The sequence below is a fragment of the Serinus canaria genome, chromosome 6, assembly GCF_022539315.1.
Source record: "Serinus canaria isolate serCan28SL12 chromosome 6, serCan2020, whole genome shotgun sequence".
Lineage (NCBI taxonomy): Eukaryota > Metazoa > Chordata > Aves > Passeriformes > Fringillidae > Serinus > Serinus canaria.
In genome coordinates, this window is record NC_066320.1 from 12210618 (window position 1) to 12498975 (window position 288358).

General features: G+C 38.4%; 3 protein-coding genes across 6 annotated transcripts; 2 read left to right on the top strand and 1 right to left on the bottom strand.

Moving 5' to 3' along the window:
- Positions 1–92039: 92039 nt before the first annotated feature.
- RPS24 (ribosomal protein S24) lies at positions 92040–98782 on the bottom strand. 2 transcript variants are annotated; one of them, XM_009087499.4, is made up of 7 exons: positions 98667–98782; positions 97242–97307; positions 96465–96674; positions 95898–96008; positions 95032–95048; positions 92988–93023; positions 92040–92136 (listed from the first exon to the last, which is right to left on the bottom strand). In XM_009087499.4, the coding sequence occupies exons 1-5, from the start codon at positions 98730–98732 to the stop codon at positions 95043–95045; spliced, it is 459 nt and encodes a 152-aa protein (XP_009085747.4). In that variant the 5' UTR covers positions 98733–98782; the 3' UTR covers positions 92040–92136; positions 92988–93023; positions 95032–95042. The 2 variants fall into 2 exon arrangements, with proteins under 2 accessions (XP_009085747.4, XP_009085744.3); XM_009087496.4 differs by lacking the exon at positions 95032–95048 and having other exon boundaries at positions 98667–98768.
- A 62-nt stretch (positions 98783–98844) lies between these two features.
- On the top strand, positions 98845–132268 carry POLR3A (RNA polymerase III subunit A). Its single transcript, XM_009087495.4, has 31 exons — positions 98845–99456; positions 100675–100810; positions 101344–101481; positions 101957–102128; positions 103340–103494; positions 104441–104680; positions 105565–105727; positions 105924–106060; positions 106524–106627; positions 107314–107455; positions 107948–108088; positions 109284–109353; positions 110022–110149; positions 110614–110752; positions 111349–111513; positions 111787–111959; positions 112571–112682; positions 113972–114090; positions 115395–115532; positions 116896–117066; positions 117886–117999; positions 121698–121784; positions 121870–121952; positions 123335–123505; positions 124071–124164; positions 124273–124365; positions 124816–124980; positions 125657–125821; positions 126149–126280; positions 127534–127666; positions 129669–132268. Exons 1-31 carry the CDS (start codon positions 99413–99415, stop codon positions 129815–129817), a joined length of 4173 nt encoding a protein of 1390 aa, XP_009085743.1. The 5' UTR covers positions 98845–99412; the 3' UTR covers positions 129818–132268.
- A 10583-nt stretch (positions 132269–142851) lies between these two features.
- Positions 142852–236993, top strand: DLG5 (discs large MAGUK scaffold protein 5). Of its 3 annotated transcripts, none has more exons than XM_030240976.2 (33): positions 142852–143194; positions 175667–175735; positions 186633–186798; positions 192096–192239; positions 193768–193951; positions 197199–197458; positions 198414–198726; positions 202450–202680; positions 203704–203888; positions 204510–204635; positions 205303–205435; positions 208283–208410; positions 209103–209278; positions 209796–209899; positions 210663–210755; positions 211601–212620; positions 215653–215791; positions 217315–217459; positions 217958–218079; positions 219134–219223; positions 220426–220594; positions 224316–224478; positions 225347–225480; positions 226061–226225; positions 226595–226778; positions 227708–227856; positions 228154–228324; positions 228634–228830; positions 229532–229675; positions 229859–229986; positions 230736–230845; positions 232603–232712; positions 235124–236993. In XM_030240976.2, exons 1-33 carry the CDS (start codon positions 142894–142896, stop codon positions 235225–235227), a joined length of 6057 nt encoding a protein of 2018 aa, XP_030096836.1. In that variant the 5' UTR covers positions 142852–142893; the 3' UTR covers positions 235228–236993. The 3 variants fall into 3 exon arrangements, with proteins under 3 accessions (XP_030096836.1, XP_030096835.1, XP_050832177.1); XM_030240975.2 differs by having other exon boundaries at positions 142853–143194; positions 217312–217459; XM_050976220.1 differs by lacking the exon at positions 142852–143194 and adding an exon at positions 161413–161570 and having other exon boundaries at positions 217312–217459.
- The last annotated feature ends 51365 nt before the right edge of the window (positions 236994–288358 follow it).

A 288358-nucleotide genomic window follows, 5' to 3' on the forward strand; every position in this document is an offset into this window, starting at 1 on the left:
CATCCTTTTAAGCATTCCCGTAAAAATATTAAAGTTGCCTTTAATTTATAAAACCATACAAGAGTACTAGGGTAACCACCTGGCATGCAACCTATTCCCACTTAAATGATCAGTACTTTTATGTGTTGCAACTTCGTGTCTTCTTCTATCTTTTTTTTTCTTTCCTTTGTACAGGAATAACAGGAAATGTGGAACTGAGCACATCAGGAGACTGTCCCAAACCTTTGCACCTAAGACACTGCAAAAATAAATAGCCTGAACACCAAACAACTCTCTTCCTATAGGCTATCCTATAACTCTGAGGAGGTGTGTACAAGGGAGTTCACCTCCAGCTGAATGCATCATGTCTTTCTCATAAAACTTGAAACTTGGAGGCTGAGAATCTGAGTTCTAAATCATGAGGCAAAATTGATTGCTAACTGCCTCCTACATATCTTTCCAGTATTTTAGTGCATTCTAAATGAACTGCATAGAATCAAATTCCTTTGCCCTTGGAATACTACTGATCCATTCTGTGGTAATCAGGAAAACACATCAGGAAAATGACCCATCAGGATAGAATTCAGAGATACAATTTAAGCCTTAAAAACAAGTATTTCATGAGCCTGCTACTTAGAGGTCTCCCAAAAATCAGAGTGGCAAACCTCATGTTGTAGCAAACTCAAAAGGCTTAGTGTGGTTCAGAATCTTACCAATGAAGAGTCTCACTATCAGCAAATGAAAAAGACAGAATGAAGCAAGCACAGCTCACCAGAAGAGTAAGGAAGCTTCTATGGAGCAAGATATCATTCAGAAAGCTGGGGCTGTCATCAGTTTAAAAAGCCTTTACAAGATTAAAAGCAGCTAAACAAAACCCCCCAAGGTATACCAAAACCAAATTCAAATACAGATTATCAAAACTCCTGCAAATAAGTTATTCTCCACATACATCAACAACATAAGTATTATAAGAGAAACTGTAGGAACACAAATAATAACTGACAATCTCAAGATCAGGCGATGATCACAATACATATGAAAGTTTCAAAGGTGCAGCAAAAAAATCCAAGTCATTTGAATCAGTGCTGATCATGGAAAACACAAGAGAGATTCCCATGCCGTGGTCCTTAGTTTTGGAGGAACTCTAATTATCTCTCTAAAATTAAAATGCCCCAAAGACAACAAGGAAAAACTAGACTAAGTGTCCAATTCCCAGGACTAGGTTATACTCAGCAAAGGATTCGAAAGGAACTCAGAGTGGAAGTTTTATCACCAGCAGTAGCAACATTTTTGCTTGGAACTGTTATAACACTTGAAGACTAATCAGTGGCAAATGTGACTCCGAGACAAGGAGGAACCATTGAGATCCAACTTGGGGGAGAACTACACAACTTTAGAGAGGAAAAAGTACCAAAGTACCAATACAAAATGAACATGCTGAAAGATCAAAATATTTGATCCTATAAATTATGACATCCACTTGCTACATTCTTACTCATCCCGGGGTATGCACTTCTGGCCACTGTCAGAAATGAGACAGACTGGCTACATAAACACCCCACTTGTCAGAAACAGTACAAGGTTCTAAAGTCATGTTAATACATCTAATTAAAATTCCATCCCTTTATCCTTGAATTTTACCAAGTCAAACACAGAGAGCAGACCCCATAGACAAGTAGCAATCCTGACATGTAACTGACTGGATTGAGTAAAAAAAAAAACAAAATAAAATGCTATGCATCTGTTTAATAGGCTCCTCAACCTTATGCAATATTTATGCTGAAGGAGTGAGACTGGGAGTAATAGTGATCATCTCTCTCTCTGTTGTACAAAACACACACACAGCTTCAGCATCTGATAAAATTCTACAAATTTACCATCTGGTCAGAAAAGATGCTATTTCATTCTTAGCTTAATTCAGTAAATGCCTCAGACATGAAAACCCAGCTAAGCGAACATGCGCACAACCTTCTCTTAGGACTCTTTAACTATTTGTGTCATTATACAGCTCTTCTTCCTCATGATCAGCTCTGCTGGGATACCACAGGGTTTTCCAAGGGGATGAGAGAGAATCCCAGCAAACTGCTACCACTTACATTTAAAAAATTTTGATGAGACTAAAAGTCAAGGTAGAGCAGGACCTAAATGGCATCACTTGGTGAAGTGATGCAGTAACTCACTACCAATCTCTAAAATATCTACATTTGTAACCTTATAAAATAATTCAAAAGCTTTCCTGTTCAAAGAATATTTATTCCTATTACCTATTTTGGAGTATTTCTCAAATATGACTGTTTAGTCCAAAAGCAAGGAATTTACCCTCAAGAAGTCATTAACATTGCCAATAAACACCATCTTCCAGGTTATTGACAATCAAAACACTGGTCTGAACTCAGAACTTACTCTTTTTAAATGGATTAATTAGATGTGATCACTGCTCAGCTAAATCCAGAAGCCTTTTTTGTTTCTTTAAATTAGAAAATGTACCAGTAATCTTCAAAGATGTGAAAACCTGGGGAGCAGTGCACCACTTAAAGAAAATCCTTTTAGATGAAGTGTTCCAAGAGCAAAGCCAGAAAAATACTCAGTTCTGCTGGAATAGATGGGTATTTTCTGAGCTATGATTGTTCGGGATATTTTTATCACAGTAAACCAGAATAAACACATGAAAAAATTCATTTTGAAGACAGTAATTTGCCATGAAATTTGACTGCACCTGTGTTTTTCTTCTTTTTCTCCCTACACAGCTCAACAATTCATTTACATTTGGTAAATAGGATCTTAGGATACTGCACACTTTGACCTCCATTTCTTATAAAAAGGTAGTTTTAAACCAAGCCTTTGTCCAATTAATTAATAGAGCAACTGCATTACACTAAACTCTGCTTTTTTCTTTTTTGGCTTTTCCTACATGCTAATTGCACTGACACATAAATAAAGCAGATGTATTTTTCTGTCACAATTATGTTTAGTGCATATTTAAGGTGACCTTTTTCCCTTAAATATCCCTAAGTAATTTGTAACCCTGAAATATAAAGTCTGAGAAAAACAGGTGTAGAATGCACATTTTTCTTTTGCAAGTTCTTACTCAAAAAAAAAGAAAAAATGGGTAAAGACAGCATGAAATGCAGGGTCTAGGAAAAGGAATGGTCAAAACCTGTATTTGATGAACTTAGCTCATTTTAAAGTTAAAAAAACTAACTTGAATGAGCTCTCAGCTGATTCACACCAGATTCATACATTTTAAATTTTCATATTTATATCACTATGTGAGAACTCACAGAGCACTGAAGTTGACAGCAGGTCTCAGCTGATTCCAGAACAGAATTGTGAGGGGCAGGTAGTTGAGTATACCCACTCAGTCTGTTTACAGAAATTTTGACTCTTCAACTGTTTTTTCCAAATTCAGTATCACATATCTTAATTCTTAAGCTCAATGAACTGATGTCTGTTCAGTGTAATGTGGTATTACTCTACCAGTGCTTAGCTGCAAAGAAACAGCTCTAAGATTTATGACTACTTCAGATTACAAAGACTGAAGACCTCTGGAGGCTGCTGGTGTAGGACTTGGAGTGAATTGAGCACAAGTCACACAGAGCACAAAACACTCTGCCAAATTTGCTGTGAGAATTTCTGTACTATCAGCTTCAACAAAGAGCCAAGAGTCTGAACTGAGGGTAGGCTCAGCTACCTCCTTTTCCCCATCAGACCAGACCAAGGCAAATTTGCCAGGGTTAAAAGAGAATTCTGTACTTCTGACACCTCTTTTGCCTGTTCTGTCATCCAGTGTCATTATTTTGTTTACATTTCTGTGAATCTTGCACATCTCCCCAGCAGTCATTTCCTTTCTGAAGTCCTGAAAAGGAAGTTCATCCCCATAACAGGAAGACTACCAAAATTATAAATTAAAAATTATTTTTAGAGTAGCCTTAAAAGGGAAAGGAAGAAAAGAATACCAGAAAAAAAATGTCCTGTTATAAAATGTGTGTCCTTATATTCTTTAATTTGAAATGGTAATGAAATTACTGGCAGGCAGTAATCTGTTACTGTCACACGATAGCAGAAATGAAAGAGATGCCTTAGTACTATCTTTAAATGTTTGAAATAAATTCATAAGAAGCAGGTGCCAAATTATAAAATCAATCAGAAAAAAATTATGTGGTTTTCTGAAGATTTATTAATATAAAAGCAAACACTTAAGAGAACCCTAATATTATTTCTGTGGCATTTAAAAAAATTAAGATATTGTAGAAAATAAAAGATAAGTACTTCCAAATATGGAAGTACTTAGCATTTTAAAGTGCTATACAGCCTGTGAAGAACCTCTCATCTCTAAGTGAATCATTCTTATCCACTAGGTTAAGTTGAGTTACTGCTATGTCGTCAGAGAGTCTACAAAGACAAGGGCACGCACTCCTGCTTCAGTTAAGGATTCGTGCTTGAGTTGCTGATAGTTCTGATGAAAAGGTTTGCGTTTTCTTCAGGTTTTTTGTTTGTGCTTGTATTTAGTATGCAGGAAGCATACTTTGCAACCTAGGACAATCCTCCAGAGATAACTGAGCACCAGACACATTATTTAAGAAGGAACTCCTTCTGGGAAAGTCTGCCCATAAAGACAAAAGTTCCCAATGATTTCTATAAGATCAGGCTTTCATTCTTACTATTAACTTTAGACTTGAAATACTTCTTAACAAAATAAAAAAAAGAAGGGGAAAAGGGCGATATCCCAGTAAGCATCAATGTTTCTCTGACTTCCCCTCTAAGATGCAAAATGTGAGAACCAGACAGTACTTCAAGAGACTCAGCAATATAGAACGGCATGGAGAAATGCAGTTCCTTTCCATAATCCATTTCCAAAACAATCTGACAGTCAGGTTTAACAACCAATGAAACCAACTCAGTCTTTGAAAAAACCGCTCCTGTCAAGGCATCCTTATCAAAATGACCAGCGTGCAGTTTGTAGTGAATCTGAAACTACTGGCAGCTGAAGTTCTCTAGAAGACGTATGGGGTAACCCTTAAGGAATGAAATAGAGGATAATTATGGAAGGTAAGTCCACAGGCCCTACTCCCAACAAAGAAATCACCTGGCACTCCTGTGCCTGACCCAAGTGGCAGCTGCATGGCTGGAGGTTCATGTGGCACAAATGAGGACAGACACCTCTTTCTCCTCATGGCTGGTAAATCCTATTATCCTTTTGCTCCTCTATCCCAACTTACTTCCCAGAAGAGCCAGTTCCAGAAATTTAAATAGCCTCTGTGGATTTTCATAAAAACTGAAATAATTGGCAAAAATCAATTCTCCTCAGTCAGAAGGGGTTTTTTTGGAACACATTGCAGAGAGGGGAGAAGGGGATTTCCCCATGCTGTCAAAATATTTTGACATATTCCAGATTGAAATAGGCCAAATTTTTAGTTAGCAGTAACCTTTTATTTTCAGTTTGCTTTGAAGTGCTTCTTTAAAGTGAAATACTCTCTCTACTGTCCAGCTTTACCCTCTTGCAGCCTATGGGATAGTACTGGACTCATCTTCTTGTTGTGACCTCCAGCAGCCCCTATGCAAGCCAAGAAACAGCAGCAAGCTCTCACTTCTACATGGCCATACACTGCAGAGACTTAGCTAGGAAGAGATTAGTCTGGTTACAAGTTGGGGCAGAGGAGAAAACTGGAATCATCTGTTGTTAGTAGTAGAGGCATAGTCACAAAAACGTTAATTCCTTTTTTTCAATTACTTTTTTGTTAATGGGTGTGTTCAATCACAAGCTCAGCTCTGGTTATTTTGTTGGTTTTTTTTTTTTTCTAATTGATAGCTTAGAGTATGAGTAGGTAGCTGGGTATATGAATACTGCCTCTACCCAGAGAGAAAGTCAGTATTCATCCAGGGGCCGTACCTAGCTGCAGTACATTTATATTATATGGAGCTGAAATACTTCAATAAAACTATAGGCAGCTTCTAATTAAACAAAACTCTACAAGGGAAAACTCAACCAACTGTGTCCAGTTCTGGGCCCCTCAGTTTAGGAACATTGTTGAGATGCTTGAGAGCATCCAGAGCAGGGAAGCAAGGCTGGCGAGGGGCTTGGAACACAAGCCCTGTGAGGAGCGACTGAGGGAGCTGGGGGTGTTCAGCCTGGGGAAAAGGTGACTCAGGGGTGACTTTATCACTCTCTACAATTCCCTGAAAGGTGGCTGTAGTCAGGTGGAGGTTGGTCCCTTTCTCCAGGCAGCAACCGACAGAACCAGAGGACACAATCTTAAGCTGCACCAAAGGAAATATGGGTTGGATATTAGAAAAAAGTTTTTTACACAAAGGGTGATAAAGTACTGGAATTGTCTGCCTGGGGAGACGGCAGAGTCACCATGTCTGGATGTGGTTAGAAATAGATTGGATGTGGCACTCAGTGCCAGGGTCTAGTTGGGGTATTAGGGCTAGGTTGAACTCGATCTCTTCCAACCTAGTGATTCTGTGATTACAGTGAAGACATGCAACAGCATACTTTAGGAGTGTGTTTAAAGTTTATATCTAATGTAGCCAGATAGATCTGGAAGTCCATCAGCAAAAGCTTGAAGACTGACCCAGTAATGTAATCCAGTACATTAAATGGTGCCATTAGAGGGACCTCAATAGAGCAAAACATTAATTTTGATTTCAGCCCAATAGGGGATAGCTTGTCCTACACAGCTGCTCAAGGGGAGAAAGGAGCAGGAAGGCTTCCTCTTTCATCTGTCCCTAGCAGAGAAACTGATCAAAACTGCTGTCCTCACACTTCACAGGCTAACTTGCACCAGAACTTGTACAGAAAAGTATGACAGCAACACACACCAAAAAAATCTCCAGGCTCCTGGAATTAATACTGGGATTTATTAACAAAGGCTCTGGAAACAGACACAAAACATACCACTACCTATGGGAAGCAAGGACTAAATTAAGGTGGGGGAAAAAATGGTTCTGCTTCACATAACAAAAATAATTAATTAGGGAAATCAGCCTACACTTCCTAATGGATTACAGCATGTGTGCCCAGCCTGCCATGACCTGAACAACCCATGAAGAGGCAATTCTGTTCCCCCATACCCTTATGAGACATCATGTTGTCCATATACTGAGGCATAACGAAAACTGTTTTTCAGAGACTGCTTGAGGCTAAAGCTTGCAATGATGCAGCTTCACCATGCACAAACAGCACAGGCCCCATGACTCATCCTTCCACAGGCAGAGCTACAGCCCAAAAGGCTGCACTGAACCCCTCCTGGAGCACCTACTCAAGTAGTGGGGCTCTCCCATGCCCCTCCTCTGGGGATATTAGTTCAAGTCTAGCCCACCATAGATATGCTAATGCCGCTAAAACTGAGTGCTCCCAAATGAAACTTTTCCACACACAAGCATATTGTGTGCTTAAATGCCATGAAAAAATATAAATTGTTCTCCTCAAACCCCAGCAGGTTCCTTAATGACTAAGCTCCACTAATTAGTAACAGCTGGTAATGAAATGAGCAGGTACAAACCTAACCTCTTCAATTAGTGCAGAAGATTCTTAGACTAAACTAAAATCCAAAGGAAAGCTGTTAAGTAGAAAAAAAAAAGTCAATGGTCAATATTTTTTGTTGCTGAGACCATACTATTACTTTCCAAGTTACATATATCAGTGTTTACCAAATGTAGAACCTATTTGTACTAAAACCTTACAATTTCCATACAGCTTAGGCAAACACAGCCTTCCATTACTTTAAAAAAACTAATGCATTCTTTTTGAACAAATAAGTCAAGACACAAATATAACTCTCCAAATATGGAGCACTGTTAATGGCTAGTTAACTCTATAATTACATTCTACCAAAAGGTATGTTTTCTGAAAGCTTGATTTGTCAGAGAAAGAGTCCTTAAAGAACCTGAGAAATTGAAGAGCTCTCCATTTTCCCAAATATGATATGACAGTATTCCAAATACTAGTCCTTTCAATACACCTGTTTTCGTTTTAGATAGCATTGGTGGAAACATCAAGTTTCATGATTATCTACAGAGAATCACTGCATAAGGAGATTTATAGCTTTCTTGAAATGTCCTTCTCAAAGCTGAAATTAAATTATCTTTGCTGTTATTCCACTAGTGAGGAACAACATCAAGTCTTCTGTTTATCGAGTCCCCAGTGGTAAGAGAAAATTAGATCAAGGAATTCCACTGTCATCCAATGTAGTAAGTTTTCCATCCAAAACATCTAATTGTCAATTAAAATTAAAATGTTCAAATGAACACTGAGCACAAAGTTTGCCTTTAACTGTATTCTAAACCTGTTCCACAGAAACACCAAGCAAAATTTACCTAAATAAAAAATGCTACAGAAATCTCCTGATGAAGAAGCCATAAATGAATGAGGAAAGTGAGTGAGGGTAGGGAAATGCATTTGCTCAGTTACTTGCAAACTGTTTGCCTGACCTTGATTACCACCCTTTGTACTGCAGGTAGATCTGTGCAGGTGCCTGGTTAGAGCTCTTTAGAGATCCCTTGGGGACTTCCCCGTGATGAAGAGTTTGGTAGGGAGATATGACTGGGGACTAAGAGTTATGTATTTTCAGATTGGCCTTAAGGATCCCTACTTTCAAACTCTCTATCCCAAGTGGTATTAGTTTTAAGCTAATAATCACTTATTATCTAAGGTAATTAAAACTATAGAAACATCAGGAGTTATTTAGCTAACTGTATTAGAACATAAGTCTGGGATTACCCAGTAGTGGGATTTTTGCTCATATAGCGTCTACCCTAGAAATCCTGAAATAAAAAAGAACAACAAAATAACAGAATCATCTATATGTAATGATTTACAATAATGAGGCAGCTTTGGAGAAAATGGGCAACTCCAAAGAGCATCCTCAAACAAAGAAAACAAAAAGCCTCAAAGAGATGGTCATCTTTATAATCTTTTTAAAATAAACATTTGTTTGGTCTTTGCAATTTTTTGGTGCGTGTTTGTGTGCCCAGAGCTTCATACAAGTTATCAAGCCCAAATCTGTACAAGCCAGTGGAAAACCCCCATTGATATGACTGCACTGAGATCTGGGTCTATAACTGGGTCTGGACACAGTTCCTGTACCAATGTCTCTGAATTATTTCACTCTTCAGTCCTTGTCCCCTGCATAGCTGAAGCTATATCAGTGCGATCTTTATACCAGGCTATCTTATTCCCATTTTCATTAGAGAATACTTTGCCATCCCCCTGCGTATTCTCTTTACAAAAGGATCTGTGGGTTGAACAGCAATCTCATACACTTTCTTGTGCAAATAAACCTCAGACCAAGTCCTGAACATTGCAGGCACAAGCCCACATGGTCATGTAAAACTGCAAAAAACTCATGGGACTTCAGAGGGCACATTGAACATGAGCTGGGTAGTGGTGGCAGAGTAAGAATTGTTGCGAGTTCTGCATGCCAGCCATGCAAGTCAGCAAGTTGTCAAGTACCTGCTGAATGGGCAAAGTGAGGGGAAGCTGGTCTGGAATTGACTGTGAGAGCCAAACAGCAAACTTCCAAGCAGTAGTAGTTACAAAAAGTGGAGGCTTATTTCTACATTGACATGAGCATAGTTGTGAACTCAATTTGTTTTGTTTTAAACCAAAGATAGCAACAAGATATTTCTGAAATAAAAGCTTTCATGGTTTTTCCTTTATATTTTGTCTTTCCTTAGGCCATGCAAATTTCCTTCCAATTGATACCTTCAGAGTTAAAAGACAGTTCTGACGGCACACACTCCACATACAAAAAGATTTTTGAAGTACATTTAGAAATAGTATTCACAGGAATAAAAAACAACTTATTTCCCTCCATTGTCTTGTTCAGCAAGATGATCTGTCCAGAATGGGCTGGCTTTTTTTTATTTCTCTCCAAATCTCAAAACTACATCAGGGAAAAAAACCAACCTACTTTGTGCAATTTATCAATAGCTGAGTTTGTGCTCAACAGAAGCATTTCTGAATGTTTTACCAACATTCTTAGGCTGTAGCAAAGACCTAACGTCTTCTTCTGGCCTTTAAGATAAGTCACAAAAATTTGAAGCTCTGCCAGACTTTTTCCAGCAAATGTACCTCAAGTTGGTTTAACACTGTCACCCTCTACTGTCTACCCTGTCCCTCTGCAAAAAGTTACTTAAAGAGTTTCCCCATACAATAAACCCCACCATTAGCCAAACAGCCATCTTGACCACTTTCAAAGATAGTAGAACATGGTTGTCTTCACTAAAAAAATAAAGACTATTAAGTTAAGGATGGGAAATTTAGTCAAAAGCTAACCATAAAGCAAAGCTTCCACATGCTTTTAGTAATGCAAAAATTGACACAGCTTCAGTATCGTACAGCAGTAAAAACCACGGGCAGCATCATGCAGCAAACTTTCCCAGTATAATATACAGTAGCAAAAGGACATGATTACACATCTAGGAATTGGTGTTACTAAACTTGACTTAAAATGATATTGTTTATCTTTCAAATGAGGCATAAAATACACCTGTCTAGGCCATAATTTTTAGTCTGTCTGCCCCCCCTACCCTTGTTTGCTTTTTTTAACCTCCACATTAACTCTGTTGCCAGGCATTTTGGAGACTACCAGCAAATAGTGAAATTCGCAAAAATGCTCATTCTTTGCTGGTCAGGTCACCATCTATACAATAACCAATCTTAAATAGTTTCCCTAAATTCATAAAAAAAAATAGCTCCAGTATAGATCAACCATAGGAAAGATTAGGATGGCAAGATTTCTTTCAGTTCCTTTTTGTAGGTCCTTCCTGCACACAAACATAGACGCAATCCATTTATATATATACATGCCTGTGTGTACATATAATGCATAAATCATTGAATATATGCATTTGAAATGAAATATTGACAACTTGTTTACTTTTTAAATTTGATTCTGTATGGTGTTTAAAGCCATAACAAGACTCACTCACACTCAGAAATTTAGCATAAAAGAACCCCAAAAGAGTAATTTAAGTCTGTCTTAAGTGAGAACATTTAATGAATCTTCTAGATGTTGAGGTTTATCCACTTAAAAAAAAAAAAATCATTTCCCAAATGCAGTGCCATGATATTGCCTCTGAGAGCTGAGATAAAGTGATACACATATGCTCAACACACATATGGGAACGAAGTGGTTACCTTGGCAACAACAACCTTGTAAAAGCTTTCTTCTACTAAATTACAATAGTGACTATTGCAGAAAATATGTTTTTTCTCAGTCAGATCTTGAAAATAAGCTATTACATTTCATTTATAGATTTTTCAGAGCCTTAGACTTTTTGCAGTTAAGCTACACCTGCTTTATCCCATGTCCCTTCAAAGTTCTAATACATGGGACTTTTGTATTATTTGGCTTACACTGACTTCCAAATTCAATACATTTCTTATTCAAATAAAGCTGCAGATATATTTAAATGGATTGAATTTGCCACCATCGACTGCAGCTGCAGACAATGCAGCAAACATATATAAAATAAATATTTTTGCAGGATTTAATAAATAGCTTTTAAAAATAAAGCTACACATAAGAACCTGTTAATAAGAAAAATATATTTATTTCCATTACACACAGCATTTCCAAAGAATTGCTGTGTTTTGAGAAACACAGCTTCAACTAAAGGATTTCCATGTTCCCAAATTACTTTTCTGCTTATAAAAGTCCTGCGTCACATACAGCTAAAGTACATATGCCTGGGAGCATTTGCCCAGGCCATCCTTGGCCAAAAGCAAACATGTTCCTTTTTTCTGCTAGAAGAGTTGAAAGAACATTCTCATCACATGTGCTACAATGAGAGACACAAAATACTTCCAAAAAGTTAACAAATTTTTGATTGGTGACAAAAGACCAAAAGTGACAGCTCAGTGTGCCAGAGGAAGAAAGCAAAAAACCTCAAGGACACACTGAATATTTGATCAGGCATCATTGAGGAATACAGCATTGCAAATTTGCGCAATACATACAGGCAAAGCCAATAAAGTCTTGCTCATAAGTCATATCTTGCTGGGATCCCACAGGTTTCCCAGTGCCTTCGAGAGATTGGAAGTTTACAGTTAATCTCCCAGATAAAAAGTACACCTACCAATTTGTATTATATTCAGCCTTATAATGGTGTAAATTACTCATTTTGTTCTTGCTTTTATTCAGTGTAGCCAGCCACTATGATAATCTTACATTATTTAGTTACTAGTTATTCAGAAATACATTAAAACAGTATATTAGTATGAACATCCAGCCCAGCCCAACTACTTCTTGGACAAAAGGATAGGAGGGTTACCTTTTTATTACATTATAATTTGTGTTCAATATATCCTAAGGCTTTTTATGTGCCTCCGGAAAGATACACTTTCTGAATACTAGTCTAATATGTTAATTACTACTGACTATTAATCACTTAGGCCCAAATTATGTTAATAAGTCATGAACCAGGCAAGTCTTGGGTACATGAATTTGCCAGCATCCTACCAAAACTAAACAAAGGCTGTCATGTCCAGCATGTCCAGTTACCACTCAATCCCAGTCACTTCAAAGTAATGAGCTAGTGAAGACAACAGGAAATTACAATTCTCTACCTCTTCCACCTTCAGTTTCATACACATTGTAACTTAGGAGCAGTAGTACACAGAAGTAGAAATCTTTCCTTAGTTTACAGAGGAACATGGAAACTGCTTGGATCAAAACATACAGCATACATAAACATCCACACAAGAAAAAAATGCTCCAGTTGTGCCCCATGCCCTTCCATGGGAGAGAATCTCACCATGGACTGCACCAACGGGTATAAAGCACGTACATATATCTGATTATGAGACACATAAACCAACATAGTCAATAATACACCTGGTTTTACCAATAATAAGAGGCACTGGAGACCTGGATGAGGAATGTACCTACTGGAAACAGCCAGAGGAATAGTTTAATGTCAGTGTAATCAGAGACACCCTGTGTTCCCTGTAATCTACTTAAAGGATACTCTGCACACCCAGAAGTCTTCTCTTCTGTGTGTGCTTTCAGCCTACACATTTAGAGAAGCCCCAGAAATCAACTTTTGCCTCTAGTGTCCCTTCTCAATAAGCTTGAACCTTGCATCCTCCTAAATCCAGCCATACCCTTTGCTCACTGATAAAGCCCCACTGGCAGCACATGACACAGCTTTTTCGTTGCTAGGAGAATGTACATTTTAGCTCATGACTTGCTTACTCACATTTCCTGGTCATTTGGAAACTACTTCTAAACCTTGCTATGCTGGTATCATTTATTTGAGCAGAAATGCCATTATAGCATCATTTAGCATTAACATCTCTCCCACAGAGTTAACTGTTTGTGACCCCACAAGTCAATTACTGTAATTCCTTTCCAGCAGTGATCTGCTGCTTCTGCTTAGAGCCTGGCACACACGGACCCAAGGAAATATACACTACACAGGATACAAAGACCATATGCTAATAAATGAAAGATGTGCTGGGTACTCAAACTGGGGAAAGACAGCTCAAATTAAAACTACAAGTGCTTCAATAATTTTTCCAAATTCTTTCTGGTGTTACAGATGCTTCTTAAAATAATCAATGCAACCAGATTAGAACAATTTCACATCACAGTGCCCTAATTAGCTTTAGCATCCTGGTACGATTACATAAGCAACAGCTGCTGACCTAACCACTCAGCCTTCCAAGGAGCTTCTTGCCTTCTAACTGCCTAGAAAGTGGATGGCCTAAGGCTTCTCAGCCTCCAAGACACTGCAAAACTTACATTTTGCAAACTATAAACATTCCAGTCTCATGCAAAACATTCATTTGGCTGATAGCTTGTATCCATCTTACTCTGTAAAGGAAAATAGTCACAAAAGAATGGAGCTAAGTATAGAGACACGATGTACTTAAATTTTTATCCAGAGTTAGGCAAAAAAATACAGGATCACCAGATTGCAGACTCTAAATGCTATTTTAAATGCTAATTACTGGACTAGAGTCTACTCCCTTCACATGACTTAAAAGTAAATAGAAGGGAAAGATAGAACCATGAGCATTGTTCAAATGAGGTATTAAGACAAGTGTAAGCTTGAAATCAAAGTTGTGCAGTTCAGCAATTAGCATTTATTCCATGTATTTGTAGGTTTCATTCCCCAGATGATTCACTTCTACACAATCATACAGGAACGTACTTCTTGTGGTGGATTTCACTGAATCTGAGCGGACATGACAATATGTAAACTTTTGACTAAATTTCTGGTGTAAATCAGTTGCAATAAACTTTGGAGGGAGAGTTTTCTTCTGGAAAATTCAATTAATCAAAGTTACAGTTTCTCTATAACATTCAATCTAGTAAGACTTTGATTCCTAACACATCCAGTTCTCTGAAACGGTACTATGTGTTGGTTCAATACATGTGTGCATATCAGTTCAACACATCAGAACATATGGGACATGCTGTTTTTCACATCTAGTCAGCATATAACAAATGTTTTTACATTCTATCATTTCATTTCAGCTATCTGATGAAGTACAGCATTTCCAGCTACTGGTAGAGCAAAGCACGTGATGTTTCAAGACACTAGTACAGCTGTCCATTAAAGAAATCTTGATGATGTGGATTTCTGGAGCACGATTTTTGAGCAGAAAGGTCATGAGTCAGCAAGTAGAAGGACCTAGAGCTGTTAATTTAAGATTACGAAAACTGCACTACTAGACTGAAATAAAGCTGTATCTTATCCACTAAGTGCGGTGAGGTGAACTGATTTGCTCCCTGTCACTTCCCAAACACATGTCAGAAATTGGGGACAGAATCCATGCCCTCGGAAATCCAAATCAGATTGCTTTTGTGTTTTGTACCACAGAACTTGAAACACGTCTGTGAAATGATATAGGGCATTTGAAGATTACCAGGTCTACAGCATTGGTTTTTTTACATAGAGGACCTATAAAACAAAGAAACATGTGAAGCAACGTAATTCAGGAAAAATCTGGATGTTCCATTGCATACCAAACAAAACAGATGTTGAAATTAATAGGCTGCAGGAAGCAGAAATGGAAGGAAAGAAGAGGTATGAGATAAAGTCATTTATATCACACTTCAGCAACCGTATGTAGCTCCTTGCCACCACAGATCTGCTTTCCAACAGCAAATAATAAAATTACACTTTCTGTGCTGTTAATTATATGCAAATTAAAATTGGGTTCACATTAATGCAAAGAGTTGAATATCCATTTAATCAGATCCTCCCTGCAGGGTCCAATGATAAAAATGACAGAAGACTTACATTACTAATTCTGAACTTCTCACATTTTGTAGCTACTTACCTTGCAAGCAAACAGCCACTGTGACACCTGCCTGCTGGGCTGAAGGTTTATGCTAATTAGGTCCTATAGACCGAATGATAATCCTCCTGAAGGGAAAGTTCAGCTCCCTGAGCTAGGAAATGTAAAGAGCAAATCCCTGCAGTAGCTGCAATCATTCAGCTGCTGAAATCAACAAGTTCCTAATATTCAAGATCATTTGATAAGGATTTAGGCTGTACTCTCTTCTAACATGCTCCATGGTGAGGCCACTGACCTATTGTTTACATCTCACTTCCCTCTCTTAAATCAGCAGAATAGAGAAGTATCTCTAAACTATCTGATGACATACATCATCTCTATTGAGTTTTCTTTGCTGAAAAAGAGCTGCTGAGTATCTATCCTTTTCTCAAAGTCTATATTTTTTCTGCTTTCATCTTCACTTCTAATTCTAGCATTGAGAGAAACTTTCCAAGGAATAGCAGGGCAAAAAAATCTCCTTGATGTAGATTCTCTGCATTAATAAAAGTGACAAGAGGACCCTTAACCCTGTTTAATAGCTAAAAAGACAAGTGGCAGGGGAAGAAAACAGAATTTTTTATGAATTAGACCATATTCTATTATGCTGCCTCACACTGTGACAGAATAGCCTCATGAATTTTGATCTGACATGACAGTTGACATCATTGCCTGGGTCCTAGTGCAGGGAATGCAGACTTGCTCTCCTCCCCACCTCACAAGACTGTTCAAATCAGCACCAGGTGGTCAGGCTTCAGGGAAGAAGGATGAAAATATTTCCACACCAACACCTTCAAATATACTGCTTCATGGAAAAGGTGCAATTCCTTTGGAAGAGTAAATACCATCAACCTGAAGAAAGCTTCCCTTACTGTGAAGATGCACAGCTTTACCCAAAACCCCCAGGCAGTCCTGGGGGGTAACAGTGATAAAACTGGGCTGGAGAAAGGGCATTGAGTAGCAGCAGTGATACTTGAAGGGTAAGATGTGTGTCATGGATCTGCTTCTATTCTGCCCAAGGCTGCAGAGCTGATAAGAGGAAAGATGCAGACATGATGGGTGACAGCTGTAAGCCCTGATGCAAACCCTTCCTCCTGGGTACAGGTAGGAAGGACTTCTCTTGGAGCCAATTGCTGCAGAAAAAGTACACACCTACTGGAAAATCAGTGCCATCTCAGTGCAACCCTCTCTAGGATCTAGAGCATCTGTGTCTAGAAGGAACTCAGTTACTGTTCTCTTATCCAGATCAAAGCAGTAAGAAATTGTTTCTTTTGATGTTATCTAAAAACATCAAAAAAAATTCATCACACCATTCAGCCTTCCTCATAGAATGCCTCTCTCTGTACCAGATTCTCCCATCACTTTTCTTCAAAGCTGTGATCTACAGCAAAACTGGGGTTTAAAATCTGCTCCATTTCATTGCTTTAGTAGTTGCTAATCTAACATTGGCTATTAAATAAGCACAAAATATTTTGTTTAAAACTTTCTACAGTATATTATACATATATTGAAATTTCCTTAATTACACATGCAATAAATGCACAAATATAGACTTCAGAGAGTGTATTCTTTCTTCATTAAAGTACAAAAATCACTTTATATAACTGCCAAGTTATATATAAATATATATATATAATTATATATAACTAATATATAAATATATTATATATATATATATTTAATTTTATATATATATATAATTAAACCAGTCTATGCATGACAATGTTTTAAGTACCACTGTCTCACTTGCAAAAAGGAATCTTCATTTCATAAATTGTTGCTCTAACATGGTATAAGCTCCCCTTAGAAATTTTTTTTTACTATATCTATTTGGCTACTGCCATAAGACACACAGCTGTAGAAGAGATGTTTTCTTGAATGAATGTTTGGTGGTTTTGGTTTTTTTCCAAACACATACTGTTTTCTTGGTGTTCTTGATTTCATATTTTTAATAAGCAAAGGAAAATAATTTCAGCTGTCTTCATCAGCCATACTAAAGCCATATTTTTACTTCAATTTATATTTCTTCCTAACATCTACTAAAAACGGCAATAATGTTTTCTTCACTGAGTTAAACTTATTGAGTAAGTCAATTTTACTTTCAAAAGAGATAGTGTTCTCTTCCATCTGTAAATTAAGAAAAAGATACAAAAGACAAAAGATACAAAAGAAAGATGCAAGACTGGAAGCTCTAAAATTCTGAAATACATGGGGAAATACTCTGAATGTTGTTTAGACACCTAAAGTTAGTTGTCTAAACACCTGTATCTACACCTTTGAAAATACAGTGTGCTGAGCACAGAGCTCATAGAGCTCACTACAGCTAATACACTTTCAGTAGCTACTGAACAAGAAAACTAAGTTACACTTCTTTAGTGTGTATTTTTTTACATCATGCGTCCATCTCCTTATATGTATTTTCCTTAAGTAACCTAACCAATCACTTAATTTACATTTCATGAACCAAGGTACGCTTCTTGAAAAAACCCTACATGAGAAAGTATCCTCAAAGCAGACAACAAATATAGTTCACCATACTCTAATATCAGAAAATGCAAAACTTAACAATATAAATAAATGCATATTAAGTGATGTAATCACTCACATATGTATTTTAATATATCTTTCTCTATTAACAAAATGTATTATTAATTATTAAAACAAGATTGCATCTGTTTGCCAATCAGTGTGTTTTAATTGTTTATACCTACCAACAGGACTGAAACTTCTTTTAGAAAATAATTAAGTACAGATAAAAATTAATTATCTAAACGCAGGGCTCCTGCCTGCTGACTTAAATCTTGATTAAAATTAGTGATTTAAATCAAGCCACCCTACTGCGATCTACCAAAAAAAGTTTTCTGAATTGTAATCAAATAATATACAGTACTCAATATTAATTGTAGTGTTTTATGTTAGTCCTGGTTTCTGGAATAACACATGCAAGTGCTTTCCTAGGACTGAATTCTTAATTTCTCATTTCCCCTTTCATTACAGATGTCAGTTACAAGGCTTTATTGTGTAACATGTACAGTTTCATTTGTACAGAATGCCGCCAAAGATGGAGGGCATGGACCGGCACTGCAAGAGACAGCTTTTTTCAAATCACTGAAATATATCAAATGAGTAACAGGCTGACAGAAAGGTAGGCATGGTGTATCAGTATCATCAAAATACCTTAAGTACCCTATAAAAGCTCATTGGTCAAATTTGTTCATATCCTTAGATATTTTGTGACCTATTATTCTAACTCATATTCCATTGATTTCTAATTACTAACAAAATAAACCCTTCTGAGAGTACCTATGAATGCCTCTTGTCCAACATACATAGTACTTCTGAAGGCTTGTGTGTTTACCATCCCAGCAAGCACACTACCTATTCAGTTGCATACAACTCTAACTATGTTTTCCCTTACTGTCTTTATATATTTCACATTACAAAGAATAATTAAACCTAATGCTGCTCACTAGCAAGTCTGCTTTGGATCTCAGAAAAACCAGCCGCTGTCACAGTTTGTGCATTTTGACTTTCAATCTAGTTATGTTTGCATTTGGGTATCCTTCATTTGCATAGAGAAATTAAAGGCAGAAAAGGGGGTTTCTTTGGCAAAGTAAGATGCAGGCCTATCATCTCAAAACAGCATACAGAGATAGTCTCCATCAAGAAAATGTCTCAATTCCCTAAAAACTCAAAGCTGTCTTTGTCAAAATCTCAGGAAAATTTTTCAGCTCCCACAGATTACCACAACTATTTAATCATTAGGGCATGACTATTACCAGGGCCAGATGATATCTTGAGATCTCTAATTACAATAATAAGGTAGGGAAACTAGTTCAGCAATAAATGTAATTGCATCATACAGCTGACATTAGGGGGATGTAGTTTATAAAAATGATTTTATGTGACTGACAATTTACAGTTTTGTCATAATGAGACACATTGCACTGACCTTTGGAGCTTTAGTACTGCACAGAAAAAAAGAACATAGTTGTTCGTTAGATGTCCATCAAAATTTAGTTTACAAAAAATATTCAGAAGTAAAAATTTAAATCTGCATCTCATGCTACTTCAAACCCCAAAGTCCCGAGAAAGGGACTTGATTACAATTCTGCCAAATCTCCACATTCCTCTGGGTTTTTCTTGGGGCAGCAAAAGAATAAACACCATAAAAAAATATTTTGCCATTATATACCTCTCTACATTTAAAGTTGCAGCAGACAGTATTATCTAGCATATGAACATATACTTGAGTGACATTGGTGAACCTTCATATTTAATTTCTTTTCCATTGCTATGGAAGAAAAAAAAAATAGCTCCAGTAAAGCTACTCAATTCTATTCACAACTGCAGTGTCTGCTGGAGGCCAAGTGACAAGCTAATATGATAGTCAGCGGTGTGTCGCTTTGAAGTTAATCAAACCAATACCTACACTTCAGAAATCCTGGGCTGGACTTCAAAAGATTGCAGGAAAGAAGAAAAAAAAAGTAAAGAAATCCTCAGGGAGAAAGTATGATGAAGGACAAAGAGTTGCCCATTTGATAATTATGCAAATGGTCACAAAACTATGTCTGTGAAACTCTAAGACACTAAAGGGAGAAGCATTCATAGGAATGAATTAACTTGATTTGAAATGCAACAAATCATAAAATTTGCACAGAGATCATGTCTTTCATAATTTAATCAAAAGCTTCCTTGCTCAACATAATAGTTTTTAAAACTTAGCAGGAACATCCAAGTTAGAGTTACCATTAGTTCCTATTATTTCACCTCTGCTTGTGTGCTACCTTAGTACAATTACTTTTAACAGCCAAAAGTGCACGGCTCAAGATGTTTCTGGGCATCCACCAAAAAGCTACAAGATAAAAATCATAATTCCTCAATGAAAAACAAAACAAAACAAAGAAAGAGTGACAAAGGAAGAAGAAAGCTGTAGTGTGTACAATTTCCTCCCTTAGTTCTTTGAAGTAAAATATCCCAAAATCCTTCAGGGAGATTTTCAAGGTCACAGAGGAACCTGAATAGCTTAGGACACAGACCCACATGTATTTGATCAGGCTCTTTGCCAAGACAGACTTCATGTCAAAAGATACATGATATTCCTCTGCATGAGTCCTCACCTGTACTCTCCAAGAGATAGCAACACAGCTGTTGTTTCAGATTTCATTCTGCAGTTTCCAGGGAGGGTCTTGAGGCTCAACTTTTGTTCTTATTTGTTGCTACCTTGCAGGCTGCAAGATGCACTCTTCCTTACTGTTACACTAGTTTTTATCACCTCTGGCTTATGTTGCATTTCTCTTCTAGCACTTTGCATTCACTTACTATGGCCTCAATGTATCATCAGATGCTGGAGTTACTCTTTTATTGGATATGTGTAGTTCACAAAAGAGCTCGTGTACTTGAAAAACAATTCTAAGTTGTTACAATACAAATAAAAATAGATGTTTAATATTCATCTTCTCAGGACTGAATGCTTTGAATGCACAACTTGCTCTGCAGTGTGAAACCATGTGAGAAGACTGCTTGGTTTACCAGAATGCCATGCTGCACCTTGCTAGCATCCTTCCCAGAAAGCTTCACACAAAAAAAAACAAAGCCTTGAAACAAAGCTAAGTTGCCCGAGCAGGGTCAGGCAGAGGAACTGCTCTGTGCCTTATCTGTCCCCATTCTGTGAGCTATAAATCAGGAGCAAAGATGAGGAGGTTTTTAGGTTGATCATGACAGAAATGGTAAATCCGACAGTTTTCTCACCAGCTAACAGAACAGAAAATATTAAAACCCAAATATGTCATACTAATAAAATTAATTTAGGTGCGCAACCATCTCGAAAACTAATATTAATGAAATTATCTTTAAAATTTCTATTAGTCTCTAAGCTTGCTTTTTGCAAATAAAGAAACTCAGAGAAAATGGCAGTTGAGGCTTCAGACACTTGGCCTCTGTTCACTGCTGTACAGTCTGGAAAATTTTAGTGATTGTTGAGGATTAGAGAAGGTGCAGGACAGTCATGAGCCCAGCCCAACACTGAGTGTGCAGGTTTCTTCCTGCTCTCCATCCTCTTCCCTTACTAGGTTTTACCAGCATGCTCCAAGAACAGGGACACAGATTGCATTATATCCTGACCTTATGGGGGGGATCTTCCTTCCCTGACATTGTTGCACTGTAACTTCAGTGCTGTGCTTAGGAAGAGACAGCTGCTGAGCACACAAATCACAGGGAAGCAGCTACTCAGGCCCATATAGTCTTCTACCATTTTTCTTTTCAACTCAGGCAAGACTAATATGTAGGTTTTGGTAGCTGGGTAATCTTTTGAATCTTGTTCAATGGTTTAGAAAGCAAGCAGAGGGCGAACTGTTGTATTTCAGACAGATAAAAAGAACTCTGACTTGGTAAGAAGGATTTTTTTTCACCATTTTGCCTAGTTTGCTGATAAACACAGACCACTGCACTCGGAGGGATGGGGAATTCATAAGGCTTGTCACATTTGTTGTACTACTAAAGCATTCACATACACAATAAAAAATATATATATTTATATATATATACCTCAAAGTTTTAATCCGGCCATGAGCAGTGTCACAGCCTGCTTCCACTGCTCATTTGTCAGAACCACAGAAATTAGGATTGGGTCCTACCATTACATGTCTACTGCACACAAAATGTGCTTGACATTGTGCTGGCTCACAAAATTAAAACTAATTGTCACCTCTGCTGCCAGTCAAGTCAAGTCAGGACATAAGATGAGACATCCCTAAGCAGCTTTCTCAGACATCAAACACTAAATACCAGGAGAAAATATCCCTTTGGAAAGCTATGTCAGCATGCAAATTTACCTTAAGATTATGTTCAGAGACATGTTACAGGAAAATTTGAATTAACAACCAGCATCAATAAGACTTGCAAAGGACTATAAAGTCTCACTGAAACTCAATGGCAATTTAACACCAAAATTCCATAGGCTTCCTATTTAAATTTCAGCCAAATTATAATTATGCAAATCTGCTTTGGATGTTGGGATCAGCATGACACTATAATACTTCCAAGTGAAACATCTATTCTATAAACATCCTTCAAGTATCACTGTTTGTTCTCTGAATTACTCTTCCTACTTTCTATGTGAGCAATTTGAGCATTTTATTATTTTGATGGGGCGATAAATTAAAACTCAGTATAGCGATGCAATTGATAATCAACTTCAGTTTCTCCTAAACATTTTTTATGAAAAAAATATCACATATTTCAGAGTTGGTCTTGTTCCTAAATATTTTCACTTCAGCATTGTCTTTTCAACATTTAAGCATTATTTTCTTTGATACCTCTCATTTAATAGGAATAAGAATAACATGTCTCTGAATCCATAGTGAAGCAAATTTTGAATTGAACCCAGATTCAAACTGTAGAGACAGTCATAAGCATTAAAACATAGATGGACGGTTATTGAGTTTCAAAAGCACCTGAAGACACTCAATTCTGAAAATACCCCATGGCATCTAGTTGTACTTGTATTGTCAAATATCTTGAAATCTGGCTTGAATTGATTTTCTTGAAAATATAACAATTTATGTGTGGCTAGAATTTTGATCTGATTTTTAAAACTACTAAACACCCCATTGATCTCAGTTAATTTGGGCTGATGATAATATAGAGGTTTAGCAGTCATGAGCGAGATTCTTATTTTTGAAGTACTTAAATAGATTTTCAAAGGAGAGGGGAAACAAACAGCTTCAGTCCTGTATAACGCTGGACCAGCCACCTTGTTTTTCGATTTAAAACAGCTCTCATTTTGAGCATCTAGTCTGGCTAAGATGACACTTGTATTGCCAGGTAGCTTAAAGATGCTGGATGACTGAAGAAAATGAGAGGAGCTCTTACTGGTCTCTGAATGGAAAACAGTTAGAAAAAGCCAGCATGGCCTTGTGTTTAGTCCCCCAAGCTACCATTTAAAACTGTGTGTACCCACAAAGACACCGAAGTTAGCAAGGAAGGAAAGGTTCAGTTCAGTCATCATTTTATATAATCACCCTGGTGATTTTTTTTCAGCACACTTAATTCCTTCCACAGATACTTGGCTTGCATTTGGAATGCAAAGCAACACAGAGTTACAGCTAACAGAGCAGTGAGAGCCTCTCTGAAGACTTGAGTAAATGCTCTGACACACAGAATCATGGTGATTTCCAGACAACACTATGACATCTGCTCCATCATGTAAAAATGAGACTTTACAAAGCCCAACTTCAAATGAGGCTTTAAAATGAATTCAAGATCCCATTTTAGACCCTCTTGATGTAGATTTCACTTCCCCAGCTACTTAACATGCACATTGGACCCTCCAACACTGAGCCATATAGATTTGTCTTTGTCTCTTGTGTTAATTATTAGCTGCTGCAGAGCTGTCTCTGTGGGTGAACGCACACAGAAACAAAGGCAGTAAGGTTGTAAAACCTTTTATCTCTATCAGGGCACATTATTTGATAAGGTGCTAAGCTAATAGCAATGCATGTCAAATTGTGTTTAGACAGATCAGTGTGCTGGGAATTGGAGGTTATATTTGTCTCTGCAAACCAGCACCTGCAGAAGCAAAGAGAAATTCATACTAATATTCACAATGCTATGTAAACCATAAAGCATCTCAAAGTGGTTATTTTACAAATGGCTCTAAGATAACAACCCCCGTCTGTTTATTTTTTTGAGCTTTAATCATTCATATTCTCATAAAAGGTGTGAAAACAAGAAACTGAACAATAAACAACATTATAAGGCCTATGCATTTGGAAGAATACCTGAGCATCCAACTGGAGACACTAATTTTGCAGTAAGATCTAAACACCTGTCCTTGAGAAACTGACAAGGGTGGGTATTCAGGCATCCAAAGCTGATGAAACAAAACACTTTAAAAAAAACCAAACAAACCAAACATTCTGCATGTTAAAAACAGTAACATGGTGTGAATTTAAAACCAAAACACCATTTTTATCTTCTGAGGTCTGGAATTTTTTGTTTTACCTGTATTTGCCCACTTCCCTCACAGATACCTCTACTCTGATTTTAGCTAACTACATTAAATATAAGGCAGCATCTGGACAACACCACTTAATGCAAAGGCAATAAAAACCTCACTTGCCCCAAATGAGAACAGATGATAACAGGACGCAGTCAGCCTGGGAAACATACTGTGGCTCTTCTTCTAGAGACCTTTATCTTTTCAGAGAGCTTTGTCAACTTGCACATTTGAAACCTGAGCCTTGTTAATCAAGGCTGTCTAAGTTCATTGCCAGAGTCTCTTTGAAAACCCTAAAGAGTTTTTATGTGAAAGTGTCCAGTTATCAGAAGGAATTGCCCCAAATGCTAGGTGTCTAACTTACATAAAGGTTACAATCTTGATTATCTCAGTCACTAGAACCAAAAAATCATTTAGAGAATAGATTTCAAATACACAAGGATGGCTTCAGCACAGTTAATAATTGGAAAAGTTTGAAATAATTAAGGTTCAGATAATCTGAATTATTCTACACAGAAAGTTGAGATTATTTCTCTTTCTATACATACCCTGTGATCATCTTGAAATTAAAACCTTACATTTTAAAAAATAAAAAATTGCACTTGCAAAGCTATATTAAATTGAGCTTATATGATGGTAAGAGTTTACATCTAACAGGATACTTATGCATTTTGGTTCTTGCACTGGTTAACAGGCAAATTTGGGTGCAAAATGCGACACAGACTAAAAAGCAAATAAAGCAAATGATGTTTTTCTTGAATCCCTTTTTAAGGGATTAACTGCTGATGAAACATCTTTAATGTGAGTAGTGGCAATTGAACTTTTCTCTTCTTCTTAGTTCTGAAGATTAGGCCTCCAGAAAAAAAAATAAAAGGAAGAAATAAAACAATAAAACCACTCCTAATGTTGCCTACAATTACTATTAATTCAAAATCTCTGCAGGAAAAATTTTGTATTAGCTCTCTAATACTGCATATTGTCTTCATCAGCACTGATACCAACCCGCCTTGCTTATGGTACAAGCCAAGAAGAAAAATACTGACAATATTCAGTATTTAAACCAGGAATCCATTTTCTACCTGGTACGAATAATCATACAAATAAGCTGGAAGACATGTAAATTAATTGAGTGTGAATCAGTAAATGAGGGAAGCAGTTGTACCTGCTACAACTAGGAGGGAAATTCTCCCTTTCTGACCAGAAGATCATAGGAGCTGCAGATGCCATACACAAAAAAATCTTCCCTCTCAACTTTGTCTTTCCTCTGTCTCTGGACAAGTAGAGACCTTCTGTTACTCCCCAGTCTTCTGACCACTGCAAATAATACATAATCCTCAGAGAAATGCTGTCTTCCCCCTAAGTTACCCAGTCACAAGCTCTCAATTTTGGACACAGGAAAGAGAAGAAAACAATTCAGGGTGCAGCCCAGGTCATTCCATTTGAATAAGCAGGCCAGCAAATAGGCAGATGGCAAGAGAAAAACATATGAGAATTAATAAACCATTACACAATGTTTTTCATCCAAACATGTACAAGTGGGTAAACAGAAAGTTCATAATCGCTATTCCCATCTTAAAGGTTAAGGCATGCAACTCATACAGAAACGAAAATGCTTATCCCAGGAGGCCAGCAGCAGAACTGACAATAGAGGCAGCAAGGAAATACACATCTCCAGTCCTCCTTTCCCTCTTCTCTTCCAAATGATTCTGTTCATCTTTAGAAAGAAACATGAAGCACCTGGTTTTTTCCCACTCCTACTAAATATGAAGTTATTTTAATACCTTGTAAAATCCATCCTTCTCAGTCTAATTCTGCTATTAGTGTAAGGGTGATAAACAAAATATAACTATTGAGTCAAAACATGAGGAATTATTTCTTACAGTATTGATTGTAACAACATCACTGGCTTGCATGTTATACCATTTAATATATTTTGCAGTCATATCAATAAGCTTGCATAGGGCTCCTAAGCTGCAAATATATAATTCATAAAAGCGTGACACTCAGTGAGAGGATGCAAATGAGAGCAAGCAGCACAATCCAGACAGAGAAACCTCATCCACCCACAAAAATGGGTTGTGCAATGTCACATTTTCCAGCCTATTTCTCTTGAACATGTTTTGCACTTTCTACTGCTAAAAATAACTGTTACATTAGAAAAAGAGCAGTGTCAGAAACCAGTGCTTGCTGGCAAACTGCTTTCTCTCCCCCAGACACACCATTCTTTATTTTCGATAGAAACAATTTATCTGTAGCTTTTCAGACACATTTAACACAGCTGTTAAATGGCCATACTTAATATGAAATAAACTGAAAACTATACTTCTTTTTTCTTGGGCAGATCTAATCAGATCAGTTCTGCTTTTACTGACATCCCTGTTTGTCAAGTGGCTGAAAGCAATCTCCCAGCTGCAAAACGAGTGAGGGTAGAGTGACTCTAAAAGTGAATACATATGTGCACACACCTAGACACATTTTTTCATCTGTGTATTAAATAAGAATATGCATTTATTGTGTAAGTTACCACACTGGAAAAGCAATGCAACAATAAATCTCCACTCCTCATAAACAGAGATATCATCTTCACAAGACTATGTTTTGTTTTACCTCTCAGGACACGATGACAAAATTAGAGTGAACATGAAAACAAAGCTATGTGTTAAAAACTGGTTTTTTTTTGTAGAGACCTCTAAGCCCTTTAAAAATAATTAACCCTTGATACATTGAAGTTAAACATGATTACTTCTCCAGAATTTCTCACAAAAGTCCAGCACACCTAGTCCAAGCATCAGTTCAAAAATTATTTCCATAAGTCTTCTTCTTTATTAACAATATAACACAGAACAGTCTTAGACACATTTCATCTGCACTGAAGTACTCAGGAGATGTTACTATTCCTTGAGAGAAAAGACATATGTATCTGCTTCTTCAGACTGGGTACCTTATTTAGTGTTTGCATAAAAATCCAATTGAAAAAAATGATTGTATATCAACATATACCTGTGCACTGAAATAATTAAGTGTTAAGAAAAAGTCACCAAATACTGCCACCTGCTGTAACCTGCCCCACAGTGCCAGCTAACAGGCCTGTTCTCCACCTCCCAAAATTAACTATTGCTCATCTACATTCAAAGGAGAGACTAAACAGCTATAGAAAGGAACAAAGAAATAAACAAACATTTAACAGAGGTCTGCTGGATTCTGAGTGATATAAATAGTCTGTTGTTCCAGTGTCTATCTGCTTTTGCAGTGCCACCCAGATCAGTGAATAGGCAGCAATCTGCATTAAAAAAATCCTCATACAAATCCTGATCCTCATAGGCTGATACTGATAGGATCACATGTGAATGCCTTTAGGAGCTCAATTTTTGAACAGCTCATTAAGAAGTGTAATATGTTACTACTGAGATTCTAACAAGAACCTCCTACAGGTTCCAGATTAATGGCTTTGCAGTTGAAGAGACAGAACCAATTGCACTGCCACTACCTGTGTGTCACAGAAATCATCAGCAAAACTCCCAAAATGTTTCTACAGTACTTAAAAACAATTAAGATAAAATTCCACTGTAAACTATAAGACAGGGCAGTAGGAAACCTTAAATGTACATACATTTTGTGGTGATGAAAACGAGACAAATAATTAGTCAAAATATTAAAATATGTTCAGGAGATACCTGAACCTTAGTGTGTCCTAAAATAGCCAGAGCTTATGGGAGAGTCTTGATTTTTAAGGTGATCTTACAATTTTCGCAGGATCCTGAGAAAGGAGCATACCAGTTCACACAGCAGAAGATGAACTAATGTAGTTGAATTCACACACCAAGTCAAAAACAAAACTATGTTTCTTGATGCCCATGATGATAAAGTCCAACCTAACATTAGTAAAGTGAGCTAAATATATTGAAACAACATATTCACCCCACATCTGGATAGAAAAAGTTTTCTACCCTTTCATAAATGTCTTAGACTTGAAGCTGACCAAACGGCTCAGGCTGACATCCCATCTTACAGCAGAGTATTCCTCAGCACTTGCTTTCACCATTTGGATCTTTACCTGGGGCCAAGAGTTCCACCTCTGCCAAGCTTTATAATTGCTACAAGCCATTTGATCACCACCACCTCATAAGTGAATCAAGTTGCTCAGTAGAAGCATTACAACCTAGCAGTTAACCAAATATAATGTGAATTAAATGAGTCAAAAAGAATAAAAAATGCTGCATTAATGTAAATTTTTGTTAAGAGAACCAAGGATATTTCAGTGCTAGTTCTATCACTAATTCTTGAAGCACATCTCTACATGACTTTCAATTTTGCAAAAATAGATTAAGTGCTGATTGATTTCTATTTTCTAAACCATAATGAAATTGCAGTTCAAAGTGTCATGTCACAGGTAAAACTGAAAAGCCACAGCAGTAATGACAGTAATGAAAATGTATCCATTAATTGCCTGTACACTTATCATGCAATTCCATTTTTTTTTAAGGCACTGCTTTTCTATCTTGTGAACTGGCTTCACTCAATAAAGATAGATCAGGTGAAAATACTGGAGAGACAGATTTTTCATATATCCCTAAGGAGCCTTTCTCCTTGGCTCAGTGCAGAGGAACTCTAAATCGGGTAGATACCAAACTGAAGGCTGCTACAATATCCCCTGCACAGTTATTCATACTCTGAACTACTAAGCTCTAAGCTCTCATATCTTTTCACCAGGTGAGATCTAAGCCTTTAGGCTTCCCATGTCTCTCCACTCTTTCAAGCCCTGTTGCTGTGACCAAGTATAAAACTTCATGCTGTTATAATACAAAAGTAAGTGTTTGCAGATAAATTAGCCTTTCCACTAACATAAAAAAAAAAATCCCAACATACAGCAATTCCAGGTAAACTATTCCCTTGGAAATTCATGTGGCAACAAGATTGTTCATACTTGGAATTCAGTACTAGACAGTTTCAGAGCACTTGAGCTTGTTAACACTTGGCACTGATTAGCTCCTTCATATAAGATTATGGAAGTGTTTTTTAAGCATTAAAGGAATTGAAACTGAAAACATCCTCACAAAATAAGAAAGTTCTAATGTCTTAATACGGATGGATGACGTGATGAGGCACTGAAACATTAAGGACAACATCCTTAACTTTAGGTAGGGTAAAGCATACAACTACTAACTCATGAATTTGAGAAAATAGCTGCCTTTAAAGAGGGCCTGAACACATGGCCTTAGAGATCAAAATGTTGCAAAAAAATGTCTAAATCCAGTGCTAAATCCAAACCCCAAATAAAAAACAACATTTGAACATTCTGTCTGAAGCATCAACTAAATGAAAGAAACCATTAAAAATAGTCCAAAAATGCAGTTCCATAATTATAGCTTTCAGGTTATCTTGAAAAGACAAACGTCAAGTTTTGTTTTTATTTTTGACTGCAGTAGTGACCCAGAAATCCCACAATGCTGTGGGAGTGAAAGATGTCTCACTCGGCAGTTACCACAGCCTCCCATATTCAGGAGTGCTAAAGTTTAATCTAATGCAATTATTAAAAGTGTCCAAGGTAGACCACCAGTTTCATATTAGTACATATTATTACATATACCTATATATGTATGTGTGTACAAATCCAGCAGAGAAACTCAGCGTTTTTCTCCTGCTTGTTGTGTGTGCCAACAGGACTGAAGCAGATACGGGTACCTAAAACCTTCCTTGTTCCAACTGATAGAAAATATAGAAAATTGTGCTTAAAGCATTTGCTTGGGGGTCTCACCCTCTATATTAAAGTTTATTGGTACCTTCATTGTCACACTAAAGTCACCTCCAGCTAGCTACCTAGATAAAAGCCAAAAAACTTGAAGAGTATTTAGGGAAAAGGCTTCTTTCTATGGCTTGTACAAGGGAATGAAATTTTATGGGTGTTGAAAACAGTATTACTTAGAAAAGCTAAGAAGACAAAACCTCTAAGTTGTAATGAAAATATATTAATTCTTACTATACAAGGTAACTGGATTTCAAGGAAGTTCCAAATTACAATAAATTTTGCAACAACCATTTAAACAAGATTACTATTGGCATAAGCAGCTGACATTTTTCCTGACTCTTACATGACCCAAATAAGGGAAAAAAAAATTGAAAGCTCCCTTTTTATAAACATATATCAGATACATCCAAAACTAAGAAAATTAAGTATTTCAGCTAGAAAATTCAAATTCAAAGAGACTCTATTGCAGTGATTAGGATAGTGCTAGAATAGCAAAATAGCTAGACTCATGCAGAGAAAGAATATCTATCTTCATAGTATAATTATCAAAGAGGGATAAAAACCATTTAGGACAGATTGCAGATCAAATGGCTTTACTTTAGTCACACATTATCCCAAATAGTATTGCAAGAGTACACTCTCAGAGCAGCTAGTACAAGAAATATAACACTGTTTTTAAGCTGAAGAAGAAATTATCTTTGTATTTGAATCCATGTGTACCTGATGTGGTCTCTCAAAGAGAGCACCTAAAATGCAACTAGATTATTGTTTCTTTTTCAGTTATCATTTCACCTATGAATCCCCTACAGCAGGACAGTAATAGCTACCTACAGAAACCTGGAGAGGAGATACTTCTCCCACAGTCAGCACAGCTTAAATTCTGCATAAAATAAAAGAGGAAGAAAATAACTTCCTCTGAACAAGTGGAAACTGCATGCAGCTCATTAAAGAATTTGAGTACTGATGTTTCTAATGCCATTAACATATTTCTCTTACACCAAAAATTTAATTTATCTAAACCATTCTATCAATAATATTCTTTGTCAAGACTATATTTGAAGACACCATTTGCACTTTGATTTGGTGTTGAGGATTTTGAGATTTGTTGTTGTTTGGTACTTTTTATTTTGCTCTTACTTTTGTTTGTAGTGCTGCAATCCAAAGAACCATCTAGTAACTAAATTAATAAACCCATTGAACCCCACTGTCACTAAAAGGTCGTGGATGTATGCTATTGCCCTTCTCTCTTGCATATGCAGACATATTTTAGGTCTTGATAAAATACTTCTTACTGTTGTATCATAGGGAAACTATGTATTATATACATAGATTTATGTGTATGTAGGTATTTATGCATGCAAAAGACATTCTGTGGATTCCTCCTAACTAAATGTCCACTTTAAATTTACTTGAAATTACTAGGCAGCTACTTGGTAAGCCAGTCTGAAAATCCTTCCCAAAACTTGCTTATTTATTCAATAGTCAGCTTACAAGAAGAGAGTGGTTATGGAGCATGGTACTTTTTGTGCACTCACTTCAACAAGCTATCCATGGTCTAGTAGGAAAATTACCAGGCAGGTAACTTCAAAGACAGCTAGCAGGCTGAATTAATTCCAGCCATCAGTTGGAGAACTAGCTCCAGATTTCTCACAGCAAAAAAAAGGTACAGCTTTTGTCCAAGATCGGCTCATTTGATTTGTTCGTGGCTAAGCTTCTTTCTCTCACTGCTGAGGCACTATGTGGAAAATAAATTTAAAATCCTGTGAGTTTGCAGTTAGGTAATTGGCAGCAAAGGGGCATCACCAACTGCAGTAAACCACCATTTAAGCCATGATTCATATTTATGATTTGTACTATAATTGTTAAAAATGTTCATCTTGACTATAAATAGCAATTCAAAGAAAACAATTTATTAACAAATACAAATATATGTTTCCAGATACAAATATAGCGTTAGAGTAGTTGATTTTAATTGCAAACTCATACTCAGTTGCTACAAATCAATATTTCAGATTATGGTCTTAAAACCACAAACGAGCTGTTAATTTTTACTTCTCTGTTTCAACAGTGACAATTACTGAACACTCATGAATACTTTTATGCATGTCAAAAGGAGCTACTTCAATTCCTGACTCTTTACAAAGCAGCTTGAGAACACATACTCCAACAGCTGCTTTCTTGAAAGGACAAGTAAAAAGAAAAAGAATTAAGCAGAAACTGTGCTTAAAAAAAAAAAAAAAATTAAGACCATGAGGGTTTGTGTATTCTTTGCAATCCTCTATTCTTCAAACTACTTGGAAAACAACTTGCAAGATCATGAACACAAACAACATCACTCCATAGTGAGTTCTAAAAAGCACATTCTGACCACTTATTGTGTTTTAAGACTATGGACATGAAAATTTTAAGAAACGGCATATGGGGCAGTCAGTGTCTGTACCAGAGAAATATAAGACTTAATTTACATCACCACACTACTGCCTTGCTCTCTGCCTGCGGTGCAGACTGTTAGCACTGGGCACAAGCACATCTTTTTCTGGTCAAACTTCCTTGTCCCTTCGGTACTCTTATCTCAAGTCTTCCCTTTTCTTCCTCTTCCCATTTCACTTTTTTCTCACCCTTCACCTTGCCCTTTACCAAACTTTCTCACTTAACACCTTTATCTCAGTTCATTTATCTGTTCTCTTCCTTCCAACCCTGTCAAGTCCTTTTTCATCATATTTTCCATGCAATGAGCTTTGTGTATCCTCTGAAGGTAGCAATCCACACGAAGATCACGTTCCTCTGTTCAGCTAAGTGACCCAGAAAATAAACAGGGACATCATGTCTCAAGTCCAAATCATTAGCAAACAGGCAGAGCTCTTCACCATGTTACTGTCTATGGACACAGACCAAAAAAAAACTTTACAACCAACCCATGAAAAAAACACTAGCACATCTTTAAGCCAGAAGTGCACAGATACTCAGATTACAAGTTGTTACTGTAAGACATCTACCTTAGCTATGAATGCCTAACCACATCTCTGGTATTCTCCCTCTTGCTCAATAGATAGCAAGAAGGAAAATTATGTTAACCTTAAGTGCACTATAGAAGAGGATGCAAACATTAGCATTACATTATGTTTGCTACGTTTGTATAAGAGGTTTACATCTTCAGGTCAATAAATTTAGGAACTCACTGGTTTTGCATTAATAAGTAGCTAAATTACCCGAAGCGGAAATTCAGTTTTCAGCAGCTAGTGTTAGAAACAGCCGAGAGTGATGGCAAGCTGGAATTTGCTTCCAATAGTAATATTAGTGACAATTTTTCCAGTTTTGCCTTCCTGCTCCTGAAAACACTGAAAACTGGCAACTGACACCATACTAATATGTCTAAAACAGCAAAGAAAAAACCTGGGGTGTTGAGAGATAGGGGAAGGGTGTTTTTCCAGTTGTCTTTTGTTTTGGGGAAGGGCAGTGGGTTTGTGGTTTTGTTTTCAAACTGCAATTGTATCAAGTCAAGCCCAAGGACCTCGTATAAGCACATGCCTTCCAATAAACTCCAGGAGGTTTTTAATCTTTTTTTTATCCTTTGAAAAGGGCATAATTTTTTGGAAAGTACACATACAACTTTTGATGCCATGAAAGTTCAAGGCAGATGTAAAAGACATAGGCAGTGGATTCAGGATACTGCCAATTTGGCAACCGTTTCCGGGCTTTATTCTGTCTGCCTATTTCGTGACTAAGCCAGCCAAGCGGAAAATGTTGATAGCAAATAAAATCTACAGAGGAAAGAGTAGTTTCAGCCATTAGTTGTACTTTAGAAGAAAATTCAGTACTGGTAAAAAATTTTATTTTGTATAAGTCATGTTTAAAAAACATTACTGTCACAGGACTCATGCTTGAAACCACAGAACATAACATGGACGCATCATCCTTTTTCAGCCAGACAGAGCAGATATTCCAAGCCTTTGGCAAGAACACTGCACCTGCTACATTCTCCTCTAGTGCATTAAGGAGTCTCTAGCAGCAGTGGCAGTGTGCCACCTTCGGAAGAAAAGCCATCCATCAGCTAGACTGTTTCAGACCCACTTAGAACTTATGTTAACGTGCACATGAAATGAAATCCAATTAGACTACAACCTCCAAAATCCCAGCCTAATTTCCTATGAAGTTTAACCCCTTGTTTGCAAGCGAAAAACATCTGCAACCTTGAGACGAATAATTCTTGTGTGATAAAGCCACATCTTGATTTTGAAATCTTTACTTCCAATTTCATGAATTCTGGGAAAACATTCTCACCAAACTCCAAGCGTCATGGGCAGGGGGCTCTGAGGTGTGGACACAAAAGACAAAAAAGTAAAGCTAATTTTTGATAACACTGTACTATTTTATCTCCCAGAACACCATTTCAGATTCCACATTTTCCCATAGCATTTTGCCTTAAAGAAATTAACATCAAAGCCAAAACATCCTAGCTTATTCTCTCCCCAGAGGGCAATTTTTAAGCTAATGCTTTATATATTACAGGACACTTCTCATTCCAAAAGGATATTCAAAGTGCTAGTTAGGTCTGATCTACAAAGCTTAGGCATATTTTAGCACAAGCTTAATTTTAATATTCTTCAGGGTCCCCTTTATTACAGTAATCCTAATTACTGTCAGTTTGAGGCATAGAAGGTTGACTAGAGAAGCAGCACCTTTTGGCAAGAGTGTTGTACACAATAAATATAAAAAGTGTATCTTCATTCATCTTGTGTTTTCTTTGGTTTATAACATCTCCCAAGACCAAATGGAATGTATCGTCCTTTAAACAAAAATTGCATCCTCCCTCTAACTACTGATGTTTGGGGTATTTTTATTTCATAAAATGTTGTGGTTTAATCCCAGCAGGGCACTAAACACCACCCAGTCACTCATCTAGTCCCTTACACAATGGGACAGGGAGAAAAATCAAAAGAGTAAAAGTGAGAAAACTTGTGGGTAGAGACAAAGTAAGTCCAATAAAAAGTAAAGCAACAGCCACATGTTGAGCCACATGTGAGCAAAGCAGAACAAGGAATTGATTCACCACTCCCCATGGGCAGGCAGCTGTTCAGCCATCCCTGTGAAAGCAGGTCTCTATCATACCCAATGAGGACTTGGGAAGACAAGCTCCATCACTCTGCATGTCCCTTCTTCCTCTCCCCTCAGTTTCATATGTTGAGCATGACACTATACGGTATCAAATATTCCTTTTATCAAGTGGAGTCAGCTGTTGTGGCTTCACAACTTCTTGTGCTCCTCCAACCTCCTTTTCTGGTGAGGTGGAGTGAGAAGCCAGAAAGGACTTAGAGGAATTTCTCAGAGAAATTACTTTGCAGCAGTACCAAAAACCTTCTTATACAATCAACATCATTTCCAGCACAAAGCCAAAACGCAACCATACTAATTGCTATGAAGAAAGTTAATTCTACCCCAAACAAAATCAGCCCAAATATTAATACAGCTAAAAACTAGAGTCTAGAAAAATTAAACTCCTTTGCAGAACTGCCTGTTCATATAAACCAGCACATAATCAACTCATGGACACACCACGTAGTTTAAGTCTATCAGATAGTCTATCAGATACTAGATGGTGGCAACTGGGAGAGATGTGACCCCCTTTTCCATGGGTGTTCGGCATCATGTCCCCACTTTCCCTTGCCTTACATGGTTTTCATAACCATATCTGAAACATGTCCTGAAACGAGATCTGTTCCATGTTAGTGTTCTCTGCAAAGTTCTACCTTAGCTGGCCTCTATCATTCCTGTACTTCTCTCCATCCAACATTCCCATCACACAGCAAGCACAGGAAGTATTGGTGCCACCCTACAAGGAAAAAGGGGCCACCTGAGTCTTACTTGAAAAATGAGGTTGATGGGTCTAGTTGTGGACTGTGGCACCAATTATTTTATAATATAGGCTTGTCCAGAGCCCAGCAAAGAGAGTCTCCAGCTACATATCAACTAGCATGCACATAATACTATACATTTTCCTGGGATAAACCCGATCTGTACATGCATGGGTAAATAGGCCTTAAAACAAAGATGGCCCATATAGAAATATACTTTTAATCCTCACTAACTGTAGTTATTTGAGGAAAATTCTAATGACAAACATGTTAAGAAGGTGATGGAGCAGTCTCCTTGGTCTCTGGCATTCTTTATCTAGGGTAGGGTTCACATAAACATGTTAAGTAGAAAGCAGTACTGCGAAGTACAGGATTTTTTAGAATATCCTGTATTAAAATAGCTGTGAACAAAATGGTCTTGCAAATTATACTCCAACACACTATGGGACTGCTTTCCATTCATGTTTACATAAGCACCAATTAGTGAGCACTTACAGAGACGACTATTTACCACAGCCCTGGTACATTAATTGGCAACTTGAATACATAGCTACCCCAAAGTCACTCTGAAATTCAAATGTACAAGCTCAGGCAGGTGTAAATCATGTTAGCTTTCTGATGAAAGCATTGAACACCAGTAGCAACAGTGAGATGACTAGACAAGGATGTTTGCATGTTAAAATTACACTACAGCTCTAAAATCCCTTGAAACTGGAGCAAAACACCCTGTAACTTTATAGGCTGGGCATTTTCCAATTCTGCCTCAGTTCTGCTAAAAAAACCTGAAGAAGCCCAAAGGTATTAATCAGTTGTATAGTTTTAAAAGATTATAAAGAGATGAGAGATTCTGTCTGAAGACTGACTTGTTCCTTTCCCATGAAAGAACTGATCAATTTTTTTCTAGTTCTCTGGCTTGGAGCAGGAGAGTCAAAGTATTTACCCAAGTAATAGCAGAGGATTACACATGTAGATGGATTTACGAAACATCAATCCCAGCAGGCTTCTGAAATTAAAAGAGCCTAATGTACGAGGAGTGATATATTTTACAATAAGGGAAATGTCAAGCTGTGGAAAAACTATTCCAGAAGGTAGCTGTGAGTTAAGTACAGAGTTCACTTCTGTTGTCACTTGATCCTCTCCTTAGAATTAAGAGCTGAACTTACCATTTTGAAACATGTAGAGTAGCAGCTATAAAAATCCACCATGAGAACATTCGTATTTGGAAATTTTTTCTTCTTTTACACAAGTTTAAGGGATTGTCAGAGGTCAAAGAATTGAACATCCCTGCTGAGTCACTTCCATGAAAGGCATGCTGTGGAATGGTGTAGGTGTACTTACTCTTCACAGCTACACAGACAGGACCAAAAGAAAAAAAAAAAAAAAAAAGAAAGACTTCCTCATTATGGAGTCCTTAGGCCTCAGTAGAGGCTGCTATTTTAAACAGAAGCAAGGATTTTCTGCTCAAGAAAAAAAAAAATCTTCAAAGATATTTCCAGTAACCAGTAACACAATTAATTATGGCTTTTAGGACAAAGTAGATGTGGTCACTGGGTCGCTGTTAGGTTAGACTTGTATAAAAAAAGATTACTTTTTGTCTCTTTGCAAAACAACAACAGAAGCCACTTGCAGGTCTCAAAATAGCTTTTAATGAAAAACAGAACCACTTCTTGGCACAGAACGACATACACTAACTGCCCCTCCCCAGCTATCTATGGCTGCTTCTCTCTCTGCATAGGTGGCAGGTGCCTTTCCCAAGCAGCTGCCAATACACTGTGTTTGTCTGGCAGGGGGCAGGCTAATGAAGCAGAGTAGGAGTATAGCCCCCATTTAAATGCAAGATGGGACTGGATAGTTTTCCAAGCTCTTGGAGATGCAGTGATTTTGTTTAAGAGAGGAACAGAACTCCTTAACAGCTTTTAAACTCTTTTTAAATTCTAACTGCTGATGAATGCAAAATTTTCTTGCATTTGGAATACATTAAAGAAAAGATCTACCAGTGTAAAACATCAAAATCCTAACATAAAACAGTATTTTAAGAAATGCCTTTTAAAAAAAAAACGAACCTGCTACATCCCAGCAGTGCATTTATAACAGGGGTTGGTGCTAGAAATACAAGAACTATTGAATTACATTCAGATACATTTCCTTACTGCAGAACCTCCTGCATGTGAAAGAAAGCTGCCCCCTGGTCCTTCCTGAACAAATAGCTTTATATACCACCATCAAAACTACCTTCCTTGTGACATATCTGTCCCTTTGGATGTTTAGCAGAAGGGCATGAGTAAGTTGATCTCTGTTCAGGAAACATGTTAAACACATAAGTACTTAATTTGTGAGTTAACTACTCATGACTACTCCTCCCCATGGCAGGTACAGTGAGCTGTCATTTGCAAGCTAATGACCTCTGGAATATGGTACAGAAACAAGAGGCACAAAAGTCTACCCAAAACGAAAGCAAAGTTAACAACAAAGATTTTATAGTACCTGTATCAAAACAGCATGGAGGGACACACATAAACTGGCATACAGCACAAATAGGATGGGTGAGTTCTGATAGTGGAAATGCAGCATTAGCAGCAGTATCTAACATGCTGGTAGGCTCTAAGAATGACTCTTCTCAGACAGCAGCGATCATAATTGCCTTTAATAGCAAATTATGCTTCAGTGTTTTTTTTTAAAAATAGCATATTAATAACCTTTAAAGCCTTGAGGCACCCATTGAGAAAATTAATCTGTAGTAAACTGCATTTCCAATATAAGGTAAGAACCAGTGTCCATGCCTTCAGGAGGAAATCAGCCTATGAAAGTATATTCTGATGTTGTGTTTCATCTAAGTGACTGCTGGAGCATGGCATTTCTCTACTCTTAGTGTAGAGGTCCAGGGTTTGAGTTCACTTTGAGGTTACAGATTTTTTTCAGCCTGGCTAGAGATAGGTAATTACATAGGCTGCCAGCTCATTCCTGCCATGACAATGGGTTACATTTCATTTTTCTACTACTGCCCTGCACACCCACTGTATGGGTAGAATTTAGACTCCATTCTAAAAAAGACATAAGTGCACAGGACTATATATATATACTTTTTTTTTTTTCAATTAGGGGTTTGTTAAACCAAGATTCTGACAGAGGAAAATTACAAACCACTGAAATAATTCATGTGCTTTCTGCTCTAGGTGATTGCACATTAGTAACACAATCAGTATTCAGATTGTTGTACATTTAAAGCCAGGGCTTTAATTGAATAACCGGTGCCTGGTGAGTCTGTACGTTAAAAAAAAAAAATCCAGACCCAAGACCCACACTAGACCTGAAGTGCTTCTAGTAATTCTACCTTTGAGCAAGCTTTAAAATTAAAATTAAATGAATTTACGACATGTCATTATTCCTGAACCTTATGGAGAAGATACTTTACTGCCAACAGAGACAGCTTCAATCATACCCAGCATTAAGTTGAATTAGTGTCCCAAAGTGCCTACTCCCCTCCTCCTTTTATCTGGTCTTTGTTTAAGGCACAAGGTCAAAAATGGAGATGGGCTACATGCTGTTTCTGATTTCCCCCATCTGCCTGTTACAGCGGATTCTTGAGTTTTACGGGTTTTTGTCAGCCAACTATTATTAACTTAATTTATTAGGGGAAATAGTGAATTATATGTTTGAATAAAAAATTATATGTTTGAAAAAAATTGTAATCAAGCTATTCTGGCAATGCCCTATTGACTTAAAGGCAAACCTGTCTTACTCAGTACCTCTATACTACAAGTCCATCTCTCCCTGTGGGCTCACTTAAGATGTTATCTTTTGTATTTATCATCCTTGTGATCAAAACTTGATATTCTTTTCCCCTAATAAAACTCGCTCTCCATTCTACTCCAAGGTAGCTCCCCTCAACCATTCCTTTTTTTTTCCTCTCTGCATCCTTGGGGAATGTTGTCCTTCCTTAGTCTTTAGAAGCATGATTCATTTGCCTGCATGAGATCCAGGAGACAAAAGAACTTGAAAAAGAGAACAAAGGTATTAAAGAAACCACGTATGCAAAGCATATTAATCAGGCACTACCAAAAAAGTTATATTCCTTCAAATGTTCACTCATTTTGGTAAAACACTGAAACTCTGTCTTCTGTTATTCAAATCAGAAAATACTTAACAGAATATACTGAGCAATCAGCTGTTATCTTCTGTTAATGGTTTCTCAGAGACTTGGTTGCCCCTCTGTCCAGCCATCACTACAACGCTGATGTTTAGATAGATTAACAACTTGTTTCCTGAAGAGAACCTAGGAGCACTGAAGATTTATGGCTAAATACTGGATAGATATCTTTTAGTTACAAGAAGATCTTGGTGTCATTTCGATCCATTTGTCATTAAAGATGACTCTCAACTCTATCCTCAGTTGTTATTCTTAGAGAGAACTTGTAGGAGAAATTTTAAACTGCATTCTGCTTTTCAAATCTAGACAGCCTTACTATAAACTCAGATAAGAGGTAAAAGCAAAGAAACCTTTTTTCTGTCACTTTATTAGTTTGTCAAGACTGTCATCAAGAGGTTTGATTTAATCACCTCCACTAAACATGTGCCATGTTCACCCTCTTGTCAGTATCTCCCAAGGGCTATGGAACTAGGATGTCAAAGAGTACAGATGTAGTTAAGATCAGCCAGATTTAAACACTGGCTTCATGTCTCCCAGGTATCCTTTGCTAGCTTGGCTCTGGGGATTAATTTTGAAGCAGTAACAGTACTATTACTGAATTTGAGTGAATGGGATATTCACATATTCAAATAGAACCTGCTGAGTAAGTTTTTCTGTCAAGACTGACATGCTAGTAAGTTTCTCGATGGTTCAGTAGGAACTGGATTGAGTATACACAGGAAAAAGAACAAACAATATTAGCTATATCCTTTGCATTATTAAGACGTTAGAAGATTGGGAACCAGCCGTTACACTGTAATCTTATTTTAGGAACTGAATTTCTACATTAACAACTTTCAACATCCAATTATCAAAATTGAGCCTTCAGTGAGCAATGAACAGCCATGGATATTTAACAGTGACTTACAGCTTTGAAACGGCACAATATCATACTTCTGCTGCTTAAAATAGCAGAGACAATTTTCTTTCATACACCCTAGCTCTGGGCTTTACTCTCCCTACCACTAACACACATAAGAATTCCGTATGGTGTTGAAGTGCAGAGTCCTGGCATTCTCATAAAATACTGAAGAAATGAGCAGCTGGGACATTTCCAGTCCAGAGAAGTACATTCCAAGTACAGAGAAGACAAACTTCTCTAGAAATTTTTTTGAATAAGCATCCATTCCAAAGACTTGTGATAACAGAAAGGCTGCAGCTCATGCAACCAGGTTTACAAAGATACTTCATGAGCAAAGGTTGCTCAATCTCTGTTCAAATACCTTGACTGTGTCGGGATTGGCCTCTTGTGCACTTGGTGAAAGAAACCATTCTGGAACAAGTCTTCCAGATGAAAGTTTATGGACAGAAGCAGGGAAGCTCCTACCCAGTACAAAACAGGGAAATCGGCATACGACGCTGAGGGTAGCCACAAAACGAACTCTGCAGCTAAGTGAGCAGCAGACCCCTGGGCAGGTACAGCCACAGACCAGCTGACCACACCACAGAAAGCAATTCTGTGCACATCCTGACCATACACACACTGCATTCCCTTCACACATTTGAACAGCTTGAAAGGATATTGTCACATTCACAGTGGCCTTTGCTGTGTATACGCCAGTGAGTTAGGATCAAATTCAAGGGAAGAAACAGCAGGGTAAATAAATTCCTCTCTAACCTGTTCTCTTTTTTCTCTAAGTCAGATTCCACAGCTCAATCCGGCGTCAGTTTTGAAGAGGTTCTCCAATATGCAGTGGAATGTCATTCTGAGCAAAAGCTTCTGAAAAGAATCTCCAGGTCAGGAGCAGAATAGTCTGTATCAGGTGTCAAGTGCAGATCATGTTAACCAGCTCCAACTCCAATAAATGGAGTAAAAAAAAGTTCCAAGACAAGACTTTTTTACCCAAGACAGTCTTGTAGGGAAAATTACCAAAAAGATATGGAAGGGAAGCTAAAATACTCACCACGAAGAGTGAGGCATACAAATAAAACAGTCTACTTTAACTTCACTTCAATAACTACAATAAGCACAAATATATATATAACCCAATGAAGTTAGGTCTAAGGGAAGAAACTCATGTAAATAATGCCCAAGTCAGCTTGTGCATTACCAAGTGCATACTAGAAAGCAAGAGCAAATTTCAGCAGTCTGCTTACACATGCCTGCCATTGTTTGAATAGATATTTTCCCACTCTACCTGCCACATCTAGGAAAACATTTCCCAAAAAAAAAAACCAAAAACAAAGAGCCTCTGCCATCATACTGCCATCTATCTTCTAAATGCTGTCTGGAAACTGATAGTCCCCTCTTTCCCTAAAAGTCCTAATTTCTGTCTCCTTGCTACCATTTAACTTTATATCTGTATTATCTAACCACACATAGACTCTGAGCTATCATTTTCAACAGAGATGCTATAAAATAAAGTGTTAATACACTATATCATACTGTATCACTGTCAGGGCTCTTATCTGAAGTTCATTCTCCTCTGCAGTGAATTATTTGTTCCCCAAGATAAATGATAAAATAACTCTGAAGAATTCTTTATTTCCAGTTCAGTCTGGCGCGCACATGTCCAAAAAAGCCCTGCTTATTGCTTCAGTGTTTCATCTACAGCATGCAAGATGGATTTTTGTGTTCTTGTGGTGAAGGACTGACACTCAACAATTCAATGCTTTATATCCTCTATTTAGGGTTATTTACTTCTGCTTCAAAGCAAGCCTACCATCTACTGTAAAGTGCCATAGCCTCAGAAAAAAGTTCTTTCCACCATGAAGACATTTCTTTCTGAAAATAAAAACACTAAAAAGCATCTCTATTCAATTCAGGAAAGCCTCAGCAAGATATTTGTTGGAAAGATTTGGTGGCAGTTTCTTCGAATGTGCTCACACGGTTTAAGCAATACTTCTTAATACAACTATAGACTACTCATTTTTTAAATTACTCCATCTTATGTCATCTTTAATACTTTCTAACATTTTCTCCCACTGTGTTGTCTATTTATTTTCATGTATTCACAATCACAAGTAAACAAGTATCTACCACACTTGTTTAGCTCTTATCTCCTGGAGACATCACCTCTACTTACCATGAAATGCTCCTGTCAAAGCAAACAATCTGCTCTTCGCAATAAAAATAAATAAATGAACTAAATGTAGCAGTCAAAAATTAGACAACTGATGACATCAAGTTTTAAACCATGAAGTGTCAGAGTTTTCACACCATATTAGCTCATTGTTCAAAACTATCTTCAGTGACCTAAGGCTTTTCAAAGGAGGCTACTACAACCGTTTTTCTTAACTGACCAGTCACAAGACTGAATCAGATCTAGACATCCTGTTACAAGGTGACACAGAAAGCGTTTCTTGAGTATCTAATTGCAGCCCAGGAAACCTCACTTACAATATAAGGCATGGGGTTTCAGAGGTTGGTCAACAAGTCGTGTAGCAATACTGTGAAGTTTGGTCCTAGAGCACAGTAATGGAAGTAGTTTATAGAAAAAGGAAAAGATATTTTGGGTATCATATCATAGAATATCCTAGTTTAATACTCCAGTATCTTGAAGGAAACATTTTAAATTCATTACCTTATTGTTCTTACTGACCTCAAACATCCTGTCGAAATAAACCTTACCCTCTGGGATTCCTACCAAACTTTCATCTGCAAAGTTAAACTCTCAGTTCACAGACAGCTGCAGAAAGCTGTAATATCTTCATTCAATGAATCTGAGCTCAGCAGTCAAACTAATGTTCTGAGACACAGGAACCAGCTGCCGTTCTCTGAGCAAAACCATTTGGAAAAATCAATCCCTTAGAAATACAGAAAATATGAGAGACTGTCCAACTTCAGCCCTCATTTAGGATGGCAAACATTGCCTAATACGATAGGTTTTAAAACAAAAAACCCAAAAGTAAAAGAAAACAAACCCCCCACCAGAAAAACGCAACACACTGAAACACAAGTACTAAACAAGAAACAGAAAAGGCAATAGCATAATTAGTTTCTGGTAAGCATATGAGACAAATTGTGCAAATGACCTGTTCATTCTTGCAACTTGGCTAAAGAACCTGGTGCTGGCTACATTCAAGGTCATTATGTGACAAAGGGGAATTAAAATGCACAACTTAAGGAAAGGCCAGCAGCTGCAGCATCCAAAAGCACAGGACACCAAAAAGGAAATAGCATTCAAAACAGACATGCAGACCAATCCAGGTACACCATACAAATAGCCATGTTATTACTATGTAGAGATAAAAAGAGCAATTTCAACAAGGTAGAGTTGTGCCAAAATAAGAGCACTGAGCTTTGTCAGTACTTCTAGAATTTTTATGCAAGAAAACTGGGTCACAAAAGACCTGAAACCACTAAAACAGATTATGTAGATACTGCTTGACTGAATTACTGTGGTTGCTTCAAAAATCTCACCTTGTGTTAATAAAAGACTTTGCACTTGAAAAAACCACACATCTAAGCCACATTTCAGTTGACCCAATTACTTTTTTTTGTCCAAAAGGAATAAAGAGCTTTTAAAATCTGGTACAGCCAAATTTAACAAGTTTATTTCTTCATAAACCAGAATGTGTATCTATCACACTAATTTGCTGTCAAGACCAGCATCATTTAAAAGCCCAAATCAAGCATGAATGCTACATATGCACACAAAGACAGAACACTTTCCCAAAAATTAGCTAAGTGCTGCAGAAGGCGCTGCTCAATTCAAGGGAAAATACAAGACCACAGATGGGAGTAGTCTCTCTCTAGTACACTATCTAAAAGCAAGTGATAAAATCAAGAACCTCCACAGTCTCTTTTTGCAGAAATGTGACTGTTTTTTCAAACAAAACAGAGACAGCCTCATCTCTCACAGCCAAAAAAACAGCAAAGTAGCAGACAGTCCTTGTTTACTGTGATAGGGAAGATGTATGAAAACATCTTTACAAACAATTCTGTGGGTGATGGGTGTTAACATTTTTGAAATGGGGCTTAATGTCTCTGCTAAGTTCAAGCAGCAAGTTGCCTCCTGAAACAACTGGGTCTGCACAAGCCTGAATTTCCGAACTTGGGGGTAAAATGACAGGTTGAAGTGAAGAATACATGGTAGGCAGTTTGAGAAGGCTGAACCTTCCTGGTACAACAGCCAAAGGGGAAAGGAAGAGGGCAACATGCAGCCAGGAGTTCAGGAGAAATGGAGGCTGGGCCCTCTGAAATCTCAAGTGAGAAAATCCTAGAACAATATGCCCTAGCAGACTCTCTCCCTTTATTCAAATATAGTTCCCTTTATAGGCACTGACTTTTCTTAGCCTATTTTTCCATACACTGCTGTGTTAGGAGCACCACATAGACACTGGAGAACTACCCATGATTTAGCAAAGCTACAACTGTTTAAAGAAGATCTGCAATATAATAGCACACAAACCTGTTCTAATCCCTGCGAGGAGCCAGTACTGCTGGTCTTTGTTGTGCTGCAACTTGGCTTGCCCTCCCAAACATCCCAACTAACACCCAGATTTGAAATAGTACTACTGAGGAGAGTGGTTTTCCTACTCTTGGCTTTCCCAATACAAACACACCATGTCAGTTTTGTTGTAATTCTTGAAGCGTACAACTTTTTACTAACCCTCAAGTAAAAGGATTCCTTTTTAGCAGGTACAAATGAAACTACATGACCAACTTCATTTGCTTTCCATTTCACCCTTGGTCTCTTCTTTGTACATGCACTTCATTTCCATTGCAAAAGAATTGGTTTTGTTTGGCAAGCTTCTCATGTCAGCCAGTATTAGGAAAACAAAGATCCTTTTGTATATTGTACTTGCTATTTTTCCTTCCTCACTCCTCTTCCTAGCAGACAAAATGTACCTCATTAAAAATTACTTTGCAACTGAAAAGTGTTTCAGTTACTTAGTGAATTCTTGCTTTCTGCCTGTCAGTTAAAATAGTGAGTTACAGAAAGGTACTTATTATCATGCTAACTAAATAAATAGGAATTTATCTAAGTGTACCAATCAGTAACTTGTTTAAAACATAGGAATGGTAATGCACACTTCAGTAAAGGTAGTGTACTCTCAAAACACACTGCAAATAACACTGACAATGTAACATTAGGAATACCATGCTCAAAAGTATCTAACACTAATCAAGCATAGTATTGAATTTCTGAAATAGCAGAGCTTTACTCTTACTACGGATTGAAGTTCTCTTTGCATGTAAGTTAAGAACAGAGACTGCTAAGTCTACATTGGCAATGCAAAACAATCAATTGCACCTGATTTCTCATCAGCTATCAGCATGGTATATTTACTGATTACCAGATTAATTTACATCTAAGGTTAAGTCTGTGCCCGTGCTTGGGACCACCTATTTTGAGAACTTCACTAGACCTGGGCCTATTTTCATCCCATTTGAAGACATTTATGAGCTTATTTTTAAATGTTGCCTCATCAGCATAGACAGAAGCATTGAGAACCAGCACAAATAATTTACTAGGTAAAAACTGAGAAAGAGCAAACACCAGGAAGAATGTCTAAATGCCACATCCTGCTTTCGAGTAAGACATTCTACTGAAACACTATCTCCACAAACTAGATGGTTTTTACAAATAAAATAGGGCTCTGTCCAATACAGAGAAATTTATAATTTCTTCCACTGAATGTGGTTTTCTTCTTCATATCCCTAATACATTGACATGGCTCTTTGGCTAGAATGCAAACTCACATTTTACTATGAAAGCTTCATTTGGTTTTATCCTGCACTTTGTTACTATGACTGTGACAACAGAAGTCCTGGAGTTTAGAGTGCCACATTCAAGGGGCATGCTAAAATCAAAATTTAAATAATTCAGCAAAGAATCAGAGAGCAGCTCACAAAGGACATTTCAGATAATGGATGATCCAGGGAGCTCACTACGATACAGTATACTTCTACAAGTAGAAAAGGGGAGCTAGTTCTGCACCTGTTCAAAGGAACATACCTTCAGGTTTTCTACAAACTACTCAAAATACAATACAATCAATAATCAGAGAAGTTCAAAAATACAGCCACTGTAGTCCTACAGAACTTTCACTTGAAAACAGACCTGAAAATTAACTCCTCCAAAATTAAGTGAAGTTTTATTTAGACTCACATCTACAGCCCATGGAATTCTGGGGAGAACAGAAACCAAACGAAAACAAACAAAAATCCCCAAAAAAAACCAACAAAATTAAGTCTTAGAGAAAAACCTCTTTCCTAAAGCCTATGAATATGGTCTTTTCAGCTCCACCTGTAAAAGTGAAAATTCCAGTTTTATGAGAGAACCAAACCAATGTTAAATACATACTATCAAACGGACCTGCAAACTTTATACTGCAGACCAAACCAGTCATTTACTTATCATGACATAAACACCTCTACATGACTGCTTTCTCCCTTTCCTGCTGTAATGCAGGCCAAATGCTGTCATGTTCATCAAGTGGCAACACGAAGTCTTCATGAAAATGATAGAATTGGAAACACTAGAGGGCAAATGAGTCAGAGGAAAAAAAAGTCTTGCTTAAAATAACAGTAATAAATTGATTATAAGCCCAACAAGGACCACTTGTAGTGTGACTGCTCTAACTTCAGACCCCCATTCCAAAGTTTTCATCTCAGTAAAAGGACTATGACTTAGTCTTGTTCATTAGCACATATCATCTCCAACACTTACTATCTTTGACAATGTCCTAACTCATGATCCATGCCATTTGTTGCATGTTGTCCTTATAAGCAATTCTGTTTCTCACTGACATTTTTAAGCTAGCAGGTAAGACATTGCTCTTGGGTACACAGGCCCAGACAGCACTTTAACATAAAGTAAGAAAAAGCTTTAACAAGGCAAAATGGATGAAAAATTGTCACCTATTCTCCTGTACTCAAACAGCAATAAAACTTTCTTAGAGCATATCATTACAAAAGATGCACTTTAATAATTTACAGAAGTTTGAGACAGTAGAACAAAATATTAAAAAGTTTATTTCCTCCTATCAGATGACTGTTCCACATTCTGAATACCTAATATAATTTCTTCTATCAGCTCATACAAGAGATACAAGGGGATTTGCAATGCAAATTAGCAGCTCAGAGAAATTTTTCAAGTGGTTTGTAACTAAAAGGGGGTGGGGGTCGTCCTTCCTCTGCTCAGTGAGTAATTTCTGATTTCAATAGGTGTTTGAAGGACCAATTTGGAAGCCAGCAATATCCTTCACTGACTGCCTCCCCAGGCCAATAGACTACAGACAGCACTCCACTATAGTGAGGACTTAGTATACATATGAGTTTGAGGCATTGCTCTGCTGCTGTACATTTCTGAAAAGCTTCTGAATATAAAGGCCATGACACATCTGCTTCTCTTTTCCCTCTCTTTTTGTTAGTTTTCTTTACTTATCCAGTTATCTTCATTTCCAAAAAGAATATGAAGGCAAAGACTTTATGTCAGGAGTTTTATTTTCCTAACGCCTAAGAAGTGTTCAAAAAATGTTTTGGCAACTAGATTCAGTTTAGAAAAGCATTTTTCTGAATATCACACTGCACAGTCTGCAACTGGCATGGGCCAGAATTGCTCCACTGAAACCAGTAAGACCACAGAGATTTGTGATCAATAAACAGAAGATCAAAATCCTATGTCTGAACAACTTAGCACAGCATGTATCAAGTCAGAAGTGTTGTCACAAAATTTTATTGGCACAGTTATGCAGGAAATTTTACAAGTTTTGAAAAGAAAAATCATGAATTACCACATTGGATTCCAACACTTGAACCACTTTAGCCTTGTCATCTCAAAATTTGTCCCAAATAATATATAAAGTCTCTGTGAGAAGAAAACTTCAATTTCAGAACTGAAGCCCTTTACCTTCTTGTTCTGCATAGACGAAACATGTTTGTCAAAACACTTTCTGGACAAGCTGGCAGTACACATCAGAGTTCAAAATCCCAGTAACAATCAGAATTTCAAAGTTTCATCATGTCTTTATAAAACTTCTCTGCAGTGCTGAGAAGCTTCTGTCCTCATCACAGTTTACTATCACACAGCAGCAGCAGCATCACACTTGTTATGCTGCTCACGTCCCATCCTCCATCCATCCAGAGACTGCAATCAGGTATCTGATAATAATGCAAGTCACATCAGCTGGACTGCTCTGCCGCAGTGAACTGATCCATGCTGCTGCCTGGATGCAAATACAAGGACACCAGGGCCACAAGACATAGGATCCTGTCTTTGTATTACAAATACTGTTCTTCAGATGGAGCATTCCAGGCCTCTTGCTTTTCTTGCAGGTATTCAGTCTACCTACATTCCCTCTTAGCCTTTAGCTGAGCAATGGCATTGTGTGACACATAAAATAAAGAAATGAAAGAGTGCTGCGAAACAGGAGTGGTGAGAACCAACACTATTGAATCACTAAGTTGCTACTTTGTGTTTTCAGTACTGTGGCTCTACTGCTTACAGCAAGCAACAGGTTTTCTCATCATCTTTGCCACCAGGTGAAAACTTGGCTAATAGCCTTGAAGCACTGAATTTAAAGAAAAAGGTTTGTCAAACCTTCTTAAACTGATTACTGATCCAAAAATACTTCTTGACCTTGAGTTTTGTGACAAATGCTCATCCCCACATCGCCAATGCCATTTCCTTTTAGAGCTTTTCTGTACACAAATAGGAATAGCAAGTACATATAGAGGACATACATCTAAGCCTCATTGGCCTCATTGTTCCATGTCTGTGGCACTAGTAGAAGCCTTTTCAAGGTCCCAGAAACAATGTTTTCCATATTCCAATGGTACAATGCAGTTTTTTACTCTGTCAGAGGATAGTGTGGCAAAGTGGTTCATAGCTCCAAGGAAGCATCAAGGCCTGGCTAAGCCAGCAAACCTGGGGCTGATGCACTGCTTCCTTCCAAGTGTACCTTTGTAAAATTAGATACCTCCCTGCAGTATTTGCAGATGTGCAAAAAAGCCCTGAAGGTCATGCTCAACCAGTAGTTTAGATACATCACCTTAACACAGTCCTAAAATTCTTTAGTTGCACAAAATCAGGGTCCTGGGTGAATAAATTAGAACTGAGATGCAGGGAGGCCTAAGGCCACTGATAGTGTTACTGCACTCTTGTGAAAAGGAATAAACTTTTTAACAACCCTGCTGTCACTTCTCATTCTGTCCTGAAAGACACTGAATGCTTAATAGTCTACTGTTTCTTTTTTTATTTTTTTTGTTATGGGATAAAGAGAAAAACATTATTACTGTAGTTTTGCCCCAGAGCTTCCGCATAACTTGAGACTTTGGACATTTCCTGAGTTTCTGCTAATGTGTTATCACAAAAGAAATGGAGCTAAAAACTCTAAAACCAATGTAATAAACAGCCAATTCGTGAAGTGCAACACCTTAATAAGTGCTGGTACTGCTAATGGTCCAGTAAGTACCTAGCTGAGACTTGTGGCACTAAATTCAACATACATTCACATAGACAACTGCAGGATGAAGCTTCAGCCAACAGATGCCACGAGACATAGAATCCTGTCGAGCCTTTGCAAAAAACCCTCACAGAAATTATCAGAAGTTAATTAAAAGCACTGCACTCCATACAACATGGTTAATACCCATTTGCCTTGTTTTTCTGACAAAAAGTAGCTTTACACCTGCAGCGCTTGAAACCAGATCCATGAACCATGTCTGTGCTAACAACATCAGGCAAACAACGACATATTTTCAATAAGTGTGTACAAAGGACTTGATCACATTGCCTTTATGCTCATCCTTCCCAGATGACTGGAAACACTAGTGAGACAGAGGACATACTAAAAGAGAATTAATTATTCATTAACAAATAGCATAAAAGAAGTATGATCAACCAACTTGCACAGCCAAGTAGGAGCTCAATGCTCCTGTTTACAGCACAAGAGTCAGTGGAAACCCAGGGACTGCTCCAGCCCCTGTCCGCAGGGCACAGGTGAGGCCAGCAGAGCTCTGACACAGTACAAGCAGCATCAGGCAGCCCAGCCCACCCAGCTCATGGGGACACCACAGTTTGGCCCCCATTTCACCTCTTCAGAGCAGCTCAGCCAACTTTTATCAGCACATCCCCATGTACACAGCAGACCCCGGCACAGCCCTGAGACCACCGGCATGCTGTGGGCGCCCACAGGCCCAGCCAGCCCCCATTAGCCCCCCAGCCCCGCATCTGCTCCAGGCCTTCAGCTGTCCCAGGGCAGCATGGAGGAGGGACCCTCACCCTTCCTCCACTGCTCCTGCCAGGCATGGACCCTCACCTGTCCTCCACTGCTTATCTCTGCACCTTTTCATCCTGATGTGGCCCAGCCTGGCGGTCCAGGCCGTGTGTGGGCTCTGCCGGACACCCAACTGCAGTGACCGCTGCCGAGGCCAGAGCGGGACATGGCAATGCCCAAGTGCAGCTCACGGACCCGAGGCCAGAGCAGGACACAGGAGTGCCCAGTGCAGCTCACGGACCCGAGGCCAGAGCAGGACACAGGAGTGCCCAAGTGCAGCTCACGGACCCATTAAATCTGGCACCACACAAGGTGTCAGATGATTGCTTGGTATTTTATTTTCTTTTTAAGAAACAGCTTTTTCATTTCCAATGAAGAACTCCACTGTTGATCTTTAAAACTGGGACTTTTCCTGTAGCAGGAACAGAAAAGCTCCTGAAAGCAGAACTAGCAAGGAAGGAATCACATGTAAGCAGAAGCAGTTCATTCATTGTGTGCTTGAATAAAGACAGAGTCAATAAAAACCTCTAAGACTAGCAGGATGAAACACAGAAAAACAAAAACAAAACCCACCAACCTTTGCACAAAGCTGAGGACTTAAGGCAGGACTCTCTAGCAATAAGCAGATGTTATCCAGGAGGCTCCCAGCACTCAAGCAAGACAGCACAGAGTCTCCCAGCATGAGAAGATTTTTTCCAGGCCCAATTTTTTTCCTAAAAGAATACCTGTGCTGCCAGGTTCCCAGCTGTCTGCATTGCTGTGGATTTCAGATTTTTTTCCTTTTTTTTATGTTACAAGAGGGATAGGAAAACGCAGAGGAAATTTAACATATTCACCAGAACACAGAGAAAAGCCTGAGTGGCTGACAGGCTCCTGGCTTATTTTGTAAACATCCCTTGAGAATATTCTGCTCACAGATGTATTTCAAAAGAACAGCAGTAGGTGGTAAACAAACACCATACACCTTTTACCAAGGCGCTTCAGTCATCTCTTCCTGATCTTAAGCTAATCAGAAATGCAACAACCCACTGTACAACATCATTTCTTGAAATGCATTTTCAAAATATAGAGTATGCATGCACACACAAGATATTTATACTTGGACATTAGCTTTTGATGATATAGGACTGACTTTGCAGAAACACAAATTCTGTTTTTCTTCAGCAACCAAATGCTACATGAAAAGCTACAAAAATTATTTTATTCTCTAGATCAAATTCTACTGAATGTTAATTTTTCAGTGACAGAGAAAAATGCTCTGTTCTTTTTTCCACCAGCTGATCAGACATATTAAAACCAAAGAATGCCATTACAGAGTAATATAATTTTCTGCTTGAGATACCACTTAAAATGTTAACCAATTGCCTGTGTGTTTAAGCCAAAAACTTGTTTGATCAAATTATACCTTCTAGTCTTTACCTGAGGGAATTAAGGCAAACAGACTCCACAGTTCTCTTGACACTTGGATTCAACAGTTAATCAACTTCACCTAGTGAAAATTTCCCATTTAATTTGAATTTTTCTGGTTCAGCTTTCAGATATGTATGCTTATTTAGATGAAATAACTATTTTTCTATAATAATTTCCTTCAACCGAAGGTACCACAACATAGCCACCAAGGTACTGCTTAATCCTTCTGCCCACCCAAACATATCCTAAACCAATCACTAAAGAACAGACTTCAAATAAAACATGGTTCCTTTTTCCTCCTTCCTCCCCTCTGTATATGGTAAACTCTGAATGCAAAGCATTCCAGTACTGGCAAACTGCGCTTAAAGACACAATTATGGTCATCGCTAATTGATGTTCTCCCCTGTTCACCTGTTCAAGGTTCAGATTGGACATCTTGCACTGCAGCACACTTGGAGCTCATACCAAGTCACTAATCCACAGAACCACTGCTGTACAGGGTACAGCTCCCAGTCCAATGTCCTCAGAACCACTGCTGTACAGGATACAGCTCCCAGTCCAATGTCCTCAGAACCACTGCTGTACAGGATCCAGCTCCCAGTCCAATGTCCTCAGAACCACTGCTGTACAGGATCCAGCTCCCAGTCCAATGTCCTCAGACCCACTGCTGTACAGGATACAGCTCCCAGTCCAGTGTCCTCAGACAGGATCCAGCTCCCAGTCCAATGTCCTCAGAACCACTGCTGTACAGGGTACAGCTCCCAGTCCAGTGTCCACAAAATCAGTTCTGTATGTGAGACAGCTCCTTATTCATCAGCCATGGGTTATCTCACCCTCAATATTTGACTTGGCCAGCAGCATAAAAAACCACTTATTTGAACAGACTTGGGTCACCACATGATGTCAACTAGTCTAGAATGCTTTCCTTTCTTCTTGGCTGTTCATTATGCTGCTTGTCCCTTATGTAGATAGACAACTAAGCATGTGTCTGAGTATTAGTCTAACCTACAAAATGTTCTTGAATGGGGAAACACAAACTTACATTTAAGAAGCTGTACTTCACTTTAGTGCCAGAAACGCAGTTGTTCTCCCCAGGTCTGATGCTCTGTGCTTCTGTGCCTTGATTGCTACCAATACCTGAGCTCACTCATTCCAAACTAGCAGGTTAGCTCTGCTCTCCCCAGCAGCCAGAAGCAATTGAACACAGTAAGATTAAAAGTTCTTTCCCACATAAGAGACACTACTCTGACCCTGGCTGTAGGGAGTCTGGCTGAGGATTATAACTGAGCAGTATAAACCTCCTCTCCAGTCCTCAGCCATTTCCCATCTACCTCTGAGGAAACCCTGTTCCCTTTTCCACATGCTTCTGTACCTTATAAGTTCCTTATAATTAGAACCATTTCATGTGGTGCCTTGACTCTCTTATACGTCTTGCCATACACTTCCCTCCAAGTTTTGTAATATAAGGATAAACACGAGACTGCCTACTGCGAAATGCTCCCTATCATTAAAAAATTCATCTGAAAAACAAACCACATGTATAATCAAAGAGCAACTCTGCAAGCCAGGGATCCTGTTGAACAGATGGCTGAATGCCACCCTGGATAACTCAAATTAATCTCCTCCCTTTTTACTAAACAAAGTCAGAGAGATACAACCTCAAAGTTGGATATATGGAGCCAGCTAAAAAGGCAGGAACAGGAAAAAAAAACTGAGGGAAATTTGAGCACTTTTGGTGTTAATCCATCCAAGTAATTATGGAAACCTATATACTTAGAGAAAAAACACTGCCATTAGCAGTGCAAAAGGCAGGTAACAGCCTATCACTATTGACAAAGAAAACAAGAAGAAAGTACACTGCTCCCCTCTTCTCAAGTGCTGAAGTATCAAAATATTTCCATAACTTGATTAACTTTTGGTAAAGCCTAAGAATTGCTGCAAGACAATATTATCTCAGTATTATGGTAACCAGCACCCTGCTTCCCAGGACCTCCTTCCATCAATTTTAACTATCATTTGAGCTTACTATGCAAAACAGCAATGCACCAATACCACCTAAAGCAACAGCCTGTACTTCTATAATATAGTTAAATGAAGAAAGAGCCTTGCAAAGGCCCTCTGTGAAGTGCAAGAGTACAAATAAGATTCCATCATCTGCTGCATTAAAGGCTGTGGCCAATAAAGGATAAGAATTAAAGCCATGACCTTTAACACAAGCACTGCTTTCCCCCATCATACAAAAGGATATCAGTAAACTGCATTGAAGAAGAAAACAGTGTATTTCCAATAGGTTTTCAGCACTTGGAAGAAGCATCTGATAGGTCTTCTAAGTTATTGCATGACATTTTCAACTGTGGGATCTACTGTGCTTTTTCCCAAGCTGGAATCCAGTAAGTTTAAACTGTCAACTGTGCTTCAAAAGAACTGTGAGATGATTCTACATTCAGACACCTGGGTTCCCATACTAATTGGCCCAAATTTACTGCAAAACCTGAAGACGACAGCAAGAGTTGGACAGGTATAAATCTGAGCTCATATTCAACACCAAGAAAAACTTTGGGGAAAGAATTTTGACACTCAAAAGAACTTCTTACAAAAGTTCATAATCTGAGTAACATGCATTAAGAAGTACTGCTCTGTGAGGTGTTGATTTGAATAGGCAGTCTCACTTTTTTCATTCTCAACTATAAACTAGACTAGCTCCAAGAGTCTACAACAGATGAGAACAGAGTAGCTTTAATCTCCTTTAAATCTCTTTCCTGCTTCCATGCACAACTTACTGCATTCCTATGTCCACACTGTGACAAGGACAGCAGTAGAATTATTGTGCCAAATAATAAATCCCTTTACAAGAGAAATTAAGTGAAATGTACAGTACAGGGGACTGAATTATTCAGTAATGCACTTGGCACTAAAGATGTGGAACTGCCACTTTTCATTTACATCATCAACCTTAAATGTCTACGTAGTTTCTATATTTAGGCCATGCAGCACAGAGATTCCAGTCACTTGAACCAGATGGGTCACAATCTTGATTTCCTCCAAATTGCCAACTCCCATCCTTTGGGTCATGTCAGCAATCTGAACCACCCAACAAACTCTGGCCCAGAAGCAGGTAGCTGTATTAAATCCTAGCCCAGATAATTCTGCCCATTCCAGAACACCCTAAAAATCCAACAAGACTTCAGACTAACCCAAGGACCTTATGTATCTCAACAATAACCACAAAGTTCTATAATACTTCACATCCCTAGACCTGGGTCTTAGGAACCATAGCTCAATTTGAACAATATATTATTTTTCCTGGAAGATGTCTTTGTCACCGACATAGTTTATGAAAAATCCTTTACTTAGGAATTTTCCTCTCCTGAGAGCTGAGAAGCCTCAGGAACAATTGTAAACAATTCTTATCTGCTGCTGTGGAATGCAACGGGGAGAAATCTGTGATTGGCCCCGTCAGACTGTTTGCAATTAAGAGCCTATCACAATTCACCTGTTCGGCCCGTCTTGGGCTGAGAAGACTTCAGTTTACACATTCTTTTCTATTCTTAGGATAGCCTTGGTAGTGAAATCTCTAGCTTCATTCTTTTAGTATAGCTTCTATATCTTATATATCATATAAAAATAAATCAAGCCTTCTGATGCATGGAGTCAACTGTCTTGTCTCTTCCCTCATCCTGGGACCCCCAGAAAATCCGCTGTAATATGTCTTCGCTGGTTTCAGCTGGGATACAGTTAATTTTCACCAGTGTCTGGTATGGGGCTATGTTTTGGCTTTGTGCAGAGCACAGGGTTAATAACACAGAGATAGTTTTGTTACTGCTGAGCAGGGCTTGCACAGAGCCAAGGCCTTTGCTCTTCTCATACTGACACACTGGTGACCAAGTTGAGGGTGCATGGGAGGTTGGGAGGAGACACAGCTGGGACAGGTGACCCCAAGTGGCATTCCAGGCCATGTGACATCATGCTCTGTAGATCAAGTGAATGGAAGAGGTATGAAGGGGGGACATTTGGGATGATGGTGTTTGTCTTGGCAACTTCAGCATGATGGGGCTCTACTCTCCCAGAGATGGTTCAACACCTGCTGGCACACGCGAGTGAGAACTGATGATTTTGCTTGTGGTTTTGCTTCCCCTGTTAAACGGTCTTCATCTCAACCCATGAGTTCTCTGTCTTTTACCCTTGGATTCTCTCCCAGTGGGATTCCAGTCCCACTGCTGAGGGAGTGGCAGGTTACCAGTCAGAGGGGATATATGTTCACACACAGATAATTACGTCACAAGTGCTTTGCAGACAAAGCTGTTGCAGAGTCCTGTTCTTGGGTTTACCTACTGCTGTTTTTGTCTTTTAGCAGTGAAAATTAATTCTTTCCTATTTTCTAAACACCCAAAATGCAGTAAAGGTCCATTAGTTTGTAAACAAACAAAACCACTTTCATACAGGCAGTTGAACATTATTGGTTAAAAGAGGAAGAAAGCTAAGTCAAGTAATTGACTTTGTCCCAATATGGCAGATTAAGGCTAAGAACAATATTTATGGCTGAATTAGAAGAGAAACTGTGCCTCTTTATTATTATTATTTGTCTACTTCAAAATGTACTCTTTTACATATCAGATGATTCAGAGGATTCTGAATTGGCCTTGTAATCTAAACAAATACATGTATTATGCCTTGTAATCTAAACAAATACAAATAGACCAGAAATTCTAGAAACTAGGCTGACAGTACAACTTTATCCATGTCAGATATTTGTTTATACATCAGCTTGATAGACTAGCCCATCTTACAATGCTCTAATGACTTAAATTTTCATACTGTCTCCAAGTAAAGCTACTACATCTACAAAATTCTTTTCAAGAACTGCTGTTACATGGTTGGGGAAGAGAGCACAATCAATATCATTTATCTCCAGAAAATAACCTCTGAAAAGTAGGAGGAATGAAATCTTGCCTTTCTGGAAGGAGAGGATGGGCAGATGCTGAACAGTTAGGGATTTGGCAGAGCTATTTCATTTAGTGCCTTTGATCAACTTTGGTACCATCACAAACACCCTGGCTGCACTGACCAAATTTTTCTATTTAACTTTCCCGGAGAGCCCAGCTAGATTAGAGAAACTTTGGAAAAGAAATTTGCACCATCTGCAGCCCACCTCAGTAAGGTGAGTCATCAGTAGTTTAGGACACACTCTCAGTACACTCCCAGGTGCTCACAGAGTGCAAAAAACAACCACAGGCAGTACTATTATACAAAACTTCATTCAAACTGTAAGAACTGCCATCCAGTAATGACCAAGCAATTAACTCACTGACACCAGTATTCTCAAGCAAGGAGTAAGAACTTCACAAAAAGTACGTGTCAGCAGTGGCATACCAATGAAATGTAGATATAAAAAAAGCTTACGTTATAGAACAAAAGAAGCAGTAGCACAGATCAGGCCATCTTACTGAGCCAGAAACCCCACCACCACTCTTGTCCAGACCCCAGCCTCTCCTAACTTCTCCCCTGCTGTTTCCCCAGTTACCAATGAACCTGATAAGCTTTCCTGCATGAGCCACCTGCTAATCTATCCATCCTTGCTAGCACATTGGAAATCATCTGGTAGTCTAGAGAGAGGAACTTAAAGCCTTTAACTACTTCTGCCACCATACATTCAGGTCATAACCATTATAAACTGAACTTCTCAAAATATACTGTGTCAAATAACATCCCCAAATAACAGATCAATGAATGCTCTTCACTGGTACCTGAACCCAGAGCAGTCTGTCACCAGTACACAAACACACCTCCTGTAAGGCTCTCAAAAGACAGAAATTGTAGAGCTGGCAGATGAAAACACATGAAGAATACAGTTTTCCTACCCCCAAACGCTTCCTGCCTGATTTGAGTTCTGTGAACCAATCAACTTGTTGGGTTGGGATTTGGTTATGTTCGGGTTTTTTTTTTCTACATAGGCTAAGAAGAAACTTAAATAGTAAACAAGTGATGGCTGTAGACTCTGGAGGATGTCTTGAAGCATTCTTCTCCAACCACAGCATAAGGGGCCAAGTTACTCCAACTACCCTTAGAATCCCCCCATCTCAGGGTCTCTAAATACTCCACAAGCATTTTAATACTAAGACAGACAACACTGCTTTTATAAGGACAAGGAAATGCATGAAGAATCATCATCTGTGTGCAGATGGTTTTGGTATACCAATTGGAGAGCAATAAAAAAAAAAATCACTATTTTATGAGAAAAAAATACTAAACCTGAGACATTTCCTTGAAATGTTTCTACATACACAAAAAAGCAAATTTGCATTATTTGAATGAAGGCATGAAATCGACGTGTCTGAATTCTAAACTGTACCCGTGTTCTTGTCTGCCGTGGACTATTTTTTGACTTCATGTCTGGATCAAATGTGTACTGACACAAAGGTTACTTGAATTTGTCTGGATGTTAGTCTTTTTTTTTTTCATTAGTATAACAGTTTGGAAAGCTTCTAAGTAGCCATCTGAAAATCAAAACTAGTATCTTGCCAGAAAATATTTGTTGAAATATTAAACTTATTAACTGCTACAAAACATCAGTCTGATTATTAATCATCTTTTTCTGTTTGACCATCACTGTGCAAGCCAGAAGCAGGATTTTGAGAAGGATTACTGAGAAAACTCTGTATATCAGTATTGTTATAAAGACCATGTAATTTCATCACTGGGAAAACAAACCTTCAACTTTGCTATTTTGTGTTGTCTTCTAATTTGTCTGTTTACAGATTTCAAGAATCTTGACTAGCAAAATAAACATTTCACCAGTTGGCCATGCTTCTGCAAATCTAAAATTAAAACCCAAAGACCTCTGTTGATAGATTATCTTGGCCATCATCACAACAATCACCACAGAACCAGCTTCTTTCTCCTTCTGACATTAAAAGGTCGATAGAGTTCAAAAGTACTGTAATAACTTTAATTTAACCAACATCTATATATAGAGCACACACCTCATAGTCTAGTACAACTTGATTACACAGTTCATCTAGCAAAACTCGCTTGAGAATCAGTCAACCAACCTAAAGAACCTAAACCAAATTATATGCATTTTCAGTCATGCTTGAATAGCCATTACATTAACATAAAATTCACTTCTAAAATCAAGCAAGCCGACCACCACCTAGTTATCTATGCATCCATCTCCTCTTCTGCCATGAAGAACACAAATGGAGAGAAGAAAACACCATCCCAAAAGCCTGCAGTGTGCTATATACTGGACTTGCTCACACAACTCTCCTTGCATGTTTTCCAGACCCAGGTGACTGCAGAAGCAGATAAATGGAGTCAGGACTCACAGAATCCAAACAGGTTACTGAACCTTATTGCTGGTGTTTGGTAACAACAAACTCACGCGTTTAGTAAAAGGTTTTAACCAAGCCTGACAGAGTTGAAGGAGTGTTTGGACACCACCCCCAGGCACGTGATGTGACTCTTGGGCATGGTTCTGTGCAGGGCCATGAGTTGAACTCAATCCCTGTAGGTCCCTTCCAACCCAGCATATTCTGTGATTTCCAACCATTGCTCAGTGTTCTTTAGGCATTAAACCTCAAAGAACCACTGCCTTAGAACACAGCACCTCAGTATGAGACGTGTCTCTCACATGACCACCACACCAAACATGAACTTGTGGGGGTACCAAACATGAACCGCAGTGTGTGCACACAAGTTGACCAAGTACACATAGATGGCATTTGAGTCTCAGAAAGAGTCTTTCTAGAACCAAGCAATAGACTGGGTCTAGATCTGGGGTTGACTTCTCATCAGTGCTCCTGCAATTCATAAACTTGGTACTTTATCAATATAAACACACTGCACATTCACATATGCACTTAAAACCTAAGTCTGAATACCAAAAAAGTCACTTAATTGGAAGCAATAATGGTGAAAAAACTTCAGGCAAGAAGGCTAAATGTCACCTTCCTTGGCCACACACAGTATTTGAAATACCTTTTTGAGGAACTTAATCTTAAATTTTACATAACACAACTTCTCTGTAAAGATAAAGCCACTAAGTTTGAAGAAAAGAAAATTATCCAATTTAAAGAGATAAAAGTAACATATTTCAAAACTTAATTACCCTATTCTGTTCTACATACCTTATACAGAAACAGACATTTATTTTGCCTATACAGTATTTAGTTTGCTGGAGACAAAAATGTGAACAGTAGTTTTCCAAAATGAACCATGTTTATTTGGGTTGGCAGCAGGGAGAGCTTTTTTTCTGAGTCACATCCATGCCCTGCCACCTGTGGCAAGAAGCTTGTTTTGCAACAGAACAGTGCTAAATTGTGGATGAGTGCTGGAAAATTTAATTAAAACTCACTTCAAAACCAACACATCGTGTAAGCATCTCAGGAAATCTATAGGTTCATCATTAAATTCATTAGCAAGTTTATAAAACCCAAAAACAAAAAATCTGTTCAAATATGCATGAACACACACAGAGAAAGCAGCCACCCCCAGTAATTCAAATTCTCTTGGACCTCGTGTATTGTGGCGAGGCCCCCGGAGTAAGGCAAACACGAACGACCATCTGTTATTTTTGTCTGCAAAGCAGCAACTTCCCCCTGATGAATCTTTGATAGCAGCCAAGCAATGGCAGCAACTGCTGTGGCAGGAACTGACAGCCAGCAGCCCCAGCCTCCATTTCTCTTTTCACTCAACCTGCATGTTAAATGGCTGCTTCAAACCCAGGAGTAGCTCTTTACATATTAAAACCGAATATGCCTTTTCTGCGCTTTCATTTAAATTACGGCAAATGAAGGGAAGTGTCAGGGAGCAAATGAAGGGAAAAAAGAAAGGGGAAAGAATTGGAGAATGAAGAACCCCTCAGGGAGCATTCATGGTGCCAAAGAGATACTCATTTTCAAGCACCATCTGTCAAGAGCTACTTGGAAGCTTTTTCTCTCTTTATCTTAATACCCTCCCCCAGGTTTTACCATTTCACTTGCTATATACCAAGTGAGAAAAACCTCTGTATCTCACAGAAAAACTGACTGGCCTTCCACTACTTGAGGGGCAAAAATTGTTCTCCAGGACAGATGGAACTAAGATGAGTCTCAGCATGAAGCTCCACTTAGGTGCATCTCAGATGCAGGAGACAAGGACTGCAACTGACTTGTAGGGTTTTAGCACTGCCAAAGTACCACCTCAAGACAACAAAAGAGTTCAAGGTTTGCCCTGAAAGTACAGATTAGTCTGGCAGCTCAGCTAGGGCCCCCATCCCACACAGCTTCTGGGCAGCTGCACTCAACCAACCTCTGTGGCAGAGCAGTTGCAAAACAGAGGACATCAAGTTAACTCGTTTGCACCTTTGCAACATACTGACAGCTGCTCCCATTTTATTTAAACCCACCCATCATCCAAGTTCTCACTCGCAGCAGTTTCGCAGCAGAGACAAGAGAATGATTCTTAACTCACAGGTAAACACCTTCACAGCTTCACAAGTAGATGTTTGTGTAGAAAATGTACAGAGGAATGCAAGTACATGGATTAATGACTTATTAGAATTGGTATGCATATCTAAATAACCTCTGAAAACCTCAATGGAGAATGTAACCGTCATGAGGGATTGCAAACTGCTGGCACTAAGGAGCAATGCATTTATCAGCAGCGATGGGAACATCGAGTCCAGCATGGTTTTAAACCAGGAAATCCAGTACTGCCAGAAGGGCTAACTGTGATAACAGGGTGCACTTTGCCAAAAATTCTGGACCCCTTTCACTCGATTTCTTCAGTCTTTTATCAGCTCCAGGACCTTTTGAAGTGTTTTTACAGACAGAAACAGGGACAGACAGAATCCTCTGTGCATAACAAACAGATCAGCAACTAGTTTTCCATGGATATAGCATATATACCAGTTCTAGAGTTGAGTTCAGGTTTTTCCTATAGGCCAGGCAAGGTCTTAACCACGAGAACACAGTTTTTCAACTTTTATTTGAGTAAGATTATAGAATTCTTTAACACAATTTGGGTTGACAAAAAGGTACTTTCCTCAGGCTTTGAATAATTTGACTCAAACACAGAGCAGAGCCTGAATCTCCAACCCAGAGCAGCGGCCTAAACAGGTATGGATATGGAGAGAGGGACAAGAAGGCAATTCTCAGTTACATTCTCAATCCAATTGTATTGAGAATATCCATCAGAAATAGCATATTTCACTGAAAATGTTCTTATATGCTAAGTGAGCCACCAGTGCATAAAAATATTTCCCTGTCAGGTTTGATTGGATGATTCCACACTTCAACACCGTCAATCCAGATCAAGATCAAAGATTGCCAAGACTGATTTTGACAACATTGTGGTTCAATTTGTCAGCTTATATTTCAGCTTTTAAGATGCACAATTTTTTGTACCTTTGTTAAAAAAATGTTAGAATGAAAAAAGCTTATGTTTACCTAAAAAATTCAGGCACCCAGCTTTTTTTAATTACAAAATAAAGCCAGAACAGTTGGTACCAGTAAACATCAAACCTGACACTTCAGAGGAAAGAGTGAAGTTCAACTACCAACTATTTCGTTGTTTGGTTTTTAACCAATTCATTTTCTCAGGTATTACAGACTTCTGGCCTTTTAGAATTACTAAAATCTTTTTCATAACAGATTTATTCCTCAGCTTTGTTGTATATGACAACACCTCAACATGTTGTATATGAGATGTGAGACAACTATTTACTTTGCTCTACTATTCACCTTCTAATTTCCTTTGCTTAGTGAATCAGAACCACCTGTGGGAATGAACCAGAATGCAAGATGCTGAACAAGATACTCAAATACACAGAGTTTGAAGCATCAGTATTCTCTTGCTGTCTTGCGGAATTCTGTCTGTGAGATCATGAAGACCATGGTGATGTGTACGCTCTGTTCTGGGCCCCACACAATTCCCAAAGCACTGTTAGATCCATAAAGAACTTTCCTCCAGAACCAGTCCTGAGAAGTAGAGACTTATTTCCAAAGCAAGTGCTTCTAAGCAATCCTGAAGGTGAAAAGGATCACCTCTTATACCTAGTGGGAAACAGAAGAAATCTTCAGCTATTTTTTAGCAGCAGTGTAATGGACTAGTCAGGAGCTTGATCAATGTGGGAAATAGTCAAAACAGGTAATACCAATTGGAAATCAGACAACATTTGTTATTTCTATTTCTCTACCATCCTATACACAACACACCAAGTAATTCATTTTCTTTGAATTTAAGAACTGAAAATACATCAATTATTAGGCATTTTTTATTCTAACACCCCACCCATCCTAAATCCTTACTTATAACTCATTTTCTTTATTTTTTTCTGCCTTGACAGCTTTCTTATCCTTTTATTGATAATATTCTCTTGCAGTTTTTATATTCTTCATTGGGCTGCGTTTGTTGTTGTTGATGATGGCTCACACTCCATTCTGTTTCCCAGTTTTAACATGCTAACTCTACCTCACTCTATGAAACATGACCCAACCTTTATCTCCACTTGCTTTAACTTAGTAGTGGGTTATTTTCCTACAGGGATTGTGACTGAAGATATAGGATTGTCAGTCTCTCATCTGCTTCTTGAAATAAAAACAGCTACTTAGTGCTATTTGACAGAGGAGGAAAAGGAAAAAAAAATCAGATCAGTGGAATTGATCAGAAAGAGATGAGCAAGCACACACTAGCAATCTTGCTGTTCTACCACCCAACTACTGCTTTCACTGAAGGGTGTTGCATTTCAAAGTCTTCAGAGTTGCTCTGGATGCACTCTAGTTTACACAATACCATTAATCTAACATTGCTTCCTCTAAAAGGCACAACCAAGGAATCCAATTACAGTTCATGTTTGAGAGAATGTCTGGAGAAGATCTATGACATGGGAACTCCAAAAAAATTTACATCTTTATGCATGTTTCACCTCAAATATTTCTCAATCCTGATATCATCTTGTAGAAAGTCCCAGCAAAATCTATTAATTATACTGACTGGGTTTAATTTAATTAAAAATATAGTCACTATCACTAACACCTCAAATGAGTGCAGATAAACATCTATTCATGTTCATAGACACGTGCCTATGTGTATTTGAGTATGTAATTCACATTATACACAGAAACATGTCTCACACAGCAAACTAGACAAAAAACCATTAAATCATATACCATCCCTAAAGCACTTGGAATGCTTTAACATTTCAAAGGACACTATTGATTTTTCCCTTACATTCTGTCTTTCCCAGGTACATAAGTAAGTTTCTCTTTCCTCCTATAAGAACATGAATAAGGCACAGATTTCATCAATACAACAATGAGATACGGTACCCTCAGTTTCTGGGACTTAATAAAGATTGTATGCAATCTGTCCCTGCTTTTGCATCTCTGCAAGAAAAAGAAATCTGAAAGAGGATTTGCAAGGTATTCCTTTAAGAAGTGAGTTGCAGATCACAATCAAACTGATACTGTCTCCAATCACTCTAACAGGAGTTTTTATTCCTCCCCAATGTATTTGTTTTGCCTCAAAGCACAAAGAGTCCTAATTTCTAGAAAATTTTGTTTTCATTGTGCCATAATAAAATATATCTTACATATGCGCTATTTACAGTAAGCATTCAAATTAGGTTGAACTCCCTGGACATTTTACCTCACTGCTAGGATTTGAAATTAGAGGCAAGATATGCTGCATGTCCACATCATCCGCTTTCTTAGCTGTTGCGCTTTTTTCCAACTTGTCTTGTTTCACCTTAACAAATATACTATTTTCACGTAGCTTGAGCAGCCTACATCTGGTAGGAAAACCAAGTACTACCCATCAGTGGAAAAACATTTTAGCAAAAGTTCAGTCGGTAGCAAATTTCGCAGGTACTAAAAACAATAGCCATAACATGAAGTCATCATTAAGATTCCTAACACAATTACCTAACCTGATAACAAATCCTTTCAAGTTCCACAATCACTTACTGTCATACTGGTAGGATTGTTTTATATCATTCATTCAACAAGTGACAGAACAAGAGGCCTCAAGTAACATCAGGGGAGGTTTAGATTGGATATTAGTGAACATTTCTTCACCAGAGGAATTATTGAGCAATGGAAGGAAAACGGTAGTATCTCCATCTCTGGAGGGGAAAAGGTGTAGCTGCGGCACTTAGGAACACCGGTTTGTGCTGAGTTAACAATTGGGGTCAATATTAAAGGCCTTCTCCAATCTAAATTATTCTATAATTTACAAGACATTATTTACCATGACAAATAATTCAATATTTTTATACACATATCAGGTTTCACAAGCATTTTCAAGTTAAAAAGATCAAGAAGTACGTATTGCTTGTTCTCACAACATATCGCAAGGACCAGGAAGCATCATACCTTGTGAGCTTCTGCAAATGCAAATGTTTGTATTGCAAACTCCACAAATGACAGCAAGTGTGAAACATGTATGGACAAACACAGAACTAGACAAGCAACACATAAATCTGCATAAGTAGACAAGTTCCCATCATCACATCCCCAAGTGATGGTACTACCTCACAGCCTGAAACTTTGACTTTTGAAAAGGCAGGTGCACTCACCCCTCAACCCCTGGGTTTGTAATTTGACTCAACCTTTGCAGCAGCTTGCCCTCCAAAGCCCCATGTCAGGATCTAAGCTGGTGTGTGGCTGAGCTCTCCGATCCGAAGGGGAGCAGTGCGCGTTCCGGGGGAGCTGCACCGGCAGTGACTGAGGGGCAGAGCACACTGAGCTAACAGCCCTTCTGAGGGTACAACACACAAAACCTGCCTCCTGCTTCTTCAGCTGAGGCCAGGCCTGACAATGGCAATTAGAACAACTACAGAAGAGAGAGAAACAAAAATACAAGATGGCCAAAGGCCTTGTACTTGAATCATACTGAAGGCAATAAGGGATATGCCTCAAAAATTGACATATTCACTCAGAAGACATGTTGCTGGATTCAGTTGTTTCCCAAAGGGAAGGTCAGAGAGAAATTACAGGAAAGACTAATGACACTGTGAAGGAGGGAGGAAGGTTCAGGATGTCAAAAAGAAGGTAATGGAGCAGGAAGGCCAGCTGACAGTGGCATTAAAGACTGGGAGACAAAAGGTTTTAGTCAAGTCCAGAATACCTGAATGCCTGTCAGTATCTGAAATTCTTCTGCTCCCTTTTGATGCCTGGCTAAATGTATATATAGGAAGCATGCATAAAAGTTGATGAAGCAGATGACATTGCTACCACAGGGGAGAAACAGGAAAAAAATTCAAGAAATCAAAGTTTAATTTTTAGAACTGGAAGATGACACTGTGCTGCTCAAGACAGCATTTCAACATCCCTCCCATACCAAAACCAAACATTTCAGCTGTGTTTAATACACACTGCAACAGGACGTCATGTTCAGGTTTCATGCAATAGTGAACCATGACCTTCATAGTAGGTTCTTCTCATTCACCATTGTGCCAGAGCTGCCAAGTCTTATTAACTTCAAAAGCTAACAAGATAATAAAAATTGTCTCTGACAAGCCAAGTACTTTCAGGGTGAGAGGAGTCTGGTACCCCATCTAAGACTTGTGTTTGCTAACAATACTGGACAACTCAAAGGTTAATCACCAGGCAAGCTATTTCCAAATGGCCCCTAACAGGTGGAGTTTCAATCTGAGCACTTTATGTGGAACAAGTCAGCTAAATGACCTGTCCTGACTCTTATTTGGGATTAAAAATCAGAGTTTCTCCTACTCATGTGGAAAAAGAGAGTAACCTCATCTATCTATATTCACAGCCAAAAAATTTTTTTTTCAAGTTTTAGTACATATAAGAGAGTATAGTTAAGAAAGCAGTTTAACATAGTTATTTTTCCAGCAAGGCAACTGATTTTAACAGCACACCACAAAAAATGAAAGGCAACGAGATAGGAGCACCTCATTTCACACTATTTCTGTAGACAGCACTTCAGCTGGGGAAAATAAAAAGAATGGTAGACATTTTAAGTGTACAAATGATGTGGTCCTTATCACCTGCAAAGTACTGACCTATCAACTCCACTCATCATAAAGGCGCTTTGACCAATTGTTGCATTAAAGCACTTAATGGAGTGCTTTAGAGTTATTAGAGTAAAAAGGAGTTATTAGAGATTTCCTTAGAAGAAAAATTCCATGCATCTTCTTACTGCAAGGATATCAGCAAACATGAACTGACATTTCTGGCAAAAGCTAAGAGCTACAAACATCTTTGAACTCCAACCATGTGGATCACCCATAGCTTGGAATAAAAACAATCCAGCACTAATTTGCTGTTTGGTTTTGGTACAGATATATATATAAAAGTCCTGTAACTTAAACCACAGTTTTTCCTCTTTGAAGTTAAGTTTCTCCATCTTGGGTGACACATCAAGCGTTCTTGAGTCTAAATGTGTTTTAACTCTTTTTTCCATACATAAATAATAAAACTCAAAAGGATACATTAGAACCTGGTAAGGGATTCTGGTGATAGTAAATTAGTACCCTAGTCCTAAATGCTTGCAGCCCCATCATATCTCTCCCTTCTTACCAACACAAGTCTTTTTACCAAAACCTGAAAGTGAACTGCACTAAATATTATCTCTAATAATATGAATTTATGTCAGTTAAGCAAAGACATCGCTTCAAATAAATACAGTAATACTAGACCTAAATCACATCTCCTCCTGATACCAGCTGGTTTGCCTCTGTCATCATCCCTCAGAGAGACAGGTTAAGCCATTTTTATCTGGGTATGTTATCTCGTCCCTCCCATTTTAATTGATTTCAGGCCTGCAGTAGTCAATTTTTTAAAATTATTATAATATTGTTAAGTTTTAGGTATTTTCCTTGAGTATTTAACTGTAATTTTAAGTTTCCATGGCTCATCTAAGGTGATGCAAAAGTAAAAATATTGAACACGGAAAAGAAAAATAGAACCAAATAAAAGATGCAAACTAAAAGATTCTGTGAAGCAGATGTTGTTTTGACTAATATTCATCCAGAGTAGTAAACATTGGAAAGCAATATGGACAAGTGCCACATTTAACACAGAGTACGCTTTATCTGTGATGCTTCAGCAAGCTAAGCATCACAGATAATTTCTCTTTCCATTCTAGGTTTCTTCACAACCCTACCATCAAGAAAAAATAATTCAAATTATTATATGACAACTTCAATATGCAAGACAGTCTGTACACTTTGTGGTGATTTTAATGACTCAGAAATAAGTTTCAAGACCCAATAGAATTACTAAAACACATCTTGCTAGCATCAATAATAAAGTATATTTCAGAAATGCCAAATTGATCATTTTAAGTTGCAGAATTAATTTCTATTGTGACTTGTCTAAACATTAGACAGTCTTTGGGTAAAGCTAGAAAATATTGCGTAATAGCTAGTTTGCCTACTAGAGTTTGATCTTCCAACTCTTTTACAATTGCACCTGGCTGCATTTCTGCCATCCTGACATAAGGGAGTCTGAAGGAATAATTTCTCATGAAAATCTTATGGCTTCTTTGTGAAAGGATGCTGCTTTCCTTAGCAGCATTCTCACCAGCATATTCCAAACTCATGGATTAGGTGAAACACTATCTTGAACAGGTACCTCATTGCACAGTTCTAATATCAAATTATTTCATCCAAACACATTCACAGAACAGAAGATCCCTTTAAGCAATGCACATGTAAAACTGAAAGTGAATACCCACATCTCTGTCCTAGAGGCTAGCACATGACCTTAAATAACAAAGACAGGCTAAAGAATTCTGCACTGTTTTCCTATTTACTGGAATGAAGTTTTGAAGCTCCTATCAAGTCCTCCGGCATATTTTTTGCCTTATAGAAAACTTGCTAGATGCAAGCAGTAGCTTGATACAACAGAGTTCAGGTGAACCCAATTCTAGTCCCATGTCTCCTTGCGAAGTCAGTGGCAAAATTCTTACTGACTTCAGCAAGCAGAAGTGGACATCACTTCTTCTGAACTGACATGCAATGGAGCTGATCACGGTCTTGCATTTTCCTGAAAGAAGCATCAATAAATCTCTACATAATCTAGCACATCCTGCACTTGACTTCAGAGTTTGAGTTCCATTTTCACAATGCAATTTGGATATCACAACCAGAAGTGTTTGGACATTGGTATAAACACTCCTGCATAAGTGAAAAAAATTCAAATTTCATGTTCAACTGTGTTCCTTCTTGTTAGGGGAACAGGTGCAACAGCAGCCAGGACACTATCAGTGGGCATCAATGAAGACTGTGGCAGCAAGAAATTAATGCAGATAAACAGAGAGGAGCAAAAATTAAGAAAATAAGGTAGTCCCGCAACCACCACATGAGCTCCTACAGCTCTCTGTATTAATTGTCATTTAATTCCCCCTAGTATTCTAAAACCTAGATGATCAGATAATAAGAGGTTGAGTGGTATGCATAACATCAGGCTGATTAAATTTGTTTACTGATAATTCTTTCAGGTTCCTATGAATATCATGTAATTTTCAAGGTTTATTTCAAACAAATTTTATGTAATGCATTATTGACAACATCTTCATGGACCATTTCTACAATGTCATTCAGGATAATTATTTCACAACAGATTTTCAGAGTCTCTGATTCCTGTTGGGATTCACTTTTGCATAAATTACAGAGCAGCATATTTAATCAGTGTCTCTATTAGAGCCTTATGGCTTATTTTTAGGAATAAGGAATGTGAGAATAGAAAGGTTTCAGGAGAGGCAAGGGAAAGGAAAGGAATATTTGTAAGCATGAATATTTTCTGAAGTAGCAAAGTTAAAGGCTGTCCTGCAGCATCTCTGGCTTTTTAGAAATTAACACTGGCATTAATCTTGTGACTCCATTAAATATTAATGTTACCAAATCATGTAATGGAGAGTTTAAAAAAAATTAACATTCAAATCCCAGTCTCCTTAGGGTTGTTCCAAAAAGTGAATTAGCCCCTCCATAATAAAGCCAAAACAACAATGAATCCAAGATATATGACTAGGAGAATTCTCTGTATTTCTTAACATATACCCAGAGAGATAAATACTGGACAATCATTTGACACCTAAACATGCTGAATCCTTACGACTACAACACATTTATATTTATTTTCTTATGTAACATGCTGTAAAGGTTGAGCATCAGAGCAGCATACCACATTACTGATTTTTTTTTAAGTGAATCAAAAAGGCAGACAAATATGGCCCCATAATTTGCTACTATATCAAAAATGAAAACCTATTAATTCATTTTTCTAGTACATTGAAATTTGTCCACTTATATCTGCTCTCAACAGAGGGTTCGAACAAGTTTAAAACCTCAGTCTTTCTGACTGGTATCAATCTGGGTTTCCCTGAATAAGGACAAATCAAAGTATTTACCATGATCTACACGAGAGCATACATTTATTTTTTTCTGAGCAGGGTAGTGTTTCAGGCCACCAGGATACAGAGAACACAGCCAGGGGAAAGAGCAATGCCACCACTGCCTGGTGTGAGCCAGTAGTGTCATTCTCATGTTTTATGCCCCTGCCACAAAGGCAAAGTGTGTTCCTGCTGCAGGGGAAGGGCCCCAAGTGCAGCACAAACCCAAAAATAAACAAACAGCTTGGAGAGCAGATGGGGTAGTGATTCTCTCCACAGAGGATTTAGCTAAGAAATCATGGCTAGCACTGGGACACCCAACAGGCAGCACATCTCAGCTCCCAAGCTCAAACTGCACCCATATTCATCAGAAATGCAATGCACAGTGAACTCCAGTTTTTGTGGGAAGAGCTTCAACTTGCAGTGTTTAATGAGTCACCGAAAGCTGGGTGCCAGAGTATCTCTGGGACCTTTGCCCAGCACAGAGTTCATTTGCAAGGACTCAGTGGTACAGTTCTCCTGTGTTCCATGTGTGACTGACTCCTTGAAGATCCCATGGAGCCATCAATTAACAAGACAGTTTCACACCTTACCCAAATGTATTTCTATTTGTGAAGGATGTGTCAAGAGCTTGAGCCTGAGCTGTGTGAAGCTGTGCATCCTTCATGTCTTCCCCAACCCCTATCACTCATGCATATTCATAATACCTGATCAAGTGCAATGAAGTATATTTATACACATAAATACTTACTCAAATATAGAAGCTACTTACTGATAATGTTTCAATCCCACCAAAAACCACCCGCATGAACTGCTCCTAAAACTTCACTGTGTTTTGGCCTCTCCAGAACCCACACACATTTCTTACTCAAGACACGATTTCTCCAGAGCCACCTGGATCAAAGAGCAAAGATTTGCTGGAGCATGCAACCTACAGCACAGGTGTGCCAGCATCCCACTGACCAATTAGAGCTCCTAGCTGGTGGCAATCAGAGCCATCAGGTTTTGGCCTTTACAACGATCCTGCAAAGTCCTACATCCATGCCTTGCTTTCCATGGAAAAAAGCTTTCACTATTTTGGCATCGGGCCTTTACAGCATCTTATTTAAAAAGTCAAAAGTAAGTGAATTACCTTTTACCCTTACATATGCCTGTACCAAAATAAATACATCTATAAACTGTTAGCATTGCAAGATGTTTGAGCCTGAGGCTACTAGCAGCCTGAGGCTCAAATGTAGTGAGTTCTGCACTTACCCAGGTGCCAGACCTTTACTGTATTACTTTCTGATATAAGCTGACAGTAGCTAAATACCCAAGTCCCTACAGAAGACAAAGTGGCCTACCATTCTACATTGGTCATATTTGTATTTTCACTTTATGTGCTGGGCAGAAATTGAACTAAAAAGCCAGCATCTAACTCAAATTAGCAATGGTTTTGAAGGGCCTTATATGGCCTCGTGGTAGAAGTCATCATTGAATATACTCATTGGTACACACAAGTTGGGTTTTGTTAAAGCAAAACTTTTGAAGTTATCCCACTGCAATATGTTCATTTTATCCCTGCATACAGACTTAAAGAAGAAAATCCAAGTAATTTGTTCACATTAAATATGCAATTCAATTATCATTCATCAAGAACAAAAGCTTTAGGAGCTCATTGTTTCTTTTTCCCAAAATAGCTTTAGGTTGGGGCTTGTTTTGTTAGGTCTTTTTTCAAGTTTTGGTTTCGAGTTTTGTTGTTGTTGTTGGATTTTCTTCTTCCCAGAAGTCACCTAGACAATTTAAATAAACATAAAGGTGGCTAGATCTCTATGATACAAGAAATTAGGACCTGGGGAATATCACCAATAGCAGCAGCTCATGACACAGCCTGTAAAATAAGCCCTTTAAACTCAGTGGTGCCTATAAATAGAAGCAGCTCTAGCTTGAAAAACAAGTGCTAAAAGCAAAGCTGGCCTTCCCCCCTCTTCACTACAAGTCTGGTACCAGCATATATTGTTGTACAAACTCTGTTTGCAAAAGATGAAGACCACTGTGCTTCAATTCCTTGAAAATATTACCAAAATCTCATTTAAAAGCCTTTTAAAAAACCTTTATTAAGATAATCCTACAGATACTGCCTGGAAAGTTCCAATAAAAAACATCTTCCCATGTGCATACACTTAATCTTCCTTGGTAGATATTAAATACCAGAAGACATTCGCTCTCACAGTACAGAGTACTGTATGATCTTCATCTGTGTCCTACAGCAGATGGCAGAGGAGCCCAGCTGCAGGAATACAGAACCACACAGAGTCTGACAGTGCTCTGAGGGGTTTTTCTCCCACCTCACAGCAAACCTGTGAGAAGCAGCTGAGCAAGGCAGAGCCCAGGGACAGCAGAGGAGGCCCAAACAGCTGGTTAATGCACCATCTTCTCCATCCCAGGAGAGCAAAGGACACAGCAGCAAAAGAATCATGATGATAATTGAGTGCCAGAGCTTCAGGCAGTGGTGTGCTCTGCTCCCACTACTTCAACACCAGCCTGCAGCTGAGAGGCAGGAGCCAGCTGGAATGAGGCCTGGGGCAAGGTGAAGGGGCCCCACATGATCTACAGCATCTTCCTCATTGACAACAAAGCATATATGAAATTTCCAAGTTAGGACCTTTGTTCTGCAACCCAGGCAGGTTCATGGAAGGATATCAGCTTCCACTGACCAATGGCTATAGGCAAAACCCACTGTCTCAGAGCCTCGAATTATGGGCACCAGCTGTGTCAACTTCTCCAACACACAGACCAACACCTGCAACAAATGCCTCCTGACACAAATGAAAGCACAGGCTTGGTGCTGGGGCATAAACAGGAATTACAAGCTAAAAAAAAGGAAGAAATACTGCCCAACAACCCAGTTCACTGATATGGAAAAGACCACATGGAGGTCTGCTAACATCTAATGAAGCTCACTGGGAACAAAGGCCAAGACAAAATAAATGGGAATCAAACAACAGTGGACAAAAAACAGTAATCAATCTTCAACACTTGCTTCCAAAAAGGTAAGGCTTGATTAATCAGGCTCTTCTAACAAGCTAGGCTGGCTGACCTGCATCTTTCATTTGTATTATTAACAAGGATTAAAGCTCATAATTCCCTGTGGTCCCCATCCTGGCAACTAGAGCAATGTTTGCCAAGAGTGATATCAGCCAGCTCATCCTGCATCTTAATCCACAGCAAATATCTTTAAGGCCAGCCAAGGCTTTCCAAGTCATGGTCCCTCACCCTGCTACATCCAAGTGAAAATCTAAACCAACAAAAAAGGAAGTTATTCACCAATGAAGAATCAAACCAACCACTCAGGCTCAATGTTAGAAGTGCAAGAATCTTCATTTTATAGTTTACTTCATAGTCAAAGTCTTGGAAAGTCCTTGCTAAGGGAATATTTCAGTTCAGGTCATCAAGAAAAAAATATGATTCATTCAAATACAAAGTGACGGTAGGAAATAATTGCAAGGGTAAATTATAATTACATTCATAATTCCATTTGCATACTTGCAATTTCCTTCCATTTTTATTTCCAACAAATGAGGATCCTTTTTTTGATACTCAAGGTAAAAATCTATATAACTGACTTAATCTGAATAACAAAAAAAGAAAACCAATAACAATTACAAAGAAATTACCAAGAAATGTGAGAGCAAGCAGCATTAGTGTTTATGATGGGGATCTTTGGAGAAGACAACTCTTACCAAACTCTGTCCCATGAAAGTAATGCCATGGAACAGAACTATACTAATCAAATCCCCTCCTCCTGAATGCTACAATTTGAATGGAGGTAGACCTCTAAAAGCAGAAAGAAAAAGAAATTCACTGTTCTCCCCACATTCATTAGAAGATTTTAAAATGCATTTTATGAATCCCTACCAACCTCTATTATTCTCTGTAGGAATATAATAGTAATACCTCTTAGCAGATAATTAGAAAGCAGTGCACACAAAAATATGATATGTGCAAGCTTCAGTAACTGGAGACAAAGAAGGTGGGAGAAAGAATTACTATGAGCAATTTAGAAATAGCATGGTATGAAGCAAGGTAGCTTTCTCCCCCAAATTACTTGACAATGTTCCACAATATTGTGTTTGTTTGGCAAGGCTTTGGTCACAAGGGGACTCGAGAGGTGGTTTCTGTGAGAAGCTGCCTGTGTCTGACAGAGCCAAGGCCAGGCAGCTCCAAGAAGCACCTGGTAGCACCTCTGAGTTAGCACATCCAAAAATGGGGAAAGGAGAGGGGAAATGGACAGGGCAGTTGGAAAGAGGAGGAGTATGTGAGAAAAACAATTCACTTTAGAGGCAGAGAAAATCAGGAATAATGTTGGGTCCAGGAAAATGCCACAGGGGAGGGAAGGCATTTGAATATTTTGGTTGTATTTTCTCATTAACCTACTCTGATTTGACTGGCAATAAATCAGTTTTCCCCAAGCTGGATCTGTTTTTTCCATGACAGTAATCAGTGAGTGACCATCTCAAGCCATGAACTTCTGTTATATTTTCTTTCCTGTCCAGCTGAGTAGGGGAGAGAGAGCAGCTTTGGAGGGCACTTGGCATTCAGCCAGGGTCAACCCATTACAGCATGAAACAAAGTATTGTTAAAAACCAGAAGCACGCAAGTTACCAATTCTACCACATATATATACATATGAAACCTGAGAGGTAATTCCCATTCCTAGCAGCAGATTCTGTGGTACACCTTTCCAAGATGCTGTTTTTTCCCCCAAAAGCATCTCTGTTATATATGACCCTGTTTTCATAATTTTCAAAACTTTTTAGAGTTGGACAGCATTATCAAGGGTCTTCCTGTGAGGGTACAGTGTCATAATTTTCAGTCAAAGAAACCTCTTTAAATCCTACACCATTATTCTGGGCTCTGTTTCAGTGTGGGTCCTGAAAAGACAAACCAACAATTTCTTGCCCACTTTCTTGTTAAGCATCATTAACAAGGATTTTTCATCTGACAGTGAGTGACTGGTAAGCCCAGATTGTGATTTTTGTCTCCTTGGAGATTCAAGTTGTTGGAGAGTTCCCCAAGGACCTGACATTTGGGGCCTGGGAAGGAGGGTTTGGAAGGAGGCACATCTTAGGAGACAGGTCAGGGCTCACCAAGAGCTTGTGTTCCAGCTGACATGGAGTCACCTGCAGAAAGCCATTTCCCTTTTTTTTAACAACTGTATTTCTGCTCCCCATGAACTGACACACACCAGAATTAGAACTATGGGATTGGACAGGGATAATTCACATTTCATCCAGATAAAGGCAATTCAGCAGGTTTTGGTCTTTCAGCATCATCCCTCTCAGTGAGAATATGGAAGGTAAACCCAATAACGTGAGAAACCAGGGATGCTGGCTTTCCAAATCACAGCCAGAAACAGCAATGAAAACAGGGCTGAACACCAGGCTCATCCTCTTTTATGAGGGGAACCTCTACTGCAAGGCAATCCTGAAACCTCAGTGCTTCCAAAATACAAGTTCCTACAGCACATTTATTTATTTGCTTTCCCTGGCTAAATCTTTACAGAAGAAAAAAAAATACCTTTCCCAAATACCATGCCACATTTTTTCCCCAGCTTATATTTTTTTAAGCTCTCACAAGTTCCAGTGGGTTTACCACTGCAAGCTCACAGTTAATAACTCAGGAAGAAGGCAGAAGTTGATGAAAGGAAGCAAATCTTGAAGCAGAAAGGACAGGATCTAAATTAAAGCATTAGATCAGGCACTAGCTTTTCCAGTGGGCCTTCATAAGCCACAATCTCTTTCTGCCCCTGCTCCCTATCAGCAAGATCATTAGCTGAATAAATGATAGTTAAAAACCCATTAACAAAAGTCAGATTTGCTAGGCTTGATCAATTAGGTTTTCCAAGTGTAAGAGGATCCTAATTCACAAGCCTTATGGAGGAACTTGCTTCTGCCAAATGTATTATCTAATTTTTGATCACTATTGCCCTTTTCCAATCCCTTCCCCATCACTTCTTTAAAAGCAGAGATGTGGGGCAGGTAGAGATAATAGGTTGTACTTCCTGATATTCACATCAAAGATTTTCTTTCTTTAAAGTTTAATTAATTTTATTCATTTGATTTTTTTTCTTTCCTGATCTCCAAGCCTGAGCAAGGAATGGAAAACAAGATGGATACTGCTAAATAAACACAACTTGGTTCTTGTTCCCAGGGCTCATACCAAGGCTGCAGTGGTACTGCTGGCTGTAACCATTCAAGCTCAACAGCCCAGTGGGACCAATTACTGCATTTACAGTAAAACATGCAAGGAAATCTATCTCCCCATCTCCATATAACCAGGTTTACTGAAGGATAACCTACTACATTACACAGATTAATACTTCACTGAGTAAATTAATCCTCAGAATTTCACTCACTATTTGTGGCTTATAAATTTTAATTGGTTCTAAACTGCAACATGAATTTATGTGAGTGCATATTGATGAAGAAGAAGGAATCAAAAATTACTGTATTAACACACAGAGACAACAGGAAATGTTGGGGCAAATGCGTAAACATCTATAAATATTTACAAAGCAGGATTCAAACTTGGTTTAGAGATGTCTCATCATAACTGACACAGAAATCCAGGAGGAAAGCAGAAACAGCATTAGCTGAGAATGAAAGGCACTGAAAGTGAAAATTTCAGAAAGGGAAATGCTGCCACTTGCCCAAAGCCAGATGCAAAGCTAAAGGGTAAGCAGTGCTTGTACTATATTTGATTGTGCCATTATTGATCCCAGTCAGTCAATACCACCAGTGCAGCAATCAGAACAGCTTTCCAACACATTGACATGCTGGCACACCATAAAAGTGAATGCTTGCACAAGAATGAAACACAGCACCAGATGTTCAAGTACATCAGAGGTACCTTACAATATAGACTGTCCACTTTAGGACATCATAAATCTTCACAAAGTTTTATCATCAGGATAAAACTTTCCCTCCTGTCTGTTTACAAAGTTCAGTTCACTGGTTGAACTTTCCAACTGAGTATCATGATAGAATTAGTTCCCTGAAATATTACAAGAACACTTTAAACAGTGGATTGTCATTTTTTTAACCACATACTATGATATGTTAATCCTCAAACACAGCACTGACTATTTGAACACTAGTAACAATACCATATCCCTACCCATAACAGCAGAGGCATTCACTACGTGTTATCGAATTTTGTCAAATACTACAGCACCTAACAGTTTAGTGAATTAGAGACCTGACTTACAATTAATGTCTTCTCAGACTTGGTCATATGAAAGGCCAGGTCTCTCTCCAGTCTCCTGCCAAAATATAAACAGCTTCCCAAAAGCCAGGAAGCAACAGTGTTCTCCAAGGACTATCTGAATCTCCCATCTTTGCATTTCAGTTATGCATTTTTTAATTAAGCAAAATGAAAAAATGAATGTAGCACAAACAAGTAATTATGACACCATACTAATTAATTTTATATACCATGAATGTAAATAATATATGGAATAATAAGAGGCTGCTTTTTCTCTCATATCCATTTGCACATCCACCCAAGGTTTCCACAAACATTTCTGAGAAGCTTCACAAACTGTTTTAGCTTCCAGTAGCTAGTTATTTGGGATGGCCCATTCAGCCTCATGAGCAGGGATGCTGCTGTAGAGCAGAAAAAGGCCCCAAGGCTAAAATAGCCCATTGTGCCCATTCCCTCTTATGGGTGGGTCACTGAACTGCTCCAGCAAATATTTTAACAGGAAAATATGCAGTGCATCCCATGCTCAGAGAACCTTTCAGACTACACTTCCAAGCTCTGTCAACATATTCTTGTACTCATTATAGGGCCTACGCATAATTTAGCCCCTATGGCCACAATACCTCACTAACAAGAATATCCTATACCTATCTTCAGAAGCCTTGATAGCATTTATTTTTTGAGTAGACCAGCACCAGAAAACAACAGAAGTTTCCTTCAAGGCAAACTCTTTAAACCATAAGCACTGCTATAATACAGCAAACCCTGAGATATCTTGGAATTCACAACACTCCTTACTGATTCCTTCCTTCTTATTTTTTTTTCCTTGTAACACTGAGGAAAAAATAAATAAAAAGGAAGGAATCAGTAATTTTACAATCATATATACACTAAACTATCAATTCTTACATGCCTTGAGTTTGCACCCTACAGCTCCAAGGGCATCACCAGGGCATCACCAAGTGCAACAACTTGAAAGATGCAAAGCTGCACAGCCTCCAAATTGTGAGATATTATACTTTTTCTTACTAAAGAGATTTTACCAGCTCAAATTTTAGTTTTCAATACTGGTTGAACTAAAGAAGACCTTTACATAAAGCCACCTTTTGGATCAAAAACTAAGGGGTGCTTAACTAGAAATAATGACAAAAAGCAGCCTTACTTAGAAATAGTTCTTCCTAATTTTTACTTCACCCATTTAACATGTATTTTTTACTTTACTACCTGCTGATTTCCTCACTTTTGACATTGTAAAGGACAACTTCAAGTTTAGAGGCATGGCAAACTGCTCCTTTTAACTTAGAAGAAGAAACACTACTGCACTCACACATGTAACTTTTTGCTCTTTGTTTTCAGCATTTCCAACGTCTGAATAAAAGCAATGAAGATTCTGCAGTCTTGGACAGAAATTCCAGTTTTCCTACCTTCATCTGCACTCATGGGCTCTTAGGAGTGGTCTCCTTGAATTTCAGGATAAGTGATTAATCTCCAGAGCACGCAGAAAGACCTTAGTTAAGCAGCCACTCTTCCACCTTTGTATCCAGAAGGAATGAACCAGTGAATGTTCAGCCTCCCACTCCTGCTCCTCCTTTCTTTGGGCTTGCAGGGTCTGAGAGCCATGGGGGAAGGAAGGCCAAGCCCTCCCCCAGGCAGCAAGAAAAGCTCCCTTCCTCACCTGGCTCTGATGAGCAGCAGCTGTGCTGCATCACCACCCTACTAGCCCTGGGACACGGGGAATGGGCATCAGCTGGGCCTGGCACAGAAGCAGCACCTGCAGCTTCCTGGAGTTACCACCCTTCTCCCTAGGGCTGATACTGGCAAACCTGTGAGGCTCTTCAGCCTGCTGGCAAGAGGAGGCTTTTGACAAAATACCTTTTTTTTTTTTCATAGAACAAACAGGGAGGAGAAGAAAAGGTGTGGTTGAATTTGTTGTTGTACTTGTTAAGACAGTATGAAGGACTCTAGTTTCATATCACACTTTTTATAATTGTTTCCATCCACAGTGCATGTGTCTTGATATGAGCTCCTCTTGATTAGATCTCAGCACTTTCAAGTAAATAATAATCAATACAACTAACATCTATCAAACATTAATTCCTTTATTTCATTTGGAGAAAAAGGAGCATATAGTAAAGAATTTTATGATCCTTGGTATATATTCAATGGTGTTATGCTCCACTTCTGTTGTTGCATGCTATGTATCATTTGGAAATCAAAAGATGGCTCTTTATTTTAGTTTCTCTCTCAGGTGTAAGCCAACACATGCAGATTGCCCTGCATAGAAGGGATTCAGAGTTGTCTGGTTGGCAGTTTAGAAAGGTAAGAGTATCATCCTTTCTAGTGGAATTTATTGCTTGGACATCCTTTAGGAAAAGAGATGCAGAATGTAGTCCATTCTTTATTTTCCAAAAAGTGCTGAGCCAAAATAGGAAAGTTCATCAGAAGAGACTTGGCTAGACACATTGCACAGACAGACCTAGCATGTAACATCTAGGCCAATAACCTAATTAGATAGTAAATATCAGAAGACCTACTTGTTCATTAAACTAATTGAGCTAATACTGGCCAGACATTAAAATATGAGGAATGAAAGCCATGTGCAAACAAAACAGCTGTAATGACTTTCTGATAAATACTGCCTGGCTGCATAAGGCTAGGGGATATTACTCAAGGGAAGTAAAAAGATTTCCTTTGCACAGCAGCAATAATCTGTATATTCAGAGAGAATTTAAACACATGATTGAGATCTACAGCACACCATGTTCACTGCAGAGGTGGAGATGTTGCAGCTAAACTTGTATTAGAAACCAACATCCCTGAATTTGCATCCTGTCTTTGGAAATATGCTTCATATTAAATTTTTGGAGAAATAGACAAAGAATGTTTGAACTCAAGGGTTGACAAAAATAAGAGAAAGAATCAGTCATTGGGATTGTTTAATTTAACTTTTACTGCCTCAACAAAACAATCAAAATAGAGAGAGAAAATAGAACTTCTGGGCCTTCTATACTTAGAAGATGAATATAACTCTTCTTTTTAAAGTTCAGATTTTAGAATCATCACAGAATAGTTTGGGTTGGAAGCAACCTTAAACATCATCTTGCTCCAACAGCCCTGCCATGGGGAGGGACACCTTCTACTAGACCAAGCTGCTTCAGTCCCCACCCAACCTGACCTTGAACACTTCCAATGATGGGGCATCCACAGCTTCTCTAAGCAACTTGTTCCAATAAGATTGTGTGACTGCCACAAAAGCTCAGTTCAGCTGTCTCAAATTAATATTAAGAATCCACATTCTGCCTGCAATAACTCAAATGGAATGCATATATCACAGTGCTTCTTCCTTTTGAACAGTTAGAGAAAACAACACTCATATCAATGCCTTCAAACCTCTCAATGGCAATTAATTGCTTTGGGCTGAAAGGAAACAGGAAACTATTCCAAGGATCATTTTCAACTGTTCTGAAGCTGAGGGTTTCTTATGGTCCTGGCTGTTTATACTCCTCCACCTGTATCCAAGTGATAGAAATTCAATCACCCTTTTATGAGATATCCTCTAATTTGAAATGAAACTGTAAAAATGTTTTGAGAAATAGATCTCAGCAGAACATACTGCAGATGCCCTACAAGTCTCTTACAGCATAATCATTTATCAAATATGTGAGAACCTGTCAGGAGTGAGGGTTTCTGAACCTTGTCCTAGATTGCTTTTTATATATGGATTAATGAATGAAGTAATAAATCAAGAAAGACTGCTGTGCTCTGATTATTCTCAGTTCTTGTATACAGCTTCTTTCCATGTCCTACCTGCAAGGCACTGGGGAGAAATACCACGAAAAAGATAGGGCTGGAGAGAATCAGCTCTTCTTTTTGTAGTAATTCTACCTAGTGCTATTTACCCTTTTTCGATTGTATTTGCTCTGTGATGCCTAAAGCTGAGTGGGAAACAGAATTCTTCCCTCCCTCAGAACACCCATGGGATCTGAGGGAATGAGTTTCTTCATACATAGCATAATTACTGACAGTATTTCAGAAAACAGCATAGATTTTACAGCATATTTTTTCTTGTCTACAGTAAAGCATGAAAACACATGTAACAAATGTAGGCATTATTACATATTTTAGTCTTCAAAAGCAGTCAGCTGTAGCCTTACTACTACTGTCAGTTACAATCCTAAAGGTCACAGTTATTATAGAAAACTGTTGACTTCACTGTCTAATCTAGCTAAGATAAGTTGTTAGAAGTTGATCTGAAAGCAAGTGAGAGCACCAACATGAAGGTGTTACACACTTTACCAATTTATTTAATTTTTTAATAATGTGAATTTGCTATATATAGAAACCCAAATGTCTTGGAAATTCATAAACTTTCATAGTCTACACCAGAGAATTCCTGGCAGGTAGTACACAACAGGGTCCAAGAGTCTTTTCTTAGACTTTTAAAATCAAATCCTCCTTCTGTAGCTTGTGGAACCTGTCTAGATTTATTTTCTTTCAGGCATTACAAAGTCTTTGGGAAGAAGTGTAAATGAGGAGGAGACATTTCAGGCTCCCAACTGTGGAGGCTATATGACTTGTAATCACAAGTGCTCTGACAGTGTTTGCTATTCTGTTGCTGGAAAATCCCCCTTGCCTATCCTGAAGCTTTTATTTTCTCCTTATCCCTCATTTGCATTCTCTCTTTCATCCAAACAACACCACAAGTTCAGCATTTTGACAGGTTGTCATCAGTACCATCCCTATCCTGAGGGTTAGATCCATGATGTACAATTGTTCTCCACGGCCTCTTTCATCTTTCCTGTGGAGCTAAGGAGGATGCAGAAAAATTTCAATGTTTTAACATGCAGACTACTGTAGAAAGGGGGGAATAATGCATTTTATCATTCAAAGGGGTGGGTGCCAGATTAATCTGACAAACCTGCAAGAAGCTGGATAGATAGCCAGGAAGAGATGACATAAGGTGCAGTAGAATGAGTTTTAAATTGGTGCTGAAACAAGCCATGTTAGCACTGATGTCATGAAGTCATGGAGTGTTTGCATACCACAGAAAGTGTTTGTTTTCTCCTTAGGGACAGTTTGTGTTTACTATAGCTGACAAGAAGAAAGGTGAGGAAGAAAGAGACAGTCTGTTTTAAAGCAGGATTGGGGAAGAAATAAAAAAAAAGGCAAGTCTTTCATATTTTCCTGGTGTTTGGAGAATATTTTGCTCTGCAATTTAAACAGGTTGTAGCTGGTGAAGGGTGGGAGTCCTTCAAAAGAAGGAACATGAGAAAACAAAATGGGAATCATCAGTTAAATCCTGAATCTGAATTCACCAGGATGGTGTAGGGTAGAGGGGTCAGAAACTTGAAGTCAAACAGACACTGGCAACTTGGCAAGCTGTTTGCTAGTGATTTCAGGCCATGTGTACTTCATGATCCCATCAATATAATATAAAATAGCCCAGACTGTATTAATATTACATAAACCTAGACTGTATTTATCTTACAGCTAAAAGGAGCAGATCACCTGAAATTTCAGCATGCACACATATACTCACCAGTTTGGGTCAAAAAATACCCCAGCATTCTGGGGATTTTTGGTTAGCCCTGTGCACACAGAGGGTTTAGAAGATAGCAGCTGATGGCAACCACTGAACAGTCCCACTGATAACAAACCTGGGACAGCTCATTTCCCTTTGGGGTCCTGGGCTGGCTACAAAGACAACAACTGCTAAAATCAAAGAGAACTCTTTCACTACAGGGATTCAATATACTCACTGAATATACATAGGAAGACTGTATTAAAAATATTTAACATATAGATACAATTTAGAAGTAAGTACTTAGCCTACTTAGCCTAGTACCATATCAAGTTTTTAAATGAAAGGGATATTCTTCTATGTATTTCAAATATACTTCTATGTACTTCAGAACTGAGATGCTAAATAAAATCAGTATTTCAAGGTAGAACTGTGTCTCACTTCTTATTGTGCAGTAGCCAGAACAGAGTAATTTCCTGCTGAAATTAGAAATTAAATAGAAATTAAACTATGGGTCATCTCAGAAATTCACATTGCAGACAAGTGATGCATTGTTAACTCCAGTTTTTTGTAATCTATGTAGAGATTTCTTTTTCTAATTGGAGATCCCTAACAAACACACAAAAGGGACATGTATGTGGTGAATTTTTGTGTACAGACATGCCCAGAACAGGTAAACTATCTTCAGGTGACACCTCCTTGGACAGGCAATTTCTTGTTTTTTCTTTTGCACTAGTGCTTAACAGCCTAGCTCAGAGGAGACCTTGGAATTCCTTAGGCTGGGGAAGATGTAGGAAGTAACATAACTTTAAAGAATTAAAGAGTTTGTGTATTTGTTTATCTCAGCCTTCATTTAGATTTACAGCATTAGGGAATGTTTTTAAGTATTTTATCCATGTATCAATTATTCTCTGAAGAGGGCTTCACTGCATATCTACAATATTGCACTTGTGCAGTAAAAACAAGCATCTGAAGAACCCTCATGAAAATACATAAAAGCCAATTATTGTGATTTGTGTTTACATTCCAGCTGTCCTCTAATGAGATTTTTTCCATGCCTTTAAAAAAGAGGATGGCACTGTCAATTTCTGGACTCAGAGATAAAGTTCATGAAAACATTTAAATATCTATTTCACATTTTGTCTTATTGAGAAATTTTCCTGAAAATATATTAATTTAAACATGTCCAGGAGTGCCTTCATGAATTAAAAAATCGATTAAATAGAAGCAAGTAACTGCACAATGAGAGAGAACCCAGCCACCCATTTATAGCCATTGTCCCTTCCCAACTCACAGGAACTGCTCACCTGTGATGCTAAATGCCCAATGTATTTTGGGGCAGTCAAAAAGGCAGGTCTGGCTCCCAGAGGAATTCTTCCAGACTACTAATATTTCTCCTTGACTTTGAGCAGGGGCTAGATGATCCAAGGTGAGACCTTGCTCCTGCCAGTCTGGGAACTCCAGGTTTGTGGAGTGCCTCTAGCTAACCTGCCCAGGCCAGGCATGGAGACCTAGAGCCCTAAAGCCCCCCACACACAGACATCAATGTCCCTGCCCAAAAGCACTTGGCTGAGACGTCCCAGCACAGCTCAGGCACCTGCCCACACACAGAAGAAGTTGAATGAAGTCCTGTAGGAAGTGGGAGGGAGTGAATATGCCACAATAACATACCCAAACTGCAGCTGCTGAAATAGGCACAGTCAATGCTCCCGTTTCTTAGAGGGTGCCATGTATATCAAACCATTCTCAGTCTTAATTACAAACAAGAAATAATATGATCCTCTTACTGTATGTTTTTCTTCACCCTCTTATCTGCTCTGGTGTTTTAAATACCCAAGTTTTAGTTAGAAACAGATGCCTCAGCTTTAGCACCCTCTTGTGATGGCTTAATACTCTAGGTAAGACCAAAGACAGAGGAAAATATGCTACACTGTGCACAACTTCTGAGCAAATGGACTTGAATATTCATTAAACAACATTTAATTTAAACACCCAAACCCTAAAAGCAGCAACATATGGGCCTGTTTTATTTTACATAAGCTGAATAGGAGGTTGTGCCATTAGTTTCTGCAGACATAATGTTCATTACAAATGAAGTATGTTTTCCTTTAGGGAATGCACCACCATTTCTGTAGTGTTGTCATTCTCCCAAAAGGTTCAGTATACTTACCATATGAAGTACTATTCTTGGCAATGTGCTTCCAAATGTAAACAAAATTCCCATAGATTTTCATTGACAAGGGGAACCTGAGGCAAATTAAATTCCTTAATAAGAAGCAAACAATGAAAAGAGCCCTCTCTTTTCAGTATTTTACCATATTTAAAAGACTATCTCGACTTCATAGTTTGGTACATGGGTTTTTCTCCTACTCTTTGTGATGGAACATTTTTGCATAACTGTGTGATGTGTGGTTCTACAGTCCTCTGCTGGCTAAAGGATTACTTTGCACAATCCCTTGCAGAATCTAGGTTGTTTTCTTCTATGTGCCTTGACAGAAAAGCAATATATTTGCTCTTGAAGTTTGTGTAGATTAAAAATTGCTAGATAAAAAACATTTTGATTACTCAGCCAGCTCCATGAAAAAAAATTTTGCACATGCTTCTGTACTTCATATCTCAAGACAGCTACTTAAGTGGTAAAACAATTGAAAAAAAGAAAAGACAAGAAAAAAAAAAGTCTGGGAGAACTAAGCTGAACTAAGCAAGAGAAGATTCACTACAAAAGAAATTATTTTGTATCTTTGCTAAATAATACAGTTAACGTAGGACTGAAGTGTAGAATCTGATACACCTGGGGAATCTCTCCCCTTTCATCTACATGACAGCAATAGAAAATGCTTTATTAACTTCCCTTGATTCTGCAGACAGCACCCACGGGTTTCTGCTGGGTTTTTTTGGCACTTGTACCCACAGGGGTTCCAGTGGAGCACTGATGAACCACTAGGAAAGAGAGTGATAAACAAATTGCTTTGTATGAACTTTGTCATTATTATCATTCTTACACGGTCTGTGGGAATATTGAGATAGAAAAAGCACCTGCAAGCAGAACAAATATAAAAAACCAAAAAGACACTGGGTCCATATGCAACAGGCAGCTTGAACAGAGACAAGATATTCTCCAGGCTAAGCAGGTTTGTGCCTTAAAGAAACCTCAGGAGTCTTAAAAGGGACAGCAAAAGATCAAAGATTGAAGAACTAACTAGCTTCCCCCACTTATAAAACATTAAAATCAGTTGTAATCACACAAAGTATTTAAAGGAAAAGGTGTTTATGAACTATGCTAATAAACTTTGCTAATGAACACGAGGATGCAAGTTATAAACCTCAGAGAAGAATGACCCTAGTTAGTCAGCCAGATACAGGAACAGCTGAGTTGTGAGACTAAAAGGGTACAAAATTATGTTTATCTATCATCACTGACAAGAGTTAATCTCTACCCAGTAAGTCTGGAATGTTCCAGTGCTCCCTCTTCATGCACAAAGCACAGAAGAATAAAGTAGGAGGATATTTTTTTCAAGTACCTACCTGTTTTAAAGGCAGAAGTACAAATATACTTCTGTACAAGAACACAGAATAGACTATTTCAGTTGGAAGGGAATTACAATTATCATCTTGTCCAATGACCTGACTGAGTCAGGGCTGACCTTAAAGCAGAAATGAAGGGCATTGTCCTGGGAATTGCAAGGTCATCCAGTGACATCCCAGCAGGTCTGTAGGAGCACCTCACTTGTCCAGCAGCACAGGTTTTTCTCAGGAGGCTCCCCTAGGTCTGTCTGTGCAGCACACCACGGTAAAGCTTCTGTAAAAGTATTTTTTACTCCTACACTGAGGCTTTCACCCAGGTCATCAGATACTTCATAGCAATGAAGTATTGCCAGGAGCCAAAACACTGTTGAACCAAAATAAAGCATTCACCATGGTGAGGGGAGATTTACTTTTTAAAAAAGCACAAGTCAGAGTCACAAAAGGCAATTAACAGACATTAACACAAATGAAGATTTTCATGTTTAATAAAAATGAAAAAAAATTTATGCATATTGCACTTAGTGTTTAATGACAGATGTTTATTTTTCAGCATTTCTTTGACTCTGGATAATTCAATTTCACCCTTTTCTGTGGTTTATGCATGACTACAGTCCTTCAGTGCTTGTTTTTACAAGCACCATGCAGTTCAATTCTAGGAAAAATATATTCTCAGTTTAATTAACTCCTCAAAAACATACAAGTTTAGTATTAGTGTGTGAACAGGAAGCAGCTTCTCCCAGTCCTAGGTCCTTACATTATTCTTTCCTTTTGTAAAGCCCTGATGTAGGGCCTAAATAAACCTCCTACAATAACCAGAACTGATCAATTAAAATAAATACTTAAAGCATAAAATCTCTCTGTTCTCATATTTTCTGATACCCTTCTACTTACCTAAAAAAAACAAAACAAAAACTCAAAAACCTAATTTCACCTCTTGTCTGTGGCAGGATCCATCACAGTATGAGGAGAACAGGAAAACAAGCTATGCAAGAACTATTGACCAACATTTTAAGAATTCAATTGTTTCCACTCTTTTAATTTAAAAATATTAAGCTGTTTTGATTGTTATTTTTACATTGGCTGTTAAACCAGACAGAAAACATTGAAAAAGCAAAATGTCAGTCCCAATTTTCTACTTACAGCCAGCACTGTGCAGGAGATATGGATCTGAGGTCATCTGTCACAGAAAAGTTTTATTATCAGTGATTGAAACCTGTTATCAAATCAACACAAATGATGCCTGGCTTAACAAACAGGCTAGCAAAAATTGACAGAAAATGATAGCAGGGCAGCAGCTCCAGTACAATCAAATCAGATCATCATGAAAGGCAGCGAAGCATGTTTCTCCTAATGGGGGTCAGTGTGCAGCCTGGCCAGCTTCATTAAATAACAGCTGTATTTTAACCCAATGAACACAAGTACAAACTGTTATCATCCACCCCAGTGAAGCATTGCACTCATCATTTTTGCTGGTTGTGCAACATCTACTATGTTAGGAGAAGGCCCAGGCACTCTGAATCCTCTGCCCCAGCACATTGCTGGGCTTTACCTAAGATCTCTGTGTGTGAACAGCAACCACAGAAAGAAGATGGAGCTTTGTCAGAAGCACTGGCTGCCAAGGGCCAGCTCTTGGAAATCACAGCTACCTTCTATCACACACCATGTCTTTTAGCACTTCTGCAGCTGTTTCACTAGCCACAGCCTTTACAGAGAGGAATAAATTAAGAAGAAAATTATGGAATTCGAGATGTGGACAAAATATCCCAGGCAATATTTTTCAGACCTAACTAGAATTCAAAAATGTTAGCAACAAACTCAAGTTTCCATTTAATCCCTTTACAATGAAGGTGTCCAAAGACATGGACGCACTTGGATGTGCCTACTCCTGACACTGATTTGTTAAAGTTTACTCAAACCTTTCCCTTTAACATCTTAGATGCATTACAACAAATATGTTGATGGAAATTTCATCTTGTCGCTATTCTACTAGGGACATTAATGAACACAAGAAATTTTTGCCATCTATATTGGAATATTTACCTGCTCAGATGAAATTTTGCCAGCATTCAGAGAAAAAATAATTAACTACTTTTATCTCATCTCTTAGCCATACCCAAAACCCCATCCAAAAAAAGGTTCTTTAGATCCTGTATTGCTCAAATAGAAGCACCTGAGCAGGAAGCATTCACAATAGGTATTTCAAATTATTATATGAATCTACTATCATCAACAGCTGTTACGGGACAACATTCTATTTCCTCTGTGTGAGAAACCAATGACATTAAAACTCTTTTTTTATAGGAACTGACCAAAATAATATGAGCAAGTTAATTTCTTCTGACTGTTGCAAACAGATTTGCTAGTGACCTACATACTTCAGTTCTTAAATGACACATTTTCTATCAATAGAAAGAACTCCCATTGCCCATTCAGCTGATTGTTGAGACTGCAGTCTTCTCAAAGCATACTATGCCTTATTTATTTCAAGCCACTGTTGATCAGCTTCTTTTCTTCCCTTCAATATTTGCTCTAAAACTTGTTACAAGCTGGTCCTTAGACAAAACGACCTCATTGCACCCAGGGGGTGCCAAATTTTGCCATCTTTTGTCTTTATCAAAGCTCTCTTTTTCTGTGCAACCAGGATAGTAATCTCTGCTTTTACTAAGACTGCTATACAATTTTGAGTCGTTCCTACAGGAAAACAACATCTTTTGTGTGCAACTTCAATAAGCCCTAACCATTGTAAACAGTGATTAATACAAGTCTTTCTGCATATATAAATTTGAAATTGCTCACCACCAGATTAATTTAGAAGTTGTTCTCCAAATTCCTTCATCTTCTAATCCAGATTCCAGAGCGTTGTTAAATAGATAAAATTACCGAGATCCTGAAATATGAGGGCCAGGCCAAGCAAGCAACAGTGACAAAGCTACAATATATATTTGATGGGATGTGCCAAGTTCAGGACGAAATAAAAGGGTTCCTTCAGCACACAGTAGAGAGAAAAGTGAAGATTCCAGTTCCACTTAATTATTTTACCTCCCACAGGAAATGGGATTAACCTAGAGTGTTCACAGCATGACATGTATTAAACCTCTGAATCACAGAAAACCTGCCACACCTTGCTTAGACTGGAGTGCAGAGGCAAACACTGGCAGAGCAAACCTCACATGAAGACCTGTGTAAAACTCCCAACTGCTGAAGCACAAAGATTCCAATAAAATGGCACCAAGCTGTAACCACTTCAATCCATCTGCTTCGCAGTTACTGTACTACCCACATAAACAAATCTGTATTAAATATAATGTAAGATGTTACAAAGCTGAGGAAGAAAACCTTCAGTACTCAAATTCCAGAAATAATTTCTTCTGGAGGCAGACCCTCCCCCCCTCCCCATGCCCCCACAGAACAGTACTGTTTACTATGTAAACTGAAAACACCAATCCTACACAAGGCACTATGCCACATACCTTTATGCAAGCACTTATTTACAGATCCTTTCTTGATTGCAGAAAATTAAGGTAAGGAGGCTTCTGAAAAGAGCAACTAGAATTTGTGCCAACAGTCTAGAGCTTTCAAGTAGTAAACATTTGGAAAACACTAACTCTATAGTCTTGACTGAAACAGATGGTTTCCATTGAATTCAAACCAAGAGTGAAACAAGCATATCACTTCACTTCTCAGCTCCTTCACACTATTTTTAATGCATGTCTTCAAACAAATTGACCTCTTTGGCAGGGGACAATTTGGCCTCCTTTCAGCCTATTCTATGAAAAATTGCTGCATGTCTTCCTTGTATTTGTATTGCTATGTTCACACCACCCCCTAGTGATTGCTCAATTACACTAAACAGTGTCACTCCTCTCTCCTTTCCTGCTGAACATTATATATGGTAAGGGTTTACTGCAGCACCACAGCTATTTGAGCTGTACAGATAAGAGTGTGATGCTGCTGAACAGTCAGCAGCAACCCCACTAGCTCAAGACTCAAACGGAAGGTGCTACAAGAGGCATTAAGTGCTTCATCTATACTTAGCAGATCCTGTACAACATGCCCTTTCAAACCCTTAACTCTTGGTTTTCTCCCTCTAACACTAAAAGCACTTGGTCTGTCTTACAATGTGCTGCCCTACAAACATAGTGCAATTCAAATATACTGCATTTAGGTAAAAAAGCCAGGGCCTTATTGAGCAGTTGCCAGAGCTGCCTAATCTGTTTCAGTCCTATTTAAAGTACAGAATTTCTGCTTTCCATAATCCTCAAAACACCTGCATTAGACTGCCCACACTTCCATCTTAAATGACTCCAGTAATACTATCAGATGAAAAATTAGGAGTTATTAGGGGAATTAAGCTGCCACACAGCTTGCAGGCCAGAGACAGGCCCCAGAGCCTGTCCTGGTAAGTCAGAAACAAAAGACAAATCCTTCCTAATGCCTTCATTAGCCTAAATCTTAACTGTGGAAGTAGGCAGCTCTGAGTGTCTCTGTCTGCATGTTTGGTTCCCCCTTCCTGTATGTTCTAGAGGTCTATATAAAACAGGCAGCCAAACAAAAGGACCTTATAAACAGTCTGAACAAGAGCATGCCTATCCTCCAACACTGCCTGCTTGTAATTAGCTCCTACTACTACCTGTAGGAAGCTGTGGTTCACTTCAAATTGATACTCAAAACAAGACTTGTTTAATATGAAAAGATTTTAATCCAGTGCAAACAGTACACCTATACTGAATTTCTCAAACTTTACAAACAGTAGCTTTTGAATCAAAATAAAAAGGCAAACCAGTATTTTATTGACAAAGTTTATTTGATGTTAAAGTCAGATGAGCAGCTTCTGCTTTCCAGAGTAATTCATTCTATAATTCTTCATAGAATGATGCTGCCTGTAGGTGAAAAAAAAACCAGATCACTGACACACAATTAAAACAATTTTTATGCTTGGGCTTTTATAAAGCCTGAAAGACTGTTTCCCAAACAAGTAAGGTGAACCACACGGCTCTTGTATATAAAGCTCAATTTCCCAGCACTGCCATGGCAATAAATGAGCCTAAATTACAGCAATTCTGCAGAAGAGATCAACAAGCTACAACTGCTTTGACAGCTTTCTGTTTAAGATATTACACTCACTATATCACCCCCCAGACAGACTGTTTAAGCTCCTTCCAACTAAGTCACTAAGACCATTTGTAATAAAACCAGTTTTTTCTGGAGCAGTTATTGACCACAGCACTTAGGTTCCTGCAGCAAAGATATAAAAATCTAGTCTGACTTGTCTGTAAGAGCATCCTGTTTGTTTGGAAGTATTTTATTTGAAATGAGTACCTCCAGAAAAACAACATACATCTATTCCTAAAATAGCTATCATGCTACTTCAATCTATTTTAGACAATAAAACTCAAACATCTATCCTCTTTAGCATACCGAAAAGTGAAAAATATAAGCCTTGTTTACAGTAAGACTAAACAATCAGCAGCTTTGGTAACAGTCAATTTGAAGTACCTAATGTATTACTTTAGCCTTTATACTGATCAGGTATTTCATGCAAGTCCAAGTTACATAAGCTACCAACTCAGTGATAAGTGCAAAAGTGATTTGCAAATATTCTTAGCCTTAAACTCTTGCACTGGGTTCTATGTCTGCACAAGTACCACAGTCTTTGCATAAATGAACCTCAGACTTATCACAATGCTGCACTGCTGAATGCCTGCCCTTACAAAGCATTCTGAAGGCATACCTGTTATCCATTTTCCACCTGAAGAATGTTCATTTACTGAAAAAGAGAAAGAATCAATTAGTAAGAATTTTATCTAAATTCTACTACTGTAGAAAATTGAGCTTTGAGGGTTTTTACTGACACTCATGTGCTTTTTTCAATTAACCACAATGAAATGTGATAGGAAGTTTTGACTACTGCAGAGACTGAAGACTTAGATTTCACTTACTCCCTTTAACTCAACAGCTACTTAGAGCCTAACTAACGCTCAGAATGTAACTGCCTGTTCAATTACACCTACAGGCTACAATGGCTTCCAAGTGCTTATCCATCCACACTTCTGTTTGACAGCCCCACCTGTCAAAGGCTGTCATAGCTACAGCTGGGACATTAAAAGGGGGGGGGGGGCATTTTTCAGCATTTCAGTATCACTATTTTGAATGCAAAGACAAGGTGAGGCACATCCACATATTCTTGTCTCAAATTTCAGCAAGCTCTAGAGCCAGAGAATTTTTTAAATAACACAACATATTTGAAAATACTTCTCTTGAAACTGCAAGGAAGATAGAATGGAAATGCTAAAGGAGTGAGAAGTGAAAGGAAGCACCAAAGAAAAGTATGCTGATGTCTTGTTAAGTTAAGTCTGAGTTTTTCATGACTACATCATATGTAACTTTTAGAATATACACTTGCCTAAACATTTCTCAGAATCAAGTACTGACACATTTACAAGGAAAAATAATTCTCACAGATTCCGAAAGGTGGACTCAAAAATGTATTACAAAAATCCTATTAAAAATCCCTCCACACAGCTGTGATAAGGATGATGAACCATACCATATCATGGTCTCTGAACATGCAATTCTGAAGACAAAGCTTAGTGTATTTCACACATGTTTTTCTATAATGCAGCACAGAATTCTTCTCAAGTTGTTCAGGAAGTGCGCAAAATAATTTATCTTAAGTGACAACACAAAGATTAACAAATCTGGTAAACAAGTCACATCTAACCCATGCATACTTATCAACTGAAAGATCATTTTTTAAAAGACATCAAAATATCTCTAATCAAAAGCACAGTTTACCTACTACTAAGACTTCACATTAGTTTGACAAGCACTTGATACAGAAGTCACATCTACGTAATTACCACAGGGCATGATCCTTTCCTTCAATTTCTGAACTGTTGATATGCTTAAAGAGCTTTTATGAACTGGACACCATTAATAATTCAAGTGAGTCATTTGATCACTTTTCATTAACACTCAAAACCAGCTACCTTCAGGTGCAAAAGTCTTAAAAAGAACAAGTTCCTCCATACTATTGGGACTGGTGCAACATAAAATGACTCCCTTGCCACTGACAGAAGTGTACATTAGGTGTTACTACAATACCAAATGTTAAATTTTGTGCCATAAACCATTGCAGGACTTTACGATTAAAACAGCATTAAAGCACAAAGGAAGAAGGCTCCTGGTGTTTTCTAGTAGAGTAAGTTCCCTGATCTACTAACTGTCAGTAACAAGGATTCCTTTCCATCCAGGGATAACAAGAAGTTAACCTCCACACTAACTACAAAATGTAATTTCACTATAATTTGTGTCTTTACTTGGAATAGGGCAATAGTTAAATACTGCTGACAACTGTGCCACTTCCAAGCACCATCTCAAATGCACCAAGTGTGATGTGACTTCGCTTTCATGTACACCACTACTTTCACACAACGGTCAAGTTACATGCAATTGCACTGTACTACTTTGAATCAGATCCTGTGGTGACTGAACCAATGTCTCAAGTCAACAACATTGGGTTACTTGGATTTATTCTCACTGGGAATTATTTTAAAGTTGATTCATTTCTTTCAAAAAGTCTGGTTAGCTACTAGCCAAATTTTACTTACAAGTCACATGAATAAAATTCATTATGAAATTGAGTGAACCCTCACATGACAGATATAAGTTTAAATCAAACATGCATACAAGGCAGTACAGTGCTTCAATTAAAAGGATAGACACATTTCAGTGATGTGTAATTCAGGCACCAAATCCATGCTCATTTCCAGTACCTGTAGATACTTCATTTCTGATGGAGAGTTCCAAGAAAGTAGGAAAAAAGCAAAAGTGAAGATTATTAAAGTTCAAGATACCAAGGTACTTTTACAACTACAGAACTAAGCATCAAAACCCATTACCCTCTCTCCCCCTGCTAAAACACCTGAAAAAAAACCCACTTGCCTGTACAGCCTAATCAATTTTTATCAGAAGATGGAACACTGTGAAGGAAAGTGACTGGCTTCCCACCCAACCTACTCCTCAGCTTTGGTTCTATTTCATGATAAAATAAATGTGCCTCTCTCTAACCTGCCTGTATCAGGTCACGACCACAGCCCAGGAGGGCTTAATCAGTCTAGGTTCACCAGAAGAAGACTCCACTAACTTAGGCATCAGTCCCTCAAACCCCAAGGCATTCTACCTTATCTTTACTTACACACTGTCCTCACTGCCTACACCACACATCCTTACAAACTTACCTCGGTAAGGAACACCATACCAACAGTAACTTGGTGGAGTAAGCATTAGGGGTTTAGGCAGCCTGAGTAACAAGTGTTAAGATTATCTCATGTGTGTATTGCGAGACTGAGTTATGTGATTAGAGCAGCACTGTTAGATTTATGAAGTTTAACAGTGACACATAGGAAACAGTAATTTAGGAAGCATTGTTTCATGTCACATCAGCTAGGCTGGGCAGCAGTGAGGAGCAAAACTAAGCTACTGAGCTGATGACAAGCTATACAACACACAGTTTACCTTCTGTTATCCAGTAGAAAAGGTGAAAAAATGGAAGAAAAACAATGTTAATCTGTTGAAGAATTCAAAATCAACATTTCAAAGGCATATGCTCACTCTAGCTTAAAAGATATTCTCATCCTACCTTCTTGCCAGCACCAACATTTGCCTTGGCTGTGCCCCTGACTTTCTTCATTCTGTTCTTACGCTCTTTTCGCTGCTTCCTGGAAGTCTTTTTCTTTTCATACAAGCCGTGCTATTAAAAAAACAGTTGAAAGTTGCTTTTAACATTGTTTCTCTACTAACAACTCTTGACAAGTTCTATGATTTCTGAAATGTTCAAATACAGTTTACATTTGAAATATTAACTAAATAGCAAGATCATTAACTAACACATGATTTAACACAGAATATAAACATTGAAGAGGGACATGGATCAGCCCCATTTCTTATGCTTATTTTAGACCACTAGTAGCGTTTTATGCTTATTTTAGACCAGTAGTAGTGTTATAAGTTACTGCTAAACACCTCTGGTATTATAGGTTTTGCCTTCCCAATGCCCTAGTAATATAGAATAAAACAACACTCAGCCTATTTTGCAAATATAAAAGTTAACATGCTATTTTAGGAGCTCTCATACAACTGCACTTTCACAAAACCTGAGTTTTTACACATGCAAATCCTGCTTTCAAGATACCAGAAAACAACATACCCTGGCAAGCCTGTGCTTTGGTTCGTTTTTCTTTGCATAGTCCAGGGAATCATAGATCATGCCAAAACCAGTTGTCTTGCCACCACCAAAGTGAGTTCTGAAGCCAAAGACGAAAATTACATCAGGGGTTGTCTTGTACATTTTTGCCAGCTTTTCCCTGATTTCTGTTTTGGGGACTGTGGCCTTCCCAGGATGAAGAACATCAATCACCTAAGAAAGAATTTTAACAAGTTGATAAAAGGTCAACAACCAGTACACAGCCCCATCAGGTGCTACAGCCCCACCATGAGCTCAACATTTAAACTAACCCACTTCAGAAGCACAAACTAGTATTCATTTGACACAAAAGCATTCACAAGTTTGTTGCTTCACTGAGTCATTTAGACTGAAAAATACCTTTAAAATCATTAAATCCAATAGTAGATCCAAACCTGTCAAGTGTCTCAATGACACTAAGCAATGGTCTCAAATACTATACCCACACGGCTTTTTAATACCTCCAGAGAGGATGACTTAACGACTTCCCAGGGCATCCTACTTCAATGCTTAATAATCCTTTTGGTGCAGAAATTTTCCTCAACATCCAGTCTCAAGCTGGTAAAACTTCACCATCAAGATTTACCTTGAGCATTTATCAACACATTTAAACCAATATGCTCTTACAATTCCTTATTTAAAAACCCTGGAGATTTTAAGGGCCCCATATTAATAGCAGCTAAACCTTCTTCCAGCTCAGAACCACTAAACAAATAAAAGCAATTTTCTGCAGTCTTTTACCATCTGCTTGCGCTGCAGAAGTCTGTTAGTCATGAACTTCCTGGTTCTGATGGTCACTGTGTCATTCTGCAAGAGAAAACATTAAATAAAACAAAACAATAGCTACAAATGCAACAGAAACAGAAACATTATTTATGAGCATAAATAATGCACAGTACCACAATGGTCAGGAGCCTCAGATACTGACAGTGAGCTGACAACCTAAATGGGCTGGTCTGGGGCTACAGAAAACACCTTTAAGTAATACAGTGAGAAGCTCATCCTCAGTTTCCAAACACCACAGCAACACACACACCTTCACTACCATGAAAAGTTGAAGCAGCTTTTAGTAAAATACATGGATCTCAATCTCAAGTATTCTAAGAATACAACAAAAGTTTCCCTCTAAGCCCAAATGTTATTGCCTCTATGGCTTCCCATCCCTAAGGAGTGGGAGCACCCAAGATTCCTTGAAAGGAAAAACAAAACAGGTCAGTGGGTCCAGAAGAGCTTACCAATTTTTTTCAGTAAAGTACACATTTGGCACGATACTGAATGTGTTAAGGACACCCAGTAAAGAATAAGGACATGACAGTAGGTGGGGGCAAAGGGCAGGTAAAAGGGAAGTGAGGCTATAGATGGGAAGTGACTGATGATGTACTGCAAGAGTAAAGAAGCTTTTCCTGATGTTTAAGTGAAATTGCCTGGGCATCACTTTCTGCCCTTACCTCGAGTACCACTGCCAGGCACCACTAAGCAGAACCTGGCCGCATCCTCTGATACCCCCCTTCAAACACTGATAAGCCTTTCTGTCACCTCTTCTTGAGCTGAAGAGGTTCAGCTCTCTCAGCCTTCCCTCATCAGAGAAATGCCCCAGAACCCAAATCATCCTCACTGCCCCTCCACTGGAACCGCTCCAGGAGCTTCAAGTCTGTCCCGGACTGAGGAGCCCAAAACTGGACACTACGCTCCAGGTACAGCCTCACCAGGGCTGAGAAAAGAGACCAGCTCCCTCGAACGGCTGGCCATGGCCTCCCTAACGCAGTGTGGAAGTTTTTCCGAAAACCCTGCACACCACTGCTGCCCAAAGGCTTTTGGAGAAAAGCAGCAGTGATAATCGCGGGTGTTACCCACGGCAGCCCCCGCAGAGAAGCAGCGCACTGGTGCCGCACTCTCAGAGCGCGGGGCTGCTCTGACCGAGCACAGACACGCCACCGCGGCACAACACAGGCCTCCGCCGGCACGGTCCTCACCCCGCAGCTCGCTGCTGCCAGCGGGCAGGGAAGCGCGACGGCCCGGCCGCAAAAAGCCGGGCTCGGTGTCTGCCATACCCCCGCGGGCGGGTGCGGGTGGGCCAGAGCAGCTGGTCACGGCGGTGCAGGGACGCGGCGGAGCGGGGATGACGGGGGCGCAGGACGGATGGCGGGACCTTGCCCAGGCACTCACCATGGCTGCTACCTCGGCTGCTGCGACCGGAAGAGAAAAGGAACGTTCCCCCACGCGGCCAATCATAAGGCGGCGCAGGGCTCCTTCCGGCAGGGGTGGAGTTGTGAGTGGGGCCGTGCTTTTCTGGGCCGGTCCCGGCAGGAAATCGGGGCGGGCGTGGCTTTTCCGCGCCTGGTAAAACCCACTGCAGAGGCCGTTGTGGCAAGGCTTGTTTTTATGGGCGCCGGGCTTCGGTCTCAGCCGAGCTTAGCCTCGCCGTGTGTTTCCTTCTGCTGCGGGCTCGCGCGCCCTGGGTGTGCTGCCGCTGGTGACCCAGAGCTGCTGTGGGGGCACGCTGAGCCACGGACTGAACGTGGCGGCATAGCCTCGCTGAGGAGTTTGGGGCTCCGGGAGTTGGGCCTCTTCAGCCTTGGAAAGAGATGACCGAGAGGAAGCCTTATTTATGTGCATAGACAAGGGGGCGTGTCAGAGAACGGAGCTGGGTTTGGCTTCGTGGTACTGGGTAATAAGCCAAGGGGCGGTGGGCAGGCGTTGCTCGCGAAGCTCCCCTTGAACACAAGTAGGGGTTTCTTCGCCGAGGGCTGAGCGCGCACGGGAGCAGCGTGCCGCAGAGCCTGTGGAGGCTCCCTCCGTGGAGGCTCCCCCTACGCGGCGGTGCCGGCAGAGGGCGCTACGAGCGGAGGCCGCGCTGACCGCCCAGGCCCCGCGTGCAGCCGTGCGGGCCCCGCCGCGCCGCCGCCGCCGCGATGGTGAAGGAGCAGTTCAGGGAGACCGATGTGGCCAAGAAAATGTGAGTGGGGGTCGTGCGGTGCCCTCGGGCTGAGGCGGGGAGCAGCAGAATTGCGGGGGACAGGACCGCTGTAGCCGGAGGTGGCAGAGTGTCGGCGTGGCGGGCCGCGGTGGACAGCTCATGGCACGGCTGCTCCGCTCCTAGGAGCGTGAGCACAGGCTGGCTTCTTCCGCACGGATGGCTGTGCCTGTGTCCAGCTGTGGGCGTGCCCAGGAAGGTCGATAAATACTTCAGATAAAAAACACCAAATCACCGTAAAGCGCCTTTATTTTTCATAATTACCTGTCAAGAACCTGTTTCAGCCATATTATGAATCAACCTAGCCACTTCTGCATTGTTTTCGAGTGCTTTGGGGTCCTGAGAAGGGCAACGAAGCAGCTAAAGGAACACCACCCCTAAGGGGGGTGTCTGAGGAAGCTGGGGTGTTCAGCTTGGTGGAGAGGAGGCTCAGGGGAGACCTTACCACTCTTCTAAAACCACCTGAAAGGAGGCTGTAGCCAGCTAGGAATTGCTTTCTTCTCGGCAACCTGTAACTGAATGAGAGGGCACAGACTTCAGTTGCAATGGGGAAGGTTTAGCTTGGACATCGGGCAGAACTTCTTCACAGAGGGGATGGTTAGGCATTGAATGGTCTGCCCTAGGAGGTAACAGACTCACCATCTCAGGAGGTGTTTAAGGAAAGCTCGTATGTGGCACTCAGTGCCATGATCTAATTGACAACGTGGGGTCTCCTCTCTCTTCTCTCTTTAATAAAGTAAAAGTTTATTATCTAAGATTATCTAAGAGTAGTAATAAACTGAAAGTGAATGATCTGAAGAGTAAATGTATTAGAAATTTAGTAAAAAAAAAAAAAAGTCTTTAAGAAGTTTCCATTCTGAGTTCTGTGTGTTTCTCTTTATAGTTTTAATTAATAAAGTTTTTCCCCTTTTATTCCTAAGCTAAAACCTACTTTACTCTATTTTTGATCTCATCTCACAACAAATACTAGAGAGAAAATATTTTCATAAAAACACTAACATTACACCAAAGTCAAACCATGACATTCGTCATAGGTTGAGTTCAGTGATCTCCAAGGTCTTTTTCAACCCAGTTAGTTCTGTGATACTTGCATGTAGGTGTGCTTGTCATTATAAGTGGTTTTGAATATGTATATATACACATACATACATCTATATATATATATATGCCCATACGTAAATCTGAAATTTCCTGTCCTAGAAGCCACATCTGTTTTGGCATGAAATCTCCAGAAGAGATGCGTCAGCAAGCCCACATTCAAGTGGTCAGCAAGAATTTGTATAGTCAGGACAACCATCACTCACCACTGCAGTATGGAGTGCTGGACCATCGCATGGTGAGAACTTTTCCTTTGTTTTCTGAATTCTTTCTGGAGGATTGCTGAAGTGGTTAAAAAAAAGTGGGGTCACTGACATGTACTCTTTGTCCGAAGTAAGTTCAAATGAGTCTTTACTTGAATTTCATGGACTATTAGCTGCAGTACCAGTTACTTTTTTCACACTTTTGGTGGGCAGGAATGCATTCTCTTGAGGCAGGAAGTAAGTACTTTTCTGCCAGACTGCTGGGACACCCAGAGACATGTGTCAGCAAAATGCCACAGTGTAGATTAATGGTATGTAAATCATTTGCAAGAGCTGCTTGAGTCCAGGTCGTTGGTGTCAGCAGGGGCTGTGTGTAAAAAACATTTTTCTTAAGGGTCAGAGTGACTGTAATGCTATTGAAGTGCTTCTTATGCTGGGGAAAAGGAGTGGCTCTGCTACTAAGATTCCTGACTAGCTTATAAACTGTTATATTTTGTTGTATTTTGTATCTATCCCATCAATTACAGTTAACTTTTTTCTCTGTATGTGTGTTCCCTTTCTCCCAAAGGGAACCAGTGAAAAAGATCGTCCCTGTGAAACCTGTGGGAAAAGTCTGGCTGACTGTTTAGGGCATTATGGGTACATTGACTTAGAACTACCATGCTTTCACGTCGGGTACTTCAAAGCTGTGATAGGCATCTTACAGGTAAACATGATCCTGATTTGTTGTCAGTTTCTAGTCTAAGCTTGAAAGTAAGTAAGAAGGCCAAAATAAGGCTGCATTATTAATCCGTCTTCGTGTACATTTTCTTTTGTGAAATACGTGTATTTGAAGACCAGTCTTAGTGCTGTTCTATGTAATCTCAGACTGAAAAAAATGATCTATTATTTTTTTTGCAGTTTGAGTTAAATATATGCAGTATAATTTGCCTTTCAGAGCATCCAAATAAATCAAATCTCTAAGGCCCTGCAGAGTTTAGCTAAAAAATTGTCTCATGGACTGTATTTTTCTCATGTACTTTTTAATATGTATTCCAGTATGTGGTTTGGTCTTTCAATCAAGACAGTGGTATCTTATTTAAAAAAATACACTGTGTTGAAGAACTTAGGCTGTAGTTCAAGAGATTATATCTGTGAGTGTGTCTCTTAAACAGCTGTGTTTATGCATGTTTACCTTTAAGATGATCTGCAAAACCTGTTGCTGCATCATGTTGTCAGTGGAAGAGAAAAAGCAGTTTTTAGATTACCTAAAACGACCTGGCCTTACATATCTTCAGAAGAGAGGGCTAAAAAAGAAAGTGTCTGAGAAGTGCAGAAAGAAAAACACTTGTCCTTACTGTGGGGCCTTTAATGGTGAGTATCGACATGAGTGGTTTGTGAAGTTATCTGCTCTGATGGTTTTCACATTGATGGCTCTGATAGGATCCAAATCTTGAATATGCTCATTCATTGCACAGCTAATGGGTGTTCTCTCTGGCCTTCATTAAGAAAGAGGTAATTGCATTTTTAGGGCCAGACACGTGCTTGTTCACCTCTCATTTGTGTGGATACTGACATTTTCCTAGTTGTTTGTAGTATTTCCTGTTTCATGGTAGTAACCAACGTTTGATACTTGAATAATGATAAAAAAACCCTTTTTAATGTGTTTTTAAAAATACTGGGAGCTATTGGCAGTCTCAGTACATTCACATAGAAGCATTGATAGCATTTGTAATTTTGAGTGAACATAATTTTTCATCACTGAATTAAATTATCTTTCTTAAGATTATTCCTTCTTCAGGGCAGAGTATTTTTGTAAGAGTTCATATCTGGTTCTCAAAATAGGTCTTGTTTTTTTTCACTTGCACTGATCACACATTACTGCTGTGTAAGAACTTCATCTGTTGTAGATTCATAGTAGATGGTTAATCCATAACTTAAAACTTTTAACTCATGAAAATTGTGGGTTCTTTGTTGAAATGTACAACAACTCAATACAATGAGAGCTGCTTTATCGTACACGCCCTGTCTACACAAAGGGGGCATAAACAATAGGCATTTAGAAAAGTTACATGATGGGTCAGAAAACTTCAGTAAAACAAGTTGAGCATTTGGACTTGTCTGTGGAAGTTTCACCAATCATGTTACCTGCATGACGTGAAAATATTTATCATATCGTTCTTATAATTCACCTCTGAAATAACTTCAGAAGATACTGGTAGGATACTTAAATGGCACTTCTTAGTCCTGTTTTTAGTGTGGGAACTTCTACTTTAGAAATATCTGCTGTGAATGAGGTGAAGCTGAATTAAAGGTGTGTGCTAAACCACCTACTTTCAGCCTCAGAGGCTGCACCTCATGTAGGTACACCAAGCCATCCATATAAAAAGGTATGACTTGATTGTCCTTTTGTTGTTCTGTGAGTTTAGGAAGCTGGTAAATGAAGCTGATAAAGTTTTAATTTGTTCTTATGTTCATTGAAGGTTTACCGTATTTTGGAGCTGTAACTTAAGCTTTGGTGGTGTTTTGTGTTTTTGTTATTTTGAAATAAAATCCCAAGGCAATCCATATTTAACTCCTTGCAGGAACTGTGAAGAAGTGTGGTTTGTTGAAGATAATACATGAAAAGTACAAGACAAATAAGAAAGTTGTAGATCCAGTAGTATCGACTTTCCTCCAGTCCTTTGAAACTGCCATTGAATATAACAAAGAAGTAGAACCCTTACTGGGAAGAGCTCAGGTGAATTTTAATATAACCTACGTTTTTTGCTATTTTTTGAACATGAAATAAAACTCTTTAAAGGCTTGCAATGTATCAGCTCAAGTCTTATGATGATCCAAGAATTTTGTGTAGCAGAAGATACATGAAGAATGTTTGTATCCAGTGCAATAATGTTAACTTTGCTAAAATGAGAAATTTAGTATAGTAGCGTGTTCTGGTATGCCATTACCTGCCTGTGAAGAAAGGGATATTCTTAATGTGTTGTGCTTCTATAAACTAGACCAGGAAGAAGAGACACAGGTCCATATAAAGTTTCTGTATATATATGTATAGGTTCACTGCAATTCCAGTATTAATTCCAATACACAAATTGTTTTCTTCAGGAGTTCTTAATGCTGAGAAAGAGCAGACCTAATTTGCTAACTTTTTGTTTTGTTAGCTTTTCTTGGTATGCAGTTTTGTTTCCTTCTGCTCTTAGGAAGCTGCAAAGATCTCCAGGTACATACTTAGAAGAGGTAGTGAACACAGCAGTAGCTGTACTAAGACAAGAAATTAAGTTTTGAAAAATAATCTAGGCAGTACTGTAATCATGTGACTTTTTACTAATAAAGTGAATACAATGTGCTGAAGGTTTGTTGTAGGATGTTAATTCAGTTGCTTTCTCTATTGACAATGAAATACTCTCCATTAACTCTTGAGACAAGAGAACAGCATACTAGGAAGTAAACTTGCATATACAGGAAAAAAAATGGAAGGAAAGAATATATACCAAGTTAACATTTGAGATGCTAAAAGCATTGGTTCAGAATAGATAAACCAAACCATAGTTTTGTTTGCATGAATAGTTATCTATTTGCATTTTAAAAAGGCTCTTTCTGAACATGAGTAAAATAAGGGGGGGGAGGGAGGCATTGAAACTTTACGTGATGGCTTCTTCTCCCCATTTTTCCAATGGATTTTGTAGGAAAACTTGAATCCTTTGGTAGTATTGAACCTCTTTAAAAGAATCCCAGTAGAAGACATCCCTCTACTTCTAATGAACCCACAAGCAGGTAAACCTTCAGACTTGATCCTCACACGACTCCTGGTGCCTCCACTGTGTATCAGACCCTCTGTGGTGAGCGATTTGAAGTCTGGCACCAATGAGGATGATTTGACAATGAAACTGACAGAGATCATTTTCCTCAATGATGTGATAAAAAAGGTGAGTCATCCTTCATCCTCTGAGACTGTTGCCTTCAGAAAGATTTGTGTGGGATTGAATATAGCACGTGGGTTTAGTGCTTACAGTCTGGTGCTGTATTTCTATGTTGTTGGGCATTTTTCTGAAAGATCGGAGTAGGTTATTTCAGATGGAACTGTCTGCTTGCAGTGTAGGACCTGCTGAAGGTCTGCTGGGATTCTTAGGGGAAATTTTTCATTTCAGTTCTGGTCTGTTAACTCTTTTTTTCAATTTTTTTCTTTTTTTTTTCCTTCTCCCACGACTGTCACACTTTTTGCACACTTACAATGAAAATATTACAGCAATTGATTTGTGTTGGTGTTTTTTTTCTTGTAGGCCTTTTCCTCTTTTTTTACATGTCTGTGCTTTATTTATTCTACTGTCTGATGTTGAGAAATAAGGTTTCATTTAGCATAGCCATCAAATTGAGACTAAAAGATGATTTGACATTTTATAATTTGCTTAGAAGAGCACTTCTACCAGAATAATACTTTTCACACTTTACAAAACTGTTCCTTTGTCAGGCAGACAAAATGAATTGAGTACTAATTCTTCCATGACTGAAAAACTATTAACTACTGATTTTCCTGTCAGTTAGGTTGTATTAGCTTAAGTGGATAGGGGAAAAAATGTAATTTAAAGAAATACCTAATTTTGTGAGCATTTATTCAGAGCCCATATTAGTCAAAAGATTTTTTTTGCGGGATTCCCTTGTGATGTGCCTTATGCTATTGTAATATGCATCATCTCACAAAGTATTCTTGATATTATTTGCAAAGGAAGTGTTAAATTAAACTAGCCAAGAATTTTTCTGTTAAGAGTATATGTTATCTTTATTTTCTGAATTGGATTACTATTTTGTTTAGCATAGGATATCAGGAGCCAAAACACAGATGATTATGGAAGACTGGGATTTTCTTCAGCTGCAGTGTGCTCTGTACATTAATAGTGAGCTCTCTGGCATACCCCTCAACATGGCACCTAAAAAATGGACCAGAGGTTTTGTTCAGAGACTTAAGGGAAAGCAAGGTTTGTCTAAAAAATTGCTTTTAATTATTTTTTTTATAATTGAACCACAAACATTGCTATTGCCAAGTCTCCTTCTGCTACTGCTGTGTTGGACCTCAGTGCTGTATCTTAAAAGATGTTCTAATGAACTGTCTTAACACATAACATTTTGAAAACTATTTTTATCTAAAGAGTTTTAACTGTTTTGCTTTGTTAGGTCGATTTAGAGGCAATCTGTCTGGAAAGAGAGTGGATTTTTCTGGCAGAACAGTCATTTCACCTGATCCTAACTTAAGAATAGATGAAGTAGCAGTACCTATTCATGTTGCTAAAATATTGACCTTTCCTGAAAAGGTAAGTAGTGTAGGACTCAAACTTTTTCTATTCCTTTTTTTTTTTCCCAAGTCAGACCTCAGTGTTGTTTCTTTACTCACTCTAAAAGGGAGTGAATGTATTGCATTATGTTTGAAATGCTATTCATTGATGCTTTGCCAGTTCTCTTGCTGCTGGCAAATAAAGATCCATAGTATTGGATATAGGTAAGTGCTGACAAGATGTGGTGTAAGGAGGGACATCTCTAGAACTAAGAGTTTTTCTTCATATTTTTTCAGTTCATTCATAGATTTGTATAAAGGAGTGGTTGAGATAGGCTGATGTTTTTCTCCTCTGTTCTTTCCTGCAAGTTTCCCTCAGCAGCTGGAGGCTGTGTAAGGGGATTGTCATTTGAGCCTAAAATTTGAGAATACAAAAGCCACCAGTAAAAACAAGATCGTGAAACATGTTCTGCTTGTTTCTGATTGAAGTCTTTATGCAACAGGTGAACAAAGCAAATATTAATTTTATGAGGAAACTTGTCTGTAATGGTCCTGATGTTCATCCTGGAGCAAACTTTATACAACAAAGGCACACCCAAATGAAAAGGTATCATGCTTATCTGTAATGATTCACTTTTTATTTCTCCCCATCAACTTGTTCTTGTTGGTATGTGAAGGCAGTTATATCTGCAGGGATTAAAATTTATTTTTAGCATCTTTCATAAAGGGCAGTAGAAAAAGAATGGTCTTTATGTTCTGAGGTTTAGTGTATGAGTTTTTAAAATACTCTCTTGCATTTAAACTAAAGTGCACATACTAATGATGTTGAACTGCAGTTAGATTTATATTCTTTTATGGCTGAGTCTTAGTTAAGTTGAGGATGTAGTACAGACGCAAGTGAAAACAGGTGGTTTTGGGTAAATCATACTGGCTTTTTTCATTTGAGAGCTAATCTAAAGTCAGTTATATGTAGGAAGGAGGGGTAATACATGAGTGAAACTTCCTATTCTCTCATACAACTGAAATATATTCTGTGCTTTTACAAACGGACCTTTTTCTTACTTAATGTTTGATCACCGTAGCTTTGTCACTAATGTCAAAATACATTTATTGCTTAAAATAGCAGTGACTGATGTTCAGTCCATGCCAGTTTTGTCTTCTAGTTATTGCAATACAAATACTCCAGCATTTAATGGAAAAGTTGGCATTATAAACACAGAATTAATTTGTAGTAGTCTTTCTGTTTTGTGTCTGTGTATCTTCTTGACTGCATTGTTCTCTCTTCCTATGAAGATTTTTGAAATACGGGAACCGAGAGAAGATGGCCCAGGAGCTGAAGTTCGGTGACATTGTGGAGCGACATCTGATAGATGGTGACATCGTCCTGTTCAACCGGCAGCCCTCTCTGCACAAGCTGAGCATCATGGCCCACATTGTGAGTGCACACATGCTGGCACAGACAGTGCAGCCTGCAATACCAAGTACATGGCCTTTATGGTGTTTCTCTTGCACAAGCAAAAATAAACAGCTCCTGCTGAAACAGTGTGTGGAGCAAGGATGAATGCAGTGCAGTTGTGCCTGTGCATGGGAATTGATGTGTATCCAGGGAGGATGCTGTATGCACACTTCTTCCAAGAGCCATAATTGACCTTGCTATCTCTTCTCATGTGAGCACTTCATTTTTGTGGAGTTGATGTGATCTCTGCAAAGCATGTGTGCTTTTTATAAATATTTCATAATGAAAATTATTAGCCATATTTCTATAATATAATGTGAATACAATTCCTGTCAGTTCCCATTGAGTTAAATCCCATAATCAGAAATTTTGATTCATGTTTGTAATATAAAAAGGAAGCACTTGAGCATGGCTTTTTTTTAGCCATGTTTGACTGTGTGCACATAATTTTATTTTTTTTTCCTTTTTCAGGCTAGAGTAAAACCTCATAGGACATTCAGGTTCAATGAATGTGTCTGTACACCGTACAATGCAGACTTTGATGGAGATGAGATGAACCTTCACCTTCCTCAGACAGAAGAAGCAAAAGCAGAAGCGCTTGTTTTAATGGGGGTGGGTAAATAAAATGCTCGTGTTCGGATTTTGCTGGTGATAGATGGGCTGTGTCCTTTAGTTTTTAACCTGCATGTGAAATCCGAAATACTATTGAGATTTCTGGGTGTGAGTAATTTACAACTTTGAAGCTGCCTGAAAACTCTGCAAAAACCACTTCATAATAAATTAGGTCTGTTACACTCTGGTAATGTAACAGCTTTAGGTTTAACATCTGGGGAAAATGCAATGTAGGTGGATGTCATCAGTATGCTTCTGCCTGACTGTCCTTAGAGATGGCTACCAGTCCAGGGTGGCTCTCTTACCAGCAGATCCATCATTTGCTTCTGGTCTAACAGCCTGGCAGTTGCAGATAGATGGACCAGCTGGAAATGAGGTGGTGATACTGGGCTTTTACTGGTGAATGCAGCTTCACAGAGAAGGCCAGAGAGAGTGGGCTCATAGAGCAGGATCAAAAAATGAGAAGGGAGGGAAGGTAAATAAGGATCTCATGGTTACAAGCTTTGATCTGTGGTGTCAGTCAGTAGCACAAAGATGAGGGTTTTACCAATCCATTGCTCCTTTAGGTTAGCAAATGCTACTCCTACTTCAGGTGTACCCATACAATTGCTGGCTGCAGCCTGTTGGAGCTCACTGAACTGCCTTGTGAGCTGAAGAGGAACACCCCCAGTGTGTGATTCAGGTCTATGTGGGAATGGGTTCAGGCAAAACTGCTCCATGGGTGGGAGTGATTAACTGGAGCAGTAGTTTGAGTAAAACATAAGATCATGGGCCTTGAGCTGGCTTGATCGTTACCCATCAGGAGGGAATACACAACTTGCAGTATTCCAGTTGATCCCTGTAGTGAATGTAACACTTCTTGTCCTTTCCCCCATTCTCGTGCCTAGCTTGTCTTCCCTTCCCTGTCCTACTAAAACACATTAAGTTGTTTGCCGCTTCTGCTTTGGAAACAGAATATGTCCGTTCCAGTAACTTTCCTCATACTATTCCTTAGCTGTCAGTAGATTTGCATGGATGGAAATGAAACTGAAACTTCTGACTACTTTTTTCCATCTTTTCGAAGAAAGCTGTAATTCAGTTCAGAATAAGCTTTGACCGTTTCACCATAAAGTACATGTCTTAAATGGTAATTTCCATTTTGAATAGCTAAGGGAATATCAGTGCCTTCAAATTCATATCTTTTTTTGTCATGCAGACTAAAGCAAACTTGGTAACACCTAGAAATGGAGAGCCTCTTATTGCTGCTATTCAAGATTTCCTCACAGGTGTGTATGAGCTTATTTCAGGGCTATGTGTTCTAACAATTGTTCCCTCAGAATCACTTTTTTTCAGAATTTTTCTACATTAATTAAAAGCTTCCTCCTTTAACAAGTCAAAGTGACATTATTAAATAAGCCCTTGTTTTCCTGAAAGCTAATGATACCCTCAGAGTAATTTCTGATGTTTACCTTTATAACTGCAGTTATTACTACCTTTGATTGTATTTTGCTGTGTTTTTCTGCATATGAGTGTTTGAGATCTTTGTCTGCATTCAATAGACAGTGTAAACTGCTTATGATTATGGTAGAGGACTTGATTTCACTCACTATTAGCTTTAACCTACAGTATGTGCCTTCAATGTCTTTAATTCTTAAGGAAATGTTCAATAAACATAAGGAAGAAAAGTGTACAAAAATAAATTCTGAGGTCTTATTTCACTTTATGAAATAGAGTCTGAGATCAAGAGAGTAGGTTATAGAAATACTGTTCCTAATTTTTAGACGTTTAATGTGGAGCAATTGAAATTCTGGAAAGTATTTACAACTAAAGCTGTCTAAACTTTTGTTGTTTTGCATAGCTGATTCCTATTAGAATGAAATAATTAACACTGAGTATGCAATGGCTTTTAAATTAAATCTAAATTTAGTCTGTCATAATACTTTTTTCATTCCAGGTGCTTATCTTCTTACATTAAAAGATACCTTTTTTGATCGAGCCAAAGCCTGTCAAATTATTGCATCTATCCTGGTTGGCAAGGATGAAAAGATCAAAGTTCGTCTTCCACCCCCAGCAATTCTGAAGGTGTGTCAAATTATTTTTTCCATCTTACTCTGTGTGTTCTTGACCCATAACAATGTTACATGAGTCTTTAAACTCCTAAAATTTTAAATCAAAGATACTTTATAAAGAAGTAATTATGAATGTCGCAACCTCTTTCAGAAGTGAAATGACAACAGTGTCTTTGAGGGTTTTTGCCATTTCTAGTCAGAAAGGGGAGCGTGACAGTAAGAGGGAGCAGTAGTGCACGTTTCTCTAAGTGCATGCACATACCCTGTTGTCAAGGATACCATTCAGCACCCGGGAGGTTCAACTCTATGAAAGAGGATGTTTTTCAAAGGAATGCAACTGTGCATTTCTACAAGTATGATTCTCTGTAGGCATGTTTTGTATATCGAGCTATTTTACGATAAAATTCTTGCTTGCTCTTTTTCTGTAGTTGTAGAATAAACTTGTAACCTTTATTCTTCTCCTTCTGTTTCTTTCAGCCTGTAACACTCTGGACAGGAAAACAGGTTTTCAGCCTCATTCTCAAACCCAGTGATGATTGTCCTGTAAAAGCCAACCTGCGAACCAAGGGCAAACAGTATTGTGGCAGAGGGGAGGACCTGTGCTACAATGATTCTTGTGAGTGACACTTCTAAAGCCATGTTTTGGAAATCTTCAAAGAAATCATAGAAATTACTGAGCTTACTGTAGGCACTGAAGCTGTACTTTATGTAGGTGTTCTTGAAACGAAAAATAAAATCTTGCTGTTTTTCTCAAGAGTAGAAGTCTTTTTTCTTAAACTAAAACAAAAGTTTGTCATGATGTGAACTTAGTGTTTGAAGGTGAGAGAGAGGAAAGCAAAGCTTAGGAAGTGGTTGTTCAGAGGACAAGTGAAAAAATGTAGTCTCTTGATGGGGGTACTAATGTAGGGATTAGCAGTCAAGCACTGTAAAGAGCTAGAATATGCAGGGAAGATAAATCCCTAGGGTATCAAACCATCCATGTCCTTCCAGTTAGGGATGTCAGTGGCAAATGGAATGCAAAGCACCATGGTTGAAAAGGCTGTAGGAGATGAGGAAGACTTTTCTTAGAATTAATTTAATGATGATACCTAAATTCACATGGAAAATACTGAGCATGGACAAAGCTTTTATTTAAAAATTCTCTAAGTGATTACTAGTGGGTAGTGAATGTTTTAGAAAGCTGGTGGATTCTTTTTTCCTTTTCATTTCTAGATGTTACAATTCAAAACAGCGAGTTAATGAGTGGCAGTATGGACAAAGGAACACTGGGGTCAGGATCCAAGAACAACATCTTCTACATCTTGCTGAGAGACTGGGGCCAGGTGGAAGCTGCAGATGCCATGTCACGTCTGGCCAGACTTGCTCCAGTCTATCTTTGTAAGTACATTTCCTTGTAAAATAGTACTTTAGTGCAGAAATAGAGACCAAGCAAGATTTTTGCTTCAAATGTGACCTGCTGTGCTTTTTTAAAAAATAAGATTCTTTTGAAGGCGGGAGACAGTGAAACAATTGCTATTGTGGTTATCAAGTGCTTGTGATGGTCACATGATGGGGGGCAAAATTGAAAGTTCCCAGTTATATTTCCTGGGTTTAATTTGTTTTCTCTATATGAGATTGAACTATCAAAATTTATTTTCTTTTTAATAATAGCTAATCGTGGCTTTTCAATTGGAATTGGTGATGTAACCCCTGGGCAGGGCCTGCTAAAAGCTAAGTATGAGCTCCTGAATGCTGGCTATAAGAAATGTGATGAGTATATTGAAGCTCTGAACACTGGCAAGCTACAGCAGCAGCCTGGTTGTACTGCTGAAGAGACACTAGAGGTAAAATTTTCAATTCAATTCACTATCCATTTGGAGTAGAGGCTTCACAAATATATTCTTGTACATTGCAAAGTCTACAGTTGTCTTCTGAAACCTAAGAATGCAAGCCAATACAGTCCCTAGGCATGTAGCTTGAACTGAGTCTGTACAGGCTTCAGATGTTTGTATGCATCTAAAAATGTTAGCTTAACACAGAACAGCTGAAATTCTCCAGGGTGTATTGGGGTGATACAAGAGAATAAAATTGCACAGGTAATTGAAATGGGGTTGATTACATTGATCAAGATTTTCGTGGTTGTCTTCCATGCAGCACAGTGTGACTTAGAGCTTAGTGCAATGCCCAATTTAGCTGATGTTTTGGATGCTGATAAGAGATTGTCGTGTTCTTGGATACCCCCTGCCTTATCCCAACAAAGACATTTTCTTCAGCAAACTGGAAGTTAGGCAAGCTGAAATTTAAAATTGTTTTAGCTGAAGCAACAACTGAGTTTCTTTGTCTTCACTGTGTTTGAATTCCCTTTTACTAATGAAGGTGTTGCTGGGAGTGATAGAGTTCTATTTGTGTAAGTGTTTTTTAGCAAATTCTGAACCTCTGAAATACTCTATTTCAGGCTTTAATCCTTAAAGAACTGTCTGTTATCAGAGATCATGCTGGCAGTGCCTGTCTCAGAGAACTGGACAAGAGTAACAGTCCCCTGATCATGGCTCTCTGTGGTTCTAAAGGTAGGGACAGCTGAACTTGGCATGTAGGTTGCTCACTCCTTCAGTTATGTGAAACTTATTTGTTCCATCTGTATAGCTTGTTTTATACTGTCAGTTGTGCAAGTTCATGTCATAGATGTTTCAAGTAGTTCAGTAAGTACAGGTTGGGTATGGTTAGTTCAAATCAAGCAGATGTTCTGATATTCTTGTGTCTTGATTTTTAGTACAAGTTGCAAAACATCTTGTTGTTCTTAAGCTTTAATCAGTAAAAAGTTTTCAGTTGTGTTTCTTCTTCAAGTATTTATATCACATGGAAAAATCAGCAGTAAATGATACATTCAGAATTGGAACTAACATTTCATAGAATCATGAAATTATTTGGAAGGGACCTTAAAGATCATCTAGTTCCATCCCCCATGGTGTGGGTTGGGCACCTTCTACCAAACCAGGATGGGGCATCCACAGCTTCTCTGAGCAACCTGTTCCAGTGCCTCACCACCTTCATTAGAAAGAGTTCATTCATTCACCTTCATTGCCCTCTGACAGTTAAAAGTAATTTCTCCTGTTCTGTCACTACATGCCCTTGCACAAAGTCCCTCTCTGTCTTTCTTGTAGCCCCTCTTTAGGTACTGGAAGGTGCTATAAGGTCTCAAATTCCTGTGTGAGTTTGTCTCCTTTAAGAATTTGAAGAAGTCACTTTTGCCTTTTTTGGCTGTCTAATAAATTGTGGAAAGTTGTAGAATTGTTGTGTTCTAAAGAAATACTGAAATCTAAGACAAAGAATATATTAAGTGTATAATTTTTGTGGGGTGTTGGGGAGGTATTGTTTGCAAACATATTCAGCATATAAGGCTTCTGAGTTAGTGACTTAATTCTTTTGGACTTAATTTGTTCTAGGAGTCCTGGTAGACACTGAACCCTTCATGAAAAGTATTGTTGAAGTATGTTTATTGAAGAAATTGTGAAGCAAAATACGTAGGTTAGGATCATGGGCTGTGTGAAAAACAATCCATGATACAACCCAGGATAATATAAGGACAGGAGCCAATTAATGGCATGAATGTCTATGACTCAAAGGAAAAAAAAAGAAAAATTTTTGGCTGTACCATAGACTTAAGTGCCAGCCTTTGCCTAAATGCTGAACTTAACAGGACGAGTAACAGAAAAGCTTCTCTAACTCTTGCACTTCTGTTTTGCTGAGCAGTTAGGAAGCTAAATAATTCACCTTCATGGAAGTCAAGGCAACTCATCAGGGAAGCAGTATATTCCTGATTTGTGAGTGAGGGCTTTCTTTTCCTATGTCTTTTCAGGCTCCTTCATTAACATATCCCAGATGATTGCTTGTGTAGGACAGCAGGCTATCAGTGGGTCCCGGGTTCCTGATGGGTTTGAGAACAGGTCCTTGCCTCACTTTGAGAAGCATTCTAAGGTAATTCTGGGTGTTTACAACAGTCTGTAAAGGAAAGTGAAACAAGTTTCCTTAAGCCTTTTTGAGGAGACTGCATGATGAAACATGTTGTCATGATATGCTGAAGGAAAAGGATCATACATGGTCAATGTAAAATGTTTTGTGTGATTTGGGAGTTAAAAACAGTGTTCTGAATTGCTGTAGGATGCTTAGTTAGCTTGACTTTTTACAACTAAGCCTTGCTTTGACCTTTCTAATTTTGTAAAATTAAAGTGAGGTGATTATACGATTTTGGTTCTCTTGAAACTCCTAAAAATAATTAGTTAAAAGTTTTTCACTGGTGTTACATTTGACTACACTAATACTTTCCAGGAAAACTGCTGAATGTGTGTTGGTGTCTTTATAAACAGGTGAGAACATGCCAGATAAATCATTCTGGTTTTTCTGTTTTTCCACCAGTATAGGTACCATGGGTTTACCATGGTGTTTCAAGTTTCGGTCCTACATGAAGCAATAATGACTCTAAACTAATCTCACTGAATTATATTGAGTGAATTAAAGTGCTATTTGAAATCTAATGAACACTAGCAAAGGTTCTAGGTATGAGCCTATAGTCTAGTTTTTGTGTTAGTCATCAGATGGTAGCTATGACACTTACACATCTGACTAAATGTTGAAATTTCAACTTCTGAGTTCTGTAATATACTGAATAAATAGAAAAAGAAACAATACTTAATGGTTTAGGGGAGAAGATAAAATGTAGTTCTAGCTTTTTTCCTGATTTAGAAAGTATTACCTGTTGTTAAATAACAATAAAAAGTGATTTTTGACTTGAAGGGATGCCTGCGTAAATTTCATTGGCAAGAACTTTCCTCAGGGGTAAGGGCAAACCATTCAAAAAAATTAATTGTATACATGTCTCCAGCTGTCTTTTTCCTGGCTTCCTAAGACTCCAGCAAATACCTTTGCACTACTATAGCAAAATGAGCATTCTTAATTGCAGTTTCAATTTGTGCAAGTTTAATGGAAGTGTTGGTGTAGTGTTGGGAAGGAATAGCTGGAAATGTGACAAGCTTTGTAGGAGGAAGGAGAAACTCTGGTAAATTTGTTTAGAATAACTAGGCAAGGATTTCTGAAACCTCAATTCATATGTAAAATACAAATATGGAACTTGAGAGCTAAGCAGACCTGAGGTCAATATCCTGTGTTGGTGGGGGTGTTGGCTAACTTTCAGAAAGCATTCCGATGACAATGCACCATGTTTGTCTGTAACATACAGAACATTCATTGCATTTTAACTGTGTATTTCACACTCTTCCCTGCAGCTCCCTGCAGCAAAAGGCTTTGTTGCGAACAGCTTCTATTCTGGGTTGACTCCCACTGAATTTTTTTTCCACACAATGGCTGGTCGAGAAGGTCTGGTTGATACAGCTGTAAAAACAGCTGAAACTGGGTATATGCAGGTAACTGTCAGCAGGACTGAGGGTTTTATCACTCTTGAAAGATGTGGATATTTCTCATGTGCAAGTCAAGGTGATGGATCGGGGAGGAGTGCAAACCTTGTGTGTTTTCAATGTAACAGAGTAATTTATACTGTGAAACACATGGCTTGGTCTGTTCTCCAGGAGATGGGGAGCTTGTAAATGAGACCTCAGCCTGTGGTACAATAACATGCTTGTATTAAGCTGTTTCCTCCTGAATAGGGGTAAAGTCCTTGTTCTGTGCAATTGTTGAGGACTACTTTTTTGACTAGTGTGTTCCTAAACCTGATGTGAGTGATGACAGAAATGCAGCTAAAGCTCCCTTTCAGTGTCTGCTCTCTCTAGATGAGAGGCACCTTGGCTAAATAGGCTTAGACTGGTTCTTTAAGATTTTTGTGTCTTTGGCTGTAAATAAATGTCCTTCCTAAAAGCTTTTTGCTGTTATGTGCAGTCTGAAGATTCCTGTTCCAACATTTAAGTAGTATTTACATGATAACCTTTTTCCCAGTATAACAGACAGTAGAAAAGCCAAGATAATTTGGGGCTGGGAGCACATCCCAAGATATACAAGTAATTGTACAAAGACAGAAAAAACCCACCTTTTGGGGTGGATGACTAATTAGGCCGTTTGTCTCCAAAATTAAGGGAATAATCTTGGCATTTTTTTTATGTTACTTTTTTTCTTACCAGTGAGAAAACAATACCAATTTGTGGTCTAGTTTAGGTGATCTAATTTGCTTTTATGGAACAATGGGGTCCATCTTTCAAGTAAAAATGTTTTTAACCTAAAATGTTTCGTAGTATGCTTTCTTTTTGGGAATGCAAAGGAATATGGTAGTTAAGAGATTTCACAATAAAAGGAGTTAATATAGGAGAAGCAGGTAATGTTGATAGAAGAATGGCTTTAGCAGGTGACCCCTTTGCTCAGGGAAAACAATTGTTGAGTGGTTCTGCTTTCATATACAAAAAGTATTGTATCCCTTGAAAAATAAATATGCTTGGAAGAATGAGTGTTATGTCAAAAAATCCACCCAAATAAATCCCTCAAACTACAATAGGTTTTTGCAGCTTAGCCTTAAGTCATTAGCTTTTCTATACAATGGAATTCTAAATGTGGAGTATTGTGTTGTTGCATGAAATTTTGTTGACTTTCATGTTCTGTGAAATGCACAGTAAAGCCTGAGGGGTAATGTATGATTTTAAGTAGGTTTTCATGCCTGCTTATCACTCTGTCAGATTTATTTCCCAAGTCTGGTTTCTGTATTGTACTTGTATTGCAAATCAACAACTGTTTTTAAAAAGATCCATTTTTTTTACTTTCCTTGTACTTTTTTTTCCCCTTCAGAGACGTCTGGTAAAATCCCTTGAAGATCTTTGTTCACAGTATGATTTAACAGTCAGAAGTTCTACTGGTGACATTATACAGTTCATTTATGGAGGAGATGGCTTGGATCCTGCAGCTATGGAAGGGAAGGATGAACCACTGGAATTCAAGAGAGTTCTAGACAATATCAGGGTAAGGATTGCTGAAATCCTTATTGAAAGAGTGAAAATACTGTTAAGCATGGAGAAGAAAGTAGTAAATAATGGGGAAAATGGTTTCACTGGAAGTATTTACTTTCAAACTGACTTTTTTGAATGGTTGTGGTCAGTCTTTCAGGATGTGTATTCTAAGAGTAATAGATATTTTTTCCAGTGGAACAGAGCAATTTGTTTACCGAGACCAAACTGTGTATAAGCTGTGAAAAGTAAAATTTATTTCTATGTCCTTGAACATAGTTTTGTGGCCTGATATCCAGCTCGGTAGATAAACTACTACAGGCTTATTTGGGCACTAGTTTGGTATATTGCACAGATTAGTTCTCTGTTAAATCAAGACATGGATGTTCCTTGAGTTGAACTGGACAGTGGTTGTTCAATAATATTGTCCTGTTTGAAGACTTGTATTGTTCAGTTTCGGTTTTGTGGTTGGTTGGTGTGTTATGACCCCCTTCCCCCAGAGAAAAGCCTTTTGCTGAAGTAACTTTAGAGTTCTGTAATAGGAGTGTAAAAAATGGTTAGAACTAGAAATGTCTGGATGTATACCTTCAGATTTGCAGAAATAAGTAGGAGTGGATGTGGTCCTTCTTTGCACAGTAGTCTAATATATAGTGTAGTAAACCAAAACCAACCAAAAAAACCCCTCATTAAACAATCTACAAAAAGACACAACCAGAAATAAACAGCCAGAAATAAAGAATGCTGTTATTCAGTTCTATGTATGTGTTCAGTGTCTTTGCAATGGAGTTTTTGTGCATGTGCTGTCTGTGGATAAGTCATGTTTTTTCCTGTGAAGGCTGTCTATCCATGCCGAAGTGAACCAGCCCTTAGCAAAAATGAATTGGTATTAACATCTGAGTCCATCATGAAGAAGAATGAATTTCTTTGCTGTCAAGACAGTTTTCTGCAGGTAATTATCTCACGTATCACACTGTGATTAACTTTGCCTTCGGATTTAAGCACAGGATTTTAGCCTGTCTGGAGACTGCTTACATGGCTTTTAAGGGTGAGTGAAGGTTCGCATGGCTGCTTATACTTTGAATTGTAAAACTGAATTTGTTTGAAAGAGCATTGGGCAATTTTAATATTTATGAGAGCAGCCACTCTCAAGACTTGCTTGAGAATCACTGATCAAAGTTGTAGAATTAACCTGTCTGTAGAATTAACCTTACATCCATATAAAGCTGTTATCTTCATGATCCTTCTGATTACTGGCAATGATGAAAGCAAATCCATTCGTGACCTATGTTTCAAGTGTTTCTTTTTAACAGATCAGAGTATTTCAGAGCACAAAGTAAACCTGAATTGCACTACCATTGATAGAGTCAAGTTATATCCATATTTAAAATATGCTGTAAATCTTAACTGCACATCTTAAGGCAAAGAAATCAAATAATTTAATATTAGAGTTGGTGGATAAAGCTGGTTTTTCTAGTATACGTATTTTAAATCATATAATGAAAGTTTAAATAATTGTTATTCATTTCAGAAGCACAGATATGGCTGCATCACCTTAGTGATAATTAGCTTAAGATTTTTTTAGTTTTAGATAGTTACATTTTCTTCTTTTCTTTTTTTTCTGTTCATCCTTGAAGACATTAACTGAGACAGGTTATGAAAAATATAATGAGGTAATCGTAGCATGTGTGTGCACTGTGTGAGCATTAATGTTAGTGCTTTTTAGCTAAAGATGTGTGTATAGTGCTAAATTGATTAGTATATATACCTTACTGCTTGTTAAATTGACATAGGTGTTCATCACAATGATTTAATTTTCTTAATATGAAAACTCTGACATGTTAATTAATACCCACTGCTAAATTCAAGGATTTTGAGGAAGCATTCTTTCAGTACTTGACACTTTTTCCTAAATGTCATTCTTTCAGTCTCTAGGGATATGAGCATGTTTTTCCGGTCTTTTCCTTTCCCTTCCTCCACTTTTCCATTCCACAACAGAGATGCTTCTTAGTGCTGTTATTTTAGTCAGTGGTTCCTGTAATGGTCTTATCCACTCCAGTCCAGAACACAGTGTGTCTAAATAGCCTTGTCCAAACAGGCAGCATTTTTTCTTCCTGCACTCTGCCCTTGCTGGAGGGAATTCAGTTGATTAGAAAACAGATTGTTGACTGGCACAGTAGTTACGTTCATGTTTAGATAACATATTTAGATATTTTAAGGTACAGGTGAAGGGAATTTTTTTTCCTTCTGATTAGAATTGGGGAAATCCTTGAAAACACTCACAATTAAAATTATTTTTTGAGATGATGGAATAGAAGTGCTGTGAATGTGGTGCAAAAATAGAAGCTCAGCACATAGCCACTCAGTGTTGCTATATGCAGAGTTGTCCTACTGGATCTACCTGAAGTGGAGCAGATTTTGGCTGAATCTTGTGGCATTGTCTGTTCCACTGTGCTTTCCCGTGGCTTCTTCACTGCAAAGACTGCCATGCAAGCAGTGCTTCTGGTGCACCCAACCTGGCTGCTGGGACACCTGATGCAAACCCTGAACTGCCCTTTTGCCTAAGCATCAAGGAGGAGCTGGCAAGGCCTGTGTTGAGCCACATCTTACTGAGCCTGTTTGGTGCCTCTTTGTTAATCTGGTCCAGACTAAGACTTTATGGATTTAGAAGTTGTGAAAAAATCAATGGTTTTTTGAGTCCACCCTGAAAGTTACGTTGCTGTGCTCATAGAGTAGTGTTGCACTAAAGATTATAAATCCAGAGAGAGAGAGAGAGAAAGAGAGGGTCAGCAAAGAGTGAGCTACATTTCATTCCATTTGTAGCAAAAATTAATCCGTAGTTTGGATGAAATGCCAACAGATGGCTGAAAGTTGAGAAGAGTAAGTAATTTCTTATTTTAGGTCTTCTGCATGAATAAAAGTTGACATTGAAAAATTAAGTTTTCAGATACCTATCTTCCACCTTTGCTGACTTTGCTGTATGGAAATATCATTTGATTATATGTTATTATATATGTTCTACCTTATTAAGAATTATATGTAATAATTGATTTATTGTGTTGGAGTTGTTTGGATTTTTTAAAGTACTTTGGAACTCAGGCACTGTCAGAGAAGACAAGTCTTCTGCAAGTCCTGCAACATTGCTTTTTTTATGCACGAGTAATAAAAAGATTCACCTCTCTAATTCCATATTATTGCCTAAACACTTACTTTAGAAAATAAATCACATTATAATTTTTTTGAAAATATGTTGGGGTCAAAAACCTTTAAAATGTCCAAATATATTATTTGTGAATAATGCTACTTACTGCAGGGCAGAAAAAAGGGGCAAAAACATAAAAATACATCCTGTCATCCAAGACGGGAAGCAACTTTGAAGCATCCATTCCAGCATTTCTGTTGTCTGTTGTTCTTTTGAACTCAGTTCTGGTATTCACAGAAAAAAAATGTACTTTCTGGAAATACCTTGAATGCCAGTAAGAATGTTGTTTTGAGAGAGAATTCTGTTAGAATGTAATAGAAATGTTTTCATAATGATTCTATAAAATCAGCTGTGGAAAAAAGGCAGTTCTTTGGATACTTAGTCATTTTTACAAGTAATTGTCAGTGCTCAGTTGACTGTGGTGGTTGCAAGGAGACCAGTATGTAGTGAAGAAGAGGTGATGCTGTGTAACCATCATTCTCGTTGTTAGGTAGGACTAATGGGGTAGAAAAGGTTTAAGAGGATTCTAAAAAAATCAAAGTATTTGTTTCTTTATGGAGGCTGTCCTAAATCATGGTTGAAATAGATGGGAAGGATTTACTCTTGCTTTTTGTTTATATTTTGGTTTTGACAACCTTGTGTTATGGTAATGACTTGCACCAAGTCCACATTTGTGGAAGAGTTTAATCATGGCTTTGCATTTAATGACTTCTCTTGTACATGTGTATGTCCAATGTAGAATGACCAAATGATCGTTTATAGAATAAATTTCTCTAACAGTATTTTTTCAGTTTATGTTCCACTAAAGACTATCTTTTGGGTAAGCCTGGTAAGAGAGTTAAAGGTCTGTGTAGTATGACTTGTTAAATGCAATTGTCTTCAATATCTTTCCACTGCTTAGAGAAGTTATTTGAATCTTATTAGGTAAAGACTGACATGTAAAAAGTAGTTTTCAAGTTTTTTCTCAGAATAAAGCGCACCTCAAATCTGAGATGTATCCAGCAGTTATACTTTATATACTTCCTCTCTTGCCACAGTCTTTCCATTTTGACTATTTTGAATAGTGAGGAATGACTGAGAATGTATTTGTCAGTATTGCCAAAAAACAGGAATTTTGAATTGGGTTTTTTTTAGTTTTTAACTCACTTTGACTAAGTGGTGGGTAGGAAGGGTCAACCCAAGTCAGGTATCTTCACCTGTCAGTGTGTTCTCAGGAAGGATGCTTTTATTCAGCATGGACCACAGTCCTCATGTGCTGCTACTGATTTGTGGCTACACCAAAGTGGGTCTGGATTGCTAAACTCTAATGTATGTGTTTGTCTAAATTTTGATGTTCCTATCTTCATACTGTGCATTATTAATTTATTGTAAATATTTGGAGCTTAAAGTAAATAACTTACTGTTCAAGACTTCTGTCTTTGCTTACTGTGGTTTTAATGTGATTTCAGGAAATTAAAAAGTTCATCAAAGGTGTTTCGGAGAAGATAAAGAAAACTAGGGACAAGTATGGAATTAATGACAATGGCACAACAGAGGTAAATAGTTTCAATTGTGTAATGATGTAGTTCTTTTCCATCTACATAAGTTGTTGCTTTTCCAACTATGCCGTTCTCTTTTCAGCCAAGAGTTTTGTATCAGTTGGATAGGATTACTCCGACACAACTAGAGAAGTTTCTAGAGACTTGTAGAGACAAATACATGAGGTGAGTGTTTACCCTGCTGTTTTCTCAGTGCTGCTGTTTTGTTGGTAACATCTGGGTGTATTTTGCTGTTTTTACTGTGTGAGTGTTGGTTTTGTTGTGAATGCAGTACAAAGAATTAGAAACAGTTGGCTCCAATGACATAAACATTGCAAGACAAAGGAATGATGAAAAAAAAACAAATCACTGTCTACAGGTGGGCTTGTTAAGGAAGAGTCTTGCACGAAAGTTCTAGAGATCTAACAGGTGGGATTTTTACATTTGTCTTGAGTCAAAATCGGATCCTTTCATTAACAAACTTTGGTATCATTTTAAGTTGTAAAAAAATTGCTTTGTTTTATTTTATATTTTTTCAGCATGCAAAGCTACCTGCTTGTGTTTAAGCATACCAACAAGCACAGTTTCAGCATTTAGCTACTCATTACTTATATCCACAGACTGTGTTTTGACAGCAGATTCTAGTAGAAGCCAAAAGAGGTAGGATTCAGAGTAAGGGAGGATATTGTTTAAACACTTCACATTCTTACACCCACTGCCAGACATGTTTCCTTTCTCCCCCTCTTACAGGAGGTTTTTGAAAACCTTCAATGAGTCCATGCAGAACAAAGTCTATATAGATGAGTTTCAAATTCCTATGAATCTTGATAGCCATTCTTGATCTACAGTCTCTGAGGAGTTATATCACACTTTGTTCGAAAATCTTCTTTGATCTACTGTGCACTCATAGGATCCTTTTGTTTGTTACTCTTGGTTTCTGCCAAGATAATGCTAGTGTGAGTGTTCTAATCTTTTTATCCATTGAGACTTATTTCATTTCCTTAGACTTGTCAGATTTGGACATTCACATGCAGCCATGGGCGATCTCTCCTTTGTGGCTTACCTGCATCAATTGTTTCCCAATGGTTTATTCTTCTAGAAAATTCATGTATATATTAAGTTCTTAACTCTTTTAAAGCAATTACCAGTTTTTGCTTTCCACCTGTTTTTGCTTTCCCTTACTAGGACTACTTGCTTACACTTGTCTTAAGTGTTTTTAGCATGAATTCTCTTTTACTGTAATAAGTAAATGGTAGCATATGGGATTTCCCTGAAGGGAGAAAGCATCAAACACTAGATCCAGCATAGGAGGAAGAAAACAAGCATTTTTTAATCTGCAATGGAAGTTATACTGAGGCTGTGGAAAGCTTATATAACAGGGCATCTTCTTGCTTTGTATGAGATCAGTCTTAAAGTATTGGTGACCTTTCAACCTCTCTCTTGTTTTTTTACTTACATAATAGATTAACAAACGTCTTGTATATCTACCAGAATGGTTTCTGTTGTTGTTTGCTTAGGATCTTATACCTTATTCAGTTCCATGTCTCTTTCTCTATTTTATTTATTAGGGCACAGATGGAGCCTGGGTCTGCAGTAGGAGCTCTTTGTGCACAGAGCATTGGTGAGCCTGGCACACAGATGACTTTGAAGACTTTCCATTTTGCTGGTGTTGCTTCAATGAACATTACTTTGGGTGTGCCAAGAATCAAAGAAATCATTAATGCTTCAAAGGCTATTAGGTACAAATATTGCTTTGATCTGTTGAGGTTTTTTTCCTTTGCCCAAGTGAATCCTGATGGGTAAATTTGCAATACATGATAGCATTTCCGTGTCCTGAGCAGTATACTAGACACCATTCAATGCAAATACTCAAACAACAAAAATCTGATGTCTGCCCAACTGTGATGCTTAAGCCCACAGAGAAAATCAAATTTTAAAAAGTGATTATTTGTTAAGTATAATATTTCCTGAGACTTGTTCACCTATTGTGAAGTACTCTGGTGCTTAGTAGTACTTGAGGCATACCTATTTCTAGGTATGCATGAAGCCACGCCTAAATAATACTAGAATAACATATGCCATGAAAACAGTCACTAGTATTTGTGTGTTTGCTTGTTTTTACCAGCCTGAAGTACCTGAATGGTAATTTTTCTTAAATACACCCGAAGAGCTCTATCTTACTAAATACTGCTCTAGATAAGCGAGAAATTCCCGAAAGCAGGCTGTAATTCAAGTTGCCATCTGTACCCTAGCTGAGCACTTTCATACCTGGGCTTTTGTGTGTGTGTGTGTTTATTCTTGTAGCACCCCTATTATAACAGCACAGTTGGACAAAGATGATGATCCTGATTTTGCCCGTCTGGTTAAAGGAAGAATTGAGAAAACTTTGTTAGGAGAGGTAAGAAATTGTATTGCTGCTAATGCTTTAAATGTATGCATTAGCCAATTGCAGTGGGGTTTTTTAGCCATTTATGCATGCTAATTGTTTTGTCCTTGTCTCTTAAAGATTTCTGAATATATTGAGGAAGTGTTTCTTCCAGATGACTGTTTCATCCTAGTGAAGCTGTCTTTAGAGCGCATTAGACTACTGAGATTAGAGGTGAGTTGTTCACTTCTTAGACAGATTATACCTTGGATATGTTACAAAAGGTCTCTTAATCCTGTGCTAGTAATCACACCAGGGGAAGCTAAAAAAAAAAAAGGAAGTGAATGAAAGATGTTGTGTGGCTACATTACATCTGGAAGGGTCTCTTTTATTTTTTCCTTGCTTAGTGGATAATTTCTCCTTTATTTGGAAGTGAGAGAACATACATTTGTGTTTTCCTGGACACAGACATGCCATTTCTGTCCATTGGTTAATGTACAGGCTGGTACTCTCAGCATAGGATACTATTTCATGAATTTATAAAACTAATTTATAAGAGAGTATTTGGGGGTTTTTTCCTTACTTTTTTCCTTTTTATCATCTGTTGATGATGGCTCCATTTATTTGAGCATGTTGATACCTGCTGCGCTAACCCTGGTGTTTGCTGGTTGTCTTTCGGCACAGGTGAATGCCGAGACTGTGCGCTACTCGATTTGCGTCTCTAAACTCCGAGTGAAGCCTGGGGATGTTGCTGTCCATGGAGAAGCAGTTGTGTGTGTGACCCCTCGTGAAAACAGCAAGAGTTCCATGTATTATGTATTGCAGTCCCTCAAGGAAGAGCTACCAAAGGTACAAGCCAAGGCTGTCTCACACTTTTGTGGGAGGAAATCAGTAGTAATAATTTGTTCCATGGTGGCAAGATGAAATAATTCTTGTCAGTATTGACAGTGACGATAGACTGGATCAGTAATTTTTAGACTGTGATGGTACTGCCTTGCTGTTGAAACGAAGCCATCCTTTACTAATATTTGAAAATAAAGTGAAAGCTTTGATATTTCCCTTACAACCTTTATTGAAGCACTCCAAGTGCAGCAGTTGTATGAAATAGTTACATCTGCTTTCAGCTGTATCTTAAATTGAACCACATGACAGTATCTGGCATTTCTTCAGCTTACTGTGAGGAGACTCTCTACTCTGGATTTTAAAAACAGACATAAGGGAACCTTTACTGTTAGCAATTTGCCCTTTCATTTGTATAGGTCTGTCACCATTCAGACACACAAACCAGAGTGTGGGAATGTCTGACATGAAACATAAAATGTAGCTAGTGTGTAAGGTTTATACTACAGTGTCAGTTCCGCACTAGTGTATTTAAGAGCAAGAAATCTTCCTCATATGTGTTTTGAGTGAGCTTTTACTCCATGTACTAGACCTTCTCAATAGGTTTGAATGCTGGCAAGTGTTACCCTTTTATACTGTGTTACTGTATTCATCAAAATTACTAGGGCTTCTTTTTTATGTGAAGGTTGTAGTGCAAGGCATACCAGAGGTTTCCCGAGCTGTCATTCATGTTGATGAACAAAGTGGAAAGGAAAAATACAAGCTTCTGGTTGAAGGTGATAATCTACGAGCTGTTATGGCTACTCATGGAGTGAAAGGAACAAAAACATCCTCCAACAACACTTATGAGGTAATGTCTAAATGGGTGCTGTGGGGTTTTCCCCACAGCATCTTTATTACCAGTGCTTGTTTGTGCTCAGATGCAGCAGTTGATATAGAATGAAGCCTGATTCCACTAATACATGTCAGAATGCATTAACACGGGATGATATCACTGTTCACCACAGAGAAGCTGTTTCTATATATAGTTTTCAACTGGAGAAGTTAAAAGGGTAGTCATAGAAATGGAATATCAATATGCAATCAGATAGCATTTATTCCAGGAATATGCTTGCTCCAAGCACTTGGTTCTTCATGCATGTGACATGCAACAGTCATGTAACAATCTCTTGTGCAGGTAGAGAAAACTCTGGGAATTGAAGCTGCTCGGACAACCATTATCAATGAGATTCAGTACACGATGGTCAACCATGGCATGAGCATTGACAGGAGACATGTCATGTTATTGTCTGATCTAATGACTTACAAGGTTTGTACTATGGCTTTTCTAAATTTTACTTTGGCCTGTTTAAACAAATTAATTTTATCGTGTTTGAGAAGGGTGGATGAGCTCAGGAGATGGAAATTCATTCTGGGCTTAAGAAATTCCCAGTTGTACTGACCTAATACTGTTATCTATATTTTACACAAAATGCTTCATTACTCTAGTTCTTAGGGGGAGGGCAGATCTATTTTGACTGAAAACAAATTGATGTAATGAGTAGGGAATGATAATTTCATATTGAAAATGGAAATCCTAAACATGATGGTGTGAAAAAACAACTGTTTGGGTAGCCATGCATGCAGTTTAAGGCTTGCTGTGCAGAAAAGCCCATGGGGAGTGGTTTGTAACAGCTGCACCATATGTGAGAGGCAAAGGATACAGACATTACAGATAGAATCAGCTGACAAGAACAGTTTTACACAACATGTTAGTACAAAATCATCTGCTCTTACTGATTGATTTTCTTTCTTTTACCTCCAATATGGTTTTTAGAGTTGAGTACACTTAGTGAAGTAAGATTTTTGCAGTTTGCCTTCCAGAGTGCAAGGGTTTAATTTGTGTGAAATAGATGGAGTTCTGATTTGTTCCCAAACTACAGAGCTTTGTTGTACTGAGCAGCCGCAGTCCCCAGGGCTGTGACCCTGTGAAGTTGCAGCACAGCAGTAGAAAAGGGCATCAGAGTGCCATGTTTTAAACTTGGTGGCCTCCTACCATGTGTACTTTTGCCTGTTCTGACTTAGGCTTCTATGTGTAACCTGGTATAATCAGGATGTTTCTAAGAAATAAGAAACAAACCAAGTTAGTTTAAAAAGCTCATTACCTTTTTCTCTGGAGAGTGAAAAGAAATGAAGATTTAGCATCTTCTGTAGTCTCCTGGCAGCTGAGGTCAGATTTATCTATAGATAATAGGCAGTAGATGCAGCATAATGTTCTCAGACCCCACTGAAGTTGGTAGCTCAGCAGCCAGTTTATAATTGTGGGGTTTTTTTCACATGGCCATGTTTCTTTCAATTTGTTCAATACTCAAGATCTATTCAAGAGCTATTAGCCATTTATACTAGCTTATATTGTGTATGAAGTATGACTTTTGTTTTATGTAAATATTCGTTACTACCAAACTATTAACCTTCAGGATGTACAACTGTAAATCAGTGTATTATGACAATACTGTATTGTAGATAGTATATTTATTTATTTATTTACTCAGGCTTACTCTTGGGGTTTTTCCATCAATCAAGGGTGAAGTTCTGGGTATTACCAGGTTTGGACTGGCAAAAATGAAGGAAAGTGTGTTGATGCTGGCTTCTTTTGAAAAGACTGCAGACCATCTTTTTGATGCTGCCTACTTTGGACAGAAGGATTCTGTTTGTGGTAGGTATTGCAAAGTCTGTTACAGTTTGTGGTCCTTACCCAGCATCTGTGAAACCTCTTCAAAGCATTGGAGTTTTGTCTTTGTTAAGCTTCCTTATGGTATGGCAAAAACTCAAGACTAAGTTCAGGCTTGAGGCTAATTCATTCTAGAAGTCCTAGAAGTTTGTTGTGTTTCTCTGCTTCTCATCTCAGACTGAGATCTTGAAGGCAGTTGGATATTTTTTGGATGTTTCTTAACGTAGACTTTGAGTAATTTGGTTTTACTTATCAGCTTCAGTGAAATACTAGGGAATTTGTCTCACTATCAATAGTTCTGTTTTTTTAATTATGAAAGCTTGTTTATTTTCAACACATAGAGCTGTTAAATAAATCTAGAACCTCACTCAGTATTTAGGTTTCATTTTCATTCCTGCTAAGAAGTAGGGAAACAGGTATATCTCAGCCTAGCTGAAGATTATACTCTTACCTGATTGCTTAGCATTTAGCACTTGTACCTTGAAATAAGCAGAAAGGCCAAGTTCTTGATGTCTTCATTTAGTTGTAATCTAAATAGATGAAAATTGTGCGTCTTCTGTTTTTTAATCAGAAGTCTTGTTTATCAGTGTTCACTTCATTAACAGCAGACAAGATACTTGTCAGAAATTTATTTTTAAATGTATCTGTTCCTGAGTTTTAAATTTAAGTATGTTAGCAGCCACTGAATCATCTTAGTGAGTTCGTGAAAGAATCTGGTAAATTTTGAAAATACATGGCTACATATGCACAAGTGTATGCATGCCCACATACATACAGCAAACAAAACCCAGTCAATGAGTTTTCTGGCCTTCTCTTTTTCTCTTTCTTTTGTATTTTTGCAATGTGCTCAAATATTTGGAATTGAAATAATGTTGGGTTTTTGTAATGCCTTTGCCCCCATTCTTTGCAGATATTCTTCTCCTTTAAGCTACATATATTTTGGGACTGAATTGTTAAAAAATCTGTCTAATAGGTTAAATGGAAAAAAGAAGTAAAGCAGGTTTTACTCTTTTCAAGATCTGTTTATGCAATGCCTGCTGTCCTGGAGCTGGAATTGGGAGTTTCTGGGGACTAATGAAATATAGAAATATTATGCAAAAGTTAATTAGTTAACTAGATATACTTGTGTGTATATCTAGGTGGTCTTAGTGTAGCCAGTTTCAAACAGTGCTTTGTGCACAGTATTTTTTGAATTTTCATTAGTATACATTCAAATTGTGAATCAAGTCAGAATTTTAAGCAAATTTATTTCATCCTTTCTGCATTCAAATGTACAGCTGTTTATTGTTACCTTCTTAAACGTTTATATGAAGGACAATCTAGTTATACCCCTGAGAATGTGCAAAAATGTCATTTAGATCATAACAGCATGCTGAGAGAAACACTGATATCTGAGAGCTTGCTTTGAGTGTGGAACGTTCTTTGGAAAAGTCGTGCACATTGGTAGAATATAAATGTGTCAGCGCATTGCAGTGGAAATGTTATAACCATCAAAAATCATTGGGAGAGACTCAATCTTTCACTTCAAAACAAGTACTTTTTGAGTGGTGAAAATGCCAGGAGCGTTACAGCTCAAGTAGTTCTGTGCCTTTCTCACTGGCAACTTGGGGAGGTTTCCAGGGAACCCTGCCAGGTTTGACTGAAGCCTTAGCACTGAGTCAGAGAATGAGCATGAAGTAAGCTTGCCTTACATCTTCTGCTATGGCCACTGCATGGGACATGTCTTCTCTAAAAACAAACCTTCTGAAGGGCTTTCATCCCTGGAGAAGATGTTTAGGTTAGGTTGAGTTTTTCCTGTAGAATTTAACACAGTGTAAGTAACGTACTAGTCTGATGACCATAACATTTTACTTTGTCTTTTGAAGAGGCCTTGGTTCTTGTATGTGACAATGTTTTGTAGGCAACACAAAACAGAATGGGCAAATGAAAGTAGTTTCGTAAATCCTTATGTTCAAATGTTCACTGTGTTTCTTTGGTTTTTTTCTAGGTGTTTCTGAGTGCATCATCATGGGAATTCCAATGAATATTGGAACAGGTCTCTTTAAACTGTTACACAAAGCAGACAAAGAATCAACCCCTCCTAGGCGGCCTCTGATATTTGATCATAATGAATTTCATATTCCCATTGTTACATAGCACTTGGACAGAAAACAAGGTAGCAAACCAAGAAATAGTAAGCAAACATTATTTAAATTAAGCAAAGTTTATTATCGGTTCTATGTGTCTCAACAGAAGTGAATTGGTAAGTGAAATTATATCAAAAGAATTGCCCAATTGTTCACCACCTGTGGCTAGTAAAGACCCTGAAAGGAGGTAGTACACCAGAGAGTGGAAAAAAATTTTAAGTGGATTTCACCTGATTTTCTTTTTCATGTGATAGTGTTAACTTTTTCTATTACCTTTAGTGGGTGCAAGCTGTTATTAACACAGTATTTATTTAACGTGTATTCAGATTTTACCTTATAAAAAAAAAAAAAAGCAGGAGAGTTCTGTGAGCTTGCCCAGAATGCTTTCAGAAATGTCCTTTCAAGCAGGAGCTGCAGAGGTCAGTCTACAGCTTCTAAAAACAGGAACTTCAGAAAGCTGGAACTGAGTCTGTGATTAATTCATCGTGAGTTCAGGAGCACTAGTCAAAGTGTTTGAAATATTTCTCTTTGCTTTGGTAGTTTAAATGGGTGTTTCTTCATCCTGAGTTATTATCCAGTAAATTATTTTCCTCCCCAGGATTCTGTTTTGGGACCATATCTACAAGAAGCTGTACATTGTAGAGGCTGCTAAATTCTGAGAAGACTGTTGTAAGAATATTGCAAGTTACAGATAGCTTTTCATATGACAGCAACTGTCTTAGCTGCTGGAATCAGTAACTTAGAGCAGTCCTAGTTTTGGGAAGGTTTCCTAATTGAGCAGGATCATGTGAGCAACCTACTTTGATTTTATTATTTAAAATAGAAATTTAAGGGGTGCTGTTTTTATGCATTGCCATGAAATAATTGGCAAGTATTCTTAGCTGTAGTCCACTGACGAAGTTATCAGAATGAATATAGATCTCAAATCATTTCAGTGTACTATATTTAAATGTGCAGTGGGGCTATGGAGGGAAAGTATCTTAGTGTTTTCTCAGCAGTGTTTGGATACTCAGTGTGCTCATGACATGGGTCTAGGTTGGAGAGAAATGAAGTAGAGGAAGAAGCTGAAGTTGTCCCCTTAGAAAGAAAAAGCAGGCTGCTGAGTATTCTAGCACTTGAAAATGAAGAAGTTTGTGCTGCACTTTGTCTTTATGTCCACCAAAAGTGTAAGGCTACATGCAGAGACTGTGCATGTATTGGTTTAAGTCTTCAGGTGCCACTGTCTGTTTTTTAATTCATCCTCCATGCAGACAAGATCTCATACAAAATTCAACACAGCTATTCTCAAATTATTTTGTGTTTTTGGTGTGATGCTAAGATCTACATTTGCCTAGATTTTGGCAGGGTGAAAATGGAGAATGTAGTACATTTATTATCTGCTCTAAAAGTTACATATATTTTGCTATCTTTGTTTTAGCAATAGAAATTTCAGAATAAATTAAAGTTTTCTTTGTGATCTCAGTGAGATTGCCACTTACTCATTTGTCTATTTCTTTGTCTAGATATAAATTTAACATGGGTAAGGGCTTCACGGAGAGAAAGCCCATAAACATTTCCTGTGGTTAAGTACTTTGTTTTATCAGGGGAAATTCTACTGGTAGTGCTTGACATTTTTGTGAATAAAGACTCTTTTCAATATGTAAATGGGTGGAGTTTGTACTGGAACAAATAACCATGTCTTTCATTTTTCCGTTTTTTGGGTGGTTGGGTTTTTTATTTGGTTGGTTTTGGTTTTTGGGTTTTGTTGGTAGGTTGGTTGATTTGGTGGGGTGGAGGTTTTGTTTGGTTTGCTTTTGGGTTTTCGTAAATATAGAAAAATGAGCTATTTAAATGCTGAGTTCACTCTCTTGTATGTTTAAAAATTAAGACTAAAATTACATCTTTTATAGTTGTCTTAAATATGACAATAAAAAGAGGCAGAGGTAAAGAAAGTGTGAACCTTGTGTTTATTTATGGGTGTATTGTATTTCTGCATAATTTATGGATAAGCTGACGTCCATTTCTTTCTGTAGTTAGTAAGACAAAAGAGAATTATTCAGCTTCAATCTCAGGTATTTACAATGTAAATGAATAAGTAATATAAAACCTATCTTGCTTAAAGCCACTCTGTCTTGTCCTTAGAGTATCCTCTGAGCCTCATGAGTGTTTCAACCAAAAATAGATTGTTTACAAGAGCACTCTGAATTAGTAACCATTGTTTGAGCTCTCTGTACAGTCAGTAAACAAATTAGCTGTTGGATTTCACTCATAAGCTGCTTTTTTAAGCATCAGTATTAACAGTCAAGAAATGGAACTTTGGAATATTAAAATTTACATTTTGATTCAAATTTTTAGCTTTAGTTTGGGTTTAATTTTTTAAAAATAAACACTATTTTTCACATTTTTCCTCTCTTTTCCAGTTAATGTGCTAATTGAAGTTAAGTGTAAGTTTTCAAGAAATAAATTTGTTTTTGAATATCCATATGCTGCTTTCATTTTTTCCGTCTGTTTTAAAACATATTTAGACTTGTTAATAAATGAAGTACTTTCTTGGTGTGTTTATCAGGAAATTACTTCACAAACATCTCTTATCTGCAGAGAGAGAAGAAAACAGCTGTGTGTGCTAAATAGGTTTTCTGTTATGAGTATGGGAATTTGGAAGTAAATCCAGAACTGTGCTGCTTTGGTCCATAACTTGAAGAAATTTAGTATAGAATGCTATTGCCTTTTTTGCTTATCTATGCTTAAAGGAAAAAGCTAAGGAAAGCATTTGAATGCTGTGTTTTATAAATTAACTACAAGAAGAAAAAAATTGACTGTTTCAGGACAGACTCTTTGATGTCTGAGCATTTGTCACTGTTTGAGTTGAACTTGAAGGAATCATTGCAACAGGAATGCCTCAGTTTTGTATCACTGTGCCTGTAGACAGCAATGTCTTTAGAAACCCATAGCAAACAGGATACAGATTTTCATAGTTTTTGCATATTTGCCTAAATTATTCTGTGCAGGTAACTAACCTGTCCTCAAAGTCATTGACTAAGCTTTGTATTCAGACCTAGGAACGTCTGTTGGTAACTGAATATGTTCAAAAAAACCCCAAAACAATTGGCTTATTATTATATTGTCTAAAACCAGAAAAACAGAAAAACTAAAAGGGAACAAATTAAAAGATATGTTAATATTTTAATGCACCATAACTTATCAGGTTAATATTTGGATGTGATGATGGTACTGATATAAATGCATAGCAAATTTCTCTTGAAGAATGAGTACCAAAATCTCACAGGCCAATCCGGAAGACTCATAGAGAACAAACAAGCCCTGCTACTTTTGTGTTTCAGGGCTTTTGAAAATGAATCTAAGTTTCTTGTGACTGATAAAATGAAAATTGTATAACATTACTTCTAATGGAATTAGATCATACCATCATCTTCCACTAGAGAGCAGCATTTTCTTTTGAGGAAGGAGGTATTGGGTAGCTTTGTTATATTTTCTGTTGGAAATGGGGGTTTTTTTGCAATATCAGGACTGAAATGTAACTATGAGAGGGAAAGTTATCTGTTAAAATTATGTACATAAGGAAGGAGATGAAGGGACTGTGTTTTCATAAGAGGGAGAGAGCAGAGTCCACATATGCTTTTTCATTAATTAGTAAAATTTTCACTTTCACAATATTTGTCTATCTGGCTTAAAAAACAAACAACCAAAAAGCAGTACTTCAGTAAAGGCTTTAGTCATTCCCAAAAGAGTGTTTTGAGCTACTCCTGGAAAGTGATAGAACAGGAATCTGCAGTGAGTGGGGACATGTCTTTTGCAGGAGCATTTTCCATGCAGCCATGATTGTTCCAGTCTGCATTCAGTCTCTCCAGGGGCACTGAAATGCAGCTCCCAGAGCTGCTCTGAAGTGTGAAGTTCTGGGAGCTGCCTTGGGAGTGTCTCACATCCTTCAGCTGCTGCACAACTCCAAGGCAAGGCTGCATTCAAGACATTTGAAGGTGATGCTATTGATCCAAGAGACCAATGGTTAGGGTTGAAAATAATATGAAACAGGTGGTCTTTGTGTATAGACAGCTGCAACCAGCAAGATTTATGGAAGATTACTTCCACTTGAATGTCTGAAAGCCAGGAGGGTGCCTGTAGTTTGTTAGTTCCTGTTGGATTTGTGAGAACCTGGCATTGGCTGGCTGTGCTTAGGGGTTCTGTGGGCCTTGAGCTGCTGGGCTACTGCATTGCTTTAACCACCACTGTGACTTCTGTGTGCATCAGATGCTAAAAGGTGTTTCTTCATCCAAAGGGTCTGTCCTGTGAGTCCAAGCCTTCAAGACCTGGAATAATTGCATGCTCCTTTTGGAAGCAAGGACAGTATGTAGGGCTGATGTTGTACAGGAATATGATGGTTTCTGCAGGTGTTGAGGATAGAGGGAAGAAAGCTGAAAAGACATGAAATGCAGAAATCAGCGAGTGTGTGTGGAAGCAGAGTAGAAATTCATGTCTGCTTGGGGAAGAAACAGAGATGGCAGCTGGGTAAAGTCACACACAGGTACTCATAATCTCTTTAAGGAGTCCTAGTGAAGTAATGGAAATAGTTGGGTAAAGGACAGGTATTTATTCATTCCTGATAACTAAGATTTTGTCATTTGTCCTGGGGATTGCTCTTAGTGGCTGTGACAAATGATAGTTAAATCATCATTAATTTTGTAGATGACTGTTATTAATGAGCAGTAACCCTGAATTAATTCCTTCAGGTATTGTATCTGTTTAGTTATAAAGCTCTTTCAACCAACTGTGCATAATTACAGCTGCTGAACTGTGATTGCTGCTGTTAAGTGTAAAAACTGCTGTTCCTGATGGGTTCTGATACAGCTCACGGGGAAGATTGTAACTATAATTAGCAGGCAAATAGGAATCTTTTCAGATGTGTTAATACCTGCAGTTAGATCAGAAATATTCCTGTAAAATCCTTAGCTGGGATATTTTTAATAATATGTAAGTCGTGCTACTAGAACAAGAGACAGAAATTACATCAGGTACTTTCAATTACAAATTACATCATTTCCTTTTGTGTGTCTCTTCCTAGAAGAGAGGTGACAACATGTACAAAGAGCAGACAGGTACTTCAGGGAAGTCTGTGAAGGAAAGCTGTTCTATGTATTCTGTGTTGCTGTTGATTGTAGCCCTATGGTGGCAGACACTCATTGCAAACTGTCCTTATTTTTATGTTTCAGAACCAGGTAGTGCAGAGGAATGGGTAAAAGAGGACAAGCAGGTGCTGTTCTCACAGTGGCTTTCAGGATCCACAGAAAGCTGTATCTTGAGGCGCATCCCTCAAGATTTCCTACCAAGTTCTCCTGCATAATAGAGGCGTTTTGTCAGGTGGAGACAGTGAAATGAAGCTGTTGCAAAAGCAGCAGGTACCTGGATTATTAACCACAGGCATATTTTTCTCCTTTTTGTGAAAGTGTAGGTTGCTTGCCTAGTCTTTTGATATGCATGACAATTTTCTCAGTGGGTATCCCTTTTATATGTTAAATTATATAGATTTTTAGGAGCAAAATAAAGAAAACTAATTGCCAAGAAATGCAAAAGCAATAGTGAAATTGTGCTGGTAAACTTCACAAGTCCCAGAAAATGCCAGAATTAGTTGTAAGACTTCAAAGTTACTTTTCTTGATTTATGATTCCAGGGTTCATTGGTTTCTGGGAATTAATTAGTGTGGTGTGATTCATCCTGATGTGTCACAGGGAGGGGATTCTTTGGCTCAGGTTGATTGACAGCATCCCCATGGTAAACTGCTGATGGTGTTTGGAGTGATGAGGATGGCTCTGGCCATGTCATGGTGCAGGCTTGAAGCAGGGACAGTGTGTGACTCATTTCTGTAGGGCACGCTGGGTAAGGGATCTCTTTCATGGGATGGAAGGACACACCTCACCCCTTACTCTGCCCTGATCCCTGCACTTTTCCAATTCAGTGATGCTGAAATGTCTGCTGTATGTGTAGGTACCTAGACAAACCCACACAGTAACCTGCTCCCTTACCCATATGCCGTTCTTCCAGATTTTCCATTCATGCAAATATTTTCCAGTTACATCAGAGACTTTCTTTAAACTTTTATTTTTTAGAAGATACATAGTTCTTCTGACTTATGCTACTGCTGTGCATTTTCTAGTTCCCTTTGCATTTATTTCTGTCTCCTTGTCCTTGTTTCTCCCACAGATTCCTCCCTTCTGGACCTGTAGTGACTGTCACTGCTGGTGACACTGCTTCCCTGCAGCAGTGCTATGTCAACCATACTGTGCCACTGGCTGGATTCAGCTCAGCCATGCAAGGTTACTGTGAACACTTGCCTGGAGGATAATTAAACCACTCAAGGAAGAAACATCTCTTCAGCACATCTGGATGTGGAACTCTACTGCCATCAAAATTACAGCTATGGTCAAATAACTTTTGGAAAAAAAAAATGACCTTATTATATAAGGTAATATATTTGTACTTTAAAATGAAATGAAAGGCATCCCTGCTTCATGTGGCTCTTTGTAAGCATTAAAAACTGTATTCAGGCCTTTAGATCTCCACTTATCTTTGTCTTTAGCCTGTTTCTGCTTTCTTCTTCAGCCTTCCTACTTAGCTGGCACAAATATCTTCTGCCTTGCTTGTGTTTGTATGTGTTTTGTTGAAGATAAGCGTGGGGAAGGATGAGCAGCACAGCAGCTTGGGAAGGAGCTGGCAAATGTAGAATCAGTGAACTGTTGCTTCCACAAACTTATAAAGACCTGGGGAAATCTTTTGACTCTGTACTTTAGATTCAGTGTGTTAAAGACGGTTAAATTAGAACAGTTTCGCCTGAGCAATGTGGTTGTGAGAGGAGATGACAGAATCTCAAGGTGAGTTAAGGGACTATGCTTGTGAGAACACAGATGTTACAAAGAGTACTTAGTAAATAACATTGCCAGGATGTGGGGATTAAAGAATGTGATTAGCATCTGTTGTGTATAGTTCTTTTCATCGTCTAAAGAAAGTCAGAAAGGCTAATAGTTGGTGGTATTGAAGTCAGTTGCAAGGCAGACACTGACTTCAGCTGGAAAAGGAGAGGGCAGTGAAGCTCTAGGCTGCCATTAATGATCTTGAAAGGGGAGGGTGGGAGCTCTGAAGGTGAGTTAAGAAGAAAAAATTGTAGAAGTATAAATAGCCCATGGTAAAAAGAATTAATATTAGGCTTGCCTTGCTGATGAAGTGTATTTATCCTTCATGGAATATCCCTAGCAGATTTGGAGACTTCTTAGTTCGGTTATTCTTTTGCATAGTCTTTTTATTACCAAACTGGGGCTTAATCCAAATCCCCTGGAAACCAATTAGAGAACTCAGCAGAACTGGATGAGCTTTGATATATGCATTATATTAAGTATTTCTATCCATCAAACTTCGGCCAGTTAATCCCTCTTTATAAGTTTGAAACAGTTGAACAACACTTCTCTAAATATCATTGCTGCAGACTTAATTCAAAAAGGATCATTTTAACCTAAATTATTTTTCAAGACTTCTATGCCTTAAAAAGGCAGGAGGACTTTGTCTCAGATGTTTCTCCTTATTCTAGGCTGAGCTGGTTATGCTCTTTTCCATTTAGTATGGAGGTGGGGATTTGCTATTTGTTTTGGGAATTAAATTCTCACAAATCTTGGTATTTATAAAAATTCAAGTTCTACATTATTTTTGTGCTGTTTTTCTTTTAAAAGTACTAACTGGAACTGCTGAATGTTTAATTTTTACATTTGTGTTATGTGTGGGAAAAATACAAGATAGGTTGAAGATCTGTAGTTCGTTTTAAACTGGCTGACCAAACCTTGTGGAAGCTGGTAATGCAGCTGCCACTGTGCCAAGCTGCGACATTATTTCATTCTAGAACTCTCTGATGGCTTTCCCATCCCTCCAAGGCACGTAGGCTGAAGCAGAGACTGTAGTACTTTTGCCTTTCAAATGAGAGTGTAATTTAGGAGTTACTTCATTTCACATTTGTTACTGTTTTCAGAACTGATTTTAGTTAAGTCCAGTATTTTTTGTCATTTTAACCACCCTTCAGCCTTAAGTTTCATCTTGGTCCATGATCTACTTTGAGCAAATTGATTACAGCAAGTTGTACAATGGCTTCTCTTTGACTTTATTCTCACTGTCATCCCAATGTTGTGTTTTCCTCCTACAAAAATAATTTCCCCCTCCTGCCCAAGAAATATCCTGCAATATTAGAAGTAAAATTTTCTTCTCCTGTCAGAAGCATATCGAATTTATGCAGTATTTCTGTAAAGAGAAACCCATGTATCACTGTTAAGTAGCAGTTCAAGTCTTAGCTATGAGTATGTCACACAATTTGCTGCAAATTTTTCAATGTTCTGACCATCTGCCTTTGTCTGGTTTTCATAGGCATTTGTAGAACTCTGCAAAATTGATGAAAGTACACTAGAAATGCTTCTCCTGTATTATAACCAGATGAATTCAGAATGCTAGAGCATTTATTATGAAGCAATATTAATCCCCTCCAGCTCCCTACAATCCTGTTACTCTTTCTCCACGCATGAGGAGCTTTTGCAGTTCAACCCCATCTAAGTATTGGTCTGTTCCCAAATGTGGATGTGCTGGGTTCTGGGGTTTTTTTAGGAAATGGGTTGCCACCTCTGTTATCCCCTTGGCTTAAGCATTGCAAAATAGATGAGCTGTGAGATGAGCTCTTCAGGCATATGTGCAAAGACAGGTGTTGCACAGTATCTAGAGAGAGACCCACGCTTGCATGCACACCTGTCTCCATTTCCTCAGGGAGCTCTTTTGGCTTGGACTAGAGGAACTTGGACTACCCTGGAATTTTTGAGGAATATTGACTTTTCTGGAGCCATTTTGTTTGACTTCAGTTGTGCCATCATCAAAGCACTGCCTCTGGAGTCCCTGGGAAACTTACCTTGTAATTGACATGGATTCGGCTCTTAAACCCTTGTACCTCAGTGAGCAGGGCAACTACTTGCTCTGAAAAGTACATTTGTCATTCTCTGCAGAGCTAAGACATGGAACATAAGGAAAAGCTTTTGCTTCTTCAAGGGCCTTTAGATTCAAATTGCGTTTGAAAATACTTCTTGCTGACAAAACCAATGAAGATAGTGAAAATGTGCTGAGGCATTCTCTGGAATCTTTACTATTATATTTGACTATCTTCTTCAACTCTTTCTACAAGCTCCCAGTTTTTGAATAGCTTGTTTATAGAAGTTGCCCATGGATGTTTAGGGCACCCATTTGCTTTTATCTCCCTGTTAGTGCTAAAAGAAGAAATGATTGGTATAAATCATCTTTTGCCTTGACTTGAAAAGTGACCTAGAAACTGAACCAATAACAAGCTGCAAGCAACATCTTTCAAAGGAGCTGTTTAACATCTGCTTGCTTATAGAAGTTGACCACATCACAAGCCAGCCCAGTCTCCCAAAGAAAATTAAATAATGTCCCTGGTCTGTTCTAAGCAGATGGGTACTGGGGATTGGCTTGCGGAGTGTCTTCCCTACAAAAGCTGAAATTCTTACACCCCTGAAGGACTGCCACCAGTGTGCCTCCACGGGGTTTCTGGTTTTCTTTTGCTGCCTGTTTTTGGAAGCAGTTGTCTGAGAAACAGAAGTGATTGTGTGTATTCACAGCTCCAGGAGGAGACGATTTACCTACCCTTTTCTTCTTCCCCTCCTCACCCCAAACAAACAAACACCCTTCCTGCCAGCTATTCTGCCCTTGAGGAAGGCCTTTTCTTTCTCTTTTAACAAGTTGATTAAGTAAAACAAGTTTTTTATTTGCTTTTTGAACAGCCATGGGGGGAATCTAAAACCTTCAGCAAACACAGTTTTCTTTCTGTTGAAGCTTGTTGAAGCTGACTGAAATAACTGTCTCATCTTCATTTTAATTTGCCCAGAGTGGGAAGAGACCATAATCATTTTTATCTGAAAACTGCCTAGTGCAATACAAGATGAAGTGACTGGTATGTTTTATGGCTACAGAAAAAACCCCAAAAAACAAGGGGCAAAAAGTGGCAATATAATCCTCTGGTCTGTTTTCCCTCATTTGGTATGTCACAGAAGTTCAGTGAAGAAAGAGCTAAACCATTTCCTGAAGTTCACAGTTACACATTTTTGGGAAGATAAATGATCCTTGTGCTTCTGTGAGTGTCCAACAGCAGCTCCCTCAGTCTGCAGCTGCAGCAGGAACTCTGAGGATCTAAGAATTTATGGGCATAGCCCATTCCTGGATATGATACTGCCAGGTGAAATATTTTCCCTGGGCACTGCTCAGACTGCTCACATTATGGTTTGGAGTTTTTTTTAATGGCTAAATAAGATCCTTTGATCTGCTGGCACATTAAACCAGCACCTTCCTATCCTAATTAATTGTCTATCAGTTACATTAATATGGAAAAATAAGCTGCTGTTGAGAGCTGCTTAGCTGCTAGTGTTTTGTGTTACACCCATGACAAAGTCTCTGTGGTGTTCATGTTGAACCTAAAGAGCTCTAAAAAGAGCTCTAAACTTGGTGATTTCTTGTATTTTTCATATGCCTGTCTTGGAGATTGCATAGCCTTCCTTCCATTAACTTATGGTATTTTTCTCTCAATATTTTTCTCTGAACCATCATATGATGGTTTGAATCATATGATTAAATGAGAAGCGTAGTCAAGACTGTCTTTATTATATCAAGTAGCAGAGAACTGATGCATTGACCTAAAGCAGGGCTCATAACATAATGCCTCGTAATGAAATTTGATGGCCTGTTTCCTTTCCTTTACAGGAAACTGTTTAAGCACATACACAGTAAAATAATATTGTTAAAGGAGATTAGCTGAGGTTACAAAGTCTTAATAACTTGTACACTCTTTCTTCAGTCTTCCCGTGCATGTGCCTTCCCAAAAGCTTTCCATTTCACACTGTCCTGTGGCAGGCACAGAGGGCCCTGCCATGGCACTGGCCAAGGGAGGTCTGCTCAAGTAGATGACACCAGGCAGCTTTCACTTCTCACTTCTGCTGTGAGGCCAGCAATTGATGCACACTGGTTAGCTAGCACTTGTGGAATCTGCAATTACTTGACCTGCAAAACTGCCCAACATTAACTAGAGAGAAACGGGCAGATTTTCTGCTAAATTCAAATAGACTACAACTAACATAGTTTGCAGGAATTTGTAACATTAGTCATTAGACAACAAAGGTATAGCAAAGAAAGTTGTTGGAAAAAAATGGATTCAAAATTAGAAGAAATTAGTCTACAGGAGCATTAAATAAAAATGAATGGACCAAAAAATAAAAATGAATGGACCAAAAGTGAAAATATTTATTTCAAAATCACCCTATAGTTTCAAGTATTGTTATAAATTATGACTTAAGGTCGAGAACAATCCCTAAATCCCTCTTATTCTTTGTTTGGCTTCGCCAGAAGTAAAATGCATAGCACAATTGCATGTAACCCAAGATGTTTTCACATGAGAGAAATCATTATCTACTGAGCTATATAAAGTGGCTTGAACTGAGTTTAGGACCTGAATTCTGCCAGTGGGTGTGTTAACAGGAAATTTTAGGGAACAAAGGCTTTCCCTTGTACCTCACTGAGTCCAGGTCTCTGGACACTAAATAAACCACGGGGTTGGTTGGACTAGAGACTGTCAGATAATTGCGGTTCCTTCTTGATATGATTGGGTTACCACCACTACCAGTAAAGCCATTTCAGTGTAACTGAAAAGTATGAAATGTGAATTTAAGATCTGAACTGCTTGTGGTCATTCTGCAGTCTTTGCAAATTAAGCTAACATTGGGTGCAAGGGATGTTGGCAGCCCGTTCATTTTCAAACAGAAAAGTTGTTATTCTCCTATTTCTTTGCCAAACAATTGCGTCCTCCTGCTACGGCTGACTACGGCCACATCTGTACTCTGTTCGTCAATTACCTGGTCTCTGGTCATTCATGAAACGCTGAAGAAATTTACAAGGAAGATGAGCCAGCAGCTATTACTAGTGTTTAGATCTCCTTTGCAAACTTTTGTTCTAGCGAATTCTAATGGACAAAGCCCGTAAGCAGTCCGTTACTATTTTGACGTTTAGCTTTTCCCGGTTTCGGACGAAATAAACCTGGACGCCTGAAGCTGCCGCTCGGTGCCGAGTTCGGCAGCCTCAACAGGCGGCTGCTCCCGCCTTCGGGAGAGGGCAGCGGCACGGCCCGCCCGGCCCCAGCCCGTCACCAACGCGGTAGCACCGCCTTTGTCTCGCCGCCGAGACACCCGGGCTGGGCACCCCGTCCTGGCCCGGCGGAGCCCCGGAGGGAGGAGCGGCGGAACCTCCGGCAGGCCGCGCCGCGGGTCCCTCCCCGGCCCGCCCCGCTCTGCGCCGCACTGGGGCCGGGGGGCGCCCCTGACTGACGGCCGGGGGGCGGGCGGCGGCCGGGCCGGGCCAGAGCGGGCCGGGGGAGCGGCGGCCGCTGCGGCGGGCGGGCGGCGCGGGGCGGGCGATGCGATGCCGCAGCCCCGTCTCGGCGCAGGCGGCAGCTTTGTGTAGCCAATATGGCTGCGTGCGCCCGCCGATGAAAGGAGGCGCCTGGAGCTGAGCCCGTCTCCCCGCACCCCCTCCCGGCCGTGTGGCTGCGGCGAGTGGCGGAGTGAAGTTATCCCGACTGCCCCGCGGGGGTGCGGGGTGCCGGGAAGCGGCGGCGCTCCCGGCGGCTCCTGCTCCCGGCGGTCCCCTCCCGCGGGCAGGCGAGAGGAGGAGGAGGAGAAGTTGTTTCGCCGCCCGGGGGGGCGGAAAGGAGGCGAGCGGGGCGCCAGACGGAGAAGGAAGAGGAGCAGCAGCCCCTGACGGCGGCTCGCCCCCCGCCTGCTGGAGGAGGAGGAGGAAGAGGAGAAGGCAAAGCCACTCTCGGCCCAGGTCCTGCCCCAGCTCCGCTCCTCCTCTCCGGACGAAGTTTCGCCGGGGGCCGCTGCGGGGGCGCCGGGTGCCGGAGGAGGGCGGCCGGCGGCGCCCGCCCCGCCTCGGCCCGCGCCTCCCCGGGGGCGGCGGTGGCGGAGCGGCGGGGCCGGGGGCGGGCGAAGTTTGGCCGGCGGCGGCGGCCCTGCAGCGGCCATGGAGCCCAAGCACAAGGAGCTGCTCGCCCAGTGCCGGCAGAGCCTGGCGCAGGCCATGACCGAGGTGGACAAGGTGGTGGAGCTGCTGGAGGCCGCCGGCGCCCTCGGCCCCCGCGACCTGCGCGACCTGGAGGCGGCGGGCAGCGGGAAGGCCGAGCTACTCATCGCCCTGCTGCTGGGCAAGGAACGGGACCACTTCCAGGACCTGCGGGTGGCCCTGGAGAAGACGCAGCCCCACCTGCTCTCCATCCTCTACCTGAACGGCGTGGCGGGGACGCCGGCCGCGGCCGAGACGGCTGGTGAGTGGGGCCGGGGACGCGGGGCCGGAGCAGGAGCAGGGCAGCGGCTGCCCCCGCCCACCCCCGCCGGGGCAGCGCGGGCCCCTCGGGGCCCCCCGCCCGAAGGTGGGAAGGGAGCGGGCGGGGGTCCTCCTTTTCCGGTGGAGAATTAAACTCTCCCGTGTTTGCTCTTGGGCTCTCGATGCTTGTTTTCTGCTTCCGACCCTTTCGCTTTCTCTCCTGGCGGGAGCGCTGGTACTGGTCCCCCAGAGGTGCCGCGGATGCTGCGCTTTGCCCTTTGGAGAGGCCAGCCTAGCTTGGTTCTTGTGGCTGCTGGCGTTCCCAAAGTCGGCTGTCGTCTGGGGACTCGGGGAAACCGAATCCGAAGGGGCTTTTCTCCCTTGAGCACCAACGCCGGTGGTGTTACACAGCCGCTTCTTGACCGGGCAGAACTGAGACTCCCCCGTGCAGCCACTCTGCCGGAGTTGGCCGGCGGGCAGGACTCCAGCAGATGTGCCTTTGAGTAAATATTGTAACTCTGTTTCTCTGGACAGCCATGTGTTTGTTTGAGGCTATATTGTTGTAATTCTTCTTGTCGGTTGGAACAGGAAAGAACATTGATTATAACAGGTTAGAACATTGATTTAGCTGCAGATCCAGACGAGAAGATTTTGGGTGTAAAACACCTCCTTAAGTAAGTTGGGCTTTGATCCACAGGTCTTTCCATATTCTACTGCCTCCAAAGCAAGTCACAGACTACTTTCATGTGTACAAACCAAAGCGTTGAAATTACAATAGGTGACAGTACGTAAGGTATTGCAAGTGCAGCTCTGTTTCTAAATGAAAAATTGGAGTAAATGGTAATTCTGTATTAAAGTGATGTGTAGGTATTTTTATCCAGCGTGACCAAGTGGACTGATTCAGAAATGTGGGATCTCTCTGCTGTTGTTCCTGGATTCAGGATTTACAGTGTCACTACCTATTTACATAAGGAAATGCTTTGGAAGGGCTTTCTGACTCTTACAAATGATACAATTTCTTTAAGAAAACAAAGCCATTTAAGAGCTGCTTCTGTCTGGAAAATAGTCCTTGCATGTGTGGTTGCACTGTGTACTCTGTCCTTACGTAAATATGCTGTGGATGGTAAGAGTTCCGTAAATGCAAATGCTTGGGGATCTTGGGTTTTGTTTTATTTCAGTGTAGTGTAGTGTATGGCTTTTTCTAACGAATATATGGCAGGACCTCACAAGATGGGGGAGAAATGCACTGTGCAATAGATCTCAATACTTGAAACGTTATGTGGTCTGACATCAATGGGAGATGAGGGCACTCACTGCTGTCCAGAATGGCACCCATGATGGCTTTGTATGGCTAGAGTAAATCTCATTCTTGTCTTGTTGAGAAGATGGATTGATGTTACTGTGCTACCAGCACTTCCCAGGCTTAAAATCAAAGGTGTAAAATACGAAAAGTAGAAAAAAAAATAAAGTATATGTTGGATGTAGTAGTAGTCTTAATTTTTAAAATGCTAATTGGAATTGAAAAATGTCTCACAACACTGAGTTCTCAAGGGAAAAGTAGTTTGATTGTCAAGGTGAACTATATCCTGTTTGACTGTGTTCAGGAGGCTTAATCTGAGTTAAACTAACGTGTGTGGGGAGGGGTATTTCTCAGATGTGATGAGTTTTAAATGTTATTGCTTTCGTTTATCAATGATAATAAAAGCTAACTTTGAGAGTTATGGATTTGTTTTCCTTGTGATAAACATGTTTAAAAATTAGTTCACAGGAGATTGCTGACAGTGAGCTTAATTAATAGTAAACCATGGAAAGGTAGTGGACCTGAGCCTTCAAATACTGGTGTATATATTCCAGCATCCCCCTGAAGAGGTGTTATGGTAATTAGTCATGAGACTGCTTGTGTGTACACTGAAACTCCCTGGTAATTCCTTGTCTTTTTGCGAGTTTGTCCTGGAGGTGTTTAAGAGGTAATGTTTGGGGGTAACTGTGATAGAAAGGTTCTTGTTGAACATGTAATCAGTTTTATTCCAATATCTCCCTGTAGGAAGTTTGATCACCCCTCTGCTCTTCTTGTGCCATTTGGGAGGTTTACTCTTTTTCACTGGAGATACTGTAGGTGGATGAGTCAAGTCACTTTTTGTTTTTTGGCAAGAAGTAAGATGTACATGTGGCAGTGAGAAGTGTTGGATTATGTATTTAAAATACCGAAGTGAAACAATCCATGTAACGTAAAATGCCTTTATTCCTAAAAATAAAAAATATATATCTCAAATGTCCCTTTGATTAAACCTCTAGAGTTGAATAAGTTTGAGTTGAATAAGTCTTTTTACATATATTAGTGTATATAAATATGATAGTTTACAGATAGTTTATGTAATTTTATTATTGTTTAGAAGAGGAGGCTAATAAAATGCATATCACCTCAGTGCTTGTTGGAGATGAAAACTATTTGTAATCAATAATGTCTTGTAGTGGTGTTTGCTAATTTCTTTTTTCCAGTATGCTGCTATTGTGAGGGACATGAGAAGGTAATTTAGCAACATAATTTTGTTCAAAGTTTCAGAAATGAGCATGCACATCACTCACTACAGTAGGATGAGTGTTTCATCTGTTTTGATGTGTGCAAACATGTACCATTACTCTGTGTTTTCTTCCTTCTCAGTTTAAATATTGCCTCCTTTTGTACTTTCAAGGCGATGTGTGAACTCTGATAGGAACTCTGGTTGTTATTTATACCAGCAGTTCTTGTGACTGGCTGGACAATGTAGAGCTGACACTTTTATAAGTATTTATCTGTGCCACACAGAGGGAGGTAAACAGCTGGGCAGACTGCTCAAGGGAAATAACTGGGGTCCTGATAGCTGCTGAAAGATTTTTTCACTTATTCTCTACTTTACAAACAGCTTTTTTGTCTTTATAGTTTCCCCTTGTTCAGTCACCATTTAAAGACATTTGTCTTCTATGGGGACTTCTAATTGCTGATTTTAAACCTTAAACTGTACAGTTTCTGCAATAAAATTGATGGGTTTTAAGTTTTCTCAGATTTGAAATTAAGCATAGTATGCCTAACCTTGTTAGTTAAGAGTGCAAAGTCAAGCAGGAAATTACAGTCTGTAAAGCAGAAGCTAAAACCAAGTGGAATTTTCTATTTCATTTAATCGTGTTTGAAGACTTCACTTCTTCCTTGAGTAAAACCTTTGAGTACTACATTGCACTTCTTCGTAAACATGAGAAGAATTGGCTCTGCCCTTGTGAGAGTGGTTGCTTGGCTGATTTAAAATCTCTTCGTATTTTACACATGGATGAATTCTTTAAGTAGTGTGCTAAGTTTTTTCTTTATTTACTTGGGGGTGAATTTATAGATTACCATTAAATACTTGTTTTGGCAAATGACCTCCATCATTCATCTGGGAAATCCTTATTCTGCTGGAAGTACATATCCTTTATAATATGAAAATAAATTATTTCTGAGCATTCAGTTGTCCCTTAGATATCTTGCTTACCAGAAAATATTTCATTCTTACTATTGCTCTCTGTGAATTTTGTGTCATATAAAGTGTCCATGACAATAATGCAGTGGAATGTACTTCATTGTGATAAGTGCTATGAAGATGTATTTTCTTTACATGTAATTAGAAGACAAGAATGGAAATCTGAGGAACCTATGTAGTCTTCAAATGGCTTCAAAAATGCAGAGCTTTGTACTCAGATTTTTGTGATTCTACAAAGATAGGAAAAGGCAGATTTGGTTGTTGAGCTTGGAATTTCTTTTTGAGATGAACCTGTGCAGCTACTGAGGTGCACTTTATCTTGAAACTGAGCAGACTGATGAACTCAAAAGCTTCATTACAGCTTGCACAGTTAATAAAATTTTAGGTTTGGAGTTTTCATTCCTATTAGCAGCTGGTCTTCTGTATTCCTTCAGCTGGAGTCAGTGAGCAGTGTTAGGTTTTAAAGGTATTTTCTTTGACAGTTTCAAGATGAGAATTATAGATTTTAGAACTCAAAATTGATTGCATATTTAAGAAGATCTTTAAAGGGGCTGGAAAGAAAAAAGATGGTTGTAGATTGACTGTGAAATTTTTTCTTCCATTACTTATTAAGACTTATTTTTTTCCTAATTGTGTTTAGTCAGACATAAAATGTTAATTCCCAGTCAGAAAGTAAATGTGGACGTGTTTGAGAGGAGGGAAAAAAGGAGGGATTATCTCAACGTCCTCTGTCTGCTTTGTATATAAAAAAATGAACCAAGTTGTTTTGGGCAATATGGGATTTGAAATCACAAAGTTTTAAATATTTCAAAGTCTTTCGTCATATTAAAAACCAAACACAAAAGGCAAACTCTGTAAGTATAAGTTCAGGAGATAGGCAGCTGGAACCCACTTGTCTGACAGCATCACAGGAGACCCACAGGAAATGGAGTAATTCCAGGGTTGACCTTGAAGAGCTGGAATCATGACTGCTTGGACCTGGTGCTGGGACATCCACATTTTATTTCTTCTTTCACATCTCTCACAAAGTCTTGACTGATCCCCACAAAGCAGTGGCTGGTGACGGGCTAAGGGAGTGGGATTGAGAATTTGTGCTAATGAGGAGCTGAGACTCTGGATGAAGAGTGTGAGATGGGGAGGCAGGATGTGCTCTCCCTGTAGGCACACAGTTTGTGTAATTGGGAGTGGGGCTGGGGGAACCTCATCCCCAGTGGGTACAGCTGTGAGAAGCAGGTGAGCAGCACTGACAGCAATGAGCCATGGAGTGCCCAGGGCACTGACCAACACCAAAGGGAACAGAGGGCACCCAGATGCAATGCATGTAGGATGAGAAATATAAAAGGTTGGGCTGAAGAACAAGAAGAGCAGAAGCTTAAAGCTTTCTGAAGTGATATGGTCATACTCTGTGTATTGTGGCTGTCTTGACTGCAGTGTGGGCTGTATGCTGTGATACTCCCGTATGAGCAGGGTGGAAGAAAGGGGAGAAGACACCCTTCTCCAGGAGATGAGAATTAGTGCTGTAAGTGTGCATTCCTGGAGAGAGGGGAGAATGAGGAGAAATGGTAAAAACATGATTTACTGACTCAAGGACTGAACTGACAATTTTGTAATTAAGTACAATTTATACTCCCTTCTGTCACTGAAATTGAAGAGTGGGAGAAGTAGAGCAGCATGTTTGGGTTTTTCCAGACCTGTTATTAGTTCCCAGGGTAGCTATGCAAGTCGTCTTGCAGGATTTCTTAAATCGTGTTGATGAAAAAGCAGGCGGTGTTCAGAAGTCACTGTTGGAGGAGAGGAGCACTGAGCAGTAATTAACCTCGATAAAATACCTGGCAGTTGTTTAGCAGTACCTGTGTCTTTTGATGATCTCAGATTTTTGGTATCTCGTGGAATTGCCAGGCTGCAAAAATGCAGGGAGATTCTGGCAAGTGTCTGGATGGGTATTCCCAATGAAATGTCTAATAGTAGTAAGTTCATGGAAGTAGGCTCTCAATTCCAAAGAAGGAAATGCATGTTTTAGTAGTTCATAAATCCCAAGGGTGGTAGTTCTCAATTACATTTTTGCTGTGCTCAGGGAGGGAGTGGAAAGAAAGCTGCCCACAGTAAACTCCCAGGGACATTGTTTTCATCGGAGTAGAGGGAATAATAACCCTTTTTGTGGTATTGGTGCATCCAACTATCAAGTTGCTTTGGACACACACAGGACTGGGTGTCTTAGAAAATTAGACATGATATCTAAGGAAAGCCAACAGCTTTCTGTAACTTGCTCCTTGCTTACTTCTTAAAGCTTAAAGATTGCCTGTTTCAGAGGTTTCATATCTTTAGCTTGTTTTAACTACTGTTCTCAGTCTCACTGTTCTCTTGCAGCTGTAACCAGTCCTAGTTTGTCAGAGTTTTTTGGACCCCTTGTCTAGCTAGTGAAAACCAATCCACTACGTGGAAATTGACTTTGGTCTTTCAGTTCTCTCAGTGGTCTCTAATGTAAGCTAAGTATTTTTTTCCTTCCTTTTGCTGCTTGTTTTTGCCACTTTCTGGGTGTTTTTTACCTTCATTTCTTTATTTTTGCTTCTTATTTTTCTTAGCTCCTATTAATTGTTACTTTAATTATTATTTTCTAGCATTAAAATTCCTTATTCAGAATTCCAGTTGTAAGAAAGGTATCAGTAAGTGTTGATAAATTTCTTGTGAGGATTCCATACTCTGTAAAACCCCAAGGACAGAGGCATCTTTCAGAGCTGTTCAGTCCTATCATGATTTTGGCTGGGGTTAAACCATGATAAGCCACCAGCACATATTGAGTGTTGGTGTAAAGCAGTTAGTTCCTGTTGTGGGTTCTTTTCCTAAGAAGAATTGTAAAATCTGTATGTATAGTAATGCTAAAACATTTCTTTATGTAAACTGTTCGTTGTGTTGATGGAGACAGAAAAATGCTGTTAGTGGATGCAACTTTTTGTGAAAAGAGCTGTAGTCACATAGGTGAGACATCTAGGCTACCAAACTCTATTGAGTAGTTCATGGTGAAACATTATTTGTGACCTTCAAGATGCAAGTTGTTGGCTGCTTTTTTGTGAACAGTGGCAATTTAGAACTGAATCATTCTGATGGAGGAGCTGGCAAGTTAGCAGTGACTGAGCTTTGGCTTCAGGCTAACAATGCTTTACTAACAGAAGCAGACAAGAAGGATGCTGTCCTCTGAAGAGACCCGTGTTAGTCTGTCTCAAATGTTGGAGCCCGGCTCTTCCAAAAGGGACATTTTTTTGGAGTTCCCAGTGATACTGTGGTGTATTAATTCTTGTCAATGGGAGACAGAATTACTGAAATATTGAAGGAAGTCCATAGTGCTATTACTTAGAAACCAATCCAAAATAGCCAGGGCACAGTGTGATGTGCAGTATATGCCTGTCATGGATTGTGGTGCACTAGCAGATGTGTTGATGCTGATGGGTAATACCAGCATCCACTCCTGTTGTAGCTAACAAATAAGGTTAACTCTGGGAACTCCTGTTGCCAGCTGTTGTGCAAGAGTCTGATCTCCGTTGGACACCTTTTCCAGGCTTCAGAAGCTGGTGACAGCAAGAACTGATGGTCCTTGAAGTTGATGGAAGTACTTGGCCATTTGGGGTGAACACTGAACGACATTTTTCTAGACAGTCTATGATTACTGGGCATACAGAATAACATCCTACAACTGGAAAGCCCTTCTTACCCAAACTGGTGTAGAAGGAAGTTAAAGGCAGCCTATTTGATATATATAACACCACCTTCTTCCTCACAGCTATCAAAAACTCTAATTTCACAGTTCATGGGTTGAGCTGCTCAGCAATTTGCTTGTTCACAGCAGTAATATGTTTGTTCTGGAGAGCTGCTCTTTGTATTTTTGAAAATCATAATTTTTTTTTCTAGTTGTCTGATGAAAGCCTTGTAATTTAAATAGCCTCTATCACCCTGATTAAGATTTGCTGGACTGTAGCTGGAGACAAGAAGCAAGTGAGAATGTAAAACCATTAAGTGTTTCAACTGGAGAGTTGAGGGATTGGTTTTTTGCAGGCTTCTAACGTAGTTGACAATTTATTATGTATCGGATGATAAACCAAAAAACTTCTTCCCCACCTCCAAACTCTCCAAGCAAATGTTCTTTAAACTTATTTCAAAATTAGTTTTCCTAAAAATCTCCTTTTGCTCTAGCTTTTTATTCTACCTGCACGTAAGTGCTGATTCACAAACATGTTTATTATTCATGTACTTACCTTCCAGCATGTGAGTAATCCCCATTTATATGTATCAGGTTGGACATGTGCAAATGTTGGCAGAATCCAGGCCTTGCATACTAAGCTCTCTGGGTTGAACAATGTCATCAGTGAAGTACCTCTTGTACCTTAGAAAGTGAGGCTGATGGTTGTTTGCTGCTCAGTAGTGCTCAAAATGGAGTTTGTGTGGGAAGAGAGAGCTGTGGTGTAGGTAGGAAGGTGTTTTCCTTGAGGATGGATGTAAAATGTAGTCAGAATTGTGAACTCACTTTTGGTGTAAGTGAACTATGTTGTTTTGATGTTAGTGCATGAAAATCCCTTTTTCACCCCTGTTCTCTTTTTCTGAGACTGACCAATTGACAAGTATAAGTATGGTTTTCTGTAGAACAATCAGAACCTTTGGGTTGCGGAAATAAAGCTTGTGTAGACAATTAACAATCTGTCTGAATTGTTACGTAGATGTTCATGGGGGTTTTTAATAAGCACAAAACTATATAATCTTTATTTTATTGTTTGTTTTTCTTGTTTGTATTTGGTTTTCTTGTGGCTAGCTTTCCTCTGTTGCGTGCTTTTGCGGGAAAATCACCGTAGGGGGAATTTTGAGACTTGGATAACCATGTGATCTAGCTCTTTTTGGAGCATTTATATAATCTGAGTTTGCCTTCCACAGTTCTGATCCTCTTGCAGAAAGAGGGGTTGATTGAGTTGTTGGGAGTTCTTCAACTAGAAAGTGACAGAAGATTGACAGATGTTGTTTTAATAACTTCTTTCAGGGAATCTTGATACTTAGTTTTAAAGTCTCTTAAACACTGCATGCATAATCTTGTGAACACTTGCAGTGATTTTTAAGGAGGTCTAATTCTCATTTAGGTCATGATCATGTGTTTTTCAGGTGGTGAGCAAGTGTGTGTGTTTAATGGTGGTGAAAATGGGTTATCTAAAGGTTTTATTTGATGCTAAATGCATCAGCACAACAAAAAATACCCAGTTATTAACTTCACTTCTCAATGTTTAAAGTAGTAATGAATTTCCAGTCTGGTTTTTCTTTTCTGAACATTTTGATGAGAGAGAGCAATGTTATTTGAGAGCGTGCTTAAGCTTTAATTGAATGTAGGATGTGTTTTTACTCTTTCAGTTTAAAGGCCATTTGACTTTAGTAGGTGTGGTTAAAAAGAATATAAAATGCTAAGGTCTTAAAGAAAAACAAAACAGAGAAAAAAACAAAACAAACAAAAAGTCATAGCAGTAGGCTTTCCTTTGTAATTGATTAGCTGGTTTGTTATTGTCATTGGTTGTTCCATCATGTACTTCTGCTATAAGGATGGACTCTGAACAAACTCTGTAGGTGTACCTGAATTTTAGTAATGCTGAAAGCACAAAAAGCAGTACTAAACCCTCTCAAGATCACAGAAGAGGTCATCTCAAGAGGGCATTCCCTTTCAATTCTATTATTTTCACCTTGAGGTATTGGTATTTTTCCCCTTCTTTTAATGTAGGGTGTACTGAAAATCTGACTTGTTCAATCCCTTTTCTGCTTTCTGTGGCTATCAGCCTTAGGATGCTCAGGCTCCTATTTTCCCCTCTCTGTTTAGAAATGCTGCCACAGCTTTCCTTTGCTGTGCACAAGTGATCCTTGCTTTTTTTGATGGGGAAATTTAAAGTTTTGAGGCTTCTGGTTACCTTTAGGGCATATTGGGAAAGGACGCTTTCTGTAAGATGCATTGACTACTTTGGCTTAAGGGTCTGATTAGTTTGCCTCGAGGCTTTAACCCTGCCTCCCTCCCTCTTGAATAACCCAAGGCTGACTTAGGTATAGACTGCAGACATGAACTTGGGGAGGCATGTAGTGAGATATTTTTCTAAACTGCTGTCCTTGAAAATGTGTAGGCCAGCACGTTAGGTATGCTCTGTTTCAGATATATTAATTTGTTGTCCTGGTTCATGAACCTTTCCTATTTTCCTGGCACCTTTGAGGTAATCAGGAGTATTTCAGGGGCTGCACTGCTACAAGTGTCAGCAGTGTTTCGGGGCTGCACTGCTACAGCAGTGTTTTGGCTGAAAAGAATGTTCCTTGATAACACAGAGTAGTAGTTTCAGGTCCTAAGGTCAGAAATACTTTTGTGCCTCAGAATTTTAGGACTTGGTAGGATGTCAGGAACATGGATACTAATATGAAAATCAGTAAAAACATACAAGAAAAACTTGTCTGTCAAGGCTGGTGGCAGTCCTGTTCTGTACAACGTTTGGCTGAAACCTGTGTGTGGTGTGTGCTGGACTGGAAGGAAACACAGTGTAAATGCTGAGCTGTTTTTCTCTCCCTGGCTGAGTTGATCTTCAGCGATATGCTGTGCATACATGACTTGCATAAAATTTAATTTGTTGGGGAGTACCTCATTATACTGTCTAGAATGTCAAATCTCAATTTAATTTTAGAGCCAACTATAGCAAATTTCTACAGTGCTGCAAAATGCCAGGTTGTTAATGTGGTTTTGATTCTGAGCTCGTCTTTTGGGGCCCATGATTTCCTCTACACCAGTGATAAGCAGAAGGTGAAGGCAGAATGGTGGAGCTGGAAGGATTGCAGTGGCTTTTGCTTGGCTGCAGTAATGAACCCTTTGTTGTGCTTTGCTCTCCTGTAAGGAATTTCAGGGTGCTACTATGAAAAGTTCTTTTTCTTCTTCTGCAACTCTGCATTGCAACAATACAGTGGAGTTGATTTGTTTGCCCTGTATCTGTTTGGCTTTCTCGTGGGCACACGAGCCAGATCCTTTCTGAGCTTTGTAGTAGCTGATTGAGGAAATCCACATAACAAGTTCTAGGCAATTATCTCATCAATTGCATATGTGTACTTTTGTATGTGGAAGTTTTTAATACATGCTTCTTTTTTAATGAGAAATACTTAAAAAATATATATGTATTGAAAGTAGATAGGATTTTTAAAGACTAATTTCCCCCTATCAAAATATTTTGACTTGTTCCTACAGTGCACCCCTAAATTAAGGCTTTGCTGAAGTATGGTTACATACATTTTTGTTACTGTGCAAGACACGAATGCACAGCCATAGCTAAAACCATTTTATTGCACATTGTGGTGAAATAATGGCTTTTGAGAGGTAATAAATGTTCAGAATAATTCCCTGGTCTTATCACAGTAAGAGGAGGTGAATTTGGATCGCTGAGGCTGTAGGATTTCTGACCTTAGGGATTAGATCACGAAGCCTTGACCTTGATTTAATTCTAAGTAGTGCCTAATGTAGATAGTATCTGCAGTTAATGTGATCTGTTTCAGAAAATAACCAGAAGTGTGCTTCATTTGCTTGATTTCAACAGAACATTGTTAGCTTATGGAGTGGAATCTCATTTGGCTGGCTAATCTCTGTTCTCCATTTTCTGCTGTCCCCATGTGTTTTTCAGTTCACATGTGGTGTGTTGTGAAGATAGGCTTCTCGGCTTTCCCACTGGGTACTCAGTGTCTGTTCTTGATGGTTGTGGTAGAGGACCTGTTTTCTCTGTTACCTATATGCTTTGTGGAAGATAAACATATAAGAAAGAGCCTAATAGGACAAATTACTCTGTATCACATTAAGAGAGATCCTTATGTTAAGAACAGTTTCTTCAGTGAGACTCAAAAGTTAAAATTACATAAAACACAAGTTTCTGATGTTCATGTTACAAACTTATTTTAGTTAACTAAGTTGTTCTGAACATTTATAAATAAAGCTAATACATGGTGTGGCATGTCGGAAAGGGGAAATTAATTGTCTGTGTCTAATGATTGGATTGCAGGGTACGCCAGGGGCTAGGCATTTCCTGAAAGGTTTTTTGAAAGTCCTTGGAGAAATAAAATTTCTCTAGAGTTCTCTTATTAGAGTACAGAAGTGAATTATGGAAGTTAGTCTTTCTGCTCCAACAGTTTTTTCGTGTTGTGTGGGTGTTTTAATAAGTGCATCTTAAATATGTATATTGGCAGCATTCTGAATGTAAAATTTGGGTTTGCCAAAGTGTTTATGCCTATCACAGATCTTGCTGAATTTACAGGGGTGTTTTCCTTATTTTTTAAAACACTTCAAAGAAAATGCTTTGTGGTGCTTTTTTGTCCTGATTTTATATCAGACTCAAGAAATTTACAGACTTCTTACTAAACAGGATTACTCAAAGGCCAGTTTTCAGTAAGAATAGACTAGTTATCATGATGAAAACAATGAAATATATATAGTTCTCTCTGTAATTTTTTTTTTCAGATCAAGATGAGGATTTAAATAAAGTAACATGGAGTCTTAGTTTCATTCTGTACACATAACAAGATATGGTGTCTATCTGCATTTTTGTCTGGAAGTGGCATCATGGCGAAATGATGCTATTCTGAATATTCCCAACAGGTCTAGGGTTGTGTTCATTAAGAGAGAACCTGCTAATGCTTAAATTAAAAATGTTCATTTCATCTCATTATGAAAAACAATTTCAGCTTCAAGTAATGCTCTTTAAAAATGGCACTTCAGAGAGAAGCTTTCTTTGCTAGCTGCCTTCTGATGGTTTTTTTTCAGCCATTTCCTGGATGTCTAAGCTGAACATCTAACATTACTGATGGTAATTGCTCTGCGTTAGTTTCCTAGTGCAAAAGTAAAAAAGGAACGTCATGGAGGTAAGGGTGAGAATGTTGGTCATGGAATGATCATCTCTGAAGGACTTCTCTGCTGTGGAGAAGAGGGAAAGGATGTGTATTCAGAGCAGGATGTAAATAATGCATTGTTAATGAAGCATGAGGCAACTGATCACAAAGACTGCTTAAATGGTAAAAATCAGGTGGAGTTCTCTAAGGGGGGAAAAATATCCAGTAAGAAATTTCATGTTCAGGGCTTGCTTAAGCCCTGAATTTGTTGGCAGACCTAAGTGACCTTTGCTGGGCTCAGGCTGGGATGGGATTTTTTCAGCTGGCTTTGCAAATCAGGTGTTCTGTGAGCTTGGGCTTAGAGGAGAGCACACCAGCCAGCCTGGGCTTGGGGTCTCTCATGGGTGGAGTGATGATGATCTTTCTAGGGATTCAGGGCTGAGATGTGGAGAAGGTGGCTGAGAGGAGAGCAAACTTGTTGAACTTCCTCTGCTGTGGTGGCTGTGAGCTTTTCCTGGATGCTTTGTTACAAAGTCAGTTAAAAGAGCTGAGATTGTCCTCACTAGAGTTTGCACAAAGAGTTCTTGCCACACATAATAAATGTTTAAAACAGCTTTTTACTCACTACTATGGTTAGAGTTGCCATTCTAGTGAAGTACATCTGGTTTTGGCATATCATTTTGAACATAAAGGTCAAGATATTTTTTGTCCAGGTCTTTGGCATGGTCAGATACTCAGTGATCCATAACTGAAAATGTGCATGAATACCCTTAATTTTTCTGTTCTTAAATTTGTCACTTTATGACCCTAGAGTTAAGAGTTTGAGTCTGAACGTTTTACCATTACATCTGTTTATTTTGTGATTCCTTTCCCAATTCCTGTGTAAAACTCCTAAAGAAAGCCCTTTGCAGTCTATGGGAGGTGTAGCTGATTTCCCCAGCTTGGATAGGATAACTCTGGTAAAATGGTTAGTGCAAATTTAATCTTTGCTGCTGCTTTCAGATAAGCAAATGGTTCATGTATTATGGTGGGATGTGAATTCTCTGCATTATGTGAAGATAAAGTATTCTTTTTTTGCTATGCTTAAATGCTACTTGCACATCTTAAATAGAAACTTAGTAACATTTAAAATGTGCAATCTTAGTACTGTTTTCAGACACTAAGCAGAATTTGTTTGTAGGTTGGTGGTTAGTGGAAAATGCCAAACTGCATGTCTTATGCCTTGCTATTGGATATTCCTCTTCAATACTCTTGCTATAAGAAACTCTAAAATGATAGTTGAGTTCTAATTGCTATACCATGTTTAGATGTAGGATTGCAGAATTCTTGTAAAAAGCTGATTCTTAGATGATTGTTAGATGGATGATGATATTGCTGACTCTTATCTCAAAATTGGTAACAGTTGTGAATTTTCATGAATGCATGGGTTTAGTGACGTTAATGAGTTGAAGACTTGTGGAGAGGTTTCCATCATCTGGAGGAAACTAAGACGTGCATACAAACACCATGGCAGAGCAGAACATGTCTTACAAAAACAGAAATGATGTGCCAAGGTACAACTTCAATTTTTTTTTCTTTTCTTTTAGAATTTAGGTTCAAAATCATGTTTTTTTCTACAATTAATCTCACTTTACAGGTTCAGAACAGTGGTGAAATAGAGTTTTACAATTGGAAAGGTTTGAAGCAGAGAAGGGAGTTGATCCTGGAGGACAGAAATGAAGCTGGGAATGCAATACCTACTCCAGTGCTTTGTGAGATGTGCAGCCTCCAGAAATGAGAGTGCAGCTGTAATTTTTTTTAAATTAGTGCCTGAAAGTATACGATGCAAGCCCAAGCTAATATAAAAGTGCTTGAGTATATCACAGTAGCTGTGTCTTCCTGCATATTTTGATAAAAATAGCTTAACAAATACAAAGTGGAAATACAGGAAAGCCTTCAACCTCTCCCAGTGGCTTACTGCTGATGGACTTTGTAATTACATCTGTCTATCTCCATCTGTACCCTGCTCGGCTAGAGGCTGGATTTAAGGTTAATTGTATGATGGAGGATCCTGATTTAAAGCTATATCTGAATTAGAATTCACAATCCTCTTTACATAAAAATATTTAAAAACTCTTTTAGAAAAAAACATTGATTGTAGGGCAAATGAAAAGATTTCGATATTTCTTTTTCATAATTTGTGATTAACTTAAGTATATATAAATATATTCCCATGCCATCTGGTTTATTTCTCTCTTCATCTTACTCTTGGCTTCTGTCATCTTGCTTATTGCTCTTTGGCTTTTTAATTAAAGGAAAAAGCAGTAGAAATTACTTTTGTGATCACAGTATCATTTCAAAGGTTGTTGGATGCTATGAAAAATAGTGCTGCTCTATGTTTTGAGATTTACTGCTGTTGAACACAGCTTTGACACGAACATACTAAATCCCTTTGACTTCAGTGTATAATATTCTAATCAGTGTAATTAATCAAATTTTTATTCTGTAAAATGGAGTGTTTTTCAGAAATATATGGTTCAGTTCTTGAACTACCATACAGAGATTAAGCTATCCTTGGTAAGGTTGTTACATTTAAGTCTTATGTTCTGATGGTGTCCTGACTGAAATAGATCGTGTCCTAAAAGTTGTGGTTTGGAAATATTTAATTAAATGTTCTGGAATTAACAATTACAACATTCTCAGGATGCAGTTTGGTGAAAACAGAGAAAATTCTGTTTCAATGAGTTGTGTAAGAAGAGAAAAAGGAGGAAAATACAAACTTGTGTTTAATTTTGATTAATTTCATGTCAAGTGCTACAATGTAACTGTGGTGTTGGATATTTTTGTTTGTTTTGTTTGCTTCTTTTTTTTTCAACTTGTAAAAGCAGTGGTTTAGTCCCTAGAGATTTTTCTCCAGCTGAAGTGAGTTTCTATAAGCTAACATCTTAGGCCTTAAAAAAAAGGAGGACCTTCCTTAAACAGCATCACTTGAAAAATTCAGTTCAGTTTATCGAGGTGCATAAGCATATGCTCCTCTTTAGCAAGAGGACGCTTTGCTCTTGGGTTGTATTCAGATATTGCTGCTTGCATGAATTAAGATGATTAAGTATGACCCTAATGTTGTTAAACCAGTGCCTGACTTCCTGATATGATAATTTGCAAACAAAATTTGCTTTCTCATAGTGTCAGTTGCATTCCAGTTTGGCAGCATTTGGAAGTTAAATGCCCTCACTTGGTGATTCCTTGCTGCTGTTGGATATCATCTTAAATAGGAAAGGAGATGCTGGACTGAAGCAAAAGCATGAAGATATTTTTTCAAACCTCAGGATTTCAATGTTTTTATTTAAAACTTTTGTTAAGCATCTAAATCATGGGATAATAACTTTTAAGATCCTTTAAAAATTGGGAAAATGAAGTTGCTTTTTACCCCAGACATAATGTATTTTGAAAATACGGAAATATGCAGATTTGTATACCAGTTGTTGACATCTGTGAATCCCCAAGTACAGGATTGTATGAAGGTCTGCCACAAGGCTGTGTAACTGTTCAGAGTACCTGACTCAAACTCATCTCTGATTAGCAAGTCATCTTTTTTAGCTGTACTGCTGGAGCCATACTAAGAGTGAAGAAGGAAAAAATCTGTTCTGGTATTTTTATTACCGCATCATCTAGGAACTTTTAATCTTAATGTGATGTTTCATTATAAAATGACTGGCATGGATAGAGGTGTTGTGAACTTGGCCCAATATTTCTTAGTTCATGTCTGTCTTTATTAATTTGGCATGCACATTTGGAACTGGTGGTTAAATGAGGAGAATTGTGTCTTGGGGAGCGGCAGAACTGAGAGGAGAAATAGTCCTGTGACAGCACCTTGGGATTGAGCTGGTGAGAAGTGCAGTCCAGTGTGGTGGGATAGATGGTCTTAATGCTGGTGGTGTCCTCAAAAGAGGACAAAGCACAGCTGCGTATCTGTGTAAGTTTGTTGAGTTTGTTTGTACCATATGTACAGAACTGACAAGCCTTAGTTTGTGCTGGCATGTTGTACCTTATTGCTGTGCCTCGGTGTCTGGCAATAGGGTGTGATTGTTGTCCTTGTTAATTACTCTGCAGCTGTTCCCTCCTTCCCTCCTCAGTGTCTTGACTAACTTGGTTACATGGTTCTTTTAGAGAAGGTAACACAGTGTCTTTGCAAGCTAAAATTGTTACACATATGTTTAAGTTACTCAGCTCATCTCAGGATTTGCACTTTAATTTTGCAGTAAACTTTATGCAGAAAAAAAATAAAGCAGTGTTGCAGTCACTTGCCTAGATCTGGGGTCAGCCCGAAGGCTGGTTGCGCAAAGCCAGTAATACTGCTTTATAAAGGGGTTGTACTGCTGCGCTAAAATTCATCCGTGAGTGACCTCTTGGAACTCTGTAACTCTACACCCACACATCCTAATTGTCTGCTTAGGTCACAGCCAGCCTTTGATGTCCCACAGACCACGGCAGGGTACTGGGCCAACTGGTTCAGCTGCCGCCTGCTGCAGCCGTGGAACAAGAGCCCTTTGTTGTGCCCGGGCTGTGGCGCTGCGCAGGGACCGCCGAGCCGCGGCTGCCTGCGCGGCGCTGGGCCGGCGCTCCGCGGTGCCCTGCCACCACCCGCACCAAGTCCGGGCAATATTTGCGGGGTGGTCTCTTGGCTTCTGGCTGGGAAGGTGTCTGCTCCGTGCTCTGTGCATGGCTTGTAGTGCCTGAAATAGGGCAGTAGTTTCTGGGTGAGTTAGCAAACTTCTCAGTTCGGGTTATTGCAGGAAATCTGCTTCTGCTTTAGTTTATACCAGTGGAGTTTCTTGTAAAAGCTTACTAGGTGTGGGTCTCTTTGGTTAGTTAGTGGCGTGAGGGTTTTTTTATTTGTTTCCTTGGAAGGTTTAGTGTTTGTTTTTTGTGGGTTTTTTTTTTTTGTTTGTTTGTTTGTTTTTTTTTTTGTTTGGTTTTTTTTTTTTTGTTTTTTGGGGTTTTTTTGCCCCCCTACTGCTTCTCTTCAGCTACTCATGGACAAAGGCTTCTACACATTTGCAGTTAAAACTAATGCTGGAATGTCTTCTCTAGACCTATGTTGATAAATGTTCTGTTATCAAGAATAAAATTTTAAACAGAAAAATGTTGATACATGCACGCTGTCTCATGATTCCAAGTATTTGAAAAACCAGAAATCTGGGTGGTTACAGAGAAGTTGCTTTAAAAGAATATTGCCATGCCAGGATGCGCATGAAGTATTTTGAACCTGTATCTAAACTGGTTGGCATGCAAGACATCAACTTGTGTTTCATTTATTCAGATACTGCTCTTAGGATTGTTAGTGCTGATTTTATAGCTTCTTGTCACTTTAATATAAACTCATTCTGCAGCTTGACTAGCTGTGTTCCAGTAATTCTTGGTTGTTGAACATACAGAGCTATAATTTCTTTAGGCCCCCCACACCACAGCATTAACTTAGATTTTTAAAATCACAGGGACTGAGCTCAATTGTTTGATCATAGTCATAGAATATATGTTGATACATATACAGTGCTTGGCAAAAGTAATATGCTTGCTTGTAATAATGCTTCCTGTGTGCTCTTTTTCATAGTTTCTTATTCCAACTTTTTGTTTTCCAGCTTGCATTAACTTAAGCTTAAGGCTTATTTCATGTTATGAGTTCGCTTGCTCATCTCATTCATCCCGAAAGCAATGCTGAAGAGGGCAACAAATACAATTATAGCTATAACACAGTAGAAATAAGGAAAATGAAGTGTTATGCAGGCAGCACCTGAAACCAGGTGATAATGACTATGGTTATTAAGCAAACTTGTCTGTCTTTAATCAGAGACCTGTTTGTGGAACACGGACTTGATGAGGAGGACAATAACAACGTGATAATGACAAAGCTTAGTTGGGTTGGGAGGATTTGGGAGCAGCATATATGAGATACTGTCTGTACAATCAAACTGTCATCTTTGGAGTTGAGAAGGAAGATGAGTTGGAAGAGAGCAGAAGCAGAAATGCATTACTGTCAAGCTTCACTGACAGGTATGGGAAAGTTGAGTGGTTGCATTGGTGTTGAGTATCTTTACGGGCTCTTTGTTAGTATTCCTCTGGCTTTCTGCTTGGTTTTGCAAAGGAAATGGTTAAAGGTTGTGAAAAATTTGGAGTAATGTTTCTTTTTTTCTTAATTCCTGTATGTTATTCTTCTTTTCTGAAGGATTTGATTTTTTTATAGCATTGATCTGTGGTTAGATGAGCAGAGAAGACATTTATTTCAACCATTCTTTTGAGTAAGTTGGCTGTAAAATAAAGCAAAATGCTGTTTACAAGCAGAAACTAATGGAAATCAATTGCCAAAATTCCTTTAAAGAAGGAAAAACATTTTGACTGGGAAATCAAAGTTGAATATTTAATACAGCTTTTACTTTATAAGGCTCATGCTAAGAATTGTGCAGCATGACGAAGTGAAACATTCTGTGGCCAAAATCAGTTTTTTAGTGGTTTGATTGTGGTTGTGTCAAAACCTACTTCCTTCTTTCAGTGTTTAGCAGCATGGGAAGCTCTTCAGCTGAAGTCCCCACAACGTGGGCTTCCTGTGTTTGTGGGGAGACTGACTGATTAAAAGCAAAATGTGGGGGAAGAGAATTATTTTTTTTCCTTCCAAGACAAGTGTGTGTCTTTGTTGTGTCCATACCAACCCAGGTTGTATGTTCTATAGCCATATATGTGCTGTGGAGTAATTTCTCCTTGAACCACATTGCCTTCTTAGTTTTGTATAGAACCTGGAGCAGTTGGATAGCTTTTCAGGTCTAATGTGGGTTCCCAGGCAGTCAGCTTTTCTAGAGACAAACCAAGTGATTCCTGGTAGCAGGTTGCCAGTAGCTAAAATGGCATATCAAAAACATTTCAAGCCTGTCATTGTTCTGCATGTGTCATGTAGAATTTGACAGAAGGGAAGGGTCGTTGTAAGTGTCATGTTGAAGTCATGAGTGTGCAGGTGTGATGTACCAATTTATACCTTCCTCCATTGATAATCATATATAGAGGATATAGTCCTACCAGCAGGTGAGGCTGGAAAATGGAAGCATTGCAAACCTGGCTTTGCCATCAGGGTTTTTTTTTTTACCAGCAAGTGACTGGTATGTGAACAGAGGTTTTGGGGGTCACTGTACTCAGACATTTCTGTATCATCATTCCCACACCCTCCATTATTTTATTCCTTTCTTAAAATCTTGTGGAACTTTTCCTGGAAATCCTATGGGAGAGTTTGTATTGGCAGTGTATGTAAGGAAGTCTTCAGCTTGCAGCTGCAGAATCAGGTGGAAGTTGCTGTGTTTTGGACATTGTACAGCCTATATTTTAGATGAAGTGAGTGCCTTAGCTTTTGCTGTAGAAGTTTATTGGCACTCTGTTGGTTCTGCAAAGTTTGTGTCAAATGGGGCATGGCTGAAATCATCAATTCTGAAGCTTTCCAGGCTCTTATAGAAGGCCTGGTGTACTGAAGGCATAAGTGGGGCCGTAGTTCAGAGCTGTTGTTTTTTTATGACACTGTCATTTATAATTGAACTATTAAAAAAAAAATACATTTAGTTAGAAGAGTGAGATGTGTAGTTGGTGCTGAAACATTTTCCAGAGTTTTTTTGTACCTATATGTACACACACAGGTTCCTAGACACATCTGTAATGTACACCACTGCAAGACATTCTGACAAAGGACATTATGCTTTTAGTGCATGTATGAAGCTGAAATATTACCCATTCTCAGTTCTTTACTGGTACAATAATTATTGTAGTATTTCAGTAGTGAGAACAGATTTCAAAATGAGCAAATTGCAATAAAGTAACAAGGTTCAAGGTCTTGGAAATGTGAGTAGCATTTCATCCTGCATGTTAGCTTCTCATTCCACACCACAAAAAATGTCACTAAAGATGCAAATAAGCATTAGATGGTGTGCAGCAGTTGTCTTCTGCTGGTGCTGTGCCAAGGTTCAGCTTCTGAGGAGGCTATGTCTCCTGCAAGTTATCAAGAGATCTTCTGTCTGTTTTGATGAAAAGGAAACAGAATGGGGATCTCTGTCACCTTGGTGTGAAGCCTAAGATTTGAGATCAGCAGCTTTTCAGTCTGCAGGGAAATGCAGGGACAGAGATAATGTGCCTTTACTGTTTGCTTCACTGACATAGAACTTAATTTATGTGAGACATACAATTTATGTGGGAAGTTTTTCTTTTGCTGTGTTTCACATCAGAGTATTTGTTGTTTGAGCAGAAACAGGAATATCGAGACAAATGAGCATTGGCTCCAGCTGTTGATCAGGTTTCTCAAGGTTCTCAATTTTATCCCTTTGTCCAGCAGTTTAAAAGCACTCTTCAGCATCCCTCTCAGAAAGTTTTTGCAACATTCCTCTTTAGTATTTCTATTAAGACAATAAGGAGAATTTTATTGGCCTGCCTTTTGAACAATACTGCCATTCTGGAGCTTCTGTCTTGGTAATAAGAATGGGTTGTATCATTCTAGTTTTCTTTGTGTGTACAAGCCATGCTGACAGATACTCTGCTGTTCACAACTAAACACAGGACAGAAGAAACTTGTTAAAACAGAGGTTGTGATTTGTTGTTTAGGGCTTCTGGGTCATGAATCTTACTCCTCCTAAAACACTATTAGAGCTTTAATGTTGCTTGACTAGACCCATAGAGAACATATGCATGCTACATTGCAACTGTAGGCAGTTCTATCCAGGATATTCTTTTGCTTTGAGTTTGCTGGAAGTTTTTAAGTGGAAAAAAGTTGATGTGCTAGCATTAATTTTTGGTTTTCAAGTTGGTATTTTATTATCTAGTTGTTAACATAATTTAACTTAATACCAAACTACATGAAAAAGGTGTCAGCTGTTAAAAGATTTATCATGCATTACATGACTGTGATTTGGTCTCTGGATTTTTCTTATGCTCTACCTGCTTCTTGTTGTAGGTGTATGAAGTTGGGAGCTGTGTTTCAGGCTGAGCTGTCACAATGGGATCACAGTGGCAGAAGAGCTTGTGTGCCACAGCACAGTTCAGAGTGCAGTCAAGAAAACTTCCCTACTTATCCTTCCTGCCCTTGTTCTTTGCATTTTTTTCACTTCATGCCATCTGTGCTTAGCCCTTCTATTCACAGGGACACGGGAGGTGTCAAGTGCCCTGGAAGTTTGGCATAGGAAGAAAAACGCTACAGAATGTGTTAACATTGGAATTACTCCTTGATAGGTGAACATTTCCTTTCATACCACAACATTTTGTCCAGACCTATTCCTGCTGTTAAAGATCATGTAGTACTGTGAATACCCTATTCCCCATTCTTTTTTGTCCCCCTTTCCATGCCTGTGCCACTCACTGAAGTGCATGGTGTATGGATAGCCACTGGAGAACGACTGAGCTACTCTGAGTGGTTCTGTTTCTCAGAAAGCTTTCTGCTTCCTGTTAATTTTGGGGAAAAAAAGCAGTCATTTAACAGTTGTTAAGGTTAATTTCTGTTCTTTTCATGTTGAATATTGCTGGCTAAAACTTCTAGCTGCTGAAATCCCATCTGTTATCTTTCTTCTTTAATTTCATTGTTTGTGGGAAGAACAATACAAGTATAGTCTGTGGACTTAGTGTGTTTTAACGAATTTTAATCTGAAATTTTAAAACCAGTAATAATGCTTTCAGTCATCACTAGGTCCATTTTCATGCTCTTATAAATGTAGACTACAACACTAAGCATAAGGTACTGTTGATCTTGACCTCCAGTATAGAGGTTGGAATTTTTTTTAACAGTTCATAGTTGTTGGAAGGTAAGCCTAAACATAATCTTGTTTCTGTGTATCAACGGTGAATTCTTAATTATTTTAAAATTTAGTTTAAAAGAAATTAATCAAGCCACCTTATTATTCTGTGCCACGGCTTGCAACAGAAGATTGTTGTCATTTGTTCCAAGTGACATCTGTTTGTTTAACTCATAACACAGAAAACACACCTTGGTAAATTGAATTCAATGTGCAATCCACCTGTCTTTGTGCTGCCTCTTGTTGCCAATTAAGACTTTGGTTTTTTCCTGCTTAATGAACATACATCCTCCAGATACAGTAATCTATCTTAAAAAAAACCCAAAACCAAACCAAAAGTATGCAAGTGTTTTCCTTACCTCATTTTTTGGAAAGTAGAATATATAGACATCATTTCTGGTTTTGAAAATAGAATACTAGATTTCTGGATATGAAACAAGGATATTGATGAGATGATGGGTGTTTTTTAAGATTATCATATGTTAGAGAGTCTGTTTGTTTTGAGAATACAGCTTTTCATTCTCTTCTCCAAACATACAATTCATAAGAGCTCCCTTTCCCCACAATAATGAAACTTTTTACCTTTTTCATGCTAAGACAAACAAAACATTAAAAGTAGGAATATTATAGAGGTTGGCTTCAGTAAGAAGATCAAGAGTCTCAGCAAGCTGTGAAACATGAGGATGAAAAGCTAGGAGAGATCTGTTTAGTACAGGGGTCAGCATGTTCCTTTGGGCTCTGACTTTTACTACTAGGGGAAGCATCTTGTGTGGTTGTTGCTTTCCACTGCCCTAACAGACCAACAATAACTTTTCTGGTGCAGTGTGGATTTCTTTATCCTGTTTCTACTAGTGCTAGTCGTTGTTTTTTTTTTTTTCCCCATCCAGTAGAAGGGGAATGCTTTGGAAGATCCACTGTACTTTTGAAAACACAAAGCAAATTCTACTGCTTCACTAGATGTGCTAGTAAAACATAGTGGTTATTTTCTGTATAGTCTTTCAGTTTGAATGTTTATCTCTACAATTTCTTTGAATCATTTTTTGTTTTATGTTCTCTTTAGCTGTCCATTATCACTGATATTTATTTGCTGGATATTGCTTTTATTTGTATCTGCTCTTACTTTGTGTGAGGTGATAAATGTGCAGTTGTGTTTCTGTGTGTGACAAAGCATCCCAATTCCCAGTCTGCCAGCACTTTGTTCCTGATGAGTTCTGCCCAGGGAGCACTACTTGCCATGCCGGCATGAATCAGTGAATGATCATTTAATCTGTGCAAATAATTGTCCTTTTTTCCTTGAGCTGAGAAACAGGGGAGGTGACATTTTAAAAACACTTAAGTTGTGACTCGAATCATCCTGCCTTGAAAACCAGATGATGCTGGTCTGCTGTGCCTAAATGTCAAGTGATTAATAATTGTGGGGTAGTATTTGCACTTCTAGGGATGATGACAGGGGTTCAGCCTAAAAGTAGCAGAAGGGAGGTAAGTTCTGTAACCAGGCAGGGCTTGTTCTGACTTGTTCAAAACAACATACTTCCCTGACACAGATTTTTAGTAAAGGAGTGCTGCTCATCTCATCAAAGGGCCCTGGTAGCTCAGATATTCAGGGTTTAGTTTAGCCTTGTCTGATGGCTTCTCTTTATGTGTGATAATTGCTGCCTGATGGTGTCACCAAAGAGCACTCAAAGTTGTGCTTTTTGATGGGCAAACTTCTTAATGTAGAATGAACAGGTTCTAGATCATCTTGTATACAAACTGAGCTCAGTTGTAAATTGTAAAGCTCCTTGTATTCCTGGGAGGCTGTTTCTACACAGTGTGTCTTGGATAGTTGTGAATATTGATCAGCTTCTTGGTTTTATGTGTGTTTTATTTTTTTTTTTCCTATTAGCCTACCTGAAGGTAACAACTAGGACTCTGATGCTTGGACTTGTTAATAGTGCAGGGGACTGAGACAGGAGCTCTGTTTGGGTGGGTGAAGAGGGTTTGTTGGGTTTTATTTATTTGTTTTCTCAAACAATGTACATTTGTTCATTGAGACTCTTCCCTCTGATAATCTGTCTAGAGAATGGAGAAAAGCATGCTTTATGAAGCTGAGAGATAAATATGACCAACCTCAAACTCTCACCTGTCAGGATATGTAACTGGATACATACAGAGAACTGCCAAAAAATAAGGGTGTTTATGGGATTAAATCTTTCTGGTTCATCCCATTGTCCTCATACTGAAGACAGTAGCATGTAGATAATCTGACTTTGCTCTTGATCTAAGAAGTCTGAGCCTCTGTGAAAGTCTGTGAAGTCATAAATGTTTCCTCTGACTGGAAACAAGTTATTGGGTGTTTGGCTTTTTTTGTTTGGTTGGTTTATTTTACTTTCAGGATCTCTCCAGTGGCTTGGATTTCTTTCCCCTCACTTATTTCAATTATCTTAATTCTGTGCATTTTTTTTTTTAAAGTACTGATTTATTAAGTGTTTTTGGAGGATCTCTGCGTTTTAAATAAAACAAAATCAGCACAAGCATCTTTAATTAAAAAGCAAATTTAGCCCTTAAGTAAAAAGTTGCAGGATTTATTTTCCCATCAGGGTAAAGGGTAGCAAGGAAGGGAAAGCAATGATTAAAAGAGCTACATGCTGTCAATCCTCTTTTCTTAAATTTGAAGAATTTAAATCTTCTTTGAAGTTTTCCTGTGGTGTTATTTGTGAAAGAAAAGAGATAGTTATATGCTTTTGTACAAATTCCCAAAACCCTTTTGGGATTTGTTGCAGTGTGGATTTTGAAATGTGAACTAATTTCTAATGGATCCAAACTAATATTCACAGTTGTTTTTGACACATCTTCTAATGTAGACTCAAAATGTCAGTTTTTGGAAGATATTATCCAAGCAGAGAGAAGATGTAGGGCTGAAGATTCCCATGAGGAATTTGTGGTTTATAGCACTCTTAGGAAAGATGAAACTCTTGAGCTGAGCTCCAGTCGTCTGTTTGCTTTTACATACTTCTGTTTACACATTATGACTTTTTTTTTACTACTTTGTATTCTTAACAGTAAAATCAACAGCAACATAAGGTGGATTTGGAAAAATTGTGATTGAATGTAACCCACATGTTTGTAATTTAAATGTCTTGAATATTTTTGACTTATCTAACGGCAGTGTATAATAAGAGTATCTCTGTAACAGCAGCAGTACTATGAGAGAATAAAGAAAAAAGTAGTGAAAATATCTTGTAGAGAACAGTTGCTGTAACAAAGATGGCTGTAGTTCACAACTGAAGATTTTAATCCTGTGATAAATGGTGATCCTTCTCAACCTGTGTCTTCTTTGTCATTTCCTAAGCAGGAGGATGTTACAGAGTAGTTGAATTTGTTCTTCACTGTAACATCTTTCAAGTATTTGGTGGTTGTGGGTGCAGTAGTACTGTAATTCACCCCACTTCAGGCTTTAGGAGGGGTTTTTTAGGGGAAGCCTTTTCTTAGTTTATAGGATTTGGTTTTGATTATAGTTTAGTGTTTAACTGTATGTCAGTGTTTCATGTATGTCAGGAAAACAATAGATGCAATGAATATTTTCCATTTTTTCCTTAAACCCACTACCATTCTCATGGTTTTTTTCTATCCTCTGCACACCCTTAACATCACTATTGTCATAGCTATTGTGGAAATGGGAAGCACAGTGGAACATTTGATCCTGATGGCAGCTAGTTTTATTGATGCCATCTCCTTGAGGAGAATTCCCAATATCTGCAGAACCTGTTCAAGGAAAAAGATCTAATGAAAGCCAGTATTCTGAAAAGAAGAGGTGTCAAAGCCAGCCATGAAGCCTGTACAGCAAAGCCTGTTTAAGGCTACCTTTGGAGACACAATATTTATTGCCTCTTCTGTTGCTGATTGTAGAATCAATGAAATATGGGTGTTTATTTGGTTAAATGAAGATGTTGCAAAGTGTTGCAGTTTGCTATGCCCAACCACCTGGCATGTTTATTGAGGGTGTGTTTGTTCTGCCATCGGTAGGTGAACCTGAATGTTAAAACTCTCCCCACTCCATGCCTGACAAGTGGTGCTTCTTCAGTAGTTGTGGGCTGCTTTCTGAGAAGAGCATTCCAACTACTTTGTTCTGATTCTTGTTAGAAAAAGAAGTTTGATCCATGTCAATGTGCTAGGGTTATAGAAATCAGGATTTTCAGAGAAAATAGATAGCTTTATAAGATTATGTTGTACTCAGGTGAGTTTAGAAAAGGTAGATAGTATCAGTAGAGGGTAAAAAAATGCCTTTTTTATTATATTTTATAATTTTTCTTTAATTTTCATCTTAAGCTTATCATATGTAATCCAGCAAACAACTGAAATGTTTCTGATAGCTAGAAGGAAGAAAAAATTGGTACCTTTGCCTTTTTACCAGTGAAGTGGAATGGATTCCTTGGAATATGTTAATGGGAATTAAAGCATCTGTGTTAAAAATAAAAATTAAAATAATTCATTAAAAAATCTATAGTTGTTTGAGAAGATAGTCAGCTGTGCTGCCATATCATGTTTTAGAACAGAAGATAGCTCTGCTGCATTGGTGATAATCAGCTCGTGTGCAATCCACATGAGCTGAAATACAAGATAATTTGCTTCACCTACCTGCACTGCATTTTTACTAAAATGTGATTTTAAATGCAAATTTTTCCTATCTGTACTAAATACTGAGGTTGAAGAATTAATAATCAGTTACTCTTTTTCTGCCTCTTGTGCATAAGCCTTTGAAAGCAGATATTTCTCTTGTTCAGATGTTGCTAAGAAAATAGGAGTTTTACGGATATTTGTCTAGCATTGTTTTTAATAGCTGAGAATCTGATGCTGTACTGACTGACAGCTAGGAACTGAATTCAGGGCATCTTTATGGATGTCTCTGGCTTCTGGCATTTTTTTGAATCTAGGCCTTAACATAAATTGTCATATTAAATCATGATTATCACTTAAATCTGACTTTAGGTTCATTTTTCCTAAATGTTTCAGAGAAAGGTGCCTTAGTCCTTTTTCATGAGTGAAGTGTTCTGTCCTTAACAAGAGTGTATTTATAATCACTTAGAATTCCAGATTGACTTAAACAGTAAACCATCTATATTTTCCCAAACAGCTATTTTAATGTTAATACCTAAATGTCTCATTAATATCTTGTTATAACAAGTTTTTTCTATTTAAAAGGAAAACAAACTTTTTGACCCTCACCATTTCTGTAAAACTGTTCCAGACTGAGCTATTTGGGAAATAAAAAAATGTGGGGTTTTAGCTTCTTAATTATTTAAAAAGCCATTTCATGTTCATTTAGTTTTCATGGTGTACTAAAAATAGATATTCAGGATAAATAACAAAGTCGTGCTTGAAAGCAGACAGGGAAGAAATAGCAAACTTTTGGTGAGATGGAATCTACTTTTATTTGACCTTTACTGCTAAGTTTGTACCTTTGTTCTTGGGGTTGCTCATATCCTTCAGGGTAAATGACTGTGAAACATCTGAAATAAGTGTGACGCAGGTGGAAGCAAATACTCAATTGAAGGTTTTGTATGAGATCAGCATTTAGTGTCTGAATTTCACACAGTTGCAAGCAGTGACCCTGTCTTGTGGTTTGTGACAAACCTGGCTGCACAGGCTGCCATGGGAAGAAAAGCTTCAGACTTAGAGCAAGGCAGATCCATGTGGTCTTGAGCTCCTTGGGCAGTTCTGTTTTGGTAAAGGCAAAGGGAACATTGAATTCTGGGTCATTTCCAGTTGTAATCAAACAACTGCTCCCCCCAGCATGTAGGAGTCCTGCCAATGTCGGTTTGGTTTGGTGCATGGAGATGTGGATAAAGCAATGCTTGTTGTGCTGCCCTCTCATCCAGTGCATTGGATTTCTGTCAGAAAAATAATTTGCTGACGATAAGTTGAATCAGCTGGCAGTCACTGCACTGCAAAGGGGGAGGTGGAAGGAGGAGCAGAATTTAATTAACAATGGAAATTTGTAGCTGAGGAGCATGGAGGGTTGTTTAACATTATCCTTAAACAGAGAAGTAGCAAAAGAAATTTCTAGAGGCAAACGCTCATTCCAGTCTTGGTCCTACAATAAGTTGTGTTCCTAGTTAGAAATTGTGCCTAATTTAGGAGCCAACCATAATGCAGATCTAAATGCCATCCCTAAAGATGGATGACTTACCAAGAGCAGTGCAGCCAAGATCTGAGCACTCCCCATCATGTGGGATAAAAACAGTTTAGTTCATGTAATGAAGCTTGGAAGATGAAATAGCCTTCTTTGAGTTGAGTTGTAAGATAAGGGGGGGAGGGAATAATTAGAGGATTGAAAGCATATGTGCAATGAATTGTGCAAAGGTGAATCCCTATCCCTTCTGTGGCCAGTCCAGTCCCCTGGGATACACTATGCTTTAGAGCTATGAGCAGAGCCTGTGTGTTTGTATGGAGGAGGATGAGAAGTTTCTATGTAGTACTGGCACTTGACAGCTTATTTCTCTTAATCTGAACACTGTATTTTTTCTCACAAGTCATTAATATCCCAGAAGATATACTTGATCCTTTGTACTACTTTCTTACAGAAGGTCCCAAGTGCAAGCTTGTTTTGGAGACATTATTTGGAGATAGATAGCTGACTTGGCTTGTTTTAGTTTTTCCTTTAAGAACAGGTGATGTCCAGTGTTACATGGTGTTTCACAATTCAGAAATTAGAAAGACAGAAGAGAGAAGTGTTCTGTTTTCATTTTGTATGACTAGTTTAATTCCACCAGTCTTGATTTGCTAGTGCTAATGAGGATTTTTGCTGGTTTAGACAATTGCAGTCTTCTCAGGATGTGTAACTTTTCTCTTTTTTCCTTTCTGGTTTTTTTTTTTTTTCTGTTTCCACCATCATTGTCTTTCTTAGCAAGGAAAATACATATCACTCTTTCTGTGTGGCTGTTGTGTGAAAGACGAAGGCAAACTGGAACACAGTTCTCAGTTCTCCCTGGAGGTGGCTTCCACACTTAAGCAACAAGTTCCTTTCCTGAATTTGCAAGTTCTTAAGTGGCCTTCCTGTAATCTGATTAATAAAGACAGTAATAACTTTAAGAAATTTGACTTGCTCTAGTTGTTGAAAATAGAAGGAAATGAGATTCTTAAGGTTCTCAAGTATATAGCGTAGCAGTTTCTAAATCCCCGTGCTCTGCCAAAGCTGTTTAGTGCAGCCAGGAGCTGATCCAAAGCCTATGTCTGGATAAGTAAAAGAGAAAGCAAGTCTGCCATGTTAAGATAGGATGGTCATGTATTTTCCCTCGCTGTATGAATGTGTATCTGTAGAAGATATGTTTGGTTTTTGGTTTGCTTGTGCTTTTTGGGGTTTTCTTTTTGATGTAGTTGTTTGGTTTGGAGTTTTTTCTGATTTCTATTTTTAAGTAGGTAGAAGTTCTGCTCTGTTTCTCAGAATCCTGTCATTGCAAGGTGTAATTTTAAACTCTGGGAACATGTCAGCAATTATAAATCAGTGAATTGAAATCAAATGTAGCAAGTTTTACCACTGGGGGATTTCAGTATGCAAAGTGAATACTAGCAGAAAAATATTAAAGGGAGCTATTTGGAAAAGTGTGGTGAAAGGCATAAGAATTAGGTGTGAAGCACTTTCAACCTTTAGCTGAGACTTCTTATTGGATTTAGTGTTTGGATCTTATTTTCTCTTTGTGCAATTTCACAAGATGGACAGTCAGAAAACATTAAGATTAGGAAATAAAGTGGAAAATTCTTTGGGGGGAAGGTGAGTTTTCAACAAGTTAATTAGAATACCATGGTTGTGCAGCTTACAAATAAACAGTCCCCTTGGTTGTAGAAACTGACCTGTGACTTTTTCTTTTCTTTCTTTTTTTTTTTTTTTTTAACCTCTATCTAAATTGTTGGTGGGATGATTTTGAGTGTTTTTGTTTATGTGAGGTGGCATCCTCATGAGTGGGGAAATATTTCTTGAAGTGTTTGCAGGTACCAATGATATATTGTTAGTTTGATCAAGCAAAATATGCCAAGCACAATGCCACTTTAGCCTGGATTTAATACAAGGATGTGTGTCAGTACAGTACCTTAAGATGAATTTAATATTGTCACAGCTGTGTAGGGACCTGGTTGTTGTTTCTGAAGCTTATTAATATTTCTTCTGATGACGAGGGTGGCACTTGTTACAGATAATGAACTTGTACCCTGTGTAATTTAAAAACAAAACAAAACCAGTCAATGTGACTAGATTGTTGTTGTTGTTATTGTAAATGAGGAAATATGAACAGGTCAGATGATTCCTCCCCTCTTCACAATTGTAGGTTTTCTTGATAGCATGCCATGCATACCGGATCTTGTGTCTACAAATATGAGCTAAATGTTTAAAGAACATTGCTTTGGAGAGTCATATTTCTTCATTGATGAAGTCAGCTTCATAAAACCTTTTGGTCCATTCCAGAGAGCAGAATTTAACTCATCTTAAGTCCTGTCTCTGCCTTGTAATGCAAGACAAGAAGGCAGAGGGGATCTGTGTCTTGAAGATAAATAGAGCAAAGATCAGTTAAGATGATGAGATTTTTGAGTCTTTTCTTTCTTCACTCAGAAAAGCTGAAACAGCTAACAATTGCTACAAGTTTCTTTTGATGTGGAACTCCTGTGTAATCTTTTAGAGGAACTGGGCGATTTTGCCTTCAATTCCCAAGCATAATTAAGTATCTCTTCCTGGCACAAGATTTTGTTGTGCCTGAGTCCCACACAGTTTTGATACAATCTCAGTACCTGTGTTCTGTCATAAAGATGTCCTACTCTGTTTAATATATTGATTTTTTTTTCAACTTGTCATTCTAGTCAGTCTAGGTGCAGACTTCAAGAAATGCTGCAAGTCATATGAGTTTAGAATATGCAAAGAGGTTATAAATGATGTGGAAAATATCTAGCTTTTAATAAACTTTAATTAAATAGGAATACAGCTTAAATTATTATTTGAAAATGTCTGAAGTAGAAGCAAAAATGTGCAACAGATTTTTTCTGAACCCAGATAGTGGGTTGTACTATTTTTAAACAAAATATGAGTGATGTACTCATATTTTGTTTAAAAATTTGAACAAACAAATTACATTCCCTATCATTGAATAGAATTATTGTAACTATATATTTAAAATAATTTTTCATAGAGATTTGTCAGATTAAACAGTCTACTTCAAGATGCAATTCTTCTTGCTTATTTTCATTTTTTTTCTTTTTAAAATTGATTTTTCTGTTATTACTTGTGTTAGTAGAATCATTTTATCACATCTTGCCTTTCATTCATCTAACACCATAGTAGTTACAGATGTCATGATTTTCTCTAGTAAGAAGCAGAGGAGATGAACAAAAACTAATTTCTTTGTTATTTTCTAGCCTGCCCTTCCTTCAGTCTATTCCATGCAGTTATTCCTGCTGCTTCTCAGCTTTTATTTCTTATTTCAAAGAAACTAGAAGAAAGAAATATTGGAATATAAGAAGGAGGGACTCTAGGAAAGCGAGCTCCTGAAAGTATTGAAATGGCCTTAGGGCTTGGCTGTTGTGAGCACAGCCCTTGCATCCTGGCGAGTGCTGAAAATAGCCTAGATTTAATGGCTTTTGTACATAATCATTGCCTGTCTTTCTACCATGGTGTGTTTATCCTGTCTGTGAGGGATGGAGGAGCTGTTTAGTAAATGTTTTGAAGTAGGACTTGTCCTTCTAGTTCTTCTGGTAAATAAAATCTGGCAAACTTCTAAAATAGCTAAAACAAAAGGCTTCATTGTCGGTTGATCTATTAATATGTGAGAAAACTTGCTGCTTTGTGGGTCTTCGCTTTTAAGAGCAGATACTGAAAGTTGCAAATGGATGTAAGCAAATTTTATTTACAAATTAAATGAAATTTTTAAGTCTGAATGAAGTTTGAGAAGAATACAAATTAGTTACACAATGAATTAGGGGCTGGTACATGTAAAGAAATGAGAAACCAAAATAGGTCGCCACTGTTGTCACAAGTATCACTCCTAATCTTTTATAATAGACTTGAAACTCTGTGTTTTCTGTCCGTCTGAAATAACTGATGTACTCAATATTTTGCTGAACTCATTTTTACCATGTTATCCAAAATGGTTTTCTACCACAAAAAGTGCACAGTGAAGTGTTCATTTACAAGTCATACTTTGCCTGTTAGGTTTTTGTTTCAGTGATGTGTGTTCTCTCTAATTTAGTAATTTGAATAATTTTAGTAATTTTAGTTAATTTATTTGGCATCCATAGTATCAAGGAAATGAATCATAGCTTTGTTTGGAGAGAGGAAATGGGGGAGAAAAAGTAATACTATTTTTATTTTCGTGATTCTAGGGTCTACTTACAGTGTGCTGTCCATAATGCCTTCTGACTCTGAAAGCAGCAGTTCTCTGAGCAGCATTGGTGAGTAAAGTATTAATATAAGAACTTGATGAGTGTGTCTTTTGGGAACTGGGAGAACAACTTTTTAAGGTTGCCTTTGGGAAGGGTAGAGAAATGCTGGTCATAAAATCAAAGAAGTTGAACTATAAGATGTAACCATCCATCTTCACCAGGAACAAGTGTACTTTTGTGCAGTGCAAGCTAAGCCTTTTCATGGCTGGCTGCAGTTGCTGCATGTAAAATCTGTTACATTTGGATATATTAAATGATGTAACTATGCCTTGTGTTACTTAGTAAAATGATGTAAAAATGGCAACTTTGTGTTTACACAAGTCTGGGTGTATGAGAATATATTTAAGCGTGTGTTTATGTGTATGTATGTATTTGTGTAGATGTGAAAATTGTGGTCAGAGTCAAAAACATCATAGAAGTTATAAATGATGTTAGCCAAGGGCATAGCCTTCTAAACCTTTGACAGTGGCTACAAGCTTTAGCAATTTTTCCCTGTGTTCAATGAATTGTTTCATTTTCTCTGGTTTTAAAATCACTGGGAAAGACAAAATACTCAGGAAGGAAAAAAAAAAGGAGGTATAAGAAACATTATTAAAGATGTTTTGCCCACAAGATGATCTTGGAGCAGCTCCATTACCTGTCAATTTTCCTCATCTTTACTTTTACAAATGCCTTCTATTGTGAAATCCATGTAGAAGTCATTTGCCCTGGGTAGGGAATGCAGGCTCTTGCATATTTAAAGTTCCAGTGTTGTGTCAGGCATCTATAGACTTCCCTGACAGCACCAGGCAAGTCAGTTGTCTTTTTAAGGATGTGGCTAGACATCTGTTGCAGTCATTGAGTTGAACTTTTAACTCCAGCAAGCAGGAACAAGATTTTAGGCCTGAATGAACTCTTTACTGAAAATACTGGAAGCTGTGACACGTTAGTTTATTTTATTCAAGACCACACTTGTGTGCTACTGCCTGAAGGAAGGGTAGATTAAATTTGCTGCAAGTAAACTGGGGACTAGTTCCAGCTTAAGTTCCTAAATTTTTAGGATAATCAGACACCTTCCAAAGAAGGGAGTTATTCTAAAATGAAGTGCAGTAAGTTTGTGGGATAATAGGATGAAGTGATGGCTGAGACAGGAGAAATGCAGGTGGTACTGTCTAGTTCCATGTTCTTCATTTTAAAAAGGAGTGGCACATTTAAATCCTAATTTTGTGTATTTTTATTTAATGTTACTTCCCACAAACTATGTTTTGTTCATACTTTAAGATCCTGAAGTTCATACTGAATTTGGATCTGTGCATTTGGCATAACAGGCTGTCCTCAGAATTAGTTAATGTCTTTGGAGTTTGCAATGATCAAAGTTGTTTTTTGACCTGAAAATTAAGTGCCCTGCTATTAAACAAAAATTGTGTTCTACTATTGTCCCTAATTTTGTTTTATTCAAATTATTAATGAGTGCTGGGTATTTAATATTGAAGAGATTAACAGCCAGGAGAATTCTTTGTTTGAAACTGGCATGTTTATTTTATGGTGTGATTATAGACTTGTTACTAAGGAGACTGATTTTTGCTCCAACTGTTTTCTTGCCCTCATGTCTTGTTCTACAAGAGACAGTATTTTTTCTGATCCAATATCAATACAAAAATTGCTTAATAACTGACATACACTAATAGACGTCTTCGCAAGTCACTTCAAAGACTCTTTTAATACTGACGGATTTATTGAATGACAAACCATCATAACTAAATCTGCCTGCATGCCAGCTCCCCTAAGGCTTCATATGACTAGTTTGAATGGAATCCTAACAAATACTGAGGTGCCTGTAGCATTTGAGGAATTTCACATGCATCTTCCCCCCACTCTGTCCCATCTCACCGAAATAATTTTCACAAGCGTACTTCTGTGCAGTAGAAATAGTAAGTTTAACCTATGAAATGAATGCATCAGTGAAAAGAGGTAAATATGTCATGGTTTGGAGACAGTGCAAGCTTTTGAATATGTTCAGTTTAACATTAGTACTTTTAAGTGCACACATATGTATATTTAGGAGTATTTTTAGTTCCCCACTCACATAGACCTTCCTCAGGGGCAAGATAAGGGATCTATTTTATTAGAGCTGTGTTCAAAACACTAGTTTAAAATTCATACCTTGATTCTGTTTGTTGAGTAGCTCAGAAACAGATGGGCACATTGGACTTTTAAAGGGAAATGCAAAAGATTTTGGGACCACTAAGTACACCCAGATAAATGTTCAGATATTTAAGCTTAGCATTGTCTAATTAGGAGAGATAATAGCATCTCTCATATGTAGTCTTTAGACTCCATAGTTCATAAATGTAACTAGAGACTCGTATGTCCGTGTGCTTTGTCTTTTCTTCCCAAGCTTTAATTACCCTAGCTCTTGCTAGAGATGGTTCTGCTGCCAGCATTTTTAATTACATGATCTTTTTCTGAAATATTTCCAAGTAAGTCAGGGAGTTGAGAAATGGAAATGCTGCTATACATTTTACAGCTATCCTGGATTTAATTTATGAAACTATGGTATATAACAATGGGCTTCTTTTCCAGAAAAAGACTCTGATCTATGAACTAATCTTAAACAGAACTAAGATTGTTGTTAGAAGATAATTCTGAGAACATGGACTCAGTCTCAGTCCAATAAATAAAGCATAGTGTTAGTATTTTGAAAGGAGGAGAGAAAGATGAGACTACATCATTTGATCACTATATAAACCCATGGTGCACCCAAGTCTTGCAGAATTTGCAATTCTGATTCTCTCATTGAAAACCAAGAGTGCAATCAGCATGGAGAGCAGCAACATTGATGAATGAACAGTTATCCAGTTATTCAGTAAGGGGAACAAATGGATATTCTTGAGTTCTCTCAATCTTCAGTAATGTCAATATAAAAGCAGAGCAAGGAGTGATGCAATTTGCATAATGTGACTTAGAGATAAGCTTAGGGCTAGTCTATTCTGAGTACTGTGTTGTCATCCAAGCTTTTTTTCTCTTTCCCTGCCTCTGTGGGGCTTGCAGAGCATGAAGGATGCAAGACTGAATTTCCATCCTCCTGTGCATGTGATAGCATAAGCAGTTGAATGGAAGACAGTTTCCCCCCTGTGTAACAGCAGGTTAGGAGTCTTGGAGAAGAAACTCTGCCTTTTTATTCATTTGTATCTATATGTAAATAAAAGTGCAGAGTGACAGCAGGTTTTTCTTGTGTATTTTCTTCATTATACAAAATTAATTTAAATGGCAATTTTTTTTTCTCTCCAGTTCTTTCTGATGTATTAATAAAATTCATGCCATGCATGTAAAACAGGTGGTTTTGGTGTTATGGTGAGCAAATATTCGTTTATTTCCCAAAGAGGTGCCATATAAACTGCTGGAAGGGTGTAAAACCACCACGGGCTGTCCACCCCAGCTTTGTCCCCTCAAAGGAAAAAATCCTCATTAAATTGTCATGGTCTTTCTCTGTATATCCTTTCTTTTTGTTCTTGGTCAATGACAAGGATTTTTGTGTGTAAATAAAAGCATCCTTCATCTCCCCACTCCCTGTGACCAGCAAACTCTGAACAGAACTATAGTCCTGTCTCTGATATCAGAACAATTGCTTATGGAGATTCAGTGCCTGTCGTGCCAAGCACAGAACAACAGTGTCACTAAGGAATTGGATAGAAACCAGTAACATAGCTCTGTGTGACAGTCCCTGGCAAGTCTCCACTTGACCAGTCATGATAACAGAGAGGAATAGAACAAAGAATCAAGACCCCTTTAAAACAAATGATTTTAAAAAGTGTCAGTTTGTATAGTGCACTTAATAATTTGTCACTGATGCCATGACAGGATTATGGTTTCTAGAATCAAGCCATTTTCACCTATCCTAGTACCATAATGAAGCTTCAGAGTTTTTCTTTAGTGCTTTAAAAATGGTTTTCTCCTGCTGTCCTCAATGCACAGATGTTGGGTTTTGTTCTGGTTTGGTTCTAGGGAATGTTTTTTAATGGAGCACAGCAGCTTGCGTGCAGGTGACAGGCTGTGACTGGGAAGATCCTCCATAATAGTTTTTATTATTAAAATAGTTTTTAACAGAGAGCCATTGCATTCTCTTCCATTCTTTTCAAGTATACTGAGTTCCTAATTAGATGAATTTTGGAATGGAAAAGACCTTCCATCTTTTCATGTATATATATCTTCTTTCCACAGCCAGACCTCTTTGCATTGTTTTGATTACAGCTGTCAATCTTGTAGCCTCTTAATTCCACATTGCATAATAGCACCTTTCTCTTTTAACAGACTATTACTTTCCAGCTGTCAGTTCTTTGCAAATGGTATCTCATCTTTTTCATCAAAAGTGTTTCTTCTTACTCTTCTCTGTTCATATCACTGTGCTACATTTTGCTGTGGGAGTTTAGTTAGAATGGTAGAATGGTTTGGGTTGGAGGGGCTTTAAAGATCATCTAGTTTGAAGCCCCATGCCATGGGCAGCAATCTGTAATGAGCACCACCACCGGCTCTACAGTTCTATGCCTTTCCTTGCAGCTATCAGGTGGTCATATGTTTCTGTCTCCACCAAGATGTCCAACTTTGACTTCAACTGACAGTATTTCCTTGCTTAACACTTTTTTAGCTCATAAGCCTGACAGGCAATTTACAGATCGTTTTTCACTAATTGCATTTCAAGTTGAGTAATCTGAGAGCCCTAATTCTTACTCCAAAGCAAACATTCCTACCCTCCCATCAGATTCCTTCCCAACAATGTTAGTCTTTCACTCCTTATTTTCATGTTGGCCATTTTGACAAGTGTCCTTTCATGTTGTTGTGATTTCATTTTATTGCTTCATACTTTCTACAGCTGGATGTAACAAAGTAATTGTTTTCACTATTCACAGAAACGGTTCAGTTGCAGGTGTGGCTTATGATGCTCTTTTAGTCTAAAATAAACACACTCTGTCCTTGTCTGAAAGAGTTATTTATTTTCCCCGACAGCCTATAGTAGTCTCTCATTGTATTTCTTGCCTTTTTTTACTGACACAAAGTTCATTTGCTAAAGACCCCTCAAAAGTTAACACCAAGGAAAGTGACAATATTACCTTTGAAGGGCCATGAATGAGTAAGGTGAGGTACTAGGGACACTACCAGGACACCACATCATACTCCTTTTCTGTACAGCAGTAATTACCTTTGTTGTTCTGCCTCCTCACCCATCATTCTTTCTATTCAGAAGTAGTTTTCCTGTAATATTTGGTCTCAATGATTGGATTAAAACTCTTCATCTGTATTTGTTTCCTTTGTAGTAAACTACCCATTTAGTTTGCTGGAAACAAGACTTTCAACTTGGAAAGAAACACTTCCACTCACCTCAAGTAAACTTCACTCTCTGTTTTTACTGTTTGCAAATCATGTAACTGTGATTTTTCTAGGTGATTTTTAGTGTGCTTATTAATAAATATCTCCTCTTAAGTAATACGCATTATGAATAGCTTTAGTGTGTTATTGCTATGTTCTTTGGTGTCCATTTTCAGGCACCTGCAGTCTGATATTAGTCATGCACAAGGTTCTCTCAACTTCTTTCTCTTCCAAGGTACTTGAGTATACTCCATGGACATCATGCCATTTAAAAAAAAATCAACATAACAATGAAAAGGTTGACTTTACTCATTTATACTGATGCAGTCTTGAAGAAGGGACAGTGGGGTTTTTGTGGTGAGAGAACCACTAATAATAGACCTGACCACTTCATGGTATTTTGCTTGTTATAGTATCTTCTTAACATTCGGCAGCTCCATGTATGAATTTTTGAAGATTTGGTTAGTCTGCAGTTATTTGAATGGCAATAGTGTATGTGAATACCCATCTCCTGCACTCCAGACAGCCCCTCTGGAGCATGGTGTCTTTCACTGCTCCTTCAGACCCTTTATCAGTCTGTGCATTTAGGAAATCCTTTTGGTGACAGTGTTGGTTTTTTTTGGAGCTGTGAAGTTGATGTGGTGAGGCAGATCACAGCTCCTACAGGAGAAGATGAGAAGGATGGAGTGCTGAAGGAGTCTCATCCCCTTGGTTGTTGTGCAGCTGGTGACCATTGTGACTGTCCCCTTTAGGTTCAGTGTGGACACTTCAATGTGGGTTATATTTTCAGTACACAGTTTTAAGCCTGACAAAGGTGGGATTTGAGCCAGGGAACTCCTGTAAATTGAGGCCCAGAAACTCCAGCTGTACATGCCTTGGTCATGGTAACAGATTTTACTCTCACTTGTATTTCAGGTCAGCAAAATTCTGCAAGGACTTGTCAGACTGATGCTCTGCCTTTCCCCCACTGCCCCCGATCTCCTCTGCTGTTTTTTAGTGTTAGGTTGTAGATTTTTTTCATGTTGACCTTTCTAGAACCACTGTTCAGTTCTTTCTATAGTCCTAAACTTATTGAAGCTGAAAGTTTATTTTAGATGCTGCTGGCTTGGTTTAGGTTTTTGTATTCTGAATTAAAACAATATATTGAAATGTTATCCTTTTGTCCTTGCATGTTACATGACTGTCACTGCTTTCATAATCTATTAGGTTTTCTGTCTGTCAGATGAAGCTGTTTCTACAGTTCATTATTCTACCTTTCATTTTTCTTTGCTCAATGCTGCTTGTTTTTTTCTGAGGTTTTATTTACCTGCATGCAATTCTGTTCTTTGCTCTCTGCTATTCCATGATCACTTCAAAAGGTACATCTGAGGAAATGTATCTAAATGATAACTAGAATGTAATTTAGATTGCAACCCTTTTCTAGTGCTCATAAATTATTGAAGGAAAGTAAATATTTTAGAATGCAGTTTTCCTACATCAGGCATAAGTCTTTACTCTCGACACCTTCCCTAGCTTGGGGAGAAACCTCATTGATCGTGCTTTGCAACACATCTTGCAAGTATTTGTTAGTACTTTCTGTCATGATTTATGAGACCATGAAGAAATAATACCCTGAATATCTCTGTTCATTTTCTTTTTTATGAAAGAAAACAATGGAAAAGGCTTGACTGTACAATTAGTAGTCTCCTGTTTATTTTCAAGCAGGAAGGAGCACAAATTTATGAGTTTGAGGAAAATCATTGTAAAATTAAGGCATTCTGTTAGCTTGTGACAGATTGCCTTCTGAATTAGTTGAATCTGTTTTACAAGTTTATTTCTCAAAGTCCAAGGAGTTTATTATAACTCAATATATGTTAATATTATTTCTCAAAATTGGCTGTTTATGCATTGGTACCCATTTTCTTATCTCAACATACTTATTTGGCATTGTGGTAAGCTTTGGTCAGGTTAAGTTTTTCAGCCCTGTTTCTGTTAAAATGTTCTGTTATTCTTCAAAAAATATCTTACCCGTTCCCCACATATGAAGTTAACTTCTTAAACAGTAGTTTCTGTGTGGATGTTTTATCTCTTCAGTCATTGTTGATTAGAGTAATCATCAAGAGTTATATTCAGTACAGTGCTACAGTAATGGATCTTTGTGGTTATTGTCAAGTCCTGCATTTGGGCTATAATAGGGAAGATATAATTGCTCCAGATTCTGTTTTTAAGGCTTTTCTTTTATACAACCTGTGATGGAAATCCTGCAAAACCTCACTTTGGATAAAGTCAGTGCACACTCAAGACACAGACTGTACTGCCTTGTGGGTAAAGTGGGTTCTCTCCACAGCACCCATCCCGGCTGTCAGCTGCTCCAAGACTTGGTGAGTGCTGCTCACCTGGAGACTGGCCAGGGAGCGACTTCCAGGCAGTCGAGTCCTCAGCACCCAAGTGCAACTCGTGTCAGGAATGAGTTGTGAGGCTTATGGAAGCAGATGCATGAGTTAGACTTGGCAGGACATGCAGTAAATGTCTTTTCAGAAATCCAGGTTGTCTGAGAAAGGAGATGAGTTACTGAAAGGTGGCATAATTTGTATAATGGAGATTTAGCTTCAGGCTTTTGCATTTTAAGGTCCATGTGACGGGTTGAAGTACAAAAAGGAAGTACTTTCGTGTAAAATATGCAGTCAGATGGAAAAAGAATATGAAGCTGGAAGCACAGGTCACTTTCCTGTTGCTGCATCAAGATGTCAGATACAATAAAAGGATTTTAGCATTCAACTCTAAAAGCTTCTTTAAAAGAAACCAAGACTAGAATTTTTCTGGTGAAAAAGGATTTTACTGAATCGGTGTGCTTATTTTTTAAGCATTCAGAAATCTGATTTAAGCTTTATAAGACCTTTTGTACAACTATTGAAAATGGAAGCCTGTCAGGAAATTAAGAAGAGGTAAATTTTCTTTGAAGGATCAGAGTGGGAAGAACTGCATTATATTGATCTGTGTTTTTACAGTGCTTAAGAGGTGTATACATCTTGTGGCTGATATTTTGTGTCAGAAATATCATTGCATTAGAGATGAAAGTATCTGTTGATGTACTTGTAAAAATTGACAAGTTAATGAAAAATAACCCTTTTGGTACTAAGACAAATGGTTTCACAATTATGAAAAAAGCTTATTTCCTAAGGCTAATTAGCCCATCTTTATTTAAAGCAGACTTTTCTTTCTTGGCACAGTTTTGGGACTGTGCAAATGTTCTTGCCTGAAGAAGATTGTCACTTGGATGCTGATAAAGCTGTCAGGGGAGGCTGAGGAGCAGAGGTAGACCTCTGGCCTGCTTTTATTGTGCTTAAAGATCCCCATGGCAGCCGTTGGGTGCCTGCCTAGGTCTTGTGTAGCAGACATTGTCCATGGGACTGCTGCTGGGTTAGCAGTGATAGTAGTGATGGACATTGTTCCTCCAGTGCCCTTTCCTCCCTGGAAAGCACAGCAGCCTTCCTGATTCATTTCCTCCTTCCTCTTGACCTCTTGCATCCTGTTCATCTGTTTTGCTTGCAAACGGCCCCAGGATGACATAAGCTGTTGAACTTCTCTGTGAGGATGAGAAGGGGATTTTTTCCATGTTACACATCCTCTGATGTGTCAGCTCAAGTGAAATGATGTGCAGGTCGTTGCTGAATTTATCTAAGACCATACAGCTTCTCAGTACCTGAATTTGATTTGTCTGCCTTTACCTTTTAATTTGTTTATGAAATTCCTTTTTCATTGATGTGTCCAAACTCTTTCAAATGAATACATGTTCTGACGTTTTGTATCTACTTAGTTATTTCCTTCTTTTATTCTCTATATCCCCTGTATCATGTGTGTTATTACTGGTTTCTTGCCATAAAAATATGTAGAATATTTCTCATCTAAAAGAATGGATGACTTCACTTTGGAAGTGAGAAATCCTTAGTCCTTATGGATGAAGGGGCTTTGTCTGGATGCAGGATTGAAACAAAGTAGTAAGAAAAGCATCCTGCATTGAGAATTCTTCAGAGTGATGTGAGTTTGTCTTTTTCCAGAATGTACTTTCTTTCTGCTATTTTTTATTTCTTGAGTTTGCTATTAGTGTTTTTGCTTACATTATTAGGCAATAATTAAATTAAAAAGAACAGCCTGTGCTCATAAATTCTCATTACAGTAGTAGCTGGAAGGTGTAACAACAGGGATACTAATATTGTAAATGCTGTACATATGATTGTCCTGACACTGCAGTTATTTTGGTGTGGAAACTTCCAAGCACAGGTAGTCTTACTGAAAAGTTGGAGGGGGTTTTTATATTCTGCAATACCTTCATGAACTGGGTTTGGGGATAAAAAGCAGTCCTTGCAATTCATTAGCATTTGATCCAGTGAAATAATTTTGAGTTTCTTTCTTTGAAAAGCAAATGAGTGGAGAGCATTGTTTTTCTATTCTGTTGTTGCTTAATTAACTAAAAAAAGGCCTAATAAAGATACATCCTGCCAAGTTAATATGTATGTCAGCAACTTGTTTCAGTTGTATACTTTTGCAAACTATTTCTAAAATTTCTCTCTTGGGTAAAAAATAATCACCTGTATATGTTTAAGCCTTTAGCTTTCACATCTGTGACCTGTATCTTTTGAGTCTGCTCTCATGTGTCTGAGAGACACATGAGCAAAACTACATCTTCAACCTAATTTTAAATGACCAGAACTAAAATTAGAGTTGAATTACTTGTCAGCAGTTAGGAAGTGATATACCAGACTCACTTCTCTTGGGAAGGAAACAACCTTGTACTCTCACAGTTGTCTGAGAGGACAGTAGCCATCATTGTTCAGCTCTGATATTAGGAAAGCTGAGAATTAAAAAGTCCCACAAAACACTTTAAAGTATGACTTCCCCTTAGAGAAGTTTGATGTGTAGTCCAGTTGCAGTGAATGTAATGTGCTTGTGTTAGCCGCTGTTGGTAAATATGAAGCCCAGTTTTCATGATTTGTTGTTCAGTGAAATCTTTAACGTCCCATACTAGACTGAGAAATTGTGAACTATGAAAGCATAGAATTGCATTAAAAGTAAATGCTTTCTGTAGCCCATGGCAGAATGGTATTTCTGTGCTGCTAGAAAAAGAAAGAGGAGAAGAGCCCCTGTGCTGTAGCGGTTTCTTTGCTATCTCTGGAATAAGTTGATGTGGGTGAATTTTACTGGTTTGGGGGTTTTTTTTAAAGCATAGGGATTGTTCTTTATTTCAAGTAACTTGACTTCTGTCAGTATGTCAGTTTCTGAGGTCTGCAGTAGTTACTGCTAACTTGCTTTGCCTTTTAAGCTGCTTGAAGTTCCTTAGTAAGCAAGGAACCTACCCCTGCAAACTGAACTCACAACACAGGGCCTTTCTGCTTGCAAGGGATCTGACTGGAATTATTCTTCTTTCAACTCACTGATAAGAACTTATATGAATTGCTTCATTTTTGAACAGAATTCTGCAGACAGAAATACAGGATTTTTTTAGCATTAATATTCACTTTTTCAGTGAAGTTGTATTGTTCTTTTGAGGCATTTGCTCACTGCCAAGTATTTCTCTCTTCATCAGGTACGACTGGTAAAGCATCATCTCCACCACCCGTGATAGACACAAGACAAATGAGTGAGAAGCTGGAGACTATTTTATATCAGCTCCGTCAGGTGACTCGAGAGAGGGACGAGCTGCGCAAGCAACTTGCCCTTTCATCTCCTGGCTCAACCTTCGATGACTGCAGGTAAACAGGAAGGAAATGGAGCATTTTCATGTAGGCTTTAGTAGTGTTTTCAAGTGCCTTGACACCTGCTTTCTAGAAAGCATTAACTTGAATCATGATTCACAGAGGTTCTGGTTTGGGAAGGACCCTCAGGGATCATCGAGTCCAGCTCTTCAGTGAATGGCCCATACAGGACTCAACCAACAACCTTGGTGTTAACTCTGTACTCTGACCAGCTGAGCCAGTCTCAGTGGTTTTAATCATCTAATGCTTTAACTTGATGGCCTTACAAATTATGGAGCTTGCAATGTATACATGTTGCTTATAACCTATTTGCATCCTGGTGAAGTGGCTACATCCATGTTTCAGAGCTTCCTGTTGAGTGCCTATCCCACTTTGTCCAGCAATTTTTCTGTGGGACTGAGGGGAAAAGGTTTCATCTCTGTGTTGAAAAAAGGAAGCAAAGAAGTTGCTTAGGCTTCATGGGCTTTGTTGTAGGAAGAGAAAGAGGACAGTGGATGAAGTATTTGATGTTATGAAAACAAGAGTGAAGAAAGGGAAATAGCTCAGAATACTTGGCTGGAGAACAGAAATGAAGAGAGGAAAAAAATCTAAGCTATTCCTATATTTCTGCAAAGAGAGAGGTTTGGATTTCTGCTGAGTGGAGTAAGTGTTGTTTAGAAGATCAGCTTTCTGGTATACATGTGTTGGGGAACTTGTAGCAGAAATATGTTGAGAATAAGGAATTCTCCTCCACTGAACATGCTTTTTAAGTCATTTAACAGCCAGCAGGCTTGTCAAGCTCATTCTAATTTGGGGCCTGACATGTTATGAGGAAGACATAAGTATGAATTAATTATAAATAAAGGTTTTATTGGGCAGGCAATAGAATTAGTTTATTTTGAAGAGTTAAGGATCTGCTAATGTTTAAATGTGTCTGGGTACACTGAGCACTTTTTGCCTGTACATGTATAGAGCCTTAGAAAAAAAATTGCATGTCACTTAATCGGAAATCAGAGCAAAGAACAGATTTTCTGGGAGGTATTGCCATCACGTGTAACTTTTCTGTACTTTAATGTTGTTGTTGCTTGCTACTTAATCAGCTGTGTCTGTATGGGGTCAGGTGGTTAATTAGATTTTTTGTCTCTGGGTGAAGGTTAAGATTTGAACAAGTGAACTGGCATTGAGAGAATCTGGAGGTTTTATAAACTTGATAGCTTCTCATCTTAATGCCCCCTTCCTCCCTCCTTAAGTTCTGAGGGCTCCTTCAAGAGCATCATGTTCTTTGTAACCATCTCAAAGCATTGTGGGGATGGAAAAGGAAAAGATTGTCAAATGTCAAGATCTTCTGCTCAGCTTCCAGTTAGTTAAATAGAAGGATTTCTTCTTTGAAGTTACTAAAGCTTAGGCATAGAGGATTTTATAGCTCACAATAATCTTCTGCATAATCCAGGATGCTATTAATAAAGTTCTGATGAGCTGTCCTCTAGCCTGCCCTAGTTTTCTCTTTCTCAAATCAATCCTTTACTTTCAGTGTAGGATTTGTATTTTGTAGAAAACATGAACGTTTACAGCTTCCAGAACAACCCATCAAAGTAAACCTTGTATTTGGGCAGTCCCTGGACAGTACGTATTAGATGGAGAATGCTGGCTCCCAAACAATACAATATTTCAAAAGTGGAAAGTGAATAAAGACTATTATTGACATACGTTTTCTTCAGTGTAAAAGCAACTACTGCTCCCATCTGCATGCACATTTCTGTTTTTTGAAATCTTACTGGCATTTGTTTTACTTTTTGAATTATTCTTTCCTTTTATAACACTAATCTTCATCCCTCCAGTAGTCAAAGCCCAGACTTGGTAAACTGTTAATACTGAAGTGTGAAAGCTGAGAGATGATGATGTGGGTGGTGACTGACTACCCTGGCTCTGTGTGCTGCTATAACTATGGCTATACCAAACACAAGTGGTGCAGAGGCAGACCTTGGCACGTCACCTTGGATGCTTCACAATAGCTCACAGCACATTTGCAGTCTGGACTGTGCTGGCTGAGGAGGTTGCAAAACAGAGAGCTGTTTTCCAAAGCAAATGTTGACTAAGTCAAGAGCAGTGGCAGAGGTGCCACAGCAGTGGATTGTGATGTGCTGAATCAGATCAGCATGTGCCATCCTGCGGACAGGAGTAGGATTGCTCATGCTGTGCCTGTGGATTGACAGTGACTGTATGTGTGCAGGAGATTAGGTGAAGATTTGACCAAGTGATTTAGCATGCTCAAGTTGCACTTTATAGACTTAAACCTGCTCTTATTACTCTCATAATCATAACAGTAGAAGAGAACCACCACACAAATAAACTCCCAGAAAATTGTATTTCATGAGAGACTGTGTGTAAATGAGACTATGTCTATAATTGTTGTTCCAATTACAATAATAAATGATAACTCCTTAGAAGGTGTTAGGTAGGATTGCCCACAAAATTTGACCTATGGTTGGCTTTAGCTTTTATATGAGCATCAGATATATGTAAATGTCAGTCTCACTGTGGCCTTATTTTATGGCCAGAGTAATTCCACTATAGCATGAAGGATTGTTGAAATTCTTGTACAAATATCAGAAAAAACAGTTGGGCCTTTGACACTAGCATTTTAAATTTTGTTAATGTTTGAACAAGTGCTTCCAAAGTAGTAACTGATACTTTTCCTTTATTGAAATGGTAACTTCTAGTATTTTCTGGGGCATTTTAGCATAAAACTTTGGCGGTCTTGCTTAAACAAGAGTCAGCCACTACATGCAGTTGAATGGATTGTTGTCTTGCAACAGTTTTGATTTTTGACTTCTGACCAATATTCCTTCTTCTTATTCCTTTTTTTCTTGCTGAGACATAAAACATTGGAACAGCAGTATGGAACATATGGCCTAAGATATCCACGTGGTTTTCATTTCATGTATGTGAGGTAGAATGCAGAATGTTATCAGTGGCATTGTTGGTCCTTCCTCACTGTGTAGGTTGGCTAACTTGTGTAGTTACCTACATGGTCTCCATATGTTTATAGGTGGTTTGTTGGGTTTTTAATGTTAGTTGGTTGGTTTTGGTTGTGGATTTTTGTTTGTTTGTTTGGGTTTTTTTTAGAATAATGTCAGTGTTACTTCAGCAACACATGAAACACGCGTGATGGATGTTAGACTTGTAGAACAAGTTTCGCCTTAGCTTTCAGGCTGGCCTAATAGTTTAATATGAACAGCTGTTAATAGGTCACAGTAAGCTTCATGTCCCAGCTGAGAGTTAAACTGTACTCCAATTAATGCTGTCATTTAAGACTGATGGACAGATGGTGTCTACTTTCAATAATTTCACCCTGAGGTCTAATTTAAATCAATAACTTGGGTTTTAATGATTCTGTCAATGGTGTAGACATTTCAAATCAAGTTTAAGTTATGCTAACTAAGTCTATATTTTAAAAGAATAACCCAACCTTTCACTCGTTTCGGTGATATCTGTAATACTGTCTGAGTAACATACTGCTTTTGATGCCCATCAAGAATGAATTTAAAAATACCATAAAAGACACCCCTGTAGGCAAGACTTGATCATTTGATTGCTTTATGTGATTTTGGATTTTAATTGTTGGTAAAGTTTATTAATCAAGGAAGGAGTTTTTGTTTTGTTTTTCCCCAGAAGCTCTTCTCTAGAGAAAGGAGAAAAGGAAGAATTACAGCTGAAGGCCTCACTATTCAGCAACCCATATGCAACTGCGTTGCCAAAAAGTACCTTATATCATACACATACCCCCAGAAAATCTGTGAACCAGATGTGGCTGGCATTTCTTTAAGTTTCGTTTTTTGATTATTATTTTTTTAACGGCTGTTACCACTTCAGTAGTGCTAAACCATTTTCATTTTGATTCAATTGCCAGCTGCATTTCAGTTCCAGAATCCATGTTGCTGTTTTTTGTATGAGGCAAAGAAAATTCCGATTGCTTTTCAGGCTGTGCTTACAGAGAAGCCAGTTTGAGGAGTTAGAGGTTTGAGGGAGGAAGAGTGATCTGTGCAGCAATGGAGCAAATCTGATATAAGAAGCATAGTTGAATTAGAAAGCAGTTGTTTTCTTTTGGAAGGATTAGTTTCCTCTTTTGATAGTTTGCTTGTTTTTTGTTTTTTTTCTCATTGCCTGCGGGGTTATAAGAGACTCAGGAGATGATATAGGGACAGATGTCAGCAGCTTCATTTTGAAACTAGAAAATTCAATAGTGCGAAAAATCCTGTGACTGTACAGAGGAGGAACAATTCAATTCAGGATTTCTTAGAAGCTTAGTGCTACAAAGCAAGAATATATAATCCTGCTAATTTAGTTTCTAGCATAATATACAAATCTAGTTAATTCTAATTTACAAAAAAAGGTATCATGTTCAAGTACCATACATTGTAGACATAATCTATGCTGTCAGTTGCTTGACCATGTAGATTGTTTTAGAGAATTGCTCTCCCAATCATCCAAAAGAAATTTGAGTAAAAAAACTTATTTTGATGGATTTTGGCATTTATTTTGAAAAATGCTTGTTGGAGATTATATTGTGTTGGAGATTTCTAATAACCCAAATTCTGTTCAAATAATTATCTTATAGAAATGTGATGTAGACTCTGACATGTTTTCCCATTATTTATAGTAGCTTAAAATACTATGATAGCACACAAACAAGTGTGTAATTCAGCACAATGACTTGGTCAAACAGGTCAAACTGCCAGCACAGATGTGTATTTTTGATATTTCATTGGAAGTCTTTGTCTCAAGTCTAACTGTCCTTCCTAGGGAGTTAAAGACAAGGTCCTCTAGCTGCTGCTTTTGAGAAGCTTTGCTTAGCCCAGTTCTCCATTCACAGCTGACATTGGCAGCCTCTTCCAGCCCTGCCCTCACTGCAGATCTGGGCTTTGTCACTGCCACTTGAATGTGGTGGCCCAGGAAAGCCAAGTGTGCTGTGATGGACTCATTCTTGTATCAGTGGAAGTTCCGTTCTGTGCTAGTGTTGCTGCTCAGAAGAGAGGGACATGCAGGTTCAGTATTTTTGGCCATGTTAGTAATAATTAGACAGAATCATCCCATTATGAGATGTTACATCACAATATAAAATTATTATAAGTTCAAGTCAGTGACTTTTTCTTAGTGGCTGCAGCTTAAAGGGAACTGGTCAGTGTTAAATTAGTGCATATTATAGCCTAAGTATCAACAGTTATGTGATAGCATTTCTAATGGATAATAATTTCCCAGGCTTTCCATTCATTTAAGTACCTGATGTTTGACCCCATATTTTTTTTCTGTGCTAGGCCTAGTCCAAAACCAAATCATGATTATGAAAGGCTGAAGATTCAGTGTATGAAGGCTATGTCAGACCTACAGTCTCTGCAGAACCAGCACACCAAGACACTGAAAAGGTGTGAAGAAGCAGCAAAAGAGGCAGATTTTTATCAGTAAGTATTAGTACAGCTGTACAAGGTAAGAGTTTACCAGTCTGTCCTAGATCAAATAGTATTAGAACGTGGTAATCAAGTAATTTTTTAATGCTGTTTTTCCACTTAAATTGCAAGATGGATGTTTGCATCAGATAAAACATTCAGATAAATCATTTCCGTTTGAAATGATCAAGTATGGACTGCCTGTTTGACTTCTAGGAATTTGAGATACAAATCCCCAGTGTGTTAATGGGATCAAAAATGAATGCCTAATTACTGACTTGAAGTTGCAATCTAACAGTTTTACTGCCAGTTTTTTTTTTGCTCTCGGCTAGAGAGCAGAATATAATCCAAGAGAATGGAATTTCTTACTCTCTTTTAATAGATCGTGATAGGTCTTCTGATGATCTGTGTAAGTTTTAACACAGGTTTAATTCAACTGTCATTTTCTCCTGCAGCAGTTGTTAAAACCCTGCCTTTTTTAAAAAAAAGTTTGCCTTCTAAAGACATTCTCATTTGCATTGAAATCTGAATGACAGCAGATTAGTAATCTGCTTACCAAGATTACATATGCTTGATTGTGGGAATATAATTTGTGAAAATATCTTTTTTTTTTTTTAAACAGGTTGTTCTAATTTTAAGAAAACTTTTTTAATGCTTTGGTCATTCTGTGCAGGGGACATTGGTGTTTTACTTCATAAGGAAGAAATGCAACATATCTTAAAACACAAATTTTAGTATATAAATACATATTTAAGTATTTACCAGCAAGTATGATAGTTTAAGTAGAATTGTTCTGTTTCAACAATAGAAATACGTTTCAGTATCCAAAACTTAATTTTTGATCTGTAGTAGTAAAATACCTTCAGTTGATTTATCTGCTCTTTTTCAGCATTGGTTTAATCTAATTTTGGGCTTATAGCTTGAATTTTAATCTGAATGATAGGCTTCTAATGTGGCTCTTAGTTGTTTAAGTGCGAGTGTATTTTTTTTCATCATTATAGGTGGCATCACGAACTTTGGAGGAAATTTTTATCTTGAGTGTAGTTGAAACATACATATTGTGGTTTTCTTGGTTGTGGAGTTTTTTTGATAGTTTGGTAGTTTTTTTCATTTTTAAAACAGTAGTACACAAGGAGATTTTTGTCATTTTCGTCCGTGTTTTGCTTAGCTGCTGCTCAGCTGAGGAGCTCAAGACAAAGTGGAAATGATTGGTGGGATAGTGGCTGTTATCTCAAGAATCATCATAATATGCTGTTTGTGTTTGTCTGCCTGCTTTTAATGGCTATGAAATGGCATTGACAGGTGGCGTAAATCCATCGTCTCTTCTGATGAAGGGTGCTGTGCATGTCTGTGTATTTTTTTTTTCACACTTAAGCCCCTCTTGGTTTCTGGTTTTGTTCTTTTTCCTGGTGCTTGGAATACACAAAGAACTGAGTTAGTTTGACCTGCTTTCTTGGTAGGAAACTCATGCTTGTAATTAATTACTCCAGGACTTTGTCCTTGCAAGTTGGCCTCTAAGAGCGTTTTCTGTGTGCCCTGACAGCACGCTGCACAGTCGGCTGTTGAGCGACCAGTCCCAGCTGAAGGAGGACATGGATACCCTGAAGAGGAAGAACACACAGCTGGTGAGGGAACACAACCACCTGCAGCAGTCCTGTGAGGAGATGAAGAGGCTGCACGATGAGGATCAGAAGGAGATAACAGACCTGCGCAGCCAGCAGCAGCAGGTGAGCCACGACCTGGAGTGCATGTGCTGGAAGAGATCCTGGCTTCCTTCCATAGGGAAGTGGGAATGTGCAGCATTGCTGCCTTTAGTGTCTTACAAAGGTTCCAAACAGCCTCCTTGCCTTGTACAGTATTGGGGAGACAATGACATCTTGTTTGCTAATTGCTAGCTGGAAAAAAAAGGAGTATTTGAATGCAGAGATGAAAAAGTGTACGTGAAGATGGTATTTGCATGATATTTCTTTGAAATGGGTAGAAAGGCATCAGAAATCTAACTTGAAGTTGCAAAGTGATTAAAAAGATGACTAAGGTATTTCCTAAGGTATTTTTATGGGACAGGGTTTACTTTAAACTTGCATGCAATGTTTGTTGTTGATTTTTTGGGAAGAATCACAAAAGGTTGATTTCATGTTTTTGAACTTGAAACAAAAAGAGATAAAATTTTCAGGACTGGAAGAGTTGGACATTTCAGAACTTTGTATCACAGGTTGTCTCCAGGTCATTGTTCCGAAAATTTAGAAAAGAGTAATGCTAAGGAGCAACTGGTTGTATCAGGTCCACTGTTCACCTAGGAAACAGTCTGTTCATTTAGTTAGAGTTGTTACAGTAGCATGTAGAATGGTTAAACAGAGTATCTGGGTTCAGCGTGTGTAGGCTGATTCACAGGGCAAACTTGCAAGTCAAACATTAGGCTTCACAAGCAAAATCTATGCAAGCCAAAATAATTATTTGCTAGGGCAGGAGGGGCAAAGGTCAAAGCAAGCTGGATGTGCTGAATGGTACTTTAGGAGGTGCTTGAAGATAGTGCAAAGAGGAGTAAAGATTGGTTCTTTCTTTTTATCCATTTTTCTAACACTGTCTTGTGAGTTCTGGTGTGAAACTGTTTAGTGGCTTGGTTCAGAAGATAGCAGAAATTATTTGCTGTGTCAGCCTGGGCAAATAGCATAATTAGTCTCTGCCTCAGTTTCCCAGTCTGCAAGGCAAGGATGCAAAACCTCCGAGAAAAGGCTGTTCTCTTTTGCCATTCTGTCCTGAAGCTTGGAATTATCTGGAAGCACAGAAGGAGGCTGATGTATCATTGTCAGGATTGATTTAAAGAAATCCAGTCTTATGTCAACATCATGATTAAACCTTTAAAGAAAATGATGTATGTGACTCTTAGTGGGAAAATGGTCTAACTCCATTTCTCAGCTTGTCAGAGTGATTCATGGTGTCTTGAAGGGGTGCCAAAAGTCTTATCTTGTCCCTGTAACTTCTCATATGAATTAGTCTAGCTCTCTGTTGATCCCTCTGATGCGTTGTTTCATTGTCAGGCCATAACAAAATACATCTTGGTGGCCTCAGAGAGCACAAGCTTTTGATCAAATTACTCTTTGTGTGGGATTGTCATGGATTTGCTGTGTAGCAGCTGACCAGCTTAAGTTTCTGCTGCTCACATATGAAGTTTCATGTTGCTATGGCTGTGTTCCTTGGGCCAGCTGGGACTATTTACTTTCTTTCATTGGGATTTTGAATGGGAGATGTTTATTGCACTGGTGCAGCCATCTTCCTCTGGCAGGTCTCTGTAAGCAAATTTATGCTGAATTCTGTCAAATTTCTTGTGTATTAATTCTTCTTTAATTATTTAGTGTGTTTTCAACATAAATGCATTCCATATATGCTTTAGACAGTGAAAAGTGGTTTGTTTGAATTCCTAAATAATTTGTTCTCAAAACTGTTCTTAAACTCATTTGGGAAGTAGTCTTCAGGAAAATGGCTTTCTTGAGTGGGTTTAAATCCAGGTATTTGCATTTTACCTATGCCTACAGTTTACTGTGTGTTCAGCTTATCTGAAATGGTTCACTGAAGCACGCTGCCTAATCATATGCCCATCTCTGTGCAGGCTGTGCTGCTGAATCCATTGAGGATTTGGATAGGTATGGAAATAGCCCAAGTGCAGTCTTGTTCCAGGCCCATTTTTGTATATCCTGGTTAATTAAAGAAGACCAGTGTCAGGCTGCAGAACTTTTGTCTCTGTTCTGTTTTCTTGCCTGTGAAGCCCAGTGGTTTATTAACAGTGACAGCTGTTAGCCTTTACCTCAGGGCAGTGAAGAGTGGGCAGCCTCTTGCTCTCCCCTTCCCTTCTGGTCTGCAGGCATCCAGGTTCCTCCGTGTTCAGGAACTGGTCCTTACTCAAATAGAAGACACAAAAGATGAGGAGCCACTTAGCGCAGGTTAGCTGCTGCATGTTGGGTTTCAAAGCTTTACAGTGCTCAAATTTTCTTCTGTCTTCCTTCTAGTTCTTTAATACTTTTTTATTTTCAGATAGTTAGGGACATACCTCTGCAGGCTAATGTTAGTATTATGTAATTCCTGGCACCTCTCTATTTGAGCATTCCTGTTTCTTCCCACTGGTCCATCAGGGCCAGATTTCAATTTGAAAGACAAAACCAGAAAAAAGGAGAAGAAAAAAAACCAACAACAACAACCAAAAAAAGGCTTACTGCTTTATTTCAGGCATATTTTTTGCCTTTTGAGAATAAACAATGAGTAGATTTGCTGACATTCATTAGGACTTTCTTATGTGGTTGCTGGTCATGTATCATCAGTGTTGCAATTTTTACAGCAAGATTCCTGCGTTGATGTAAATTAATTTAAAACTAAGATTCAGGTCAGGCTTTATTCATGTTTAAATGGATTTTTCTCTTCCTGTTCATCTTTTATGTATGCTTTTTGAAACACAAATCTCTGTGGGAAATTCTCAGATGAAATATTGTATGAATAATAAAATAACATGCCCGAGTGTATAACATATTTTGGGTAGATTTTATTTTCATTACACTTTTAATTATTTAATTCATTCAGAGGGTACAGGCAGCCTATCATGAATGCCACCTGGTGGGCATCTCCTAAATTACCACTATGATCTTGGTGATCAAGTAGTGATTGCCTCTTGTTAAAACTACAAGTACTTCAAAAATAACATGGGTTTAATAGGTGTTCATAACTGTTGCCATAAGAGAGATATTTTCATACACTTGTGCTCTTGTGATAAAGCAGACTTTTAACTCAACAGAAAGCAGATGTAATAATGCTTAGAGTGGCACTTAAAAGAAGCTCAGTCTTTCCTTAGTCATTAAAAAAAATATTACTGAAATTGGTCTATACATTTTTGTTCTAGTTTTGTTTCTTATGTACATATTTTAAATCAAATTTCTTGAACTGATTAACAGTAAAGGTTATTGATAGAGTTGCTGGCATTTTTTTAAGGTTATGAAGCAAAATGGGTCATCAGAGATACTAAATAAACTTTACGATACGGCCATGGACAAGCTGGAGGGAGTGAAGAAGGACTACGACGCCCTGAGGAAACGGTACAACGAGAAGATCGCGAGCCACAACACGGATCTGAGCCGCCTGGAACAGGCTGAGGAGGAGAACAGACGTCTGCAGAAACAGATTGACATGCTCATGAAGCAAAGGGACGCAGCAATTCATTTCCAGCAGCAATATTCATCCTCTCTTAGGAGGTATAACTGAATTTTCATACCTTTGACTTACCAGTGCTAATGTTGCATCTTACTTCCCTTGTGTTAGAATCACAAATGCCATTCTAATCTTTTTTTCTAAAATTTTCCTCTAGTGTATGTAATCTTGCTGTAATGACTATGCATGTGTACTTATATAAAATTTTCTGGAAGGTTCTCGAATGTGTGATGGAGATAGTAATTTGGAGAAATGGTGGAGAAATTTTGTTTTGAATTTTGTGGCAAGCCTGTGTGTATATCTCCTTATTTAAATACTAAAACCAAATCAGTAAGGGAATATAATTTCTACAGGTGTTTTGCAAGTGAAAATCATCTCAAGCCTAAGTTAACTTTTCATGGTATTAGAGTTGCAGTCTGTGGGGGACTGTGAGACAGGGCTTTGGGTAGGCAGCAGAGGTCTCTGGCTTCAGGTGTTTGGGAGTCTTGCTTCACTGAGAAGGTGCTGCTATGAGCAGCACACATGTTAAAATAGAAGGGCACAGACACTCATAGCACACTTTCTCCCCTCTTTGCTCCTTGATACCAAGCCTACATAGTTAACCACATGGGGTAGGAAGGATCAGCACACACAAGGACTGCCGAGAGCATCCGTGGGTGTGTTAAGAATGGTTTCATTGACTGTTAAGGGGTGATACACAACTCCCACAGACCAAAGTCTGTGGGAGTTGTGTATCACCCCTTAAAAAATGGTTTTCTCCACATTCATAAATGGTTCCTTTTAATTGTTATGGTTCAGTCCTTAAAGAGGTTCTGTAATATTCCTTAAGGTTCACTAACATTCCTAAAGCAGTGGTTATTTTGCAGCACAGAAAATGCATTTTCGAACAAGTCCTCTGTGGTTATGTTTTATCCATGGATACATGTGGTTACCCAGCCAAATCCTTAATGTATGAACATGAGTAACAAGTTTCTTACTGGTGTTTCCGCTTGTTTTCAGGTTTGAATCAGTACAGCAGGAACTAAGCAACGCCACAGCACAGAACAAAGAGTTGCAGAGAGAGATGGAGCGATTACAGTCAGAGGTGACAAGGTTCAAAACAATGCAGCTGAAGGCAGCCAAGGATGCAGAAAAATACAAGGAAGAGAGGGATTCGGTTTTCAATGAGTACCGCCTCATAATGAGTGAGAGAGATCAAGTAATCAAAGAGGTAGATAAGCTGCAAACAGAACTGGAGCTTGCAGAGTCCAAGCTGAAGAACACTTCTTCTGAGAAGCGAGTGGCCAGTGAAGAGATGGAAGCTCTGAGACAGGTATAAGATATTGTTTTAGTGGGAAAGGGAAATGAGTGTATGCTGTTGATGCTGGAATCAGGAATGTATAACTGATTAATGGAAAGTAGGAATCCACTGCAAAGAGGAAATTGTGTGATCTTTTCCTATACCAGTCCGTTTTACTGTCAATTTCCATGTTTGAACAGAGTACCTGCCAGTTGAAATTTGCTATGCACTTGACTTAATTTTGTCCTGCATATTATAAATTCTTTCCTTTCCTGTGTTAGTCTTTTATATCTTAAGTAATGCTATATAATAATATAGCTCTAAATATCCATTATTTTAAACTTTTAACCTCTACAGGAACCACTGGATGCTATTGACTGTGGCTTAAGACAGTACATGATTGAGTCATCTCAAATACTTATGCAAAGCCTGTGCTGACGTGCATGTTCTTACTCATTTGCTCTTCTACCGCCTCTGAGTTAAAGGGGATATTTTGAGGATTTCTTCTTTAGAATTTAGGCATGCCTTTAAGTGTGTAAAACCAGAACTTTCCAATATGTTCTTGAAATGCTTATATCACAGCCATGTCAGAATGAAGCTGTTATGATTTGTAGAACACAGTTTACTGCTCTGTTTGATTTCTGCTGACATGCATTCACTTTACTATTTGGTTTACAAATACTTAATTCAGCATGAAATAGATACAAGCAAATGTATTCCATTGCCTATAAATCTTATTTTACTCTTTTCACAGCATTACATCTGAACAAAATATTCTTTAAAAAAAATTAAAGTGGGGCTTTCTTTTAAATAAATAACACGATTTTTTGAGGAACATAATTGAACTGTGACATGTAGCATCAGAGCTCCTAAGTATGACTAAATTCTGGTTTTACAAAGTCATATTTTCCAGCCCTGCATATTTGTCAGCTCAGTAATTCAGCTCCTCAGTGAGTGAGGTTTTAATATGTTTCATACCTCTTCTACTTTCATCAAAGCATTTAAGCCAATCAAAACATCTATTGATTTCAGTGGGATCAGGGTAGGTTAGGGATACTTGTGGAAATCGCCACAATTAGTTGTTCTGTTCCAATTAGTTATATCTGTCATTGTGGCACTATGAGTAATTTGCCAAAGTGCCTTAAGGGATAGGGAATTAAAATTTTAAATACATTGACTTAAAGGGGTGTTTGAACAAGAATCAGCAAGATCCTAGGACTGTGGAGCATGGTGCTGGCAAGGCAGACACGTGCTTTTTTTCCCTCCCAGAACTGGCCCTTCAGAAATCAGAAATAACTGCTACTGTAATATTCTGAAAGGTGTAAAATAGCCATACTTGAGTTGTCTTTTTGTTTAAATTTTTCTTTCCTGTAGCTATGACTCTTCTCTGGAAAATGTTTGAAATATTAAAATCAATCAATGCATCGATTAAATTAAAATAGTATCCTGAAATATGTCCCCTGTATAAGTGGGCTTACCCTCTCAGTGCATCGTTGTTCTGGTGCTCTTTGAAAAGGCAACTTAGTGGTTTTCACTTTTCTTGTGATATATGGCACTTCTAAGTGCTCTGTAATATAGGGCTCATTGATTGTTTAAAACAGCACAGGGACTCATTTAGATAATTTTAAATGTAGTTTCTTCCCTGAAGTTTGAGTTTTCTAGTGCATCTTTGGTGTCCTAGAGAAATTGTAAAGCAGCTGAAATGGAGAAGAGGTTGATCTTTTTTTTTTTTTCAAGCATTATATCTGAGCAGCTACTGCTGAGGTTACACAGTTAAATTCCAAGTTAGACATGTAAGTTTTTATTAGTCACACATGCCCAAACTTACTGGTTTAATAGACATCTAAAATGTACTAATTTAGTATTTAGTAAATTATAGAAGAAATCTCATTATTTTTCGGGTCTCATGAACTCAATCACAGCCAGGGACTGTATGTTAGAGATTTCCCCCTCTCTTTTCTCCAGTGGTGTTTTTTTGTTTAGCATAATCTTTTACTCTGGCAAATACTTAGAATGCTATGTTTCATTTCAGTGATAGTTGGTTTTCCCCTCAGTTTAACAGATCTGTTATAGTTTGTCCTTATGTTATATTCAGATGTGAGAACTTCCATAAAACATAAAAATAATTCACAAATTCAGAATCATTCAACTCAAACTGCTCTACTGTTATCAAACAGAAGCTGTTCTAGTCAGTGCCAAATGGTGCATTCCCCTGTGCTGTGTAGTGATAATTTTGTGCAAATGTCCTGGAAAAAGACAGAGGTGAAATTTTACCACTGATCACCAGAGGCAATGGCTGCTCCTATTCAGATGGTTTACATTGAGCATGCTGAATTCAACTGTGGTAGTGTGTATTTTTTCCAAACACTTTAAAGGGCTGTAAATTCTTGTTTGGTGAAGGTCTTGCTGAGAGCTTTCCCTCAGCCTTGGTGACTTTCATCTCAGCTGCTTGTGGAAAAAGACTTAATATTATTGTGTAAGTTTTATACACACATTTGAATACACATTTTATACAATCTGTAGTAAAACTGTGCAAAATGCTGGTTTCAGTACTAAAACTAGCCTGCAACAGCAGACAGTCAAGGGATTTTTCTCTCTTCAGAGTTACTGAGCAAGGAAGGTCGTACTGGTGTTGAAAGCACTTGAGCATTATGTTGGTAATTGAGATTCACCTGCAGAGTGAGTCATTAATTCAGTGCTCATCTGCTACTCTACAGCAGAAATGGCACTCATAATGTCATTGTTAAAAGTCTGACTAGCCTTATTTAGATGCACATCTCAAAAACATTTGTGTTAGTACAGCAAAATGCAATTGTCAACTATGCTTTAAATATTCAGTTTTATTTTTTGCAAACTGTAGAAGTAAATAAAATGAAAATCTGTTTATGACATGATATCTTTTAATCCTTTAGCACTATAACTGTTTCTTTCTTTTGCTTTTGAGATGCCAGTTGTCTCTGGTGAACTTTTAGCAATCAAAATGCCAGTAGTTCCCAGCTAGGAGTGCCTATGTGTAAGAGGACTTCTTTGTCGCCATTGACTGAATACTTCTAGAGACCTGAGCCATCTGAAAATGTAGTGGCATGAAATTGGATTGTTTCAATGAACCATTCTTCTAATGGGAAGTCTAAGTTAAATAATTTTAGAAGGGTAGATGTTATTCTAGAATGGTTCTACATTTGCCTTATCTTTTTTCTTACAATGCAGTTGAATTCCACACTTAAGATGTGCTGTCATTCCACTTTATAGAATATTGTAGTTTTATCTTCAGCCTTCTGTAACACATTGCTATCTTAATGGCATATAACTTGAAGGTTCCATGAAAATTTATAGAGAAGCTGTAAGATGGTTATGTAGCTAAGTTGTCCAAATTATTTCAGTCCTGTAAAACTGAAGGAGTTGTTTAAAAATATTGGTAATATCTTCTTTCCCTTTGATATATCAAAGTTTTTTTTAAAAACACCAAGTCTGTCTGGTTTATAACCTTTTCTCATTAAGGTTCCCCAAAGCCATCAGAGCTCCCAGAATCTTGCTTACTTTTAACAAAGCACTGTGCTCATGTGTGTGATATTTTTAATACCACATTTAATATTCTTTGCTAGTACTTACTTGTATGTAATGTGATCTGCCCCCATTTTTCAGAACATTAGTAGTAAACTCTCTAGCCTTTCAAGGTGTCATGACATGTATTCAGTTGGAAATATGAACTAATTCCTTCTGAACTTAACCTACTGCAAACAATGGATCTTGTTTTAGGAGCTAAACTCTGCTCTAGTGGAAAGAGATCGAGCGATTTGTGAGAGGAATGAGTTACTGGAAAAATACTGTCATGAAGTGAAGGACAAAGCTGAGGCCCAGAAGGAACTTGATCAAGCTTGCAAGGATATAGAGACAGTGAAGGAAGAAAGAGATGTTGCCAGGAAAGAGAGAACAGAAGCTATCATCCAGAGAGACCATCTGCTAAGGGAATATTATCAAGCCCGTCAGGTATTGCAAGTGATGCCTTTAATAATGCCTTTTTCGTTCTTAGCTTAGTTCGATCAATAACTTGGAAGACATTAAAAGTCTGGGCACATTGGGAGTCTTGCCTCCTTTCCTCAAGTCACTCTAAAATACAGGCATGTGCATGTATGTTCTTCAAGACATACTGACAGAAATTATTTGGAAAAAATGCGTTTGTGCTTTGTGTTAAGATTGTTTGTAAATATGAATAGAAAAAGTTTACATTTTAACCAAATTGTAACTCAATAAGTCCAGATTCATTAGTTTCCTTTACATTTTTGAAATTAAACACACGCAGTTGTTTGCAAGCCCACAGGTTCTGATGGGCTGTACTGTTGTAGCTGGCTTGTGTTATTGTGCTGCAAGCTTGTTTTCTGTGTGTATTTGTCTTAGTGTTGTCACCATCTCTCTTACTCAAATAGGGAATTCTGGAGGGACAAGTTAAGAATAAAGTAATTCTTATCTAAAACAAGAAGCATTAAAGAAAAACTTTCTTTCAATTCCATTGCTCTTCAGTTTCATTGCTTTGGAATTAAGGGACCTGAGTGAATCCCAAGTCTTGGGATTGTTGTCTCAGGGTAAATAATAGGTGTTAATGTGGGAAATATGTGTTGTCTATCTATGCTATATCTATACTATATGCAGTTGCATATGGTAGTGTATCTTGATTTCTAAATTAAGTTGAAGGTTTTTCCTATCTGCTAAGCAGAACAAGATTGAAGCACAGAATGTCATCTCTGAAATATGACACATTCACTGATGTTATTTTCATGTGAGGATTCTTTTTCACATAGTTGTACAAATTTGTGTGCTACTGGATGAAATGCATTACAGCAGGTTTTATCTTTCTTCTCAACCCTCCCAAAGTTGTTGCTGAAATAAATTAATATTTTTCATTAAATTATAAGAATTTAATACATCCAGCTACATACAGATAGCAAAAGCTGTTTGTGCATATGTATCTAAAAATTGTGCCTAAAATACTTATCTGTGTTTCTTAATTCCTAGATACAAGATTCTGCTACCCTAGACATAGAAAGAGCAAACAAAGAAATTGAAATGCTTCGGAAGCAATATGAGGCAATGTCACAAGAACTAAAGGAAGCTGTCCAGGAAGCAGAAGTAGCCAAGTGTAGGAGGGATTGGGCCTTTCAAGAGCGGGATAAGATTGTTGCAGAAAGGGAAAGCATACGGTAAACAACTGCTAGATGATACCTGAGTGATCTCGGTAACACCTGGTGCGCAGCTGATGCAGTTCTAGGATGGCTGGATTTTGCCAGCACTTCCTCTGCATTAGCTGTCACGTGGTGATTTTTTTTAAAAATGTTGAGGGCGCCTTACAAGATCTTTGTCATTTTCTGTGCTTTCATAACCAAAATGTCTCTAGTAAATACCCTTAAGTCTAACAGCGCTGCTGTGTTGGGAACAGCCAATTGTGCAATCCTGTAGGCATGCTATACTAATAATCCTGCTGTAGCTCTAGTCCTGCACATAATTCTTTGTCTGTGGGGACATGCACAAAAAGTGTCCAGCATATTTGCTACTAAATATCTCTAAGGAGCTAAGAAAAATACTTAAATAAGGGGTTTTTCTGCTAGCTTAAAGAAGATAAGTAGAAATAAGATTCTGAAAGGGATGAAGAATTAAGACCTAACATATGTCATTTTTTTCTTCCTTATCCTTTTTTTTTATTTTGCAGATAGAAACCTTTTGAAACTGTTTTTTGAAATTTTACATTAACTATACAATGTGGTAAAACCAGTTTATTTTAGTAGGGTTTTAAGTAACTAGATTGAAACCTTTTTCTTTTGAAGAACTTTGTGTGACAACTTAAGGAGGGAGAGAGACCGAGCTGTGAGTGACTTGGCTGAAGCTCTTCGCAACCTGGATGACATGAGAAAGCAGAAAAATGATGCTGTTCGTGAGCTGAAGGAACTGAAGTATGTTAGAGAAATGACCAAACTGCATTAAAGTTGGTGATGAAAACTTTGTTTTGTTAACTGTGTTCTTAAGAGAACCATATGTTTTTGCAGCTTTAGGCAGCAGGCGTTCATGTTATTGTGTGTGGAAGCATTGCCGGCCTGTGTTTTTAGTTATCATGGAAATTATTATGCTGGGCACTATCTGTTTCATCTTTTTAATGAGACTCATAGTGTAAGCTTTGTGCTGTGGAGATACACTTAAGTAATAATGGGATCCTTTCACTGAAGTCCTATTAACTGCAGCTTAATTCCTCTCAACTGTTTACTCAGTGGTTTATGGGAGAGTTTTTGTCTTTTCTATTTATCATGCCCTAAATACTGATGAATCTCATCTGAGGGTAAATTAAATTCATTTTGGAAGATGTTAAAAACCTAGTTGTGCACTTTGTCTTACATTTTTTGCAATAGTTTTATATGACTATGTAAAGACAATGTATGGAAATGGAAAGTCAGTTTGACAGCAGACCAAGAATATTGCAAAGACAGAAAACAAAGGAAATTTTTGACAGCTTGGATTTTTGATTTAGAAAACCAAATATAATATCCATCACAATCTTACCATTATTTTTCAGTTTATTTAAAAGGGGGTTGTCTATGTCTGCAAGTAATAATTTTCTTTGCCTAGGGAAAAGATGGAAAATCAATTGGAAAAGGAGGCCAGATTTCGCCAACTGATGGCCCATAGTTCCCATGACTCAGCCATAGATACAGATTCTCTGGAATGGGAAACAGAAGTGGTAGAATTTGAAAAAGACAGAGTAAGTAAAATCATACACTGTGTTGTCTTGTGTATTGGATAGCTCCAAAGCCAGTTATAGTCTTTAAATGCTAGATAAGATTAAAAATATGATTGTGGTAATTTTAATTTTTTATTGTTTGACCAAAAAACGTGTAGGCAGCAAGTACAGTTACAGCTACATGAAAGTAGTTGATAAAACCAAGCTGTTATATACAAGCTTTATAATTTTGTTCATATGCATTATAAATAAAAATAGTTCCTCCATCTAATATTGCAGTGTACCCAGGTCCATGTAATGTAGTATAGTGGTCTTTAAGTTAGTGATTCACTGCAGACATGGCATTGCTAAGGCAGCCAAAACTTAAAATGTGAAGGAAACAGTGATATTAGAGGCCAATCTTTTACTGGCAACAACCCTTAAAATCTCTGCATAAAATAGTTAATGTTTTACATTAAGGTATTTATCCTACTTTTGCTCAGATCTGCTGATTAGAAATTTTAAAGTATTAAAAGTATTTATTCATGGTTTTAGGGCAACATTACTTTTCAGTATGAAAATCTGGGATGAAAGGAGATGCTAATCTCTTGCTTGTCTGTAGAGGAAATTAAATCTCTCTTCTATTTTGGCATATTAAGTAAGGTTCTTAAGTTTAGCAAGCCAGATAACCTCTATTATTATCCTAGTAGTATTTTTCTCCATATAATTTCACTTTTTTTTTCACTGTAGCCTAAAATTTTTAATTTGCTGCAATGTATGTAATTCTTGTATGCTCTTCTATGTGACACGTTTGGTTGGCACATCCCATTGTTAATGGTAACTTTTTGGGCACATAAAATACACAGGTAGTCTTCCAGATTGCGATTCATTTATAACAGCTTCTGTATGTAGTAGAACTTCTTTGTCATTCCTGAATGACAAACTTTAGTGATTAAATTCTGTCAAATTAAGTCCCTTTTCTTCTACTGCAGTATTCAGGGGTCATCTTTTCTTATGCTCTTCCAATCTGTCTGTGTTCTGACAGTGCATCCTTACAAAATTACGAGTATGTTTCTTTTTTGGAACAAAAAATTAGATTCTGAAATACATATTGAAAAGATTAGATATTATATTATATTATATTATTACAATCTGAAATACATATTGAAAAGATTGAATGAACTGAATACCGATGTTGATCCATCAGAATCACCATCTGTAAATTCTTTCTGGAATAATAATGTAATAATTCCCCTTTGACCAAGCTGTTTCAGCACATCTGATCAGCTCTATCAGTTTGGTTCCTTCTTGTTTTAACTGATAGCCAGTAATTTTGCTTTTCCATTGTGTGTTAAATTAATTAGTAGGTCTAGCGTATGATGTGCCTGTGCTAAACAGCGTAGCAGTGTGATGAATTTTTCATTCATTTGCAGTTATTTAGTTATTATTTACTTCAAAGATTGCTCTACATGTTTGCATCACTGAGATCAAATATGTGCACTTTGTCATTTGAATGCGTTTCCCTTTTTCAAACATAGGATTACGTTTGCAGCTATCAGATTATAGTAATAATACTGTGCCAACCTTGATCAAATATAGGGAAAAATCTTTGCTACCAGCATTTGAATTCCAGGGTCAAGACCACAGAGTTTAATACATTTCAGTAGTTTTATTTTTGCTTAAACTTCGCATGTCTTATTAAACTTGTGTTATACATAATCACGCAGCTCAAAACTGAGAGAAATAATACTCACTTTTCATCTCTGATGCTGTATAATGATACTGTGATCTCTACTCGATCCTTTTTTATGTCAGCCTCATGCTCTTCCCTATGAAATTTTTGTCTTACGTAGGATATTCGGAAGGATCATAAGGATTTTAGGGTTTTTTTTTCAGCTTTAAATTAGTTTATTTTCTGGTAAATGTTGATCTTTTTGCATGCTTTATCTTCAGCTTTTATCAGGCACCTTTTGTACTCCCTGAAGACGTTATGCTCTTCTCATTCTGAGGGGTTAACTTGAACCATGCTTACACATCTGCTTTAGACTCTACTTATTTTTTTCATGTTTGATTTTAAAGTACCACCACCCTTCATTATGCTGAGATGGTTGATCCAGTAGACAGATTCAAGTAGAGTTGTCTAATTTTTAGAAGTGTATTATTTAAAAGTGAAAATAGCAATAATAATTCAGTTTGTGGTCAGTTGATACCAATGTACTATTTTTTGAATCAGTTTTTTCCTTACAGTGACCTTATTATTTACCAAAGCAAGCACTACATTAAAATTTCCCTGTTTTGTTCCATGACCAATCTCTTAAAGATTTTTGTAATTTTTCACATCAAGAATTATCTAGTTTGGGTCAGGCTTGGTAGAATATCACCTCTAAATCTGTATTTAGAAATGGTCCCCCATAATGCTAGAGCTATTTTTCTTGTTTTTTTCTGGTCTCTAATCATACCACAGCAGAGGTCTGCCTGAGTTCACCACTGACACACAATGCTGTTTCCTTACCTTGCCAGTTGTTTTTCCCCCATTCTTAGGAAACGTGTCCTTGTTTTCTTACTACACAACCGATATTGTACCTTACAACAGATTATATGAGTCTGAATGGGCTTTTTCACATGCTCAGCTGCTTTTCTGTTACTCTTTGGTGAAGTTCCCCATTTGTATTATTTAAGCCTTAATTTGAGAGAGAAGCATTATTCCAATGCCAAAAGACTAATGGAAATGGTAGTTTATATATTTATGTATAAAAAAATAAAACCTTACTGATGCAGGAACCCTGTAAACAGAAGTAAATAGAAATACTGCAAACATGCAGTAATGCCTCCTGGTAACAGACACTGTTTGCCAGTGCAGTGGAATCATCTGTTATTACTATTTACTAGGATGATATGGACTTGAAAGCACTTGGATTTGATGTGGCAGAAGGTGTGAACGAGCCGTACCTCCCTGGAGACTGCGGGATCTTTGTTACCAAAGTAGACAAAGGAAGTATTGCTGATGGTCGCTTAAGGTAGGCTCTGACTTTAGAAGATACCTGTTGGGTTTTTGATCATAATAAACTAAATCTGAGCATATTGGAAATTGTCATCATTTTTAAAATTATTTTAAGTTCTTTTTTCTTTATCATTTGCCATGTGTATATTATTCATGTTGGTTGGAAAATCACACTGAGAAGGCGGACACCTACAAGCATTACAGAAATTAAACACTGTTTGACTCAGCACTAAAAACTCAAAAGAATCTGAAATGTTCATTTGTTGCACTGTGCCCTGTTTACTCCATTATTGTAATCTCCTTAAACCTGTATTTATTTAAATTTTGGGAAAGACATGAGGGTAAGTTGTTGAGGGTGGGCAGGAGAAAAGTAGGGTTAAGCAAGGGATCATTTGGAGCCATCTGCTATTCTTGGTGTTGATAGAAGCTTTTTAGTAACTTTTTAGTAACTCTTCTCAGTACAAAGCATTGCAGAAGTAGTCATTAGTGATTTAAGGATATTATTTTCCTGGTGAAATGCAAACTAGTAGTTCTGGTTTTCATTTAGCTGCTATTTAATGCTTTTTCAGGAATGGATAACTCCAGATTATGAAGGATGATTTTATTGAGATCAGCTCTGTTGCATGCCTTTTCATGGAACATTATTCATGTGCTGTGTCCAGCAAAGTGTGCTTATAACTGACCTACCTAATTCTGTATATCTACCAGAGTGAATGATTGGCTGCTGAAGATAAATGATGTGGATCTTACCAATAAGGATAAAAAGCAAGTTATAAAAGCTGTTCTAAATGGAGGAGGTGTTATTAATATGGTGGTTCGAAGAAGGAAGTCTTTAGGTGGGCGAGTGATAACACCTCTTCACATCAATGTTTCTGGACATAAAGGTAATGACTAAAAAGGATGGATGTAAATGGCACATGTTTGTTCAGCCAAATCAGGCTTGACATAATGGTACATATTCTCTGAGCCTTTGCTCAAATCACATTTACATGTTTATGACCTCCTAGAGGGGAGTTTTCATAGTTTTTTTAAAGCAAACCAAGAATGCTGTTATTGATAATAGCTTCATCTTGTAAATACAGGTTTTCTTTTTGTCCTTGGGTGGGTTTTAGTTGATTCTTTTTTAAATACTTGTCTCTAGTTGGCTGCCTGTGTGGAATGTTTGTGGGAGTGTAAACAAATCTGTTAAACCCAGTTACCCCATGTTTGTGTGATTATATCAGTTTTTGGGATATTCAAAGTCCTTGTTTTCCCCATCTTGTTATTTCTTTGAAACGGTTTTCAGAAATTGAAACTCAGCTAGATTGGTAGTCATATTTCTTTCTTGTGCAGGCAGGTCAGACATGCCATTTGAGCAATATATTTGAATTGCAGAATCAAATTCTTCTCTATCTATTTCAGATAGTGGGGTCAGTCTAGAAAATGGAGTATTTGTTGCTGCTGTGGTGCCTGGAAGCCCAGCTGCCAAAGAGGGTTCCCTTACTGTGGGAGATAGAATAATTGCTGTAAGTGTTAAAAATCCATTTGTATTTTTTAAATTTTTATCTATTTTGAAGTGTTATCATTGATGCTTCTCTTTAGGATGCCAAACATTCCAATTAATTTTTACTTTTTCAATATTAAATCCTTTTTGTAAATTCACTGGATATTTATTCTAAATTAATGCTTTTGTATGCTGAGTGATGAATATAATGTGCAGCTTATTTCCTAAGTTCATATGAGAATTTTTGTCAGAAGTATTAGCTTATTCTTTACACTTGGCTCTTATATATGTACACACACACACATATATATACACGCACACATACACACACGCACATATATCTATCTATCTGTCATTGTTATACTGGCTAGGAAGGGTCAGTTCCAAAAAGGCATCCCTTCATTGAATGAGAGGTTCCTTGTCTTATAAATGTTGGTACCACAGCTGTCATCTGTTCTGGGGAGGGAGTCTGTCCCTGCTGCCCTTGCAGCCTTGCAGGATGGGTGTGGTTTGTGCACTGTGAAAGGGGAGGTGATTGCTGCTGGTACAACTGCACAGAAGGTGTAGTGAACTGGTGGTGTCACGCTGTGTCCCTGCAGGAGTAGCAGATTGGATTTAGGAGTTGTCCATTTTCCACTCTTAAAAATGCACAATCATCAACCAGATTTCAGTCACATATATGTGTAGGCTGGTGTTTTCTCTTTCTCAGAGATCATCTACCTTAAATACTCCCTACCTATTATCTTTGATTTACACATGTCTGTTGTGGTTTCTTTTGTCTGCAGATCAATGGCATTGCACTAGATAATAAGTCACTTACTGAATGTGAAGCTCTGCTACGAAACTGTAGGGATTCCCTTACTCTGTCACTCATGAAGGTGAGTAACAGAAGCTAAATTTGCAAAGTTCTCTTGAACTTTATGGAGAATTATTGTAGTTGTTCAAGGAAGAATATATTCAAGAAAATTAGTATATCAAAATGGGAAAAAGACAGCCATCTGAATGCATTTCTCTGGTGGCATGCTTCCTCAACAGTTATTTCCAAAGTAAGGCTCTTGTGCCATCTAGTAGGAAATGAGATTAACTTACTGTCTTCTTTCTCATTTGTTTGCTGGTTGCATGAAATTAGCGCTACCACAATTGCTTGCTGCTTCCTGGGTTTTGCTTCAGAGCTGCAGCACTTTTGTACTTGAAAGATAAACTGCCTGCTGGCTAAAGAAAGTTAGCTTTTAGTCAGGAGGGAGTTGTGCAGAAAACTCAAATGTTGCTATCATGAAAATTAAGTACAAGGCTTTGATTTTCAGGTTTGCTTTTTGAGTTTAGAATCCCATTATTTTGGCCCTGTTAAATGGATTTTGAGTTGTAATTTCAGATCTAGAGACCTTGAGGTTTTAAGAAAGTAAGGAGATGAAATGTTTGAGGGGAACTGGGCAATGAAAGCTATCTTATTGGCATCACATATCAGAGGCAGATGTAGAATGCAGGGCCCTTCACTTTCAATTGAGTACTTTTGCCACCATGTGGAGTTGCCCTTTTGGAATTGTTCTAAAAATGTTAGAAAAATTTTTCTAGCTTCATTTCGTCTGTTGTTCTGTGCTTTGAATTGTAAGATATTATGAAATGTATATTCAGGTATAGATAAATCAAGGAGGGTAGGATATGACTCATGCTAAACAGAAATCAGCCACAATAATAAGGTGATCACATGTGATTTTTGTTTTAGGTTTTTCCTCAGAGTTCATCTTGGAGTGGTCAAAATATATTTGAAAATTTGAAGGATTCAGAAAAAATGTCAAACTGTAGAGTTCATGCATCAGAGATACAAGCACAAAATAAAAGAAATCTGAAACTCAACAGCTCAACCCAGACTGACATTTTCAATCCAGACATCATGGATGGCAAGAAGGAGCAGAGCGATCAGGGCAGCACTTCATTTTGCGATCACAAACCTTTCCCTAGTAACACATTACGAGTTGACTCTCATAGGAACACAGTGCACAGTTGCCATAGCAATTCAGAACACAGTCTCAGCTCCTTCAGCCCGGAGACATACGGGGACCAAGGCTATGGAGCTGTTGACTTGGACAACAGGAGGCTGCCTTACGAACCGACAGGAGCTGACTGTGTGATGGTTGAGGCAGCATTTGACAAAGGACATGGAACTAAGCATAGTGGTGGTACCTGGCCGAAAGTCATGGTTAATATCTCAGCAACAGAAACAGAAAAGTTCTCTGTGTATAAAAAGCCAAAACAAAGGAAATCTATCTTTGACCCTGATACTTTCAAAAGGCCACCAACTCCTCCCAAACTGGACTACCTTTCCCCTAATCAGGTGACTAGCCATTCACCTCAGCCATCAAAAGCTGAAGTGGCTTCAACTCCTCCAACTCCTCCTAAGAGAAGTGACTCCATTAAATTTAAACATAAACAGCAGGCGAGCTCTGCATCTGAGTCTACAGTAACAACGGGATCACCACCCACCAGCCCAGCCACTGCCCAAGCTCCAGTTTCCTTGGCACTTAAACAGGACTCTGCTACTCTCAAGGGGCGCAGCAGGAATGCTGGGCATTATTATCGGGAGGAGGGAATTGACTGCACTCACCTGTCTTCAAGGAAATCCTGTGAAGATGACATTGGCTTTCAGAGAGTTGAAGAGCCAGAGATCAAGAGACCACGGCCAAAATCGGCTCCTGCTCTTAGGCATAAAATGACCCCTGTGCCCATTCCTAATCCTGCACTTCAGGTAGCATCTTGGTATATTGAAGCACAAAACTAGAAACCTTGAAGTGTGTTAGCAGTGTGGTTTTGGGTGCCCAGTTATGTACCAGAGCAGGAGAAGCATAGCCCATCCTCAGAATTCAGGTCTTCTTCAGAAGGCCTGAGGCTCAGTTGGCCCTTGGCAGTGTCACAAAATACAAAACCAATATGTGGAGTTCCAGTATTTACCAGGCAGTGGTGACCCCCAAACAGAAAGATAGTGTTCTGCTTTGCCACCAAACCTGGGGTGTTAATGCTGCTTGTTGGAACATCTGGGCTCTTATATGTTTTTGACAACGTGAAAAGACAAATAAAACCACAAAGCATCAGCTTTAGAAAAACTGAAAATAGGGTTTCTGAAGTTTTACTAAGTTGGGTTGGTTGTCCAGGTCACAGTACAATTTAATGGACAAAGGTGTACCACCCATAAGGTTGGTTTTTTCCCAAGTCTTTCGATGTGTCAAAATAATTTTGTGCATCTTATCTGAAATTCAAAGGGTGTTAGGTCTATTACACTATAAAGGTGAACTGTTTATTAGAATATGATGCATGCTCAAAATCAGCATGTAACTTTTTAGAATAAAGATCCCTGCAGAGAAATGGTGGGCCATGTCTTGACAGAGTGGATGGAAGAAAAATTTTTGTGCTCTGGGAAGGACCTATTTAGATGAATGCATTCTATAAAGTGACATAATCAATAATGCTATTTCAGATCCTCTGCCTCAGATTTGCTCAGCTGGCAGATAGAGATATTTTTTTATTTTCCAACTAAAAACAGAAGTTTATAGAAGTGTTATTTATGTTAAATATAATTACATCATAATGACTTAGAATTTCATATTCTTTTCCCTTACTTGTTTATACCTGGGTAATCTCACCCTGTTCACAGAGTTTTAGAAGCAATACAGTTGGCAGATTTGAATTGTAAGTAGTGCAGGGCCTAGAGCCTTATGTATGCAAAAATACTGGCGTAAGAGAACACCTGGCAGGTTTTTATGCCTGCCATAAAAACTTTTTTTTGTCTGCTTCCATTTTATTTTGTCTACTTCCATTCCTTATGCATTCCCAAACGTTTTTGGGGAAAAAGAGTTATGGAGATCTTTAGGCCTCTGTGTCAGCACTGCTCAGCAAAAAATGAAAACATATCTCTATTACCAGCACAATCAAAAAAACCATAGTCCATAGTAGCTACTGTGAAGAACATTAACTCTGTCCCAACCAAAACCAGCACAACCAATGACTAAAAAGCATTAGAAGTCAATTTTGTAGCTGTAATCAGCAGGTTTGGTCTGAAGAGCATTATAGCTAAGAGAAAGGTCACAAGAACTGCACTGCACGAAGTGCAGGGGGGCATATTGTGATCTCATATTTTAGCATGTGTGTATCAACAAAACAAGATCAAGATACTGAACACATTCGAGTAGGAGGTGTTTGCTTTAAATGGAATATCAAGTTGATCCATTAGCACTGATACTCCCATTCCTCATTGTAGTGTGTTGTCATGGACATATACACCGCCCTGGTTATAATTGTAGTAGTGTTTGTATAGTGAGTAAAGAGTTGCCAGTTGTGACAAGGACACATGTAGGTGGAGACTTATGCCCAGGAGATTTGTTAGCTGGAACAGAGTGGGTGATTTGGCACTCACTGTTGAAGAGACCAAAGGGTACATGGGGACATGTTGCAATTGTTTCCATGTGCTGCCCGAGCTGTGTTACAGATGGCAAGGTAGGTGTTGGTTTGAGGTAAAGAAGAAAATTTTATAGTAGAACTACAGTGACTTTTTTTTGGTTTGCTTTTTTAAGGTTAATTTTTGTCTTTGTTAATTTTTAGTTTTAGGATTAAATTAAAACTAGGTTCTGTGATTCTTTTTTATTTTTCTTCACTTTCTCCTGTCCACCCAAAAAATAGGCAGAACTTTATAACTCTGAAGTTGTTGGCCAGAGAGCACAAGTGATACTGTGCCTCAAAATGCGGGCATCAGTCACTCTGAAATTTTTTTTCCTGGTGGAATGCCCTTGTCTGTTGCAGCTACATCGCGCTGTTTGTAACAGTGGTGCCCAGTCAGCATGCCTTCACTCCTGAAGTAGTATTTGTAATAGCAAAATACAGTGTAGTTTAAATTTGTAGCCATATTGGGTGTTGTTATTTTATTTAGATGTGTATATACACAGTTAATTTTGTGTACTTTGATAAGTTGATATATTTAGGTGTGCTTTAATTCCTAAATAGTAGATGGAACAATTACTAGTGCAGACATGAAAATGATCAAGAACTGGTTCTAAGAAGGCACCTCTGCCTTTTTGAGTCTTTGTGCTTTCAGTAATTCTTCATTTAAATAAAATACCATTATCATAAAAACTTAAAGTACATTTTCAATATTTATTTTTTTACTTTTTTCGAGCATCAGTCACATATTTTGTGTTGTACATTTCAAATGTGTGAACGCTGTGTGCTGAGCCCTGCATTTACAGCTCTCCTGCATCACTGTCAATGTCTGAGCTATTCTTATATATGTTCTTAACTCACCAGCGTCTACTTGCTATATACAGAACAGAAGTTGTGAAGAAGAACTTGTTGTTCAACAACAAGTTGATTTGCTTGTTGAAGAGAGGTTACTTCTCATGTATCTGGAAATGCAGGCTTATAGGGAAATGCTTTCTGGCTTTTTAGCCAGATTTTCTATAGCAAACACTTGTGACAATAGGAGCTGAAATATCCTGTGAAAGCAGAGAAATATAACTGTATGCTGGGTGTTTCCATTGATACAAAAGGCATCAGTTAAATTGCAAATATTGGCCTAAAAAGATTACAAAATAATAAAAAATAATAATGAAGTAGGATGGAGGAAAAATGGATAGAAGGACATAATTGAAAGACAAATGTCTAAGAAGCACTGGGGTGGCACATTCTGGAACCGATACTTGGAAGTTTGATGTTGCTTATAGTCCCACAGTTTGACAGTTTTACTCTTTTGAATCTCTAACTTCCTGTAATCAAATTTCTGTGTTCTTGTAGGTGCAGAAATATGCTCCAGCTAGTGAGGAGCATCTGTCTCCAGAGCTTCAGGAATGGGCACCATATTCCCCCAAACGTTCTGCTAGGCACAGCGATGGCTTTGTGCCTGCTGCCTTATACCCTGGCAGCATGTCAGCAGGTGAGTGGCAGAACTCCAGACTGATTCTAGGAATGCCCCAAGGCACTTGTCCACACTGGACAATATTGGGGATTAGTCGTGTTAAGTACAGAAGGAACACGACTCACCAAACCTGTTTCCATGGTCTGTTGTAGTCTGAACATGGTGCGCTCAGCTTTTGGACTGTAAAGAAGTGAAGCCTGATTAAGAATCACTAAGGAAGCTGAGCAACTTCTGGCTGAAGCATTTGTGTTTCATCAGTTTCTGTGCAGAGGAGTTCTCAATACATTAGTGCAGAACAAGGTGTAGCCTGTCCTTTAGGAGGAAAAGTAAGATTTCCAGTATTTTTGAAAGTAAATGAAGGTATCCCAGGCTTTAGCTGCTTTATTTCTGAAATTCTTCCAAGGAAAAAATCTGATATTCAGGAAGTGAAACATATTAAGTTGTACCAGTTGGAAACATTTGGGGTATCTGATGTTGAGTGCCCAAACTGGCTGTGATCTTAATCAAAGTGAAAGGTTAAATGTGAGTGTGTTTGAGATACGAAGATACTGAAAAGGGGACTCACAGGAAGCTCAATATATATTTGTATAATCAGGACAGAAAACATCATTTTGTTTTAGGTGATTGAAGAGTTTTTGGTTTTGAACTTCTTGTTAGCAGGTTTTGAATTGGCACTGACTAAATGAAGTGCTTAAGGAAGTAATTAGGATATTGTATGCTAGTTACTTTGTAATAGTCAAGAAGTATTTGGTAAATGTGTTTTTAGATAGATTGCTCAACTTTAGTGTCTGGTTTTAGGTTTCAGTTTTCAGCAGTTGTATATTAAATTTCCAATCAGGTGATACTGATTTTTATGAGTTTATCCTCTCGTCTTGTAAAGCCCCAAACTCCTGTAAGTTGTAGAAGTTATGGAGGATTTTATTCTTTCTGGAGAACATGAAGGTAATAATCTGTGTTCTATGCTACCAACTCATTTAAAGGGAAATTTTAAGTTAGATTTCGGTTTAGTACTGAGGGATGAATATACTTTAAAAAGCAGCTTGAGTAATAAATTTCAGAAATAAATATTAGAATTTAAAGTCGCAATAGAAGTGGGAGTCTTTGAGGCAACAAAAGAGAAGAACCAGAATAATTATAGCCGCAGTCAGTTCAAGTGCCAAATGAAATCTTGCATGCTGGTTGGATGACTAAATTCTGAATGTCTATTCCTGGTTAAAAAATTTATGTACTTGAAAACAGAAAATCTTATTTACTAGCACATATTAAAATCATATGCTGTGAATGGCTTCATTTTTTGTAATATTGATACAGTAATATTTTGATTACTGACTCATTACAGAATTGTAAAGAAGATTTTAAACATGCATGTATTACCAAAAAGGTGTTGTATGGTGCTTAATAATGTATTTGTATACTAATATTTTTATTTATCATACATGTAAATGTTAAAATATATAATTATAAAATATTAAGGTTTATTTTAAATCTGGACTTTATATGCTAATAATGTTGACAAGAATATGCTTCTATCATTGAAGCAGGGACAGTACCAAGAAGCTTAGCACCGTGTCCTGCAGTGACTGCTGTCATGAGAAATCCAATCTATACTGCCTGGAGCCATAGAGTTCACACCAGCAATTGCCCATCAGTTGCCAGCCAAATATGTCACCAGCATCTGCATCCCAGGTGTTTTTAAATTTATGTCTCCCTAAAATTTTGTTTTCATTGGGGTAAAATTGCTTCTGGTAGTTTGGTAGAGTGCAGAGTGAGACATTCTGCTATTGTGTGTTATTTTGATCCAGGGGTCTCAAAACCATTATGGCATATAAATGATGTGCCATTTGCTTTCATGTCTTTCAGTAACTGACGGATTAGGTTTTCCTCTGCCCCACTGACTGATACTGACAAATAAAATTTTTTTTTAATTAACTGATTTCTAACTTTTTTTCTTGAAACTGCCAAAACAAACAAAGCTTTCTTCTGTTTTATATACATCAAGGCTATTTTTCTTCTGTCTTCTAATAATTCATAAAATGATGAGACAATGTGGTAGTGGAAATGAAAGAAGCATTCATTTTATTCAGTACATGGGCTAACCAAAATCTTTTGTTGGTCAGTTTCTGTTTGCTGAGGTTCTTTGCCCAGTTCTAACTGTTGCCCTATTCTGCTTTTCTTTTGATGTAGTTCCCAGCATCAAGGTCGCCTGAGTTTGGACCTAAGTCATAAACACTCCAACGACTACTCTGAAAATTCACGTACAAGAGCATCTCATGGCTCAAATTCATTGCCATCTAGTGCCAGACTTGGTAACCAGCTTTTCTGATTTATTGTCTGTGGGATTCCTGTATACTAGAGAAAATTATAAATTGAAAACTCCTTAAGTACCCTCGTTGTGGAATTGTCATGGTTGGCAAAGCCTAAGGGTTTCCGGTGTTCCTTTGGTTCATTTCCTGTAGGTTTATGACTAAAGGTGTTCCCTGGAAGTTGCTGTGGTTAATTTGTTCTTTACAGTCTCTTTGAAATGGTCTCTGTGTGTGAGGGATTCTCCTTTCCATGCCTGTTGCTCTTTAAAAGTATCCTTAGAGAGTTGGGACACAGGGCCAAATGCTGAGGTTCAATGAGCTGGTGAGAGGAAAGGAAAGGAGAGAGCCCCTTGAACAAACAGTCAAGGATGACTAATAGAAAAATGTAAATTATATTCTTGGAAAATAAAGTATACTTATGTTTAGTTGACTGACATGTAAATATTTTGTTATGCCTAGCCTAATGACACCAAAGCAAATGCATGCTTTATAGCAGTGACATTTTAACATTTTAGATTTATTTAAGTTTTTAATTGTGTAATAACTGGGGGCTTTATATGTGCTTGTGTTCCTGTGTTCCATCAAAGATTGAGTAGAGCATGGTAGCTTTCTAAGCACAGCAAAAAGGGGCATAACAATTTGCAGCCAGTATCAGTGATGCTGTATTCATCCAAGCAGAATGTAATCAAAATATTTTAAATGCCCTTTTACCAAGTCCCATGGATTCTTAGTGAACAGAGATGTTAGATGCTTGCTTGGACTTGGAGTAAATTTTAATTTGGTAGAAAAATACTAAAAATATTTTTTCATACAAGTATGTACAGTGCATATATACAGTGTAGCTGCATCGTGTTCTGTTTATACTGACTGTGTAATCAAGATAATTTGCTATAATTGTGATATTTGCATTTATGAGGGTAATCACCAAAGCTTTTGCCTTGATCATTTAGAGGCCACTTTAATGCTCTTTGAAGAAGTACAATCTAAATGTACTTTTTTTGTTGATTGTAGTTGCTTTTAGTTTTGTCTTTTTATTTTTTCCTTGTTTTAAAAATAGGTTCTTCAAGTAACTTGCAGTACAGAACAGAACGAATTAAGATCCCTTTAACACCAAGATATCCAAGGTCCATGATGGGCTCTGACAGAGGTGAATTATTTAATAAGTAATTTTAGTTATACTGTTTTCAGCATAACCAAAACAAAGCTCTTGCAGTTGTTAAATCAGGATGTGCCACAGTCTAAGTAGGACAATTTTATTAAGGTTAGAAAATCTGCATTTTGCCAGAGAAATGTTAAAAAAGAAAAGAAACTTTCTAGTGAAATTTTTCTGATGGTTGACTCAAGTACTGGCACACTGAGTAAAAATGCAGACAGTAGTAAGAATAAGCGTTGCTGTATGTTTTGTAGTTGTTGTTTCTTCTAGAATGATGCCTTGAAAATTTTAAGTGAGCTGACATGCCTTTTTTTTGTTATTGTTTCTTTAAGTATATTATTTGCTTACTGTTGTGTCACTGATTGTAAATTATACTTCGAAATGCAGTGAAAATATTTCAGTACTTCATTCAAAATTGCTTAGTGGGAGATGTTTAAAGACAAGCAGTAGTTGGAGTGCTGCAGAATCAGGAGTTTGCTGACAGCAATCAGCAACTCTTTGCTGCCATCACTGCTCAAATGTTCTGCAGCCTTAATGTATTGTGTGCAGTGCTTTTCCTAACTGGGCCAATAAAGTTCTGGAAAGTAGCTTTCATTTGTGATTTATAGTTTGAGGTTTATTTTCTGTTGCTTTTCAAAGGGAGCAAACTGTCGTGGCACTTGTTCTGTAGATTACTTAGGAAGGGTACAACCAGGGTAAAGATGCAATCTAAGTCATGTCAAGCTTGTTTGAATTTTCAGAGCTTTCGTGCCTCTCTGTGTAGGATGCGTGCTTGACTTCTGTTATCTTTTTCAGGTGTCACATAATGTACCTCCTATGTAAAGTGAAGGGCTGCACATAAATATTTTATTTGAAAACAAACCTACGTATTAGATTTTTATTTTGCTTCTTTCCTGTCTTTTATTTTTCTTTAATGTGCTTTTTAGACACGCTCCTGGTGTAGCTTGTCTGTAACCTTGTCTCCTGTTGAAAATGGCAGTAGTTGTTTGCACTTGGAGAGGACAAGTTTAACACAGAGTCATTAAGGACAGTAAGTTTGCACTGTCTGAAATGAGTTACCTGGTCTTCCTAAGCCGTGACTAATAGATAGTGAACAGTCAGTCCTCTTTCTTGGCTCAGATGTGTGTGGTGTCTTTGACTGTGTCTGCCAGCTATGACAGATGCAGGACTCTAAAACTCCTGTTGCCTCTTCCTAGGCTCCTTGTCACACTCAGAATGTAGCAGTCCCAGCTTGATAACGCCTCCCCAGTCACCTCTTAACTTGGAAACGTCCTCCTTCACCAGCAGCCAGTCTCAGAACTCCCTTTCTACATTACCTAGAATTTCCATTAGCCCTGTATCTGTTGGAGAACGTAGAAAAGATAGGTAAGGTCCCCACCTTTTTTGTTTATAATACCAATGTGTCTGAGGAAATTTTGTGTGTTTGTTTATTAGTCTGAAGGAATGTGAACATTTAATTTAAATGAAAAATATGGAGATGCAGAGGTGCATCTCAGGTCCTGTTATTGAATGTTTTTTTCTTTAGATACTATTTAAGAGATCTTTTTGTGGATTTTAAGAATGGGTGATTTCATAAAGGTTTTGTTTCTTCCATGTTAGACTAAAGGTAGCACCAAGTAAGAGCAGTTTAAATTGGAATATACCCTTTCAGTTCAACTGCCTCACATGCTTATGTATGATAGCCTTGTTCTATACTCTAGAAATCTAAACAAAATTAAGACCTAGTAACATCTGATAGCTAAATATCAAGTGCCTTAGCATTGCAGAATATGTGCTCCAACCACTGTGCCTTGTGTCCATATAACAAGATAAAATGAAAAATTGAGCACATAACTGTGGAAGAACAGTACAGGTGCAATTTTACTGCAAGCAGTACAGAACATGTACAGATGCAATTCAACTGCTCTGACTGATCCCTTTGGCTGTACCTGGACCACTGCTAGTAATAGCATTCAGTGTATGTGTAGGTGCTTGCAGAATTGGAATCTAATGTGATAGCTTCCTTAAAAACATGGGCTTTGTGTTTAATGACCTTTTATCTCACAATGAATATTTCAAAGATACATTGCTTACAGTATCAGTCTTAGACATCTGTTTTCATTTTAACCTGATCTGGCTAGACTATATACACTAAAAGGTTTGCACAAATTCAAAGCATAGAACAGTAAGACACAAATTTGAATCAGACTTTTATTTCCAGTAAGGCAGCTAAATGCCACTCAGGCAGTGTAAAAGAGCTCTGATGTGTTGAAATAGATTAGATTTATGTCAACTTCAAGACCCTTTTGTGTGCTTAATTTATGTAAAAACCATAAAAATGTGAATGATAATATTGTGAGGATGTTCTGTATTTTAACTTTTCTGGTGGTAATAAAAAGTTGTTCATAAAATGTTATGTGAAACTTTTGTCTTGTTTGAAGAATTTATGACTAAGTTATTGTAGCTATTATAGAATGACTTGTATACAAAGAACAGCGTTATTTGAAAGGAAACATAGAGGGTTTTGTGAATTTACCTTCTTTCTTCAGTGTGACACTTGTACTACATGTACTCAACTTCTGTTCTTGTATAAATGTTCCTCTGATTGTCACTTGCAAATTCTGAGTGTCTTTTCTCTTTCTCATGACTAATTATGTGAGTGTTCAGCTGAACAAGCTGGGGTTTTGGCAGCCTGTATCTTTGTGTCTTTGAGCACAAGATACATGTTCTGATCTCTAGGAAATAACAATTTTTGTTAATGTTGATCATATTATTGAAGTACATCCAGGTTCCAGCCCCATCGCTTTTGCTGTGCTTATGTATAAACCATAGTCTGAATTCATTTTCTAAAAAGAATATAATTCTAAGGTTTGGTGGTGGGTTTTTAAAACAAAACAAACTATTAAATAGTTATCAGTTTAGGAAAGTAGCTACTTAAATCTATCCTAAGAAATTTTTAAATTTTGCTGGGTTTTATAAGCTTTCCTTTTCTTACAAAATACAAATAATTCACTTGGCTTTTCCCCAGATAAAATTAATAATTAAATAGATTTTAAACAATTCAGTGTTTCTATTTGTTCTGTTGATTTTAATTTTAATAAAAATTAAAAGATCTCATCAATAAGGACTTTTTTTCTCTACTTCGTGTCTAGTGATTCTGGCAGGCAGTCTGAATATTACAGAGAAGTGCTTCACTTGATTTTGATAAAACTGCTTATCAAATAAAACACCCTTTTAATGTTATCCTTCTTTTTTACTTTATTAGTGCTTTGCTGTACAGGCGTAGTTATCTGTCATTCTGTTCTTAATAGAATTCTCAGATATGTTTGTATAGGTTTGATTCCTTCTTACTCCAATCTGAAACAAATTAAAAGTGAGTGTGGTAGATGAAAAAGCAGAAAGGTACAATAGACAAAGCTCCAAAAATGCAGTTTTAGTTTTTAATGCAGAAATAGACCTTGGTAAATTTTGTGACAAGAAGAAACTTCATATAGTATTGCTTACACACTCATAAGTGAGTGAAAAAGTAATCAGTTTTCTGCAAGTTATCAGAATTTAGTTAATTTAGGTTACATGCAAAAAACGTGAGCATCAGTAATAAGTTCACTGCATGGGTAAGCAGTTGTCGAGGGCATTACCTCTAATGGTGCTGTGAGATGGCTGAGTTCCAGACTTGCATTCATGTCAACAGCCAACAGTTTTTATCTCATATGCATTAATAAGCTGGCAAACTATTATGCCTCTGCTGCAGAAGGCTACCAAAAAGATCCCTTCAAAGACGGGCAATATGCATAGTTATGAAACAATGTCTCCCCTTCCCTCTGTCCCCAGCCCCAAATCCTACTTTTCCCAAAAATACCTTTCCTCACTTTGGTGGTAGTGAGTGAAGTCCAGGTAACTCTTCTGGTTTCTGAAAAGCACAATAAAATAGTTTAAGCAGTTGGCACAATTTAGAGAACATCTATATGGCATAATGAAATGCTAGGAAAGAAAACATTCAAATTAATGCATGTCAAATGCAGTATAGTGGTATTAAAATAAAAAATACACCACACCTGGTGCCCAAGCTATTTCATTTGCACTGAGCTCAGCTGTTAGTGCTTGGTGGTGCCTCTTGCTGTGTAGACATTTTTAATTTTATAATAGTGAAAACCAGGACTTTTTAGAAGGCTATTGTTGGTTTTAGGCACATGATGGAAGGACCAGCCTCATTTATACAGGTGGATACATCCCAAATATGGGGGTAGGAAAGGGGAATGTATCAGGGTATTCTTTTATGTAAGCCTTCTTCTTGTTATACTTACTGGTGTCTTACTACTGTTTGTCTTGTTCTAAGTGTGCTTGTCTTCTCAAATCTTCTGCATCTTTCAGATATCTGTTCCGTAATAGGTCTTTTCTGAGAATCCCTGTGGCTCCTAGGCCTAGGTTCTCATCACTAAGGAGTTTGAGGTTGGCCTGATCTAAGGTTGTCCTTCTCAAGCAGTATTGCGCACTTTGTGCTTTTTTTACGTTTGGATAATTGCCCTGAGGAGCATTTGCATGGTAATTGTAATGCTGCCATGCAAACCGCTGTCCTAATGGCTTGAGTTTGCAACTGCTTAATTTTCATTACTAATTTGTGTTTCCCAGCCTACAAATATGAAATATTATATTTGTGCTTTGTTGTCTTTTGGTTTACCACCTTACTATTCATGATGTTTATTTTCACTGGCAATGAAGACTCCCAGCATTTGTATTTGTAACATACCCTTCTGGAATATGGTTTTACAATCACATATTATATACAGTGGTTCAATTACTTCCATATAATATGCATCTGGAAGCTTCTTTCCTATCAACTTCATGACCATTCTATTTATAATTCATATTTACCATCATTTTTTGAGCAGTCATGTACCTGGTGTACACTTACTTCTGCCACTGTACGTTGCATGGTGTTAAAGGAATGCATTTAAGACTGTTGATCATTAGTGGGGCTTTTTAAGTAACTGTTCAAAGCTGTTTTATTATTACAGTTCAGACAGGCATAAATATTGCATGTAACTTTGGTCTTGTGGTGGTTCAAGTGCAATTTTTTCCAACTCAGTTTTAAATTTCTTTTTAAAAGACCCTACATGGAAGAGCCACGCCATGTTAAAGTGCAGAAGGGTTCTGAGCCACTTGGGATTTCCATTGTGAGCGGAGAAAATGGTGGAATATTTGTTTCTAAAGTAACAGGTGGGAGCATTGCCCATCAAGCTGGCCTTGAATATGGTGATCAGTTACTGGAGGTAATTGTTTGCTTCCTATTGCTAAGGTTTAATAAATCAGTTTGTATGACTGCAGCCATATCTGCCTTCCCCAAAACAACTGTGTTGTGAAACCTTGTGCACTGTGAGATGTGCACTCTATTGTAATAGTCCATAATTGTGATTGTTGTGACATTTTCAGGCTTTATCATAAAAATAATGTCTTTTGATGCTAAATCTGCTTCTTGTCTTTTGTAGATGTAATTAAATTTGAAGCTAGTTAGTTTCCGTACTTAAAACAAAATAGTCCCAATCCCTGCCTCTGCCTGCTAAGGGGAGTACATTTTCAAGCAGCTGGCTTTTACCAAGTTTCATGCTGTTCTTGCTGTACCATATTCTTAGCTAAGATACCTGGTTAAAAAATTATTTATGTAGGCTCAATGATGTTTCTGCCTGCTGAGTTAGATAAACACATGGAGTAGCATTTTGTAAAGTACAGAACTGCTTTGTAAGTGTAACATCGTGTTAAAGCACCTTCTGTTGCACAGTATGTTTCTGATACTGAAATAGACCTGAATAGATCTGAATTGATTTTTAGGTTCTGAATTTACTCATATGGGTGATCTGAACCAACTTGTATCAATCCTAGCACAGCTCAGAAAATACATGTCTTTTAACAGTGAAAGTATTGTTAAACTCCTTGTCAGGTTACAAAATACTTGAAAATTATGGTGATTCCTTCCAAGGAGTAAACCCTAGAAATCACTGTTTAGCAACATTTTCATTCTCCTGTTTTCTCTCCAGTGGGAATAAGTGAGCATTTAGACATTACAGTAATTAGGATGAAAGAATGAGCTTGCTGGTTTCCATTAGAAAACTTGACATTCTGGTTTGTGCAATTTTCCCATAGTTTAATGGAATAAATTTGAGAAATGCTACAGAGCAACAGGCTCGACTAATCATCGGGCAGCAGTGCGACACCATCACTATTCTGGCTCAGTATAACCCACACATGTATCAGCTTGGCAATCACTCACGGTCAAGGTAAGGCTGGCTAGACCTGGAAAACGACAGCTCTCCTGTCCACACAATTATTTAGCTGGTGGCTAACTTCTGTACACTTAATATGTTTGCAAATGTGAGCACACGTGTGCTGACAAGTCTGATTGCTTTGAAAAATAATGTGTGACTGCATGTTTGTCAAAAGCAGCATGCTTGATGCATCTAAATATATTTTCTCTTCTATTTGGGCATAATCCCTAAATATACTAGCGTAAAATCTAGTGATGACTTCTTCCTAGGATTTTGAAACTTTAAGTATTAAAGTATTTTTTACTTTCTTTTTTTTTTTTCCAAAATCGGAATTTCCAATATTAATTAGGGAAGGCAAATGACCTGGTGAAATTACTCATCCTATTTTGACGCATGATCACACTTCAAAACAGAGCTTTGTCTTTCTCACAGGCTTATGGCGAATATATGTTTTTTGGCATGCCCATTTGAGTTATAGTGTTTACGTTTTTATCTCTGTTACTCTAAAATTGACTTACAACCAAATTAAAAATTTTGACTGGAAAATATTTGGCATTAACCCACCAGTCTTCTGTTTTTTTCCCTGTCTTAGTTCTCGCTTAGAACCTGTGAGTAATCATTCCACCCCCCAAGGCAGTGGAGCTGCAACGCCTGACAATCATTCCGTAATCGACACTGTGAGTGAGCAGGACGAAGGGACAATGACACCCCCATCCAAACAAACCACTCCAACTACAAGTCCCCGGAATTCCTTAAGGTAGAGAGTGAAACTTCTGTCTTAAAGGAAAATAAATGGTCAGGGAGGGTATGAAGGGTGTTGAATAAGAAAGTGTACTTCTGTGAATGCTGTGTCTGGTTGAAATAAGTCAGCAGACAAGTTAAGTGGACCTCAAGATAGAAATGTGCATGTTTTCAGACTGTTTCTGAAGCATGAGGTCTGCAAGGAGTGAAGAAAGCTTTCTTCAAGATTGGTTTAGTTGGAAAGGTGATGTTTGTTTTTTAAGACTCTGTAGGTGACCTATTCTGAGTAATATTTATATAAATCTGTCTTCTTCAATGACAAGTTGACTTTATGCATGACAAGTTTTTCAATTCTAGTATGTGTGTTCTTTCTTTCTGTCAAAAGGGGCCCTGTGGACACAAACAAAAGGACCCCTGAACCTAGAATTGTTGTTGTAAAAAAATCCCAAGTTGATCTTGGGATCCAGATATGTGGTGGAAACCTGTATGGAATATTTGTCTCAGATGTAGATGATGACAGCCCAGCAAAAGGACCTGATGGACTAGTCTTGGGTGACATGATACTTGAGGTAAGCACTTCAAAAATGTCTGCAGTGCACTGACTAGTAGCTGGGGTGGCATAAAGAGGGAGATGCCAAATGCTGTCCTGTCCCACAGTGTGGAATGTTCTGTGAGTGTGGAATTCCTGCCACAAAAACCAGGTAAGACTGGTCAGAAAGCAAACTTGAATTTTGGCTGCAGTACATGAGGAGCTGAGTGATGTGAACCTGGAGTACTATCACTGTTGATAGCACAGGATGCTCTAAAGTTGGAAGGACTCACATATGTCTACCTGTAATTACTAACACCTACCTGCTCCCTTTCTCTCAATGGGAAGCTTTGAATCCAATTGCTTTATGTAGGAGAAAGGCAAGGATGTGAAAGATACTATGAAACAGAGATCAATATTGATTTTACCACTATGAAATTCTAAAGAGAGTTTAGGGAAAACCAGGTATTTTGTCTTTGACTCTGCTTTCAGTATCTGAAATGAGAATATTTATTTGCTTGTCAAAACTGATAGGGTGATAAACACACATCGTTATGAGCTTTTCAAATACAGGCGAGTACTGAGACTCTCCCTTTAAACTTCTAGTATCCAGATTTTGCTTTGTAATCGTTTGACTTCCTTCAGACCACTTGCTATCCCTGAAAATACTAATTGTTTTTCAGTGTGAATTTTGTGATTCTCAGCTTACACTTGCAAAACTTTTCAAGTGCTCTCTCACAGTACCTGTCTGCCATTTGTACTTGAGTTTTTTGTTTTCCACTGTAATGTCTCAGTCTCTTGCTAGATATCTTAAGGTGCAAACTGTACTTGAGTTTCAAGTGACAAGACATATATAGAAACTGCAAGTGAGAAAAACAAACTAATTTTGCATGTTTTACAAGCTCACCTACTTCTATGTCTTGTTAAAATACAATTTCACATCTAAAGGTTTACTTTTGTGTTTTGCAGTATGGGTCCATTGACATGCGAAATAAAACAGCTGAGGAAGCTTATCTTGAAATGTTGAAGCCTGGAGAAAACATCAAAATAAAGACTCAGTACAGGATAGAAGAGTTTAATAAGATAAAAGAGCTTCCTGGAGATGGATTCTACATCAGGTATTTGAGCGTGACTGGTAACGACAGCATAAGGCTGTTAGGATAACATGCTGACCATGATATGAGAGAGAGGGGGGGAACATAAATTTTGCCATGTTTTTTTAAATTTTGAAATTTACTGATTTATCCAGCTATTCCCTCACGTACACACTCTAGTATAGCAAGTCTTCACTTTTCACTCAAGTGTTCCTGAGATGTGGAGAATGGCACTAATCTGTTAACTTTTTTCAGAAAAGATGTGTTCTTCCCTTGAGTTGGTGGAGACCAATTGCAGAGCCTGTTTGTCTTCCTTTCCAGAGCACTTTATGACCGTGTGGCAGAGATGGAGCAGGATTTAAGCTTTAAGAAAGATGACATTTTGTATGTGGATGACACTCTACCGCAGGGAAATTTTGGTTGTTGGATGGCTTGGCAGCTAGATGAGAATGCTCAGAAGCTGGAAAGAGGACAGATTCCCAGTAAATATATGTAAGTGACCTGAGTTACAGTATTTGTCTTTACAAGTCTGACTAGTAAGATGTGGTGTAAAAGACTTGCTTGCTTTTGTTCTTTCTGGAAGATTGTAATTCTTAGATATGTCATTTGAAGGATGGCATACTTTAATATACATTGAATTAAATATATTGCTGTAGCAAGTTAGTTTTAATGCTGCTAAATAGTAAACTAGAAATGACAATATCCTGGGGCGGATCAGGCACAGCATCACCAGCTCTGATACTGTCAAAAATATTAAAAGTATAATTTTAAATACCAGCCATTTTGTCTGTTTTATTCTAGGATGGATCAGGAATTCTACAGGAGACACAGCATGTCCGAGGCTAAAGATGAAAACAGTTCATCTAAGACATTGTCAGCAGCAGCAAGGAGGTCTTTCTTCAGAAGAAAGCATAAACATAAGCGAAGTGGTTCCAAAGATGGAAAAGATTTATTGGCTCTAGATACAATCAGTACAGACTCGATTCCTTTCTTGGATGGCAAGTACCTTTGTTATACTTGGGAGGGCTTTGCCTTTACTTCTCTTTCATTTTTAATGAGGTGTAGCACAGCACAACAAATAATGTTACTTTCTAATTGCTCTGAATACAAATGATATTCGTTATCTATAATAAGAATTTTTTTTTTTTTGTATTAAATTACAAGCCAGTGTGCTTCAAAATACCTTCATAATATCTTCCTGGACCTATGAGCATTACTGTTTCATTTGGAGAGGGAGATTCTTTTTGACGCATGGTTTTGATCTTCCTTTCAACTATTTGGTTTTGGTCCAGGTTGCTTAGTCTAGACAGAAGTCCTGTGCACCACTCAAAATCTTCACTTGTATTTCTTCACTCCTTTAGAAAAATCATGTTGGTTACAATGCTTACGTCCTTGTAAGAGCTCTGCAAATCAAGCCAGATATATCAAATACTGTGTTTTGTTTACACTTTTAGGGATGACTGGGGAAGGTGAGGAGTTCAATTTTTTTAATTGAACAACAGGTTCAATTAGAAAAATGTCTAGTTTCAGCTGTCAAGTGGAAAAATGTCAATAATGACTGACCATATTTTGTATTTGTCAAGGGCCCTTTGCCATCCCTTGCAGAGGAGGTCTTCTCATAATTCCTATAAGGATGCTTCTGCTTGTTTGAGGAATGCCTGGAAATGTATGCTTTTACAAATATCTTCTGTGTGTGTAGATTCTGCAAGTTTGGCTTATCAGCGTGTCCAGAAAGTGGACTGTACCTCCCCTAGGCCTGTCCTTATTCTAGGACCTTTACTTGATGCTGTGAAAGACATGCTGGTCAAAGAATCCCCTGGAAAATTTTGCAGATGTCCCCTTGGTAAGTATGCAAATACAGCTAATTTACTCTTGCTTAAAATACATGGTTGTAACATCTGTATAAATCAACAAAATGACAACACAAAGATGGGTAACACCCCAAGAATCTGAATTTGCAGACATTTCTTAGCCTTGTTCTGTGCCTAAGGAACAGTAATGAAAGGAGATCTTTTCTATGAAACAGAGGTTATGAAAGCTTCCCAGCAAGCCATTGAGCGAGGTGTGAAGGATTGTCTGTTCATTGATTACAAACGGAGGAGTGGACATTTTGATGTGACAACTGTAGCTTCAATAAAAGAAATAACAGAAAAGGTGAGTCAATTTTAATGCTGTAGTTCTTTGTACAATTTACATACTTATGTTGGGGGGTGGAAATTATGTTAACAGTGTCATCCTTTAAGATATTCAGAGAACTGTTCCCCAGGCTGCTAAATAAAATAAAACTTACCTTACTTTTGCATGTGAGTATTTAAAATGAACTCACCTTTATAAAAACTAGAAATGTTCTTATTCTTTTACAGTATTACTAAATAAAGTTAGAAATAATGTTCTTAAATTCCATCCTCTATCACTTCCAAAAAAGGATTTAATTTTTTAAACTATTCCATTTAATGCAGTCTTATAGAATATAAACATCATCATAATCCTGGAGACAGATGTTACCTGAAGTCTGTTCATTGCTTACAGTTTTCAATCAAACATGGAAAGGCTTGTGTTTGCTCATGATTTCTGAAAGAGAAAATTAATAGGAATATTTAAACTTTGAAAAAGTGTAATGCATATATTTCAATCTAAGTTTTCATTTCATAAGTTCTTCAAGTATATTTTTTTCTATCAATGCATGCTCTTGGTAGTATGAATGCAATTTCTTGCAATTTGTCATCTTTTTTCTTTTGTTATAAATCGTTTGGGTACAAATTGCTCAGTAGTCCCAAAATGCTCTATGTATGGCAAAACTCTGTTGGGTTGCTATGATTTAAGTAAGGGAAGAGATGGGGGATTTGCATGCATGCTTGTGCTCTTTAACTGAATGAGTGTTTTGCATTTACATTTGATCTTAGGATTGTCATTGTCTGCTTGACATCGCTCCTCATGCCATCGAACGGCTCCACAGTGTTCATATCTACCCTATTGTCATTTTTATTCGCTACAAAAATGCTAAACAAATCAAGTAAGTCTGTGAGGGGTATAGTTCAGGGATGTTCATTCTACCTTAAAATAAGACTAAGTTTACCTTATTGTTTATTTCATGCTAGTCATCTTAAATCTCTTAGGACAGCCACTGAGCTTGGCTCAGTTGGTCAGAGCCTGGTGCTAATAACACCAAGGATGTGGGTTCTATCCCTGTATGGGCCACTCACTGAAGAGCTGGACTCAGTGATCCTTCTGGGTCTCTCCCAACTCAGAACATTCTGTGGTTCTATAAAATAGGGAAAATAGTGCTTATAAAACCCACTGTGAGGAATATGGTTTTAAATTCGTTTGGGTTGCATGACAATTAAGTGAATCTATCAAAGAAATCTATGGTGACCAAACCGAATGTCCTCTAGGAGGATCTTTCCTGCTGACCTTTGTGGTGCATTGTAGGACTCATATGGGTGAGATCCACTGACGTGTAGACCATGACAAAGAGCTGTTCTTCATCTTCTTAGAAGGGCCATGAATATGGATGCAGTGCCAATTGATCCATAGCCTCAGCTTTCCCACCTTCATTCTCCAGTAAAGGAAGCAAAGGAAGTCCCCTTTTGCCACATAGTGCTTATACTGTGGTCTTCTCAATCTGTGTTCTTCAGTAATTGTGAAATTCCTGTTTGAATATAGCCAGGAACAGAGCACAGGACGTGCAAATGCCAGTCCCTCCCCTGATATTTGAAAAAGCCACATTTTGATAGATTGATTTGGCAAGAAGGGGAATAATCTCCCAACGTGAATATTGAGAAACACTTTGCTAAGAGATCGTATACTTGTGCTGTCTTTGTATCTAAAGATGAAGACTTCTTATATTCTTAATCTGTAGGTAAATTTGACTACTATCTATTTCATAAAGAAGAAGAGTATCACTACTTTAAAGTAGAAACAGTACATAGAGCCATGAGGTGTATTTCATTACCGCTATAGGATTGTGTGCTTAAATGATAAATGGAACTGTCATGTCTTGACCCCTTTTGGAAGTGAAATTGTGACCATTACAGCTGTTTCCTTTTTTTGGAAAGGGACAATGTTCAAGCTAGTCAAGCAATGATTTCTGGCAGTTATCAGTATAAGTTTAAGTGGCACATTTTGTCTGCCTGTTGCGTGCACCAAAAGTTTGTCCAAACACCCTTTTTGATATAGCACAAGCTCTGTTGGCATTCTCTGAAATGCACCACAGCAATGATAGGTTAGTTTAGTAATTATGTTTTTTAAATAATTATTTTGGCTTTTGTATTTCTCTGTTTTGTTTTTTTCATATTTTATTTTCAACAGCTCGTGTAATAGAAAAAGGGGCATCTCAAAAAATGTCATAGATATGATAACATGGAAATATTGTTTACTTGGTGCTCAGTAGTTCCCAAGCCCTTAAAAGAGTGATACTTGTGCCCAGCTTTGTATGAGGAGTATATGAGATGATGATGCAATTCATATGAACTGGAAAAACTTATATTCTTTCTTCATTCACTGCCTCCCAGTCTCTGAAACTTTAAAGAAATACCATCTTGGTCTGAGAGCAAATAAATTTGTTAGCACTGAAATGATTCTGATGACTGTTGATGCTGCTGAAACACAGTAGATGGCACTCTGGGCCTAGGAGTCTGCTTGAATGTGAATTAGCCTTTCATATTCGCCCAACTAGAGGCACTCTTTTCAAGTCCATTTTAGAAATTACTCTTATACAAGGTGTTTCTTTTTTTTTTTTTCCTCTTTTGTTTGTTTTTTATTTTTTTTCAGGGAGCAAAAAGATCCGATCTTCCTGAGGGACAAAGTTACACAAAAGCATTCCAAAGAACAATTTGAGACAGCTCAAAAAATAGAACAGGAGTATAGCAAGTACTTTACAGGTTAGTATTTAATCCAACTTTCAGTAGGAACATAGTGGTAATTTAATCCATTTGCATTTTAGTTCAAAAGATCAATGTCCCTTCATTGAGCACCTTGGTTTTTTTCATTCTGCCTTCCATTTTGAGTAACTCATGTCCTCTTATTTTATTTTACCAGAAGAGGAAATGTCAAGATAGAAATCTCCTTTGTTCTGAATCTTATAATCTTACAATCTAAAGAGCTTCTGAAAAAGTTTATTACTAGCCAGTAGTATGGAAAGTATGGTAAAAATATGATGATTTCACATAGCCTTGTTAGTGGTATACCATGTAAGGAGTAGAAAGGTTTTCCAAATTGTAAAAATCAAACAAAACAACAGAAAGCCCTGGTAGTTTAAACTAACAAATGATGATTGCCAAAGGTCAGTTCTAACCTCAACCCTTCTGTAATTGTGTGATTTTGATTTGTGAGATATACTTTAAATATTTCAACACCGGGAAAAAAAATTGTCCAAGGTTTGTTGAGCATGCGTTGTAATTTGGAATAATTAAATTCAACTTTAAAAGCCTTTTTAACTTCATAAAATTATGAAATCAATCTTGGTTTGTAGTATTTGTAGTATTTTTACTAGAGGAAAAAAAAACAAACAGTGTTTGGAGATTGTTCTTCTATTTAAGTTTTGTTGCCAGGACATCACGATACATTCAAAAGAGTGGGGATAAAATTCTAGGTATGTGGAACTACATGAAAATATACTCTGAAATGAACAAACACCCTAACTAGCCAAAACCTAACTTTTCTTCCCCTGAACAGTGGGATTCTTACAGAAATATTTTGAGGCATAACTGCCGAGTGCAGAGAGACAAAAGGATGTGTTTAGTTTAGAGCTCTCTCAGTGCATCCTGAGAGAAGCCATGTGTTCTCAACAAAAGGTTATATAATAGCCATAAAAATGTTTTTTACATGGTGCATACTAAACCTACAGAGAACTTGACATGCACATGGCCAAATTGCATCACCACATGTTATTTTCTGCTTCTTGTTTAGGCATTTGTGGCATTTCAGTTTGAGCCTGACAGTGGAAGGGGCACTCAGTCTGAGAGAGTCTTATGTGTGTCTTCTCACATGCCCTGTGGGAAGGGCCTCCTTCTGTTGGTGCTGCTGTGCAGTGGGCTCCAGCTGTCATCAGCACTTCCAGATGCTGGTAGTCAGAGAGGGTTGGTGTTCAAATTGCACTGACATTGAAGCTTGTTAAAGTTCTAATACTGTACATGAAATAAGCCCCTAGATAGCATGTAGATAGATATAAGCACGTTGAATCTGTTAGGTTAGTCTGGAGCTATAGATCATAACTGTTTAACTAAGAGCTACTACTAAGAGCTCTTTGACTACTTCATGGAGTTCAATTTTTGACTAATGACTTGGAAGTTGGCTTTGATTCCTCTACCAAATTGTGAACACAGTGTGTAATCTGAATCACTCCTTGCCTGCCATTTGTCACTTTTCACAGACCTTTTTCAGTTACTGTGTTCTGTATCCAAAGTCACCTGACATCATTAACTGTGGTATGTATTGCAGAGCCAAATATTATATATTTATGTGACATCGTATTTTCTCTTCCTAAAAAGAAAAATTATGCCCTGAGCTGCGTAAGACTTTGCATACTTTTTCAGCATTAGTGATAGCTGTAGCCAGAGGCTTTGCTCGCTGACATATTTCTCAAGTCATGAAGTTCCTCCATTTTTAAGTATTGAAAACAGTATGTTCTCTCATGTGTCAGTGGTGGCATTTTACTTTTTATGTTTAGCAAGGGTAGAATAAAAGGTGTTCATTTATCTTGTGAATTGATTTTCAGGGAGTTGCTTGCTGTTGGCATTTTGTTCCTTGAATCTGGTTGATGATAAGAATTGGAGTAGCAACCAATGCTGTTTTATTTGGCTCAGCGATCTGTGAGCTGCTCATAATTTACTTCTAATATTTGTAAATAGTGTCTAGTTGCTACAGCTATAGTCTCTATGTATATTACCCCGTAAATATAAAACTCTTAACGCCACATGTTGGACAGAGAAGGTTTATTATAGCAGGTTCTGACCATCTTTAGACTTAAACTTTGCCACCTGATGCCTCTGAAAATAGTAGATGGAGTACAACTTACAAAACAGTTGTCTTAGCTGATTATAGCTATCAGTTCCTTGACTTCCCTGGATTGTTTTAGGAGCTAGCAGAAGAAACTGTGTATTGAATGCTTGACCTCTTCACTCTGTTTATTTTTTTTTAAATAGAGACATGCATCTGTCAGAGACTGTATTGACTTGCTTAACTCTGATCTGTTGATAAACACTTGTCAGATAAATGCAGAAGACTGTTCTTGGTAATTACACATAACTGTTTGCTCCCATCTCATTTGTATGTGGGGTTTCTTTTTCTCCAGGCATTGTCCAGGGAGGAGCCCTTTCAAGCATTTGCACTCAGATTATGACAACTGTTGACCAAGAACAAAACAAGGTCCTGTGGATCCCAGCTGGCCCACTGTAGATTTATTTTGCTGTGAAACTACTTTCCAGATGTAAATAACCAACTAACTTTCTACCCAACGGACTCAGTTCATTTCTGTCTTTATAAAGATATCCATAAGTGATTTCTGTTTTGTGAAGGGGAATGATAGCACTGAACACACGAGGACCTGACGAGGCATGTGGGAAGGGGTAGATCATCACTTCACCGAGCTTGTCTCTCACATCGTACGTGTACGCGTGACAGGTTGCCGCAAGGGTGGTGACCTGTGTGTACTTGTCCATGAGTAATGAATTTAACAATGCTGCAAAACCCTGTACTATGACACGTTTACAAAAACCTTTTCAAAGTATTTGGTTCTTGCTGTTTACTTGAATGTCTTTTTGTTTGGTTTGTTCTTTTTTTAACTCTGTGTCCTTTCACTTAATGAGGTAACCCTCAGAAATGGAGTGAAATTTCTGAGAATGAGCGGACAGTTTGTGCACAATGTGACTCTTAGTTACAATTTTGACCGTTTCTAAGCACATTGTTGGCTTGACAACCAGGTGATAACGTGGGATTGAATCGGTACGTCTTGGGAGTCAGCTCAAAAGGAAGTACACTCCTACACAGGGCAGACCACTGTTTGGATCCTGTCAAAGCTTGTCTGTCAAAGATACTGTTTCTTGTTTTATGCATGAAGCTAATATTTAAGCATCATAATGTATCTAAGCAATCCAAGTTTAACATGTGTTGACAAAGAATAATTTTTCGTTGTTGGGCCTGGATTAAGTACAGGTGGAGTAGAGTTATAAACTAGGCCTAGCATGCTCTGTTCTGTCACTTTTAGATACTGTAAATATGGAAAGCTTATGTTGGTGCAATTTTGCAGGGTAATTCTTAAGCTTTGTATTTCAGCGTGTAGCATTCACATAGACTGTTTTTATTTAAGAGCAGACACAGTTTTAGGGCTTTGATTAAAAGCCTTTAGAAAGGTACTAAATTGTTAGTGTTTTCACTGTCCATAAATAAGTGATCGTTTAGTTTTGGTTGTAATACTTATTTACCTGTTGTACCAAACTCTATTATATTGGTTCCCTTTTTGTTTTTTTGCACTTCTGACTCTGTGTTCCTAACACAGGTTTTGTACCTGTTTCTTCTGTCTCTTGTGCCATGTTTCCTGGGTACTGTATTTTAATTGTTTTTAAAATATTATTTGAGTAGACCTGCTTCTCAGCCACTGTTTCTAACATTTCATTATGTAAGGTTTCTAATTTTACACTACAGGCTGTAATTTTGCTTCTGTTTGCAGCTTTTATAATGAAAAAAAAAAGGGATTCTTCTTGCACAGTTCTTCAAGAAAGATCTGGTCCTAAATTTAAATTTTGTTTTACAGTTGCTGTTTTATAGTTCAAAATACTTTTTATAGTATTTATATAGTTATATACTATATACAGTATTCTGAACTATAAAAACATCTAAAATATATATAGTATTTTATATAGTATTATACCATACTATTATAATACTGTATATATAAATTAATAAATATGAAATTGAATGGATTAATTAGTAGTTGAAGTACTTCTCATGGTGAGGGACAGAAGTTGTTTTTTGTTTATCTCAATTTTTTGTTTGTTTTGTTTATTTTTAAAGTTCGAGATCAGAGTAGACTCCAGTGGTACAACTGAAACAGACAGGTACTGTTCTGACATGGATTTTTCTGTACTAAATGAAAATGTCACTTTGTATCAAAAAAAAAGTTAAAGAAACTGATTACTAAATAAAGGTCAATTTCTGTAACTTCACTTGTGTGTAACGGGTGCATAGAGCTCATGCTCTTCTTAACTCCGTTTAGTGGAGAGGTTTGAATTTCTGACTAAAATTGGCATATCCACCTGATAGTTTCAAATGCCCACCTTGAGAAGAACAAGTTTGTTTTGTGCTCTTGCCTATCCTTGGATGCATAAATACCAGAGATGGTCACAAACTGTAGGACACGAGAAGTTAGATGTTGGTTTGTGTTAACATTTTTAATGTTCTAGCCCATTGGTGTTAAGGATTTCAAATGGAAATGCAGATGATTGGATGGAGGCTTTAACTGCAGAATGAGTCTATCACTGATATTTTCAAGAGATTGTCACTGGGGAAAAGTGAGAATATTAGCTCAAAGGCACATTGTAGAATGCTCTCAGTTTTTACACTTCTGAGAGTCCAGTCTCTTTTGTTCACTAAGTTATCTAAAAGCCTAGGGAAGATAATTATGTACTAACTTTTCTGCTTTATCAGTTTCTTTATTCTCAGATGCCAGATAGTCAGCTTCAGCATGAACCCAGTTTGTGGATGGACAAGTCTTGTGATCTGCATAACTAGTGATAGCCTTTAGTCATAAGGACTTGCACCTTAGCTGCTCTTGAAAGAGCCACACCATGGTAACAGCATCTAATAGGGGATGAAGAAAGTGAGAATAGACAGGTTCTGGCAGGTAGGTGACAGCCATACATTGCATATCTTCTGATCACAACCAAGTAGAACTGAAATCATGAGTGAACACTAGGAGGAGATGCCTTTAGCTCAGATCAAGAGTTTCCTGATATACCATTTTCTTTTATAACATTACATGCCAGACATAGATTTAGCCCTTGTTCTGGAATGAGTAATTCTGCCCAGGTGTTTAAATAAAGAGTGTAGTTATTTGGTATTTTTAAAAGAATTTCACAATAGGAGGGTTAGTAACAAAAATTTCACCCTTATGCTTACAAGCCCCAGTTGAGCCTGTGTGGCTGCAGGTAGAGTTAACTAGAAATAAAGGTCTTTGAACTTTATTTTTCCACAGCTAAACTGACATAAAATGGCTGAAGATACTGCAGCCCGTATATATGATTTGTTGTTGACAAACATCTACTTGCTTTCAAACCTTTGCATTGTGTTCACATTGACCTGAATTGCAGGGTAAGTGTTTGCCTGATCCAAAATTACCCTGTGACAGCTGCCAACCTCTCTGCCTCAGACAAGTCTTCTTTTTCAGTGCCTGATGAAGTTGGAGGCCATATCCTAACCCTTTGTTGTGAATGCAAACATTGCCTTGAGCAGTCTTGAGCAGCTCTCCTAGGTCTGTCTCTGATGGAGGTATTCGTGGTTAAAATACACTCTTGTGATCTTTTCTAGACTTAGGTTTAAGGCTCCATGTAATTTCTACAATTCTGTGCCTACACTTCTCATGGACAGCTTCTGTTCAAATTGACTGACACTGGAGAAATATGCACTGGCTTGGAAACTAAAGAGAATACTATGAAAAATACAGGTACCCAGTAGGCTTTGGTCTTGTGCAACAACTAGTGAAGGCTCCAGAGCTGCAGCAGAAGCTGAACAGCAGAAAAAAAGGTGCTTGGCCTCTTGTAAATTTTCTTAGGCTGCTGTGCCCATGAGTGTGAGAGTTTCTTACTCATTTGATTGGGTTTTTTCCCAATGTAAATTTATGTGTCATTTTGCTTAGAAAATGGCTGGAAAAGTACATTTTTGATAACATCTGGTAGTAAACTTTAGCTATTCAATTTGTCATTTTGAATACAAATAGATGCTTTTGCTAACACAACACAAATGATGTGAGCATGAATCCAAAAACCGGGTGAACAGGGGATCCTATTACTTAAGTATGAAAGTACCAGCTTAATCTGGGTGTTCAGCTCTGTTTTAACAAACAATTCCTTACAAGTTTTTGTAAGAGTAGTTGTCTTGTACAGTATCTATAATTTTAGATGAGGACTGGAACTTTATATTTAGACAACTTCATCAGTTGTCTGTCTGCATGGATCCTTTTCTTGAGGCAAACTGTGGATAAACTGTGGTTAACTGGAAGCAGACTGTGACTAAAGAAATTGAAAACATTTTTAGTTCTGCAGTTATCTTGTAGACTTCCAGTGTGGAATTTGTTTTGGATTATTTAATTTTTAAAAAAATATTTATTTAATCTTACTACTTAACTCACTTGAAAAACAGTGCAAAGAGGTATATTAATTTTTTTTTCCTTAGATCTCGTTCAATTAAGCAATTTTAATTACTTTTCCTCTACAAAATGCACCTGTTAAAGATGAAGAGGTTTTATCCTCCTGTGTGAAGTGTGAATTTCTAGGTGATTTTAACACAGATATACATACCACACAGGTTCTTAAAATATGAGTCTTTGTTGTAAAAATGTAGGAGGGAAAATGGAAGAGATATAATAACTGTTTGAAGAATCAAATCATAAAATCTCAGTACTTTATAGCCTAGTCACTTCATATTATGGTAAATTATCTGTCATTGATGTGTTTTATTAACAGTACATTATAGGCTCAATGTGTGTGTTCACCAAGATATTTTCTGTGTCTGCCATATTGAAGAAAATAGTACCAAGGGCTGAGGAAGCTTTCAAAGATAGAATATCTTCATTTATGACCCTTTTCCTTCACTGGCTCACACTATAAAGTGCCCAACAGCGCTGCTGCTGCTAGTTAAGAAAAACAAACAACCCGAGCCTGAAACAACAACGCCCCCCCAGCCCTGCCAAACCCAATGCACAAAACAAAACAACTCCATTCCTATCAAACCCCACTTCCAAAGTGTCCAATCTGGCTTTTTTATGACTTCATGTCCTTCCTGAATTCCTGAAGATACATGAAAACTTAATATAAAAAGAAAGACAGCAGTTTACTCTTGATTCACAAACATGCTTCATATTTCTCCAGAATTAGAAACAAGTCTGTCAAAATCTTAAATTGTTTCAACAGCTTGAAAAAAAAATCTGTTTCTTGATAAAATCATACTTATATTTGCAATAGCTTTTTTTTATTTTAAAGTTTTTTTCAGTGCAAATGTTAATGACATTCCTTATGTAATATTCCCTATGCCCTTCCTCTGAAAGCAGGGAATGATCAGCTTTCTGAAGATGATGACTTTGATCTTCAGAGTAAGTGACCCTTTTTTTTGCAACTTTTGCACCTCATTTTGCTGCAGATTAATCTTATCTTGTTATCAGTAACAGTGATCAACTAAAATTTTGTTTATTCCTTCATTTGACAAATCTGTTTGGTCCACAAATGCTTGCCATTTGAGTTCAGCAGTTAGCTCAATCATCAGGTTTTTTTAACCGGGTTGAGTTGATATTTGTAGCCCACTGTGATAAACTTAAGGTATTAGGTTTCAAGCTTGTCCTTTTGGCTTGTGTAAGAAATAAAGGGCTGAAAATGCTGCTTTGTTTTTTTGTTTTTTTTTTTTTTAAATCTAAACACGTGCAAGGAGTTTAAATGTGATTGTAAGTTTTATAGTTTTGTGATGAAAATAACTGTTAGTTACAATGCTTTTAGAGGATAATTCCGGCAAAGTCAGCCAAAAGAACCTAAGGTGTGAGAGAGAAAATTGTCCTCTGCTGTGAAAATAGGATTTAAGAGTGCCAGCAATTGCTCGTATCATTATAGTAACAAGTAGGTTTGTGATGCAGAGATGAGTAAGTGCAATTGCTGAAGAAACCAAACACATGGAGCTGAATTCTAGAAAGGTGATGAAAACTGTATGTCCTCAGCAACTGCCAAGGTTGGTCCCGTGGTGGCAAATGTGTATCACTTCTGTGTGGGGTTGGCTGAACCGTATGGCCTTGAAGAGCTTCTGGCTGAAAATATATTTCTAGCATTCAGATGAATTCTCATACTCTTATAGTCTAACTTGTGCTGTATTAAAAAATGTGTTGTTAATAGCTGCAATTATAATGTGATCTGTTGGAACCTGCTCTGACTGATTTTCAGTTCAATTATTTAGAACTCATTTGTCAGGGTGGTACTACATATTTCGTGCCAGAGTGACTGTTTTACAGCTGCAAAATAATTCAAGTGAAGTTGTAAAAATCAATTGGACATCCTCCCCTCCTCCTGGTCTTTACATGGCAGTTTCCCTCAGAGCTGCAAGACTTGAACTGCCTTGAGTTCACTTGAATTCCTGTCTGATGTTGACATTCCTCCACTGTCCTGCACAGTGATCAGAGCTATTCCCTGACAGTGTGGGGTGAGGAAGCCTTGAGTCTTTGCCTGGGGTAAATCTAGCAAAATGCTTCCAGTTCTGGCCCCATAGGGCAGTTCTGTGCCTTCCAGAGCCAAAATGGGATTTCTGATGGGCAATTGCTGCTTTTTCCTTTCAGTAGTCCCTTTTCTGCTATATAACCATGCACAGACATAGAGTTTTGTCAAGTGCTCCGTGAAATTGTTCTCAGATTAGGAGTGAGGTTGTAGTTTGTGAGAGCTGTATTATGGATACATCACAAGATTTCCCCTTCTTTTAGTGTTACTGCGGCTTTAGTTTCCCTTTGCTTTATAGTCTTGCTATCACTAGCAGATAAATCTTCTTTCAAGGTGTGTCCTTTATCCAGTACAGCCTTTCCTCTTAGCCCCATTTCTTGCTTTACACTTTGCTTACACATCTCAACTCTCAAAGATATTTTTTCCATTGCTGATGCAACCTAGTCCCTCCCTTCCTCGCCCTGTTATCTAATGCTAAAGTATTTTGGGCCATTATGTAAAGTCTGTTTGTTTCACAAAGCATACTATGTGGTTGTGTATTAATCACTGCTTTGATTTTAAACACTTCGTGTCCTCTCTGTCGATGATCTCGTGAGCAGCAGTGGCTGATCCACTCCAGCATTCAGCAGCCAGCAGTTTCAGGTAGTGTTTTAGCAAGGTCTGCATGTCTGCATTTGCTGAAAGTGATGCCTTGCTATGTTTCCAGCAGTGTCAGCAGTACATTTGTAGCAGGACATAGTTGGTAAGCAACTGAAGACAACTTGAGAAAGTCCACAACCCTGCCTTAAGATTTTGTGACCTGTGCTGGTTTACAGAGGCTTCAGTCTTTGGATTGATTTGGATTTCCCTCTGCTCTCTTCAGGTTCTGTGATAAGCCAGCACTGACTGGTAGGGTATGCAGAAGTGTAGCTGAATTGGTTTGCTGCAAATTACTGAGATGCACAAATGGTGCCTGACCTTCCCTAGAAATGAACTAATATTAGTCTAATTTTAACCTGGTTTGCTATCACATTGACTATTACTGGAGTTACAAGAGGACAGTTTATAAAGAGTTCTGAAATACTGAAATTTGCCTGAAGTAGCCATTTTTATCTTGTTTCTTTTCCACCCTACTATTGCCCTAAAGCCCAGTTTTTACTTTAGACCCTCTGTAATGTCAGCCATTTCAAGATGCAGGTAGTCCATAATGCACAATTTGGTGGAAAGAACAAGAGCTGCAACAAATCAGTGTTTAATGTTGCAAGTCATGGACCCTTAAAATCCTTTTTTAGTTCTCTTAGTTGTAGAAGGAGCCACTCAGAAAGAGAAATCCTTACTTGAAACAATTAAGACAGGGTTTTGAAAGTTATTTTCTTTCTTGTTCTCAGTGCTCTGATAATGAGACTTTCAATACCTGGCTCCCTTATTTTTAAAAATCTGATGTCCAAACCAAAAAGCATCTGTGGCACCTTAATACTTGTTCCTGTGAAAATACTATTTTAACTTCTCTGCCTCAGGGTATGTACTTCATTATGTAGGCTACTTTCAGCTCCTGTTTTATTAGATGTAAGCCTCATCTATTTCAATGGTTTTGGATTTATGACTTTTTTTTTTAACCCCTGCAATTTATAGGATGTGGTTTTTTGTTTAAATAAAGGGGGTTTTTTCCATCATAACCCATCATCCAGATTGATGGTATGAATTCATGGTTGTACAGTCACTGTAAACTGAAGTGTCCTGTTTCTCAGTGTGGAGAAAAGGCCAGTTAAGGTATCCAATGTGGGACTGCCCATTTAATGTATATAGGTCCCTGTGTTTTGTGAGTGGAGCATTTTTCTCTCTTCTTTGTTTTGTAAGTTTTAAAAATCTAATTCTGCAGATACCACGCTTACCAAGAATGTGTCTTGAAAATCAGTGGTGCTACAGATAAGTAATTGACCAATATATGGTTTGTTAGTCGTTGTGAAAGGGAATATGGCAAAATAATTTAGAGTGAAACTGATGAGTCATGTAAAATCCACAAACCCCCAAAGCTCTTCAATTATTTAGCCTTGTGTTTAATTTTAATATATCTGCCTTAAAAGGGTGTTATTAGCCTGGAAGGTACATGTGGAAAATAAAAGCATTGGAATTGGATACTTCATTTAATAAGCATTGAAACAAGACGTTCCTCAAAAGGAAAGCTGTTCTGTTTCATCTAGGTATTTACTGTTTTCTTGAAAAATGATCAGTAATTTCTGAAAAAGAAAGTACCCTTTAAAAGATGCCTCAAGCCAGCTACTGAAAACAGGAGCTATACTACATAATTGCTCATCATTCAAAGTTGTGCTTGTGGATTTTTTCTGTGTAGTTCAGAATGTAAAGTGATTAGAGAAAAAAATTATTTCTGGTATGTGAGAGAGAATAAGTGTTTATTTTCACAGTGTGCTAATATAGCAGTACGGAAAGTACAACAGAAAAAAAAGCACTAAAAAGTATTTCATCAGCAACACATGGATTATGACTTTCATTTATCAAATTATTCTTTTAAAATCTGTCCCTTGATGCAAACTCACACATCAAACACCTCTGACACTCAATTCATTTTTAGAGTTACAACATTTAATTTACAGTCAATTCATGCTGTATATAGCACTGATTGTTTTTCTTGCAAGATTAAGAGCAGAGTTTTCAACTGTCTTCCTCAAGGTCACAAGCCTGGCAGTAAACTTTTTTTTTTGTAAATCATGAAGTACTTCAATAACAAAAAACCTTCAATCCAAAATAAAAAAATAGCTTAAAAACATGCTTAGGTTTATGAAAATCAAATTATATGTATTCTAAGGCAATTTCTTCCATAAGATAGAAAAGTATCAGCAAAATCGATGGTGAGAACTTACAGCCCTAGTGATGACTCTAAATCAGCAGCTGCCAGGCAAGGCATGAAAAACAAACTGAATAATGTGTATGGCAGTCTGTAATGCAAAATCAGTGGGATTTCAAATATTGGTGTTCTGAGGGAATTGAAAAGTGTTGTATATTGCTTATCTGTAGATCCAAGACTTCTAGTGTGTTAAATCCAGACACCTCTATGGGCTATTTTATAGCAATCACTCTAAATTGATGAAGGCATACTAAGCCTTGTATGGCCATGGACCTTTAGTTGAGACCAGACAATAATAATCTAGTCTCTCAAGTATGCAAAAAGCATGAGGGAGCATCAGGCTCACTGGCTTAGTGTCAAGTCCTTCTTTTAAAAGGTATGACTTAAAATGGAAAGCCTTTGTGACAGTTTGTGCAGACTAACTTAATGTGTATAGCCTGTGCAGACAGTTATTTTCCACCTATTTGTGAATACACAAGTTAGAATATTTGACTTTAAACATAGAGGGGTGCAGAGAGTTCTTTTGTTTAGTCAAATAAATACTTTCCAATATTTAACCAGTTTTAATTTATGGGGAACAGATGGTTTTTCTTCATTAGTAATTGTTTTTCCAGAAGATAAGCTTGTATTAAAATTTGTGAGGATTCACGAGCTCTTTTAAGTAAAGTTCTTTGTTGAAACCACTCAATTTTTAAAAAATAAAAGAACCAAGTGATTTTTTTTCAAGCTTCCAAAGCCTGTTAGTTTATTGTATTCTGGTTTTTTTTCTTAGAGGCATAGGCTTTCAAACATGTTGTGGCACTCTTCCTTGGAAGGAAAATATGTAAGTGCTCCTAGGATGCAGGCACAACAGAAGCTCACTAAAACTGCCTCTGCTTTTAACTCAGGTAAGATGCAATGGCGTCTGATCAAGATGTCAGATGCAAGTCCTGAAAACTCTTTTGACTCTACCTCTGACTAAAATTAAGTGTTCACATTTTCATGAAAATGAAAAGGTTTGGGTTCTGTTTTGGGACTAGTGAATAGTTGGATTTTTATGTCTGCATCCTTGTCTCACTTAAAACTGACACCTTACTCCCTGCTATAGGAGCAAGAACAGGAGCTGAAGCCCATCACATTTGAAATGCCCCTGTCAGAAGCATATCGTTAATTCTATTTAAAGTATATTCAGTATTTTGAGTAAAGGGAGCAATAGCAGGCAGTTTTAAGCCTCATAACTGATGTGCTGGTTTGACAAGGTTTTCACAGCAGAAGTCACTGTTGTATAAGCCTTCACCAATACAGTGCTTTTCTCATTATGGAAACATGTACAGCTTGAGTAGCATTTTTCTTTTATGACATATTCAGAGCTCTCTGCAGTCCTTTACCGTATATTCATACAAATTTGTAGAGGAAGCCCTCTAAGGCACAAGTTTGATGTACCAATATCTAGTTATTTGGACCCTGAGCTTTTAGTTTCCAAGGTCCAGAATTCAGTGATAACAGCATATTTCCCTCTGACAAGATGTACACTTTTAGGTACCAGCTTCCAAAGTTAGACTCACAGAATTTCCTTGTACTTGATAAAACTACAGAGTTGCATCTTCTTTTGTTTAGCCACCAGAGTAAGTAATACAGTCATTAAGTTGTCAACAAGCTCCTCTGCCATGTGTTGCTGTCTTGTACCAGCATATGCAAATCGTCCCAGGGCCTCACGAGAAGTCTCTACGTGTCTTTCCTTCTGTGAGCTGTGCTGGGCCGTGACCTTTCACTTCTGAGTTTCTTTATTCAGGTTACAGACGACACCTCCCTGTGCAGGTTTTGAAGCCCTGTGTGCCTGTTGCCAGTGCTAACCTCTACCATCAAAGGGCACAAGGAACAGGCTGGCTCTGGCACCAGGAGGAGTGTGGCTGCGCTCCAGCTCTGTCTGCTGTGCTTGCTCTGTACATTTTGGGCTGCTGCTTTCCGAGGGACTGAGACACTGGCTGTGTTTCTTGCTTCTCTCATCACCCTGCTGGAGGCCCCAGAGCGCCTGTTTGCTCCAGTTGACTTTTGCATTTGCTTTGACCCAATGGATGTGCTGTAAAATTACCTGTGTTTTACAGGTGTCTTACCTGTCTGCGTTAGTACAAAATCTCGCGTTAGAGGGAATGAGGCAGGGAGGTCAATGAGTGGGTAGCTGTTCCTTCAAACAGGAAAATAATTAAAACATGCTCTTTAACAGTGAAATTCTCTGTGAAAGGCAGAGCACTGTGTTCCCAGATGTGATGGCAGGGGTGGGGGGGTTTTTTCAGTGCCTCTGGTTCTTGAAAGAGCTTGTATTTTATTTCAGAATATTATAGAAGCCTTTTTATGCAGCCTAATGTTTTTTTTACAGATATCATACAGATAGGAAGTTGTATCCTATTTTACAGACAGAATGTTGCAAGGCAAATAAAGACCAGGTTTGGAGAAATCATGTGAGATTTTTAAAATATGGCTAATAAAATGTTCTAAATGATGCCATAAAGAGGAGAGGCATTTTAAAGCTCTAAGTATGTAGCTTCTCCAGAGAGCTGTGCTACACAAAGCTATATGAAATGTCCAACTACCTTAAGTGTAGCTGATTTCTGGGTACTCACTGAGGCAAATAATTACTCCAGGAAATAACATTTCAGTATCTCACAATCAGCATTTCTCTGAGTTTACTCCTCACATCATCCTGGTCCTCTTTCTTCTGGTCTTTCAGAACAGAGTTTGAGCTCTTGCCCAAGTGCCACTGAAGGCAAGAGCATTTCTTTTGCAGCTCAAAGGCAAAACACCTTGCTGCCTTTTTCTTGTTTTTCAGCAGCCCAACAATTCTGACCTGTGAGGAATGCAGGGATAGGGGATGCAAAATTTTTTGTTGTTGTTTTTTAATGCAGAGAGACCAATGAAAGATAAAGTTGTTGCTCTGTTGTTCGAGGGGGTTTGGTTTCTAACTTTTTTCTTTCTCTTTTTGGGTTTGTGGGACTTATTTTTTCTTAAAGTAAAATTGAGTTTCTTCAAGTATAAAGCTGGGCAGTCCCACATAATTGATGTTGCCATGGCCTCCAGCCAGAGTTAGAGGAGTCATCAGTTAGTTTTAGCCTGGAGAAGAGCAGAGAGTGACGCAACTCCCTCTCTCCAACAAGATGTAAATATTTGTTTTTTCCTTTTTGTGAAATGTGCAGAACAAAAGGAGCAATTTGAATGAGAAAGGTCTGGACCATGTTGGTTCTTAGCTTGTTAATGCAGTTTGCTCTGCTCTACCACCACTTGGTGCTAGAAGATCAGTATTGTTATGCAGCTGCTTGGTAGCTCCAGTTTTACGTACAGGACATCTGAAAGGCAGTTGAATTAGAGCCTTGATCTCCAGCAGGCTCTGTGTACCAGCATCCCATCTCTTTCTTTGCTAAAAGAAGGAGTCCATGACCAGGAGCTGCATGAAGCTGTACAGGTCACCTCCCCAGTGCCCTCCTCACTGTGCTTGCAAATGGGGTGTGCCCCTCCCTGACCTTCTGTGGTCTGTCCTTTCTGTCCAGAATAACAAGTGCTGCCTGTGCAGCTGCTGGGCTGCAGCAGCTTCAAACACAGACCCAACCTGTGGCACTTGTGACAATATGAAGGACGTTAGACTGCCTGTATTTATTGACTTTCCCAACAAAGTCATTTCCTCCTAATTCAAAGGTATTAATTATAGATAGGGAGAAACATAGTGACTCCAAGGTCAAGAGATGAGAGCATGCAATCTGGAATTTCCATCACAACTGATTATGATTATGCTCCAGCTATTAAAAGTTACAAGGTTGCATTTGTTACGTGGATGCTTGCTTCTAATTAAAGAAAATGCCTGTTCTTTAAGAGCTCAAGAGTAAATAGATTCCAATTTTTATCTTCAACTTAGTTTTTCAATAGCCTTTTCATATGAATGCTAGCTTATTCATTTTCTGTGCTAATGTGATGTGTGAATTTGTTGGATGAATTAAGGACTGCATTTGCACTTACCTGATACCTTTAGAGACAAGCTTTGCCTGCAGCATGAGATAAAATGAGATTTGTAGCCCTGTCTTGTTCTTTTCTTTCTCTATGGTGCATCTCTTTTCCTTATTTACTGTCTGTCTGTGTGGAGGTGCTTCAGACAGTTAATCTTGTCAGGTGAATTTTACATTGATTGCACAAACCAAAATGGACTGTGTGGATAATACTCATTCAAGAACTGAGGCTTTTTGAAGTAAGTTACACTGTAGAAATAAAAGCTCTTTGAATTCTGATTCACATTGCAATGAAAGTGAGATGTGCAAGTGCTTCACTTAGAAATAAATTCAAATTACTTTTTCCCAAGTGACTCTTTGCAAACACAAAGAACTTGATTCCCTGTACTTCAACACCTTGATAAAAGAATGAATTCATGCCTTTTAGTCCTCACTCCAGTACTGATGTCTGTTGTAGCAGAAAGATATGCACAATTTCCTATATAGACAATATCCTGCTTTCACCAGTAACCTGGCTGCTTTATTTGTGTTTCAGTGGTCACATTTATACTCTGCCTGCCTTCCTTATTGCTCTCCTATTTATCTTTTCATTATTTGTTATGGTTTGCTTATACTGTAGATAGAGTTTGATGCAAGTCCTTTATGATGTTTATTGATGAGACATTTGTGAGAACAGCTTCATTGTACCCTGTTAGCATTTGTGTTTCGTGTTCATGTGCAGTTTTTCAGAGCCTTTCTGGAAACTGCGTAAATGAGACTCCCAGCCGAGAGCAGTTCACAACGTCTCCCTTTGGCACAGTAGCTGCCTTTCTGTTTTAACTGAGAGTCTGTGAGTATTCTGAGTCCTGGATCAATATGTGTATCTGAAGCTACAATAGTTTAGATGAAGATTGCAAGGGATTTGTCAGGTGTGTGCTTCCAAAGAGATGCTCATTTATAGCTGTACGTATTTATCCTATTTGTATTATGGGGCAGTTTTCTGTTAGCCACATAGCTTTCAAAGTTACTTCAGTTACTTTTTTCCATCCTTTTCAAAGGTCTTGATGTGTATCTTGATGAGAAAAAGGTAGGATAGGAGGTTACAGGCTCCTGTATAGAGCTGTTCTGTCTCTAAACAACAGATTTTTTTTTTTTATTTTTTTTTTTCAGATCCAAGGTTGCATTCGATATACTGGAAGTGGTGTTGAAAGATGCAGAAATAAAGAAGAGGAAGGTATGATAAGGTACTAGGTGAGGATTCAGAAAATTGTCTCCCATTTCTGGGAAATGATGCCTTTTATTATCCTAGGCAAGTCGGTCTGGTTTGACACTAGGTATTCTGTGAAAATCTCAGAGCTGAAAGGAAAGGAAAAAATATTACAGAAATAATAACCTTGAACTGGAATAAATCTACCTCAAATTCAGAAACTTTGCCCCAGGTTGTCTTTATCTTCTGTAGTGTGTTCTCTTCATGGGCCATCTAGACTCAGGAGAGCCACCCCAAAGTGTCATTCTCTGTCTCACTTGGGTGAAGAGTAACACCACTTTTCTTTCCTTGACAGTTTCTTTGACTTCAGGCTCTAGCCTCTCATCAGTGAATTTGTATAAAAGCTTGTAGAAAGAGGTTGGGATCTCATTTGTGACCACTGAGCAACTCAGGAAAATTTCCAGAACTGTTATACATGGAAGAAAGCATTAATGTAACAGCTTTTAGACAGCATATCTCTTGTGTGAAAGGAGGGGGCTGAGGCTGCTGGAGCTGCAACTGAGACACAAAACAGGGAGTGTTATTTGTTGGTCACAGAATGTTTGGTGCTTTACAGCGCCCAGCTGAGTCTCCACAGCCAAGTGACATGAGAGAAGTGCTGGTTCTCCCTGCTCTCCTTCCCCCATGCCTTTCTGGTTTGAGCTCTTTGGGAGTCCACAGAAATGGTCAAATGCATTTTCACTGCACTACCAGTCTGTGTCTGTCATGAAATTTCAACAAACAAAACCACAGCTTTTGGCAAACAGACTTGAAAAGCGGAGAAGAAACCAAAGGGCACAAGTGCCACAATGCAGTTTCTGATTTATAGAGAATAAAGCATTTTGCAGGTACACATAACAATTAATACATAAATGGATAAACTGCAGAAAACTGGCTAATGGAATATATATAAATGAATTTTATGCAAATTTTCAAGCACTTTGGGCAATTAATTGTGTGCCTGTCTACCCAAAGTTTTGACTGCACAGATAAATGTATTGATTGCAGAGCAAATGTGTCCCCCTTAATTTTTCCCAGTAATGAAAATAGCATTTAGTGACGTGGGAGTTGGATTTGCAAGTAGCAAAGCATTGAAGGCTGATGTCAGACCTGCAGTGACAAGCTTTGCTGCCAACTGCTGTCGAGTGGCAATATTGACAGCTTGTAGCATCACTGGAATACCCATCTTGTGGCTGTTCCTGCCAGCATCATGAACTTCTCACAACAATGTTTTATATATAATGGGAAAGAACCCAGGACTTTCACCTGTTGCCATTGCAGTTGTGCTGGCTAAAATCAAAGGGCTGGGGTGTTCAGGGAAGAAATCCAAGTTGTAGAAAAGGGAGCACTGCTGCTTGAGTGAGGGGAAAACCTATGCTGAAAGAAGAGCATCCATGTTCCAAGAGCTTTGCAAGACAAATGAATGCAACTACACAATATGCCTTGGGCATCTTGTGGGTAATTTTGGACAGTAGGTGTTTATTTCAAGGAATGCTTCCTCACCAGGAAACCTTGGGCACTGCAGGAAGGAGCACTGAAATTGCTGTATACAGGTCATGCCTGAGCTCGGCCTCCAGGCTGGCCATGGGTGCAGATGTCTCTTTCTTTGGAGGGCTCCTATTGCTTATTTACTTTTATTACTGACAGCTGCTCTCTTTTGCAAGTATGATATCCTGGTCTGATATTCTGGCCAAGTTTTAACTCTAATCCTTACCGCCTGCTTGACTCAAAATAGCCCATACATTAAAATGTGTCATTTCTCTTCTAACTCAATGTGATGTTTTTAAACAATTTCCATTTTTCACCCCAAATATGGATCTTTCAGCTTTGGATGTTTCTCTATTTCTAGCTTGTTAAAGTACTTGGAAGGCATTATGCATTGCATGCATAAAGACAAGCTATTATAAATATTTAGCTAGCTAAAGCATTTGTGATTTTTTAACTTCAAAGTTAGAAGCAAATGGGATACTTGTAATGACTCTTGCATTTTTTACAGAAAGTTATCTAAGTAAATCTTTCACAATAGCTTAGGACTTTTTGTGGTATGCCAAAATATATCCCACCTCAATACCACTGGGATTCAGGAATTAGATGAAGTGTCAGAGAGGCTAAAACAAAGACTTGTGCCTGGAATATTCCTAAAAGAATCTGATAAGCATCAGTGCTCTGTGACTGAGTGGTGCTATTTGGAGAGGGTCATTTGATAATTTAGTTTTCCTTTTTATTCAGGAAAGGAAAGGTATTCCAGTGGAGTACCTGTTTATGTTTTCCTTTTTCACAAAGGCTCTAATTGATCTCTACTGGGTTGTTCAGCCTCTCTAAGCCTTGTTCTTAGGCTATAAAATAGGAGCATTGGTACATCCTTTCCACATAGAAACATTTTCTGGATAAGACTGTGAGGTACTTTGTTCTGGCTTCTGCAAAATACCTGGATAAATGTTTCTTAATTGTTTGGTTAATATTCTGTTAGCACAGTACAACAAATAACTGAAAGTACTTTTTGTCTCTGTTTTAAGAAAATGGAGAATTTTATCTATGAGCAGTATTCTCATCTTGGCAGTATTTTAGCAAGGAAGTTTGAAGAAATCATGGCAAAAATGTTTGTGAAACAGCTAATCATAGACAAATAGAAGTATTTAAAGAAGGCAGATGTTGAACTCTAGAACAACTATTTGCAAAAGGAGCCTGGTTTCACTCAAAGTAATGGAAGCAGCTTACATGAGCTATTTATCAAGTGATTTGCAAGACTGGGTTTAAAAAAAAATGAAATTTTTTAGTCTTTAGCTCAAAAACCTATTGTGGAAATAACTTAGAGAATATTAGTAAATGTGAGAGTCAGAAAATGTTGAATAGCAATTCATAACCAAAATATTTTTTTCTAGTGTGTTAATCTCTTGGACCAGTAGTTCTGTCTAGATGTGACTTTTACCTTCAAGTCGGGCATTAAGAATGGAACTCTGAAAAGGAAGGTGTTCAAGATTGTTTTGTTTTAAGATTATGGAGAAGTTCTACTATAAAAGTCTTTCTGGCTTTTCAGACCAGGCCTAGATCATAAGAAATATACACAGGGTGGCACAAGCACTGCTCAGTCTCAAAGCCATCCTTGTCTGCCCCTTTGTGCTAAAGGCATCACAAGCCACTGCAGAAAGCATTACACATTTCCATCATGTGTTCTTATTTGATTTGGACTGGACTTAAGCTATGTCCAGATGCTCTTTCAAGATGCTGTGTCTTTCATATTTTTCACTGAAACTGACCAGAAGTGATAATTTATATCTCCTAGAGCTGATGACTTAGCATTTTCCAAGTTAGATCTGGAGCCAAGTGCTGCAGTAATTATTCTGCAGTTGATTTCTAGCAGACCTTTGAAAGCTCAGTGTGGGGATGGGTGAGGCACAGAGGCAGTGCTGCAGAGCCCCTGACACTACAGCAGAGGGGGTCGCTAGCAGTTCATGCAAACTCCAAATCTCACTGTTGCCCTTCTTTTTCAAAAGAAGCTTCCAGTCTGTGATGGGAGTGACTGGTCTTCCTCTGTAGAAAGCAGATCAAAAGTATAACACATGTACAGTTTGCTGAAAAGATGTGCTAAAATCTTTGCAACTTAAGCATCACATTTTGCTGCTCCTCCCAAAAACTGAAGATCCATAATCACATTATTCAACAGTCTGAGGATCTCTACATCTGCTTTTCCCTTACAAGTTTCACTTCTTGATTATTCTTTTAAGTTCAAGAGACGATATGAGTTGAAATGTGTTTCAGGAAGAAACAAAGATGGAAAGACAAGGGAGTCAAGATGCTACTTAAACTCCAGGGGTATATGGACACTGCCTGCTAGGTGTGATGTTTATGTCTGTATAGATTTTACCCAGCCCTTTTGTGCTTGATAGAAGACAAAAACAAGGGACAAGCAGTTCTAGCCATACTTGTGTAAAGGAAATAGTTGCCTGCCTTTCTGCCTCTGCTGTTTGCACCATATTTATTCCACAGTAGTTCTGCCAGCCTAATTTGTCCCGTAGATCTCTTCAGTAATTTCTTGGGAATGTTATTTCTTTTATAACCTGACAGCTTTTCAAGTAGGAGTTAAAATAAAACTTTAATCAGGCAGAGTGTAAGCCACTGCCTTCCCTCCTCTCCCACACGGGGTCCATGCCCTGTGACCCTGCGAGTACACAGTCGCTTGTAGGATCAACGCTTTCCAAGAGCTGGGTGTGCACTGCCCAGCATCTCATCATGACTCAGGGAGTTCTTCAAATCTCCTTCAAAGATCCACTCCTTCCAGGACTGTTTGAACCTCACCAAGGTCACTTACCACAGCGCCATGGTAGGCAGCCAGGTGTGATGTGAGATCATAACTTGCAACAGCACCTACAAAAACAATTGAGGTACAAATTAATATAATAAATGATGCTGAGAAGGCTTAGAGGAACATCTTCACATATACTCAAAGCAGTAGATGTATATGCATTTTCTGTTTGCTGCAAGAGACTTGAGATATGCTCTGGCAGCTCCTTGGTGCTCCCATCTGTCCACTGGGAATTGAGCTGCATGAAGTGCTTTGAGAAGCCGATAGTGCCTCTTACTTTTGAAACAGATCTTTCAGAATGTCAGATGCAATTTCATGCATTTCAGGATAATGCAGGGTCTGGAAATCAAACTGTGATTGAAAAGGTCTTGAACTGTCTCCATGGAAGTCTGTATTAAAGTAGTCCTAGTCTAAAAATACGGAAAGAAAAAAAAAGAAAGCTATGTAGTGTTGTCATTTCCAAGTTATCTCAGGTGAATATCCCTTTTTTGATGCAGAATTATCTCAGCCAGAATTGAGAAATGAAAGCTGCAGACACAAACCCAGCTCTTTTTGGCATATCTAGCAGAATACTCTTCAGTGCCCTCTCACCAATGCATTACCTCACTTCCCCTGCTCCCAGTGCCTGAACACTGCCTATAAAGCCTGGCTTCTAGTGATATGTATAGATTGAGTGGCATGCTTTGGCCTTGGTGTAGAACTTCTGCAATAATGTGGTTTATCCAAAGTCTGTCTGTTGGATTTAAATGCTGATTTTCATTGCTGCTTTGTTTTCTTCCACTGGCATAAGCATTTTAGGATTTTTAAATTTTGTTTGATTTCAAGTCCATGCTCCCACCTGGAGTGTTTACTTCGGTTTTTCCAGTATCTGAGAAGTGCACTGCCTCATTTGTCTGCTATAGTTGGCCCTTATTTCCATCCCTCCATGCCAAACACTGATTTAATTCCTCTTTGCTTGACCTTTCTTGTCTTTACCCTGGGAAGATCTGGTAACTTGTTAATCTTTGCTCCTAGTCTTGTCTGAGTCAGTCAAGTACAGGAGGGAATAAATCTTGTTCTCTCTTCCTAAAGGGTCTTGGTAGATATTGCATATACCCAAAAACTGAGTAGATAAGGTATCCTTTAGTCCTGTTCGCTCCAGAAGTGTCACATTTTGATTCCTCTTTTGGTAGATATTTCCCTGTGCAAGGATACACTTTTGCAGAAGACATGCCTATTTGGCCACTTGGCTAACCTAATCAAGTTTTCCTCTCATTTGGGTTTATTCAGCTGCTGTGAGCATCCTTATGTCAGTCATCTTTGACTGCCCCAGTGCAGGCAGACTAAAAGAGTTCATTCGTTTTGCAAGCTGAGATGATGGTATACTCTGTCTCTGGTCTTTTTTTTATAAATTCTTGAGTAGCTCATTTCCAAAATAATCTCTCTTGCTGACAGGACAGGAAGAACAAATCTGTTTTTTGGTTCAAGGCCCACCGCACAATTTTTTTTTTCTGACCCTCATGTTGCAGATTATTTCCTTGTTTCCTTTCTTGGCAGTCTCCTTTGTGGTCTAGCTCCTACAGCTTCTGCTGGCCACTTCCTCTGAAATCTCCCTGGCTCCAAGGCAGTGTCTGCCTGGCTACTGCCTCTGTCTCCCACAGTGGAATGTGAGTGCAGACCACTCTTTAACTCCTAGGCCACTGCTTCCCTGGACACAGACACCAAATCCTACCATCTCTGCTTAGCAAGGCAGCCCCTGAGCTCTCTGCAGAGGCAGAGTACTGTTTGCAGTGCTCAGCTGGACTTCTACACCTGTTCTCTGACCAACACAGAAGTGTGCTTATATTTACTAGTGACCTACCCATTATAGCTCTTTACATCCTTTATTATGGTACTTTAATGACTTCCATCTATCAAAATATAGTTGAGAATTCCTTCTCTTCCATATGTGCTTAGGCTTGACAGGAGGGGGAATATCACGCGCAGGCAATAAGCCTGCCTTGCTTAGTGAGCTGAGTAATTAGTAATTTACAAACTCAGTAAACAGTAAATGTGCTCTTGACCTTCCACTTGCACCAGCTGCCTGATGAGGCACCCAGCTGACACGTCCAGCTGCCTAATGCCTTTTCCCTGTGCAAAGCCCCCTCTGAAGCTCCTACCTGCTCTGTGCTGGTGTTTCAGAAGGCAGCATGGTACTGCCTACGCTGCATTGTGCTTTCTGATTCATACTAATCCCCTCATCTTCCTATGGAACATTAAACATAATCACGATATTGAAAATGAAGGCGTTGCAGATTTAAAAGTGGGATCTGCTTAACTAAAAATAGCATTAAAGCAAACCCTGTCCTTCTGTACTGAAGGACTGGCTGGTATTTACAGTGCTGTAGAGTCATCAGACTCGAGCATAGGAATAGGAAAGAATGCCAACCAAGAGGGACCAGGAATTATAGGCTTGTTCTGGTTTATTCCAAGATCTGCTCCTCCTTAACTGTGTGACCTTGAGCTTCTCATGTGGTGTGCCCCAACACCATTTATTCTTCTGTAACATAGCTCTAAGGCTGCTTTGGCAACGCCTGCGTGCAAATGAAAGAATTTGTATTTCCAGAGTGTTTCAGGAGCCTCAGAGCTGTCCTAGTGATCAGCAGGCAACTATGGATATAGTCACTTTTTATTTCTCTGAATTCTAAAAGAAAAAAGTTTTTATAAAATAAAAGTTGAAGTCATTCCTTGGGAAGAAGATATCTACAGTGCACCTTCCAATTTCCAGCTCTAACTACTGTTATTTCAAGATTCATTTTGGACAGGACTCTGCAGTTTGAAGCTAGCCTTTAAATACTGCATACCAAGGCAGCTACTATGGAAGGAAAACACTGTGTTTTCTTATCTTATTCTCATTTAGAGAGTGCTCCAAAACTTGGCTCTTTCCTTTGATACTTCCATGTGATTCTGTCAAAGTAGTACTGACATTCAAAACAAAACAAGACTATTTATGTTAGGAACATTTTACTTCTCAATAGATAACTTGTATAAATGGTGCAACTCCTGAATGTTTTTTCCCCTTTCTAGAGGATTCACTGTTGTCACTAATGTGTAATTGCAGAGAGGCTGTTACAAATTTAATGTTGAAATGACCTGGTCAAGAGCTAAAAGTATTCTAATATTAAATTAAATCAATCTCTTTCTTTAGTCCCTTAATTCTACAAGCTGAATCTCTAAGGAAAGCACCAAGTATCACCCATCTTGCCAATCTGATTATGCGTCTCACATTATCAGTTTTCTTTCCCTTCATTCTCCCTATTCTCTGCAGTTGACTCAGGCATTTTTTCTAGGTCTTAAAAACCTATTTAAAACTCTACAGCTTGCCTCCCACTCTGTCCTCTCTATAGTAACAAGCAGCTACAGTTTGTTTTCACATGTCCTCTGGTCTGCTTAGGGCCAGGGTCTACAAGCTTGTCTGGGTGTGGTACCTGTGTTCAATATGTCAGGACAATCTAAATACCCAACATTTTACATCAAATCCAGTGAGAAATTATTGAGCAAAATAATAACTGCAGGTCTCATTAGCATTGGTGAGCCAATTAAAACCCTATTCCATTAGATCTCGTTCCTCTTTTCATTCTCTGAAGTAACTAAAACAGCTCATGAAGAACTTGTGTTTCCCTTTTATCAGAAGTAAGCTGTCTTTGATAGATATCCCTGCTTCTAGGGCTTTCAGAATATTTGATAGTGACCCTTGGCTGAGCTTAGGTAAGTCTCATGATTGCCTGTGTTACCTTAAACCACCAAGGTACACCTTGCACACTCACCTCCCAGCTCCCAACCGAGACTTGAGCCAGGGGAAAGCTGAAATGTTAGAATATTTCTGCCTTTGGAAATGCAGTGAACAGAATGCAACTTCAGCCAGTCAAAACAGTGTGAAAGATAAGAATTGTGGTAACTGTGTTGTCATGGACAACCCTGCGTTGTGAAGGAATAAAACTGCTATACTTAACTTTTACCTTATGTAGAGCCAAAAGGAGTTAAGGTCCAGGCAATGCTTTTTGTGGTGACTTACTGGCTATTATTTTTGGAATGGCTGCCTGAACCTCAAGAAGACAGTATTGTAAACAAGGCTGTGCTTTTCTCTTCTCATTCTTCTTGTCCACATTTAGACATGGAGTGAACTATGGTGATAATATGTGTTTGGTTTCTTTGTGTCTATGAAGTTGTCATTTGCAATAAGGTGCTATTGTATTTTTGCTGTCATAAAATTACAGTTTTTGAGAGGTCACATTTCATTTTGGGTTTTCTACGGAGGTTTGTTCTGGCTTAGGTATTTCTCAGGCACCTATTACTGCTGTCATGTCTATAAAATAGAGACAAGGATAAGCAGGCTACAGGAGATATTTTTTGAACTCAATGGAATTAATATTTTTTCTCCTATCAGGCTGGATCTGCTCTCTTGGTAGCATACCCACAGTAATAAATCTGGTTCTATATATAGCTGCAGACAGCAGCAGCTAACTAAATTGCATATAGACAGCACAGGCACTGGAATCCAGGATCCACTGTCTGAAAAGCTGCAGGTCTCCACCACTGCTGTTCAAGGAGAGCAGATCGTGCTCTTTCAGTGACTTGCAGTCCATCCTCCGTGCAGGGGACACTGTGACAGCCACAGGGAGAGGCACACGTTCTGGCTGAGCTGATGCCACCGAGCAGATGCATATATAAGCAGACATTTACATAACAGAAGGTGGCAGAACTTATGTAAACTTGATGTTTTATCTCCAATGCACTCAAACATACTCTTGGGTGCTGCTAGCCGAAATTCAGATTTTCTGCTTCTAATTAAAAGAGCATCTGTTTTGAATATTCTAGAAAAATGATCCCAGGCTGTGAGACATATCCAAAAAGTAGCTGCTCCTCTAATTAGGATGCTGAATGCTTATCTGTTTTTCTTCTTCCTTGTATTAAATGGTTTCATTGAATTTGGTGTTCATTTCCATTGCAAGCTATCCAATATATCAGAAAGGAGAGGTCAAACATGTACCACATTTTAAAAAATGGTTTATGTATTAAAAGTATTAAAACAGTGCACTGTTTCATGGCATATAATGACGTTTACATAAATGGAATGATGAGCATAATGTGGGATATGGCATTCCATACTGTGCTGTGACTTGCCATTTTAGTGTTCAAGATCTAGCAGATGTATTCAATAAAGAACAGCATTTTTTTAAGGAGAAATGTTGAAAATAACCCACTGCAGTATGATTTTATTTTGTTTTATTTTAATGACTTTCAAAGGTCAATATGATTCCACAGCCATGTAAAGGAAGTAATTTAAGAAATTTTTAAAAATTCCAACACTCAGTCTTTCCAAGTAGAGATTGTTTCCATGCAGGCAACAATAAGTATTGCTCATTAAAGCTAAAACTGGAGTATTCTATTAGAGATATGAAAACTTATCTAAAAATCTGGTTTTTTCACATCAGAACTTAGGAAGGTTTTGAGAGAGTTGTTTGGAGCAGACTGTTGATCCAGGTTATAAAAGGAGCAGTCAGGGAAGATGAAAGGCATTGCTGAAAAGCTAAATATATTGGCTGTATCACTATTCAGGGAAAAGGTGCTCAAAGAAATTCTTTCACCTGTACTTTTTTTAAAACTAGGCATTAATTGGAGAAACATTGAAGATACCATAAAAGAGGTGTTATTTACAGATATCCTCTACTCTCTTAGAAAAGAGTGCCAGGATTTAAGATTATTTACCTTCACATTCAAAAATATGTTCAAAAATTAAAATGGTTCATGTAGCAATGTGGTATGTTACCTGTTCCTCAAAATGTTACCAGAGGCAGAGCCTGGGACATCTCCACCTTGGGTCCAGGCTGCAGGTTGACTGCAAGTCTGATTTGCATGCTAGGAAAATTAGTAAAACTGTTATAAAGAATACAATTAGTAGATGCAGGTAGCTGTAATATACTGGAGAAGAGGTGAGAGAAACCTTGTAAAAGGGATGGCACAACCTCACACCTCTGTGTTTATTAACACAGTCAAAGGTTTCATGAGGTCAGAATGCAAAATGATTAGAGTTTTGGGAAAGCAGCAAAGGAGATTCCTCATGAGGTCTGTAAGGGCAGCTTAGTAACCCTGGCATGAGAGGAATAGTTCATTTCTGAATTAAGAACAAAATAACAAAACAAGGGGGACAACTAAGTGCTTAGTTTTCCATCAGAAGGAGGTTGCCAGTAGCCTATTCCTACGTTATCTGTAAAAGAGGGGAAAAGTGACTTAAGTTCCTTCGAGGTGATCAGATCAAAAGCCAATTACAGGGAGCTGTAAGATGGCAAATGCAAAGCAATTTACAAAAAGAAAAGAAACACATGTGTGTGTAGCTGATGTGATCCATAGCTAACCACTGATCTCTGCATCTGCGTTCCCTACACGTCCGTGTTGGTGTCACACCACTGCCATCCCTGCAGACCCAGCAAACTCCCCAAGTGGCCTTCCTGTGTCATGGATCCCCAAGGCTTCTTGCTCTTGTTTCAATGAGGCAGCAGGTAACTGAGAACAGTTTTCTGGGCCCTGCAGAAACACCTAATGGACGAAAGCAAGGCGGGTAAGTATGAATTTGTACAGAATATATCCTGTAATGGTGAGCCCAGCTCTTTGCAAAGTGAATCCAGCCAGCTTATATGCTGCTCTGTATAGTTAATAATGTCCATGAAAATCCAACATAGGCAGCAAAAGAGCAGAGCAGCTATCATGCTTTCTGTGTGAGAAATATAGCCATCAATGAACAGAAATAATTGTCTGCATACTTTATGTCAGCAGCCTTGTCAATTTGGTAATGGCTTCAATTCTTTATCTGGTTACAACATAAAAAAAAATAATTTTTTTTGCATTGTCATTATGGACTGCAGTGGTAGTGCTGTGACTGTCTTTTTGATAGATTCTTTCCATGATAGCTCAAGTTTGGCCATAGCATTTGTTCTGGCTCGGCTCATTGAAAACATATCTTACTAAAAGAGACTGAAAAATAATAACAGCAAATGTATGTTGCTGGTTGTTCTGCAGTTTTGTTGAGTTTTCCCTGTCTTTGGTTAATGGTACCTTTGGCATCTCCAGTTGGCATCATTATAAATGATGCTCTATAGCTGCAAATGGCCTGGGCTGAGGAACTGTACATTTTATCATTTCATTGTAATAACAAACTTATTGTCATCTTCAGAAAATTAAAAAGCTGAATTTCTAGGAAAAAAAAAAAAGTAAAATATTTCGCTCAGGATAACAAATGAAAAGTGTACAGAAACTTTAGCACAGAACTGGAGAATATAACTAGCATGAAGACAGGAGGAGTTTGTCATAATCAGTGCCTTTCTCTGACAGGGCTAAGTGAGAAGTAATTAATGGCCAAGTGTCAGGAAAATAATTCATATTATAGGTATTGTTTTCTTCACAAGTTCCCCTACATGTAGATAGCTCCTTGCATCTTGCTGGGTGCAGACACCTGTCTGAAACAGGCTGTGTGTATACAGCCATCAGATGGGAATTTGCATGAGATCTCAAATGGCAGTTTCCCTGTGAGCTTGTGTAAATCTTTATTGCATGTTTTTTTAGAGGCTTTGCATTTCAGGAACCCCTTGTGGGGACTCATTTTTAAGAATATTTTAACATTTTTTTATTCCAGGATCTACTACAAATTTTAAAAATACATGCTATTTTGTGTATTGCTGCATTTGGCTACATGAACTGTAATATTCTGGGTGTTCCAGAGTGAGTGACCATGAAAAGGGGGGAAATTGCTTTTTTGGAAAGCAACTGATGCTGATAGCTAGGAAGTTTTGAAATTCAGTATCTTCATGTGAACAAACTCAAAATCCCAGTCTTCATGCTCATAGAAAGCAAAAATAATGAGCTAAAATTTAAGAATCTTTGCCTAAACCATATGACAAATGACTAACAACATACATTTTTTATATACAAGTAATACAGAGTCATTTGCTTCCCTTCCATACATGATACCTAATCAAAATAGATTTAAATCAAATTAACAGAAAAGATGTTTTTAAACATTGTCGTGGTCCAACTGGTGACTATGTTATTACTTAGCATTTCAGTAATTAATCTTGATTTAGCTAAAAGAGGCCTGTTGCTGACCTTTACTAAATTGATTTACTATCCCAAAAATGAGTGTATGCAGAGATTTACACTCAAATAATCATGTTCTGCACATCTTTCATTTGATTGGTATAAATGCTTGCTGAGATTAGTTATTAGATGGGAGGGAAATGACAATTCAGGCAGCAGAATGTGTGCATTTCAGATGTGACCCTGTGGAGCAAGCTGGCTGGGGACATCAGCACAGACTCAGGCACTTGAATAAAGGCTGAGCACTTGCTAGCAGCTGTTGACGTGGCAATGGAAAATACTGAGGGTTCCAGAGATTACAGAGGTATAATTTGGCCTGCAGTGAAAGTAAGCAGAAATGCTCTCTGAAAAGAACTCCTGTTGTAATCAATGAGGTTTTGCCATTAGCTATAATGAGAAAAGCTAATGGGTATTTTTCTCTGTGTACAGTTTTGCTCAGTAAGTATTTTAACAAGAGATTTTTATGCATAGTATTGTATGAGTTTTTTATCAAGATAGTATCATATCTGGTAAGCAACACTTCCAGCTGTAGTTATATCTTCATTGCCTTTAAAATGCATCAGAATATGGTATCTATTAGAAACACAAGGAATTAATGTTCCATAGTTTACAGTATATTTCAAATCTATTAGAATTTTGGAATTCTGCTAGGATTTTAAAATGCTGTTTTTCATTTTGAGTTCACTTCCCATTCACAGATGTCTTTGTTTTAGGGACCATTAACAAGCCCTCTAATTAATTTCATGCTATGTAATACATAGTATAATTAGCAGAAAAACATTGTTCCCAGAAGGTGTGATCCTGCATTCTTTAGAAATCAAGAGAGGGCATTTTGTTGTGGCCTTAGATCCTACTACTGAAGCCTCCAGAACAATGATAGTTAAGGTTTATAAACTTTTCATAACAATTGTGACAGACTCTGCCATGACTATTTTCCATATGAGCACTAATGCCATAAACTTCATGGAGTAAGACTAATTCTGACTGGGTTTGGGGGGAAGGAGGGAGAAAGGAGGAGAGGGGTATTCTACCATCAATTATAATTTTTGTGGTTTTTTCATGACTGTCTTTGCAGCCAAAATGACTTAGGGCAAAAAGTTAGATTCCTCCCATCCTTTGTTAATTAGCCACACAAAGAAATAAAATCTTTAATAGGTTTGGAGAACTTAGTTTGATGTGGCTCAAACAGAACACTTCTTAAAATCCCCTCTTGCAGAAATGTGTAGCAGACCTGTAACAGCATAGCCTATGCTAACTAAATTGTTGACAGACAGGGAAACAAGGTTTCATGTTAAATTTATCATGTGTTCTTCCTTTACTCATTCTACATCTTCTCCACAGGAGTTCACTCCTCCTTTGGCCCTTTTGAATAAAATTTCAGTGTGACTTCCCTATGCCCAGAAGTTTCCTAATGGTGTGGGTTTTCAGAACCAAGAGAAGCATGCATTCTGGGCTCTTATTGTTGGTCTTGAGGCAGATCAGCCAACAGACCTATCCAAAATCAGTTTATCATAGAAATTGCTTATTTCATGGTGACCTTTCCCAACAGACAAGCAATAATGAAATATTATCTAGGATATATTTTTTCCTTATAAGATTTACTGCATCTTTACTGATGGCAAAATAGCAACATATCCCCTACCCTCAAGATCTTTTCTCATTTTTAAAACATCTCAACTATGTGTGATATTAATTTTCATTACTGCTGTCACTATGAGATAAAATGAATGCTATCATTCCTAACTTACAGATGAAAAACTGAGAAAAGTAGTTATTTATTCTAAAGCTGTTCCATGGTTCTGACAATTTATTTTCATTCACATCGGAATAGGATTGTTTTCAGAACACCTAATGTTGCGTAGCATTTCATGGGTTAACAGAAGAAATAAAATCTTAAATTTACACCACAACATGTTGAATTCTAGATGAAAATAGCCCATATTTTTAAAGCAGTCACTTGGACAGAAGACCAATCAGCAGATGCAAAGAATTTAAAAAGACACTTAATATGCCTACACTTGGAAATGCTCTAGGTGGGGTTTACAGAACACCTAAGATCTAAGGGGGAAGAGTTTTCTAGAGAAAAATCAGGAAAAGAAACAATGGAGAAATAATTTAATTGCCTATTTCCCCAGCTGCAGTGTAGCATCTTACTTTTACATTTTCATCCCAGGATTATAACTGTCACACCACATTACGCTCTGCAAATGCCTTCAAGAATAGTTGCCACTCTGTAAAAGCACAAAACATTTAGAAAACGCTACTTCCATCACAGAACTTTGCAAAAGCACAAAAAAATGTTGAAAACTACTTAAATCACAAAACTATTTTTCCTCCACTAACCCCAAACAGCAACTGATTTAGTCTTTATTCTGCTTCTGACAATAAGAGGCATTATGAAAACAGCCCTTCCAATGGCATTTTTCACTGTGACATCCAAGTTGTTATGTCCTCTATTATAGTGTGATGTTTAAATGGGTTTTGAGAGAAATAAAAAAAATATTCATGATGATAATTAAGGTTTCTGAGGGATAATCATTGGAGAGAGACCCCAGCCAGTCAAAGAGAGTGTTTCCCTCTTGTTACAGTAGCTATTTTCTTCTTCTACCTCCTCTTGCTAGATATTTTCTGCTGGCTGATGCTTACCTCACAACTTTAATTCCACTATAGGATTTGGTCTCCTATGCCTGCAGCTGTTTTGATGCTCCAGAATGCATACACATTCTGCCCACCCTTTTAACAGCTAAAGTTTGGAGTAAAGAAAGTTGAAATTCTTTTGATAGTTACCATATCTTCCCATGCCTGGTGGTTCCTTCAACAAGCTTGCACTGGATTCCATTAGTGAAGCAGAAGTATCTCTTGACAATTACAAAATATAGTGAACAACATAACTTATTTTTTTCCTTAAAACTACCAGCTCTGAGTCTCCAGCTAGAGGTTCTGCACCAGAAATATAATGATTTCACCTGCAGTGGCATCAGCAGCAAGAATCAAATGAAAAGAGATTGAAATAGAGAGCGAATGCTTCTATTTCTCATTCTCTTCTGTGCTTGTCATCATGCTCCATTTCAGATATTGAGATCACTCAGCCTTGACATGAGCAAAACTTGTCTCTGAGGACAAGATGGCAAGTGAAAGAGCAGCTTTTAGACTAGAGTCTCTTGAAAACACATCCTTGCAGGCAATTGTGAAAATTCACCATTTGTCTTCTCCAATTTAAACATTTTCCTTCTTACTTCCATCATGTAAGTATACATTCTTCCACCTTGGAAATGAGAAAGAAAACCAAATTTTGCAGCTTTATTGAGAATATTTGAATAATCCATCCATCACAGTAGCTACAGTACACAAGCTGGTAAAAACACCTGTTTCAAACGCTGTCTGATTTGTTTTAACACAACCAAACTTTGCTGGCACTGAAAACCATCTCCATACAAATAAGGAGCTACATTCTTGTGCATCAAGAAGCTCTAAATGTATCTTAGGTTTTATTTCCCCTGCACTTTTACTGTTTCTATCAAGAATCACTCACAGACTGTTAACTGGCATAGTAAAAAAAGAGAAAAGAGAGAAAAAGTATTAAATGGAGCGAGGTTTCATATGTCAGACAAAAATTTGGGAAAGTGGAGCTCTTTTCTTTGTTCTGACAGTTTTCCTGGAATCCTAGGTACAATCTTAAACATCTCAGCTCTGTTGCCCATCAATAAAATGGGTAAAATTGAACTTTACCTTTGTTTCACTGTGGTGCATTGAAGAGAAGTACATCTCAAATGTTAAATTTCATAGATACTTCAGTAATGGGCAACATGGAAGAATGAAAGATAGCAGCTTCCTCCAGAAAGATGAAATTTAACCAAGGCAAACTCTTAAGCAGTAAGTAGACAACAGTCTGACCTGCGTTGGTGGATGATTTCAAAGTGTACCAGCTTCCTAAATAATACTTTCAAGCAATACTTCCCTTCCTTAAAGAGCTTCAGTCAGTGCCCTTATGTCCTTTGAATCTTTACGCTGTGACTGTTCTGCTGAGCGGGTCATGCTTGGGAGCAGTTTTCTCTTTGCACATCAGCACTGTGTGATGTGTAGCACCAGGAAAAACTCAAAACATTTCCTGTAGCTGCTGTTACTGTCCCTCCCTACGTCGGAGATGAAGACAAGAGCAAGTTTCAGGATCACAGGTGTGCATTGCATGTCTGCCCTACTGCATAGAGATGATTTATTACATCTTAGGTTAACAGGTGGTAAAGGTGAAAGATAATAAAGGAAAGTGCAGGGAGACACAGAGAGTTTTTTTTCTTTTTCTTACCTCTACAGATTAAATTGAGACCTTCTGAAGATCAGAAGGTTTTGAACATTTCTTTGAGACAGAAATGTTCTACTGAGACATTGAGTGATTTCTATCCAGACATGCTGCTTCTGTGTTAAGTTTTATCTATCAAGATCCTTAACAGTGTTTTGAGAACATTAGCTATAATGAGAAGAGTTTAGGAGATCAAGGAAGGACAAAAGTTCTGACAAAAAGTGCTACTGAAATTTTTGAAATTCTCACTGAGAGTAACTTTAGCCATTGACTACCCCTTTTTACTTCTATTAGATCACCGTTGAGTTTTAAATGGAACAGCACCAGTAGGATCACATAAATTGCATTTTTCCTGTAAACATTTATTTGATTTCTTTTTGGTGTCATGTGAGCTTTAGTTGATTGTTTCCTTTATCATTTTACTAGTGATTGCTGACTGAAGAAGGAACTGTATTTGTCCTTGTTAGGCTGGTGCCAAGCTAGAAATGTGTTACTGCTGCTGTCCAGAAAGTTGAACGAAAAATAAGATCTTTGTAAGACATGGCAGGGGTCTTGGGAAAACGCAGTCAAAATTTTCTTGACATGTGTATCCAGGCTGAAATCACTGGTTGGCAAATTTGTCTTTCATCTGTTTCAGTACCTTCTGTCTCCTGTTGAAATCAGGTTTGCATGCTGTGTAGATAGAAATGTTTCAGCTACCTCTTTGAAATTTCATAATATATTTTCTTTGTGGTGTTGGACAAAAACTACTGGTGGGAGTAGGGAGTTGGGCAGCTATTAAAGGCTCAACTCCCTCAGGGTCACACATATCTCTGCTCTGCCTTTCAATTGCTGCTAGATGAAACTTGTAGTTAAAATACCAGGAGAAAGGTTTCAAGACTTTGATTCCCAGTTTGCAGTTCATGATTCCCATTAAGGTAAATATGAAGGCAGTGATAGCAGCAGCGACTTCTCGAGGACAGGCTGTTTGCTTGCTCAGGTGGAGCTGTGCCCTGTTTTTCTGTTACTCAGATGGCAGCACTGTCAACACCCTGCTTTGTGCCAGGCTTTCCTGTGTAGAAGAGGAAGGGCTTGCTGGTTTTCCAAAAAAATGTGATAGGATGGAATGTTTTACAACTCTGCAAACCTTGGAAGCAACTTATGACTGCACAAGGGCAAATAATCAAAATATCTTGTTTAGTGTCTACTTAAAAATTAGTCATGATTAGGAGGTTTTCTAGATAAATTCTTAATATGTCTAAATACATTAATTACCAACATAAAATTTTACCCCATGTCAGCTGAGTTTTTTTCGTCTTTCCCTCCATTGCTTCTCAAGGCTGGGATCCTGATGGCCATGTGGAACTGTTCTTTTTATAACCATTATAACTGTTTTATAACCATTCTTTTTATAACAACATTTAGGTTTTGAAAAATCACAACCATGAGTTCCTTCAGTCTCCTGCATTGTACTCTGAATTCCTTCTGACTTTGTTAAGGGTCCTCTTCCTCTAAGCTTATTATCCTGTTAGCTGTTTTAATGTGTGCTCACTGCAGCTTGTTACAGCTTTCTCTGTGCATTGCTCCTGGCTCCTGTTCAAGATTTACCTCAGTCAAGGCTTCATCAGCACAAAGCAAGGTGGAATAGTTTAACATGTAATGGATCTGGTCATTTCATGCATTTAAGATCATAAAATTCTGCTCACTAGTTGCCTTATTTTTCTTCTGTTTTATTTGAGTTTGAAAACGAACCTTTGTAAGCTCTGATTTATAGTTCTACAGAGCTCATGTTGCCAAGACAACTATTGTAAATGTTCTCTTCTGGAAAAACCCTTGTAGACATAAGAAGCTTTCCCAGAGATATCATTCAAGCTGAAATGTTGTAAAATGAATAGTGAATTCACTAACATTTTTCCTTACACTGTCCATTTAATTGACATAGAGGGGTTATTCCCCATTCTGTATTTGCAGTTTGTTATTCTTCATCCTCATTTAAGTAGCATAAAAGGGAAAAAAAAATAGTCTTGATGTTTCTTGAGTTAAAAAGGACCAGGAAGTGTTTCTGGTCAAATATTTTAGGTACTAGAAATGCATGTTCTCTGTGTTGCTCTGACATCAATTATCAGTATCTTCATAGGAAAAAAGCGGGGGAGGCTTAATTTCTGGCAGAAATATGTTAGCTGCTAAAGCAACCAAAGAAATTAGCAAGATAGTTGTTTGGGGTTTTTATCGATTTCTGGGGTTTTTTTTCATTATTTCAAATTTCACTTTCCCAGCACTGCATAATGCAAGGTGTCTAGGGGCAACAGTACTGACCCTGGACTGATTATTCAAATTTAGAAGCTGTAGAAAAGAGAGATATAAGTTGCTACCTTAATTTTACCAACGGAAACAATTAGACCTGTGCTTCAGTTCATTAGCATTGTCATGGGTCTTTAGTGTTCATACTTGTTTACAAAAGAACAAAAATCACATCACATGAATATCACAGCATCCATACTGAATAATTTAACACTGCATCTCAACTGTTATATGAACAATCATCAATTTACCTTGTGGGTGTTAATGAAAACCATGGGAAATAATCCATATAATGCTGTGAATGAAAACAGCTCTGTTTCCATCTTGAGATGGAGTAGTGTGGTTATTGTACAGCTGGTTTTGGATAAATTACATCTGTAGATGCACAGCACAATCTCCTCTTGAGAACAAGCCTTGGACATTGCATGGACACATAGTGAGGAGTCACAGCTCACGGGGGAGGAAAGAAGTTGAAGAACACTACAGGCAGCATGAAACACTAGAGCAAAACTTTAGAAAGAAATTATAATTAATAATAAAAGGTAATGCATTTTCATACAAACTCAAACTAACCTGCATAAACTCAGCATTCTTGAAAATATTTGTGTGTGACTGACTAGTTAGCATCTCCTGAGCAAAGTTGCTTGAACTGAGACATTTTGGCCATTACTCTATTTTCAGTCAAGGTAGGGAGCACAGGAGCTACCTACATAAGCAGATTCCAAAGCATTCTAATTTTGCAAATGGGTTAAGGTGCAACTGATAAATGCACAAAGGGCTTTAGTTCTCCATTTATTGTTTCTTTTTCACAACAGCTAGTTTCAGAAAGCCATAAAAGAGCTTTCAGAAGTAGAATGAGGAGCTAGCGGGAGCAGCCATGAACACATGCAATCCCTTCCTCCCACCAGCCCTCCAGAGGATAGAGAGTACTGAGAAGCTCATTTCAAAAAACTATCATTAGCCATGACTTTTCAAAAAGGCACAAGTTTTTACAGATATAGCTGTTCTTGTTCTAAACATGTTTCAGTCATCAGAATTTGGAAGATAAAGAGACATCTGAAAAGCTGTACAACATAATGGCTGATTAAAGATTCTGCATCCCCAAGAGCATGTGAACACAGCTAGGACAGAATTTTCTTTCTTTTGTAAAAACACACACCAGTTCTTCATTTATATAAAGTAATGCTTTAAGGTGGATAAAAAGAGGTTCTTGGCAACAGAAAGGTCTTTGTGGAGGAATATGTTACTTTCTGTAGAGTGCCATCAACATATTCAAATTTACTTCCAAGAATCTTCCAAGAATTAGCATATTTTTTTATAACTCCTTCTCAGATACACTGTGTCACTTGCTCTCACAGTTCCCATTTATAACTGATATCACATGAGCGTCATTAAGACACGGAGCAGAGCCTGAGTTGTTATGACACAGAATCACATATATGGGCACAAACTTTCTTTGGCAAGTGGTTTAGAGATTTTTTTATTATTATTTTTAAGATAGTGTATCTATGCTAAATATAACTGCAGTCAAAACTGAAATAAATGGGGGTCCTGGGTCTCATCAAGGTTTAGCTCCATTCCAGATCATCTTGGCAAGAGAGCAATTTCCCAGAAAATTGTCAAACACTTTCAGCCCAGGAACTACGAAGCCAGACATCACACTCAAATTTCTTTCACAGTAACCTCTACTCTCATTTGAAGGTAAGAACCCAGTCTTTATTTCAAGCCATTTTCTTCTATCCTGGTGGGGAGAGCCCAGATCAGGCTGCAAAGCTTTCTGCTTGGTTTCCACCTCCATCTCTGCACAGTCACTAACCAGGGTCATTTGCAAGTTTTATTTATTAAGTTCTAGGTGTGATTTCTCTTCACCCCTCCTGTTTCCTTGCTGAGGCACATTAGGATGAAGATATTCTTACTGTGGGGCTGCCCTGTGACCTGTGCCATAGGCAAGGAACAGATGTTGTGTGACTCTCCTGAAGGTAGATATCTCCTTCATGGTTACCTGAAACTGGGAGTGCTGGTGGGGTCACACACTGCCTGCCTTCCTGTCCTGTCCTTCTGTCTCCTGAGAACATTACCAGCACTGCCATCCCTGCACCTCACACACAGAAGAAGCAGCCAGCTTTAAACTCCACAAATGAAATACAGCTATCAACAGAGCTGTGGCAGACTGGAGCTCAGTGTGGGCTCGCTGCCTGAATATTTATTTAGTTCCTGGGCAAGTTTTCCAGCTGAATCTGTCTGCAGCAGCTACATGGCTAGAGCTTAGCTGTGTGAATGTGTGCATTAACCTGCAGTACAAGCTTGAAAATGAGCTGCAGGGAATGTAGAACAAGATGACTGGCATGAGCACAAGAGTATTGGGTGCTTTTAGCTAACCCCTCCCTTAAGGTGTCCTCCAGTGATTGTGTACTAGACTTACAAGTTAAAAGTTAAAGAATAGCTTTCAGCCAAAGTAAAGAGACTAAAGCAATATGATAGACTGGAGAATGATGCAATCTTGGATTTTCTCTGATGGTTCAATGGCTCAGCAAATTTGTATTTCTGCCATGTACAGGGTAAGATTCACAGTTTATATCCCCAACAAAATGTTGAGAACATGAATCATACTGAATCTTGCAACTTCAGGCAAAGAGAGAACTCCCAAAGCAGCCATATTGCAAGAAGAAATAAAGAAATATATAGCTACCTACTACTATCACAAGTATTAAAATATATAATCTCTAATGAAAAATAGCCCAATGCATCCAAATAAAAAGGGATAATCAACTGGTATATCGTGGCACACTCCATAAATGACTCCATAAATCTATGGCAGCAGTACAGTGCTGGGTGTCTATTAAATATACCATGTTACAAATAACAGAATGCAAGACCTCATCCATGTAGCTATTTGGATACCAATGCCAAGGGGAGGGGACAAGCAGCCCTTAGGGTAATTAGGATCTCCCAATGGGCAGCTAGTGCTGTTGGAATCTTCCTCTTTCCTCCTCTGTGCTGTTATTTCTTGTCATTTCTTCAATGAGGTTAGTAAAAGGTTCATGTAGGATGAGAGGGATTCCTTAGATCTACCACGCAATGTGTAACAGAGTTAGGGATTCTCTGTTACAACATTCTCTATGGCTCTGAGGTATTACTGTCTTGTTGGAGAGTTTTCTTCCAGATATTCCAACAGCAAATGTTGGCACAGTGAAAGAGATCAGAATGATAAAATAAATAAACATTGTCCAACTGAATCTGGAAAATCTCAGCTGCTTTGCTAATGTGTGCATGTGTATATATGTGAATATACACACACATACATCAACAGGAAGAATGTGAAATGGAAGCCAGAGAGGTCAGTGGGACACCAGCTGTACTGCTGGCTCTTTAGCTGACTTCACTTCAGCTGAGTGAACTGCCTCTCTACAGTCTTTGTAGTTTGCCATGGTCTCCTTCTTGCTCAGTTAGAATTCTGAAAGGTGCTTTTGGTCCATGTAAATCTGTACCTGTTTGAATTTATCACCTTGTGCTCCCTATAAAGAATCTGTGAATTCCTGAAGACTGAAGTAGGATGCAAAATACTACCCAGAAAAATGTAAAATAGCAGTGTCTATACAGTGAGTATGGATTCCAAGGGGCTTCAGGGAGTACTAGGTTATCTATTTGGACTGCAGGACAAAGGGAGAGTTTTGGAACAGCATGTACATCTTGAGCATGTACATGACCCAAGAGCTCTATGCATTGCACTAAGGGCATGGTTGAAAGCCTTGTTAGGAGATGGCAGAGTGTGAAGAGCTGTAGTGTGGTCTCCTTAGCTGGCATTGCTACAGAATCTTTCAGCAGGAACATTTGTCATACAGATTTTGCCACAGTATAGAAAATGGAAACTTTTATTTTAGTCTGAATAAGTATTAATCTTACAGTAAAGAATCAGAGTTGAAAAGTGTGTGTCCTTTGGCAAAGAGTGATTCCCTAGTCTAAAGAGGCTAGGAAAAATATATTTCTAAAGAAAAAAAAAAAAAAAAGACATTCTGTTCACTAATAAATGCTAATAAATTTTGCATTTTCTTTTTCTGCACAGAAGTTTATGAAGCACTAAAATAGTTGCTACACAGAAGTGCTATCCAGATTTTGCAGGGCATTGCTGCCTTCCTGCCTGCCTTGGCCTCAGTATGAAAGCAAAAGAAGAGGAACCTGGTAACCAGGACCTCCTCCTCTCAAGGTGGAGATTTTGAGTCTGGATACCCTGGAGTCGAGTCATGGCTCCCATACCTTGCTGCATTCAGAGCTGTGGAAGGGTAAGATCAGAGCTCTACCTTATGTTTCTTCTCCTGTTTCACTATTATGTGAGTCTTGGCTTCATCTCCAAACTACCCTCAGCTGCAGTGGCTGTGTGAAAGGGAAAGCTTTGCTAGACTTGTGCCAGGCAGCAAAGAGCCCTCAAAGACAAAGAGAGAACTTCAACTTCTCTGGGTTTGATCTGGATAAGCTGATGCAGCACAATCTGTGGGCAGGTCTCCAGAGCTTTTCCCAGCAGTGTGCAGCGTGGAGCTCAGGCCAGAGCAAGGCTGACAGCCAGCAGTGCAGGGAGCTGTCTGGGTTGCTGCCTTACCTGGGTCTGCCTCAGAGCTAGCTTTCACCCTTGCTACATGTGCAGTTATACTGGTGACTGGAACATACTGGTGTGACTGGGAAGGAAGTGGCAGGAGAAAGCTTTTTGAAAGTTTGTCTAATTTTTCACACATCAGAGACTTCCAGCAGCACTGAGGACTAATTATTCATCAGTCTCCTACGAATTACATAGGTTTGTACTACATGGGGTTAGAACTGCACCAGCAGACAGGTCATTTCACGTGCTAATAGCCTTTATTATTTTGTCATGTTTCACAATCCAATTATTCATTTATTTAGCAAATAAAGCTGAAAGGGAGAAGAAAAGTGTTATATTTTAGAGAATCTTAGCCACAGAAGTGGCCTTTATTTTAGAAACTGCCCCTTTCTTTTTTTTCTTCATTGACAGCTGGTGACACAACTGGTATAAAGCTTAGGAAGGAAGGGTCTTACCCTAGCTTGGCATCCTGCCATGAATTCTTGTGACCTGGCTGTTCTACTCAGCCAGGTCCTTCCATAGGCTCTATTTGTAGGCTCCCTCCTCTCTTTATTTTACCATGCTGGCAACATTTGTGCAGGCATTTAAGCACTTTATTTCCTTAAGTCAGATTTGATTAAAGTGACACATCAGAGACACTTCCTGCTGTAGTCCTGTCCTATATATCCACCTGTTTTAGGGCATTCTATCCTTTAGCTGCTCTTTTGTTATATGCATGAGGTCCCAAGAGTGAGTTTCTTATTACCAGTGGAGTATCCCTCATTACCTTTCAGCTCATGTCTCCCTTTTAAAGTGCACTATAGCTTTTTTTATTCAGCTTCACCGCACTGATGTGTAAGCTTGGTCCTCTGATAACTGGTCCAGAATAAATCAGCATCTTTTCCTCTCTCTGTCAGAAGGGAAGGGGAGAAAAATGAAGAAAATTTTCTAGACAGGAAAAAAGCATAGCAGATAAAACTTGAGGAACGCCTTACAATGAAAACCTGAAGAGAAAGAAAAAGTCAATGCTGTTATTTCCTTAAGGCGCAGCCTCCAAGCAAAAGGCCAGAGAAATATGTCCTGGCCCCAAAGGAAATGAAATCCCTTTTCTTTTCCCTATTTTGGCTTATTATTTTTTTACTGAAGAGGAGAATTACTAAATAAGAAAACATATTTCTTTACTATGTAATGATGCACGTAAAAAACAAAGGAGTAGAATGCAGAGAATAGGAATAAAATATGAATGTTAGCTTTATAGGACTGAAGGAGAAAAACCCTGCAGGCATTTCCAAAGCCTCTTGCTAATTACTGTTATTTCTAGCAGTTACTGAATGCATCCAGAGCATGACCATTGCTTGAATTCTGCTTTTGAATTATTCATCACTTTTACTTTCATGTAGAATAACTATTTGCAGTCTTTAAGCCTTTAATTTTTCTTTTTTCATTTAAACATGGAAATCTGGGGAGGACCTTGAGATTTAAAGAGATGTAACTCTGTTTAAAACCTTGCCTAATCAGAAGGGAGTATGAGAGACAGCAAATAGGAGTATGTCTGTAACTATAGCATCATGATACTTCACAGTCAAAATGGTCAAAAAGTTTAAGGGGACACAGAGCCAAAAAAAATCCTTTTTGCTGAAGATCTTGTGCAGGACAATGCCAAGTCCAGGCAGAGAGCACAAGCCTATGACCCTTGTAGCTGCAACCCTTACATGTGTGTCCTCCTTGCTTCTGACCACTAGATAGTTGTTAAACAACAATTATTTTTTTTTCCCATGCATTCAATCTAAAGTTGCTGCTGGCAAGATGGGATGTCAGAACAATGTGAAGGCTTATAAAACTCTTTGTATATATTTCAGAAAATGCTTCATTAGCCTTCAAACTTTTCTTTCTGCCTTTTCATTTTCAAGCTCCACATGGAAGTGGTTGTTGGTGTCTCACACCCTTCTGCTTTGCAGCAAATGGGCTGCCATTCTCTGTTCACCTAGTTTTTTGTAGTCAGTTTTCCTAAAGAAAGGCAACTTGCTCTTCTGTCCTTGTCTGTTTCCTGCAATTGCTGTCTCCCTCAAATCACTTTTAAACAGTTTTCCGATTTCATCCTCATTTGGCAGAAAGAAAAAAAATTCTGTAGGAAAACAAGATTTCTACAGATCAAGGAAAATATACTGGGCTAGAAAGAGAGGGGAGATTCTGCTAGTGCTCTGGCTAAAGGATAAAGCTGTCCTACTCCTGGTACCCCAGGAAACCACTCTCCTTCCTTTGCCCTCCCCCTGTTATTCCTATTGACTACATCTGGTTGGCTTACTAGGGAGAAAAAAAAAACAAATGGTGGAAGTGCTTTTCACATGAGCAGTCACTCTAAGCACTAGAAAACATTGCTGATTCCACAAAAGTAGAAATACAGAGGGGACACAATTTTTCTCAAACCTTGATTTTTTTATTTCCTTTAAACTGTTTTCAGTTATTTAGAACTGAAACATTTTTGGCAGTTTTAAAGCTAGTTAATTTCTTTTTATTCATGCTTCTTTTCCATGAGGGGAAAGATATAAATAAATAAGGTGAAAAGAAAGAGGAAAAAAACCCCAAAGTTAATGTTATAGTTTCTGCCATTTCCATTGTAACATTCTCCTCAGAAAGTGTTCCAGTCATTTACAGAAGAACCTGCAGACACACTATGGTCTGTTTCCTCTCATGGTTCAACACATTTAATTTCAGGAGACTTGTTTGGTCGAGCAGCTTCATCCTGAAAAATTACTATTATTAGGAAAGGGTAAAATTTTTCCTTTTCTACTGAGAAATGAATTGGCAAACTCTCAGATGATCTGTCTTGACTATATTGGTTTGTACTTCAGTTTTTGGTTAAAATATCTGTCTTGTTTCAAATGGGATATATGGTAAAAGGCATGATATTTTATTTTCTGCTCTGTAGCAAATGATGAAGCATCCCTAACATCTGAATTTTTTCTAGCAAAAATGAAATCTAAATCTGTCAGTTAATAATAGCTCTCTCAGGGATTTGAGGCTTTTCAATCCCTTTACACAGTCTTCCCTCATATTATTTTGTTCTCTTCTCTTGGCAGGTGTTCTGAGGCTGGGATTTCACTTTTAAGGTACTGTGAATAGTGTCTGTGGAATCTGAATGACTTTGGTTTGCTCATCTAAAAGGAAAGCTAAAGGCAGTGAGGCATCCTGTTGTATTTGTTTACTATGAGAAATATGTTTTTTATGATGGATAAGATGTGACAGGGTGTCCATTAGGGCTACCCCTTTTTAGCCTCCTTTATGGAAAGAAAATGTCTAATGATGTTAACTGCTGTTTCTGACAGGGGCTTAGAAATCAAATATTACATCTTGGACTACTCACAGAACCCTTTTCAAACACATAAAATGAATAATCAAATGTGCTCTGGAAAGGGAGAATAATTTACTTTTATTTTCTAGAGGAAGAATGCACTCATACATCCTTGTAAAGATAAGAGGAGAAACTTGTGGTTTTAAATTAGTTCCATTACTTGAGGAACAGATATCTCTGAGTTTGAAATTGCATTGTGCAAAGAGCCCAAACACACCACGCACACAACCCAAATGTACAAAATGACTGAGGATGATATTTGCAGCTCTGTTTTTTATGACACAAGAAACCCTGTGAGGAAGTTTTTATTTTGCCTTAGGGAGAGGATGTAGGCTCAGGGGAGAAGGAGATTGATAATCACAGCTAACACTGTAATGACTCTTGCCAGAAAGTAGCTGGGTCCACAGGGTGGTAAGATTACAGCCTTTCCTTCTGGAAGAGCAGGCAATGCACCAGAGCTGAACTGCCCTCTGCAAGTATGCAGTAAAAGCTCCAGCCTGGGCACAACCGTGGCACTCAGTTCCCGCTGCTGCAGCTGGGCAGGCAGCTCTACTGTCTCATCACCTGCTAGGTGGAAATGAGGTGCTGTAGCTTTTCCAGAAAGGTGCAGTGCTGGCTGTTCAGACCCATCATCAGTTTTCCTTTTGGACAGGAGAAAGAGTGAGGTCTGTAAGTGAGCAGGCTTTTTTTTTCTGGCAGAAGATGGTTCAGGATGTAAGCTCACATCCCTGACCTGAAGGGATTTGGTGATTGGATGTAGAAATTGTCACTCTCAGCCATTGCCTCAATTCAGATCTAACTGTTATTTCTGAAGATTTGCCATCAGTGACTCAGTAGTTTAAAGTCTGAGGTCCTCTTGCGGATGATGTAATGTTTAAAGTTTATTTCCTAAAGGAAAAAGCCAAAACCCAGCCAACCAACAAACCAACAACCAACCAACAAACCAACAACCATCCAACAAAAAAAACACCAAACCAAACCAACACAAAAAATGAAAAACACAAAAAAAGACCTTTTTTGCCTACCTCAAATAAGACTGGGTGAAAGGTTCTTACAAGAAGACTTTTGCTTTTGTGGGGAGTAGCCCACCAGGGCTATCAGCACTGCATATTATCAGTAGTGACATAAAAGAGCTTAACTACTACAGATATCAAAAAGTATGTTCAGACTTTTCGCAAGTCACTTGAGAAACTTGCCTGAAAACCTCATTTCAGAAGGTTTTTTCTATACTGCAGAAATATTTAAAATAATAAGGAAGGCAGAAATCAATACATTTATACCAGTAATACTAGTAACTTCCACATTTTTCTTACAAAATCTGTATGACTGGACAACATTACAGCTATTGACATCAGTATGAGAATTTATGATATATTAGTTTACTTCAAGCTTGCAAGTTAGGGGTTTTGGTCAGTTAATAGAAAGTGTCCATCTGACTCCATACACATTTTGCTTCTGTAACAACTGATCCCTAACTGAAAACCATACAAGAGAATGGAGTTAACTGAGCCAGCCAAAATGCTCCAGATTTCCTGTAGTACATGGATTGTCTGTTCAGCTCAGTACTACACTTCATTCTTTGCTGTTATATTTTATGCTGTGGTATGTCAAGTAATGGGAACCGCATAGGCCAGACGTCACCGCATTACTGAGATGGTTAAAGCGTGAAACTGTTGACATGTCTTTTGAGGAACAGGTCCCTTTGAAAGCAGTACCTCCTATCTGCTATCTGGTCATATTGTGTCTTCTAGATACAGTAGTGTTTTCCTTACATCACCAGCTGAGAACATCTTTTCGGGACTATCAGTCAAGAAAATTAAGGAAACTAATACCATTTGTCTGCCTTGGATGCTAGCATCGATTACAGAAGAAATGGAGGTAAGAGAGAACCAATTCCCAAATTCCTTTGAAGAAAGAGGGAAATGCTTTATATTTCCAATGGGGAACCATTTTTCCTAGGCAGCAATTTAGATAAATACTCTCATACTGTTTATATAGGCTGTCAGATAAAGTCCTCGGGAGCATATATTGAGCAATTGCTCTAAGTGGAGCATTTGTCATTAACCTGAGATGCTCTCTCTGGTTGGTGTGGCTTGTGTTGCAAACTGAAGACTGAGCCTAAACTGGAGACATAAATTTTCTGACTCTCTCCTGTTTTGAAAGTAACGTGGTCGATAGCTGGGAGAAAGCCATGTGGCTGAAAGCCGTAATTGCCTGGCTGGCACAGAAACATCATCTCTCCTTTGGTTAGAGGCGTGCAGGGATGGGGAGGCAGACTGCAAAGAGTCAAAGTAGCCAGGGGCAAGATCTTTGCCTGAGAGCTTGTGGTGACTCTGGCCAGCTGGGACTGCCTTTTCTTTATCTCATGTGTATGCACAGTGTACATACACCGCTGCTACAGCTACATTTTTTTCCTAAATGTGGCAGCGGAAGAGCAATTAAAAATGGCAGTATGAGGAGCTCTGCTGTTCTCACCCAGAGCCTTGCTCATGAGGCAGAGTGATGCAGAAGTGGAGTGGGAAAGCCTGAGATTCTCTCTTTTGAACAGACCTGTCACAGACACTTATGCCTTGTGTTAACGGCCCATCCACCACCTACTGCTTAACACCCAAGGATTAGCAGGGAAATCCAGACACCTGCACGGATTAAGGTTATACACCAGGAATAATTCATAAAAAGCTGGTTGTCTCTTGATTGTGAAACTGCATGTGCTGGGTCAACAGTAAAGTCCACCTTGTAGCTGGGCTACAAGAAGTGAAGTGTTAGGCTTGCAAAATTCAAAAGTCAGAAGAAGAATTCAGGATGGGATTTCCACTGCTATTAGCCAATTAAACTAATCAATGTCTAAAGGACATTAAATCAATGGATCAAGGTCTGTCTAAAATCAGAAAAAGCATTTTTACATGTAGGCTGGTAAGACTGTCTTTATGCTTATTTTTACAAAATATAATTGAGTATGGCTGAAGCAGAGAGAGGATCTTGCCTGGAGGGAACATGCTGACAGCCTAGTGCCTCAGCTGGATATTCTTTCTAGTAGAAATATGTTGACCGTTCTTTGCTTGAATAGAAAATGCAAAATCAGTAATGAAAAATGTCCAGAATTTTAGCAATGAACAATCAATTGGGCTTCTTCTTATTCTGGGTGTCTAGTATGAGATCCCTTGAACTGATTTCAGAGGAGTTTACAGGGGTTGTCTCTGACAGCATCATAGGTTTTGCATCCTGAAGTGAAGGCACTCTAGGAAACCTTATGCTAAACATTAATGTTAAACCTGTAGAATCTCTCTCTCCATTTCAGAGGGTACCCAAACACAGCATGTTGTTTACCTTCAGAATCCGGTATTTTTTGGAGGCACATCTGACCTTCACCAAAAACATGGGTTGTGTTTAGGCTTTACATCCAAGCAGCCACTTTCCCCCAGCTGAGTTAGCTTGCCAAATGCAGACCTGGAGATATCACAGGAGCCCCACCCCTGCAGCCATGCTGTAATGCAAACCTCTTGGCATTTCTAAAAGAGCAGTTCCACATATCAAAGCATGTTTGTCTCAATTTGTGTTCAGATTTTCTCATCTGGTGTAACAGCTGTCCCTTAAGTAGCACAGAATAGGCTCTGCAGACAAATCCCACCATGGGAATTCTCCTCCAAGGGAAATTTTGCACTGTGGTAATTAACAGCTCACATGTTCAGAGTGATGCATGCCAGGCATATCAAGCTGGGGAGATGTTAAAGGAGCCCTGATAGGGAAAGCTGACTGGCTTCAGATTCTGGGGTAGGACATCACATGTGTAAGTCTTCTACATATGCCAATGCACAGGAGTCACAGAGGAAGATGCACAAATGGGGTGTCTCAATAGGACTGGGAACAGATATTCTTAACTGCTTGGCTTCGATTGGTTCTGTTCCTTTGTGTAGCTTACCTGGTTGTCTCATTATTTTCCAACTGTGAGTGAGAGAATATTTCTCATACTTTTACTTTTCTACAGATGTTGGGGGTCACAGCAAGGCTTGGATTCATGAAATCTCTGTTAGAGCTTTACTGAAAGCTTTAGGGCAGGGGGCCTAATTTCAGGATGACCTCAACTCCTGTGTCATACTTTTCTTCTGATAAGCAAGTGGTGAGGGTTTTTTTTTTCTATTTTTTACTCTGTTCAGAAGCCATTGTCATAGCAACTTCCCCTTGAGTCGTATTTAGGTGGTTACTATTCAACCTCGGGGCTATCTATGTAACTGCTCTGATTTTACCTGAAAAACTAAATGATTCTTAGCTTTAGGGAATAAACAAATATCATGTAAAAACTGTATTTTTATGCTCATACACTGCAAAAGACACTACTGCTTTCTACTGTGATATGATAAATAATGAAGCAGGACAGTCTCATTAAGAAAGACTTAATAGTGCAGAGTTAATAATTTTCATTTTTGAATTTTAGATTTTCAAAAAAGGGACTCTAACTGAAATATAGTTGTATCTCAATATAATATAATGCATAATAAAAAAATCTAATAAAGGCTAAAAATCTGAGCAGCTCTTAAAATGGAACAAGCATGATCACTCTAAAACAGTGCAAAGCCTCAGAGAACTTAAAACACCTTGTAAAATGTAAGGGCTCTCCTCCTGTCTCCCCATCTATTGCTATTGCAGCAGCAGCTGTTCCTGCAAAAGTTTCCTTCTGCAGAAGTTAGTTTTAATATCAGTTGGAAAAGGAGACTAAAATATTTTTGCTATGATCAGTCCAGATGAATTTCACACCTCTCTAACAGAACCAGCTAGGCCAACAGCAGTGAAGTCACACTTAATCCTTGTTTTGAGGGTTTAAGGGAAACATAAACCCTGTGCTGGTTCTCAGCTGCAGAACAAACGCAGGGCAAAATCTTCCCCTTGCCTTTGGCTGCTGGGAAGGCTTGCAGTAAATAGAAGGTAGCAAAAGGGAATGCAGTCCACAGCACTTGGCAGATGCTTGAGGCTGACCCAGCAGGGGCTCCCCGTGTTACCAGAGCTGTGGTGCTGCGTGCTGAGCCCCCAGGACACGAGGGGTGTCCCGGTCCCTGTCCCTCTGTCCCTGCTCCGCTGCTGTGCCCAGGAGGTGACAGGGACCGGCAGCGCCCGGAGCTGCTCAGTCCTGGGCTCGCCCGCTTGAGCTGGGCTTACAGCAAGGACTCCGGCATGCCTGCTTGGGCTAATTGGCTTGACAGCTAATTAGAGCTCACGAGCCCCAAGCACAAAATAAACATGACATCTATGCTCTGCCTTTTATAACTCGGGCATTCGCTCATTTTGGTGAAGCCTATTCATGTCACATAGATTGAAATACCTCGTTGATCTTGTTACCCATATGACTGCCCTGAGCACATGGTAATGTCTCTTCTAATGCCAGGAAGCATATGAATTACACAATTTAAGTTCTGCAGTGTTAACATGGGTCATCCCAATGGGAGCTCTCCCATTTATTCAGAGATGTGGCTGAAGGATTGAACTAAAACTATTATTATTATTATTAAGTGGAAGGACACACACATGGAAGATTGTTTTCTGAGCAACTGTTCCAGTGAAGTTTTGAACTGGATGCAATAAGTAGAGAAAAAGGAATAGCTGCTAAAAATGATGGCTGAAATGATGATATTTTAATTCATAGGAAAATGAAAACATGAGTGGCTGAGTCATGAGTTGTGGAAAGAATAACCTTAATACAACCGAGATGATTCTGCTGCTCATTATGAAAAAAACTGACAATTTTTACTCTATACTGCTGAAAGATAACCATTGTCTTCACTGTTATTAGAAAATAAAATTACCAAAATTAAAATAAAATACCAAAACAAAACACCCCCCCCCAAAAAAAAAAAAAAAAAACCAACCAAAAACAAACCCAAAAAAACATCCCAAAACAAAAACAAACAAAAAAAAGCTAACCCCAAAATATCTATCAATTTCTTCATAATTGAGCTGTACTTTTCCAGGTCTAAAGAGGATGCCTGAAAAGGAAAAGGCTGACCTGAAGTGTCCACATCCAGTTTTCAGGCCAAAACACAGAAGATGCACTGCAGTGCTACAATACATATTTGCTAGTTTGAATTGAGTGCCAGAAAGTATTTGGGGAAGTGTGGCAGTCTGTTTTTTCTGTGGGTGATTTCCAGACCCTGCACAGAATCACATAGGCATTGTAGTTGTACATAGGTTATTTTGTTCTGTTTCTGGGTTCAGTTTTGCCTTCCAGGGAGGCTTCAGACATGTAACACCATCTCTTGGGCTGAGTCTAGGCAGTAAGCATGAGTGTTCTATGTGCCATTACAGTACAAACAGAAAACACATCTAGATATACTTAATATGTTTAATGCTTCATTCCAAACAGGATTCTAGGAAGAAATACTTACCAAAATCCTAATTTTTCAGGGATGTAAAAACTCAGGCAATAAGGGAAGAATCTGAGACTTTTTATGGAAAAAGAAAACCCTGAACTTGGTGTTTCAAAGGCAATTACTGCAATTAAGTATGAAACAGCACCTTTCATGCCAGCAATTCACTCTGCATGAGTTCACTTGGCCAGAAAAGTGCAGTTTGTTCTTAAAATTAGAGCTAGAAGAATGCAATGTTCAATCTGGGAAGATTTCAGCTATGTGTTGATAGGGTAAAGAGTTACTAAGATTAATAGGAAGGGAAGGTCCCTATTGGAACCTATTCCTAGGGTTCAGAGAAAGGGAAAAGCATCATTTTCTGGGGTCATTGTTTCATTCACAAAAACAGAGATAAGAAGCATGTGTAAGAACCCAGGTGTAAGAGCATGGGGATGAAAGATGGGTTACTTTTGATCCAGAAAGCATTTTAAGTTTTTTATAGCAGAAAAATTACCCTAACTTTTCTTGAATTAGTAGGCAGGGGTTCCCACGAGTCTGGTTAACTGCAGGAAGTAAGGTAGATGATATTCAAAACCCACTTCTTTCATTTTGCATGACTCTTCCTCTTGGGGTGTTTCAACAGGATTTTCAGTTCATAGGATCATCACAGAGACTATTTGCCCCACATCCTTTAAAAGAGGATTCCATTGTTTCTAATGACATACCAGCTGTTAACCAATTCCTAAGGAAATGAAGCATATTTAGTGTGTCCAGTTCTCTTGTAATACAGTATATTATTGATTTTTACCTACTAAACCAAATCCACTATGTCTTGGAATTACATATGTAAAGAATGAGCAGGCCTGAAATTAAATAAGATTTTTAGTGAACATCCCTTACTTAAAGTAGTAGGTGCATATCTCAATATTTTACATGGCATTCTTTAATTATATTAGTTTTTAAACTATTTTTCACAGTCTGTATGATTTCCTCATTAAAATTTCATTCTCATGGAAAATGGTAAAATGTTTATGATAAAGACTCTTTTGAGCCTTTTATTAAGTGGCTGTCTTCAATTGAGGGAAAAGAAAAATATGATTCATATATACAGGAGGATTCTGGGGATCCATTTCAGGGCCTTTCATCAACCTGGTAGTACTAATAACAACGACAACAACAACAACAGCTATTATTATTATTATTATTATTATTATTATTATTATTATTATTATTATTATTATTATTATTATTATTATTATTATTATATTCCTCCAATGATTCTGCAGTGCTCAATTCATAAGCAAAAACCTCAAACCTTCATGCCAGAGATATTAAAGGAAGCAAGCCCTACGCCTGCCTCATTAGAAGGAGTTGCTCAGGAACATGTTGTCCTTCCATACAGATTGCCCCTGTAAGGCTGCCAATGTCAGCAAGACCTTGGGTGCATCTGTCATGTTTCTGACTTTAGACTTGATACATGTTCTTCTGTGCATTTGCTCATGAGTACAAAAAAAATTCTTACTTTTTTTTTGTGAGTTTGCTCCCTTTGCTTCTTGCATTATATGAAAACAAGCAGCTGGAATCAGAAGACAAAGTCTCTTTTGTCTACAGAATTCTTCTATGAGAGTTGAGTCAATTTTTTTTGTCTGAGAATTCAGGTCTTGAATGTATTGGATAAGTCAACAAATAAATTCCTTTAAATATACTAGCTAAACAAAATAAGGATTTTGTTACAGTACTTGTATGGATTTTCAGGACCTGTTATTTTACTATTTCAGTGTACAAATGTCTTTCAGGTACTTTTCTTCAAAGGTTTCTTCAGGATAAGAGTGCCTGTGGTACTGGTGGCTGCTTGCACTGAATTATTTCCTTGTTCACAAGGTGGTCAGTGACAGATTTCTTCTCACTGCTGCTCTGAATATCACTGCAGCAGGCTCAAATGCTCAATTTTGTGCAAGAGTGATTCCCTATTAAGAGTCCAACAGATCTTGTGATCCTTCCTTTAATGGCTGCTATTGTCTTTCGCCGCCTCCTATTTGTTTTTAATCTGCTTAATGTATGCCTTATCCTGCAGTGCTCCCAAAGCTAATAGTTTATAAGATATCTCAGTGTAGTAGGGCTACATGACTTGCATAAATCTACTAAAATGGTGACCTATTGCATATTGCCTTCAAAGATCTAATAAACGTTCAACATTGTTTCTCAGCCAGCTGGCAGACCTCTTGTGATATCATTCTGATTTTATGATGAAACACTGATGCAAAGCAATGAAACAGATGCAAAGCAATGATAACTAAAGCCAGCTAAACTGAGATAACAAAACTGAACCTAAGAATCAAAGGTGAAGCAAAGGTTTATATAGAGCAGCCCAAAAAACATAAAGAAAATGAGTGTGATGGCAGCCATGGCAAAGCCTCCTTGGGGTCCCAGCCTATTCTGCTGCCTTTGTGCTCACATTTGTTCTGATCACAGGCCAGAAAAGGACTGAGCACTGACCCTGTTTAATGTCAGTGTCCATGGGGGTATCTGGAGTTTGCACGAAAGTGTTTCTGTGGTCAAGACACGGAAATTGAAATTATGAACCCTGACTCCAAGGCCTCTGTTGGAGCTCTAGAAGTAATCTTCCAAATGGAACCCATTCCTGCCACAGAGGAGGGAACCAATCAAAGTATGCATGATCTGCAAAGCTTTCATTGCAAAATGTGTAAAAGGGAGAACAACTAGTTGACATAACAGATATTTTCTCTTCTGGCTTTTGGATTTAATGAGAAAATGATAAATAATCTTTCCTAGCAGTCCTATTTTTCAAATAGACATGCTACTGCAGGAAAGAACCAGAGATTCCCCTCAAAAACAGAGAAGATGAGAGCTTTGTGACCAATGATATCCAGTAGGCAATGCCTGGAATGTTAAGTCCTCTTTTTTCAAAAGGTAAGGAGTAAAGCATAATGATAAATGGAACAAAAAAAGCCATGCCTTGCTTACAAATGTTAATTTGCAAACGTGAGCCCGCAGGAGAGCAGGCACACGTGCATTCTCATCAGAGTTGAATGGTTAATCACAGAACTGGTTCTCAGATGTGAAAGGGCTCAGCCCTGCGCTCATCTCCTGCTGGGAGGCTGCCTCCCTACCTAAGGTTGGGCATGGAGGCTATGGCTCCTGAATCTGTCACTCAAAAGACTGCTCCAGCCAGGACCCCTTTAGGCTCAACCTTGCAGGTTTCACAGAGCAAGTTCTGATACAGAACATTGTCATTCACAGTCACATTTCCTTGATTCAGTAAAGGCAGAGGGGGAAATGTACTGTATTTCTGAATTTAAGTTTTCCGAGTTGTCTAAATCATCGAACTACTATTGGGATAAATTACAGCCATTGTATGTCTTTTACCACAAAAGTGAAATTGATATAATTCATGTCAGACAATGAGATTGTGCTTTGCTGTGTAATGGGAAGGTGATGCTGGATTTGAGATTTGGTGAATGCAGCCTAAGTTTATCAGATGGTTTGCCAAACTGAATACCTTTACAGGCACCATCTTTTTGGACAGTGGTATTATCTGCTTTGGGACTGAGCCAGATTTGCCATTGTTTTTAACATTGATCTGTAAACCAGTGTAGTCTAGAGTTCGGAAAAAGGAATTGCAATCATATTACCGGTATAACGACTCTTAATAAGATTTAGTTCAGCCCTGTCACAAGATAACTTTCTTAAAAACTCCTGGCAGTCAGATGTATTCAAGGACAAGTCAATTTGTTTTAATGCACAGGGAGTAAGTAGGGAAGAGACTAGTGTCTCTTGAGGGAAGGAGTGAGCTATCTGAGAAAAAAGTGATGTAATTAATTTCCAAATCCCCCTACAAGACTGAACTGTTATACACCTGCTGAATTTTGTGCACCTCTCAGACTTAGCACTTTTCCTTTCCTTTTCCCCCCTCACTCCATCTGTTCGTATAGCACCTGTACTTCTATGCCTCACTGACTCTCCATCTGTTTCTAGAATTTGTGTCTTTCTCCTCTGCTCATGGCCCTTGAAATTTATAATAGAAGTAAGGAGACATTAGGAATGAATGCCCCAACATGTTCATCTGACAAAGTCTTTACACTAATACTTTCAGTTCCTGCCTGCTGCAGGAACTCAAGCCTGTTCCTGCCACTCCAGGGCAGATTTAGACGATTTCTAATAGCCCACCATCTGGTTCCTATAAGAAGTTAAGCCTCATTTTCACCCAGCTGCTGCTGCTGATGCAGTTTGTACCTTTGTCCATGTTCATTCTTCATTAGAGAGTACGATCCAGCAGCAGGATTGCTGTAGACCACTGTGACCTGGTTTCTTGCTGCCAGTGACTGACTGGCTTAGCTCATGCTATACTGACAAAGTAGGTTTCACTCCCAGCTGGATGTTACTGGCCTGGAGAAAAAAAGTATTTCTCTTTCTATGTTGGTGTTGGCCATTTACCAAGTTTACTCTCACCTCTCACTTTCTTTCACAAGAGACAAATTTAAAAAGAATTAAAAAGCTGCCATTCAGTGTGAAATATAAGGCTAGAAATTGATCCTCTAGTATATTAAAACTACAACACATTAAGTGAAGATATGTTTGCATTAATGTCTTTAGTTACAAAACTCAAAAAATACACACACATAGGCATATTACTGCCAATGCTATTAAAGCAACCCACACACTCGTGTTCTACATTACAATACTTCAGAGGGAAAGAGGAGCTGTATAAATGGATGGTATTAAGCCCTTCAGAACCTCAGAACTCCAACCATATTTTAATACATTTGATCTTAAACAAAGTCCAGCAATGGTTAATTATAGGGTGGCACTGTAAGTTCAGTGGCCACATGAGAGTTAGTTTGTGCGCCTCCATCATGTACGGTCTGGTATGATGAGGGTTTGGTTACAGCTGTTGAGCTACTGCTGGAAAATTGGGGGTTTGGCACTTTTAAAAAGAACGATCCAGGATTCATGAAAACTAGGAGAAGTGCAGATGGTAACACCATTGGTGTTGGGGTGAAACCAAGTTGGATCACAAAACTGCTATTTTCCAAACTAAAAGTCATAGTCATTTCTCATTGTACCCTCTGTCAATCAAATGATTATCAAAATGGAAAATCTTTAAGAGTTATTATTCCAAAGGTCTGAGCCTCTCTGCCATTTTTAGTTTATCATAATGCAATTCAATCTGTCAGTGAATGTCACTTTGCTCATGTACACTTTGCTTGTAATGCTTTCAGTGTAACAAAATATAGTCACTCCCACCATTTCTTAATCTTCTGCTGGTATTCAGGCCATTTTAAGAAGGTGACCTAGTATCATTCTCTCAGGCATTTAGTTAATCTGGTGCAAAAGAACTTTAAATAAGTAGCTGCTCTAGTCTGTTTTATTGGAGAAGACATGCAGCTTTGCACAAATCCCCATGCTGGATGCCTGAGACATAACCTGGAAAGATATGTGCTTATATATTATTAATAAGTCATACTTTGAGCTTTTAAAGGACCTTTCACCTAATGCTCTAAAAGTGCTGTAGACATATTTACCCCCTACAATACCCTTTGTACAGAAGTAAACACAGGACCCATGGAGTACAAGTAACTTGCTCAAGGTCACAGAGCAACTGCTGCATGTGCATCTTGGCCTAGTGATTCTGCTCTAATAAGTAAGCTACAATCCCAAACCCTCAGAAAACGAGGAAAAAAAAAACTAACCCAACCCCAAAACATCGTAATTTTCTGTGGCCTGGTAGGACTGGCTGGAAGTGAGGTATACTTTGGACGATTGCAAAATAACCTCACTCAGGTGGCTAAGTTTAAAACTCAATTTAATTTTATATGGAATT

Excerpts from the sequence above, each read along its gene's own strand:
- RPS24 (XM_009087499.4), bottom strand. The coding sequence starts at position 98,732 with ATGATTGGCCGCGTGGGGGAACGTTCCTTTTCTCTTCCGGTCGCAGCA. Across the intron at positions 96,675-97,241 it reads TTCTGCAGCGCAAGCAGATG|GTGATTGATGTTCTTCATCC; the intron begins GTAAAAGACTGC and ends ATTCTTTCTTAG. Across the intron at positions 96,009-96,464 it reads CAAAGCACAGGCTTGCCAGG|CACGGCTTGTATGAAAAGAA; the intron begins GTATGTTGTTTT and ends TTTTTTTAATAG.
- POLR3A (XM_009087495.4), top strand. The coding sequence starts at position 99,413 with ATGGTGAAGGAGCAGTTCAGGGAGACCGATGTGGCCAAGAAAAT. Across the intron at positions 110,753-111,348 it reads CCTGTGCTACAATGATTCTT|ATGTTACAATTCAAAACAGC; the intron begins GTGAGTGACACT and ends TTTCATTTCTAG. Across the intron at positions 117,067-117,885 it reads GAGTTCTAGACAATATCAGG|GCTGTCTATCCATGCCGAAG; the intron begins GTAAGGATTGCT and ends TTTCCTGTGAAG.
- DLG5 (XM_030240975.2), top strand. The coding sequence starts at position 142,894 with ATGGAGCCCAAGCACAAGGAGCTGCTCGCCCAGTGCCGGCAGAGCCTG. Across the intron at positions 203,889-204,509 it reads GCAGAAAGGGAAAGCATACG|AACTTTGTGTGACAACTTAA; the intron begins GTAAACAACTGC and ends TTTCTTTTGAAG. Across the intron at positions 209,279-209,795 it reads CAATGTTTCTGGACATAAAG|ATAGTGGGGTCAGTCTAGAA; the intron begins GTAATGACTAAA and ends TATCTATTTCAG.